This window comes from Pseudonaja textilis, chromosome 5 (genome assembly GCF_049901715.1).
Source record: "Pseudonaja textilis isolate UNSWEBS1 chromosome 5, rPseTex1.2, whole genome shotgun sequence".
Taxonomy (NCBI): domain Eukaryota; kingdom Metazoa; phylum Chordata; class Lepidosauria; order Squamata; family Elapidae; genus Pseudonaja; species Pseudonaja textilis.
The window spans coordinates 23,076,576-23,329,748 of record NC_141994.1 but is presented as its reverse complement, the minus strand read 5'-3'; the positions used below and the strand labels follow the sequence as shown (position 1 = coordinate 23,329,748).

The window sequence follows — 253,173 nt, the reverse complement described above, 5'->3', positions numbered from 1 at the left end:
TCTATCTATCCATCATTGTTTATATCTTCTCTGTCTATCATCTGTATGTCTATGGTATCCATCTGTCCTCTATCCATCATTGTCTGTCTATATCTCATCTCTGTCATCTGTCTATGGTATCTCATTTGTATTTTATCATCTGTCTGTCTACAGTATCATCTATATCCATCTATCCATCATTGTTTATCTCTCTTCTCTGTCTATCATCTGTCTGTCTATGGTATCTATATCTGTATATCTATACCTGTCCTCTATCCATCATTGTATGTCTATCTCCTCTATCTACGTCAGGGGTCTTCAGACTTGACAGCTTTAAGACTTGTGGACTTGCAACTCCCAGAATTCTTCCTCCAGTCATATTAGCTCAGGAATTCTGGGAGTTGAAGTCCACAAGTCTTAAACTTGCCAAGTTTGAAGACCCTTGGTCTATGGTATCTCATCTATATCTATTTTACCTATCCATCTATCTTATTATCTCTTCTATCTTATATCTATCTATCTACTACCAGATTTTTTTTTGTCCTCCCAACTCAGAATATTGCATAGTTTTGTCTAAAGCTCATCAACTGCTCTTTTTTTGTTTACCATTTTCTGGAGCATAACTCGCAGTTATTACAATCGATACGGATCATACAATTCCACCACAACCTGGTAAAAAAAAACACGATTTCCACCCTGTCCGATAAACACCTCCATCGACCTGCACATATTCACACCCCCTATCATCCTCCATCTTTACTATGTAGAAGTAGTCCTCGACTTACGGCCATATCGGAGTTCCCAAATTTTTGTCAATAAGATGGTTCTTAAGTGAGTTTTGCCCCATTTTCTGACCTTTCTGGGCACAGTTGTTAAGCGAACCACTGCATTTCAGTTAGTAACATGTTAGTTATGTCAACTTGGATTCCCCATTGACTTTGCCGTCTGAACGCCGATCACAGTACCCCACAACCATCACAAATACAGGACAGTTGCCAAGCGTCCAAATTTTAACCACGGGGATGTCACAATGGTTAATAAGAGTCCGCGGTCATAAATTACTTTTTTTTCTGTATCCTTATAACTTTGCTCACTAAACGAATGGTTTTAAGTCAAGGACCCCCCCGTACTCTCAAACTTAACATTTCTGTGTTCAGCTTTAGAAACACGATGAATTTTCTTCACGTATCTTTGGAATTTATATAATTGTGTATGTGTATCTGTTTAAATTAAATAAAATATACTTAGTTGTAGGGGTGTGAAGGCCCAGAATAAAAATAAATATTTTGGAGGAAATCAGTGTATTGTCCTTACCTCTCTCTCCCTCTGTTTAAATGAGCTTTCTATCTGTTGAGGGGTAGAATCTCCAGGAATTTCTCTTAATTTTAATATTAAGCTCCGAGTATCAAACGTAACGTGAAATTGAGCAGCCTCTGGAAATACAGAGCACTTTGGTTTTCATCACAAGGTCACCATACAATACAGGTATTTGATCTGACCTAGGCTTCCCCAACAGCACGAAGCTGACTCCTTGTCCTGATAAACCCCTTTTTATTTAGTTTACAGTTAATTACTCTCCAGCAAAGTCCCAGCCAACAGTCTTTCAAGATATTCCATAATTACAGACCTTTATCAGGCTTGGAGAGCTGCCAGGCCGATATCTTCCAAACTCCACACTATAGCAGACAATAATTAGCAAGAATGCAGGAACAAATCTTCACACTAATTAAATGAATTGTCTCTTCCAAACACCACTCCCCTTTCGTTCCTCTTTTATTTCCTATGGGAGGGGCCATTCACCGTCCACCTCTGCCTTTACTCCTGAGTCGACCCTTGTTCCTTAGCTGGCTGTTGAGGTATTCCCCATTAGGAGAATGAGTGCACTCAGGGAAACATAGTGAGAGTGGTGATGAATAACACACAACCAGCACACAGATATACTAAATAGTAAAATGTAAGTTTTACTTCCAGTAAATGGGTAAACAAAGTCCAACAAACAGTCCAAATCATACATGGTTAAAGCAGCTAGCATTCAAAACAATCAGTCCAGGGATAATCCAAAAATTAAGTCCTTTTCTTTAAGTAAACTGAGTTTGCAAACAGTTGCAAGACTCACAGCAATTCAAGCAGAATGACGATCAGGCAAAAGGCAAAAAGGGAAGCAAAGGAAGTGCAATAAGAACAAACCAGGTTTCTGGCTCCATCTTATGGCCGTTGGAGGAACCTCAGCCAATCACAATTACAACATTCTCTTAAAGAAACAACAGTATTAAATGACTTATCCTGGTTTATATATTGCCAACCCAACTGTTAGGTGACTATCATTCCTAACTTTATTCCCTTCTCCTGGCAGCTCTGCAGATGCACACACCGGGAACAGGCTCCAGCTGCTCTTCTGCCCCACTGATCTCTGACTCCAAAGGCAGCTGATAATTGTCAGACAGCCCTGGCCCCTCTGAGGCAGAGCACTCATCTGAGCCTTCCCCAGACACCAGGACAGACTCACGTTCCTCCCCAACCTCACTGTCCAAACCTGCTGCTAACTGCTGGCCGCCGGTGGGCCACAACAGTATTCTTTGATTTACAACAACAATATGGCCCAACATTTTTGTCACTAAATAAGACCCATTTGTTAAGTGAGCTTTGCCCCATTTTGCAACCCTTCCTGCTGCTGTTGTTAAGCGAATCCTTTCAGTTCTTCAATTGACATGGTCGTTAAGTGCATCTAGCTTCCCCCATTGACTTTGCACGTTGGAAGAAGGTTGCAAAAGGGAATCACGTGCCCCCTTGGGACACTGCGACCATCATAAATATGAGTCAGTTGTCAAGTGTCTGAATTTTGATGATGTGACTGTGGGGATGCTGCAAGGATCGTAAGTGTGAAATACGATCATAGCTCAACTTTTGTCGGTGCTGTTGTAACTTTGAATAGTCACTAAACGAGCCACTTGTAAGTAGAGGACAGCCTATATATTATCAATTGGCAGGCATCTGTAGTTTGATGGCGTGATCCTGGGGAATGCTGCAATGGTTTTAAGTGTGAATATCGGCTGTAAATCTTAGTGCCAAAAAAGGTTAGCCATTACTGGTATAGGCCCATGATGGTGAACCTATGACATGCGTGCCACAGGTGGCATGCAGAGCCATTTGTGCTGGCATGCAAGCCGCAGGCAAACTTACCTCACTGCGCATGCGCGTGCCACCCAGTTGATTTTTCGGCTGGTTTGAGGCCTTTTTCAGCCTCCCAGAGGCTTGAAAAAAGCTTCTGCAGGTTTTGCAGGACGAATAATAGGCCCGTTTCGTCACTTCCTGTAATACCGGAAGTGATGAAACAGGCCTATTATTCGGCCTGCAGAGGCTTTTTTCAAGCCTCTGAGAGGATGAAAAAGGCCTCAAACCAGCAGAAAAATCAGTTGTGAGGCGCAATGTAGGTAAGGAGATGGGAGGGATTGTGTGTGCATGCAGGGGCATGTAGGGGGGACACGCACATTATCTTCTGGGTGCTGGAATGTGAGTGCGCGAGCGCACAATTTTTGGCACAGGAGCCCACCACTGGTATCGGGTCTCCTCAGAGTTGGGATTCAACCAGTATTACTACTGATTCGGCAATTACGTTGTGCTGTGCACACGTGTAAAAACAAACTTAGGCTGTGCCATCCAGATAGCTTAAAAGTGCTGTGTGCAGGTGCGCAGCATTTGAAAATCCTCTTCTTTCCTGCTTTTTCAACCTCAGCTGTGCTGCGCAAAGCAGCTGAGGTTGAAAAAGTAGGAAATAAAAAACAGGTAAAAGCCCGGCCAGGCCAAACAGCAGCAAACACAGAATCGGTTTGGTGTCTGCTGCTCTTCAGAGCTACCGGCTCTATAGAACCGGGCAGAACCAGTAGCATCCCACCCCTGGGTCTCCTGCTCGAGTAGAGGGTTGGACTAGATGATTTCCAAGGTCCCTCTTGTTAGTCTGTTATTCTGATTTGATGTTACTTAACTGATTATATATAGTTGTAGAGAAATAGCTTTTCATCCAGCTGCTGGTTATAAGAACTGAACCATGGGTCAGTCATCTTTGCTACATCTTGTTAATAACCACAGCTGCTGTTTTGGGAAAAAAAACAGACTGAGGGCAAACACAAAGAAAGACATGTTTTCAGAGAATACTGCATATTATCTAATATTGCGCGGGAGACTCTGGGACTTAAAATCAGCGGGTTCAGATCGAAAGACAACTTTGCGAAAGATAATCTTCCCATCCCATCCAGTTTCCAGAGGACAAAGCTGAGGCAAAAATACTCAAAGGTCAATATATCTCGGTAAATAAAGACTTGAGAGAACATAGCACATGTCAGGATTCCTTGTTTTCTCCAAGTGGAACACAAGACCAAAGGAAGGTCTTTGGCAGCAAAAATTTGCTTCGGTGTTAAATATAACTCCTTTCCCCAGTAGCTGGAGCGCTCAGATTTGATTGATGTGTCTTTACTGGGTTTACAAGAACTATTAATAACCCCGTTTCGCACTGATTCAAAAGCTGAGGAGATTGTTGAGTTGAATGAATGAAACGGTACCCCAGAGGAGAAAGGCCATGGTTGGGGGTGATGGATGGCTGGGGACCCTGCTTACAAAAACATGAGAATGAAAAGGGTGAGGGTCAAAGGTGGTCTTTAGCAGGTTCTGACCAGATCTGGAGAACCAGTAGCGGAAATTGTGAGTAGTTGGGAGAACCAGCCAATCCCACCTCTGACTGGCCCCGCCTCCCCCATCTCTTCTCTGCCTCCCATTGAGTCCCAGCTGATCGGCTGGGTCTTCTTTGGTTGCCCTGCACAGGAGAACAGAGCTGCAAAGCAGGTTAGTGGGGTGGGGAAGGAATGGGATTTTGCAGTATCCTTCCCCCAGGAGTAGAGAGGGAATGGAGATTTTACAGTGTCCTTCCTCTGCTATGCCCACCATGCCACGCCCGCCACACCTACCACGCCACGCCCACAGAAGCGTAGTAAATTTTTTTGAATCCCATCACTGCTCATACTTAAATCTACATAATTAGCTGAGATTGAAGATGGCTAGTCTTTCAGCACTGATTCTTCTTCATCTTTAATGGCTGCCCTCAGGATGAAAGCAGGTGTGAAGGTATTCCATTCCTCTTTAAAAATACTGGAAATACTTAGAACCCTCACACTTTCTGCATTTCTCTTAAACTTACAGGCAGGAGTTCTGCTTTTGAAAAAAAATTAGCTATCCTCTTTATTTATTTTTTCTAGCAGCACTTCAGAGTTCCCACCTGCTCCAGCAAAATCCTGTTTTATGTTATACCTGGACACATCTACTTCTACAAAGAAAACCTTTCACTTTTATACCTGTGCCTTTTGGAAATGTGATAGGAGTGGATTGTGGCTTTCTCAGAAAAGGGGGGTTTAAAAAAGCGTGGTTTAATGCATTGCATGCATGCATAGATTGTGGAGCTCTCACCTCGCGATCAGGAGGCTTTGAGTTCGATCCTAGCTAGAGGCAGATATTTCTCTGGGCACAATGAGAATATACCTGCTGAACAAAACTCTGCATTGGCAACAGGAAAGGCATCCGGCTATTAAAACATTCTGCTGGCTCCATTCAGTTGCCAAGACTCCATCTTGCAAGGGATTATGTGGTCATTAAAAGGAGATGGTGCATGTATAGATTGTTCACACTAAAAAAAAACCACTTTTTTTTCTGTTTTGGGTTTTTCTGTGGTTTGTTAAATGCAAAGGCATATAACTTAAAACTCCTATTTTGAGGGTGGGGAGTGCTTCTTTATGTACGGTAGCAGCCTCTCCTTCTGCTGACAATTTAAATATTTGATTTAAAACACTCAATTAACTTCCTTGAAAAAAATGTTACATATATACCCCCCCCCCCCTTAATGTCAAGGTGAGGTCACCCTTTGTAAAATTAGCCACTGTGTAAAAGTATATTTAGACAGCACAAAAGAGTAAAATTTCCTTCAACTGAATTTGATAAAACATATGATGAACGGTTGCAGGAACTGGGCCTGGCTACTCTAGTGAAGAGAAAGACCAAGGGAGACAGGAGAGCAGTCTTCCAATATTTGAGGGGTTGCCACAGAGAGGAGGAAGGGGCCAAGTTATTTATCAAAGCACCTGAAGGCCAGACAAGGAATAATGGATGGAAACTGATCAAGGAGAGATTCAACCTGGAAATAAGGAGAAACTTTCTGACAGTGAGAACAATCAACCAACGGAGCAGAAGTTGCCCTTGGAAGTTGAGGGAGCTTCATCCCTGGAAGCTTTTGAGAAGAGACTGGATTGGCATCTGTCAAAAATGGTGTAGGGTCTCCTGCTTGGGCAGGAGGGCGGGTTGGACTAGATGACCCACAAGGTCCCTTCCAACTCTGTGTATATTCCAGGGATGATCTTCCAGGCCATTGTGAGATAACAGTTGGGGGGGGAAGGAGGAGGATGCATCCTATTGGCTGAGGGATGTGGGCGGAGCCCAAGGCGGCAGGTTCTATAGGACCAAAGAGGTCCACCTCCTGCTCCCAGGGCAACGAAGACCTTGGAGACAAGGCTGAGTTGAGCTTCCATCTTCTTCATCCCACCATCTCTTCTGTGCTCTTCCTTGGCCTGAATTCCTCTTCTTCTTCCTCCTCCATTTGCAGAACATGACTGATTTTCACCTGGACCTCAGTCCTGTCAAAGAGCCTCTAGGTTTCATCAAGCTCCTTGAGTGGGTGAGTTGCTTTGAGAAGGAGGTTCATGCATTGCCTTCCTTTGAGGAGCTCTTCTGCAAAATGGGTGTGTGTGTGTGTGAGTGTGAATATGCACCCCAAAGCTGAGGGTTTTTTTGAACCTCAAAAGCAAGCAACTGTAATTTAGGGTCTTGCAAACTCTCCTCCTTTGGGTAAATTCAGAAAACCGGATTAACTCAGTTTTAATGTGGAGTAAATGGTGGTAGAAATAAAGGGAGTTTTTCTCTCTCTTGCAAAGCTTTGGTAGAATAGGATACCAAAGGTTTCTACGCCAAAAGGGCTGCGAGGCCTGTTTTTTCCTTCTTTCTCTGTAGTAGTTTCTCTTCTGTTACAACAGCTTTCTTTGGCTAGGCCCTGGTGCAACTGAGTTTATTATTGTTTTCTTTTCTGTCTGAAAAATCCCCTTAGAATATTTATTCTCTTCCAAGGGCGTGTAATTGGCATGAATAGGCATGGCTCTAAATTCAAAATGTTAAAATAGGAAAAATTTCCCCCTATATTTATTTGTTTGTTTTGTTTGTTAAATTTCTCTTGCTGTTGTGCTGCTACTTCAGGAAGCTTACAACAACAGAGAAAGGAAGGCAAGTGTAAACATAACAGTAGCAAAATAACATCACACAATTAGAGTTGGAGGAAGGGACCTTGGAGGTCTTCTAGTCCAGCCCCCTGCTTGGGCAGGAAACCCTATGCCATTTCAGGCAAATTGTTGTCCAATTTCTTCTTTAAAAACCCCCAGTGGAAATAGAACAATAGAATAAACAGTAAAACAGAAAACAATTGAGGATAGAGCGATAGGATAATAAACGACAGGAGAACAGGGAGCAAAGGGGGAGAAGGAGGTTTACTGTCAACCTAGTAGTAGCTACCTCCAGTGTGGAACCTCTCCTTATCTAAACTCTTGCGTAGGAGTTTCTTGGTGTTTGTAAAAGCTTAAAGCTTGGAACATGTTTTCAGATTGTTATGTTAAAATCGCTGCAACACACTGCCTAGCCTTTTCCTATTTTATGTCTGGCAAATATTTCTGACAAAATCCAGGTTATTCAGGTGGTGTGTATATGCTGAGCTCTTGTTTGATTGCCTGTAAGCTGGGATCCTGCATCACGATAGGCTGTGGCGTGTCACCAGCCTCTGATAAACCATAAATAATGGTCTGTAGGCCACAACTTGGCACATGCATCAGGTTGTGTCAGAGTCTCACAAAGTCGCAGCCTAGCATAGTCTGTTGTATAAATTTAGCACAGACCAAATGTTATTGTAATATTCATTCTAGGCAAATGGCTAATGTGCAAAATCATTTGATATTAAAATTGAATCCAGTCATCTGCAAAGTCCAGATTAATAATTAAAAATCCAGCAAAGACATCTGATGTCTTTCAAAAGCGAACATCAACACTATTCTTTTTCCTCATTTCTTACACCCTAAAGGGGGCATTTTTAAGAGATTGGGACTGAATTTACATCACATTTTAATCCATTAACACTCACTAGGTTCACTCATTCTGCAAAACTGTTTAATCATGGTCTATTGAGCAAAGTAGAACGGGATGGCTTTGCACATGCAGCTGAATCCATGTTGTCTCCAATTCGGGTCTGCCAAAGCCAGTGATAGACTCCAGACACGTGGTGCAGGTTTTCTGACTGCTTTTTATTGGAGTACTCCAAGGAAAAGGGGCTCCTGGTCAAAATGCCAAGAGCCAAGAACAAAGGATTGAGCAAGTTTTATACATTTTCACTAAAAGAAAAGGCGGGACAAAGCGTGATAATAAGGCATATCATCTAATAAACATTTTAGTAATAATTCTACAATTTGTTCTATTGGTCTCTAGCTGTCCCTTTCCCCAAGCCTTGGCTCATGAATGCCCTAGGAATTATCTAATACACATTTGATTTGCTTCAGGCCTAACTTTGAGCTGAGGTCTGCAAGTTGGCTAACTCTTGTTATTTTTATCAGCTTTCCAATTAGCCAGGATAGTTACAAGATTTACACAAGCATATCTCCTGTGGATAAGCATTCTTTGTTCTTGCCAGACAGACTCCACAATTACAGACTTCCCGATTTACTTTGAAGTGTGTGCCATGACCTGGCTTTAGTTTAGCAAATGGCCCATCAGTGGTGCCTAGGTTTATATAAGATGCTATATCAAAGCCCAGCAAAAAGAAATTATTGTGTGATAAATTGTGGAAATCTAGTCCCTATTAACAGGTGGTCCTCCACGTAGGACCACAATGGAGCCCAAAATTTATGTTGCTAAATGAGACATTTGTTAAGTGAGTTTTAGCCCCTTTTTACGACTTTTCTTGCCACCTTTCTTAAGCGAATCACTTCAGTCGTTCATTAGTAACACGGTTGTTAAGTGAATCTGGCTTTCCCCGTGGATTTGTCAGAAGGTCGCAAAAGGGGATTGTGTGACCCTGGGACGCCGCAACCATCATAAATATGAGTCAGTTGCCAGGCATCCAAATGTAAATCATGTCACCAACAGTCATAAATGTGAAAAACGGTCATAAATCACTTTTTTTCAGTGCTGTTGAATGGGGTTGGACTAGATGACCTACAAGGTCTCTTCCAACTCTGATTATCTGTTATCTATTACTAAATGGACTGTTATAATTCGAGGGCTGCCTGTATTATCTTACCTCATAGTCTTGGGCTGGATTTTTTTTTTAATTTTAGAGTTACAGATTTCTTGTTCATGCACTCCAATTCGTGCTTGTTGGACCCGAGGATTTCTTGCTCGAGGCTATTTTCTTAATCCCACCTGATGTTTAATTTCATTTCTTGAGCCTTTGAATTAAAAAAAGGAAGCCGTGATTTTGATAAAGGGGGTCATTCTTCTCAGTTTTCCTCTGGCCTTTGCGAATTAAATGTCAAAATCAGGATGTTATTTGTTTTCCTACAGCTCTTTGCGATGTTTGCATTTGCTTCTTGTGGAGGATACAAAGGTGTCACCACACTTCTGATTTCCTGTCATGGCGCAATGAATAAAACAATAACAGCCTCTTTCAGTTATCCTTTCAGGTGAGTTCCTCAGGCCTTTTTTTTACGTGTGAAAATCCCATCAGGATATAGATGGCAAATAGGTTTTTCCATTATGGTTTGCCCTAACATTTGGTCTTTAGCCTTCTCTCTACTATGGACTCCTCTCAGAATCTGATTTTATTTTATTTTTTCTATATATCTTGCCTATCTGTCTGTCTATCTATCTCTACTCTGTCTATCTAATCTATCTATCTAATCTATCTGCCTATCTCTCTTTATCTGTCTGTTTATCTGCCTCTCTGCCTCTCTCTCTCTCTTTTATAAGTATCTCTTATCTATCTTAATCTATCTCTCTTTATCTCTATTTATCTGCCTACCTGTCTGCCTCTCTCTCTCTCTTTCTCGTTTTACATTTGCCTATCTGTCTTATCTACCTACCTACCTACCTACCTATCACTATCTGTCTATCTCTCTTTATCTCTGTCTGCCTATCTGCCTATTCCCCCCATATATATAGTCTATATCTCCTCTCTCTCTCTTTATCTATCTATCTATCTATCTATCTATCTATCTATCTATCTATCTATCTATCTATCTATCATCTATCTAAATACATAAAAACATAGACACTAATTGTATTACAAAGTAAATAACATATTTGTTTAAATACAGTTATTAAGAAATATAGGTGCTCCTCGACTTCTAACCACAGCTGCACCCAAAGTTTCTGTTGTTAAGTCAGATCGTGAGTTTTGCCCCACTTTATGACCTTCCTTGTCACAGTTGCTAAGTGAATCGCTGCAGTAACATGGTTGTTAAGAGGAATATGGCTTCCCTATTGGTTTTCCTTGTTAGAACTTCGCAAAAGGGGATCACCCCGGGACATTGCAACCGTTATAAATGTGAGTCAGTTGCCAAGCGTCTGAATTTTGATCCTGTGGCCACAGGGAGGCTGCAAGTGGTCATAAGTGTGAAAAACAGCCGTAAGTCTCCTTTTTTTTCAGTGCCATTGTAACTTCAAATGGTCAGTAAATGAATGGTTGTAAGATATTGTGTATGTCATCTATCTATATAAAAGTGAAAGACCACTCACGCATCATCAGAAAATCTCCAGAACCGTAAAGCCTACAAACTTGAAATTGGGCCCGTATGTTCCTCTTGGCTTCTAGGGGCTCACTAAGAAAGGATTTTTCCAAATGACCATCAGAGCATTTAAAGTATTTCCTATATTATTATTATTATTATTCACATGCTCTGATGCTAAGGAGTTCTACTCCCCCTCCCCACCTGAAAAGAAATCTGTTCCGAATGCAAAACACAAGCAGAGGAGAGGAGTTTCCGTTTCCGTTTCATAGCACCAAGCAGCTTTAGTACAGAACAGTTGAGCTAAGCCACGCCCAGGCTCCTTGCTGTCTCCTTCTTGCTCACACAGCAAATACTCTTTCAGTTTCCAAACAGCCCTCAACTCTCTCACACACTGACAGGATGCTGGCCAGATGAATACCGCTGGATGCTGGTAGGCAGAGGCACAATTTTTCCCCCTTATTTTCCTCCCCAAAAACTAAGCCCGACCACATCGTTTCGTAGCGAAGTACGGGTATAGAGCTAGTAGAGTAATATATGTGCTTCTTGAATAGCCTGCTAAATGAGTGTATCTCAAAAGTGTCTCAGACTGATGACCAATCAAAAGGGATGGGGCTTTGATCACATGATCAGGATTGCCATACATATATTAATCTTTGAATGACTCCGTAATCCCTTGTATGGTGGAATCAGGGCAACTGAATAGAGCTCAGTGTTTACTGGCTGGATGCCCTTCCTGTCACCAATGCAGAGTTCACAGCTGATATTTACTCATTGATAGATCTCTATTTTTTAATACAGGTAGTCCTCAACTTAACAACTGTTCATTTAGTGGCCATTTGAAGTCACAAACTGAGAAAAGTGACGGATTTTTACACTTAACGACCGATGCAGCATCCCCAGGGTCACCTGATCAAAATTCAGATGCTTGGCAACTGGCATGTACTTACGCCAGTTGTGGTGTCCTAAGGTCATGCGATCCCCAGTTGCAACCTTTCCGGCTGTCTTCTGACAAGCAAAGTCAACCATGAAGCCCGATCCGCTTACTGTCCAGAGGATTTACTTAACAACTGTAGTGGTTCTGCTTAATAACGGTGGAAGAAAGGTCGTAAAATGGGGTGCAATTCCCCAAACAACCATCTTGCTTACCAACAGGAATGTTGGGCTCAATTGTGATTGCACGTCAAAGACTTCTTGTACCCTCTTTAGACGAGTGGACAATCTGGATCAGTGGTCGCCAACCGGTGGGCCTCAGCCCACAGGTGGTCTGCCAGAAAAGTTTGTTAGTCCTCAGAGAAATGTCACCCCCAGAGCACCCCCCAAAGCAATTAATCCAGGCTGCGCGGAAACACAAGGCCCATGGGAACTCTTTCCACTCACTCCTTACCTGGCAAACATGCCTGCTAAGTTGCTATTTTTCCTTTTTCCGACCATCAGCTGTTCTTCTGTGCCAGGAGATTTAGATTAGCTAGAAAGCAGGAAACAGTTGCATTTCTTGCTTTCTAGCTAATCTTTAGGTCTTTGGCTCTCCTTAGGACTGAAGCTTCTATTTGTCAGTGCAGACTCAGGTAGCCGATGGCAGAAAGATAGATCTCTGAGTGAATCTGTGATTCTGTGAGCAATGAACAAACTCAAATAGAAAAGTAAACACAGAGGGCTGAGGCTTCATTTAACTTCTTTATAAACACATAAAGTAAATTTTACAATACCAGTTGTAGATTTCTCCAACATGGAACAAACTCAAATAGAAGCAGACATGTTACAGGTTCAGAGCAGAACAGCAACTCAGGAGCTCAGAAACAGACATCAGTTTCCCTTTAGTTTAGCGGGCAAGTAAGCAAGCTAGTTTCTCTTTCACTTTAGAGCTGAGCACAGAACAGAGATAAACCATGCCCAGATTCTTTCTTTAAGTTTCAGTCCTCAGTTCAGCTCTCATTGGCTGACCTTGTTACCAAGCTCTATTCCAATTCATGAATATACTTTGACAAAGTTATACCCAGGGAAGAATTCAAGTCCTAAGAAAGCCGTCAATTACTTCTTAAGTTTGACTGCTTAAACATGGATGTTTAATGTTTTTGAGCATTGTCTACAGGGGTGGGATTCAGCCGGTTCGGGCAACTGGTAGTTCCGGCAATTAGTTGGCCCTGCCCAGCCGCCCCTGCCCAAGTCTGTACTATATTTCTGTGTTTGCAGCGTGGCACTGCAGATTGATGTGTCCCAGCTGTTTTACTCACCGGAGCTGCAGCAGAAGGTAAGTTTTAGTGCTGAAAATGGGTGGTTTTCAAACACTGCGCACGCTTACCAAACCAGTTGTTACACCGCTTGAATCCCACCACTGATTGTCTCGGTTCAGTCTAATAAATTGGCGTTTCTAGAAATTGGGCCTGTTGCCCTGAAAACATTCTACAGTATAGCAGATACTAGCAAAACCTAAAGCCGTTTTGGTTTTTCTCTAGAGCCGTGATGGTGAATCTATGGCACGCATGCCGGAAGGGACATGCAGAGCCACTTCTGCTGGCACGCGAGAGGTCACCCAGAAGAGTCCCACTGCTCATGCTCACGCAGTCCCCACCAGCCAGCTGATTGTTGGGTATTTGCCATGCATGTGTGGAGGGAGATGTGTGCAGGGGAGAGGTGCGCACGTGCGCAGAGGCATGTGGTATGCAGGGGAGTCGCTTGCGCATGCACAGGGGGCTGGGAGAGTCGTGCATGCATTACATCATGGGTGCAGTCACGGAGCGTGTGCACCGGCGCACACTTCTGGCACTCACCATGGAAAAGGTTAGGCATCATTTCTGTAGAGCAGGGGTAGTCAACCTTTTATATCTACCGCCCACATTTGTATCTCTCTTAGTAGTAAAGTTTTCTCTAACTGCCCACTGGTTCCACAGTAATGGTGATTTATAAAGTAGGGGACAAAACCCCTACCGCCCACCATGAAAGCTGGAACGCCCACTAGTGGGCAGTAGGGACCAGGTTGACTATCACTGCTCTAGAGCAATGTTTCCCAACCTCAGAAATTTTTAAGCGGTATGGACTTCAACTCTTAGAATTTTCCATCCGGCACTGGCTGGGGAATTCTGGGTGCTGAAGTCCCACATGTCTTAACGTAACTATTTGGCATAATACCAGAAAAATATATTAAAGGGAATATATATTTAATATTACACGTTTAGACAGCAGCAAGAATTGTATTTGCACAATACTGGAAAAACGAGGAAACACCTACGGAAGAAGATACAATTAAAAAAAATATTAAGACTGCAGAAATGGATAGATTAGCACTGGAGTTAAAAGAAAAAAAAGACATAGAATATTTTTGAACTTGGGACTTTTTTTTATTAGTGGTTGGATAATAGAGGTAGAGATTAGGAACTGAAAAAGCATTATTATGTAAACAAATTGATTCAGACAGTATGTTGTTCACCAAGCACTTAGTGGATCAAAAAGAAGAGACAAGCAAAGAACACACTGGCTTGATCACATCAAATCAAATATGAACAAATGAAAGAAGCTGTGCTTGGCAGGGTAGCATGGAAAGCACTTGCCTATAAAGTCACCAAGAATCAGACACAACATGTCCTCTTTTAATGACCCCATAATCCTTTGCAGGGTGGAATCTGGGCAACTGAATGAAGCTGAGTGTTTATGGCTGGATGCCCTTCCTGTCACCAATGCAGAATTCTATTCAGCAGATACATTCTCAGTGTGCTCAGAGAGATAAATATCTGCCTCTACCTGGGATCAAACTCACAGCCTCCTGATTGTGAGGTGAGAGCTCCACCTCTAGGCCACTGGACCACTCAAATGAGTCGGACTCAACTGAACGTTTAAAACTACTAGTAATATCCCTATGGAGTTGGTTTCCTGATTTGGTCATTAAGAGGCATCCAGATCAGCTGTTAGGTTTTCTGGGTCACAGACATATTGCACCTGGTTTTAAGACTGATTTTGATATTTGGGATATATTTTGTGAGAGGGGATGGGAGATTTGCGTGGGGGAGTGGGTGAAGGAGATTGGTTGCTCAGTCGTTCCTCGTTTGCTTTCTGCAATTTCAGGTGGCCATTCAGGAAACTTTCAGTCTTTTTGTCTAAAGTTGTTGGTTCTAGGTGATTTGATCTTCTGGTTTCATCTTCCATTTGGAACAGGTCACCTGTTCGGTCATTCTTTGGAGGTTTTGTCTGCTTAAGATCTCCTTGATTACCACCAGACTCAGACTCAGTTTTGGGTAGATCCTTTTCACCACTTTTGGGAGATCTCGGCTTCTCTTTGAGATTCCCTTCACCACCACTAGTGATAGCCTCTGTTTTGGGCAGGCTGCCTTCACCACTCTTCAGAGGAGTTGTTACTTTTGCAATGGAGTCTTTCACTTCAGTCTTGGAAAGCACACTGAGGTCTTTCCATCTTCGTGCCCCAGATTTTGAGTTGTATTCATACACTTTGCCAGTGACTGTGGAAGAAATGATTAATTTAAAATTTCATTTTCAGAGTGGGAGGGATGTGATCAGTGGTGTGATTTAGCGGTTCACACTGGTTCATGCGAACTGGTTGTTAAATTAGCGCGTGCACACACACACACACACACACACACGCGCACACACACACACTATCAAACTGGATTCTGGGCGCTGCACTGCACTGCAATGGAGAAACGGACAATGGAGCAGCCGGCGCGAGGGAAGGAGAAGGCCGCTTTCCTTCTTTCTTCTCCGGGCTCCTCCTCCTTCCCTTGTGCCGGCTGCTCCATTTCCTGTTTCTCCATTGCAGTGCAATGCGACTCCCAGGATCCACTTTGATAGTGTGTGTGACGGGGAGGAGGGTAATTTAACAACTGGTTCTCCCAGAATAAGGTTGGCCATCATGGGAAGCTCCTCCCACATGTGCAGCAGTGCTCGAGAATGGGGATGGGCCACGCCTCCCATGTCAGCCAACCTGATCCTGGGCGAATCCCATCACTGGAAGTGATGGTTTATTTGATTTGTAATCCACTATAACCCTACAGGATTCTCAGCAGCTAACAACCAAATATAATAACACAAAACATCCACGTTCATATAAGTAATATATTTACCAATAGGAAGAACATCCTAGCCAAACTCAAAGCAAAATCAACCAACAAAAACCTAAACCTCCCTTTAAACCACTGTCATGCCCCTGTTGGAATCTGATTCCAAGGGGGAGGCCGAGCAGCTGACAGGGAGTGGGAGTGTGACTCCGTTGGAAGAAACTGGGGAAGGGCACAGTCTGGCTGGGCAGAGCAGGGGAGAAGTAAAGCAAGGCAGAGGGAATTCAGAAGAAGATCCAGGCCCACCCCCTCTTCATCCTAGGGCACGCAGGGAGGAATGGAGAAGGGAGCAACATGAGTTGCATGGCTTACGGGGGAGAAAAGGGCCCTGATTCCCTTCATTAGCTGCAGCTGGGAACACAGTGTTTAAAAAGGGAGTTTGCACACAGCAACTTGTTGGAAGCAAATTGTGAGTTATCTTTTATTGTCGAGGCTTATCTGGGTTCCTGGCATCTTCCCAACTGTGTGTGTTTTGTTGGCCTTTGAAGTCTGCAATTCCTTATCCTACCCCTGTCCAGTTAATTGCTGCAGTGTGGTTTGTGTGGATTTTTATTTACAGTTTATATGTACTTTGTTTTTGGACTGAATTTCCTCCACTTAAAGACTGTTCTTGGGAGAGTTTTTTATCCAGCCGAAGGTAACCTGGACAAAGTTGGAGGTATTAAAGGGACTTTTCTTCCTTATGTGACTGTGTTGCCTTTGTAACATACCCTGGGTCATCACAACCACCTTCTGAAATGGGACAGCAAGGAAGTCAAATTGATCTCAGTGGGAAAGCCAGTCTAGAGAACAGGTGTTGTCGCAGAAAAGCAACTTCTCTGGGTGTCTCATCCTCCTGATGAGGTACAACCAACACTCTTTCTGCAACAATCAAATTCACCCAAAGATACTTTTCCAAAAGGCAAATGGACTATCTTGGTTTCTTTTTTTCCTTTGAAAACGTTTCGCTTCTCATCCAAGAAGCTTCTTCAGTTCTGGAGGTTCAGTGTTTCCGCAGAACTTGAAGAAGCTTCTTGATTGATTGCTTCAACACTCTTGATAATTTGACTTTTCTCTTGAACAAAAGTGTAGTGTTGTTTTTTGCCTTGGAGGCATAAATTTCTTGCTCTAATAAGACTTAAATGCTTTCCTTTCAAAATCATTTGGCTCTTTCTCAGCCTCCTTGTAATATACCTGGGTCTATTGCTTCCCCATCGAAAACAGTATTTAAGTTGGTCATTTCCTAAAGAGACAAACAAAAGGCTAATTTAGTACCATTAATTAAAGAACTGGGGGAAAATAGCATGGAATCAAGGAGAATTCTACAGTCTCTGTGTTGGATTAAAACAGGGGTGTCAAACTCAATTTCATTGAGGGCCGCATCAGGGTTTTGTTTGATCTTGGGAGATCTGGGAGGGCGTGGCCTGGAGGGTGTGGGGGAACTTGGCGTCACTTGTGTCAGGGGCGCCGGTGGTGGCCTGAGCACTCAGCCAGTGAAAACAGGCTCCCGAGCTCCATTTTCAGCTGCAACGGCTTCCTGAAATTCTCTGCCAGCGAAAATGGAGCTCAGGAGGACCGAGCCCCATTTTCACTAGCAGATGCACTGCTGGCCAGTCCTTTGCTATTTCCATAGTGGCCCCACAGGCCAGATCTAAACACCCCACAGGCTGGATCAGGCCCACGGATCTTGAATTTCACACCCCTGGATTAAAGCATAGTTAGCATATGATTGCTTTCATGAAGACAGAAAATTATAGAATTTGAGGGAAACTTTTTTTTTGAGAATACACTAAGCCCGTGATGGCGAACCCGTGGCACATGTGCCACAGGTGGCACCCGAAGCCATTTGTGTGGGCATGCGAGCCCCAGCCAAACTTACCTGCGCTGCATATGCGTGTGTCTCCCAGCTGATTTTTGGCCCATTTGAGACTGTTTTCGGCCTCCCTGAGGCTCGAGGGAAGCTTCTGCAGCCTCGGGAAATACCAGAATTGCCCATTTTCAGCCACTGGAGGGCCTCTGAAGCCCAGGGGGAGGCTGTTTTCGCCCTCTCGAGGGCTCAAGGGAAGCCTCTGCAGCCTGTGGAGGTCAAAAAATGGGCCTGTTTCGTCAATTCCGGTATTTCGGCCTCCCAAGGCTGTAGAAGCTTCCTTCGAGCCTCAGAGGCCTCAAACGGGCCAAAAAATCATCTGGGAGGCGCGCGCATGCACAGTGCAGGTAATGGGTGAACGGGGGAGTGTTGTGCGTGCATGTGCAGGGGGGGCAGGGCGCATTGCCTTTTGGGTGCTAGCATATGAGCACACGAGTGCAAGTGCACACACAATTTTTGGCATGGCAGCCCAAAAAGATTAGCCACCACTGCACTAATCTCTTTGCTTTCATATTTAATTTATATTTAAGTTTTATTCTTTCATAAACATAGAAGATAACACAAGAAAGTCACCATCTCGGAATGTGGCAACTGGGAAGTGATTTCTGGTTTAGGGGGAGAGTGACTTAACAATAGTAGGAAATCTTATAAATTGGACTAAGGATGTGAACTTGATCAACTGGATCTAGAAAGGCAAAAAAGAAGCACAACTCTACATTATTTTGATTTTTGTGCTGTTTTTCCAATATCAGCTATTTTGAATTGGGGGGAGGATGTAATATTTTTTTATAAAAAATAAATTATCTAGATTAAACAGGAACGGTTGCAATAATTACAACAGCCTTTCTGGGCTTTAATATGAGCCAGAATATATATTGGCATCCTGATATGCTAATCCTAAATAAGCAAAAATTCTGTATTTTTTTTTTCTGTTCCAGGTTTAAAGCATACGTACCCATATAGTTTCTTTCTTTGCTTTCTTCTTTTCTGTAGGGAAAATATATATATATATTTTCTAACCTTTCACTTTATGAAATGAACAAGAGTTAAAAGTATCCAATCAAATTACATTCTTTATTGCAGGACGCCAACCTGAATTAAGTAGAACTTACTACATAAAACCAAGAGTAGAAGAAGTTACATGGTCAGGTAACAAAATACCTGCAAACAATTAATTAAGCTCAGAGAGCACCAAGGACTACACATTTCAAGCCTTTTATTCTACCTATAAGACTTATACCCGGTTACTTAGCAACTATTCAACTATGACTTCCAGTTATAAACTGGTTCTGAAATTTTGATGACCCCCCCAAGTCATATTTGGGGGGACCCATTTGTATTCCACCTTTAGTATTTTTACAAATAATGATAGCTGTATTGGATATGTTCAAGGCAGTGAACATATCAGTGGTGGAATTCAAAAAAATTTACTACTGGTTCTGTGGGTGTGGCTTGGTTGGCATGGTGTAGCTTGGTGGGCGTGGCAAGGGAAGGTTACTGCAAAAAACCCCTTTCCTCCCTACCACACTGACCTGCTTTCCACCTCCGTTCTCCTGTGCAGGCAACCAAAGAAGACCCAGACGATCATCTGGGACTCAATGGGAGGCAGAGAAGAGATGGGGGCAGGGCCAGTCAGAGACGGTATTGGCCAGTTCTCCGAGCTACTCAAAATTTCCGCTACTGGTTCTCCAGAACTGGTCAGAACCTGCTGAATATCACCTCTGGAACCTATCCAAAACACCTTCCTCCTACTATTTTTCCTACAACAACAATCATGTGAGGTGACTTGGGCTGAGAGAGATGGACTGGCCCAATGTCACCCAGCTGGCTTTCACAGCTAAGGTGGGACTAGAATTCACAGTCTCCTAGTGATTGGCTCAAAGTCACCTAGCTGGCTTTGACGATTAAGGTGGGATTAGAACTCACAGACTCCTGGTGATTGGCCCAAAGTCACCCATCTTGCTTTCATGGCTAAGGCGACATTAGAAATCTCCTGGTGATTGGCCCAAAGTCATCTAGCTGGCTTTCACGGCTAAGAGTACTTGAACTCACAAGGAGAAACTTTCTGACAGTGAGAACAATCAACCAATGGAACAGACGTTGCCCTTGGAAGTTGTGGGAGCGCCATCAGTTGAGACTTTCAAGAAGAGATTGGACTGCCATTTGTCAGAAATGGTGTAGGGTCTCCCGCTTCGGTGGGGGGTTGGACTAGATGACCTACAAGGTCCCTTCCAACTCTGATTATCTGTATCTGTATCTGTTATGTGTATCTCCTGCCTCTTCCTTAACCACTAGGCCAAACTGACTCTTACTTGGTGACAAGTCTGCATTTATGGCCATTTGCAATTTCTTGTGGTCATGTGACCACAATTTCTAACATTTCCCCCCCAAATTAGTGTTTTCTTCCGGTTTTCAGCAAAAAACACCCCAGAGCAAACAATGAGTTCACTTAATGATTGACGCAAAACAAAATCATCTAATTGGATTAATCACATGAATGACCTGTTTTACGACCATCGTGGCTTAGGCATGCTCCAACACAGTCATAAATCAAGGACTACTTGTATTCTGTTGTATTAGATTTTAAACTCTGGGATTCTAAGTCAAACTGCCACTAAAATCGTACATACTTTGAAAACATATCTCTTATTAATAATGCGGCAGTGTTTTAAGAACCAGGAAAGCAGGCAAGAAAGTACATACCTGGCATGTCCAACCTGTCATAAATTAAAAATATATATATTATTACAAAAGCAGTCATTAGGCAATAGAGTAAACAAAGCTGAATTGAACAGTTATGGACAGCAAGGACTTCAAATTTGGGAAGATTGCTCCAATCTCGTTAAGAAATATGTGAGCCTTGCAGAATAAAAGGAGCAAACATTGTATTATAATAGTGTTATAAGTTGCATGTGTTCTTTAAGCCGCTTACTGAGAACTCAGATTGTTAGGGGAGGTATGCTGGCCTGTTGGGGCCTGTCAGCCACCGGCCCCCCCAGCAGCCAAATCAGAGGAAGAGAAGGAGAAGTGGGAATCAGGGTCAGCATCAACCTGAGAGCTCCAAGGGGGAAGAGGGAATGGAGTTAACAGAGAGAGAAACAGAGGCAGAGCCTGGGCCGTCCATCAGCCCTCAGATGGAGAGTCTAGAGGTGGCTGATGAGGAAGGAACAGTGCCTGACGCGTGGATGCACAGAAGACCGAGGAGAGGAGAGCAGTGGAAATCTATGGGCTGGCCCTTGGGAAGGAAAAGCCACTGCTGCTAAAGAAGCTCGGTCAAAACACTGGCTCTGTAAATTGCTTTGTCAAGTTAAAATCTTAGATTCAATGGCCCCTGACCTTTGGGGTACCAGGGACTGGTTCCATGGGGAGAGATTTTCTCACGGACTGGAGGGGGCGTGGTTTCATGGGCCGCCTGCATCCCAGAGATGGGGCTTCGCTTGTTTTGCACGGCCTGGTTTTTGGCATGCTGTGGCCCCTTGCCGGTCCACGGACCTGGAATTGCGGGGACCCCTGTCTTAGAGAGTGCTGTAAAGCACTGTGAAATGGTATATAAGTCTTAAGTGCTGTTGCTATTGCTACTTACAGTGGTTTTGTGTCCGCTTTGGGTTTCGGTGGGCAACAGGAACGGAGGTATTTTGCCAGCAAAATGGTTAGATATCCGAGCAATCCCAGCAACAATAAACTGCCAAGGAGTATGAAAAATGGCACATACCAAGCCGATGGAGCATAAACATTCTCTTTGCTGGTCACAATGGTCACACCAGGCTTGTAAGGAAGAAAAAAAAGGGGGGAGGTTGGAAACAAAATTGTTCTAAATGGGTAAATACCACCCCCCCAAATCCCAGCAGTCTCAAAAGAAAAAAAAAAACATGTTTACAACATACAGTGCCAAGACTGTAAACAAAGCCTGGAACTCACTACCTGTTGTTACATCCTCAAACCCCCAAAACTCTAACCTTAAACTGTCTATCATGGATCTCACTCCATTCCTAAGAGGTCTGTAAGGGGACGTGCATAAGCGCACCAGCATGCCTACCACCCCTGTCCTACTATTGCCATTTATTCATACTCATTTATTATGTAAGTACAGGGGTGGGATTCAAATTTCATAACAACCGGTTCTGTGGGCTAGCCTAATTTGTGGGTGTGGCTTGGTTATCATGTGATTGGATGGGCATGGCTTGTTGATTGGGCATGGCTTGGTGGTCCCGCAACTGGCTGGGTGTGGCTTGTATGTAAATATTTATGTAAATATTGAATTTTTTATTAAAAATAAGCAAAGCAGGCAAATCAGGCAGGCAGTATAATTGCTCCCAGAATCACAGATTCACTCAGAAATCTACCATTCTGCAATCTGCTATCTGAGTCTGCACTGAAAAATAGAAGCTAGGAAAGTTCAGCTCTGCTTTTAGATTAGCGAGAAAGCAAGAAAGCCAATGATTTCCTGCTTTCTGGCCAATCTAAATCTGCCAGCACAGCTGATAGTTGGAACAGCTGATGGTGGTGGGGGAAAAGGAAAAATAGCAACTTAGCAGGCAAGTTGGATGGCGCTCATGCCAAGTAAGGAGTGATTGGGAGGGGAGGGGCCAACCAATGTTGAGATTTGCCAGTTCTCCAAACTGCACAGAGTTGTAACAACCGGTTCTATAGAACCGCTGTGACCAGGTAGAATCCCACCCCTGTGTATATGCTTATATCCATATATGTTTATATGTTTTGTTCATCCTTACACTTGTTTTCTCATACATGCTTGACCAAGAAACAAAATAAATAAATAAAAATAAAATAAATAAACAGGCAGAAGACTTGCAGATTGAAATCATGCACATGAACTAGTGAGCAGAAGTCAGGACGAAAATGTCTTAATTTCACAAAACACGGCCATAATTTCAACAGGGAATTTGTAAGTATCCTTGACTAAGCAAAGTCCCCCAAAATGCTAAAGAATTCCCGGAAGCCTGGCGCTCAGACAAATCAGCCCTCAACAGACACATAGAGATAATCGACATCTACACGCCACTTAAAAGAGAGCATCAAAAAACCTCAAAAGGAAACTAAAAGCCCAAAGCACCTCGGCCAACAATCATGAACGGAATGTTAATGGAGATTAACACCAAGATCACCTAGATCAGCAATCAGGGAACCATATTGCAATCAAGGGACTACCAATGAAGACAAGCAAGCTTACAGTAAACAACAGCCTAATCAACAAAAAAACAACAAAGACTATAAAAATTAAAGCAAACTTCCCTCCCTTCGAGCAGTGATGATGTTACCTAGTTTGGTAATAAGATGTCTGCAAGAAAACCACCAAACTCAAAGAACACCAAGAACTCCACAGTCATAGTCATTGCCCCCTCCCCTCCTCCTCCTCTCCACAAACCCCTTTCCCTTCTCCCGCTGATGATGTTACCTAGTTTGGTAATGAGATGTCTGCAAGAAAACCACCCAACTCAAAGAACACCAAGAACTCCACAGTCATCATCATTGCCCCCCCCTCCTCCTCCTCCTCCTCCTCCTCGTCTTCCTTTCCACAAACCCCTTTCCCTTCTACCACTGACGATATTACCTAGTTTGGTAATGAGATGTCTGCAAGAAAACCATCAAGCTCAGAGAGCACTGAGGACTCCTCTGTTCTTGTTGACATGAACTCAAATATATTTTCTTAGATGAAGATCAGTACTGCAAGAGCCATGGTGGCACACTGCAGGCTACTTCTGCTGACTGCCAACTGCCTGCAATTTGGCAGTTCAAATCTCACCAGGCTCAAGGCTGACTCAGCCTTCCGTCCTTCCGAGGTCAGTAAAATGAGGACCCAGATTGTTCGGGGCAAGAGGCTGACTCTGTAAACTGCTTAGAGAAAGCTGTAAAGCTCTGTGAAGCTGTATATAGGTCTCAGTGCTATTGCTATTGCGTGGAGTGCTCTTTTGACTAGCAATGTATTTAGGAACCCTGATTTTAAGATAGTACAGGTAGCCCTCAACTTACAACAATTTTGTTTAGTGACCATTACAATGGCACTGAAAAAAAGTGACTTATGACTGTTTTTCACACTTACAACCATTGCAGCATTGCCATTGTCATGTGATGAAAATTCAGAGCCTTGGCAACTGACTCATATTTATGACAGTTGCCATTTCCCAGGGTCGTGTGATCGTCTTTTATGACCTCCTGGCAATCCAAGTCCATGGAGAAACCACATTCACTTAACAACCATGTTACTCACTTAGCAACTGCAGTGATTCACTTAACAACTGGGTCAAGAAAGATTGTAAAATGGGGGGAGAATTCACTTAACTGCCTTGCTTAGTAACAAAATTTTAGGCTCAACTGTGGTCGAAAGTCAAGAACTACCTGGATATCATGATGACAGTAAATAAATGAATAAATAACTCCCAGTCTCAACATATTATTTCCATCCCAATGTTCTGACTCAGGCTTAGTAGAACCAAGAAACAAGCTCCTTGTCCTGAAAAAAACCCACTTTATTTAGCTACTGTGAATTCATGGCATTCACACACCGAAAAGTCCTGGCAATAATCCTCCCAAAGGTTAATTCAAGAACAGACCTTATCAGTCCTTGGATAATTGCCAGGCTGAGAGCTTCCAGTCACAAAGCTGTAAATTCAATACCTGGCAAGGAGTCTCTGTGAGGCACGAAGTCTGATAAACAAATCTTCCGAAAAAATATGAACTAATTGTCTCCTGCAACCACCACTCCCCTTTTGCTTCTATTTATTCCCCAGGGAGGGGCCATTCAGCATCCACTTGTTCCTTTCCTTCTGAGTTGGCTCCTGTTCCTTAGTTGTTCTCCTCTCCTGACAGCTCTGCACATACGTGTATCTGGAACAGGCTCCAGCTGTTCTTCTTCCCTACTGATCTCCGACTCCGTAGGCAGCTGGGAAATGTCAGACAACCCTGGCCCTATCTCTGCCTCTGACACAGAGCACTTGTCAGAGCCCTCCCCAGACTCCAGGTTCCTCCCCAACCTTCTCATCGTCCAAGTCTGCCACCAACTCTGCTGGCAGCTGGCAGGCCACAACACCCAAATCTTATTGGTATAAAAGCCCAAACTTACTGCGGTAGGAATCACAGTGGTTGGATCTGGAATAACTCGGATGGTCAACTTTACGATGCCGTTTTGAACATGCACTGAAGTTCTCTCAGAACTTGATAACAGATTATCATCTGTTACAGAAACCAACAGCTGGTATTCCCAAACTTTGTCCACTCCTGACACATAATCGAATGGGTTGGTCAGGACTAACCTTGAGATATTGGAACCAGCCTTTGGTGAGAAATCAAAATGGTTGTTCACATTACCTGAAAGCAGAGCCAAAGACAAAATGAAGAAAGATAAATGAAGACAACCGGTGGTTTAATTCACTGGACGATGATGAATGGTTGCAGGAACTGAGAACATCTAGTCCAGCGAAGAGAAGGACTTGGAGTGACATGATAGCTGTCTTCCAATATTTGAGGAGCTATGACAGAGAAGATGGAGACAACCTATTCTCCACAGCACCTGAAGACAGGACAAGAAGTATTGGGTGGAAGGTCATTGTTAAGTCTGAGCAATGAGAGGCTGAACCAGAGCATGAGTGCAACAGTACTTTATTTTACAAATAAAGGCTGACCGTGCTTGCAAGCCTGGAACTGGCTCGCAGCAATCAGCAACCAGTTGGACCCCGCAGCCTGCTTTTATAGCTGGCTGCTGGGGAGAACCAACCAATGGGAATGGGGAATATCGCCACACAAAGTGAGTGGACCTGAGTGAGAACTCCTTGAGTCCTCAGGACATAACACCCCTTCCCCCAGATGCGAACACGCATAGTCCTTGAGAGGTAGACGGGGTTTGTGTTGGCGCCCGGAGCGGCGCAACTCGGGAACATTGTCTGTCTGTTCGGTATCAGTCTGTGACGGTTGAGCTGGCATAGTGTCGCCAACACTCTCTCTGACTGGGCATCCTCGGGAACCACCGGGTTGGTTTCTGGGGTCGAGCTCGTGGGTTGGATCAGGTTGGTCAACTCTCTGGGCGCTGTTGTCCGAATTTGGGCTGACCGGAACGACCGCTGGCGCAGACTGGTCGCTGGGTGCGTGTGGCTGGGCGGCGGATGAGACGGTTCCCCTTCGATTGGAGGCTCTGGATTCTTGTTTGCGAGGTTGCTGAGGCACCTTCTGAGTTGGTCTATGTGCCTCCTCCAGACGCCGTGACCATCCTCCAGCCTGACTCTATCGATCTTGGCCCGGTGACGGCGATGACCTCGCCCGGAATCCAAAGCGGGTCCCCAGCGAAATTCCTTGCGAATACCGGCTCCTGTAACATAAAATGTCTAACCCCGAAGTGGAAGCGAGGGAGAGTCAGGGCAGTATTGTGGGTGCAGTCTATCTAATACAGTCCTCAGGCGCCGGCCCATCAGAAGTTCCGCTGGGGACTTATAGGTGACTGTACAGGGGTTGAGTGCTGGCTCATCAGGAACCGTGAGAGTTTGTGGTGCCAGTCATCTCTGCCAAACCTAGCGAGGGCCTCTTTGGTGGTTCTGACGGCCCTTTCAGCCAACCCATTACTCGCAGGGTGAAATGGGGCTGTGAAAATGTGGCGAATGCCAGGTTGGCTGCAAAGCGGCTGAATTCTACTGATGTGAACTGTGGGCCATTATCGGAGACCAAGGAGTCGGGTAGTCCATGTGTAACTAACAGGCGCGTTAACACGTTGGTGATTGCTAGTGTGGTGGTCGTGGATAGCTGTGCCACGTCTATCCACTTGGAATAAGCGTCCCACGACCACTAGGAACATCTTTCCATGCACGGGCCAGCCAGATCGATATGGATTCTAGACCAAGGGGCGCTGGCGCTCTCCCATCTGGTAGGGGTGGCGATGGGGGGGAGCAGGACGGGATTCCTGGCAAATGCTGCAGGAACTTACCCAATTGACAATGTCCTCGCTTCTGACCCGGCCACCACACGTGAGCTGCGTGCCAACGCCTTCATTCTCACAATGCCGGGTGTCCTCGTGCAACGCCTCCAGGACTCGGGTACGCATGGCGAGTCGGGATGACCACTCGAGTGCCCCACAGAAGACAACCCTGCAAACTGGACAGCTCCTGCATGCGAGTCTTAAAGGGTGCGAATTTGTTATTAACGTTGCCTCCCGGCCACCCCTCCTCACCCAGTCGAGCACCTGGGCGAGCGTTTGGTCTGCCTTGGTTTTGGCGGCGATGTCAAGGGCGGTGATGGGCAGGTCCAACTGTGTGATTTCAAAAATGGCATTGACAGGAGCTGGGTCTTCAGCCGGAGCGGGTAAGGGGCAGCGACTGAGCGCGTCAGCGTGGGATAGAGTTTTGCCCGGCGGTGGATAAGTTTGTATGAGTAGGCCGCTTCAGGAAAAGTGTCCACCGTGTCATCCGAGGGGAGGACTTGAGGTGTCTGTTTGTCGCCGTCAGTAGGCCCAGAAGGGGCTTATGGTTAGGTGACCAGTTCAAGAAGTGGCCAAAGGAATTCGTGAAACTTTTTCACAGCTGCAACAGCTGCTAGGGGCTTCCTTGTCGATTTGGCTGTAATTTAGCTCCGTGGCGAGGCGTCCCTGGAGAAAAAAGGCGATGGGGGCCTCGGCGCCATTGGCGAGTCGGTGACTAAGGACCGCCCCAATTCCAAAAGGGGATGCGTCTGCTGCCAGTACTAAAGGAAGGTGGGGGTCGAATTGGATGAGCACTGCCTCTGGCGTGGTAGTGATTTGACGGCGTTAAACGCCTGGTCTTCTTTATTGCCCCAGTGCCACGGTGACTTTTTGTCTAGTAATCTGTGTAGGGGTTCGGCTACTGAGGCTTTATGGGGCAAGAAGGATGCATAAAAGTTTAGGAGCCCCAAGAAAGCTTGTAACTCCGTTTGGAGAATCGATTGTGGAGCTTCGTGGATCGCCCTAACCTTGGACTCCAGGGGTGAATGCCAGGCGTCAATTTTATAACCCAGAAAGTCCACCTGTCTAGTGGCAAATGGCGCATTTTTCTTTTTTTTAACTTGAGGCCATGCTGTCTGAACCTCTCTAACACTGCTCGCACTCTCTGGAAGAGTTAGGGTCTGTCCCTGGCCGAGACCAAGATGTCGTCGAAGTAGGGTACTGCACCAGGAGGCCCTGTAAAATCCGGCCCATGAGGGACTGAAAAATACCCGGGCAACACTTACGCCTAAATTGGAGACGCTTGCATCGCTGAAGGCACCCCTGTGAGTGACGATGGTCTGAAGTTCCGCTGTTTGGTTATCAACAGGGAACTGTTGATATGCTTGAGACATGTCCAATTTAGCAAAAATACTGCCCGAAGTTGAATGTGTGCAATAAGTGCTGAATGACGGGCACAGGGTAGGCTAACTTGTAAATATTTATTGATTGTTGTCTTGTAGTCCGAGGGCAAATTCTCAGGCTACCATCTTTTTGAGGGTTGTGACAATGGGCGTCTCCCACTTAAGGCAGAAATCTGTTGGCTCAATGACCCCTTGTTTTAGTAGTTTATCCAATTCAGCTGTCTAGTTTTGGTCGAATAGCAAATGGAACTCTCACGTGGTTTTAATCTGATTGGGACTGCCTGGGGGTCAACGGTGAATTGGGGGCAGATGGGGGTTCCATGATAACACCCCCAGCTCTTCGCTGAAACACATTGCGTGAAGTCAGCGCTAATAAGGAGTCAGTGTCTGAGTTGAGACAGCATGGACTCCTGTTAACCCCTAGGCCGTAGGTGGGGAAACCAATCGAGCCCCAATAAGGTGGGTAGATTGCCGTTAACTACCACTAGAGGTAGGTGGCCTTTAAAAAGCTCTAAAACTGACAAAGAACTTGCCTCTGCCGATCACGGGAATGGCCTTCCCCTGGTAGTCCTTCAGACCGAACTGGCATCTCTGAAGCTGGGTAGTTGATAGGCTGGGGTGGAGTCTCTTGAGGGTGTTCCATGAGATTATTGAGAGCGCTGACCCTGTGTCAACCTCCATGTGGCACGGTTTACCTTCTAGGGAAACGGAGAGAGAAATTTACTAACAGTGTGGCCGTACGCCTGGCAAGGTGGTGCGTGCGACAGTTTAATACTTGCTCTGTGGTCCCGGAAAGTGCGAGGACGGGGTCTGTGCAGCTTTGGGGGCTTGGCAGACTCTCGCAATGTGCCTCCTCTTATGGCAGTTGTTGCAAATGGCTCCTTTAAACTTGTAGGTGGCCCTTTGATGTGATCCCCCACAGGCTAGGCACAGCGTGATGTGCTTGGGTGGACCGGGTGTATTCTTTGTTTGGCCTCCCTACCTGCGACCGTCTGTCATTGGTGAGGCGATGGACATCGCTCACGTCGCTAGGCTTCCTCCGCTTCCACCTCTTCGAATGGACTGGGAACGATGCTGGCTTAAGTAATTTCTGGGGCCCTGGAATTTCGGTGGCTGAGTTCATTGCTAGCTCGGGCTGCTAGGGCCTCCTCCCGCCATGCAAGGTTGAGGTCTTTTTAGCTAGCAGTCGCCTGTAGGTTGAGATCCTTGACCCCACAAACTAATTGATCGAGGAGCATGTCCTCCAGGTATGTTCCAAACCCGCAGTGCAGGGCTGCTGTTCTGAGGGCGGCATATATTGATTGATGGTCTCCACTTGATTGCTTCCTCATAATGGAACGTGAACCTCCTGGCGATTTGTGAAGGTCTGGGAGCGTAGTGGTTAGTGAGGATCTCAAGCAACTTTCGGACCACGGAACGCTTTTTAATTCTCTCGGCGCTACGACGAAGTGCTGCGTGCGGTATCGTAAACGGTGGCTCCGCAGTAGATTAGGAAATAGGATTTTTCCGATGCTCTCCCGCATCCGCCAGGCCGACCGCAGTGATCGATGTAATGATTGAAACGGTTCTATCGATTCCCACTTTCTTGTCTGGTTTAAACTGCGGGAATACTGGATTGGAACTCATGGTGCTGGAACGGCTGGGCTACCTGCGGAAAAAAAATCTCTCTGGGACTACGAGCGCCGTGAGTAACTAGTGAAATCAGCTCTGGAGAGGTTTTTGCTAACCTCTCTTTCTCTCTCTGTTACCACGTTGGCTGCTAGCGTTGGAGGTGTCTAGATTTGCGCCAAAAAAAAGTGGGCGTTAGTGACTCTCTACAGCGCTGTGCTGTAGATTCTACTGGCTCGAAATTCAAATGACACCGTTTGAATTTCGCCAAATGCAGAGCGGCTGCGTCGCGCAGCGCTTCACTTTCCCCGTGAAGGGCTAACAAGCCGCTACAGACGCTTCTAACTTTTTGATTCAGACCGCTTTCTCTGGCTGCGGATCGCGCTTGCTCTTTTTTGATCGCTTTTGTTAGCTGGGACCGCCTCTCTGGCTGCGGATCAGCGTTTCCTTATCGCCAGCCGATCGCTTTCTGGGCTGCGGATCGGTGGCTAGGGTGACTCAGCGGTTGCGGGGTGCATCTGGTAGCCATCCCATCCTCGCCGCCAGTGTTAAGTTTGAGCAATGAGAGGCTGAACCAGAGCATGAGTGCAACAGTACTTTATTTTACAAATAAAGGGCTGACCGTGCTTGCCAAGCCTGGAACTGGCTCGGCAGCAATCAGCAACCAGTTGGACCCCGCAGCCTGCTTTTATAGCTGGCTGCTGGGGAGAACCAACCAATGGGAATGGGGGAATATCGCCCACACAAAGTGAGTGGACCTGAGTGAGAACTCCTTGAGTCCTCAGGACATAACAGTCATTAAAGAGAGATCCAACCTAGAACTAAGGAGAAATTTCCTGACAATGGGAACAATTATTCAGAAGTTGTGGGTGCGCCATCATCGGAGGTTTTCAAGAAGAGCGTGGGCAGCCATTTGTCCAAAATAATATCAGGTGTCCTGCTTGGGCAGAGGGTTAAACTAGATCTCCAAGGTCCTTTCAACTCTATTCTGCATATTGTATATTTTTGAATTGAATTAATCCCCCAGTTGATAAGTATTGTAAGTATGTGAGAACAGTTCGTGGTCAATTAGAAGCAGAGAGAGTTTCTCTATCTTCCTGAATTTGATATAATCTCAAGCCAATCTTTTAACACAGCTGTTAAATGTTATTAAACTAACTTTTTAAACATCTACTTTATGTGAACCAGACCAAAGCAGCTCCATAGCATTCCTGCCCAGAGACTTATGCAGTTCCAAAATCATCTGATTTATCATTTCCTGCAATTTGTAATGAGAAGCACACCAGAGCGGGACTTAAATAAGCATAAAAATCCCACATCAGAAAAAGTTCTAATCTCAGCCACTTTTGCATCATCAGCTTGAGAAATGTAGCCTCTGCCAAAATTGTTAAACATTACAAATTTTAAACGCCCTGGATCAAAAAAACAAACACCCTAAGGACTTCAGTATTTTAAAAAATACTATAAGTAAAGGTAAAGGTTCCCCTCGCACATATGTGCTAGTTGTTTCTGGCTCTAGGGGGCAGTGCTCATCTCCGTTTCAAAGTCGAAGAGCCAGCGCTGTCCGAAGACGTCTCCTTGGTCATGTGGCCGGCAGGACTAAACACCAAAGGCGCAGGGAACACTGTTCCCTTCCCACAAAAGGGGTCCCTATTTTTCTACTTGCCTTTTTTACGTGTTTTCGAACTGCTAGATTGGCAGAAGCTGGGACAAGTAATAAGACCTCACTCCGTTATGCGGCGCTGAGGATTCGAACAGCCGAACTGCCGACCTTTCTGATTGACAAGCTCAACATCTTAGCCACTGAGCCACCATGTCCCTCAAAAAAAAAAAAAAAATACTATGCATACAGATAAAAAAAAGAGGAGGGATATATACGACAAGCGAATTTTGGCAGTTATGATGTAGGCTGCCCAGAATCACTTGAGATGGTTGAGTGTATAAATCAAATCAAATCAAATTAAGATGTATACCTGACAATGCATCGGTGCAGCACAGGTTAAAAAGGTGGTAGATTGGAGGTAGCAAACCATTTTTCAATGACATATAAAGTAATTCTTGGCGTGAATGGACAGGATGAACAATTTGACTCTTGAGCCAACTGGCAAAGTATAAATTTGGATTATAGTGACAGCTCCTGCACTGGAATAATTTCTTTTGGTATTGATAAAAATAAATAAATTTAGGGGGCACCTTGCCTTTATTATTTTTACAAATAACTCAGGTCCAAATGGTAGCTACTGGAGAGGAAAGTCTTCAAAGTAAAACAAGAAAGTCCAGTTGCCTCTTGAAAAAGCAACTTTGGATGGCATGTATTATATATTTTACCGGCAACTAATGACATAAGATATTCAAAGATGAAGTATAAAATACCTGACGTGATAGTGTATCGGAATGACTTCGGGCTCGAGTCTCGGTCCACGCAGGTAATACTGAAACTATTAATAATGCCCAAGCTTAGATCCACTGGCACTTCCAGCAACTGTCCATTAGGGGTGCATATGGGTGGTTCATCATTTGCTTCAAGAACATTTATTATTACCTAAAGAAATATTTAAAGAAAGATTGGAAGGAACCATGATGACACAGTGGTTGAGTGGTGCAGTGGCCTAGAAGTGGAGGTCTCACTTCACAATCAGGAGGCTGTGAGATCGATCCTAGGTAGAAGCAGATATTTATCTCTCTGGACACGATGAGAATATATCTGCTGGATATAACTCCACACTGGTGACAGGAAGGGCATCCGGCCAATAATCACTCTCAGCGCCATTCAGCTGACCAGACTCCACTCCCGCAAGGGATTATAGGGGTCATTAAAAGATTATGATGGTGGTGCAGTGGTTAGTATGTGGTATTGCAGGCAAACTCTGCATACTGTCAGGAATTTGATTCCCTCTGGCTCAGGGTTGACTCAGCCTTCCATCCTTATGAGGTTGGGAAAATGAGGGCCTAGATTGTTGGGGGCCATAGGCTGGCATTTGTAAACTGCTTAGAGAGGGTAGTGAAGCATTATGAAGCGGTATACAAAACTAAGTGCCATTGCTATTGCTAACCAAAAAAAAAAATATCTGAAGAGTCTAGAATACCTGGCCCATGGACTGGCACCAGACCGTGGCATGCCAGAAACTGGGCCGCACAAACAAGTGAAGTCCCATCCGTGGGATGCAAGCAGCATAAAAAAACCAAACTCCCTTCGATCTGCAGAAAAACCTCTCTCTATGGAACCGTTCCCTGGTGCCCAAAAGATTGGGGGCCGCTGGTCTAGAAGAAAGTTCTCTAGTCTACAGGTTCAGGGCTGGCTCTTGTAGTAGATGCTCTGAGTAGCAGATACAAAGGAACAAGAAGTCACGGCAATCTGTTAGAGCAGTGGTTGCCAACCAGTGGGCCGGGGAGCACTGGTGGTCCACAAGAAAATTGTAGTGGTCTGCAGAGAAATGTCACCCCCAAAGCACTCCCCAAAGCAATTAATCCAGGCTGTGCCGAAAGGCTTGCATCGCTTGCATTGTGAACAACACAAGGCAGTGAAGGGAGGGGGGAAAGGGTGAAAGGGGAGAACTTGCCCCACGCGTCCCACGCACCTGGCCTGGCCACCGGGCTGCTTCTTTCCGCTTCTTTCTTCTTCTGCTTTTGGCTGCAAGCAAGGAAAGCAGCAAAAGTCTTTCTTTCTCTCCCCCAAACTCCACCACAAATGAGTCTTTGGGACCCTGCAAGGCCTCCTGCTCCAAGAGGCTGCGCCGGCGCAACAAGTCTCACAAAGACTCATTTCTGGTGGAGTTTGGGGGAGAGAAAGAAAGACTTCTGCTGCTTCTGCTGCTTTCCTTGCATGAAGCCAAAAGTCTCTCTCTTTCTCGCTCTCTCTCCCTGAGAATAGAGCTGGAGACGGTATCCTGCAATCCCAAATAAAGAATGATTGATTGGTAGGAAAATGGAGTGGGGAATTTTCCTGCAGACTTTTTTGGGATTTTCCCAGGGTCCCTGGTCCACGGGATTTAAAATTATGAGTTTGGTGGTCCATTAGGTCCAAAAGGTTGGCGACCTCTGTGTTAGAGGACCAACAGCTTGGAGTAAAACATTGTAATTTATCAGCTTATCCTTCACCTCAATGTCTTAACGTCTTTGATCTTGGGAGATCACATTCACTTCTATCCAGCTTTCCATACAACACATATATTCTAGTAATATATTCTCTTTTCAAAATAACATTTTGTTATTTAAACATAAAAGAACATAAAAACTAACACAAATGAATTGTAGCAGAAGAGCAGGCAGAGCTTGGAGGTGGAGTTAAATGAGTTATCAGCCTAGACTTGTTATGTTGTCATAAATGGTTTGAATCCAACCCATTTTGAATTCTGTTGACCCTTATCTGGTGCTAATTTATTATCGAACATTAATTGACTAGATTCTTGTGTATAGGCTGGAGCAAGAAATCTTCTTAACTGCAACTTAATGTATGATCCTGACTGTTCGTGGCAACGTAACAAATTCTAGAATGATGACTTGTTTAACTCCACCCCCACCTCATCCTACCACTCCAGTTCAGACAAGGCCACGCACTGTTTGCTTCTACAAATGTTACTTCCAGCTACTCCTACTTTGTTTACTATAAAGAGGCAAGAAAAGGAAATTGCAAGGAATGCTAAGCTCTGTTTTAAGCTCTCTAGTTTACTCACGGAGGATCTTCTAATCCTGCCTTTGTTGTCAGAAGCTTGCACTTCAAGAGTGTACACTCGATCCGCTTCGTAATCTAATCGTTTTGTGTTCCTCAAAATGCCCAGCTGGGGATCCATTACAAATAAGTCTGTGACACCCATGCCACTCTCTCCGGACACAATGGAGTAAGAAATTCCAGTGGGAGGCAAATCCTGGTCAGTAGCGAGCACTGCTCCGATAGAGGAGCCTGCTAAAATGAAATAGCAGCATGTTAAGATGACACACAGATGGTTTTGGAGTGTGTGTGGTGTGTTTAGAGATTCTGCAGGCTCCAGAAAGGATTCTAAAACAGAGCTTCAGACAAGGGGTCAAAAAAGTCAAAATGGGAGCTACTGTGTGGTCAAATCCCCACCCATTTTTAACACAAATCTATCAAGCAAGGGACACGGAGGCTCAGTGGTAAGACAGCTATACAGATAAAAGTAATATATGTTAATTTAAAGGGATTAAAACCATTCTATAAAGATGAGGGATGTGGTAGTTCAGTGGCTAAGACGCTGAGCTTTTCGATCAGAAAGGTTGGCAGTTTGGCAGTTCGAATTTCTAGCGCCGCCTAATGGCGTGAGCTCCCGTTATTCTGGGAAATGAAGTCCACAAGTCTTAAAATGGTTGTGATTGGACACCCCGCTATAAAGTATATTAAAAAGGGGATATGGGTAAAGTCACATGGATATTACTGGTAGTGTCAGCGTTTCAGCAAACCTCCACTCCAACAAATAACTCCGAGGCAGGCATCTTCTCAAAAGTTTCTTTTATTTTGGATAGTAACTGGAACAACTAGGGAATCCCAAATCTGAAAATTTCGGGCTTTCTTGCAATACGTAAAAACTACAAGTCCATCCCCTGCACCCATCATCACATCACATGGCTCAATCACCATCCATCCCAAGTTAAGACTTCCTCTCACTCATGCGCAAAATAACATGACCTTGAATTAGAAAAAGAATGTTATTATGTCTAACTACATACACGCCAAGAAATTCCCCCCTCCCACTTTCACAGGCTCAAAATTTGGCAGCAAGGAAGCATCTGGTCTCCATATGACTTCCAAAACTGACAGGTAGTCCTCAACTTGCAACAGTTCACTTAGTGGCCGTTCAAAGTTACAACGGCTCTGAAAGCAAATTCAAGTTTTCTTTACAAAGCTTGTTTGGGAAACATGACTGTTTTGACACAACTGCTTTATAGCGATAGTAACCAAATTTTGTTTGTTTCCCTGATAGCCAGAAAGTTTTTTTTTTATTTTTTTAAAGTAGAGGAAATAGGAGTATTAGATTCTGAAAAAGGCTTAAACACTTCATTCCAGTGGTTTATTTGGTCTTAAACACACATTCACCCCAATAAAACTGTCTGTGTGGCTGACACAGAGCAGGGAATAGAATCAGCATTAATTGGAGAGAATTCTATTTTATAGCCTTGTAAATTTCCGAAAAAGCCAACGTAACTTACGTGGTTCTATTTCAGATACATTAAAAATGTACAAAGAGCTGTTGAAGACTGGATTAAACTCATTCTCCAGCTGAATGTTGATATAAATGTAGATTAATTCTGTAAATATAGCAAGTAAAAAAAACATGAAAGATGACACAGAAATATACCCTCAGAAAACAACAACTGAACGGAAAACTGCTGGTGACCTTCTACCGCTGCATCATAGAGAGTATCTTAACTTGTTGCACCTCTGTATGGTTTGTCAATTGCACAGGGGCAGATAGGACAACTGGGTTAACATCATTGCCCAGAGGATCATTGGTTGCCCTCTCCCTCTTTGGAAGAGCTTTATAGCTCCCGCTGCCTTAAGGAAATTCAAAACATTCTTATTAAAGATCCATCTCATCCTGGGCACCTTTTTTTTTTTTGAATTATTACCATCTGGCAGACGGTACAGGATAATAAAAACAAGTACAAATGAAAAACAGCTTCTATCCCAGGGCAATTACTCTATTGAATTCTACTGTATAGTGCCATATTAATGCAATATCAGGGGTTTTCAATTCAATGTACAGAATGGGAAGGAGGTGTGTTTGTGTTTTATTTTTATAGTTATAATGTACACTGAAGAGGGCATTTAATTTCATTGTATGACAATATAAATAAAGTAAATGACAATAAAGTAAAGTAAAGTAAATTTAAAGATCATTTTTCCCCAGAAAGAGTCAGGGAAAAAGAGGACAAAAAAGGAAAGTTAATACTAACCAGAGAAGAAAGGCTCAGAAATATCCTGGATGACGGTATTCAGAATATATTGTCTCTGCATGCTTCCATCTGTTGTGTTTTCCAAATCTACGTTTCCTAAAAGCTGAAAGGAACATACTTTTACAGATAATCCTCAAATTATGACCACAATTGAGCCCAATATTTCTGTTGCTAAGTGAGACAGGCATTAAATGAATTTCGCCCCATTTTACAACCTTTCTTACCACAGTTGTTCAGTGAATCATTGTGGTGCTTAAGTGAGTAACCCGGTTGTTAAGTGAATCTGGCTTCCCCACTGACTTTGCTTGCCAGAAGGTCGCAAAAGGGGATCACGTGACCCCAGGACACTGTGACTGTCATAAATATGAGCTGGTTGCTAAAGTGTCCAAATGTTGCTATAAGGCATTTGTCAAAACAGTAATGTTTTCCAGACGAGCTTCGTAAAGAAAACTTGAATTTGCTTTCAGGGCCGTTGTAACTTTGAACAGCCACTAAATGAACTGTTGCAAGTTGAGGGCTACCTGTCAGCTTTGGAAGTCATATTGAGACCAGATGCTCCCACGCTGCCAAATTTTGAGCCTGGGAAAGTGGGAGGGAGGAATTTCTTGGAGTGTATGTAGTTAGACATAATAACATTCTTTTTTTCATTCAAGGTCGACTAGCCACTAACAATTCTATGGTGGTCCTGAAATGTGCCCAGTATCTCAAAGAATTTTTATAAGGTTAATGCACAGTGAAATCAGTTTTGGCTTCATTCTAAATAAATATGTTATTTTTGCTTCTTACTACAATACATTCCTTAGACTTAAAATTCTGATTTGAAGGATATTTTAGATAACACTCTTGTTGATATAGATAAGACACATGTCTCCACATTAAATTTTGACCGGTTTTAATGCTTCTTCAATGGGAAACATTTCCCTCACTGCTCTTCTGATTATATTTGAATAGGCACTCCAATTGTCCAACTTTAAACAATATAAAACAGTTAATTAGCAGACCTTAATCATTCCGGAGTGAGGATCCAGGGTAAATTTATTACTTCCAACTCCAGATAGTCCAGTGAAGTTAAACAAATTGTGTGGGGATTCAACATCTTCATCTTTGCAATAATTCTTTAAAGTGATAATTTCAAATCCAGGGGATGCCGTTTCAAGAACTGTCACCCTATTTAAGAAAAACAAATTAGCTATGTATTTCGGATTTTCTGGTTCTTTGCCTAGCTTTCCTTAAATGTCTAAATGAGTATCTCATGTGTTAGAAATTTTGGGGAGCAGTGCCATGAAGGTTTAAAAGATTGTTAAAACGTGGGCATGAAGCCAGGTTTCCCAACCTGGAGAACTTCAATGCCTGCGGACTTCAACTCCCAGAATTCCCCAACCGGCATGGCTGGCTGGAGAATTCTGGGAATTGAAGTCCATGTGTCTTAAAGAAATCCTGAGGCAAAGCATCAAACATAATTTCCTTCTTGTCCTTCAGTAAAATAGGTGGAGCAACTACGAATAGGATAGCCTAGCCTAGCCTAGCCTAGCCTAGAATATATGGAATGCAATAGAATAGAATAGAATAGAATAGAATAGAATAGAATAGAATAGAATAGAATAGAATAGAATAGAATATATGGAATGCAATAGAATAGAATTAGATTAGAGTTAGAATGGAATGGAATGGAATGGAATAGAATAGAATAGAATAGAATAGAATAGAATAGAATAGAATAGAATAGAATATATGGAATGCAATAGAATAGAATTAGATTAGAGAGAATGGAATGGAATGGAATGGAATGGAATAGAATAGAATAGAATAGAATAGAATAGAATAGAATAGAATAGAATAGAATAGGGAAGGGAAGGGAAGGGAAGAGAGAAGAAGAGAAGAGATGAGACCCTGGAAGAGACCTTGGAGGTCTTCTTGTCTAACCTCCTGTTTGGGCAGGAACTCACGGAGGCCTCCTATGTATTGCACCATACCCTGCAACTATGCTATCAGATCTGATGGGACAGATCATCATAATTAGCATCAAAGAATAGCCTTCTTTAAATTATTTGAGCTATTGGTAATGTTAATTACTATCTGATATGCTCTTTGATACACTGAGCGCTATGCTAAAAAGTTTAAAGTCTTCATCATTATTAGCATTGCCTGAAGCTTAAGAGAGCGCAAAATATTGTGAGGTTCCTTGGTGCTCTCTGAGTTGGGTAGTTTTCTTGCAGATGTTTCATGATCCAGCTAGATAACAGCATCAGTGCTAGAAGGGAGTGGGGTTTGCCTTCATTTGAGCACCCCACTCCCTTCTAGCACTGATGATGTTACCAAGTTGGGTCATGAAACGTCTGCAAGAAAACAAGCCAGCTCAGAGAGTACCAAGGACCCCACCCTTCAAAACCCTGAGCTACAAATACTATCTTCTATCAGTAGTATAAAATATCATCACCTGTGACTGTATTCTGTGCATTTGGGAGGAAGGTCATTGATATCTTCAATAAATATGAAAATTACAATTTCATCAATTAGTCTACGAGGAGGGTTATCCTCAACACGAATGGTCAAAGAAATATTAGGATGGGTTCTGATGGGGGAAGCATCACGATTTAGCCGACCGGCCACCATGACTGTACCTGTCACTAAAACAGAAATAAGTTGTAAGAGTTTCCACAGGCATAGCTTTTGATTACGACAGAAACCATTTTTATTTATTTGTATTTCTCTTGTATTGTTTTTACAAATAACTCAAGGCGACAAATATGCCCAACACACCTTCCTCCTCCTATTTTCCCCACAAAATCCATCCTTTGACATGGATTGGGCTGAAAAGAAACTGGCCCAAAGTCACCCAGCTGGCTTTCATGCCTAAGGAGGGACTAGAACTCACCATCTCCTGGTGATTGGCCCAAAGTCACCCAGTTGGCTTTCATGGATAAAGCAGGACTAGAACTCACAGTCTCCTGGTGATTTGCCCAAAGTCACCCAGCAGGCGTTCATGCCCAAGGTGGGACTATAACTCACCAATTCCTGGTGATTTGCCCAAAATCACCCAGCAGGTGTTCATGCCCAAGGTGGGACTATAACTCACCGATTCCTGGTGATTGGCCCAAAGTCACCCAGCTGGCTTTCACGGCTTTTAATTTTGCTTAATGAGACCTGTGCTGTCCAGCCAGTGTATAGGAATTGGATAGTTAGGTAGCAATTGTGAGCTGTCCCCTTAAGAAAACGCATCATGGTAAATGTAGTTAAAGGTATCCTGGGAAATATAGTTCATGTCACGTGGCCACATCTGTAATCCTGATTGGTCACTAATTTGACCCTCAATGGGTCAGGGAGTTTTATTCACTTTTGCCTGAACTCCCTAACTCATGGCAGTTGCTTTCTACCGCTACAAGATGGGTTAGGAGATAACCATCTTTTACTACAAGGCAGATATGCAAAGGATTGGTCAATAAAGAAGAACTTCATCACAAATGTGAGTTATGAGGATACCTGATGAACCAATAAATGTACTTTGTTATGGACGTTTTGTTGAGTTATCTATCTGCCGCTGCACAGCTTAAAATTCCACTCCTGTGCAGAAGACAGAAAAAGACCGTTTCTCATTGAAATCCTTTCGAATTGGACATTCGTAACAATGGATGGCCGCGGGGAAGAATATCAGCAAAGTCGAGATGGTGAAAGATGATCAAAGCTCTATTCTTTCTTGGATTTGACCTCTAGGTCATGGCTGCCATTTTGATTTATTTTTTTGACCCCTCTGGCTGTCTCTGTTTATATCATTGCAAAAAAATAAATAAATGTGGGAAGCAGCAAAATCATAATTACCACCAAGGGTAACAACGACTGGAATGAGACTCCATGCTCCACGTAATGCATCAGGCTGAGGCACCCCATGTTCTGCTTAAAAACCCAAACGGGCGAGCCAGCATTGCGGTTGTTGAGCAAGGCAATCACTTGGGTGCCTCTCTTAATGACTGCAATGAATTATGACCATAATTCCAAGCTTAATTGTGGTTGTGAATTGAGGACAGCTCATATAGCATTCTCCTGGATTCCCTTCAAATCTGATTAAATTCCTTACTTGGATTGATGGAGAATTTAGGGATTGCTTCAGTAACTCCCATGCTGTAGCGAAGGCTGTGAATAAAATCTTCCCCATCGGGATCCTTGGCTGTTATATTGGCTACAAACATTCCGACTGGTGCTTCCTCACGAATCTTGTAAACCTTCTCTTTCCTAGAATAGAAATTACACAGAACACTTGGATGTGTTTGATCAGCTATCTCTTATAACCCTTAAAATATAACTAATACAAGGAAGGGTTACAATGTCAAAGCAAAAATTAATTACATGGCGTCCTCGGGGCTCAATAAGTTTGGCAATTTTCTTGCAGGTGTTTCATTACCAAACTAGGTTACATCATCAGTGTTGGAAGGAAGTGGGGTTTGCTCTTAAGATGCACTGATGATGTTACGCACTTTGGTAATGAAACATCTGCAAGAAAACTACCAACCTCGGAGAGCACCAAGGACCCTATAGTTTAAATCTGAGCTACAAATATTTTTGATCAGTAATTAATTATATTTAATATATCCAGCACTGGAACGTATCCTGCTTCAAAAAGTTGTTGTTGTTGTTGTTGTTGTTGTTGTTCTTCTTCTTCTTCTTCTTCTTCTTCTTCTTCTTCTTCTTCTTCTTCTTCTTCTTCTTCTTCTTCTTCTTCTTCTTCTTCTTCTTCTTCTTCTTCTTCTTCTTCTTCCTCTTCCTCTTCTTCTTCTTCTTCTTCTTCTTCTTCCCCCTCTTCTTCTTCCTCCTCTTTCTCTTCCTCTTCTCCTCCTCTTTCTTCTCCTCCTCTTTATGAGAAGTAACAGAAACCTCTGGATGCAAACAGGAAACTCAAGGTGAAAACTGCAATCTCAAGATTGAAAATCAAGAATTTTTCATTTACACTATCAAAGAGTAGAAATTAATCAAGGAGAGAAGCAACCTAGAAATAAGGATAAATTTCCTGTCAGTTAGAACAATTCATCAGTGGAACAACTTGTCTCCAGAAGTTGCGAATGCTCCGACACTGGAGGTTTTTAAGAAGAGATTGGATAACCATTTTTGTCTGAAATAGTATTGGATTTCCTGCCTGAGCAGGGGTTGGACTGGAAGACCTCCAAAGTCCCTTCAACTCTGGTATTCTCTTACTCTGTTCATGCAACTCTGGCCATCATCTAACTTTTTTGACCCCTCACAGATATCCATACATGTAAAAGTAAGCAAGTACTCCTAGTTTTCCTCATGACATAAAACGGAGCAATTTATAGCTGATTAAGAACCGATCTGAAAGCACCTTTGTGTTGTCAATTGTCACACCTAAATAGAAAAACATTGATGCAGCTGGGACTTTTCTACTTACGTGATGAAGTAAGGAGCCTCATCATTCACATTAATGATATTGACCAGTATGGTCCTCTTAACGCTAGCACCAATGCTGTCTGTTATGGTAACGTTTAATGTATAGCTGTCAAAACAAAAGACAAAATATGCAATGTGTACCTGTCAAATCAAAATAAAACACAAAGTATTCAATGTATAGCTACCAAAACAAAATAAATGCAATACAAATAATACAATGCAATATAAATAAATACAAATAACACAATACAATATAGATAAATACAAACCCAATAGATGAAGGATTTCTCCAGTGGTTAAACCTTGTTTAAAAGACCATCATTTCCTGATTTCTGGATCATCAGTAGGATCTTACCTCGGTAGATCTTTCTCAAAGTCAAATTGCTTCGAAGTAGAAATGGTTCCAGTTGCAGAAATTGTAAAGAAGGTGGAATCGGAACTCAGGGTAAACTGGAAGAAGTAATCAGAGGAAAGGGGATCATTTGTAAGGAACCCGATTTGAAGCGTTCGCGACCCGAGTTTCCACTGTACTGAATTTTCATTGACTAGATTCTTGTGTGTAGGCCTGGACAATGCAAACTTTCTGAACTGCAACTTAACATACGGTCTTGATCCTTGCAACTGACAAGCAAAACCAACAATAACACTTCCCACTAAAACCTAGAAACATTCTGGTGCAGTAGTTAAGGTGTTGAGCTAGAAATCAGGAACCAATAAGTTCTAGTCCTTTCTTATGAAAGCCAGGCTGGTGATTTTGGGCCAATCACACACACACACACACACACACACACACACACACACACACACACACACACACACACACACAGAGTCTCTCTCTCCCACTCCCTCTCCCTCTTTCCCTCCAAGTTTCCAAATCTTTCTTTGCTTAGGACATTTCATTGTAGAAATGCATCTCTCTCTCTCTCTCTCTCTCTCTCTCCCTCCCTCCCTCTCTCTCTCTCCATCCTTCCCTCCCTTCCCCCTACCTCTGTCACTCTCTCTCCCACTTCCCAGGATTGTTTTGGAGAAAGTAAGCGGTAAGATTATTAGGTATGTTCATTGCCTTGAGTTGACCAAAAATATCAGCTGCCACCTTGTGCTGGCTTGTGCTTCGCTGCTGTGCAATGACAGACTGCCATGAACTGTGGGGACGGGGGAAGGAAGAGGGAAGTGCTTGGGGAAACAAAAGTAAGTGCTTTGTGCCTTCTCGAGAGGTTGCTTCAAGGTCAGCCAACATAGAAGGAAGGGGCCGCATACCAAGCTGCACTTGGACTGACCTTTATGAAAAACATCTTGCCTGAACCTGATTGGTTACCCTGGGATTGGCAAAGAGATACAGTAAAGGAGGGGAAAGTTAGAATTTAGGGATTTTGGCGCAAGATTCTCAGTTCTGGCTTTGCACTACTGTGATACACTTGATCTCTAATAAATTATACCTTTCTCAATAAATGGAGCCAAGGATTGTTTCCATTTGGAGAGGTTTATGTTGCGGCAGGCCCGACAATTTAATAATTAATAAATTAATAAAGCTGCAGGGTAAACATTCCATTGTCCTGGCTCTTTGATTTCACAATGCTTTGACAAATTGCTTTCGAAGGCTTGGCTGTCACAATGGCGATATAATAAATTGTGCACATAAGCCTTTTGTTAAAGGAACGTTTCTGAGGACTGAATTCAGCAGAGAATGATTGCCAGGGATGTTAATATTAGTTCAATTTTACTCACCTCAACTTTTTCTGGGGATGTCGTTTCAGGATCTCCAGCGTGAATTTGATAAATGTTTCCTGGTGGTGTGTTTTCCAAGATGTAGATTATGACGGCTATACAGATAAAAGTAATATGCATTAATTTAAAGGCATTAAAACTAGTCTATAAAGATGAGGGACGCGGTGGCTCGGTGGCTAAGACACTGAGCTTGTCAATCACAAAGGGGGCAGTTTGGTGGTTTGAACCCCTAGCTCCCATTACTTGTCCCAGCTTCTGCCAACCTAGCAGTTCGAATCACTGCAGATGCTAAGTGAATAATATGGTTGTTAAGTGAATCTGGCTTCATCAGAAGGTCTCAAAAGGGGATCCTGTGACCTCGGGATAGTGGAACTGTCATAAATATGAGTCATTTGCTAAGCATCTGAATTTTTGATCACGTGACTATGAGGATACTGCGACAGTCATAGGTTTAAGAGACAGACGTAAATCACTTTTTAAAAACAGAGGTTTTTTTTTTTCAGTTTGGAACGGTCACAAAACAAACGGTTGTAAACCGAGGATGGCAAAACCTGGTTTCAAACCAAGTCAGGGTCTTACTTTGATTTGCCAAGTTGCCTTGAAACACCGGAGGTTCATTGATGTCTCTCACTTGGACAGTCAGAATCTGTAGTTCCGTGGCTCCTGCAGAATCAGCAACGAGGATCTGCAAATCAAAGGCGTGCGGCATCGTTTCATAATCTAGAATGGGGTCCCCTGTAGTAACCACCTGAAACGATAAACCAAAGATGAGTTAGGAAGGATACAATTGAGATCAAATGAGGTACTAATACCACTCTATAAAGCCTTAGTAAGGCCACACCTAGACTACTGCATCCAGTTTTGGTCAACACAGTATAAAAAAGATGCTGAGACTCTAGAAAAAGTGCAGAGAAGAGCAACCAGGATGGTTAGGGGACTGGAGACATATGAAGAACGGTTGCAGGAACTGGGCATGGCTAGTCTAGTGAAGAGAAGGACCAGGAGGACAGCCTTCCAATATATGAGGGGCTGCCACAGAGAGGAGGAGGGGGTCAAGCTATTTTCTAAAGCGACTGTAGGCCAGACAAGGAATAATGGATGGAAACTGAACAAGGAGAGATTCAACCTGGTAATTAAGGAGAAACTTTCTGACAGTGAGAACAGTCAACCAGTTGAACAGAAGTTGTCTTCGGAAGTTGTGGGAGCGCCATCACTTGAGACCTTCAAGAAGAGATTGGACTGCCATCTGTCAGAAATGGTGTAGGGTCAGGGGTTGGACTACTAGATGACCTACAAGGTCCCTTCCAACTGATGATCTGTTATCTGAGTTAGGAGCAAGTATCAGATGCGGGGATCCAGGTGTACACGGTGTTGAAATCAGTGGGTTCAAACTAGGGCACTTCCATTGTAGCATGGTCCCTGCTTCCGAAGGCCTGCGAAGTATTTGGAAATCAACTTGTAATTGTCCTGAAATGCAGAGGACATGCAGGAAATGCCAGGAGCCAATCGGCACACACTTTCCAGGTGATCCATCGAAGAATGCAGAAAGTATCATCCAATCGGTGTCTTCTTCCCTGACCAATTACAGTTACTGGAATAACAAACCGTCTTCAGATTAGACCATAGAATAATACGGTTGGAAGGGACCTTGGAGGTCTTCCAATCCAACTTCCTGCCCTTGCCCTATACCAGTGGCGGGTAACCTTTTTGGCTCCAAGTGCATCCCCAAAATGCAATATTTGTGGGCATGTGCACGTGCCCCGCCCCCATGCATGTACATGCGACCCCCCCCATGCCCTCCGCACATGCATGTGTGACCCCTCCATTCCTGCGTATGCACATGTGACCCGCCGTGTGCTCCCTCCCCCATGCATGCATGGCAGAGACCCAAAGACCAGCTGGCCAGTGGGAGGAGCACATGTACATGTGTGGCGGAGAAGAGCTGGGGCAATGGCTTACGTACCCAGAGAGAGGGCTCTGCGTGCCACCTCTGGCACGTGTGCCATAGGTTTGCCACCACAGCCCTATAGCATTCTGGACAAATGGTTTTCTTAAAAACCTCCAGTGATCGATCACCCACAACTTCTGGTGGCAAGATGTTCCACTGATTAATTGTTCTAACTTGAGGAAATTTCTCCTTAGGTCTAGGTTGCTCCTCTCCTTGGTTAGCTTCCATCTGTTGCTTCTTGTCCTGCCTTCAGGTGCTTTGGAAAATAGGCTGACCCCCTCCTCTCTGTAGTACCTAATGATTCTCGACTCTTGACGAATGTATCTTTTCTTTTATGTATACTGAGAATATTTACACCAAGACAAATTCCTTGTGTGTCCAATCACACTTGGCTAATAAAGAATTCTATTCTATTCTATTCTATTCTATTCTATTCTATTCTATTCTATTCTATTCTATTCTATTCTATTCTATTCTATTCTGTTCTAATTCCATTCCATTCCATTCCATTCTAGTAGCCCCTTAAATACTGGAAGACTGCTACCATGTCACCCAATGGTAGGATTCAAATATTTTTGCCACCGGTTCGGTGGGCGTGGCTTGGTGGGTGCTCTTTGTGCATGTGCACACACTTTGCATGCACATGTGCGCCAAACACACACCTTGCACAGGCACAGAGGTGTTCTAACTTGCCTCCAGCAAGCCTGCACGATTCCAGCAGCTGCCGCGTGGCATTATTCTGTGCCTCACAAAGCAGCTGCGCTTCAAATTCAGTGGATAAAAGTGCATATGAGAACCCAGGTGGGCAGGTGGGCCCAACAGCAGAGCGGTGGAGAGAACTGGTTTGGTCTCCACTGCTCATCGCTGCTACCGGCTCGCCAGAACCAGGCTGAACCGATTGAATACCACCACTGATGTTATCCCAAGCCAGGGTTGGGCTGCTGGGGGTTTCCAGGGGTTTGGGAGAGCCCCTAGCTAAGTTTCTGTGCAGTTTGGAGAACCCCCAAATCAGGGGTGGGACTCTACCAGTTTGCACCTATTCGCTAGAACCGGTTGTTAACATTCTAAGCAGTTCGGAGAACCGACTTTAGAAGAAATTACTGGCCTAATCCTGTACGGAAGTTAGGAAGGAAACATTCTGGTGTTGCTTACAGAAACTGCCTCTCCGTTAACCCTTATTACAGTTTTGGCAGGACTAGACTTCCTGTCTCAGGAACTTCTCTGGAGGTTTTTTTCCCCTCCTTTGCTGGTACTTTGCTTGTGTGGAGTGACCATTCAAAGTTACAATGGCACTGAAAAAAGTGAGTTATGACCCTTTTTCACACTTTTGACTGTTGCAGCATCCCCACAGTCATGAGAGGTCGGGCAAGGAGAAGCATGCCTCAATGTGAGTGATATTGAGTTGGCCACGCCCAGCCAGTCACATGACCACCAAGCCACGCCCACCAACTAAGCCATGCCCACAGAACCGGTTGTTAAAAAAATTGAATCCCAACCCTGCCCCAAATTCCACTCCTCCCACTCTAATGGGAGGGGGGCCAAAGAGAGATTTTATACTTTAACTATATGGGTTTGTGCGAGAAACAGCTAGATCAGTTTGCCTTCATTTGGGCCAAAATGATGTCCTCAATGAAGCTTTGCATTAAGAGATTGGATCGTCTCAGTCATGCTAGCTTTGGTTGGGTTCCTCAGTTGGATCTTCAACATTAAACCAGATCCTATTACCTGTATCTGTTTCTTGTTTCCAGCCACAGCTTCTGCTTTTAAATAAAGACGTACCTGGTATTGGAGTAGAGATACAGTGTTGATCCGGAAGGCTTTCGTGAGTGGATTTGAATTGATGATTAACGGATACTTAAATGGTATTGTAATGTTTGGCAACAGATGTGGCGTTAGGTTGACCCGGAAAGTATGTACCACGATACCAGAAGGTGAATTTTCTGTAATATTGCCCGTGGCGGGTAAATCAGAAAAGCTGAGAGTTTCTCCCCCTGTAGAGTGTGGACAAGAAAAACGGGTGTAACCTCACCCATTAAGAAGAAACAACAGTGTTTACAGAGGTGTCTGATGGGGTGGTAGCAGAGGTGGTATTCAGCCGGTTCTGATCAGTTCTGGAGAACCAGTAGCGGAAATTTTGAGTAATTCAGAGAACTGGAAAATCCCACCTCTGACTGGCCCTGCCAACCCCATCTCTTCTCTGCCTCCCATTGAATCCCAGCTGATGGGCTGAGTCTTCTTTGGTTGCCCTGCACAGGAGAACGGAGCTGGAAAGCAGGTTAGTGGGGTGGGGAGGGAATGAGGATTTTAGCAGTATCCTTCCCCTGTCACACGTACCAAGCCATGCCCACAGAACCGGAAGTAAAAAAATTTGAATCCCACCATTGGATGGTAGATCAAAAAAATCAAGATGGTGGCTGCCATCAGGTAACCGAGGACCTGGCCCCGCCTTATGCACAAAAGGGGGCATGGCTTGATTACATAGCTAAAGCTAATATTTTGATCTTTTTTAAAAACATCTATAAATGCTTGGGCTGTTTCCTCTTCTATTCTATGTTTGGGTATCTATTGAGGTACAGGTAGTAGTCCTCTACTTACAATGCTTCATTCTATAACTGCCTGGTTTGGTTCTGCAACCTAACAAGACAGACACAGACTTCAGAGAGTAATTAGGACTGCAGAAAAAACAATGGCTACCAACCTGCCTTCAATCGAGGACCCAGAACTTATGACTTAGCATGCTCTCTACCTTTGGCCATTTACAGCATACCGCAATTATGACAGTCATGTTTTTCCTTAAACTCAGAAAAACTCTGTCTGTCTGTCTAGCCATCCATATCTATCTGCCTGTCTCTATCTATCAATCCATACTGTATGTATGTATACATGCATGTATGTATATCTCTATCTCTATCCATCCATTCACCCACCTATGTATAGCCCACCCAACCCACCTATGTATAGCCCGCCCACCCAACTATGTATGTAGTCTGTCTGTTTTTCTGTCTTTCTCTATCATCCATCCATCCATCTCTCTCTATATGTCTCTCTGTCTGTATCTATATATCTATATATATCTATGTATCTATCATCCATCCATCCATATCTACCTTCCTTCCTATCATCTATCACAGTATCTCTATCATCTGTCTATCTAATCTATCCTATATCTGTATCTGTCTGTCTGTCTCTCTACCAACCATATCAAAAAGAGGGCTGTGAAAATATTTACAGACCCCTCACATAAACTGTTTCAACTCCTACCCTCAAAACAACGCTATAGAGCCCTGTACACCAGAACAACTAGATACAAGGACAGTTTTTTCCTGAATGCCATCCCTCTGCTAAACAAATAATTCCCTCAACACTGTCCAGCTATTTATAAAGTCTGCAATTACTATTACTATTAATCTTCTCGTCACGCCTTATCACCTATCCCCTCCCACTTGTGACGGCATGACTGTAACTTTGTCTCTTGTATCCTTACGATTTTTATTGACTGTTTCCTATTGTGATTTGATTGCTGATTGTACCCTATGCCTATCATTAAGTGTTGTACTTGATGATTCTTGACTCTTGATGAATGTATCTCTTCTTTTATGTACACTGAGAGTATCTGCACCAACAAATTCCTTGTGTGTCCAATCACACTTGGCCAATAAAGAATTCTATTCTATTCTATTCTATTCTATTCTATTCTATTCTATTTAGTGACTGTTCGAAGTGACAGCGGCGCTGAAAATAGTGGCCTGTTTTTCACCACTTTTCACCTTCCTGTGATCCTGTGATTGAAATTCAGACGCTTGGTGACTGATTGATATTTATGATGGTCGCAGGCTCCCAGGATCACATAATCCCCTTTTGTGACCTTCTGTTGTGGTTCGCTGACAGCAAATGTGGACGGCTAAGGTCTTGGAGAACAAGGACTCAGATGAGGGGTCTGAGTTTGATGCAACAAAGTTTTTGCACTCAAGTCTTGTGGACATTCAGACTATCTTAGTTTGGAGACTTTTTGTGTTTGAAATATTTCTTGGCAACTTTTTCTAGTGTTCTTGGCAGCCTTGCACAACCTTGGCAAGGCTTATTCTTATCAGAGGCAATTAGTTTGAAACAGCCTTTTAACCGTGAAGGAACGGAATTTGTAAAGAATCATTAAAAGGTTTTGCTGTTACCTCCGTTTCATGTTTGCTTCCTTGGAACAAGATTTGGGTCAGAACACTTTCTGACAAGCCAAAGCAAGAAGGAAGCAAGATTCACTTAACAACCACATGACTAACTTAACGACTGCAGTGCTTTACAGTGGTGGCAAAGAAGGTTGTGCAATGGGGCAAAACTTAACTGTCTCACTTAGCAACATAAAGTTTGTGCTTAATTGTGGTTGTAAGTCCAGGACTATCTGTGTAACTCTTACAGCCAGGTGTAGATTCTCCAAAACTTCAGTTTACCTCAGCCAAATTTTCTCACTTGGTATCTTTTATATACTTACATTCTTTCCCCAGCTTCATGCTGTTAGATCTGGGAGGATGGTTCAAGAACAGAGGCAAGACTCAGATAGCAACAACAGCTCTTTATTAGTGACTTCAGATCTGAGCAAAATATCCCAGCCACAGCAGCCCCTTATATAGGGCTGGCTGTGGCTAGGCAGCCAATGAAGGCGATTTGAGTTTGCCGCTCTTGGCAGGGCCAATTGCGGCAGCCCATTTACTGGCCAATCGCATCAGTCTATGGCGACCAATCATGATCGGCTATTCGCGGGCCAATTAGAGTTGCAGGCTTTCGAGCCTGCTAGTCCGGAACACCCCTCCCCTCTCGGTTCCGTTTAAGGGGTGGAGTAATATAGTCTCACAGGTAGGCAGGTCTTTGCACCTGCCTACCTGACTTACGCAATTCCAATTGTCCATGTTCAAATTCGGGTTCAGATGGACTGTTTGCTGGATCTAGCAGGAACGGTGAACCGGTGCCATGGTTAGGGCTCTCCTCTGGTGCTCCCGGGGTGATAGAGTCCTCAGCTTCGTTGTTACTGCCATGGCTCCCTGGGCTCGCTAAACCTGCCTGGCTGCCGTTTCTTGGCGAAGCGTTCGACTGCCCAGGCTCAAATACAGCTGGTGAGTGTTGCAAGCTATGGTGTGGTGATCTCAGTGTTAGATCAGAATAAACAGGTGTTGGTTCTAATTCTGGGTTCACGGCTTCCCCTCCCCCCCGGTGTCAAAGTTAGGGTCAGGGGTGGAAGTTGTGGTTAGTCTGGAGCGTAGCTGGTCAATATGGCGTTTCCACGCTCTGCCATCAGTGGTGAGTAGACGGTAGGAGCGGGGACCCGTAACTTGAGTTACTTGAGTAGGAATCCAGAGGGGATCCCCAGAAATTTTTTTCGCACATACAAGGTCTCCTACCTTAAAGGCACGGTGCTTGCTGCTGGAACCCAGGGGCTTTTCCGGGGTGTAGGCAGGGTGCAAACGGTCTAGAGGTGATCTGAGTTTCCTGGCCATCAGGAGTTCAGCTGGGCTCTTGTTGGTCATGCTGTTTGGTGTGATGTGTTGTAGGAGCAGCATTCTAGTGACTTTGTTGTGGATGTTACCTTATTCCATTTTCTGCAGGGTTTTCTTTGTAAACTGAAGCATTCGTTCAGCCCTGCCATTCGCCGCAGGATGAGCCGGCGATGTGAGTGCGTGTTGGATGCCCCGTTCCGCTAAATACTGTTCAAAGGCTAAGGCAGTAAATTGGGGCCCATTGTCAGAGACCAGGACATCTGGTAACCCGTGTGTGGTGAAGAGTCTGTTCAGTTTTTTAATGACCGCCTCAGTAGTGGTTGCTTTCATTTTATTGACCTCAAGCCAGTTTGAGTAGGCATCAACAGTTATTAAGAAAGTGTGGCCTCTAGTAGGTCCCGCAAAGTCAATATGAATGCGAGACCAGGGACCCCTGGGTATTTCCCATTCTGCTGGTGGAGCTTATGGTGGGGCTGAGTTGTTTTCCTGGCACCTGTTACAAGAGGTGACCCAGGTTTCAATTTGTTTGTCCATACCTGGCCACCAGGCATAACTTCTTGCCAGCGCTTTCATACGCACGATGCCCGGGTGTCCATCGTGTAGCATTTGCAGGACTTTTTTTTGTAACTTAGTTGGTATAACAACTCAGTCTCCCCATAAAATGCACCCTCTTTGTGAAAAAAGTTCTGTTTGTCTGTTTTTAAATGGCTTAAATATTTCCTTAGGGTCGTAATCTGGCCATCCCGTCTCCACCCAGCCAAGAACTCGTGCCAAACAAGAGTCTCTTTTGGTTTCAAAGGCGATGTCCTGGGCTGTTAGTGGAGGTGAGGGCATTGTCTCTATTTGCAGTACTGGGAGCGTGGGAGCTGGGTCTTCCTGTGGCTCGGGTAGTGGCAAGCGGCTCAAGGCATCTGCGTGAGGAATAGATTTCCCCGGGTGATACTTTAATTGATAGTCGTAGGCAGCTAGAAATTCCGACCATTGCGTCATTCTGGGGGAGAGAATGTGTGGGGTAGGTTTGTTGCCTGCCAGAATGCCAAGTAGTGGCTTATGATCCGTGATAATAGAAAATGGTCTCCCATAAACATATTCATGAAACCTTTTAATTGCAGAGACAATAGCAAGGGCTTCCTTATCTAAGTGGCTATAGTTTCTTTCTGTTTTTGATAGAGTTCTTGAAAAAAATGCAATTGGTGCCTCTGAGCCGTTTGGTAGGACGTGGCTCAGGATGGCCCCCACCCCAAATGGTGAGGCATCACAAGTGACAGTCAAAGGGAGTGTCTCGTTATACTGAATTAGTACTGCATTAGAGGTAAGGAAGTCTTTTACTTGCTGGAAGGCGTGTTCCTCCCCAAATCCAGGATGCCCTTTTATCGAGTAGTCTATGAAGGGGCTCAGCAACAGTCGCCTTCTGGGGTAGGAAGATGTTATAAAAGTTAATAAGTCCCAGGAAGGCTTGGAGGTCAGTTTTGTTTTTGGGTCTTGGGGCATTTTTGATAGCTGCCAATTTCTTTTCTGTGGGGTGGATTCCTTACTTGTCAAGGAGGTAGCCAAGAAACTCCACCCTTTCTGTGCAAAGCTAGCATTTTTCCTTCTTAACCTTGAGGCCAGCATCTTTGAACCTTTGTAGGACTGTTCTGAGGCGTTTCTCTAATTGACTTTTTGTGGGTGCTGCTATTAATACGTCATCAAAATAGGGCACGACCCCTTTTATCCCTTGTAATAGTCTCTCCATCAGGCTTTAAAAGATGCCTGGGGCTACGCTTACACCAAACTGGAACCTGTTGCATTTGAATGCACCACGATGTGTGACTATAGTTTGGGCTTCTGCAGTCTCGGGATCAACTGGCAGCTGTTGATACGCTTGGACCAGATCTAATTTTGCGAATATTTTGCCACCCCCAAGTGAATGCAGGAGATGTTGAACAATTGGTACTGGGTAGGCGCTCTGCTGTAGCGCGTGATTGAGGGTGGACTTCTAGTCACCGCAGATTCTTATGGACCCGTCAGGCTTTATGGGGGTGACAATTGGTGTCTCCCATCGGGCGTGGTCAATGGGTTCTAACACGCCTTGTGCAATTAATTTGTCCAGTTGCTCATCAATTTTGGATTTGAGAGCAAAGGGAACTCGGCGTGGCTTTAGGTGAATGGGTGCAATGTCGGGGCGAAGATTAAACGAAATAGGGGACCCCTTGTACTTGCCTAGGCTTTCATTGAACACTTCTCAGAAGTCGTGGACGAGGGCCGCCTCCCAGTCATCGTCTTCAGTATGATGGATGCCAGCCATTCCGATTCCTAATGGCGCGAACCACCGAAGGCCCAATAGACTTGGCTGGTCTCTGTCTACGATGGTGAGTGGTAGAATTGCATTATGTCCCTTGAAAGAGACCTGGAAATGGCGGGTACCTGCGACTGGAATCCGGTTGCCTTGATAGTCTTTCAGTATGAGTCTCTGACTGCTGAGGTCTTGGCGTCGGATGTTGGGAATCAGCTGCTTGAGTGTTTTCCAGGATACCATGGATAATGATGACCCAGAGTCGACTTCCATGATGCACAGTTTGTTTTCAATGGTGACCTTTACTCGGATTTTTTTAGTGTCAAGTGATGAAGCGTGGCCGATGGTGATGGTTTGATGAGCCTCCTCTCGTCTGGGTGTGCCATTAAACCTTCGGGGTCTGCTGTACTGGTTCCACTGGTTGCTAGGGCGGTCGCTCTGTGTGGTGGAGTTGCCATCATTCCTCTTTGGGTTGCTCCCTCTCCGTCTGGGGCTGGAATTTCTCTTGTTTCTGCATACCTTTGCGATGTGCCCTCATTTCTTGCAAAAACGACACATGGCGTCTAAAAATCTGCATTCGGATCGAGGATGGTTTCCCCCGCATCCGGCGCATTGGTAGTTGGATTTACGACCCCGCTAGTCCCGTTGCTCACGTTCTGACCGGAGTCTGTGGAATTCTTCCTCGTCGCTGTCTGAGGATGACTCGACATCTTCATTATGGGTGGTCGATGTGTACTTGTCTGAAGGTCTCCCAGCATCGTTGGTGGGTTGGTGGTTGGTTCCGCTGGTTCAACGCATTCGTGCTGCTGATTTACGAGTGGCTTCAGCTGCGGTGGCGTCTGCTATGGCATCTGCAAGCGAGATGTCTCCCTTGGCCATGATCTTGCTCTGGATGGTTGGGTCTCTGAGGCCAAGGACGATGCGGTCTCTCATGGCTTCCTCGAGATTGGCGAAGCCACATAAACCGCCCAGGTTCCTCAGGTCTGCCACAAAATCCCCAACGCTCTCACCTTCACACTGGTCCCTCTGGTAGAACTCGTGTCTGCGAATGAGAGTTGGTATAGCTGGGGCGTAATGGTTGCACAGGATGGGAGCAAGGGTGTCCCAATCCATGGTTTTAACCTCAGCTGGCTTCGCTAAGGCTTTAGCCATCTTAAAAACGGCTGGCCCACATTGGGTTAGAAAAACGGCTCATTTCTTGCTGGGAGTGGCATCTTTGAGGTTGTTGGACTCCAGGAACATTTGAAATCTGTCCATATATGAGTCCCAGTCCTCGCTAGCTGGATCGAATGGGGCGGGTGGCATAGCGCTGCTGGCCATGTCGCCGTCGTTGCGCTCTGTCAGCCACGTGCTCCTTCAGCTAGTTCAAATCAATAGACTTCGTTGCCTCCGCATCCCATCCTCGTCGCCAGTGTTAGATCTGGGAGGATGGTTCAAGAATGGTGGCAAGACTCAGATAGTCACTTTATTAGTGACTTCAGATCTGAGCAAAATATCCCAGCCGCAGCAGCCCCTTATAGAGGGCTGGCTGCGGCTAGGCAGCCAATGAAGGCGATTTGAGTTTGCCGCTCTTGGCAGGGCCAATCACGGCAGCCCGTTTACTGGCCAATCGCATCAGTCTATGGCGACCAATCACGATCAGCTATTCGCGGGCCAATCAGAGTTGCAGGCTTTCAAGCCTGCTAGTCCGGAACACATGCCTTCCAGGAAATTTGGAAAGCTCCCATCAGCCTCAGAAAGGATGACTAGCAGGCCAACATATCTGAAGGGCATTGGATTAATAGTAAGACAATTACTTTTAAACCTTTGCTGTTATTATAGATGTTATAACTCATGAGGAAGGCTGGAATAAAACTGAACAATGCCCCAAACACAGCTTAGTAATGGTGGCCCTTGAGGGAAGTTAAATTCTCATATGAGGAGATGGGAACAACGGTGATATCTGAGCTCATTTTCAAGACAAACGTTTAAATTGTAGTCGCTCACTATTCCGAAGAAAGCATTTTTTAAAATATATATATGTTGCAGGTATACTCCTACACACATAGGTGTGTAGGAGAAGAAGTGGTAGAACTTGGTAGTGGTGGAGTCAAAAGAGATATCAGCTTAGAATCTCTATGTAGCCACAAGTGAACCTATTCCTTTCCTTTCCTTCATTCCTTCCTTCCCTTCCCTTCCTCCTTTCCTTTCCTCGTTTCCTTTCCTTCCTTTCCTTTCCTTTCCTTTCTTTTTCCACCTATCTTGTTATCAAGCCACCCTGGGCATCTTACAGCATAATAAAAACAACAATATGAAACAATAAATATGTTAAATGAATAAACATTTCATATATTAAATAAATCCACTATATAGGATGTAAAGGAAAGCTGTAAGGTCACTCAGGAACAAACCATTTTAATGACCCTGTTGACACAGAGACTCACGCTAGAGAGTAAATCACATTATTGATCTGTATTCAGATGTCATTTATTAGCTTATCCCAGAACAAACCATGGGTTTCATATGATTCCTGGAGTGGTAAAGGTTGAATGACTAGAATTCATCCAGCTGGGATGATACTGTCTGAAAAATTGGAACCACAGATCCTGAAAAATTGGAACCTGTTGGGAATTCTAGAAGGGATGGCCCCGCCCATTTGCTTTTCATCCAATAGGAAGGCTGCTCTTTTTCCCTTTTAATTTTATATGCTGCCCAGACTGGCAGCTGACCAAATAAACTCTTAAAGCAATTTACAGTGAATCACTAAACACAATTATAATTGCAATAAATACTTAAGTTCCATAGCCAATAGACATAAAATAAAATTAGATGAGTCTAAGTAGAAAGCCAATTAATACGAGATATCAGTCAATTAGCCATAAAAGTTTTTTCTGAAATGGAAATGCTTTTGTTGGCTTGCTAAAAAAAAATTTTTTTAAAGTACAAGATGGATGAGATAATTTTTATTGCATTATATTGATTTTCCCTGTTTCATGGTGCCCATATGAAGTCTTTATTGGAATCGGAATGTCTATAAAACTGAAGTCTTAGGATAAAAAGCAAGGGCATATCCAATAAGAAAAATACAACCAATCCTTCTCTAGAGCTGCACCTGTCAAATTCCAAGCACTAAAGAAAGGAAAGTTTAGATTTCACTGGGCATAAAGGATCCTTGGTGCAGAGTTATGTTGGGCTAACTAAAACATATTGGTTGCTGGGATTTAAACTAGAAGACTAAAGATCAATTCATACAATGTCTTGTTCTTAAGCATAAGAATGTATTGAATATGTATCCAAAATCCCTTAAATTAATTTATATAAATTAATTATGTCATCCCTGTTAACAGACCTCGGGTATGCTCCATTTTGAAAATTAAGAATACGGTTGAATTGTAAGGGATCTTATCTACATTGATTGAAAATGGGCTTATTTATGTCTTATGTCTCTGTCCCGATGCAAGAAATTACAGGGTCCTTAAAAAGACATTTAAAAATGTCTCATATTCTTGTTTGATTGGTTTGTTTCTAAGTTATGTTATTGTTTTGATTGTAATCTGTGCATAAAAGAGTTACTCGTGCCAGTTGATAAATTGTTGAAATATCTACATAAATTCACTTTCAAAAACCCTCACAAGGGGACTCTATCAGAATAACTCGGTGTAGCAGTTACTAAAAAACTAAAACTATTCTAAGAGATTATTAAGTAGAACAAATATCCGTACTTAAGATGGATAAAAGTGATCTCTTACCAGATATTTGTACTAGTAAAACCATGAAGCAAAGATAGACCCCATCTGGTGTCTTTCCAAAAAGGCATCCCTCCATGATAAACAGATTTTGAGATTGTTGTCTCAAGATTATTGCGACTCCATCGATCGTTGCCTCAAGACTATTGCGGTTCCACTGATAGGTGTTGTGCTCCTTATCAGGCTGCATGAACGACAATCCAACAAAGCTTTGGAGGTAACCAAGGAGTTTCTAAAACACACGCCTGTTTACTTTTCCATGAGTAGTTTAGTGATAGCAATCTGATATGAAGTTCAGGAAACTCATAGAGCAGAAGGGACAGCAAAAGAGGAATTCACAAACAAACACACACACACACACAAACCGAGGCTAGATTTGTTGATCTTAGTTAACTTCTCTAACTAGAACACCTCCAAGGTCCCTTCCTACTCTGCTATTCTATTCTATTCTATTCTATTCTATTCTATTCTATTCTATTTTTTATTCTAATTCTATTCTAATTCTATGTTCTATTTTCTATTCTAATTCTAATTCTATTCTAATTCTATTTTCTATTCTAATTCTAATTCTATTCTAGTCTTTCTATTCTATTCTAATTCTATTTTCTATTCTAATTCTATTTTCAATTCTAATTCTATTCTAATTCTATTTTCTATTCTAATTCTAATTCTAGTCTAGTCTATTTTCTATTCTATTCTATTTTTTATTCTAATTCTATTCTAATTCTATTTTCTATTCTAATTCTATTCTATTCTATTTTCTATTCTAATTCTATTCTATTCTATTTTCTATTCTAATTCTATTCTATTTTCTATTCTAATTCTATTCTATTTTCTATTCTAATTCTAATCTAATTCTATTTTCTATTCTAATAGAATACTTTATAGAATAGAAGAATACTTGATTGGCCAAGTGCGATTGGACACACAAGAAATTTGTCTTGGTGTAAATACTTTCAGTATACATAAAAGAAAAGATACATTCATCAAGAGTATAAAAAGAATGTTTTGAGTTGAGTTCAGGGCTGCTGCCATAGCTACTTCTTGCTGGACTCAGCTATGTCAGTGGACCTCATGGCAATGGGTTATTGATATAAGTTGTGTTATGATGGCTGTTCACGTTCCAAATTGCTCATGAAATAAACCTCTGAATCTTAAAGTAAGAATTGTGATTTTTTTTGTATTTCCTGTTTTTTTAATGGGAATATTTTTTCTGACAGACCCGTGCACTTTTGGGTGGGAGGGGTCATTGTTAGGAATACAAATCCCAGATGGGAATTTGTCCCAAACCTCCAATTTGTATGATTGTGAAATAAAGCAGTGGTATGCCTCCACCAGGGAAATAGAACAGAATACTTTATTGGCCAGGTATGATTGGACACACAAGGAATTTGTCTTTGGTGTAAATACTCTCAGTATACATAAAAGAAAAGACACATTTGTCAGAAGTCGAGAATCATAAGGTACAACACTTAATGATAGTCATAGGGTACAATAAGCAATCAAATCATACTAGGAAACATAATATGTAAATATAAATCAATATAAATTGTAAGTCACTTTGTCACTTGTATAGACAAAGTTGTACACTCATACAGTCACAAGTGGGAGAGGATGGGTGATAAGGAGTGATGACAAGATTAACAGTAATAGTAATATTTCTATTCTAATTCTATTTTCTACTCTATTCTAATTCTAATTCTAATCTGACATTTTCAAGATAGAAATGCCAAAGGAAATAGAGTATTCTTACAAGCTGGGATAATATATGCCTCAGCTAAAAGAGCTTTTTAGAATTACTGATGGCTGATGTATGAGGCTATGGTTTTATGATTATTTAATGGTTAGTAATCATAAAATATTACAATTGATATAAGTATTGTTTTATTGTGTCTTATGTTGCCGCTGTGGGAGGCTTAAGCGTCTGGCCGACTGAAGCAGTATAAAAGCATCTGTTCACAATAAACAAACAAATATTAGAAATCAACAGGATGAAATAAAAGTAATAATTCGGAGTGTGTTAAGTTTTGAAATCTTCACACAATCGTAGGATCATTTGACTCCTCCCTGGCTATTTGATATTTTGAGAATGAGTTTGAGATAGGCGGTAAATTTCATTTGAATTACGCAGATATTTTTCCCTCAAAATATTTATTTATCCAATGTAAATGCCACTCATCTTATGGTTTGGGGTGACACTGAGCTGCTTACAACTTAATAAAATATAGAAATAAAAAAAAGTATTATAAATATAAAAACAGATGAAAATTACAAGAGATTAAAACAACCTAAAAATGAAAGTAGAAGTAAAAACAGTCAAAAGGAGAAATAAACGGCCATAATTATCTGTTCTGTAAAATCTGCTCCAATCACGTGGAATTCTATAGAAAACACAGTGCAGAATAGTAAAAATTGCTTTCTCAGTCTTCACATGAACATCTTTACTCAGAGGTGGGGCTGCTATTATAAGTAGTCCTCAATTTATGACCACAATGGAGTCCAAATTTTATGTTGCTAAGAGAGACATTGGTTAAGTGAGTTTCACCCCATTTTACGACCTTTCTTGCCACAGTTGTTCAGTGAATCACTGAAGTTGTTAAATTAGTAACATGGTTGTTAATTTGAATCTGGCTTCCCCATTGATTAGGAAAAAGTTATTCCCTTCTCTTATTCTATTCTATTCTATTCTATTCTATTCTATTCTATTCTATTCTATTCTATTCTATTCTATTCTATACTTTATTCTATTCTATTTCTAATTCTATATATTCCATTCCATATTTCTATTCTATTCTATATTCTATTCTATTTCGAATTCTATGCTACTCCATATTTTCTATTCTATTCTATTTCTATTCCATTTCTAATTCTATGTTATTCTATCCTTATCCTTATCATCCTTATCCTTATCCTATTCTACTCTACTCTTATCCTACCCTACCCTACCCTACCTTACCCTACCCTATTCTACTGTATGGTAAATCATGGGGGAACATCTGATCTAGTCATAAAGTAATTGAATAGGATCAGGAAGAGCCAGACTCAATCCTTAACAAAAACTCATTTTAGTATAAGCATGTGATGACAAGCCAAAACTTGAAAGAAACAGGGCATTTTGTTTCTGCATATTATTTATTTCATATAAAACCTCAACAGTTTGAAAAAGAGCCTATGAGAAGTAGACTCATTCTAGGAAAGGTTGAGCATGTGGTGGCGCAGTGGTTAGAATGCAGCACTGAAGGCTACTTTTATTTATTTATTTATTTATTTTATTTTGTCAAGCGATTATTAGATAACAGGTATAAGTATAAACATGATTATGAATACATGAAATGGATACGAATAAGAAAAAAGAAACAATAGGACAGGGATTGTAGGCACGTTGGTGCGCTTATGCACGCCCCCTACAGACCTCTTAGGAAAGGGGTGAGGTCAACAGTAGACAGTCTAAGGTTAAAGTTTTTGGGGTTTGGGGAAAAAAACCACAGAGTCAGGTAGAATATTCCAGACATTGACCACTCTGTTGCTGAAGTCGTATTTCCTGCAATCAAGTTTGGTGCGGTTTACCTTGAGTTTGTATCTATTGTCTGCTCTTGTATTGTTGTGGTTGAAGCTGAAGTATTTATTGACAGGTAGGACATTGCAATATATAATTTTATGTACTATACTTAGATCAAACTGAAGGCAGCGTAGTTCTAGGTTGCTTAGGTCTAAAATTTCAAGTCTGGTGGCATAAGGTATTCTGCTACGAGTAGAGGAGTGGAGAACTCTTCTTGTGAAATATTTCTGGACTTTCTCAATTGTATTAATATCCGATATGTAATGTGGATTCCAGACTGATGAGCTGTATTCAAGTATTGGTCTAGCAAACATTTTGTATGCTCTAGTTAGTAGAGTTATATTACTGGAGAAAAAGCTACGCAGGATTAGGTTTACAACTCTTAATGCCTTTTTGGCTATGTAGTTACAGTGGGCTCTGGCACTTAGATCATTTGATCCGCTGACTGCTGGCAATTTGGCGGTTCAATTCCCACCAGGCTCAAAGTTGACTCAGCCTTCCATCCATCCGAGATGGGTCAAATGAGGACCCAGATTGTTGGAGCCAAGAGGCTGACTCTTACTGCTTTGAGAAGGCTGTAAAGCACTGTGAAGCAGTATATAAGTTTCAATGCTATTGAATGTGTGTGTGTGTGTGTGTGTGTACATATACATATATACACATTCAAAGAGAGGGAGAGAGAGAATACCGTTCTAGAATATAAAGCAAACAGTGCAAAAAGAATACACTCTATACACCTAGCAGGTGAGTATTTGCAGCAGCTTCATGCATTAACAGATTTGAGCAAGGATCCACACTAAAAAAGGTCATTGCTGGCATAACATCAAAGAAATAATATTTCGGGTATATTTAGTCTTCAAGCATATTTACTTGCAAAGAAGACTCCATTCTCAATGCCTATCGGTCTGCTGTTCCCTTAGAGTGACATGTGAGAAATGGAAAAATAGCTTATTGGACGATCAGAGTCCATAGATCTCAGAATGGTAATAGCCCCCCCACCCCAAAGCTACATGAACGAAACATGAGCTACATGAATTAATGAAAAAGTTTTAGATCAAGGGGCTTCAAACTTGACAGCTTTAAGACTTGTGGACTTCAACACCCAGAATTCCTCCTCCAGTCATATTAGCTCAGGAATTCTGGGAGTTGAAGACCACAAGTCTTAAACTGGCCAAGTTTGAAGACCCCTGTTTTAGATAGGAAGATTTCAAAGTGCATCAGAACTATTTGTAATTCTGCTGAGCTATTGCTGTGAAATGGGATTTTGCAAAGTACCTAGGTTTGAAAACTGCAAGAAATAAGGAATTGAAAGTAGCTGATGGATAGAGGTTTGAGGTGTACACATGGGTATATGTGGAGACGAGCTGTCAGTAAGAAAGAACAAGGAAATAAGTTGTGAAATTGTGTGGAGAAAAGTATAAAAAGAATGTTTTGAGTTGAGTTCAGGGCTGCTGCCATAGCTACTCCTTGCTGGACTCAGCTATGTCAGTGGACCTCATGGCAATGGGTTATTGATATAAGTTGTGTTATGATGGCTGTTCACGTTCCAAATTGCTCATGAAATAAACCTCTGAATCTTAAAGTAAGAATTGTGATTTTTTTTGTATTTCCTGTTTTTTTAATGGGAATATTTTTTCAGACAGACCCGTGCACTTTTGGGTGGGAGGGGTCATTGTTAGGAATACAAATCCCAGATGGGAATTTGTCCCAAACCTCCAATTTGTATGATTGTGAAATAAAGCAGTGATATGCCTCCACCAGGGAAATAGAACAGAATACTTTATTGGCCAGGTATGATTGGACACACAAGGAATTTGTCTTTGGTGTAAATACTCTCAGTATACATAAAAGAAAAGACACATTTGTCAGAAGTCGAGAATCATAAGGTACAACACTTAATGATAGTCATAGGGTACAATAAGCAATCAATCATACTAGGAAACAGTCAATATAAATTGTAAGTATACAAGCGGCAAAGTTACAGTCATACAGTCACAAGTGGGAGGGGATGGGTGATAAGGAGTGATGAGTAGATTAATAGTAAAAGTAATGCAGACTTTGTAAATAGTTGGACAGTGTTGAGGGAATTATTTGTTTAGCAGAGTGATGGCTTTTGGGAAAAAACTGTTCTTGTGTCTAGTTGTTCTGGTGTGTATTGCTCCTCACCAAATTCCCCGATTCTTAGATTTAGGAAATATTGCCACCTAGTGCCACAAGGTCTGACTGTTTCATTTTGATTAAACATTATATAGCAATAATAATGCACTCTTGACTTTTTGTGTTTCTAAAAATGAGATTATCTTTCAATGAAATAGTCTCTCTCTCTCCCCTTTGGGTGAAATAACTTGATTTTAAGCAAAACACAACAGAATGATGACTGATAGCAAATGGCTACTTTCTGATGTATATTTCAACCACGGCTTTTAAAAATTTAAGGGGCCCACAGGATGTGAACTGCATGTGCCGTGAACTTAAACAAATCATTGCTACATGTTTTGTAGATATTACACATCTACTTAAAACATTATAATCTGATTTTCAGCCAAACGGAAGGAAGAAATATTTGATCCAAAGCACTCTTATCATCATCTTTTAATGACCCCATAATCCCTTGTGGGGTGAAGTCTGAGTAACTGAATGGAGCTGAGCGATTACTGGCCGGATGCCCTTCCTGTCACCAATGCAGGGTTATATCCAAAGCATCCTTATGAATTCCACTGGATGCAATAATAGAGCTACATAATAAGAATGTTAATTGAGGAGTTAATTTCTACCTAGTGTCTTGAAGATATTGTAGTAATTAGGTTATTAATAGACTTGAATAAATATGGCAAGATAGCAATACATTCTTTTCAATTTATTTAACAAAAACAGCAACGTATGCAAAAATTGTAAACAATTATCCTACAGGCAGGAAAATATTTTATGTATTACTTGGCAATATGGTGATATACACACATTAGTTTATCAAATGATGCATATTGTTTTTTATGAATTCATTGACACGGTACACTGCTCTGTGAAAAACAAAGAGTTTTTTCATGCATGTGTCCGTAGAAATAAGGACGAGTCGAGTCAGAAACATTGCTGGAATCTAAACATCAAGTCTAAAATATATATTTAATCAATTGATTGCCAATTTATTTTGTGATGCTCCAATTGTATCATTCCTTGGAAGGTAAGATGCAACATTATAGTTTATCTGAAAACTTGTAGGCTGGATTGCAGGGTGTTTTATCATCTGATCACAGCAAGGAGCTAGAGAAGATACTCATATCTGAATAAATGCACCTTGCACCGAAGTAATTCAATTACGTTCCTTTTATAGAAGAAATATTATGGGAAACGATTAATAGGTTTAAGGGAAAAATGCATACAAAGTTCTGAAAATGATAACTAACGGCGAAAGGGAGAAAGGCTGGGCTGGCATAATTTACTAAAGCAAAATTAACTTTAACCATATTCTAGCTCACCCAATTTGGCAAGAGGTCAGGGATGGTGGAGGTTGGATTGTTCACTAAGAACACCTATGTGATAGCTGAGTCAAGACTGGCCTCACCCTTCCCCTCCCTGTCACTCCTCGCCTGGCCTGAGAAGGTAAGGGTGATGGCAGGGGATGGAGACTCACTCCATATTCCAGAGCAGGAGGTGACTGGGTGGAGTGAGCGACGTCGAGTTGGCCACACCCATCCAGTCACACCGGTTATTAAATTATTGGCTCCCAATGTTTTATTTTCTGTGGGAAACGGGTCTAAATGGCTCTTTTGAGTGTTTAAAGTTGCTGACCCCTGGGCCAGTGTATGCCATAACTTGACTGAAATGAGATATTAAGGAATAGGTATTAAGGAATTAAGAATAGATTATAGCTATTAAGAAGTAGAATTCTTTATTGGCCAAGTGTGATTGGACACACAAGGAATTTGTCTTGGTGCAGATGCTCTCAGTGTACGTAAAAGATACATTCATCAAGAGTTAAGAATCATCAGGTACAACACTTAATAATAGTCATAGGGCTCAATAAGCGATCAAATCATACTAGGAAACAATCAATATAAATCATAAGGATACAAGTGACAAAGTTACAGTCCTCACAAGTGGGAGGGGATGGGCAATAAGGAGTGATGAGAAGATTAATAGTAATAATAGTGCAGACTTTGTAAATAGTTGGACAGTGTTGAGGAAAATACACTGCTCAAAAAAATAAAGGGAACACAAAAATAAGACATCTTAGACCTGAATGAATGAACTATTCTTATTAAATACTTTGTTCATTACATAGTTGAATGTGCTGACAACAAAATCACACAAAAATTATCAATGAAAATCATATTTAGCAACACCTGGAGGTCTGGATTTGGAGTTACACTCAAAATTAAAGTGGAAAAAAACACTACAGGCTGATCCAACTTTGATGTAATGTCCTTAAAACAAGTCAAAATGAGGCTCAGTAGTCTGTGTGGACTCCATGTGCCCGTATGACCTCCCTACAACACCTGGGCATGCTCCTGATGAGGTGGCGGATGTTCTCCTGAGGGATCTTCTCACACACCTGGACTAAAGCATCCCCCAACTCCTGGACAGTCTGTGGTGCAACAGTCTGTGGTCCATCTGTTGGTGGATGGAGTGAGACATGATGTCCCAGATGTGCTCAATTGGATTCAGGTCTGGGGAATGGGCAGGCCAGTCCATAGCATCAATGCCTTCATCTTGTCAAGCTTGGTGTACTCTGGCAAATGCCAAACGTCCTGCATGGTGTTGGGCTGTAAGCACAACCCCCACCTGTGGATGTTGGGCCCTCATACCACCCTCATGGAGTCTGTTTCTGACCATTTGAGCAGTCACATGCACACTTGTGGCCTGCTGGAGGTCATTTTGCAGGGCTCTGGCAGTGCTCCTCCTGTCCCTCCTTGCACAAAGGCGGAGGTAGCAGTCCTGATGCTGGCTTGTTGCCCTCCTACGGCCTCCTCTACGTCTCCTGATGTACTGGCCTGTCTCCTGGTAGTGCCTCCATACTCTGGACACTATGCTGACAGACAGCAAACCTTCTTGCCACAGCTCGCATTGATGTGCCATCTTGGATGAGCTGCACTACCTGAGCCACTTGTGTGGGTTGTAGACTCCGTCTCATGCTACCACTAGAGTGAAAGCACCGTCAGCATTCAAAAGTGACCAAACCATCAGCCAGAAAGCATAGGAACTGAGAAGTGGTCTGTGGACACCACCTGCAGAACCACTCCTTTATTGGGGATGTCTTACTAACTGCCTATGCTTTCCACCTGTTGTCTATTCCATTTGCACAACAGCAGGTGAAATTGATTGTCAATCAGTGTTGCTACCTAAGTGGACAGTTTGATTTCACAGAAGTGTGATTGACTTGGAGTTACATTGTGTTGTTTAAGTGTTCCCTTTATTTTTTTGAGCAGTGTATTTGTTTAGCAGAGTGATGGCGTTTGGGAAAAAACTGTCCTTGTGTCTAGTTATTCTGGTGTGCAGTGCTCTATAGCATCGTTTTGAGGGAAGGAGTTGAAACAGTTTATGTTCAGGATGTGAGGGGTCTGTAGATATTTTCAAAGCCCTCTTTTTGACTGGTGCAGCATACAGGTCCTCTATGGAAGGCAGGTTGGCAGTAATTGTTTTTTCTGCAGTCCTAATTACTCTCTGAAGTCTGTGTCTGTCCTGTTGGGTTGCAGAACCAAACCAGGTAGTTATAGAGGTACAGATGATATACTCAATCATTTCTCTCTAGAACTGGATCAGCAGCTTTTTGGGCAGTTAAATGATCTTGTGTAGAATTTCATGGATTCCTTCTGCATCTGGTCATGATCTGTTTCAATTCCAAGTAAGCCCGAGTACAAAAGAGGAAGCAGCCTTGTTTGGGGGTCTCTGAAATCCCCTTGCAGACAAAGACAGGTATCAAGAAATGGTTTGAGCATCTGCCTTTTGTTCTTTTGCTACAATTCCTACCGGATCTGCTGAAAACCTTAACCTTAAGGCAGAAGGCAGCAGCTAATTTCGAGGAGGTAAAAAGACTAAAAATCATAAACAATTTCATCCTTATTTAGAAAGCTACAGCTGTAATAGACAGGGCGAGCAGTGGCTCCACACTGTGCTTAACTGGTATTAATATGGCAGTGATTTAAGTTTTGCATTATTAGGGGAAGAAAAGTCAGTGTGCGTCGCTTCCGGATTCCAGCTAAACTCAGCTTCCAGAGATCCTGAAATGTTTGCGTGAACTGACACAGTTAAAGCGAAGGTGCTCAGGAAAACGTCGTATATTTGATTAAAGATTTATTTTAGGGCTGGTGAAAGTTGCAGTTAACAAGCCGAATACAGATTAACACACATTCAGTACATACAGGCTGAAGGAAAGTACTTTTTTTTAAAAAAAATGCACATGATATTTAGGGAGAAGAGAATGAACAGCGAGAGTTAGCTTTTTACACAAGTAGTCCTTGACTTACAACTGCAACTGAGCTCCAAATTTCTCTCCTAAGTGAGACATTAGTTGTCCTGACCTAGGCTTCCCAAGATCATGAAGCCGACGCCTCATCCCAATAAAACCCCTTTTATTTAGGTTAAAGGGAATTCCTCTCCAGCAAAGTCCCGGCCAACAGTCTTTCAAGAGATTTCACAACTACAGAACTTTTTCAGGCTTGGAGAGTTGCCCGGCCAATATCTTCCAAACACCATGCAGTAGCAGAAATTACTTGGCAAGGAGTCAGGAATAGATCTTAACTCTAATGAATTGAACTAATTGTCTCCTGCAAACACCACTCCCCTTCTGGTCCTCTTTATTCCCTATGGGAGGGGCCATTCACTATCCACTTGTTCCTTAATTGTTCCCTTCTCTGGGCAGCTCTGGGCATGCACACATTGGGAACAAGCTCCACCTGTTCTTCTGCCCCACTGATGTCCGACTCTGAAGGCAGCTGATGGTTCTCAGACGGCCCTGGCCCCATCTCTGCCTCCGACACAGAACCCTCGCCTGAGCTTTCCCCAGGCTCTAGGACTGGCCCATGTTCCTCCCCAACCTCCTCCCTGTCCCAAGTCTGCTGCCAGCTCTGCTGGCCGGCCACAACCTTAGTTAAGTGATATTTGTTCCATTGTACGACCTTTCTTGCCACAGTTGTTAAGTGAATCACTGCCGTTGGGTACATTAGTCACATGGTTGTAAAGTGAATCTGGTTTCCCCGTTGAATTTGCTTGTCAGGTCGCAAAAGGGGATAACGTGATGTTTTCTATTGGGTCATGAAAAGTCTGCAAGAAAACCACCAAGCACAGAGAGCAGTAAGAACCCCACAGTTGCCCTTCCTTCTCCCCGCCTTCCTCCCCCTCCACTCTGCAAGCCCCATTCTCTTCTATCACTGATGATGTTATATAGTCAGATCATGAAACGTCTGCAAGAAAATCCCCAAGCTCACCTACAGTCCTTCTTTCTCCCCGCCCCTTCTCCTCTACTCTGCAAACCCTGGTGATGTTTCCTAGTCATCCTCTTCTTCTTCCTCCTCCCGCTCCTTCTCCTCTACTCTGCAATGCCCATTTTCTTCTAGCCCTGATCATGTTGCCTAGTTGGGTCACAAAACGTCTGCAAGAAAAACCCCAGGCTCAGGAGCACCAAGGAACCTCACAATATTTTGCACTCTCTTAAGCTTCAGGCAATTCTATTAGAGCTAATGATGAAGACTTTAAACTTTTTAGCATGGCACCCCAATCATTGTCTTCCTTCTCCCTTTCCTTCTCCTGCATACTCCTCTCCCTTCTAACCCTGATGATGTTGCCTAGTTGGGTCACGAAACGTGTGCAAGAACCCCCCCAGCTCAGAGAGCACCAAGGAACCCCATAGTCGTCATCTCCTTCTCCTCCTCCTCCTCTTCTTCTTCCTCCTTCTTTTCTTCCTCTTCCTCCTCCTCCTCCTTTCTTCCTCTTCCTCCTTTTCCTCTTCTTCCTCTTTTTCTTCCTCTTCCTCCTCCTCCTCCTTCTTCCTCTTCTTCCTCCTCCTTTTCTTCCTCTTCCTCCTCCTCTTCCACCTTCTCCTCCTCTCCCCAACCCTACTCCCTCCTAACCCTGATGATGTTCCCTAGTCGGGCCACCAAACGTCCGCAAGAACCGCCCCCCAAACTCAGAGGGTACCAAGGACCCCACAATCCTTTCCCTATTCTCAGGAGGAGACCCCTTTCCTGGCCCCCTCAGCCCTCCGCCCCCGCTTGACCCTCCCCTCCCTCAGGACGTCCCGCGAGCCTGAGCTCCTCCTGCACCCCTCCTCTCCCCTCCCCCCAACCCGTCCATCCTCGCGCCCGCTCTTCCCTTGGCCGGGCGGGCTTTTTTTTTTTTTGAGGGAAAGCAGCCGCGGCGGCGGCTTGTTGAGGGCAGCCTCGGCGGCTTCTCCCGGCGCCACCGCGCCTGCGCTTGCGCCGGCCGGGGCGCCGGCTCTGATAGGGAGCAGGGGCTGCCACTTTTCCCGGCGCCCCCCCTCCCGCTCCCTCCCTCCCCTCCCCTCCAGCCCCCCCCACCTCACCCTCCACCCCACCCCGCGTGGGCGGTGGCGGCGGGGAGGCGGCTTGAGGCGGCGGAACGTCCCGAGGATGACGTGCGGCGTCCTCGAATCCCGTGGCTGGCTGCTCGCGCGCTGGGGCCGCCGGAGGAGGAAGAAAACGGGCAAGGCGGCGCGAGCCTCGGGAGCCGCGCGGCGGCGGCGGCGGTGGCGGCGGCGGGGGGGAGGGGAAGGAGGAGGAGGAGGCGGCTGAGGCGGCTGAGGAGGAGGAGGAAGAAGGAGCAGCTGCTGAGGAGGAGGAGCGGCGGTGCTTCTGCTGCTGCTGCTGCTGCTGCTGCTGCTGCCGCCGCCGCTGCTGCTGCTGCCATGGCGGCTCTGGAGCGGCCCGTGCCCAGCCCGGAGGCTTTCCTGGGCCAGCCCTGGGCCGCTTGGGTGCGGGAAGCCGCCCCCCCGCACAGTAAGCCCCCTCCCCCTCCTCCAACCGCCAGGCTGCCCCCCACACACACTTGCCATGCGTCGGGAGGGGAGGGGGGAGTGGGAGGCTGCTGGCACGCCTCGCCCCCCTTGCCCGTCGCGGGGGCGGAGGGGCCGGGCTGACGGGGGTGGGGAGATTGAGGAGGGGGAGGGAAACATAGACACGGCCGTCGCCAAGGATGCCCCCCCCCCCCAAGCAGCGGGGGTGGGATGGGGAGGTGGTCGGGAGGATGCCCGTGCGGGGATGCAGGGAGAGTTGGGGAGGGAGTGAGTGGGGGTCTTTGGGGATGGGGCTGCTGGGTGTGGGGCAGCCAGATCCCTTTGCTCTCCCCCCCTCTCTCTTTCTCTCTCTTTCTCCCTCTCTGTTTCTTTCATTCACTCTCTCTTTCTCATTCTCTTTCATTCTCTTTCCCATTTCCTCTCTCATTCTCTCACTTTTCATTCTCTCTTTTTCTCACTCTCTCATTCTCTCTCTTTCATTCTCTTTCCCATTTCCTCTCTCATTCTCTCACTTTTCATTCTCTCTCTCTCTCTCTCTCTCTCTCTCTCTCTCCCTCCCTCTTTCATTCTCTCTCATTCTCTTTCTCATTCCTCCCACTCTTTCTCACGCTCTCTGTTGGTCTTATTCTTTCTCTCATTCTTTCTCTCTCATTCTCTGTCTCTCTCATTCTCTCCTTCCCTCTCTTTCTCTCTCTGTGTCTCTCTTATTCTTTCTCTCATCTTCTCTCTCTCTCTCTCCCGCTCCCCAAGTTGGAGCCCCATGCAATCATTCTCTGATGGGTACTTTTCTCCCCCTCTCCCCCAGGTATTGACCTAGAAGACTCTGGGAAAGAGGGCAGCAGCAGCGGCCGAGAGGTGATGAGGCTTAGTAAAGAAGGTAAGGGCGGGGGCTAAGGGGACAAGAGCGGCCTCTTGCTCTTTTGGGGTGTGGGTTTGAAGGGTTTCTTCCCAAGCCAGACCCCTGCCTTAAAGCCACATGGATTGTTTGATAGATGTAACCCTAAAGAGAACCAGGCCACCTTTGTTAGTTTGGTCCTTTGTATGGCTAGCTCTCTTGCCCGGTGAGCATTTAACATGTCAGATATTGTCAGGTCCATGAGCAAAGTTGCTTCCTTCTGGTTGGCATCTTGTGTTTAATTTTGGACAAAGCTGTGTCCTTTTGTGGAAGGAAACAATCATTTGCCTCATTTTGAACCTGTTAGTTGTTTTGCTTCCATTACAGCTCCACCATCACAATAGCCTGTCCTTCGAGTTTTAGTTTTTCTGAAGGTAATCACCAGATTTTTGGACCCACCTGCATTTCGGGACCTTCCATTTTTCTAGCAATTGGAACTTCTGGTGGCAGGAAGGTACCTGTAGTAGTTATATAGAGTTAAACCTTGACTCATTGGTGAGTCCCTTGGATGTTCTCACAGAACCATCCATTGCTTGTGATGAAAAGAGCTATATTTGTGCGCTGAATATCCGGTATTCAGATCAGACGTGACTAGTCCTAACAAATAACCTTGGTAAAAGAGGCAACTTAGATTGCAGTCAGGATATACCGACAGGCTTGCTTTGCAATATGTTGTGTGGATGGCCTGTTGATATTAGTGACTCTGGACATTTTGATGCTGTCATCAACAAAGGCTGGACTTTTAGAATTAGGTGTAAATAGTGGACATTACAGAAAGCATTCTGTGTATAAAAGGCTGGACAACACAGTATAGATCAGGGGTGTCCATCTTGGCAACTTTGTGGACTTCAACTCCCAGAATTCCCCAGTTAGCCATGCTGGGAGTTGAAGTCCATGGGTAATGTGGTTCACTGGCAGCCTGGCAGACGGCAGTGGAATCGGACTGTGGGGAAGACTGGGGATCAGTCTGGGAGTCTGGAAAGGACTCAGAGGAGAGTCCTGCGTCCGATGCAGAAATGGGGCCAGGACCATCTGGGAGTGGGGTACTGCCTCTGGAGTCTCTGGAGTCTGGCAGCAGCGAGGCAGAGGAACAAGGGGAGCCTGTTCCCAGTGCGCATGTGTGCAGAGCTGCTAGAAGGTGAGAGCAGCTGAGACAAAAGGGGAGACTCGGGAGTAAGGCTGGGAGGTGATTGCCCCTCCCATATGGTATAAAGGTCAGGCAAAGATGATGAAACCTTTGCAGGAAGCAAAGTCGTTTGTTCGTTCAGAGTCATTCTTGAAGCTCTTTGTACTTCGGCTTTGTACTTTTTTTCCTAGTTCATTGGAGACTTCTGTTATTGGCAGCACTTCACAGGAAAGAAAGGTGGGTGCTTATCTTGAGGGACTGTTTGAGATTCATTACCGGCTAGGAATGAAAACAGCATTCAATTCCCATCATTGCAATAAAACAAGACTTGTTTTTAAGATACGCGTGTGCATAATTACAGTCTCGGAAACCTTGGTCAGAACAGTGGGTCTTAAATTTGCTAAGTTGGACACCCCTGTTGTAAACCATGATGCTGAGATGGTATCTCATCAACGTCAGAGCTGATCTTGTAGGAGAAAATAGCTTATTTTGTTAGGCTCGTTTAGACATCACTCCTCCATCTCTTTTGGGCCTCTGCTTTTTGTGGTTGTGAACAAATGCCTGCTGTTGTGTTGTGCAAGGCCATCATAAGCATGTCTGCTCAAAATTAATTCTCATAGGATTCAGAGTCAACTGACTTGTATTCTAGTTTAGCATTGATTTGCAAGTGGGCCTTACGGATACTAGTAGAATTGCTAACTAAACGTTACGATACAGGCACTCCTTGACTTGCGACCACAATTGAGTCCAAAACTGCTAAGTGAGACATTTGTTCAGTTTTGCCCCATATTATGACGTTAAATATGGTCATAAGTGTGAAAAAATGATCTTTTTTCAGTGGTAATCCTTGACTTGCAACAGTTCTTTTAGTGACTGTTCAATGTTACTTACGGTTGTAAGTCAAGGACTACCTATCCTGTAGGCAGAAATATACCCAGAAATTTGGCTCCATGTTTATGACTAGAAGTACCTTGATCTTCCACGGCCTAAACTAACCCACATATGGGAAGCAGTACTAATGGGCTGTATTTCTCGTCCCTCTGACGTTAACCATGTTGTGATAAACTCAGTTTCTCTAAGGCTGGGTTTTTATTTGTTGTTGTGTTGGGTACCACAGCTTCTCCAAGTTGTTCTACAAGCAGAGTACTTACTTCTCTAAAGAATATTGATAAAATGTAAATATTTTGAGGATGTATGGCTTGCTTGTTTGCTACTTAGATTAATTTGTGCTCTCTCCCTGCAAATACAGGTAGGCCTCTTTGAGTGAGAGTTAGAAGTTATAACCGCACGGAAGGAAGTGACTTGTGACTGTGTTTCACATTTATGACCGTTGCAGCATCTCTATGGTCACATGATCAAACTTCAGACGCTTGGGCCCCGACTCACATTTATGATGGCTGCAGCATCCCGGGCTCACATGATCCCCTTTTGCGACCTTCAGACAAGCAAAAGTCAATGGGGAAGCCAGATTCACTTAAGAACTGTGGTGAGACATGTCGTTAAAATGGGGCATAACTCCCTTAACAGCTGGTCTTGCTTAGCAACAGAAATTTTGGTCCCAGTTGTGGTCGTAAGTTGAGGCCTATCTGTATAAAGGATGCTGAAAAACTTCAAGGCATTTTTGCATTGCTTGGTAAGGGTTTTGAAGAGATGATTTCATAAGGGCGATGACATTTTGCAAAATGACCCCCCTCAAAGATTTGGATGACTGCTTAGAAGGTTTTTACAAGTTGCTGGTATGTGCAGATGACACTTTGGTATAGTTGCTGCAGAGAGACTTACGTGCACACGTATGTGAAAATGACTGGGGGGGGTGGGAGGATAAAAACCTCAAAGCAATGGCAGGGAACTAACATCTGGAAGCCCGGGTGTCTCAGAGCATGAGGAAGGGTGCAATGCTGGTGCCAATGTGCTTAACAAAGTGCAACTTGGCAAAATTTGCCTAGCCGTGCTGCTGAGTAGCCCTTTAAGTAATGTATTTAATTATGAATTTTTAGTGCAGCCGAGAAAACCCAAACCCTCAAATGAAATCCCTGGAAAAAAAGGCTGAACGTGGCATTGATTAGAAATCACGCTGTCCATTTTCAACCGGATATACAATTTTTCTACTCTGGAACCTGGAACAACGTGCTTTAAGGCCTAAAACAGGAGAGGGAGAAAGTTAAAAATACCATTTTATACCTCTTACCCCCACCACAATCAGACCAGTTATATTACAATTGGAATACATTGTATTTCTAGAATATTTTGATACGCTTTCAAAAAAGATACTTGCTTCTTTGTACACAGTGTATATCTAGAGGCTTTTGAATGATTTTTAGAGAGTTCTAACTGCAGCATATCTCAGTAATTTGGATTTGAATTAGGATTTAATTCTTCCCCTCTATAGATTGAAAATATTGTGCAACTTTGCTATGACAACCCATTAGGCCATAAAGTACTGAGCTACCTTTACCATAATGTGTTTTGCAAACCTGTGTGGTTAGTTTACAATTTGGTGCTCTGTTGTGTTGGCCCTGAATATTAGGGTTTGTTGATTAGACCATAGTTAAATTAAGCATAGATCAGTGGGTCATTTTTTAGTATACAGGTAGTCCTCAACTTACAACAGCTCATTTAGTAGTCGTTTGAAGTTATAACACTGAAAAAAGTGACTTATGGCCATTTTTCACACTTACCAACCCATTGTGGCATTCCCCTATGGTCACATGATCAAAATTCAGATGCTTGGCAACTGGTTCATATTTATGACCATTGCAGTGTCCTATGGGTCATGTGATTCTCTTTTGCAAGCACCTCTTAAGTAAAGTCAACGGGAAAGCCAAGGTTCATTTAACAACCATGTTACTAGCTTAACAGCTGCTGCAGTGATTCACTTAACAAATGTGTCAAGAAAGGTCACAAAATGCGGCAAAAATCACTTAACAAATGTCTCCCTCAGCCACAGACATTTTGGCCTCAATTATGGTGGTAAGTTGAGGACTGCCTGTAATGTTGACATTTAAAACTTGTGTGTGTGGGAGAAATGGTGTACATGTTCCCAGTTATTTTAGTGCAGTTGTAGCTTCAAATAATTACTAGAATAATAGTTGTGGGTTGAGAAGTACCTGATACATTATTATTACCTCACGGTGATACCCTGTTTCTCCAACAATACGGCCTCCCCCAATAGGAAGTCCCAGCATGTTTTATAGGCATGAAATGAAATTAAGCCCCTCCCCCCAAATTAAGGCCTATATTAAAATATGCAAAATGGGAATGGGGGGGCTTGCCATTAGGAAGTACTTTTGTTGCACACCTGGATATGGTGCTGCCTGCGTTGACCCCGATACGAAGTGCCCCACCAATGCCGAGGTCAACATCCAAGCCGTCGCTGCCCCCCCCGAAGATGCAAGGGGGGGGAAATTAAGTCACCCCCAAAAAGATGGCCTAGCCATTTTTTCGGGGCTCAAAAAAAAATAAGACCCGGCCTTATTATATGAGAAACACGGTAGATAGAATACAGAGGATAGTGCAAGGAATGAAAATTTCAAAATCTCGTGTAATAGCCTACTATTGATTATATTTTGGAGTTCATGTGGAGTAGAAGTTGCATACAGTGCTATTTCACGTTATTAAATATTAAATATCGTGAATAGTAGGAAGAAAATCAAAGTTGACCAGCTTCATACAAAATACAAAGCGGTTGTCTGGTTCTGGCTTAGAAAGTTGTATAAATGTAGCTCTTGTGATTTGAAAAATGTATTTTATATCTTTGTATACAATATGTACTTACCTCATTATAAACTGAAGATGAATTAACTAGCTGGCTAACCTCAACCAGCCTTTACTTGAATTATAGGTGACATTTGTGTTGAGTAAGGGGGGTACATCATGGGGCTTTTCAGAAAACAGATTTTAGGTTTCAAACATTAACTGCCACATCCCTCAAAAAAATCCAAATTGTGGTAAGTTTTATATTACATTGTTAACTTTGAGCCAAACAAATGAGGTTTTCGTGTAAGTATCTAGGCTTATTTAAATTCTCTTGTGGCCATTTCTCTGGGATAATCCAGCTGTTTCCTGACTAAGAAATGTGTAGTTAGAGTGGTAGACTTCCAATATATTTTTTAAATTGAAAATCCAAAGTTTGAATGCTGTGCCTGTTAGTAGAGGCGTTGATCTTGACACATCTCTAAATGTGACTCTGATAAAGTAAGGAAATCATTTGTACTAATTTGGACTGTGAGTTAGGTAACGTGAAATAGCATTTTAAATATTACATATTTCTGAAACTTTCCCTTCCCATCCTTTCCCATGAGCTCTTTCTTTGAAATGATCAATAATGAGAAAGTGTGACAGGTCCAAAGAATGGATTTAAATCTCAGTATCCGAACGTGCTCCGCCACACTGATTTTCTGTCTGGCTAATATGAGGGCTTGCAAAATGACAGTAAGTGCTTTTTTAAATAACTTATTTTCCAAAGTAAGGTGGAAAAAGTAAAAAGAGACACTTGGTATTTAACGGTTTATAAATGGCTGTCCTTAAACTCCTTAGATTTGATGGATTTTATGCTAGTCCTTTGTAATCCGTAGTATTTGACATAAGGAGGACAGTTGGCTACAGGATTGCAACTCAGTTGCACAAACTTTGATGGAAAAAGCAAGGAAAACAATTTCTGAGATCCTTTTATTTGTCTGATAAAAAAGGAAGAAGTCCTACCTGCCTATCTGAGTGCAATCAATCATTTTTAAAAATTATGAAAATTGTTCCCAGCTCCCGCTGCTATATTTACAGTTTAACTTGAGGGCTTTTCCCCCTAGGGGACAAACGCAGTTAACAGAAAAAATGAAATATATCTGGATAATATTAAATACACCAGGAATGTATTGAATGTATTAAGTGTATGGAAGCTTTTAATAATCAGAATTTAGCACATAGACTGGATCTATGCTGAGTGAATGCCATCCATATTCAGCATTGCTGTCTTTAGGTACAGTGTGTTTCAATGGGTGTTCCCTTTAGCCAAATGTATGCATAGTGGAGAGTTGGATTCAGTGGTAATCCATATATATAAAAGCGCAATACCCCTCGTGCATCATCATAAAATCTCTAGAACCGTAAAGCCTACAAACTTGAAATTTGGCACGTATGTTCCTCTTGGCTTCTAGGTGCTCGCTAAGAAAGGATTTTTCCAAATGACCATCAGAGCATTAGTATTCCCTATATTATTATTATTAACACGCTCTGATGCTAAGGAGTTCTACTCCCCCTCCCCACCTGAAAAGAAACCTGTTCCAAATGCAAAACACAAGCAGAGGAGAGGAGTTTCAGTTTCACAGCACCAAGCAGCTTTAGTACAGAACAGTTGACCTAAGCCACGCCCAGGCTCCTTGCTGTCTCCTTGCTCCCACAGCAAATACTGTTTCAGTATCCAGACAGCCCTCACCTCTCTCACCCTGACAGGATGCTAGCCAGATGAATACCGATGGATGTTGATAGGCAAAGGCAGATTTCCCCCCCTTATTTTCCTCCCAAAAAACTAAGCCCGATCACATAGTTTTGTAGCAAAGCATGGGTATCGAGCTAGCCTATAAATAAGGCCAAGTATTATTCTCAAACATGACCTGATGGCCACATACCAAGACTGTAAAGTCTCCTCGGATTCAAGCTTGATTTCTAATGACTTGTGAGTGGCAAGATGAAAATGGTGTCCTAACAAACTTTCTCCAGGGTATTTTTTTTTAGTTTTATATCCCTGGAACTTTGTGATGCTGTTTTATCCAAATTTAAGCCCTGCTGATCTTGTTTACCTTTTTATATTCCAGTGCAGAGGTCAGACAAAACCACTCATGTAGGATGTTTATAAGACACAGGAGTATGTCTCTTACAAACACAGGAGAAGCTTCATGTTGGGGGTATGGAACGTTTACTTCAGTAAAGGAGATTGTTTGTAGCTCGGGGTTGAGACGAGACATCCTCGGTGCTTTCACAGCTTGGTGGTTTTCTTGCAGACGTTTCATTACCATACTAGGCAGTCATCAGTGCAGTGATGGTATTACCAAGTTTGGATAATTAAATGTCTCCCAAGAAACCAACCAAGCTCAGAGAGCACCAAGGACCCCTCAAAGTTTATTTCAATCAAACACAACTTGATAGACATATCTGTATAGTTATTTCAGAAACGATACAGAAGCTATTTGCCACAGCCTTCTTCCAGGACGTTTTTGCATTTCCTGGTCTTAGTCTATGACTCTGGTGGTCTCCCAAGACCTCAAATTACAACCATTCATTTAGTGACCATTTGAAGTTACAAAGGTGCTGGGAAAGTGACCGGGGACCATTTTTCACCCAGCTGTCCCCCCAGTCACATGGTCAGAATTGAGACGGCTTGTCTCTATGACAGTTGCAGGGTCCCGGGATCATGCAAATCACATTTTGCAACCCTTCTGACAAGCCAGGTCAACGGGGAAACCAGATTCAGGCAACAGCTGTGTTACTGATTTAACGACGGCAGCGATTCATTTAACAAACTATAGCAAGGAAGGCCGTGAAATGGAGCAAAAAAATCCACTTTAACCAATGTCTCATTTAGCAACAGGAATTTTGGGCTCAATTGTGGCCATAAGTCGAGGATTACCTCTATGATGGTTTCCATAGACCAGGGGTGTCAAACTGGATTTCTTTGAGGGCCGGATCACCACTGTAGTTTTCTTCCTTGGGCCGGCCAGCTGGTGGGGAGATGGGACGGATGCCTCCTGTAGCACTCTGTTGGCCCCCCTGTGCCCCGTTTTTGGCCTGGATGGCTCCTGCAACACGCTGGCCAAAATGAGGCATGGGGGGGCTGCATTCGCCCTCTGCACCCATTTTGGCTGCCAGAAGCACCGCGGGACAGATTTAAACACCCCGTGGGCCACATCTGACCCCACGGGCTTTGCGTTTGACACCCCTGCCATAGATTGTAGGAAAACACCGTTTCATCTCTTTGCATTTGGAATTCTGCTTTAATAGTATCAAAGCCAAAGATGATTCATACTTCAGGTGAACTGATTTAATACCCCTCTTAATTATCGAAGGTTGCCCGTTATTACGCTGTGCTCTCCTCCGGCACTCAACAAAGCTATTAAGACGATTTATTATTTCTGATTGTCTTTTTTCTCTGCATTATTGGTAACTCCTGGATTCTTCTGAGCAATTTTTGGGGGTGAACCTCTGCTGATTATTTCATTGCAGTGGAAGGACAAGGAACCTCTATTGGTTCGCAGGTAAATCTAAATATAAATTTACCCAAGTACATTCACTCCACAATTTTAATTGTTCAGTCCATTTTTATTGTACTACTTGTACATGTGGCATATTTTCTGGCTGAGAAGTAAATTGCTCACTTCGGAAATAGCTCATCAGTGTTTATACCCTTTCTTTTGCTAAATCAATAAAGTTAATTTTTCCTCCCTCTTTCAGGAAATAGTTAAGACTCACTTGTGGCTGCTAATTGCACAGCCTGTTCAGTTCTTAAGTGGTCGCCAAACGTTCTAGGTGGCAATTTGCAGTAGATTCAAAAAGCAGGAGGCCTCCACATGCAGGGTAGTCCTCAATGTACAGCCTCAGTTGATCCCAACTCATTGAGCTAAGTGTGGCGGTTGTTAAGTGAGATTTGTCCCATTTTACAGCCTTTCTCGCCAGAGTCGTTAAGTGAATCACTGCAGTTGTTAAATTAGTCACACGGTCGTTGAGTGAATCTGACTTCCCTTTTGACTTTTGCTTGTGAGAAGGTTGCAAAAAGGGATCACGTGACCCCGGGACGCCGCAACCATCATAAATATGAGTTAGTTGCCCAAGCATCTGAATTTGGATCACTGCAATGGACGTAAGTGTAAAAAATGGTCACAATTCACTTTTTTTTCCAGTTGAGAATGAAATGTTATAAAAGCCAGCGGGTTTTTTTTTCCTGCCTCTTTATCACAGTGTATTAGGAAAAAACAATATGAATGAATATATGAATAAATGAAGGAATGAATGATTTATTTTCCCTTTCTCTGTTCTCGCTCTTCTTCAGATAACAGATAATCAGAGTTGGAAGAGACTTTGTAGGTCATCTAGTCCAACCCCCCGCCCAAGCAGGAGACTCTACACCATTTCTGACAGATGGCAGTCTAGTCTCTTCTTGAAAGTCTCAAGTGATGGTGCTCCCACAACTTCCGAAGGCAACTTCTGTTCCATGGGTTGATTGTTCTCACTGTCAGAAATTTTCTTCTTATTTCTAGGTTGAATCTCCCCTTGTTCAGTTTCCATCCATTATTCCTTGTCTGGCCTTCAGGTGCTTTGGGAAATAGCTTGACCCCTTCCTCTCTGTGGCAGCCCCTCAAATATTGGAAGTCTGCTATCCTGTTTCCCCTGGTCCTTCTCTTCACTAGACTAGCCAGGCCCAGTTCCTGCAACCATTCTTCATATGTTTTAGTCTCCAATCCCCTCATCATCCTGGTTGCTCTTCTCTGTACTTTTTATCGAGTCTCAACATCTTTTTTATAATGTGGTGAACAAAACTGGATGCAGTACTCTACGTGTGGTCTTCCTAAGGCTTTATAGAGTGGTATTAGTACCTCCCTTGATCTTGATTGTATCCCTCTGTTAATGCAATTTAGGATTGCATTAGCTTTTTGGCTGCTGCTGCAAACGGTTGGGTCCTATTTAGCTGGTTGTCCACTAAGACTCCAAGATCCCTCTCACAGTTACTGCTATTGAGCCTGGTTTCACCCAATCTATATGTGTACTTTGGGTTTTTCTTGCCTAAGTATATGACTTTACTTCTCTCTACATTGAATTTCATTTTGTTAGATATGGCCCAGTGTTCTAGTCTGTCAAGATCCATCTGGATCTTGAGCCTATCTTCTTGGGTGTTAGCTATTCCTGCCAGCTTAGTATCATCTGCAAATTTGGTAAGTTCCTCTTCTGTTCCCTCATTCACAAACTGACTGTGGGGGCTCAAGTGTTGATAAAACTGTAGTTACAGTAGGAATACCAGGATACAAATGGTTGCGGATTTCTTCTTTATTTTTCCAAATAATATAAAGAGGACTCTGAGGCTACAGAAAATGATCACCCCTAAGGAAAATTTTGCTTTTTACCATTGTTGTAAAGAAAGAATTGGTGGTTGGTTGGACAGCAGATTTCATTTTATTCCAATTTTGGGGGGTCATTTTGCTTTGCTTGAAGAGTTGTCTGTTCTGCTGACAGCCTGAGATGGCTTCTCAGTTTTTAAAGAGGGACTTAAAGGAAGAACAGCCACAGTCCTTATGATATGTGAGCCAATTAATAATGAAGTAAACATTTGAAGAAATGGAGGGGGGGGGGAATTATTTGAAAAACATGTTCTTCCCTATGTGTCTCTGTTCCAGGGTGAGTTTGAAACCAATTTGGTGGTGGTGCTTTTAATTTGGTTAAATCACTTACAGGACGGGTTATTAAAAGTAACATTTTAAGTTCTGCGAGAATAAGCTTGGGAAATGTAGTGATTTTGAAATAGCTTACTCAACTGTAAAAATTAATAATAGCCTTTCTTTGCTTTGATTCTCCAGATGCCACGAGGGCAAATTAGCAGCAATAAAACACAAAACGAGCAAGGAAACAGTACGGAAGTTTAAGCTATTTTTACGTTTTGAAAATTTAGGGCAATAAGGTTTTGATTTTATGCACTAATACTTTTAATGTGGTAGCTGCGTACCACGGGTCTTAGTTTATAGTGCATGAGGAGAGAGCAAGGCGGGTGGATGGGAGTAGACATTGTGGCAAAAAAATACATAAATTCCATTTTGCAGCTACTAAGATTGTTGGACGAGCAAGTACAAAAACAGCCAAGGAAGTGATTGAAGCCTGGGAAACAGGGCCCTTTCGTCGGTCAACAGGTGTGCTGATTTACCCCCAGCTTATCATGTATTAAGTGGGCAAAGGTTTGGCAGCACAAGGAAACAATAGCCAGCGATGTGATAGCCAGCCATCAATTCCCCAATCTACATCTAAATACAGATAGTCCTTGACTTACAACGGTTTGTTTAGTGCCTGTTCAAAGTTACAACAGCAGCACTGAAAAATGTGTCTTATGACAATTTTTCCCACTTAAACAACCTTTGCAGCATCCCCATGATCATGTGGTCAAAATTCAGGTGCTTGACAAGTGGTTCATATTTATGACCTTTTGAGTCTCCCAGGATCACGCGATGTCCTTTTTGCGACTTTCTGACAAAGCAAAGTCAGCGGGGAAGACAGATTCACTTCACAGTCGGGCTACTGATTTATCAACTGCAGTGATTCACTTAACAACTGTAGCAAGGAAGGTTGTAAAATGGGGCAAAACTTGCTTAACAAATGTCTCGCTTAACAGCCTAAATTTTGGACTCGGTTGTGGTCGTAACTCGACCACCTGTACCCCACACAGAATAGCCCTGAGCACACGCTCTGGTAGAGAGGAGTTCCCCAAAGGTGGGCTCTAGCACGAGTCTGAAAGCTTGGAAGACACAACCTCTGGTCCCAGTGACCGGCCCAGATTGGATCCTGTAAAAATTATTGACTTAGGACCATTCATTTTAGTGATTGTTCGAAATTACAACTACACTGAAGAAAGTCACTTACGACTGGTCCTTGCAAGTTACGATTGTCGCAGCACGTGCGATCCTAACTTGGGTGCTTGGCAATTGGCATGTATTTATGGTGCGATCAGCTGGGATGGCTGATGCTTTAGAGAAATGACAACTGGCTTCACTTGTCCACTGCGTCAGATGTTTGTGCTCCTGAATTCATAAGTTAATACTCGGTTTCATAGAAATGGAATAAAACTAGATTCTTTAAGGATTTCTTTGGAGGATTAGCACCGATACCATCAAGGGAGGACTAAGAAGGCAAAGTTTTCTTCTGTCCATTGGTGTCTGACTCTAGGGCACGATGCTTATCTCCGTTTTTTGGGCGAGAGAGCCAGCGTTGTCCAAAGACAATTTCCGTGGTTGTGTGGCCAGCATGACTATCTGCTAAAGGCTCACCTGTTCCCCTCCCACTGAAGTGATACCTATTTATCTACTTGCATTTGCATGCTTTCAAACTGCTAGGTGGGCAGGAGTTGAGGCAAGGATGGGAACTTACCTGTTGCATGGCACTCAGGTCTCGAACTTGGGCTGTCAGCTCTCCAGGCGACAAGCCCAGCATCTTAACCCCTGAGCCATCGCACTTCTGGTCTAAGAAGATATACAAGTAATCTTCGAGTTATGACCACAATTGAGCCCACAATTTATGTTGCTAAGTGAGAAATTTGTTAAGTGGGTTTTGCCCCATTTTACGATTTTTCTTGCCACATTTGTTAAGTTAATCACTTCATTTGTTAAATTAGTAACACCATTGTTAAGTGAATCTGGCTTCCCCCAATGACTTTACTTGTCAGAAGGTCACAATAGGGGATCACATGAGCAGGACTCTGCAACCATCGTAAATATGAACCAGTTGTCAGGCATCTGAATGTAAATCACATGACCATGGGGATGGTGAAATGGTCATAAGAAGGAAAAATGGTTATGTCACTTTTTTTCAGTGCTGTTGTAACTTTGAATATCACTAAATGAACTGTCATAAGTCAAGGACTACTTGTATAGCCTATTTTGATCTGAGATCATCCTGGGGTTCTCTCTCTCTCTCTATATCTATATCTATCTATATCTATATCTATATCTATATCTATATATATATATATATGGATCTTTGGTTGTTCGGGTTTTCTCCCGCGTAAGATTCGAAGTATCTAGGCAACGTTTCGATGAAGTCTCATTCATCATCTTCAGGCTTCTGTCTCCGGCTCTGTGCTTCTCAGAGTAATGTGAGATTGCAGCTGCTTCCTCCTTCAATTCCGTAGCCAAGACACTCATCTCCAGAACAAAATGCTTAGCCGATGAACAACACCAAAAAACCGAACTACACACTCTCACCAACGTACTTACAGCCAATGGATTCCAAAGAAAGAAGATTACCCACCTAATCCAAAAAGAAACCCCAACCAAAATCCAAGACAGAGAACAAGAAAACGGCAAAGCCCTCCTCCCATATATAAAAGGCACTACAGACAAAATTAGCAAGATCCTCCAAAAACACAACATCAAAACAGCATTCTGCACAAACAGAAAAATATCCACCATCCTAAGAAACCCCAAAGACAAAATCGAATTAGAAAACCAAGGAGTATACGAAATCCCCTGCACTGCCTGCCCTACCACATACATTGGACAAACTAACAGAAGAATAAGTGCACGCATTGAAGAACATAAGAACTCAATCAAAAAAGAAGAAACGACCTCTTCTCTGGTCCAACACCTCAAAGCCACAGGACATGAAATTGATTTTAAAAATACCAGAACTATCGCCAAAACCGAACACTTCAACAGCAGAATAATCAGAGAAGCCATAGAGATAGAAAAACGCCACACAGCATGAACAAACGAGATGACACCTCCCGCCTTCCAGCCATTTGGAAACCCGCCCTCATGAACAGACGAGTACCTAACATGAAGAAGGACACCAGACCCACACCCATGAGAGCCACACAAGATGCCACCACCACACTTCCATATAGAAAACAGACTCCCACCCATTCAGAAAATGAGAAACGACCATGGACCAAAAGCTGCACTGCAGCTGCATCACTACCCACTTCAAACCCCTCTGAGCCATACATGAAGCAAACCGACACCCACTATGAAGATGCAGCAGGACCACGTACTAGAAGCCAAACAGCAAGATCACAACTCACCAGCTCAAATCCCCAGCAACTAAGACTAACCTGAGCACAACCAAGCCCCCACCTGAACAGAACACGCCTCAACCAATCAGAACACGGCTAACCCCCAACCAATCAGAACACAGCCAAACCCCCTACCAATGAGAACACACCCCCACCCAATCAGAACACAGCCAAGCCCCACCCAATCAAGTCCCACCCCACTGGCAGTTAAAAGGAGGAAGCAGCTGCAATCTCACATTACTCTGAGAAGCACAGAGCCGGAGACAGAAGCCTGAAGATGATGAATGAGACTTCATCGAACGCGTTGCCTAGATACTTGAATCTTACGCGGAGAAAACCCGAACAACCAAAGATCCACATACAAATACCTGAGAACCTCAGAAAAATATATATATATATATATATATATATATATATATATATATATATATATATATATATATATATATATATATATATATATATGATTCTCTGTGTACTTTAGGATTATTAAAAAGATAACATAATGTAGTGAGATAGTAAACATGAAGCCATCCTAAATATGATTGTTTACCATTTGAATAATTATTTTGGAGGCTGTGGAAAAGATAGACAGAAGCTTGTGATGATTTTATATACGAGAACTATTATTATTTTTTGCTTATACGCTATAATTTTCCTCTTCTGGATGAGTTTTCCAAGTCGGTCTCCCCATGTTGATAAAGTGATCCTATTAGTCTGAAAATGGATGTGCTTCCCTCAGGCTATTTGTATAGCAAAGTTATACAGCACAGAATACATTTCACTATTTCTTCACAGTGGCTGTGATTGTATTGTGATTTCATTGTTTGTTTTTTTTTAAGAATTGAATTCGTACCGTGTTTTCCCAAAAATAAGATCCTGTCTTACAATTTTTTGCCACAAAAAAAGGCAGCAGGTCTAATTTTGGGGGAGGATGTCATCCACTGACTAACCTCACTTGCATGTGTTGCCGCGGGCCTCCTTTTCACTGTCAGAGACCTTCAGGAATGTCTTCTTCTGTGGCCGGTAAGGCTTTCCCGAGGGCCTCTGCAGCCGATAACAGAGCTCTGGATCGATCCTGAGCTTTGTGATCAGCTATAGAGGCCTTGAGGAAAGCCTTGCCAGCTGCAGAAGAAATGGGCCAGCAAGGTAGGTGTCTGGGTATGCGAGGCCTGGCTACAACTGTCCAATGGTAAGTAGAAGGGCAGCTCCACCCACCCCTCATCCCCACCCTAGCTTAATTTTAACCCACGCACTCTAGATCCTGAATGGGCGGGATCTTAATTAGGGCTTATTTTGGGGGTAGGGCTCATATTGGGCACATGTGTAAAAAATCAAACTAGGACTTACTTTCAGGGTAGGTCGTATTTTCAGGGAAATGGGGTATATTGTTGAAGGAGTGATAGGAACAGATTTTCTGTCTACAGACTGTTTGTATTTTTAGAACTAGGTATCTGTACTCATACAAAGTTTGACAGTCTTTTCTCTTAGCTCAGTCCCCCTCCTCTTAATTATTTTTCCTAAAGGAAAATCTCGGAAAAATGCTTTCTCCCTCTTGAGCTGTCTTTTGTTTTTCTTTCTAAACCTGATAGGCTTGGGAAAAGCATTTTACTAATCTAATTTTGGAGACACCTAGATCTTAAGTAAGTCATGGCTTAAACCTACTGTGTACAGGTGAGATTGCTTCATTTAAGGTATAGGATGAACAATATACCACAGGGTATATGTAGCCTGTATTTGTACAAAAGTCCTTGCCTTATAACCTTTTATTTCGTGATCCAAGTTGCAAGTGACTCATGACTGGGTTTTCACACTTACGACTGATTGCTGCTCCATCATCATCATCATCATCATCACTTGATCAAAATTCAAATGCTTGGCAAGTAGTTCGTATTTATGACGGTTGCAGTGTCCTGGGGTCATGTGATCTCTTTTTGCAACCTGACAAGTGAAGTTGAGGTTGCAACCTTGTTACTAACTTAACTGTGGCAAGAAAGGTCATAGAATGAGGGGAAACTCACTTAAGAACCATCTCACTTAGCAACAGAAACGTTGGGCTCAATTGTGGCTGTAAGTTGAGGACTACCTCTAATGTCTTCCAATCCTTAATATTTGTTCTGCTGTAAAGGCAGTAGATTGTCTTTCCCTTCCACGGAGAATTAATTTCCAGGATTATAATGAAAATTATAGTGCTATTTTTCTTTGGGATTTCTTAGCCTCTGATAATTTTTCCTTTTAACTGAAGACTTTGGATGAAAATTTTGGATGAAGCCAACCTGATACTTGTACATCTTGTTAGCTTCTTATCTGGCTAAAATGGAAAATGTTCACAATCTTATTTAGCTTTAGTTTTGATTTTCCTTTTTTGTTTCAGCTAATAGTAGGTTGGACCATCTCTCTGGTTGAAACTCTCGAATAAAAACAAACACAACATACAGCTGGATTTGTTCTGGGCCTTTTAATTAATCCTTTTATTATTAGGGAATGTATAATGTATGGAATTATAAAGGTTTTGGAAGGAAGGGAGAGCTTTTACTAGTTCTTTGTCGTCCTTCGGGATCAATTATGATCCCAAAGGCATGAAGCGCTTATGATTGAATTTTGCCTCGCAAAGCAAGGCAAGTTTTATTGTAGGAAATCTATATTTTAATTGCAATTTATCCAGAAATTTTTAATTGTGCTTTGCCTCTTTGCCAGCTCTGTGAGCTTTAAAATGTAATGATATTTAGAGTTTGGCCTTTATCAGTGTAGTTTCTTTAGTAGGGATGAGATGATAGCAGTCTTCCAATATTTGAGGAGTTGCCACAAAGAAGAGGGAGTCCAGCTATTCTCCAAAGCTCCTGAAGGCAGGAGGAGAAACCATGGGTGGAAACTAATCAAGGAGAGAAGCAACCTGGAACCGAGGAGAAATTTCCTGACAGAACAAGTGGAACAACTTACCTCCAGAAGTTGTGGATGCTCCAACACTGGAAGTATTTAAGAAGACTGAACAACCATTTGTCTAAAATGGTGTAGGGCTTCCTGCCTCAGCAGGGGGTTGGACTAGAAGACCTCTAAGGTCCCTTCCAACTCCGTTATTCTGTTAGTAGTTAGATTTCTTTGTAGCAGTTTTACATTACATATAATATATGTATATGTGTGTATGTATACACACATGTATGTGTGTCTATACACATACACACATCATCTGAAATCTAGTAGACTTTAAAAATCTGGGTTCAAGCACAGTTTGTAAAATGTTTTGCAGGCATTCTTGCCTGAGTTGGGTCAGTGTGCTACTTGTAACTAACAGCCTGCCATCTTTATTATTTCACACTACTGCCCTATTTCTTTCGTTTCACAAAGTAACCACGAAACCACGGCAATTTAACCCTGTGGCCTCTTTGTTTTCTTCCTTCTCAACCAAAATGGTTTCTGTACTTTTCATAGAAACAAAAGCCTTTGGTTGATCAACATCAAAGGGTGGCGCAAGACAGCTATACATCAATGCTCTTCTTTCATGTTAACTTTAAAATAGCTTGGGGACCAGGCCCAGCTTGGACCCCCATCTCTACAGTCTACTAATAGCTTTCGGTAGTTGGTCAACTCTATTTAAGATAATAAACAAACTGGTTCCTCTATTGGTGGTAAACATGGAGTTTCCATCCACTGTTCATTAAGGGTAGGGGTGTCATACTCCGAAGCAGCCCGTGGGGTGCTTAAATCTGGCCCGTGGAACCGACCTGAAAATATCAAATAAGTGGCCAGCCAAAAAATGGGTCGCTGGGCAGGGTGTGTGCAGTTCCCCCATGGCCTGTTTTTGGCCTCCAGGGCCTCCTGCAGCACTCTGCCGTCCGAAAACAGGTTGCATGGAGGCCCTGCGTGGCCCCCACGTGGCTTGTTTTGGCCAGCAGAGTGCTGCAGGAAACCGTCCATCCCGTCTCCCCTCCCCCCCACCCCAGGCTGGTCCATGGAGGACAACTACAATGGTGATGCAGCTCTCCAAGAAATCCAGTTTGACACCCCCCCATCCCCCCCCCCGATTAAGGGTCTTATTCCACAGTGTTTTGCACCAACTGTGGCATCACAATAGTTCCTGTCATTTCTCAGTCTGGTGCTGCTAGGGAACATGTCTTTCACCATTCCCTTCATGTCAGGGCATTATATTAAAAGTGATTTTATTTTTAGAGTAAAAGGGAGATCAGCAAACAATATGAACAATATGAATTATATGGAGGTAACGTTATGGTAGAACTATTGTTTCTTGGTTCGTGCCGTACAGGGATAAACATGAAATATATCTATACATTTCCAAATGAAAGGCAAACTTAAATAAGATTTGCTTCCAAGTAGGTGTCTTAAGAGTTCGTTTTTCCATCGGAGCGACTGGTGCTTTTGTTCTTAGAAACGGAAGCTTTTATGAGATTAGCACGGAACAACAACCTTTGACGAGCGAACAACTTTTGTTTGTCATTGTGGTTTCATTGAATAAAATGCCAGCAAACTTAGCAGGCCTGTTTATTTATTGCCTCATTGGCTTCCTTGCCTAATCAGATTTCCTTGCTCTACACAAAGTGCTCTCTGGCTGTGAAATGTGCAACCTGTTGACTGAACATCTTGCTCTGTGGAAGGACCATTTTACATGTGGCGTCTCCTTGAGCATCTGCGCTCGTGTGACAAGCACATACCCATTGGAAAATGCTATCTATGCAGATCTGCCTTGGGAGAATTCTTGAATGACTACAGCACACTGTTGAGTGTGTATGGGGCGGGAAGATTGGCTTGGTTGTGTGTCCGCCTCATTTTCGGTTTTGCATGATTGCTGTTCCTAACTTTTGTTCTGTTTTTCCTCCTTCTTGGTTTATGGGAAAGCAATTTACATACCTTGGCACCATTGCCAAGGAAGTTAATAGCTTTGCTAAGGGATGTTCTTAATGACTTGATGTCGTTCAGTAGCTGTTATTGCCACCTGCTTTAGTGAAGTGTTTTTGACAAATAATTCATTGAACCTTCCATGTTGATTTTCACCTGTAGGGTACATTTTTATCTGCAGGTGTGGCCCCAAAGAAATGCTAGCTGTTTTTCTGCTTACCACCACAGCATTTAATGGGTTATCATTGATAATTCCACAATGTTTGCTTATTTCTGATTTCCAGTTCTGTTCACTGAAACACTCAACCGGCCTAATATTTACTTCGGTGGATGAACATAGGTTTACTCTCCAGATTAATGAATCTTCAGGGCCAGCCTACCACATTTCAGATGTTTTTGGATTTCTTTGTTCTGGAGACATAATGTCATTCTGCAGCCACAGAAGCATGAAAAATCAAACAGTTAAATTGTTGTTTTTCCACTGATCATTTCCCCCATACGGTGGTAGTGAAGGTAGGATGCATTCAAGAGAAAGTGTGGAATTTCTTCAGGAGTTTTTTGCTTGGTTCATAAAATTGTAGAATTATGAAGTTAGAGATTCCATAGATTGTGTAGTCCCTCCTCTTACAATGAGCAGAGAAAAATGGTTAAACTCATCTTTCAGTTTTGATTGTCTCTTCTTAAGACATTCCGGAGGTATATCTTCATTACTGGATTGTTCCATTGTTCTATCAACTGTTAAGTTTTTTTCTGTTATTTAAGCAAAATCCAGGTAGCCTGCAATATTTTCTGGTCTAATTTCAGTGACAAAGAAAAATAGTTCCTGACTATTTCAGGGTACCCTTTGGTCTACCTCAAAATTAGTATTATATCTCCCTTCACTTTTCTTTTCTCCAGGTTGAACATCCCACTTTCCTTCAGCCTATTTTCATAGGGCCTCCCCTTAAATCCCTGTGTCTTCTTTGTCCCTTCTGGTGCCCAGAATCATACGCCATGTTCTAGATACAACCTCAGTACCACACAATAGAACAAAAAAAGTACTTCACATGTCTTAGATTGGTTGCTTTTTCTAATGCAACCCTAGAGCGCATCAACTCTTCTACCTGGTATCTCTCATTGTTGGCGTATGTTCAGTTCATCATCAATGGTCACACCCAATGTCCTTTGATGCAGTCTTTCCAAGGCACAGGTGTCTCGCTGTGCAACTGCATCCTACATTTTTTCCTCTCTAAATGTAAGATTGTACATTCTTCTCTTTCTGAAGATAACTTGTTCCTCTCAAACCAGTCTTCCCACAAATTCAGGTTAGATTACGATCTCATTTTGTCATTTTGGGTGTTAAACGTTAACTAGATAGTCACCCACATCCATTTTTGTATCATCAGAGTGCTTGACCTCGAGAAAAATTCCAGTGACACCTCCTAAGCAACTTCTCTCGGACTTGATGCTGAATCCTCAATGCTGGTTATCTGACTGAGGTTAGCCAGGCATTTGTGGACCTGTCCTACCGTAGGTGTGCAAATAAGAATGTTGCATGTCATCTCAATCTTTCCTGAAACCAAGATCAATTAACAGCCACGGGTTACTTTTTACCTTATTAAAGGAGGAAATACAGTTTGTTTCACATGGTCTCTTTTTGACAAAGCCGTGCTTGATTTTAGAAATAGTTCTCAAGATGCTTAGCAAATACCTTGTTTTAGTATTTACGGTTACATTTTTTTCAGCTTATCAATCAATAATTCTTGAGATCCTCTTTTTTCCCTCCCCTTTCTTGAAAAGGAACATATCGTTGACTCAGCAAGTTCCCACAGCTTTTCTTCAGTATTTGAGGGAGTATTTCATTAGGGCCTAATGACTTTCAAATTAGCTTAGAATATCCTTGCATCAGTTCACTTTCACCCATCTTCCTCCTGTTTGGTGCTTGTTCCCAATTTACTGTTCCGAGCAACATTTCCTTTTTGATGGCAACACAGAGGTAAAAATTGAGGGTTCTCTGTTTTCTCTTGATTTTCTCTCTATTTATCATCCAGGTCATGGTTGTCCCAAAAGTGCTTTTTTTGTTTTCAAGGGGCAACTGGACTTTCTTGTTTTTTCTTTGAAGACATTTCGCTTCTCATCGAAGAAGCTTCTTCAGCTCTGAAGATGCTTCTTGGATGAGAAGCAAAAAGTCTTCAAAGAAAAATAAGAAAGTCCAGTTGCCTCTTGGGGAAAAAAGCATTTTGGGACTCTATTTGTCTTCTACTTTCCTGTCTTGCTGCTGTTGACTTATTTCAAGAACACTTTGTCACCAAATTTTGCCTCATTAGCTTTAGTTCATTTTCCACCTTTGATCTTAATCCTATGTTTCCTTCCATTTCCCCAAAGTTTATTTCTTTAGTCTTCTCACCTTTGCAAGCACTTTGAACACTTTGTCTTTATTAAATGTCTCCTCGCTTTCTTCCTCATTACTGTTTTTTGAAATTGTACTACCTTTAATTTCAAGAAGTCAGAACCAGCTACAATACCATTGCCTTCAAGGTTTTCTCACAATGGATATTATCATCTTTCTTTATTAAAATTGGTGTTTCTAAAACCTACAGTTTTCATTTGACTTCATTTTAACCTTGTTGTTGTTAAAACAGCAAATAATGTGTGGTGATTTGCATTCAGCGTTCCCACTTCTTAGATGTATAGTTAAGCGGCAAATCCAAGGCAGCAGGTTGCTTTAGTGACTTACCTGAAGCTTTTGATAGAGAAAAGTTTCACCAATTCAAGTGAAAAAAATCTATTGTGTTTTGGCAGAATTTAGCCTTCTAAGGAGGCCTCGGTAACCTCCTATCGCAGCCACTTCATGGTTTCGTGGGAAGCTTCAGTAATTTACTTGATCTACTTCTGACTGATTTGGTTATCTGTAGCAAACCCCTACTAAGAGGTTCCTCCTGGTAATTAGCCTGTTTAACTTAATCCAGATGCTTTCTCTACTGGAAGCACTATGAGTTCAGTGAGCCTTACTGCAGGTAGATTCATTCCAGCTTCACAATACCTCAGGGTTTCCATGTTTTTGTAATCCTTATTAGATTTAATCCTTGCTACTGGGCCTCATGACATTCAGCCTGTTTGATATTCATACTTCGTGCATTGGTGAGAACTTCTAATGGGGACAATTTCTCTCTTCTTTATACCTTTCCTTATTTCTTTTGTAAAACTAGTAATGTCCAAAATAATGCACTTTGCTGTGTAATCAATCCATTACCTGCCAATTTGTAACTTGCCAGTTGTTTTTATGATGTTCACCCTGTGTTTTCAAGTCCTCCAGACCCACTTTTGTACAAAGGTATTGTACGAAGATGTATTTTCCCTCCTTAGTGAAATTAATTCTCTGCCAAGCAACCTGTCTTCCCTGAACTTTCTTCCATTGTTGGAAAACCTAAACCTCTCTTGGTTGATCCAGCACTGCAACCAGACATTCGCTTGTTGAGTTTTCCTCCTACCGGCTTTGTCTCCAGCAGGAAATACTGACGAGAACATCAGCTCAGCTTCAGGATCTTCATCCTTCTTCCCACAGCCACAAAGTCCCTCTTCCTAGGTTAGATGTCATGCCATTCGACACCCATTTGTGCCCATGTGGATGTATAGGAGCTGGCTGTGGTCCATTGAGCCTTATGTCACATCTTGAATTTTCACCTACAAGACAGCAGGCATGTCAAGATGACAAATGGGTGCTTTTGTGTCCTTCCAGAAGGAGCCCTCAACAAACACAAGCTTTTCTTCTTGGCAATGGATCCCTTTCCTCTTGGATGAGCTGACAGTGCTTCATTGTTGGGTGTCTTTTATATTTCACTCATGTTTGTGGGGAAGCTATGAGTTGGAACTGACTGCCAAGTTCTAAAGAAATAGAAATAATCTGGGTTGCTGTTTGGGTTCCGACGGTGATGTGTGACCAACTGCTTTCGTCCCCATCCTTTGCTTTGGTGAAACTGTAAAACTTCACATTGCTCTCCTGATCGTAATGAGCAATGACATCCACGTGACAAATCTTCCCTTGAACAAATGAGATGTAGGCATGAGACACCGCCCTCCATTTCACCGCCCTCTGCTTCCAAACTGACATTTTACACAAACGGTACCTCCTTTTCCATTGGGAGAATGGCCAACATGGCACATCTGTTGCAGGGGATTGCCAGGACTTCATCACTGGTGATGTCTCTGTACATCGGAGGAAGTAGCGATGGTGGCCGATCCAAATACATTTGTTAGTTCAATTTCAATTCAGAATAGAGCTGGAAGGGGCCTTGGAGGTCTTCTAGTCCAACTCAAGCAGGAGGCCCTATACCAGTGGTGGCTAACCTTTTGGGGCTCCTGTGCCAAAAATTTGCATGCACCAGCACACACACACACTTGCATGCCAGCACCCAGAATGCAATGTGCCTGCCCTCTCCCCACGCCCCCTGTGCGTGCAGGTGCAACCCCCCCCCCCTTACCTGCGCTGTGCCTCACAGTTGATTTTTCGGCTGGTTTAAGGCCTTTTTTGGCCTTGCAGAGGCTTTTTTCAAGCCTCCGGGAGGCTGAAAAAGGTCTCAAACCAGCCCCCCCCAAATCAGCTGTGAGGCACGCACATGCGCAATGAGGTAAGTTTGCCTGCGGCTTGCGTGCCAGCTCAAATGGCTCTGCGTGCCACTTATGGCACACGTGCCACAGGTTCACCATCATGGCCCTATAGCATTTCAAACAAGTAGGAGTCCAGTCTCTTCATACACACATACATACATACATACATATTTATTTTTACAAACATTCCATCTTTTCTTTAAACAGTGTGTCAACTGGGTACAGATATCTTGTGCCATATTATTTATGGTTAATACAGTTTCCTTACCATAGCAACAATAATTGCATTACATTCTTTTTCTAAACTACTAAATAATAAATAATTTCGTCCAGTCTCTCCTTAAAATCCTCCAGTGATAAAGCACCCACAACTTCTGAATGGAAGCCCGTTCCACTGGTTAATTGTTCTCACTGTTAGTAAGTTTCTCCTTAATTCCAGGTTGCTTCTCTCCTTGATTATTTTAAGTGCATATACACTAGCCTGAGTTGGCCGTACAAAGTCCAGTTTCTCAGCTGCTCATAGTTAACTCCTGCTTCTTCTCCCCCCAAATATAGCAGGAACATGCATCAGCTTATGAGCTGCTGAAGTCTTAATTCCTTTGCACCTTATAGGGACTTCTTCCCAAACTACACCGGAAATATTTAAAGGAATCTCCAGAACATGACTTCCCGTTAACTTCTCTGCTGTTTGAAATTATTATTATTTAACAAGGGGAAATGTTTCCATCCCCACCAATGCAGGGCAGCGGGACTTACTTCTTCCAGTATCACACCCTCATTCTGTTCAATTTCACAGTTACCACATTTCCAATAATTTCTGCTCTCTTTCCAGAATGCACCAGCAATCTGCAAACCTGTGCATTCTGGATGTTAACACTTGTCAAATATACATAATTCCAGTGGCACAAGTAATGCCCTTCACCTGTGAAATTAAAGGATAAGTTTGTAGGCTTTTATCCTACATCGAAATAAAACTCAAAATAGGGGGGAAAACATTTCTGCCAAACATTTCAACTTAAAAACCAAACCAAACACAATCAAACTGATTATTCAAATAAATATCCTAGTACGTTGTGACCCAATGCTCCCTCTCTTATGATTGATTCATCTGTTTTGGCTCTCTTTTTAGGTTTTAAAAAGGAATAAGGCTGTTGACTTTTGGAAGTAACAGTTCACAAAGACTACAATTTTAAGTCCACTTCCTGGACCTTCCAAAGTGTGAGTGAAACCGAGGGAGTTTTGCTTCTCTCCGACCCCAATTGATTCCTTATTTTTAACATATTTGGCTGGCAAACGTTAGGCACCCTGGAAATGGACAGTTTTTTTAAAATGCATAAGTTTGGCCCCTTAAAAATGGCAGTACCTTGCTGGTTGGTTTTAGAGTGCAAAGTACAATTATTGTAAGAGATACAGTCAAATCATAGGGTTTTTTTTTTGATACTGTTCTGTTGTCTTTTATTCTGTATTTTCTTTTCTGCTCTGGAGATTAATCAATGCCTGGATAAAGTCAAATAGAATCCTGTTGATTTTCTCGAACTTTTGTGATTTTGCTAGATGTGTGAATTGTTTTGACCTCCTCTTCCTTTTTTATGACTTTTTTTTCCCTCCAAGAGAGTGGTAATCGCATAATTCATTGTGCGACATTTTTGTTCATAGTTTCATTTTCCGTACGAGCCATTCTTCCTGGCATATAATTTGCATTCTTTACATCTCTAGAACTATCATATGCTTATAGCTAGATCAAGCAGGGCACCGTGTACCTTTTGAATGGATCAGTTTTATTTGCAGACAAATGTACGCTGCCTAGGAATAGGGTAGCTTTATAATCAATAAATAGGCCATCAGTGGTTGGTTTTCCCATCAGGACTGTAATTTGAAGTTTGTTCACATGGGGTAAGTCTCAGATAATAATGCTGAGAATGAGTGATACAGGCAGTCCTTGACTTACAACACTTCATTTAGTGACTATTCAAAGTTACAATGGCACTGGAAAAAAGGGACTTATGACTGTTTTTCACCCTTAACGATTATTGCAGCATCTCCATGGTCACGTTGTCAAAATTCCAGTGCTTGGCGACTGACTCGCATTTGTGATGATTCCAGCGTCCGGGGATCACACAATCCTCTTTTTACGACCTTCTGCCAAGCAAAATCAATGAGGAAAACCAGATTCGCCTGAACAGAATAGAATAGAACAACAGAACAGAACAGAATAGAATTCTTTATTGGCCAAGTGTGATTGGACACAAGGAATTTGTCTTGGTGCAAATGCTCTCAGTATACATAAAAGAAAAGATACATTCATCAAGAGTCAAGTATCATCAGGTACAACACTTAATAATACTCATAGGGTGCAATAAGCAATCAAATCATACTAGGAAACAGTCAGTATAAATCATTAGGATACAAGCAACAAAGTTACAGTCACAAGTGGGAGGGGATGGGCGATAAGGAGTGATGAGAAGATTATTAGTAATAGTAGTACAGACTTGTTAAATAGTTGGACAGTGTTGAGGGAATTATTTGTTTAGCAGAGTGATGACGTTGGGAAAAAACTGTCCTTGTGTCTAGTTGTTCCGGTGTGCAGTGAGTGCTCTATAGCGTCGTTTTGAGGGAAGGAGTTGAAACTGTTTATGTCTGGGATGTGAAGGGTTTGTACAAATTTTCACAGCCCTCTTTCTTTTAAACCCGTGTTACAACTAAACAACTGCAGTGATTTACTTAACAACTGTGGCAAGAAAGGTCGTAAAATAGGGCAAAATTCCCTTAACTGTCTCAGCAACAGAGATTTTGGGCTCATTTGTGGTTGTAAGTTGAGGACTACCTGTTGTTTTTTAAGAAAAATTGTTGATCATTGTGGCAACAGGATACGATTGTGGATTGAGGATTACTTTTACATTGATAACTGGGTAGAAGCGTGATTGATTGCTGGCAAGTTTAAACAATTACTTAGATCCCATATATGAATGGATGGAAATCTCCAATAATAAGCGACCCTTTATTTTCAGGGTCTTTTATTACACAGGAAATGTTTTTCTAGCATTAAGCTCTTCTTGAAAAATACAGATAACAGCATGAGTTTAGTGTTGAGATTTTATGTTATAAAACAGTGTCAGTTTGGAGTGTATTTCTAGTACATTAACTCAGGCGATATTACTGAAAATCGTATTACTTTGTGGCTTCTCTCAGACTGTAATGCTGCTTTGTTAAATGCATAGTTTTGTTTAATGTTTAGTTTGTTAGTCATAATAAAGTAGCTCTTGGCTATTTTATTGCTTGCACTTTACTCATGCAGATTCAGAAAGGTTAGTATCACATTTAACTTACAAGCTTTTAGCGTCTCATTTTGCCCTTGCTGAAGTGAGCAGGTGTATAAAATTATTGAATATTAACTGCTCAGAGAAGGATAGGGAATAGCGTTGGGTTTGTAACAAGGATTTTATTTTTATATCCTTCCACTTCAAGAGCACTGAATTAGGGTGTTGTTTTTTTTGCTGGGCTTCTCAAAATAAAACAGACTATCTTCATTCTGTGTATTAAAAAATCCTTCCCTCCAAATTCTTCCAGGAGTATTTTGGAGACTTTATATTAACTTTTTGGGGGGCATGAGGGTTTATAGCTTCATTATACAAACAGCTACGCCAATTTCTTATTAGTAACGTTCTTTGCAGAGAAATGCCCCATTGGGGATATGGTGGCATCCTTCCATTGTTTCCTGTGAGCCCAAGTATTTTACCTCATAATTTTAAATATTTGCTAGGTTTGTTTTCTTTTTTTATTATTATTATTATTTTTCTTCTGTGGCATTTTGATCACCCAGAGAGGATTCTTTTTATTTATTTGTCATGAGCTTGTGACTAAATCAAACCAATACTTAAATTATTAGATGAGAGATTCAGAACCACAAAGTTTTTCTACGAACATTTAAGAAACCGAAACAGGGAATAAACAAATCTGACTTCTGAGGGAAAAAAATACAGGTCTTGGGGTTTACAATTTACACAGGTTCTATAATATGATTTTTAAAGCGATGCTTGATCAATACAGCTAGGACCTATCCAAACTATTTCTGTGAACGTGTTAGAAACTCAGTAAATCTTTTCTATCCAGAAAGGAAAATGGGGTTCCTCATGAAAGATTACATATATAGGTAGTCCTTGACTTACAACGGCTTGTTTAGTGACTGTTCAAAGTTATAACAAAGTGACTCATGACGGTTTTTACACTTCTGGCCATTGCGTTGTAGCAATCAGTTGGCAATTGGTTCATATATATGACGGCTGCAGTGTCCTGGGATTGTGTGATCACCTTTTCCGATCTTCTGACAAGCAAAGCTAATGGTGAAGCTAGATTCACTTAACAACCGTGTCTTAACAACTGCAGTGATTCACTTAACGACGGTGACAAGAAAGGTGGTAAAATGGAGGCAAAACACATTTAACAACTGGCTTGCTTAGCAGTGGAAATGTTGGGTTCGGTTGGGGTTGTAAGTCACAGGTGTATCACAGTTAACTAGATTCATTTTACTGTAAAATATACCTCTTGACAGTAAGATCTGTAGACCAGTGGAAAAATCGACTGATGAAAGTTCTGGGTTGTCCATCATTAAATATTATGAAGAAGGGACTAGTCAGCCAGCTCTTAAGAATGGGTTAACTGGTTTTCTTGCACACTACGAAATATTAAGCTAGATTACCAGTGTGGTATCTTCCAATTCCACAATTCTATGAACCTGTGACTTTTGGAAATGGATGCAACCTGTTCACCATCAGCAGTCACATACTTCTGCATTCAAAATATGGAGTTATGAAGTAGGAAGGGACCTTGGAGGTCTTCTAATCCATCCCCCTGCTCAAGCAGGAGGCCCTATACCATTCCAGACAAATGGCTGTCCGGTCTCTTTTTAAAGACCTCCAGGGATGGAGCACCCACAACTTCTGAAGTTCCACTGGTTAATTGTTCTCACTGTTAAGGAAATTTCTCCTCTAGGTTGCTTCTCTCCTTGACTAGTTTCCATCCATCGCTTCTTGTCCTGCCTTCAGGTGCTTTGGATAATAGGTTGATCCCTCTTCTTTGGGGCAGCCCCTCAAATAGTGGAACACCTCTATTCTGTCAGTGTGAATGGGGAAGCGTGACATGAGTTGCATATCCTCAGTTTTGGATTGTGTGACCAGGAATAGAGAGAGAAGCTTAGAACATGCCATCATTTTAAACCACTTCCAAACTCGGTGATAAGATTTGCAGAATTATCTCAACTTAGATCCCAGCTTGATCTGGCCCATAATTCCAATTTTTTTTTTCTTTTGGGTTAGAAAATGTAATGAAGAATGCCCTTTTGTTATATGAATTGGACCTCCACAATCTTATCTCATATGGCTGAGAGGATTTTGGAAGTTATGGAGACCCTAGTGGGTTAGAAAACATAACAAAGAATGCCCTTCGGCTGCATGAGTTGGACTTCTTATCTCATGTGGTTGAGAGGGTTTTGGAAGCTGTGGGGTCCTTGGTGCTCTCCAAGCTTGGTTGTTTCGTTGCAGACGTTGCAAGAAATGTCTGCAAGAAAACCACCAAGCTCAGAGAGCCCCAGGGACTCCACAGTTCAACCTTCAGCTGCTACTCTTCCGTTCTACAGATAGTCCTTGATTTAAAACAGTTCACTTAGTGACCGAAGTTACAATGGCACCGAAAAAAAAGTAACCGATGACCATTTTCCACACTTACGATCATTGTATCATCCCTGTGGTCACATGATTTGCATTTGGATGCTTGACAACTGACTCATAAATTCGATGCGGAAACCAGATTCACTTCACAACCATGTTACTAATTTAACAACTGCAGTGATTCACTTAACAAATCTGTTGAAATAGTAAAAGGAGCCCAAACTCACTTAAATAAATTTCGCGTTTAACAGCATAAATTTTGGGCTCAGTTCTGGTCGTAAGTTGAGCACTAACCATTTTGGCATTAATATTCTCTTCTATTGGCATTTGGGAAGTAGAAATGAAATTATCTAATTTTTTTTCAAATGTTAATTGATTTTTTTATTGATTATATTTCTTAGTGCTTAATAAACATTGTGTTGTCTGGGTATTTAATTTGCTTAACATCTGATTATATTCTTAATCTCCACACCTTTTTTCTAACCACTGGTAAAATAGATTCCATGTTTGAAAGTATTCTTTCTGCTTAATTTTGAATGTCAGTCTATCCATTTCTGCACAGTCTAGTATCTTTTTAATTATCTCTTCATCTCAGGGTGTTTCTTCATTTTTCCAATATTGTGCGAATATAATCCTTACTGCTGTTAAAACATGTAATATTAAATACATACTTTTCTTATCTAATTTTTCTGATATTATACCTAATAAAACAGTTCAGGTTTAAATTCTATGTGGTTCCTTATCATCTTTTCTAGCCACCTTTGCCCAATTTTTTTTTGTTTTAGCACAAGTCCACCACATATGATAAAATGTGCCCGTCTTTTGATTACCTTTCTCAATATATCTAGTATTTTGATTCTTCTTGTCCTTATTCCTAGATTGGAAAGTATAAAATAAAATATGGGGTGTGTGTGAAGGAAACCAGTTGATTCATAACTGTCTTTAGTTAGCGGGGCACAAGGAGACATTGTTCAAAATTTGTTAGTAGATTTACTCAGGGTAAATCCCTGATTGGGTAGCTATCATATTTCTTTGGTCACGAGAGATGCTCAGCGCTTTGATTGCCTATTTTTGGGTCTTATCTGGGACGTATATTCTGACTTTTTTTTTTTTGCACTGCTTATACCAAATGCTTTTGCCCTGTTTCATCAAGAGCAAAGCTTCATAAAAGATTATCCTGAGAAAAGGGATTTTTGCTTATTTCTTGAAATAAATATTGAAATCAGATGGAACAGAAAGGCGGGAGCACATTGATACAATGATGGTGCATTTTTACTCAGATATAAATCCAATAATCTACAATAATCTGACACTACAATAACCCAAATCAGATAAAGGCAGCAGCAGCTTATTTAGTGATTGTGTGAAGTTACAATGGAATCGAAGAAAGTGATTTATGACCATTTTTCACTCCTATGACTGTTGCCACATTTCCCTGGGCACATGATTGAAATTAACTTGCTTGACTCAACTGACTCATATTTATGACTGTCGCAATGTCCTGGGGTCATGTGGCCACCTGTGATGACCCGGGGCGTGGCACAAAAGCAAAAAAGACAAAGTCCCTTTAATACCTCCAACTTGGCCCCCAATGTCCAGTTATCATCGGCTGGAGAAAAAGAACAGTCCCAAGAACAGTCTTTAAAGGGAAGAAATTCAGTCCGAACTCAAAGTACATATACATTATAAATAAAAACCAACACAAACCATGTTGCAGCAATTAATGAGACAGGGCAGGATAAGGAATCACAGACTTCCAAAAGATAACGAAACACACAGTTGGGAGGATGCCAGAATCCAGATAAGACTTGACAAACAAAGATAATGCACGCTTTGCTTCCAGCAAGGTGCTGTGCGCAAACACCCTTTATATCCTGTTTTCCCAGCTGCAGCTAATGAAGGAGATCAGGGCCTTTTTTTCCCCCATAACCCATGTTGCTCCCTTATCTGTTCCTCCCAGCATGCCTAGTTAGATGAAGAGGGGGTGGCCCTGGGTCTTCCTCTGAATGCCCAGCCAGACTGTGTCCTTCCCCAGTTTCTTCCAGAGTCACTGGAGCCACACTCCCACTCCCTGTCAGCTGCTCAATCTCTTGGAATCAGATTCCAACAGGGACATGACACTATCTTCTGTGACCAGCAAAATCAATTGGAAAGTCAGATTCACTTAACAGCTGTGTGACTAACTTAACAACTGCAGTGATTTGCTTAGCAGTGTTGGCAAGAAAGGTGGCGAAATGGGGCAAAATTCACCTAAACAAATGTCTCGCTCAGCCACAGAAAATGCTGGACTCAACTGTGGTCATAAGTCGAGGGCTTCCTGTACTTCATTCCCAGTTTATATATAAAAAAAGTTGAGCATTAATGTAGAAATGTGGTTGGGTACGTCTGTGCTGGTAGGAGCACCACAGTTGCAACTCTATACAGATAGTCCTTGACTTAAAACCACAATTGAGCCCAAATGGAAATGTTTGTTAAGTGAGTTTTGCCCCGTTTTATTACCTTTTTCACCCCAGCTGTTAATCATGGCAGGTGTGAAGTTAAGTCACCATGTTGTTAAGTGAATCTTCCCCATGGACTTTGCTTGTCAGAAGGTCGCAAAAGGGGACCACATGACCCCGGGGACACTGCAACTGTCACAAATATGAATCGGTTGCCAAGTGACTGAATTGTGATCACATGACCTGCAAGGGTCATAAGTGCGAAAAATGATCATAAATCCCTTTTTCCAATGCCGTTGCAACTTTGAACAGTTGCTAAACGAACTGTTGTAAGTCAAGGACTACCTGTGCATACATACCCATCATACATCCCCTAAATTCAGAAGGACTTCGATATTTATTGCAATCGTCGTCTTTTTTTTTGGTGCATTTTTTTTAAACAAAATACAGTGTTTTAGCTTTTTGAAAAGGAAGTATCTTTCTTCCCCCCCACTCCTAAAGACGACTTCTAATGTTTGTATATATGTATTTCTTAATTTTCCCACAGATATGCACTTATTTGGCCATTATCCAGCTCATGATGATTTCTATCTAGTTGTGTGCAATTCCTGCAATCAGGTTATCAAGCCACAGGTTTTCCAGTCTCACTGCGGTAAGTGGTATGTTTTGTTCGTGGATTACGGCTCGGTTGACTTCAATTTAATGTGCTTCCCTTGGTCGGAATTCTGAATAGAAGTGGGGGGACGACAAAATAGGTGAAATTGCCTCAGCGGCCGAATCAGAGGAGGAGCAGGAGGAGGTGTGGGAGTCAGGGTCAGCATCAGAGCAACCTGGGAGTTCCAAGAGGGAAGAGGGAATGGAGCTGTCAGAGAGCGAGAGAAAGACAGGCAGTGCCTGGGCTGTCTGTGAGCCCTCAGAAGGAGACTCAACAGCCCCCAGGTTTGGAGGTGGCTGATGAGGAAGAGGAGGAACAGCTGGGTCCAGTGCCTGACGCGCAGAAAGCAGAGGAGAAAGGAATTGAATTGGCATCCTTCAGTCTCGAGACTATGGTATCGTGCTATGAAACCGGTAACTGCCACTTCCCATATTGTTTCAATGCTGTATGCAAAGCTGGAGTGTCTCCAGAGCACGAGGCCTGGGTAATTTAATATGGAGGATAAACTGTTACCCAAGCAGCAGATCCCCCCCTCTCCATTTCACTGAAATAATCTAATGGAACGGCAGAGCCGATTCGATTAGTTCCAGCTGTGTCGCAGAACATGATTGTACACAGTCACGGACTGCTTCTGGGACTCCGGCTCCGGATTTTGCCTCAAGAATGACTCTTGAAGCCTTTTCCAATAATAGTTATAGCCACAAGGCAGTGGAGGTTTGAAACCAGAGTTTCCCTTCTCCTAGAAGATGGTTCTACCGTTTTATCTGCCGTTGGGGCATAAAGCTCTCTTTCACCTTAAAAAAAAAAAAGGGAGGGGGAGCAGTGGAAATCTATGGGCTGGTCCTTTGGAAGGAAGAGCCACCACTGTTGTGGTTAGCCAGCAGCAGGTGCGGATGGCTGAGGAGAGTGAGGACTCAGATGAGGGGCCAGGACCGTAAGGGAGTGGACTGCTGCTTCAGAGATTGTGGGGGCTGGCAGCAGCTATGAGGAGGTTCCCGAGGAGCCTGTGCCAAGTGTGTGTGCACGCAGGATTGCTTGTAGGAAGGAGCAGTTGTAACAGCATGGGTGACTTGGGAGTAAGACTGCAAGGTAATGGCCCCTGCTTCAAGAAGATAAAAGCCAGCTGTGAAACAAACATACTTTGCAGAAGGCAAAGACGTTTTGAAACTTCAGCCTCGTGGGCATTCCAGTATCCCGAGTTTGTATTTGAAGATTCTTGTTTTGTAAATTATTTCTTGTCTGTTATCTTTTGGCAAGTCTCGCTCAGTTTGGCAAGCAGCTAATTATTTTGTAAAAGCATTACAAGGTTTCTGTTCTTTTTGAATTGTGTTTGATTTGTTGGAAAAGGCCATGGGTCAGAACAAGCACTGCTAGCAAAGCCCCACCCTAGCTCTGGGAATAAAAGGCAAGGGGCAGAGATGAATAAATGTGGCAGACAACTATTCATCTTCTGGCCTGACGGACTTGTTAGCCTGCAAGAGAAACTTTTTACCGGGGCCGCTGGCGCTCCTAATATAGGAACCTTTTGAGTTCACGGTAGAGGGTTTGTCCTGTTTGGGGAGCTGGGTTAAAACAGTGATCGATTCGGTGGGGATGGTATGGCAGAAGATGGCCCTCTTGTGTACAGCTAGTCCTCGACTTACAACAGTTCGTTTATTGACCATTCGAAGTTAACAATGGCACTGAAAATACATTTTTTGCACTTACGACCTTTCCAGCATCCCCCATGGTCGCGTGATCGAAATTCAGACGCTTGGCAACTGGTTTATACTTATGACCGTTGCAGCATCCTACGGTGATGGTCCCCCTTTTGCGACCTTCTGACAAGCGGGAAGCCAGATTAGCTTAACAACCGTGTGACTAATTTTACCATCTGCAGGGATTCACTTCGCAACCATGGCAAAAAAGGTTGTAAAATGGGGCAAAACTCGCTTAACAAATGTCTCACTTAGCAACATACATTTTGGGCTCAGTTGTGGTCGTAAAGTCAAGGACCGCCTGTATTTGGAGTGTCAGCCCAAGAAACTTGGTTGCTGGAGGTGGGGAATTTAAATTCTCACGGTCCTTGTTCGTCCATCGCTCCAGCAGGGAGAGAAATCTTTTACGACAGGTATGGAACCCCAAATACAAAGTAATGGAAGTGAAACGTAGATACAGGTAAAAAGATTTTGCTATCCTATTGAGCTCAGCGTCTCACCTGTGAGGAGACAAAATGACATACGACTGCAATTGAACCAACGTTTATGTTGCTTAAGGAGAAATTTGTTAAGTGAATTTTACCCCATTTGTTAAGCGAATCCCTGCAGCTCTTAAATTAGTAACACGGCGGTTCAGTGAATCAGGCTTCCCCATTGACTTTGCTCTTCAGGATGTCGCAAAAGGGGGGATCATGTGACCCCTGAAACACTGCGACCGTCATAAATATGAGTCATCTGTCAAGTGTCCAAATGTAAATCACATGACCGTAGGGATGCTGCAACGGTCGTGTGAAAAATAGTTATATGTTCCTTTTTTCAGTGCCATTGTAACTTTGAACGGTCACTTAATGAACTGTTGTAAGTTGAGGACTACCTCTGCAGCTTGTCCTCCCCTTACAACCATTTGTTTAAAGTCACAACAGCCCGGGGATAGTGATGTATAATTCTTTTTTGCAAAGCTGTTGAATCCTCTCCGAGGTCCCATGATCAAAAATCTGACTGTGTGGCAACTGTGCGGCAGCCGTTCGCAGGGTCATGTGATCACTTCTTGCTCCTCAACGGAGAAGCCAAGTTTCACTTAACAGCAGTGTTGGTGATGTAACAACTGCAACGATCCGTTTAACAAATGTGGCAGGATTATGGACTGTGCTGAAATGAGTAAATAGACATTTGAAATTAGAGAACAAGAAGATAAACCATTTTATATGATATGGGATTTGTTTTATCAATGGTTGGACAAAAAGACATGGTAATGTAATAGGCTAGGCAATTCTGTGATAGAAATTTAACAGACTGATATAAAACATAATATAGATAGATAAAACCATTGGTTGAAAATATAACATGAATTTTAAGATAAAATTTGGAATATCTCATATAAAATGATGGAATAAATACTTTAATCATGGATGATTAATAACTGATAAATATATAATCATATGTTAGTTTGACAATGTGAAAATTGATATAAACTGTGAGTAATGACTACAAAAGGATAGCACAAAAGATTCATAACCAACTGACACACTATATGTATATAAAATGGAAGATGGTTTTCTGGTTTTATGTTTTGTATGTGTACGTTTGTTTTTAAAAAAATAAAAACTCTTTTAAAAGAAAAAAACAAATGTGGCAGGAAAAGTTGTAAAATGGGGCAAAACTCGCTTAACAGCGTCTTGTGCTTTGGCAAGGGAAATGTTGGGCTCCGTTGTGGTTGTAAGTGAAGGACTATGTGTAGAATGAAGGAGAGATGAAAGTTGTCTTTCTGTTTGAGAGACGCTTGGAGCCCCTATCTCAGTGGTGGCTAACCCTTTTCAGCTCACGTGCTGATAATTGCACGCGCGCGCACTCGCTTGCACGTGCTTGTGTGCCAGAACCCAGAAGTCAATGAGTGCTGGCCCCCCTGCGCATGTGCATGCAATTCCCCCTTGCACGCTGCATCTCTGTATGAACGCGAGACACCCCGGTGTGCACTGCGTGTCTGCCCATGCGTGCGTGTCTCCTGCACAACCTGCCCCCACCTGCGCATGTGCGCCAGGTACCCATCAAACAGTTGTCGGGTGGAGGCGCGCATGCGCAGTGAGGCTCTTTTGGGCAACCTCTCGCATGCCGGGGGAAATGGCTCTGTATGCCACTTCCGGTACGCATGCCATAGATTCGCCATCATGGCCCTATCTGGTTCTTAAAGGATCTCTTCCATTTTCTAGCTATATTCAAGGGTGTCATATGGTGATGTATAGTTCAGATGCGGCCCATTGGGGTGCTTAGATGTGGCTCACAGGGCCGCCTGGGAAACAGCAAAGGACCAGCCCTCAATGCCTTTTCCAGTGAAATCGGAGCTTGGGAGGGACACACGCATCCCTCCCAGGCTCCGTTTTCCTCCGCGACGGCCTCCTGCAGCCCTTTGCCAGTGAAAACATTTTGACTGTCACGGCCGAAAACTGGAGCTCAGGAGCCCGTTTTCGCCGGCAGAGAGCTCAGACCACCACAGGTGCCCCTAACATGAGTGACACCAAGCTGGCCACGGCCACTCTGGCCACACCTGCCCTGGCCCTCGAGGCCAAACACAACCCTGATGTGGCCCACAATGAAATCAAGTTTGTCATCCCTGCCATACGCTAAGCAAATTTAAAAGGCTATTTTTTGCTTCCCAGCAGCCTTGAGAGCCAGAATGAGAAGCAAATTTTTACCTGGTTTGGTGCCATGATTCAGATCATGGCTTGAGATCAGAGGAGCCCAACAAAATTGTGACAACCCATTAAAATTAGCCAACCTTTGTCAGGCCTTGCTGCCACTAATCAACCTAGGAACAATTTCCTGTTGACTGCAATCATACTCAAACCAATCAATGTTGGTTTCTTGGGTCAGGCATACCCGTTCCTTATATTGCTGTCTTTCATGGTTTTAATATGGTTTAATAATGGTTTAATAGTCTGGATTAATTTCTCATTGAATGGGGCATGTCTGTCTTCAGAATTGGCCTCAGTGCAGACCATAATGGGACCCCTGATTTACTAAGAGGTGGTTTCATTGAGTTTCCTCAAACAAGGTGCGTTGGGAGGACATGCTCAAGTATCTTCATGCCTTTTGGTTTTGATATACAAGATGAGTAGATTTCCCAGGACTGTGGGAATCTGCTGTTTCCACATCCTCACAGTCCTTTTAGTTCTGCAGACTTTATTTGAAGCCATAATATTTTGCATAGTTATTTTGGAGCATTTCTGGTGAGCGAGAGAATATAGAATTGGAAAGGAAATCTTGTTAATTGTTAACAATCAAAACGGCCTTCAGTCCCTTTGTTTTCAATTTATATTTAGACAGCTTGACAGAACAGCTTGGTTAATTCGTGTTGTCTGTTGCAAAGTAATTTATTTAAATATTAAAGATTGTACTGTTTGATTTACATTTCTTTTTTTTAATCCATTGCATGCAATGTATATATTTTTTGTAATGGACATATAGTTGCACTATTTACTGTATCTTACAACATTTGAAATGTCTTCCATAATTTTCAAGTCTCTTTGTTGGAGCTGTAGCTACTTCCTGACGTTATTTTTGCTGCAAAACATTTATTTTTAAAAAATACACCCGGGAAAGAATTTTGTAATTCTGAAGTAGGATTGACAGCTTAAATATGTGGACACTGTTTCTGTCTCTGTTTTCTCTCTGTTTGTCCACTTGTAAATTAACACATCATATATAACTCCTTGTTTTTATTATGGTGTTGTCTGAGTAATGACTAATGAATATTGCTGCTTAATGATTTTTAATTAGGCTAACTATTGTATGGCTAAATCAAAGAGGAATATGTAAGGACTTTAGTAGAGTGCTTAATTCACAGTTTTCTTTGTCTTAGGACCCTTATTGTAAAAAAAGTCAGTGCATTATTATAGCCCTAAGAAAGATATGAATAATTGGGTTTTTTAAAGGAAGTGGAACTGGGCAAAAGGTACATATATTTGAGGTATCTTGATGTTTAAAATAAATTTATTTCATCTAATGTTCTCAGTGTTGTGGATAATAATGATAAAAATAATTGTACAAATACAAATAGATCTTGACAAACGATGGATGGTGCTGAAATATTTGTCAAAAAAGAATAATGGCAAACCGTGCAAACTCGCAGGTAAGCGAGATTTAGTTTCAGGTGCAATGATCTAGGCAAAAATTCTGCGGAAAGTTGTAGCTTGGCTCGATAGCACTGGCTTGATTTACCAATCCATTTCTTAACAAGCAGCTGTCTCGCTTAGGCACGGGCATTTCGAGCTCCGCAGTGGTGGACTACCTGGTGCTGTTACATTCTCCCAGACACGAAAGTCCCTTCTGTGTGAACATTTTGCGGTGGCAAAAGCAGCCCACGCTTCGTCTTGGGTACCGTCCTCGGTTGCCCTGACAACAAGGCTGAGTTTTGAGAGGAAGGAGCCTTCGCTTGTCCTGGAAGTAATCTCTTTTGAAAAAGCTGGCAGATCTGCTTGTCTCTTTGCTTGGGAGAAAGCTACAGGAGCACTTGGAATCTGAGAGGGATCCTCCTGAGATCCTACTTTCCTCACTATCCTCTCCCCAACAGCAATGGACAATATAGAAAATGCTAAAGCATCCATAAGGGTAGTCCTCACCTTATGATCACAATTGAGGTCCCAAATTTATCTTTCTAAGTAAAAAAAAAAAGTTAAATGAGTTATGCTCAATTTACAACTTGTCCTGCCGCCTTTGTTAAATGAGTCACCGCAGTTAAGCTAGACATATGGTTGTTAAGTAAATCTGGATTCCCCATGGATTCTGCTTGTCAGAAGGTCACCAAAGGGTGACCCCATCATAAATGTGAGTCAGGAAGTGGGACTAGAACTCTCTATCTCCTGGAGATTGGGCCAATGACACGGCTAAGGCGGGACCAGTACTCTCCATCTCCTGGAGATTGGGCCAAGGTCATAGCTAAGGCGGGACTAAAACTCTCCATCTCCTGGAGATTGGGCCACGGTCATGTCTAAGGCGGGACTAGAACTCTCCATCTCCTGGAGATTGGGCCAAGGTCATGGCTAAGGCGGGACTAGAACTCTCCATCTCCTGGAGATTGGGCCAATAACACAGTTAAGGCGGGACTAGAACTTTCCATCTCCTGGAGATTGGGCCAAGGTCTTTGATAAGGCGGGATTAGAACTCTCCATCTCCTGGAGATTGGGCCAAAGTCTTTGATAAGGCAGGACTAGAACTCTGTCTCCTGGAGATTGGGCCAAGGTTTTTAATAAGGTGGGACTAGAACTATCTGTCTCCTGATGATTGGACTAAGGTCACCCAACCAGCTTTCCTGGCTGAGGTGGGACTAGAATTCCCACTCTATGCTTTCTAGCCTTTTACCTTAACCACTAGACCAGCTGGCTCTCATCTGGCAACCAGTTACTACAATAAACCTAGTAGGTGCCTGACATTTTCTTTGTTCAATCAGTTGCATGTAATTACATTTAAATTATATCAGATAAAATACAGTTTTTCTTTTTACCCTGGTCTAATTTATGGAGTGTACTTTCAATGCAGTCCTTCAAGATCAAGGAATGCCTTGTGTTTGAAAACCATGGTCTCCATCTAGAGGTGAATCCTTGCCTTGGGATTCATACCAGAACTCAAGATTAACAGAGTTGGAAGGGATCTTGTAGGTCATCTAGTCCAACCCCTCCCCCCCAAGGTGTGTCACAGTGGTGTGTCTCCAACAGAACCCGAGGCCGTCCCTGTGAAAAAGGGGACCTGATGGAAATGCCCCAGAAAAATACATTTCCTGAAAGCATCGGCTGTAGTTTTCATGTTTTGCCAGGCTTGGGGAAAAAAAAATGTATGTCTTGGTTTTCTTAATCCAGAGATTAGTTTTCAAAGTTTTCACAGATTGTGAGAACTGATTTTTCCTGACTGATGCATGTTCTTTATTTATATTTTATGATAAGATTTCCAATACAGCAGTTTAAAAGTTCACTTTTTAAACCTGACCACTTTTCATAATTTTCAAGAATTTTAACCTACTTACTTGCTAAGTTATATCCAGTAGGGGGAGCCTTTATATTAAAAACTGTCTTTCCTCAATTCGCTTTTTCGGCAATTAAAAGTTCTTTTTCTGAAATGAAGTATCCTTCCTTCCTTCCTTCCTTCCTTCCTTCCTTCCTTCCTTCCTTCCTTCCTTCCTTCCTTCCTTTCTCTAGGGCATAATTCTTACAATCCCACTTGGAAGCTTATCCTACAGATTAATCAAGAGTTTTCCTAATAAATACTTCAGTGCAGGATCCAAATCTGAATTAGCATTAATTGTCCTTCTCTGTTTACAAACTCAATTTGAAAGAGTAATAAAAGCAAACAGATCAAGTAAAGGCTGAAAAATTTCAGATTTTTAGAATCTTGTCTATTCATGATAAAGATGAGTATGCATGCGTGTATGTACACACACACATGCACACACCTTATTTCCATCTGTCCACTTGAAATAAACAATTCAAAGACTTTTTGGAAAATAGAGGAGTTGGCTATATGTAAATTTTTGTTTTCTTCAACTAAGTGCAGAAAACAGCAAAGACCACAGTTCAACCCTCAGCTATATATACTCTCTTCTATTGATAATATTTTTTTTCTCTTGCCTCCAGTGACATAGATGAACTTGAGTGCTTTTTACATCACTGGAGATTACTGGCAGCCCTCGACTTACAACATTTCATTTAGTGACTGTTCAAAGTTACAACGGCACTGAAAAAACTGACTTATGACCACTTTTCACACTTAAGACCATTGCAGCATCCTCACAGTCACGTGATCACAATTAAAACACTTGGCAATTGGCTCATATTGCAGTGTCCCGGAGTCATGCAATCCCCTTTTTCAACCTTCTGACAAACAGAGTCAACAGGGAAGCCAGATTCACTTAACCATGTGACTAACTTAACTGCAGTGATTCACTTAGCAATGGAGGAAAGAGAGGTCATAAAAGAAGGCAAAATTCACTTGACAAATGTCTCACTTAGCAACAGAAATGTTGTGCTCAAGGTGAGGTCGTAAGTCGAGGACTATCTGTCATAAATGGTAGCACTCACCAGAGATTGGCTGCTCTTAAAAAATAAAGCTAAAGAAGGTTGGACGTGGTTATTGTAAGGATGGGAGACCACCAGGAAATGCCAATCGCCATAGGATATTTTATTTAATCCTTAAATGGGTGGCTGCAGAAATTCTCTTCCTTTAGTGGCTGTCATGGAATAGACTGCTCTAGATCAGAAGGGTTTTATTTGAGCCGCAAGGTTTATTGTCTGCTGTGAGAAATTGTGTCCATATGTTCTGACCAAGATTTCCGAGACTATAATTATGCACATGCTTATTTTAAAAACAAGTCTTGTTTTATTGCAACACTGGGAATTGTTTTCATTCCCAGCCAGTAAAGAATCTCAAACAGTCCCTCAAGATAAGCATCCACCTTTCTTTCCTGTGAAGTGCTGCCAATAACAGAAGTGTCAAATGAACTAGAAAAAAAACCCAGCCAAAGTACAAAGAGCTTCAAGAATGAGTCTGAACCAAACTAATGACTTTGCTTCCTGCAAAGGTTTCATCATCGTTGCCTGTCCTTTATACCTTATGGGAGGGGCAATCACCTCCCAGCCTTACTCCCGAGTCGCCGTTTTGTTTCAGCTGCTCTCGCCTTCTAGCAGCTCTGTGCATACACGCACTGGGAACAGGCTTCCCTTGGTCCTCTGCCTCATTCCTTTCAGACTCTGGAGGCTCCGGAGTCAGCACCCCACTCCCAGATGATCCTGGCCCCATCTCTGCATCGGATGCAGGACCCTCGTCTGAGTCCTCCCCAGACTCCCAGACTGGTCCCTGTTCTTCCTCACTCTCCGATTCTGCTGCGGTCTGTACAGGCTGCTGGCAAACCACAACACCATAGTCAGCATTCCTTGTTTAGCAGCTCTGCAGGTAGTCCTTGATTTTCTACCGCAACTGGGACAGAATTTCCATCGCTAAGCAAGGCAGTTGTTAAATGAGTCATGCCGACCTTAATATTTTAAGATAGTTATGCATTTTTTTTTATGCAGCACATGAGGAAGAAGGTATTCAGGAATACAGATAACAGCCTGTATACAACAGTTTAGTGACCATTTGAAAGAAAATAATTTGTGGGAAAATAAGATTTATAACTATGGTTAATTCAGCCTCCCGATTTTTTTTAAAAACACTGCAAAATCTACAGTATTTATTGGTTAGGAACAAAATCTAGTCAAATACAGGTAGTCCTCAACTTACAACAGTTTGTTTAGTGGTCTGTTCAACGTAACTGAAAAAAAGGGGAATTACGACCGTTGTTCACACTTACCGACGTTGCAGCATCCCCCCATGTCATGTGATCAAAATCCAGTCATTTAGCAACCGACTCATAATTTATGATGATGGCTGTGATCCCCTTTGACAACCTTCTGTTCATGTAAAAACTGTGCTGCTAACTCAATGATTACATCAGTTCACTTAACTGTGGGGCAAGAAAAGTTCATATAATGGGGGCAAAACTCACTTAACAATGGTCTCGCTTAGCAACAGAAACTTGGGGGTTCAATTGTGGTCTAAGCAGTTAAAAAAAACTGAAGTCATCCCTAGAACCTACAGGAGCAGAATTAATGAAGTTACTTAACATGCTACCTTATATTTTCTAAATGAGGGGCACTCCAAAATGATGTTTCCAAAATCCAGGCGGTCTTCGACTTATGACAGTTCATTTAGTGACCGTTCAAATTTAACAATGGCAGTGGAAAAAAGCGACTTATGACCATTTTTGACACTTAACAACCGCTAAATTATCCCTGTGGTCAGGTGATCAAAATCCAGATGCTTGGCAGCTGACTCATATTTATGACGGTTGCAGTGCGCCCTGAGGGGACCATATATGAACCCCTTTTGCGACCTGTTAGTGGGGAAGCCGGATTCACTTAATGACGCATGTTACTACCGGTCATTTAGCAACTTGCAGCCATTCCCTTAACAACCGTGGCGAGAACAGTGGGGCCAAAACTCACTTAACAAATGTTTCCCTTGGCGACAGAAATGTTGGGCCTCCATTGTGGTCCTAAGTCGAGGACTGCCTGCAATAGCAGTAATGTAATTGTTGTAGCGTTGTTATCCTCTCCTTCTGCTACTTTTCTATTCTAGAGTAGGATCCATTCCAATTTCCCAAAGGCAAAAAAAAAAAAAAAAATCCTGTTGCTTAAATCTGTCCGGAGTGTTGTCGTGGTATGGTGGAGCTGACAGGGTGTGTAACCGGGTGTGTTGTTTTGTGTAGCCTGAGCAGTTCGGGGCCCCGAGTGCAAATCCCCTGATGCAGGAGCAGAAACCACTTGGCTTCCAAGCCTTTTGCCATGTAAATTGTATTGCTGTCAACCGTGAGTCATTTTGTGTTCTCACCGTTCGAGTTGTTTACGGCCCAGCTAGGACTTGAGTTAATTTGGCAAGCCGAGCGCGTCCATGTAAGTTGTGTCGTTTGTTTTCCATTCTAACTGTAAATACTATTCCGTGCAGTTGCTCCCCTTCCTTAGCAGACATTAAGGACTTTTTAATCGTTATTATTTTGGAGGCTAACTCGTGGTGGTGTTGCAACCCCCCCCGCCCCCCACCCCCGGAAAGTCATTTTCTGTGGCAGGGAGTTTGCGACTTTCGCCAATGGCTTTAAGAGAAGATCCTGTGTTTGTGAGTCTGGCATTTGGTTTCCTTTGACAGTTTTTACACCAAGTAGCACCAACCGAACTCCTCCGTTGCCATTTTTCTTGTTGTTTACAATATTGTAAAGTGACACTCTGAAACAGTTCCTTGTTTGATAACATTGGAAATCATTGTCCAGACTTACAAACTTTACAAACGTTTGTTTGATTGTTTCTTCCTTTAAACTCCCGCATTGGCGTTGTTGTTCGTAGATGTTCTTGTTTTCACTGGAAATCCGAATTGAGCAGGGTACAGAGTGTGCTAAGGTTTGTCACAGAGAAAGTGAAAGTACTTAAAATGTTTACAACCCTTGGCTCCATAGCAAACTGCCTTTTAACCATACGTTGCCCAGGTACTTCAATTCTTGGTTGGTTTGGCGATGTTTGGATTTTAAAATCTTATACAATATGCCTGGCCTTTGCTTTGCTTGAACTGGGGAGCATTTTAAACTGGGTTATGTGCCTCGTATCAACTACCACGATTAGTAACCTCTACATTATTTTGTGATGGGTAGAAAGGAATGCTTGCATAGCAGCTAAAAATATTTTCACAGCCTCTGCGAAAAGACAAAATTGATTGCTTCTGCACTTAATAAAAACTTTAGGAGAAGCTAATCGGTCAGTCTGAGAGAAATGTCATTTTCTAGTAAGTACAATGTTCCAAAACTCTTTTGGGGGGGGCCAAGATTCAGTCCTGTGTTTCTTCAGTTCAATCAACTTTATACGGACAAAACAGGAAAGATTTGGTTTTATGACCCGTTCCTTTATACAATGGAAACCTAGCCCTTTCTTGCAAATTATTTTAGATCTTTTCACCAAGAATGTACAAAAATGTAGAAATGCCTCCTTCCATTCAGCACAGAGTTAATTTAACAACTGCTCCCAATTCTAAAGGAGGACTGTTTCAACCTGTATATCTAATTTTTGCTACATAGATTGTACATTTTATGAATTGTTGGATTCTCTAGTGGGGCAAAAAAATAATCTACGATAATCTAAAAGGCTATATTTTATTTATTTTCTTATCCATGATACTTTTACACTTTTAAATACTAATTCAGAATCTTGTGGCTGTCCAAAAGAAGTTTACTTTTTTGCTTGATGTATTTGTACTGTCATTTTAAGGCCTGAAATTGATAACCATGTTATCGTGCAATAACGATTTTGCAATTTTTTTTCCAGTCAGCCAATTTCTGTACATGGTAACATAATTAAAACAGCGAAAGGCAAAGATTAATAGTAATTTGGTGCTTTGAAATGTATCTTGGTTGTTCCTTTCCATTGCAGTATATTTTAGATGGTTATATCTGATACATATAGATACAGGTAGTCCTTGACTTATGACCCAAATTGAACCCAATGTTTCTGTGGCTAAGTGAGATAGTTGTTAAGTGAATTTTGCCCCATTTTATTACCTTTCTTGCCACAGATATTAAGTGAATCACTACAGTTGTCAAATTAGTAACATGGTTGTTAAGAGAATCTGGCTTCCCCATTGACTTTGCTTGTCCGAAGGTCACACAAGTGGATGACCTCTGGACACTGTCACCGTCATAAGTACATGCCAGTTTCCAAGCATCTCAATTTTTGATCATCTGACCACAGGGATGCTGCAACGGTTGTAAGCGTGAAAAAAGGTCATAAGTCACTTTCTTCAGTGCCGTTGTAACTTCAAACAGCCACTAAATGAATTGGTGTAAGTCGAGGACTACCTGCAAGACACTAAGTTATGAACAATTTTTACAAACAGAAATGAAAAAGCATCAGTTGCCAATAACGTAAATCATCAGGATTTTAGCATTAAATGAGGCACATCCAGTTGAAACAAAACAAGAAATATAAAATATTTGTTGCTTCAAATGGTTTTCTTCTTCCATTCGCCATTTATGAAATCATACTTATATGATACTAGCTTTTTGAAATCCAACTTTTTGGATTCTTTCTAATTTAAGATTTGCAGTGCTTTGTTATTATTATTTTTTTCTTGTCTTCATTGAAGAATTTAGTAAGAACCGAACAGTTTTGGGCAGTTTTATGTTGTGTACGTTGTTAAATTATTCACTAAAATCACACAATTCAGTTCCACAATGCATTGATGTATAATTAGCCCACGCTATTGGTGCATGTTAACTAACATAAATGTTGGGAAATGGAACTAGGAAAGTTTAATGACTTAAAGACTTTCTTTCACCTCGTTGGATTTCCTGTAATAAATCATAACAGAATGATTGTAAATAGATTGCAACTGTGGAGCACATTACAGGCAAATGTGGAGATTAACGTTTTTGTTCGTGGCACATTCTTGGGATACCATAACCCTGATTAAAAAATGGGCTAAAATGTTTGAGACGATTTAAAAGGTTTTAACTGATTAGTGAAAATGCTGCTTAGCTTCAATACTCGATGCCTCTCACGTATAGGAAGACAGTAAAATTAAAACATAGATATATAATTAAGGGTGGGCATTTTACAGTAATTCTCCTTTTTGTTTGGAAAAAAACACACTTTTGCTTTCTGAAGTATTGTCTCATGAGATTGTTCTTTTGTATGGGAAATAAAAATTAATGTGCTTTAAGGAGGATTGCAAATTTGTTTGTTTATATTTGTAGAAAGCTCATACAAAAACATACTCCATAGTACATTGAAGGATGTAAAATTAAGAGACACAGTACACTTTTGCATGTCCTTAAAGACTGGATGAGAGAGAGCTTGGTTGTAGTATTTAAGGCATCAGGCTATCTATTCCTGCCCTGAGCATAAAGCCAATTTCGGTGACCTGAGTTAGGCCACTCTGTCTCAGCCCTAGGAAGAGGACAATGACAAACTGCTTCTGAAAAACATAGCCAAGAAAACTGAAAATGCCATTCTGAATGTATTGTTGATATTTTTGTTGTTGTTGTTACACTGTGGTGGCGCAGTGGTTAGAATGCAGTACTTCAGGCTATTTCTGCTGACTGCCGGTTGCCAGCAGTTTGATTCTGGCCGGCTCAAGGTTGACTCAAACTTCCATCCTTCTGAAGTCAGTAAAATGAGGAGCCAGATTATTGGGGCAATATTTTGAATCTATAAATTGCTTAGAGAGGGCTATAAAGCACTGTGAAGCGATATCTAAGTCTAAGTGCTGTTGCTATTGCTATTATCCTGCTATGGGTTGCCTTTAAGGGAAAGCATCCCAAATGATATTGGTGTTATACTGTATATCTATAGCAGTTTGGCAGGATGTACAATGCTTTGACTTTACAGTTTGTTTTTTATGTGGGGCCTTTGGTGCTCTCCAATCTCAGATGTTGCAGATGTTTCATTACCCAACCAGTTAACATCATCTGTGTTACAAGCAGTGGTGGGATTCAAATATTGTTGCCACTGGTTTGGTGGGCGTGGCTTGGTGGGTGTGCTTTGCATGCGTGCACACACTTTGCGTGCATGCGCGTGCACTTTGCACAGGTGTAGAGGCGTTTTAACTCACCTCCTGCAAGCCTGCACGATCCCGGTCGCTTCGGCAGCTTCCATGTGGTGCTATTCTGTGCCGCGCAAAGCAGCTGCGCTTCAAATTCAGTAGATAAAAGTGCGTATGGGAGGCAGGGCAAGCAGGTGGGCCCAACAGCAGAGCGGTGGAGAGAATCGGTTCCATCTTCGCTGCTCATCACTACTACTGGCTTGCCAGAACCAGGCCGAACCGGTCAATTACCATCACTGGTTACAAGGTTATGAGGTTTGTTTTCATTTGAGCACCCCACCCCCCTTCTAGCACTGATGATGTTATCTTGTTGGGTAATGAAATGTCTGCAAGAAAACAACCAGGCTGGGGCAGCAAAGATCCCACAGTTCGACCCAGTTCAAATATTCTCTTTCATTCATATTTGTATATGTTTGTATTCCTTTTGCTTTGTCTTCCATAATTGCCTTTATTTTTATTCATTTAGGATTGTTGATCTATCTATCTATCTATATCTACCTATTGCAGAACGAAGACACGGTTCAATGTGTAAACCTTCCTCATCTCCAGCATCTCCAGGGCCCTGCAATTCCAGGGCATGCCTAATACAGATGAAGCCGAAATCCTGCATCGGTGGCCATAACTCCGTAAACAACAACAACACAAAGCCATTCAAAACTCCCAAAGACAATCTCATTACCTCTAGTAGCAAACAGCACATGGTTTTTTCTTCAAAGGTCTCGAGAGATAAACCTTGGTAAGCTGGTACTCTTGCAAATTTCTTCATTTCATATTCTTTTCTCAGTATTAGATTTCCAATATTAGATTTCTGTCTAGTTGTTTTGGCATGCAGGGCCCTAGAGCGCCATCCCGAGGGGAGGAGTTGAAACAGTTTATGGCCAGGTTGTGAGGGATGCCCAACGAGTGGTACGGTGTCCTAGAGGTGGCGCTCTCACTTCACAATCAGGAGGCTGTGAGTTCGATCCTAGGTAGAGGCAGATATTTCTCTCTCTGGACACGATGAGAATATATCTGCTGGATGTAACTCCACACTGGTGACAGGAAGGGCATCTGGCCAGTAAAACACTCAGTTCCATTCAGTTGCCCAGACTCCACCCTGCAAGGGATTTGGGGGTCATTAAAAGAGATGATGATGACATAAATATATACATACACATACACATATAGATAAACATATACATGTAGTCTTTGACTTACAACAGTTCATTTAATGACCACTTGAAATTACAACAGCACCAAAAAAGTGACATGATGATTTTTCACCATGACCATTGCCACATTCCCATGGTCACTTGATCAAAATTTGGACACTTGGCGACTGGTTCATGTTTAGGACAAGCAGTCAGTGGGGGAAGTCAGATTCGCTTAACGACCATGTTACTAACTTAACAACTGCAATGATTTACTTAACAAACATGGAAAGAAAAGTCATAAAATGGGGCAAAACTTACTCAAGTCTCACACAACATAATTATGTTGTGTGAGACTTTTTCAAGATTAAAAGTAAAGAGAACCCTAATAGGCTCTTCTAGCATTCTTAGGGAAATTTTAAGATTTTTTTAAAAATTCCACTTCAGATATTTGTGTAATGTCTTACAAAATAGCAATCGGAAACAAAATGCTCTCAGAAAGGAAACAAATGTGGTTTTATTTAGAAACAAGCATGGTTTCAATTAGTTGCATTAGCGTACAAAATGATTTCAGTTCCAAACTTTTTGAGCTCATAATGCTCCGGTTTGGGTTTGAAATGAGTGGTTCTAAACTTAGCAGGAATATTCTGGAGTGGTCTTGGCAAGTTTAAGGTGTGTGGACTTCATCTCCTGGCTGGGGAATTCTGGGAGTTGAAGTCCACACATCTTAAAAGGTTGAGAAACACTGGATAGGAAATCATCCAGAAGACTTGCCATGTAAAATAGTTAGACATCGCCTCTCTTTTAGGATTAAAAGTTATTTGAAAAATCAACCTAAACCTCATAATTGGGAGGGGAAAAAGTCTGCTGAGATGGTTGAAAACAAGTTAGTTATATCACCAATGAATAGTGATCATAAAATCTTAAATGGGTAAAGATATTTTGTCAAATAGTGATTTAAGCAAAGAGCACAGGTAAGCTGTGGTCATTTTGATTATTCTTTGTTGCACTTTTTTCAGTTCTATGATACGCTTCTTTAGATTGCAGGAATAGATATCAAAACTTCCTAGTTCTCCTATGAGCTGCTCAGAGCATCCAGTAGTGGGAGGTGCTTCAGTCTCCGCATTGTTAGGCTGAGCTTGAATTGAGGAACGCTCCTCCTCCTCCACGTGACTCCTCCCTAGCGTTCCGCAGTTTTAGCTCAGCCTCGTACGAAACAGGCAGTGCTTAGCTTGCTCCTTGGCCGAACCACGACTTTGATCTAAAGATTCCAAATTTGATTCTCTCTTTAGGTTTGATTCGTTTTTCTCTCTCTCCTTAGCCTCTGCGCAATTGTCTCTTGGGTCCAATTATCGAACTTGGGGAAGGGCCATTGCGCCCCCAAGGAGGGCAGCGGGAGGCTCCGTAGCGGCTTTGCACAACCTCCCCATAGCCAAAAATAGTGCCTCTGCCTATTTAACAGCTGCTGCGTTCCCTTTTGCCTTTCTGGCAACCTTGTTGTTCTAGCAGCTTGTATTTTATTGCTGAGAGTCGTATCGCTGTTCCCCCCCCCTCCCTCAAACGCCGATTTTAAGATACTTTGGATAATCTCTCCCTTCTCTCACCATCTCCATTCTTGGAGTTTCAGTTTCGATTTCCTCGAAGGGAAGAGGCCGCTGAACTATCTATTACTGGCGGACGCCATTTTGGACTCCAAAAAAACGTGGCATAAGCCTTTTTTCTTCAAATTCCCTGTGCTGTGGGTGAATCTGACTCGACATAGAAGGATTCCCCTAGATCCTCTGAGTCTTTTAACCTCCTTCTCTGGCAATTTGTACTCGAGGTTACCTTTTTTCTCTCTGAATCTTGTTGGCTTAATCCCCACAGCTTCCTCAGCGGCACAGCAGCAGGCACCTAGGCCGTGTCCGCCTGTGCAAGTAAGCTGCTGTAGGCCCCATTTTCATTTCTACCCAGGCCTCAGGCGTATCGAAATTTGGCTGATTGGTTGACTTTCTCTCAAATTGTGTTGCAAGTATACTGTGGCTCCTGGAGCACTAGTGCAACAATTATACCGGCTTCATTGTGGTATCATTTTCAATCATAACTCAATATTAGTATTAACTTACAATAGTAATACTAATAAATTTAATAATATCAACAATAATTATAATAATATTAATAATATATTCTGTAAAGTATAATATTGTAATTCGTTACGTTATTACCATTGAGATATGACTCCTATATATGGTTATATACATATATATTCTTGGATACATATAGCCATAAAAAAAAAGCGGGGGTGGGTGGGACATTAAGTACTTATCAGGGCAACTGTCTTGACTCAGATTGGACCCTGGGCGTGTCAACCGCCTCATATTGTCTTTCCTGGCACATTACTACAATATATAATTTATAAGAATGGCAGATGGTAACACCTCCAAAGGCCCTTCATTGAAGGCAAAAGCCAAAACCCATTACTTGCACAAGCAGGCTAAGGAGACCTGGAAAGCCTCCCAAAGAGATGCCTTAAGGTGCCACAAGGCCCTACAAAAAGAATTTGACAAGCGCGCCAGGGAAGCCCTCCCGGTGCCTCAGGCTTTACCATCCTCCAGTCCGTCTACCTCTGCTCAACCCCTCCCTCTAGATCTTCCCCTCTCACCCAGGCACAGTTTGCCCTCGCAAGGACAACATGCTCCGACTCCTGGAACGCCAGCTAGAAGGGCGCCAGAAGCCACCTTCACCCCAACAGCCACTGGCCTTCGTCAAGAGGGTTCCCTCATTGAGGATGTTCCAGAGAGAGTAAGGACCTGGATGGAGTTGGCCATCTGCCAAGGGATCGCAGACGGACTCCAGCAAGTAACCAGCTCCAGTCATTATTCTGTGGCTCCTGACCTTGAGTCTCAGTCACTAAGATCCCTGCCCAGGTCGGACCACCACCAGGTATACGTGCAGAGGGAGACCCCCTTTCAAGGCCGGGAGGAAGAGGAGGAGGACGAGGGAGAAATGGGCTAGTTCATGGTGGCAGACGAACTCGAAATGGGGTCTATGCAGAATAGCGAGCCCCTATCAGAGGCAGACCCCCTGGAAGGGGAAATGTCGGAGGACGAGGGGCTTTTCCCGGACCAGCCCGCCTTTGCGGGTTTATTCAGACCACACCTATTCAAATCACTGTTATTCAAGGCCAAGAACATCTCAGGCCTAAGTACCCAATCACCAGGCGACACCCCTGCACCCTCAACGGAAGTTCCAGCGGACCTAATTTTTAACCAGCCTGTAGTTGAGGCCGAGGTTATACCAGTCCCACCCATTTTCTCTGATTTAGTGCAAAAGCAGCTGGCCTCTAACAGCGGTACACCCGGCCCCATCTGGTCATGATAAAAAATTCTTTAATTTAGACTCAGGATTTTCAAAGTTACTGAGTACCCCGGAGGTAGATGAGCCCCTAGTGGGCTTAGCGTCCTCCTTAACTCCGACTGAGGCGCTAGAGGCTCTAAAGCCTGAGGAAAAGCGGGCCGAGTTAGCCCTGCTCAGGGCACACCAGTCAGACTCATGGGCCATCAGATCGACTACGGACGCATCTTTTTTCACAAGAGCATCCATTCGTTGGCTTCGCCAACTGCAGCAACACGTCCCCACGACTAACATCAGGGCACACCAGGACATTGTGAAGATTACAGCTGCTGCCAAGTTTTCCGCTGATGCCACTTACCACTCAGTCAAGTTTTCCGCTCGGGCAATCACATCACATGTCACTGCCCGCCACTTACTTTGGCTGAGACACTGGCAGGCAGATTTTAAAAATAAAGCAAAACTGGCCTCTTCCCCCCATGTGGGAGATAAGCTGTTTGGCCCCTCCCTGGACTCCTTACTTATGGAGACCCGCAGCAAGAAAAAGTTTCTTCTTTCCCTTATACGAAAATCAGATTTCAGAACCCCCAGCCCTTTCGGAGAGGCTCCTTTCGGCCCTTCTATCAGGCCCCTTCTCCCCCAGGTATCAGAGGCCCCTTCCTTCAGATCAGGTCAACCCCAGGACAGCTGATTCGGGAGACAGAAGTAGAAGGGGCAGCCAATGCAAGAGGCCTTTTCGAGGGACAGGAAGCAGGCCCTTCCAACGACCAAGATAGGTCAAGGGAGACTCTCCCCATTGGTGGTTGCCTTAAGTTGTTTGCGAATCAATGGGACTCTTCTACCTCTGACGCTTGGGTTAGAGACACCGTTAGATATGGTCTTGCCCTTGAGTTTCACACCACTCCCCCAGTTTTCTTTATGTCGTGCCCCCCCTCCAGAGACCCGATCAAGCGTAATCTAATGGATTCCGCTATCCAACACCTCCTAAACATAAAAGCCATACAACCAGTTCCGTATGAACAAAGAGGGCGGGGTTTTTACTCTCATCTCTTCGTTGTTCCAAAACACTCGGGGGGATGGAGAGCAATTTTGGATTTAAAAAGGCTTAACCGCTTTCTAATTTATCATAAATTCAAAATGCATACTCTACAATCTATATTGCTGGGCATCAGACATGGGGATGTGCTCACGTCCATTGACTTGATGGAGGCGTATTTACATATCGCTATTTGGCCTTCCCATTTTAAGTTTCTAAGGTTCTGTTACAACAATCACCACTTTGAATACGTGGCCCTTCCCTTCGGACTAGCCTCTGCCCCCAGAACTTTTACCAAGGTCCTCGCAGCACTCGCTGCCCATCTCAGGAATATCCCCGTTCGTCTTCAGTGTTACCTGGACGACATTTTAATTCTGTCCCCCTCTAATCCCCAAGCAGCGAGGGACACCCAGGCTACCTTAGCTTCTCTCCAGGAGCATGGTTTTCTCATAAATTGGAAAAAGAGTCAATTATCTCCATCGACTCAAATAACTCATTTGGGGGCAGTTATCGACACATTGGAAGGCAAAGTCTATCTGTCTTCAGATAGACTACTTAACATCCAAAAATCCGTTCGGGAGATTAGGCGCTCTAGAAGGGTGTCTTTACTAGATCTATCTAAACTATTAGGAAAGATGATATCATGCATTTCTATTATTCCCTGGGCCCGTCTACACTCTAGATCCCTCCAGTGGTTCCTGCTTCCGTACCAGAGATCCGGCAGAAGCAACTCCAAACGCACAGTCAGGGTGCCTCCCAAGGTCCTCATGTCCCTACTTTGGTGGGCCAAACCGGTCATCAACAAGGGCTGCCTCTTCAAGGAGCCTCAAAGGATTACTATTACCACAGATGCCAGCTTATTCGGATGGGGCGCCCACCTTCAGTCACTCATATCCCAGGGCAGATGGTCCGCAATAGAACAGTCGTGCAGCATAAACTGGCTGGAGCTTCACGCTGTTTTCCTTGCCCTCCGCAGCTTCCTTCCCCAGGTACGAAGTCAACACATCCTCATCCTAACAGACAATGTGACAGCCAAAGCTCACATAACAAAAGCAAGGGGGCACACAATCCATACAATTGATGAGAGAAGCCGAGCGCCTGTGTCGCTGGGCGGAGAACAATCTTCTTTCTATCAAGGCAGAGCACATTTCCGGCCTGTCAAACACACAAGCAGATTGGCTAAGCAGGGCCACCATAGACCAGTCAGAGTGGCACCTCCACCCATCGCTGTTCAAAGAAGCAGCAAGGATATTTGGACAACCAGTGGTGGACCTATTTGCCTCCCCTCTCAATGCTCAGCTCCCGAGATTTTTTTCAAGATACCCATCCCATGGGGCGAAGAATTACAACACACTCCTCTGCCCATGGCCGAGGGGGCTCTTGTATGCATTCCCCCCACTAGCACTGGTGCCCAGGGTTATCCAGAAATTGTTACAAGAGAAAGCAGAATTACTCCTAGTGGCACCTCACTGGTCCAGGCGGCCGTGGTTTGCAGACCTTCGCAGCCTTTGGGTAGCTCCCCCTTGGAGGATTCCACCAGACAAGATCTCACTATCTCAGGGACCCCTCCTACACCCGGACCCTCAATGGTTTCAATTGACCATCTGGAGGTTGAGTGGAGCAGATTGAAGAGCGAGAAGCTCTCCAAACAAAGTCATTAGCACTATTCTAGCTGCCAGGCGACCCTCAACCATCCGTATTTACAATGCCACATGGTCCATTTTCTGCAAATGGTGTAGTAAATCTCAAATAGACCCTACTTCACCTTCTGTAGCTCAGATTTTAGAATTTCTGCAGGAGGGACTTGATAAGGGGCTTTCCTCTAATACCCTGAAGAGGCAGGTAGCAGCGCTAACATCAGTTATTTCCTGCCAAGGTTTCAGCTCCCTCTCTCATCACCCTCACATACACTCCTTCCTTAGAGGGCTACCAATCTAAGTCCCCCAGCAGTATACCGTTACCCCACCTGGGACCTTAACAAGGTCCTTCTTTCTCTCACCAAAGAACCGTTCAAGCCATTGAGGGAGTCAAGTCTCCAATTTTTGACATATAAGGTAGTTTTCCTGGTAGCCATCATCTCCGCTCGTCGCATATCGGAAATCACAGCCTTGTCTGTCAGACAAGACCTCTGCGTTTTTCATGCCAATCGGGTGGTTCTCTGTCCCGATCCCTCATTTATGCCCAAAGTCAACTCGGCTTTCCATAGAGCACAGGAGCTCATCGTTCCAAACTTCTGTCCCAGGCCTTCACAGGAGAGGGAAAGGCAATGGCACAAGCTTGATGTTAGGCGCGCTCTGCGAATGTACATCAAGCTCACTCAGCCCTTCAGAAAATCAGAAGCTTTATTTGTTTCCTTTCAGCCCAAGACACAGGGTCACAAGGTGTCTCCATCCACCATAGGCCGTTGGATAAGAGCAATAATAGCTAGATCATATCAGGCTCAAGCCCTGCAGGTGCCTAGAGGCATTACTGCTCACTTAACTAGGAGTGCGGCGACCTCAGCGGCTTGGGCCACTCAGACACCAATAACTGAAATCTGCTGGGCAGTGACTTGGGCCTCCCCATCACCCTTCATTAGACACTACAAAATTGATGTGTTTGCCTTGGCAGAGGCCTCATTTGGCAGATGGGTTCTGCAACGGGTTCTTAGGGACCCTGAGGAGATTCCGAACCAGACAGAGTCCCTCCCATAGGACAGGCCAAGCTTTGGTATGTCCCACTACTGGATGCTCTGAGCAGCTCAGAGAAGGGGTGTTGGTACTTACCTGATACGCCCGTTCTCTTTGAGCTGCGAAGAGCATCCAGCTCCACCCCATTTTTCCGTCTGGTGGGCTCTTGTTTCGGCCAATGAACTTTTCTAGGTAATAAGGATGAGAGCACTTATTCTTCTCGTCTTCGCAAAACTGGGGAACGCTACGGAGGAGTCACGTGGAGGAGGAGGAGCGTTCCTCAATTCAAGCTCAGCCTAACAATGCGGAGACTGAAGCACCTCCCACTACTGGATGCTCTTCGCAGCTCAAAGAGAACGGGCGTATCAGGTAAGTACCAACACCCCTTTTCCCTTAGTGCAGCTGATTCCAAGCTGATTCCAAAATTTCTGTTACTAACAAGGACAGCTGTTAAATATATTTGGGCCCATTTCTTGTCACAGTTGTTAATAGGAGTAACATAGTTGTGAAGTGAATCTGGCTTCCTCATTGACTTGGCTTGTCAGAAGGTCTCAAAAGGGGACATTGCAAAAGTCATAAGTATGAATTGGGTAACCGTATGTCTGAATTTTGACCATGTGACCATGGGGAAGCTGCAACGGTCATAAGTGTGAAAAATCTTCGTAAGTCACTTTTTTTCCAATGCCTTTCTAACTTCAAACGGTCACTAAATGAACTGTGTTGTAAGTCGAGGACTCCCTGTACATGAAAATGGTTGGTCCAGTTTTTTGGGCCATTTTGAGCTTTTAGGGAGCCTTTAAAATTGTAATGTAATTTCATCAGTGGTTCCATCAAAATTAAAAAACAAACTTTCTCCCAAATTGCACCTGAAAAAGGCAGTCCTGTTCACATGCATGATGTTAGCCCTACCCATTCTGCAGCTTTTCACCACAGCAAAAATATTAATCTAATGACCCTTGGTTGTCAAAAAGTTGATTGCTTCTGGTCTTAGAAAGAAGCAAAGAAATATAGCTACTATATGAGTTGGCTTGTCAGTTGACCAGATCTTTAAACAGAGTGTCCTCAACTTACAACCACAATTGGGAGCACAATTTCCATTGCTAAGTGAAGTGTTTCTTTTCATGACCCTTTTGCCACCATTGTTAAGATGTTTTCACTACAGTTACGTAAATAACACGTTCCTGATTATGAGAAATTTAACAGGGCCCTGAAACATTAACATGAAGTTTTGGTTCAGTTTTGGTTTCTTTAAGAGAAGGGAGATGCTTCATAATTCAGCTTCATATATGATACTAGGTGGTCATCATTTCAGAGATGTTTCATTACATAAACGTGGGAAATAGAATACCCGGGGGTGGGCAGAAAAACAGCGGAGCAGAAATGACTTCCGACTTCCTGCCGTCTTCCCCAATGACTTTATTACTGGAAAGCCAGCAGGGAAGGTAAGACCTCACAATCACATGATGTGGCTGATAGTGGCGACACTGCAGTGGCCACACTTTGCGAGTACAACTGATGTGAAGACCCTTGAAATTTCAGTTACACAGAAGGAAGGAGCTCAGATTTTGTACACATTTTCTTAAGTTAGTGGATTTGAGGTATTTTGATTCAATTTTTTTTTACTCTGTGATGCACCGTTTGGATGACTTGAACATTACAGAAGACAAGAGAAACTTAGTAGTATATAGATATACATGTATGCATGGTTCTCTAACATGTTTTTAGCACAGCAATAATACTGATATATACCTGACAGAAACAGATTAGTGTGAAGTGACTTGGGCTCTGCTTTACTGGTAAAACACATAATTGGAATTGATTTAACTGGTTTGATTACTCTGTGTGTGTGATATAGATGTGTCGTGAGACGATATTTCAAAAGCATAAGAAAAGAAACAGGCAAAGAAAGCTTTGGGGAGGTGCGATATTTTTTCCCCCTGATTGTGTATCGATCTCTTATTAGAATTCAGTCTAAAAATCAAGCTTGCACATAGTTGAAATATTGACAATAGGAAATCTAAAAATTGGTAAAATCATGGAATAATATCTCCAATATTATTTTATACCAAAGCCAATCTTTTATGTCTTAAAATGCTGATAGTTTTTAATACTAACAGATTTATAATAAGCAGCCAGTAATTACGTAAAATTTTACAGAACCAATGCTAGTATGTCACTAATGCTGATGATGTTAGCTAGTTTGGCTAATGAAACGTCTGCAAGAAAACAAGCAAACTGAGAGAACACCAAGGACCCCACAATCCTCCCCCTCCTCCTCTCCTTTCCACAAATCCCTCCCTTTTCTACCACTGATGATTTTAACCAAGTTTGGTAATGAAACTTCTGCAAGAAAACAAGCAAGCTCAGAGAGCACCAAGGACCCTTCACTTATTTGCCAAACTGAAATTTTAATTCCTGTGTTAGTGTCACATAGAAGAAAGGCAAGGTAATGTTAGTATGAGTGGTGCAGAAAATATGTCTTGAAGACTCCCCCCACTTTGGTGTTTCAGTGTTCCTGTTCCAGTAGTCAGCCTAGAGAAAATCCCTAACCTAGTGAAGGCAGATGGTGCCAACGTTAAAATGAACTCGACGGCCGCTCCTGCCATCGCCACCTCCTCCGCCTCTTTATCATCCACCATACCTGCTCCAATCAAGTCCGCGTTGACATCCAAATCGGTGCCGCCGTCGCCTGAAAAGATTCTAAACGGCAAAGGCATCCTAGTGCCACCCGTAGACAAGAAGCACCAAAACAGCACTAAAAACAGTAACAAGTCTTACAAGAGGGTTTCAGGTAAGTGACACCGGCAGCACGACTTAGTGAGATGCCATCCTTCTTCGTTAGGGACCTCTGGTGGCTGAATGGCAAGTGATGGCGCCAGGGGTGGGCTTAAAAAAATGTAGCAACTGGTTCTTTGCCTGGTTGCTGAATGGGTGTGGCCTAGTCTGCCTCCTGCATCATGACGAGGAGGCCGTTTTTGCCCTCCCTGTGCTCCAGATGCTTTCCTCAAGCCTCCAGGAGGGTGAAAACTGCCTTCTTTCTGGAGCCTGTTTCTGGCCTTCTGGGAGACCTGTTTTTCACCCTCCCCGGGCTCCGGAGGCTTTCTTTGAGCTCCGGGAGGGTGAAAACTGTCTCCCCGGGCTCTGGAGGCTTTCTTTGAGCTCCGGGAGGGCGAAAACTGCCTCCCCGGGTTCTGGAGGCCAGAAACAGGCCAGTTTTTCGCCCTCTCTGAATATCCACATGGGCCCTGCACTTATCTGGGATCCAAAACGGGCTGTGTGGGGACTCCTGGGAGGGGAGGGGCAGGCAGAGACAGCCAGGGATGGGATTTGCCGGTTCACTGAATCAGCCATCAAATTAACAACCGGTTCGCCCAAACCAGGGCGAACCGGTAGCAGCCCAACCCTGGATGGCGCCCTAGCTGTTTAAGAAACCGATTGTCCTCCCAAGATTGCTCTTTTCCAGCTTTCCGCTTAAAATATCCATCAAATGAGAGGGCTCTCATTTTGTGAGCCACCATTGCAGCGTAATTTGGCCAAGACAAGATAGAGGTACTCCTCGCCTCAGGACCACCATTGAGCCCTTTTGTGGCTAAGCGAGACATTTCTTAAGTGACTTTTGGCCCCATTTTACCGCATTTCTCGCCATGGGCCCTTAAGGGAATCCCTGGAGTTATTAAATTAGCAGCGTGTGGGTTAAATGAATCTGGCTTACCCAGATGAATCTGGCTTTGCCTCTCAGAGGGTCAGAAAAAGGGGATTACATGAAACCCTCCCCCGCCCGGGATATTGCAACCGTCATAAGTAGGAGTCAGTTGCCAAGGGTTCAAATTTTGATCACGTGACCCAAGTGTGGGAAAACGGTCATCCGTCACTTTTTCCAAGGCCGTTTTTAACTTCAAACAGTCCCTGAAATGAACTGTTGTAGGTTTGAGGCCTACCTGTATAAATTCTCTGAAACCAAGAGGTTGGTTACCTCATGGATCTCATCAGTGGAACTTCTCAGACTGCTCTCCAGTTTATCTGGACAATAAATAACAGATTAGGTAGAACCAAAGGTTATTTTCCTCCCTATTAGACTTGGGTCTAATCCATTGCTCACTGGCACTCATGATAGAGGTTTTTCTCCCAATGAGAAATGCCACACCTGGATACGGTAGGTGTCCCATTTCCATGTCCCATCAATCAACATTGCCTTCATGTGAACCTTCATCCCTGCCTGTATTGTTTGCCACCAAGGTTTGTTTTGTCTTCTGCGCGCTGTTACGATGACATCCCTTTGCTGCCCGCCGGGAGTTTACCAGCCCTTCAATTACGACTGCAGTTTTAAAAGTGAAGAGAGAGAAAACTGAAATCCTGAAAAGCAGAATATAATTGGACAGCTCCTTGAAGCCGAAAGCCTTCTGATAAAACAATCAGAGCGAAGGTTGCTTGAAGACTCAGGGAACCATTCAGAACTGCTTTATTGGACAGGTCTAATTCCTATCGCTTCAGGCAGTCCTCGACTTAATGACCACAACGGAGCCCCAAAATTTGCTGCTGTTCAGCGAGACATTTTGTTCAGTGAGTTTCACCCCATTTTATGACCCTTTCTTGCCTCTGTTGTTAAGTGAATCTGGCTTCCCCTTTGACTTGGCTTGTCGGAAGGTCGCAAAAGGAGATCTCGGGACACAGCAACTGTTGTAAATATGAGTCAGTTGCCAAGCACCTGAATTTTGATCGCATGGTGATGGGGATGCTGCAATGGTCATAACTCTGAAAAATGGTTGTAAGTGAGTTTTTTCAGAACTTTGAAAGGTTACTAAAGGAATGATTGTAAGTTAAGGACTACATGTAAATATACACAGTCTTGTTAGGACTGTGCCATAGATGGCTAGCATTTTAATAATAATTCAGTAAAATAATTGACAGGCTTCTTAATTTTCTTAAGTACAGGCAGTCCTCGACTTACAACAGTTCATTTAGTGATCATTTGAAAATGACACTGAAAACAAGTCACTTATGACCATATTTAACACATATGACTGTTGCAGTCATCCCCATATGATCAAAATTCAGACCCTTGGCAATTGACTCATATTTATGACGGTTGCAGCATCTGGAGGTCGACAAAGGAAAGTCAATGGAGAAGACAGATTCAGTTAACAGTGGTGTTATTGACTTAACAACTGCAGTGGTTCCCTTAACCGTGGGAAGAAAGGTCAGAAAATGGTGCAAACATTCACTTAAACAAAGGTCTCACTTAGCAGCAGAAAGTTGGGGTTGAACTGAGGACTGTTGTGGCCTGCCGGCAGCCAGGAGAGCTGGCGGCAGACTCAAACAGTGAGGAGGTTGGGGAGGAACATGGGCCAGTCCTGGATTCTGGGGAAGGCTCTGATGAGGGCTCTGTGTTGGAGGCAGAGATGGGACCAGAACTATCTGACAGTTGTCAACTGCCTTCGGAGCTGGAGATCAGTGGGGCAGAAGAACGGCTGGAGCCTGTTCCCAGTGTGCACATGTGCAGAGCTGCCAGAAGAAGGGAACAGCTAAGGAACAAAGGTTGACTCAGGAGTAAAGCCACGGGTGGACAGTGAATGGCCCCTCACATAGGGAATAAAGAGGAGCGAAAGGGGAGGGGTGTTTGCAGAAGACAATTAGTTCATTTAATTAGGATGAAGATTTGTTCGTGACTCTCAGAGACTCCTTGTCAAGTCTTTCCTTGGACAGCGTTGCACTTGGAAGCTATCGGCCTGGCAGCTCTCCAAGCCCGGTAAGGTCTGTGGTTATAATTCACCCTTGAAAGACTGTTTGCCAGGACTTTGCTGGATGTGAATGAGAGGAATTCACGGTAGCCTAATAAAAAGGGGTTTTGTTGGGACGAGGAGTCTGCTTTGTGATTTTGGGAAGCCTAGGTCAGAACAAGGACTACCTGTAGCGATGGAATTAGACCTGTCCAACAGAGCAGTTCTGAAAGGCTGCATTTAAACCCTACTGTCACATGAACCTCTAGCGAATACTAAATTGTAACTTGGCTTGGTAAGGAAAACATTTCAGTGTTTTCATTGGCAATGGCAGAAGTTATGAAGGGAGTTAAAACAGTGACTTCCTGCATCCCATTGCATAAGAGTGAACAGCCGTAGCAAGTTTCTCAGCCTAGTGACTCCTAATGTGTTGGATTGTCACAAAGTTAACACATCTGTCTACACTACAGCAAGTTTGCACTGCCGTTTTAATTTCCGATTTATAACAGAATAACAGAATTGGAAGGGACCTTGGAGGTTTTCTAGTCCAGGGGTGTCAAACTCAAGGCCCGGATCCAGCCAGGGGGATGCTTAGATCTGGCCCGTGGGACTGGCCTGGAAACAGCAAAGGACTGGCCTACCAGTGAAAATGGGGCATGGAGCGGGGGCTGCCCCCCCAGCTCCGTTTTTCGCTGGCAGAGGGCTATCAAAACAAACTAAAAACAAAAGGAGAAACATTTCCTCTTTTGCATTTGAACCTGCAAGAAGGGACAGGAAAGGAGAAAGGGAAAGAGGGAAGACAAAAAAAGGAAGGGAAGAGGGGAAGGGAACAAGGAAGGAAAAAGAAGGAAAAGGAAAGGAGAGGAAGAAGGAAGGAAAAAGAAAAGGAGGTAAGGAAAGGAGAAAGGGAAAGAGGAGAGAGAAAGAAAAAAGAAAGGAAGAGGGGAAGAGAGCAAGGAAGGACAAAGAAGGAAAAGGGAAGGAAGGAGAAGGAAGAAAGAAGGGGGAAAAAGGAGGTAAGGAAAGGACAAAGGGAAAGAGGAGAGAAAGAAAAAAGAAAGGAAGGGGGTAGAGAGCAAGGAAGGAAAAAGAAGGAAAGGGGAAGGAAGGAAGAATGAAGAGGGAAGGAAAAAGAAGAGAAGGAAGGAAAGGAAGGAAGGAAGGAGATTTTAATGAGAGGGAGGGAAGGCCTGTCTTAGCACTTGACTGCCACAGGTGTCCCTGACACGAGTGGCGTCAAACTGGCCACATGTCCCCCCCATCAGTTCTCCGAGGTCAAATACAACCCTGATGTGGCCCTCAATGAAATAGAGTTTGACACCCCTGTGCTGGTCCAACCCCCAACCCCGATACCATTTCAGACAAATGGCGGTCCAATGTTTTCTTAAAACCTCCAGTGATGGAGCCACCCACAAAGCTGGCCCCTTTTTATTCCGGGTGAGCATTTTCCCAATGGGACTCCCCTTCTCTCCCTCCATGGCGAACCCTTTTCCCACTAACCGGAGGACTCAACATCTCAGTATCAGCTAACTGCAACCAGCGGACAGCTTCCATTTTGAGAAGGACCGAAGCAGGATCCTACAACGGCAGGCTTCCCTCTTGTTTATTTTAATTTAATTCATTTTATTTTCCCCCATCAAACATTTTAACAACCTCCACTTTGGAGGGAGCAGCTGAGAGGCAATCAATCACGGTGGTTCTTCCGTGGCGCAAAAAAACCACAACCACAGCTGTGTGATGTAGCCTTTCCTAGCTGTGTCCTCGCTAGGGTAACTAAAGAGTATCCTCTTTCTCAGCATGGGCTGTTCCTCAATTGGAGTCTGGTGTTCTGTACTAGGTGCCAGAATGCAAGAACGTGGTCACCAAAGAGGAAAAGAGGAATCTCTGAGAAGGGTGACAGAAGGTCCAGCGGGCAAGTCATATAAGGAGAGGCTGAAGGAGCTGGGTATGTCCTACTTAGAGGAGACTAAGGGAAGGTCCATCATTGTGAAACGAAGAGAAAGAACAGGAGGGACCCCAGGTGGCGGGTGGGGGGGAGGAGAGGGGGTGTTTCATCTCTTTCAACCGTCTGATTTATGTGTCAGGACAATCCATGGTCAGGCATGACATTAAGTCTTGAATTTGCATGTTCCAAACCCCCCCTCCCCCCCGTCTCCTTCACACACACACACACACACACTCCCATTCTTTGTGTGTTCCACCTCCCTCTGTAAGTTCCGTTAAGCGGTGGTATCCAGGTGGCAAAATGTGGGTTTTATATGGTTTACTTGCCCAACTTGGGCGGGGGGGGGGCGGATGAGGAGGAAGGGGGAGTAGGAGGAGAAAGGGAAAGGAGCAGGGGGAGGGAGGGAAGAGGAGCAGGAGCAGGAAGGGGGAGGGAGAAAGGGAGAGGAGAACACGAGAAAGAAGGAGCGGGAGAAAGGGAGGGAGGAGGAAGAGGAAAGAGGGAAGGAGCAGGAGGAGAAAGGAAGAGGAGTCCAGTTAGAGAAAATGCACTATTTTTACACATCTCTTTTGAGGTGCAGTCTTGCCGTGTCTTTCCAGTTTTTGCATAATTTTATGTTGTTGCTTTTTCCTTAAAGAACCTATTTATATATTTTTAAACAGAAAGAGAGTTTGACCCAAATAAACATTGCGGAGTATTGGACCCTGAAACTAAGAAACCCTGCACAAGGTCACTCACCTGTAAGGTAAATTTTCTTCCTGGTTCAGATATAACAATCCTATTGATAGTTGTTTCAGGCGTGCTTGCTGGAGGCTATAGTTATTATCCTTTCAGAATATTTGGAGGTCACTGTAAAATTATGATGTCTGTGCTTCAACTCCCAGAATTCTAGTACAGTGCTACCTTGGTACTCGTCGTCAATTGCTTCTGGGAGATGAGATGAGTACCAAAAATGAGTATCAAACAGTCCCATAAGAAATAATATAGCAATAGCACTTAGACTTATCTATCACTTCACGGTGCTTTCCAGCCCTCTCTAAGGAGTTTAGAGACTCAGCATATGGTCCCCCAAAATCTGGGTCCTCATTTTATTGACCTCGGAAGGATGGAAGGCCGAGTCAACCTTGAGCCGGTCAGGATCGAACTGCAGGTTGTGGGCAGAGTTAGCCCGCAATACGGCATTTTAACCACTGCACTACCAGAAAGAAGAATGAAAAAAGGAAGGAAGGAAGGAAGGAATAACAACAGTACTTAGACTTATATGCTGCTTTGCAGTGTTTTACAGCCTTCTCTAAGCAGTTTACAGAGTCAGCCTCTTGCCTCCAACAATCTGGGTCCTCCTTTTACTAGTGGAAGGCTGAGACAACCTTGAGCTGCTCAGAATCAAACTGCTGGCTATGGGCAGAATTAGCCTGCAATACAGCATTCTAACCACTATGCCACCAGGAAGGAGAATGAGAAAGGGAATAAGGGAGGGAGGGAAGGAAGGAAGGAAGGAAGGAGGGGGGAGGGACGGAGTAGTAGTAATAGCACTTAGACTTATGTACTGCTTTCCAGTTCTCTCTAAGAGGTTTACAGGGTCTGCCTATTGCCCCCAACAATCTGGGTCCTCAATTTACCAACCTCGGAAGGACAGACGGCTGAGCCAACCTTGAGCTGGTCAGGATCAAACTCCAGGCAGTGGGCAGAGTCAGACTGCAATACTCATTGTCCCACCAGATAGGAGAATGAGAAAGGGAAGAAGGAAGGAAGGAAGGAAGGAAGGAAGGAAGGAAGGAAGGAAGGAAGGAAGGAAGGAAGGAAGGAAGACAAGAGAGAGAGAAAAGGAAGGAAGGAAGGAAAGAAAGAGAGAAAGGAAGGGAAGGAAAGGGAAGAAAGAAAGAGTGCCTTTGAGACAACCATGAACTGGATGACTGATAATCTCTGTAGACAGAAGAATGACATGGATTTGAGGAAGCTCCTTCTAATGCTCATCTGCGATAAATATAGAGTCCTCTAAAATGGCAGGAAGAATTTCCTATTGTTAATGATCATTATTATTATTAAAGTGGGATCTTTTGGAAGGGCTTTTTCTTACTCAGCAGCTGGGCTGCATTGCCTTTCTTGATATAAACCTTCAACTGAACTCCTTCCAGCCTACCCATCAAACCAGCTGGTGTCCTCCAGGTGTTTTGAACTACAGCTCCTATAATCCCCAGCCATGCTGCCTTTAATTAATAGAAACTAACAACCTCCGAACGCCTTGCAGATCGCACGTTTCGTACCCTACTCTTAGCAGCAAAGGAATATTTCCCTCTGGTACAGATTCCACAGATGACATAAACTGACTATAGAATAGGGTTGGAAGGGACCTTGGAGGTCTTCCAGTCCAACCCGTGGCCCATATGTCATCCGGTTTATTTTCCGGTGTCATAATGTAAAGAGAGAAGGAAAGAACGAGAAACCTTGAATTTCTCTTAAGAATTGAATCTCTTTGGATTTCAAAGAGAAACTTTGAACAAAGAAAAACTCTGAATCTCTTGCCACAATTATTTTAACCCTTTTAAAATATTTTTTAGACTCATTCTCTTAACTATCGGAGAGCAGTTTTAGGGCGCAAAAAGCAGTTCGACATCCTTCTAGCCGAACACAAAGCTCGATCCCGGGACAAAGAAGTGACGAAAGACAAGGAACACCCACCATCCGCAAGGGAAGCGCATCAAGGCCAACTCACATCAGGACCAGATGCTGTAATGGGAATACCTGCAAACTCTGGGCAAGAACTTAAAGGCACATCACCTGTCAAATCTAGGCAGCCCAACTCAGTATTTCCCAGGTGAGCAATATCTGGCCTTACGCCGTAAGTCCTTTGTACAGGTAGTCCTCGACTTACTACCAGAAGGGAGCTTAAAATTTGTGTTGCTAAGTGAGATGTTTTGTTAAGGGAATTCTGCCACATGTTATGACTTTTCTCGCCATAGTTGCCAAGTGAATCAGTGCAGATGAATTAGAAACATGGTTGTTAAGTGAATGTTGTGGTTATTGTTCGCCGGCAGCCTGTGTAGACGGCAGCGGAATCGGACAGTGGGGAAGTAGGGGGACCAGTCAGGGAATCTGGGGAGGACTCGGATGAGAGTCCTGCGTCCGATGCAGAGATGGGGCCAGGACCATCTGGGAGTAGGGTGCTGACTCCGGATCCTTCAGAGTCTGGCAGCAGCAAGGCAGAGGAACAAGGGGAGCCTGTTCCCAGTGCGTTCCCAGTGTTGCACAGAGCTGCTAGAAGGGAGAGCAGCTAAGACAAAAAGGGCGACTCGGGAGTATATTTCCCAACTTTTAAACTTCCAATTGCATAGTAAATCAACTAAAATTGGGCTTAAATTGATATGGAGCTGCAGAACGCAGCAAAATTTCGCTATGTGTTTCAGCTTTGATAGGAAACCTTTAACTCAAGTCTTTCTGACTTTAAATCCCTGTGCATACGGTCAGATTATCTGGATATTTTTTCAGAGGTCAGATTTCAAGTTGGGTGGCATAAGTTATTCTGTTGTGAGTAGAGGAGTGGAGGACTCTTTTCGTGAAATATCTCTGGACTCTCTCGATTGTGTTAATCCGATATGCAATGCAATATCCAGACAGATGAGCTGTATTCGAGAATTGGTCTAGCAAATGTTTTGTATGCTCCAGTTAGCAGTACAATATTACCAGAGAAGCAGCTATGCAGGATTAGGTGAACAACTAACTCTTAATGCTTTTTTGGCAATGCGATTACAGTGGGCTCTGGCACTTGGATCATCAGAGATGAATCCTCCAAGGTCCTTGACAGAGTGAGGTTCGTCTATGAGGTCGTGTTCATCCAGCTTGTATTTTATGTTCTGATTTTTTCTTGCCAATGTGTAATGTGTTATACAAGTTGCTTCTTAAATTAACCATCTCAATGGGCGTTTTTTTTTTTTTCCTCCTTTCTTTCTGGGAAATAACCTTTAGAACTTCGTTGCTGAACCTGATGTGGCCCTGTGACTTTTTTTAAAAAATCAAATTTATCTAGCCACCCATTTTACAGACGTGATGTTTTCACCTCTCCTCAGATCCTCCTCGTCAAACAGCATAAACAGCTGCACCTCTTCAAATCACAGCGGGAACGTACAAGAATTGCCTCTCCCAGCCCTGGCAGGAGATTTGCTGTGCAGGTTATCCAGTGATGAAGGAGAAGGAGAAGGAACCGAAGAAGCCGAAAAATTAGACTGCTCCTATTCGGGGCACCATCCTCGGCCGCTTGGGGTATTCTCTCCTTCCCCCCCACCCCCATAATCTTATTTGTTGATGGCGTTTAAGGCCGGCTGAATGTTAGGGTTACGTCCAGCGTTCAGAAGGGACCTTTGATAAGTTGCATTGGCACAAAGGAGCACATTTTTCGGTGCATTTAAGGAGCTCTTGATCGGCTGCTTTAAAAGCTTCCTCTGGCTGTCTGCAGATGTGCAGTATGTGCTCTTAGACCAAGCTCAAGGCGCAGGAGCTGGATTCCGCCTGCAGGGTGCTTAGATCCTGCCCACAGGGTTGGCCTGGAAATAGCAAAGGAGCTCTGTTTTCAAACGAAAGGAGAAATGTTTTCCCCTTTTGCATTTGAGCCTGCAAGAAAGAAGGGGCAGGAAAGGAGAAAGGGAAAGAGAAAAAGAATTAAATGTGGGAAGAGAGAAAGGAAGGAAAAAGAAGGAAAGAGGGGAAGGAAGAAGAAGGAAAATGAAGAGGGAAGGAGGAAAGGAAAGGAAAGGAAAGGGAAGGAAGGAAGGAAGGAAGGAAGGAAGGAAGGAAGGAAGGAAGGAAGGAAGGAAGGAAGGAAGGAAGGGAGATTTTAATGAGAGTGAGAGAGAGTCTCAGGGAAGTCCTGCCTTAGCACTTGGCCAGCACGGGTGCCCCTAAGTGATGTCGAACTGGCCATGCCCCCCTCTCAGCCCTCCAAGGTCAAACACAACCCTGATGTGGCCCTTAATGAAATCGAGTTTGACACCCCTGTCTTAGACCATTCCCAGCAGATACGCTGTGCAGGTGTGCGCAATCCAGCTATGAATATCCTTGAAGCAGCAGAATTGCAGGTAGTCCTCGACTTACAACTAAACGAATGGTTCGTTTAGTAACCATTCAAAGTTACAATGGCACTGAAAAAAGTCACCTATGACCGTTTGTCACACTTAAAGCCATTGCAGTATCCCCACAATCATGTGACTGAAATTCAGACATGTGACTCATATTTATGACAGTCGTAGTGTCCCAGGGTAGTGAGATGCCCTTCGGCGACCTTCTAACAAGCAGTCAACAGGGAATGCAGATTCACTTAACAACTGTGACAGGAAAGTTGTCATAAGAAGGGGCATGCCCCCTCTGGTCCGCAGACAAACCTCTCTCCACAGAACTGGTCCCTGGTGCCCCAAAGTTTGGGGGCCGTGGTTCTAAGCGGTTTACAGAATCACCATGTTGCCCCCAACAATCTGGGTCCTCATTTTACTGACCTCAGAAGGACGGAAGGCTGAGTCAACTTTGAGCCGGTCTGGATCAAATTCCAGGCTGTGGGCAGAGTCTGCCTGCAATACCACATTCTCACCACTGCGCCCCCATGGCTCAACTTTTATGAAAATAAGGACCTTCCTGTCAAAAGGAGGTGTATTTATACTGTTTTTGTGTGGACCAATATGAAGTTTCCTCCTGTTTACCTACCCGTGTTTCCCCGAAAATAAGACCCTGTCTTTTTTTTTTTTTTGCCACCAAAAAAGGCACCATGCCTTATTTTCGGGGGATGTCACCCACTGACTAACCTCACTTGCGCACATCACCTCTGGCCCCCTTTTCGCTGTCAGAGGCCTTCAGGAACTACTACTTCTGCGGCCGGCAAGGCTTTCCTGAAGGCCTTTGCAGCCAATAGCAGAGCTCTGGGTCGATCCTGAGCTTTGTTCTCAGCTACAGAGGCCTTCAGGAAAGCCTTGCCAGCCTTGCTGGCTGCAGAAGAAATGGGCCGGTGAGGTAGGCATCAGGGTGTGTGAGGCATGGCTACCATTGTCCAAAGATAAGTAGTAGGGCAGCTCCACTCCCCATCCCCATCCTAGCTTAATTTTTATCTGTGCACTCTGGAGTGGGCGGGATCTTAATTAGGGCTTATTTTGGGGGGTAGGGCTTACATTGGGCGCACATGTAGAAATCAAGCTAGTCCTTTCAGGGTAGGTCGTATTTTCGGGGAAACAGGGTAATTGCCCACTTAGTAGTAGGCTGTCTTGGGATCCATCCTTATGAAGCACAGAGCTTCCTGGTCTTAGCATCATAGCTCTGTCTGGTGAACATTTAAGAAACAGGAGCTGGAATGCGACATGATTCATTTTCTTGGTCTTGAATCAAAACCCAATAGCTAGCAGGCTTTTGGCCACACACCCTGTTGCCATTTTGGTTGTTACCTTAGTGATGAGAAAGTGGAAACAGACGTTTACGTTTTTGGGAAGAGAGAGATCCCTCCACATGAATTAAAAAAAAAAGCTTGAAACAAATGTTTTATTTTATCCAGTGTGTCTTGGAATTCTCTAGTTTGCATAAGCATGTTGGGTAATCATTGTCTTCTGAATTCCTTTCCTCATTTCATTTATATTAACCAGCTCCTCTTCAGTCAACCTGCTGTCAAACAGCCTCCTCATTCCCGCTTTTTTCCCTCTCCCGCTGTGTCAATTTAGAGTTTTATTACAACCATCTGCTGCCAAATTAGAAATTCTCTTTCACCTGTATTCTCTTGGGTTACCCGAATCCGCTAAAATCCGCCCGCAAATTAATTAAAAACATTTCAGTGCCATTCTGTAAGCTTAGAGGAGGCTTCCCTTTGAGCAGTGTATTTTATAGTTATCAAAATATACCGCGTATGTACAAACATGTAATTTTTGCAGAATTAGTATATTTGATCCAGCACATTGTTAAGAGTGATGCAGTGGCCTTGAGGTGGAGCCTCACAATCAGGAAGCTGTGAGTTCGATCCTAAGCAGATATTTCTTTCTTTGGCCACACTGGGAATATATCTGCTGAACAAAACTCCGCATTGACGACAGGAAAAGCATCTGGCTATTAAAACACTCTGCTAGCTCCATTCAGTTGCCCAGTTGTCCACCCCTCAAGGGATTATCAGGTTGTTAAAAGATGATGATCCAGCACATTGATATACCCAGGAAGGGGGGGGTGTTAATTTTTTTCTGAGATTAAATCTTCCTTTGTCAGGTGCAAAGAATCGAGAAGTTGCACTTAGGAAAATTTATTGCTCAAGCATACACACGAGAATCTAATCAACTAACATTCAATATAAAACTGGTGCCAGATAAGGGACAATGGAATTCAAGAGCCATTGGAGCATTTGTGGGAGCATAACGACTTTAGGGGGATGCAGTGGCTCAGTGGCTAAGACGCTGAGCTTGCATCAGAAAGGTCGGCAGTTCGGCGGTTTGAATCCCAACCGCCACGTAACGGAGTGAGCTCCCATTCCTTGTCCCAGCTTCTGCCAACCTAGTAGTTCGAAAGCATGTAAAAATGCAAGTAGAAAAATGGGGACCCCTTTGGTGGGAAGGGAACAGCGTTCTGTGCATCTTCGGTGTTTAGTCATGCCGGCCACATGACCACAGAGACGTCTTCGGATAGCGCTGGCTCTTCGGCTTTGTAACGGAGATGAGCACCGCCCCCTACAGAACGACAAGCATGTATGAGCGAGGGGAACCTTTACATTTACCTTTAAGGACTCTAGGCTGATTACTTGCTGAACTCTGCTCCCAGCTCTTCCTGCTCTTCTACAACCATGCAGTAGGAGATTCAGTTTAAAGAGTACAGCATTACAGTCCTATAATTCTTTGCAACTCTGAGTTTGACTCTGAAGAAGTTTGCCACGGATGAGGGCCTTGAATATAATAGGAAAGACCAGCCCCCACTCTCTGCTCAGCTAAACATCATCCCTTTAACTGGTTAAGAGGCAAAACCAATGCATGAAATTGTAATGTGCAGTAATTGATTGTAAGTTGACATGTATTCAAATATTTGCATTTCTAGCAATCCATGCAAAAATGCCCATTTCATCATTATGGGATTTTTTTCTCCATTAGCTGTGTTTGTGCCATTCACAACTGTTTAGGCACCCTGTTGTTAAATTATTTTTGTTTCTCAACTGGCAAGTTTTGCCTCATATTGTTATCTTTTGTAAATGCAAATAATTGAAATGCAAATTTTGAATTCCCTGAAGATACTTGTTGAGCAACTACATTGTGTGAGCATGCCATGATAATTTTTATAAGAATCACACATTTTGGAAAGTACAGTTTGGGCAAAAAAATGTGAGAGATAAGGTCACGTCTATGAGGCTTGAAAGTCCAAGGTCCAATTAATCTGATTTATCGCTAAAAACCTATGCAGAGGAATCTTCTTAACTAACAGTCAGCATTTGCTTGGGGTTACATAAGGCTCAAGGGAATTCAAGGGAGGTTGGACTTAAATTTGCTTGTGATTACGTAGGGATTCTAGGCTTATGCCTCTTTTTGTTCTGCCACCCCTTCTCCCACAATTTCCAAATCCTGTGAAAGAGTGGGGGAAAACCAGGCCATTCTTTACTACAATAATACTGCTAGCACGACCGCAGGTTTAACCAACAATTTGAATGCAAGGATAGATAAATGTGGCGTTTAAAAATACTCTTATTTCCTCCTCTTTCCTAGTTCTGTTCATTTGGAAGTCACCTAATGGGAAGAGGATACTACGTATTTGATAGGAGATGGGATCATTTTCGACTAGCACTCAATTCTATGGTAGAAAAACACTTGAACTCACAAATGTGGAAGTAAGTATATCTGTGTTGTCCGGCTATTTCTTATTTAATGCTTATTTGTTTTGTTTTTTTTAATCAAATTTATTTGCCACCATCTCACAGTTCAGGTGACTCCGAGTGGCAAACAAAATACTAATTTAAATTTAATAGCATTCTGTGGGAAAAAGATAGCGCATAAATAATGTGCATTCTAATGCCAAAGCAAGGATAATAGTAACATTGGTGAATAGGAATAATTTTAGTAACCACAAAGTAGTAAAGTATTAGCTACATTTTGAGAAAAGCTTGCTTTGCTTGCTTGTCTGTCTGTCTCTTTCTGTCTGTCTCTATCACAATGAGCCTCATTGGCGCAGTGGTTAGAGTGCAGTACTGCAAGCTACTTCTGCTGCAGCCAGCTGCCTGCAATTTGGCAGATCAAATCTCACCAGGCTCAAGATTGACTCAGCCTTTTGTCCTTCCCAAGTGGGTCAAATGAGGACCCAGATTGTTGGGGGCAACAGGCTGACTTTGTAAACCACTTAGAGAGGGCTGGAAAGCACTGAAAAGCAGTATATAAGACTAAGTGCTATTGCCCTTCCTTCCTTCCCTCCCTCCCTTGGTGGCATAATCTTTAAAATGCAATATTTCAGGCTAATTCTGCCCATATTCTGGAGTTTAATTCTCACTGGCTCAAGGTTTGTTCAGCCTTCCATCCTTCTGTGGTTGATAAAATGAGGACCCAGATTGTTGGGAGCAAGAGGCTGACTCTGTAAACCGCTTAGAGAGGGCTAGAAAGCACTGTAAAGTGGTACATAAGTCTAAAGGCTATTGCTAACTATCGCTATCTCTTATCATATCTATCATCTACCAACCTACCTACCTACCTGCCTGCCTACCTACCATCTCTCTATCTCTCTCTCTCTCACACACACACACACACAGACACACCCTCACGTTACATGTGAATGATGCACAGTGAACAGAAGGGTAAAGTGGTTTAAATGTAGTAAATAATCAGTAAAAACATCCCTGTTAATTCAGATAACTAGTTTCTTGATACCTTTTTTATGTCAAATGTCATTCTGGCATATTATAAGGAGTTTTGCAGGCAAAGCTTTGTGATGATATTCATGGACTGATATCATAATAGAGAAGTTGTGGGGGCTCCATCCCTGGAGGTTTTTAAAAGGAGACAGGACAACCATTTGTCCAGAATGGTACAGGGTCTCTTGCTTGAGCACGGGGTTAGTCTAGAAGACCTCTGAGGACCCTTCCAACTCTGTTACTCTGTGGAAAAGTGCAAAAAGTGTTTTGGTCTATTTTTCCCCCTTTTAGGCTAGTTGACTGTCTCCCTTGCACAGTAGGTACATATTGTTTATGTCTCTGCTCTGATGGCCAATTTGTCCGAGTGACAGGTTCCAGGAATTCTCTAGCATTTTTGACTTGACGTTTGGTCTGTCACAACTTCCCAGTTGAAATTCTGGTGCAGTCTCTCCAGGTGCTTCGAAATTAAGAGAGTTTCTTCCCCTGTGTCTTCTGACTGCTAGTTGGCATTCATGGATGCCTTTTGCCAATCTTCTCCCTCATTGTCCTATGTGTGGCAGCTGTTGCTGTCATTACCCCGGATAAAACCTTGTGGAATTTTGAGTCCACATTCCTATTTCTTAATCCTTGTAGGAAAGCTCTTTCTGCTAGCTTTCTGTTAGCTAAGGCTGCTGGGTTGGACTGAAAAAAAAAAAAAAGCCTCCATCCCAACGTGTGTGTCTGTCTTTTTTCCTTCCACACTTTAGGAAGATCCCTCCTGCCGTGGATAGTCCCATGCCGTCTCCAGCAGCCCATATCAGCAGTCCCTTCCCGTCCTCCGTCCTGCAACCTTTCAGTAATCCCACCTCGGCATACATCCCCTCCGCGCCCGTCAGCTCAAGGATCCCTCCTTCTTACGTCATGACGTCCGCCATGTTACCCAACGCCTCTTTGGCAACGGCGACGGACCCCCATTCCCTAACGTCCCACGCCACCGCCTTCCCGCATGTGGCGGCCAGCCTGAGCATCGTCGACTCCACTTTTAAGATGCCGTCGGCCCTGTCACCTCTGCCCGCCGTCATCCCTTCCCCGTCTCACAAGCCATCCAAAACGAAAACCAGCAAATCCTCCAAAGTCAGAGACCTCTTGTGTCGCAGCGACGAGCCTCCCAGTAACAAAAAGAGAAAGCTGCCGTCATCGTCTTCCTCCTCCTCTTCTTCCTCCTCTTCTTCCTCCTCGATATCTTTGCAGACTTCCTCCACGTCCTCGTTCTCAGGGGCGCACAGGAAGAACTGCGTCTTGAACCCCAGTTCCACCGTCAACTCTTACCCGGCGGCCCCTTCCTATAACAGCCTGTCTGTGCACAACGCAAACAACGGAACAAGCCCCTTCAGTGCCAAATCAGAGCCCTCAGGATGGACTTCGCTCTCCGGCAGTCCAGCGGACTCGGTGAAACATATGAGCATTGTCATGAGCAGCATTGACCCCTCCGGTTTGTCTGTCCCTTCCCTGGTGCACCCTTTGGCGGACCACTCCCTCGCCCCGCACAACGCAGTCTCTCCTCTGCCCCTTTGCTTCGACAAATCGGAAGGGAAAAAACGCAAGAACTCGAGTGCCAGCAGCAAAGCCTGTAAAATCACTAAAATGCCTGGAATGAATAGCGTTCATAAAAAGAGCGCAGCCAATCTCATCTCTCCGGGGCCGGATACGCCAAACAATGCCATCTCTCGGCCGGTAAGTCAGCTTTCATTGGTCTTAGAAACAGGGGTGTCGAACTCGATTTCATTGTGGGCTGCATTGGGGTTGTGTTTGACCTCGGGGTGGGGGGGGGCGAGACAGATGTGGGGCATGGCCAGCTTGACGTCACTCATCGAAGCTCCATTTTCAGCTGCAACAGGCTCTGCCAGCAAAAATGGAGCTTGGGGAGGTTGAGGCCTGCAGGAGCCTGTCATGGCCGAACACGGAGCCTGGGAGGGCCACACACACAGCCTCCCCAAGCTCTGTTTTCACTGGCAGAAGGCTTCAGGAGGTTGTTGTGGCCAAAATTGGACCCTGCGGGGGTCCACTCACAGCCTCCCCAAGCTCTGTTTTTGCTGGCAGAGGGCTGCAGGAGGCTGTCATGGCCAAAAACTGAGCCTCGAAGGACCACTCATGGCCTTCCCAAGCTCTGTTTTCACCAGCAGAGGGCTGCAGGAGGCCGTCGTGGCTGAAAACGGAGCCTGGGAATTCTCCCAACCCCCATTTTTGCTGGAAGAGGCACTGCAGGCCAGTCCTTTGCTGTTTTCAGTGCAGCCCCATGGGCCATATCTAAGCACCCCGCAGAATGGATCTGGCCCGCAGGCCTTGACTTTGACACCTCTTAGAAGAAGTCTGTCTTGAGAAATCTCAGAATAGGACCCTTGTGGGATTTCCAGAAATTCCCCAAAAAAAATAAAAAAATAAAAACCAGCACGATCTGTTGTAGGACTGAAACCTCCTATGACAGCATTTTTCATACCTCAGGATAGGTTGCTGGAAATAAACCTTATTTTAATATTTTTAAGAGCAATTAATTTTAAAAAATGAAAATTGTTCCAGTGAAATGAAGCAACCAGTGGAAATAAGAGCCTTTTTTGTTTATCATTATAGCATAGCATAGCATAGCATAGCATACTTTATTGGCCAAGTGTAATTGGACACACAAGGAATTTGTCTTGGTGCATATTATTTGCAGATTATCATAGTAATTTGCATTATTATTTGCAGATTGGGAAAAACAGTGGTGTAGCTTTGTCCCAGTCTAGTCCTTCAAGTACATCAAATCTAATGCACAACAAACAAGTGAGTTGGTTTGGGTTTTTTTTAAAATCACATTTAAATCATAATTTGCATCACTTAATTGCTGTATGATTATCAACAAATGTGGCTTCTCTTAGCAACTCCATTATTTTTACAGGTAGTCCTCAAGTTACAACAGTTCATTTAGTGACTGTTCTGACTTATGAACATTTTTCACACTTCTGACCGCTATAGCCTCCCCGTGGTCAAGTAATCAAAATTTGGGTCCTTGGCAACTGGCTCAAATTGTTAATTTTTGTTTTGTTTTAAATATTTGTCATAATCCCATTTCTCATGTAAGGTGAACTGTTTTTATTTTCTCTTTCAGAAAACATTAAATCGGGCTGGTAGGATAAGGACTCTTCCATGAATAAGGAGAACAACCACTCTCTTATTTTTGCAGCCCTTCTCCAAGCCAACTTATTGGTTTCTGTGTCCTGCAGATTTTTTTTTCGTAATTTTGTATTAAAATTGTTTCCCTTTTTCCCATAAAAATTGTAGTCATGGTTTACTTTAATTTCTTACATGTGATCGGTTACATTGCCTCTGATCGGTGCAATTGGTTTTAATTTTTTTAAATTAATGCCTTCGGAAGGAAATTATTGCGTTTTCTCTTTTCAATTTCTTGCAACAACGGAAGCAGTGGACATTTCAAAATAATGCCATTTGTGATTAAAAAGAACAGATTGAGCAAAGCTATTCTTTTAAATTTGTGGTAACTTCTGTATTAATTATTGTCCTCGGGATTAAAAGAAAATCTCCATCCTTTTTGCCAACTTAATGGCTACAAGTTTCAGTGTTTCTAGATTCTTTGAACGCACTGAATGGTTAATGCATCTAGCTATTGCCAATAATTAATAGGAATATTGTGTGACATTTCCTCATATCTAGGTGAAGGGGCCAAGAAAAGGATTGTCCTTGGTGAAGCATTATTCTAAAATAAAGACAGAAGTTGGACATAACTGAATTTGCACTGACAATGTTTTTACAGGAATTACTGATTTTTTTAAAAAAATGAAAAGATTTTTTTGTAATCAGGAAACCAATTATACTAAGGTCCTACAAAATTACTACAAAGGAATTAACTTTTCTTTCTACAGAATTAAAAGTGCACTTATATGCCAGATTTATTTACATCTTGGGGAGAAATGAAAATGAATGCAAATAGATTTATTAGCTTCTTTCCTTTTAAAGTAAAAGCTTACGGGCAAATTTTAAAGCATAGGAAATGTTTAACAACGGTAAACAAAGGCTAGGCCTCTTGGGGGAAATTAGAAAATATTCTCAAAATAATTTTTATAATGTTATTGTAATTTATGTTTTCTTATACTTGGGAAGCGACAAGAGTAGTTTCATGGATGATATGAAGCTAGGAAAAAAATATAAGCAATGGTTGTATTTTTCATGTATTTTGAGTTACATTTTATTGTACATTCTTCAGATTGAAAAAAAAAGTACATATCTTTATTTTTGCACAATTTTTTGTCATTGGTAGTAGGAACAGAGCCTTGTTTTTTAAAAACTAATTTATTTGTGTTGTATAGCTGCAGGAGTTATCAAATTTCAGTAGCAAAACAACGCTCCAATGATCAAACTGCTGTTCTATATTTGGGGTAGGGGGGGAGAGATACGATGAATATGAATTTGAGTGGCTGCTGAAGGAACAATTTAATAATGTCAAGACTTCCTTAGCTTAACATGCATCTATTATGTAGAAAGCTGGATATTGGTGGGTGTTTTAGGATAATGCTCATTTATCTCTTCATTTTCCTTGACTTAGATCTCACAGCATTTTGGAAACCTTAAGTATCAAATACAGCCTTCCACATTTCGTTCCATCACCTTTTTTTTTTTAAAGGTCATTTAATTTATATATACTAAAATGGTATATATAATGTGGCTTTAAAAATGGAAATAGACCAGACCAACATGTATTGCAGTGTAGTTATTTGTTAAATAGTTGGAGTTTTTTTTCCTTATTTCCAACCATTTTCCCTTCTACACACCCAATTTTCCAGAAGACATGATTTCCAGCAATAGAGGCATAAGCTTTGGTTGTTAACACATGATGCAATGCATAGGCCCGTCAGCCATATTTAAAAAAAATTAAATGAAAAAAAGCAACTTGGATAACTTGTATGCCTTCTTTTGTATCGATGTTACCAATTTGTACATAGTGCTGATCAACCTTTGTAGAGAATAGTTTATACAGCATATTCTATTATTGCCGATTCTCAGTGAACTCTTGTTTAAAAAAGAAGAAATTTTTCTATCTACACCTTCTATTTTGTTACGCTGTTTTACCCATGGCACTTTAACAAAACTTTGGGTTTTACATAGCTGGTCGGTCATGGGAAATAAACAATTATAAAAAAAGAAAAACTGTTGCACAGAAGTGAAATTTGCACCTCCTCAATTATGCTTTCCTACTACAGATTTTAGAATCCTTTTCCAGAAGACTTTTGAAGACAAGCACGTCCAATCATTCTAAAAAGAAAAAAAATTGCCATATGTGTACAGTCGATTTCTTTTCTACGGATCCATATTTTGTAACACTATTTTCCTCTTCCTGCACCTTTTATGTATTAGCAGTATCAAGAAAGAACCCCATTCCATGCTTGTGATAATTGTAAGTGTTGAAAGTAGATGTAAATAGTAAAATTTATGACTTACAGTTTTGAGAAAAGGGAAAAATAAAGAACAAATGTATGTATCTAACTGATACTGCCATGGTTTTAGGACCAGGCCTGGAGATATTCTCTAGTGGGCGATTGTATTTCTTTTTGTTATTTGTTAGTTTTGCTTTATTGTTATTATTATTATTTGTAACATGGCTTTGTAAATAAAATAATTTATATGTTTCTAAGAAAAACACACGCAATGCTTTATCATTTTGTAAAAGAAAAAGGTCCAGGGTTATCTGGGAAAAATTATAAGCCTTGGCAGGACTTGGTAAAAAGCTTTTATTATTAGGATCTGCTCTGAACTAGAAATCCACTATCCAAAATAAGGAAATATAGTTTAGTTTTTCTGCTTGTCCTATGTGATGACTCCATTGTGACCATCAGAATACAAAAAGCCTCAAAAAAGCCTTTTATTCCCTTTGGGAGGGGCCATTCACCATCCACCTGTGCCTTTACTCCTGAGTCGACCCTTGTTCCTTAATTGTTCCTTTCTCCAGGCAGCTCTGTGCATGCGCGCACTGGAAACAGGCTCCAGCTGTTCTTCTGCCCCACTGATGTCTGACTCCAAAGGCAGCTGATAACTGTCAGACAGCCCTGGCTCCATCTCTGCCTCCGACGCAGAGCCCTCGTCAGAGCCTTCCCCAGAATCCAGGAGTGGCCCATGTTCCTCCCCAACCACCTCATTCATTGTCCAAGTCTGCTGCCAGCTCTGCTGGTAGCTGTTGGGCCACAACCATCACCAATATTACAATGGCACTGAAAAAAATGACTATATATTTTCTACATTTATAAGACCATGGCAGCATTTCCATGGTCACATGATCAAAATTTGATTATGTGAATTCTGGTCATGTCATTTTTTTCAAATGCCATGGTAAATTATGGTCACGAAATAAACGGTTATACATCAAGCGCTATCTCCCCTTGTGAGTGTTGTCCATTGCCCAGAGTCATTTAATGGAGTTAGATGGCCATATACATAAACAAGCCTCAAAAATTTTAACCTTAGACTGTCTACTGTTGCCCTCACCCCATTCTAGACAACACAGTATCAACAGTAGAGGCCTTCAAAATTCTATGTTCTATCATATCACAAGACTTAAAATGGACACCTAACATCAAAAACGTAATCAAAAAAGCACAACAAAAAATGTTCTTTCTGTGCCAACTCAGGAAGCTCAAACTGCCTAAGGAGCTGCTGATCCAGTTCTACAGAGGAATTATTGAGTCTCATCTGCACCTCCATAACAGGACAGACACAGACTTGAGGGTAATTAGGACTGCAGAAAAAAACAATTGCTACCAACCTGCCTTCCATTGAGGACCTGTATACTGCACCCTGAGTCAAAAAGAGGGCTGTGAAAATATCTACACACAACCCACCACATCCTGGACATGAATAGTTTCAACCCTCACCCTCAAAATGATGCTATAGGGCACTGCACACCAGAACAATTAGACACAAGGACAGTTTTTCCCCACATGCCATCCCTCTGCTAAACAATAATTTCCTCAACACTGTCCAACTATTTACAAAGTCTGCACTACAATTGCTGTTAATCTTCTCATCACTCCTTATCGCCCATCCCCTCTCACTTGTGATTGTATGACTGAAACTTTGTCGCTTGTCTCCTCACGATTTATATTGACTGTTTCCTAGTATGATTTGATTGCTTATTGTACCCTATGACTATCATTAAGTGTTGTACCTTATGATTCTTGACCAATGTATCTTTTATGTACACTGAGAGCATTTGCATTAAGACAAATTCCTTGTGTGTCCAATCACACTTGGCCAATAAAAGAATTCTATTCTACTCCTAAGAGGTCTTTAAGGGGCATGCATAAGCACACCAACATGCCTATCACCCGTCTTAATGTTCCCTTTTATTCGTATCTATTTCATATATTAATAATCATGTTTATACTTATATATATATTATCAAATGGATGCTGGACAAAATAAATTAATAAAAGTAAATAAAGCATAAAATTGCTCTATGGGTCCCCAGATCTTTAACTAAGCTTGATCTTAACCAAAAGGCCGAGAAGCGAGCTTTAAACAACTTCAGAAATTCAGAAATGTTTGCAAAAATTTCAAACCATCCAAAACCTCCCTATTTCCCGGCCCACGTGCTTTGGACCGGAGGCCACGCCCCTCCCGCTGTCGTAAACATTCGTCGCCACTCCTCCGCGCTAACGTCACGACCTCCTCCCCAAGCCCTGCGGAACAACCGGGCGAGCAACTTGATTGGCCGAGAGCGGCCCTCTCCGTTATGGCGTTCCCCTGCGCGGCGCGTCCTTGGCCCGTCGCCTAGCAACGGCGATGGACCGAGAAACGGAAGGCCGCGAGTACCTGGCCCAGCACAAAATCCCGGAGCTTTTGTATAGTTTAACCTCGTTGCTTCTCTACCATCGGCCGGGTGAGAGATTGTGCACGGGGGTTGCGTTTCCTTGCCTCGGGAAGACGAGCGGATTTGCCCTTGCACGGAGTATAAAGCGAGAAAATGCGGACTGGGATTGTTTTCTTTAAAAAAAATGGTTAAAAAAAACCACGGGTGTTTTGCATGGCTTCCATGGTGGCAGTCGTTGCCCGAGAGATGACCTGTGAGTAATTTGCACAATAGGGCAGGAGAATCCAAACTTGGGCACTTTAAGACTTGTGGACTTCTACTCCCAGAATTCCCCACCCAGCTATGCATATGGGGAATTCTGGGAGTTGAAGTCCACAAGTCTTAAAGTCTTAAAATCCACAAGTCTTAAAAGTGCCCAAGTTTGGAATCTCCTGTATTAGGCTAAATGTGTTTTTCAATCTTATCATCATTTAAGGTGGGTGGACTACAATACCCAGAATCCATAGCTGGCTGGGGAATTCTGGGAGTTAAAGTTGAATTTTGGCAGTTATGAAAAGATTCAAGGACACGGATTGCAATTCTGTGCCTCTCTTGGCCAAGAAGGAAGATACAAACTGCCTGAGTGCCCAAAAGGTTAAGCCACAAAACATTAAATGCTTTAATCGTAATAGTTACCTGTCAATCATTTTAATTAAAAAAGAACATTTAGTTTAGATACATTTAACAATATGGCTTGGAGTGGACAACAATACAACTGATCTTTTTCCTTTTCAGAACGACCGAGAGAATTTTTGATAAAGACATTGGAAAAAGTAAAGATTGCCAAAGCAACAAGCAATGATTATCCCAACCTTATGGATGAGTCAAACCTGGATGCAATGTTTGATATGATTGATGTCGGGGGCGAAGGCCACATAAATGTAATACAGTACAAAGGAGGTTGGTGTTTCTTCATATCTTATGAACTTTTTATGCTTTCCATGACAAGATACAGTAATCCGAAAAAAATAAAAAAAATGTTCTTCCGTTTTCTAACAAATCTAATGGTCAACTCATAAAATATTTCTATGGTCTTTTTAGAGTTACCAACAGAAAGGGATGGGGGAAAGGGGTTTGAAAGAGCAGTGCGGCAGCTTGGAAATTGAAAGTGCATTCCATAAAGTGTTTTTCAGAGATAGTAACTAGGTGACGGAAATTTCTGCCATGCAAAATTCTAACTGGAGAGTATGATTATTGACTCTGAGCTATGGAGGTGTCCCATTGGAGAATGAATTACGATACACCCAGGGTGTGGGGGGAAACCAGGGGCCAAAGGTGACGATGAATAATGTGTCTCAGAGTCAGCTACATCCAGGCAATGTCGTCATGTTTACTCCTACTAAATCTTCGTCAAGTTTTGGAAGTTTGGCTCAAGACTCATGATTTAATTGTGGTAACTGCTGGAATCCTGACAGTAATGATATTTTAGATTCCTATTCAAAAATCACACTGATTTGTCTGTAAATATCTCAGCAGTTTGGCTAGTAAATTATATTTTATCCCACATGACAATGTGCGAAGCATCTTCCAATAAACAAAGAAAAGTTATCTGGAAAAAAATATGAACTTCCTTCTTTGAAGATTTTAGGTTGCTGCACTGGGGTGCTATAAAACTGCCTAGCCTCTCCCCACTTCCTGGGCAAGAAAGCAGTTTAGCAGAAACAGTACAGATAGTCCTCAACTTACAATTCATTTAGTGACCATTCAAAATGACAGCACTGAAAAAAGTGAATTATGACAATTTTTCATACTGATGACCATTGCAGCATTCCCACAGATACAGGATAAGTCATTATTTTACTGTATTTAATGATTTTAATTTTGTCTTCCATTTAGTACTAAAATGACAGTTGTATATATAGATTATAAAAAGCTGAATCTACATGACAAAACATAAGCTAAATCAGAGTTTTTCATTTTTATCTGCCTCTACTTGTTGCTGCATAAATAAACAATGTCTGAACTGTGTACTTCTGTATATACATATTGAGATATAAGAACTGTCTAATCCATGATCAGTTTGTGTTACTACTCTATTTCCAGCTGCAAAGAAGAGTCCTTGTTTAAAGAAAAATAGTGATTTCTGTTCAATTTCCCATAAACTGCTGGAAAACATATTTATATTCCTAATATCCTTTTTGAGGTCATATCACCTCCAAGGTGGAAATGACTGGATTTAAACATAATAATAACCCTCCAAAATGGCTCACTTAAGTTTGACTTTAGTACCTTCCACATATTCAGCCACTCTTAATTTTGGAAATCAGTTTACGGCAATAGAGTATTGCATGAATCTAGCAGATTATGGTAGATTTAGCAAGCCACTGCTTGGCATGACATGTGAGTCCAGCTGAGTGATTCCTTGCAGGTGGGACACCAAATGATTGAGTGTGATTTTGGTAGGAGTCACATGATCGCAGCAATCTAAACGAAATAAAAGTCTAAAAAGGTAGGCTGCACGCAAATTTGGAGGCCTTCTTTTGAGCAATTATGCATGGAGGGTTATACTACATGTGGTGTCTTTGTTCAGGTTTGTTCAGGTATTTTCCCACATCATTATAGTTGTGCTTTTAAAGTTGTAGCACAGAATCAGGAGAATCTCATCTGCCATCATCAGTCTTCTGTATTGTGTTCATCTGTGAGTCAGACTTTCACAGCCGTTTCTGTTTTAAATTTGGTGCTAGCCATCTGCTGTGCCAGAATGACAACTACCATTCCTAGATGTACTAATCTACAAAAAAACAGATGGCACACTAGGACACACCATATACCAGAAGAAAACACACACCAACCGCTACCTCAATGCCCAATCCCACCACCACCCAGCACAGATAAACTCCGTGGCCAAAACACTAATCGCCAGAACCAAACGCCTGGCAGACAAGACACACATAAAGACTGAACTATGCACCCTGACTAAAGTACTGACAGCCAACGGCTTCCACAAAAGCAAAATCACTGGCTTGATCCACAAAAACACACTGAGACATAATGGAGACCTAGAAGATGAACAGACCTATGGAACAGCTGTCCTGCCCTACATAAGAGGTACTACAGACAAAATCAGTAAGATACTACATAGGCATCACATCAAGACTGCCTTCAAAACAGACAGAAAAATAGCAGCCATCCTAAGAAACCCCAAAGATAAAATTGACCTGGAAAACCAAGGCATATATGAAGTCCCCTGTGCATCATGCCCGGCCACATACATTGGACAGACCAATAGAAGAATAAGTACCCACCTAGATTAACACAAAAATGCAGTAAAAAAGCTGGAACACACTTCCTTGCTAGTGCAACACATGAAAGCCACAGGTCATAGCATCGACTTCAATGGCACCAAAACCCTAGCCACTGTAGAAAACCCCAGCCACAGAATTATCAGAGAAGCCATAGAGATTGAAAAAAGACCTGAAAGCATGAATAGAAGAGATGAGTCTACCAGACTGTCAATTATTTGGAAGCCTGCACTCACAAACAAAAAGATCTCCACACAAGCCAGGCAAACACCTGGGCACAAACAGACCCACCTGATACCTCCAGCTCAAACACATCCCAACCAGGCACCCAGATGAAACCTAGCTTTCTAATAAATGATAGCCATCCATTTACCTGGAGCCAAGCCGCACTAAAAGCCTCCAATACAGGAACACAATGTTGCCAGCCAATCAGGACAAAAAAAGCCACAAACAGAAGATATTAGAAACAGTAATCAAGCAGAACACAGCAAACTCCAAGACCAATAAACACAGACCAAGACTCCCAACCAATCAGGATGAAGAAAAAAACATTCTGGCACAACAGTAGGCTAGCCCCAAATTTAAAACTGAAACGGCTGTGAAAGTCTGACTCACAGGCGAACACAGTACAGAAGCCTGATGGCAGATGAGATTCTGCCGAAACGTTGCTACAACTTTAAAAACACAACTATAACGACGTGGGAAAATACCCGAACAAAGCTGAATAACATATATATAAAACTTAAGAAAACATATCTATCATCTATCTATCTATCTATCTATCTATCTATCTATCTATCTATCTATCTATCTATCATCATTTATTTCTCTCTTATGTTTTAGCACTTGAGTCTCTGGGATTGAGTAGCCAGGATGTACCTTATAAAGAAAATGAAGTAATTACATCAAATGTCTTCAAGGAAAATGTGTAAGTTAAACCAGAATATTACATTTTATGTGGAACTAGCTTGATACCCGTGCTTCACTACGAAACTATGTGGTCGTGCTTAGTTTTTGGAGAGGAAAATAAGAGGGAAAAAATTCTGCCTCTGGCTACCAGCATCCATCAGTATTGATCTGGCTACCGTCCTGTCAGTGTGTGATTGGAGGGCTGCCTGGAAACTGAAAGAGTATTTGCTGTGAGCGAGACAGCAAGGAGCCTGGGCGTGGCTTAGCTCAACTGTTCTGTACTAAAGCTGCTTGGTGCTGTGAAACTGAAACTCCTCTCCTCTGCTTGTGTTTTGCATTTGGAAGAGGTTTCTTTTCAGGTGAGAGGGGGAATAGAACTCCTTAGCATCAGAGTGTGTTAATAATAATTATAATGTAGGAAATACTAATGCTCTGATGGGCCTTTCGAAAAATCCTTTCTTAGTGAGCCTCTAGAAGCCAAGAGGAACATATGGGCCAAATTTCAAGTTTGTAGGCTTTACAGTTCTGGAGATTTTGTGATGATACGTGAGGGGTATTTCACTTTTATACAGAGATTGCAGGGATGTGTGTGTGTATACAAAAATGTGTAATGAGGAAAATGCAACTGTTTATATAAGAACTTTATATGTTATATATCTTTGTTTTCCTCCACAGGACGAAAAAATTTACTGAGCTGTGGAAAACGGTTTAATCCTAAATATGCCTACCTGGAATATTTTTTTTATGTATGTGTATATATATATATATTTCAGTTTCTGAAAAAAAGCTAGCAATTTCATTTATATGTAATGGCCTTCCCTTGTAGTAATTTTATCCTCACTGAAGCATTCCTTTATTTCAGAATCTTCACAACTGTTATACTGAATTTGCTAAATAAATAATGGGAGTATTAGCCAACTTAAGCTTCTTAGCAGTCCTTTTATTTCAGGGAGATAGGTTAAATTTGAATTTTTCCATCAGGAAAAAAAAGTGACATTATGATTAGTTTAGCCATTGCCAGAAGATCATAACCCCAACTTTATAATCAAAAGAAGGAGGGTAATCACATTTATTATCTAGAATAAGAGTGTGTTTAAAGAATTGCACAAATTTCTGTGAAGCCTTTTATCTTATCCGTATTAGAAGTATGCTGGCATTAGGAGCCAAAATAAGTAAAATTTGCCACAGAATGGCATGCAAAGTTTTTTGTCCCTTTTGTCAACATGCTGGTTGTTTCATTCAAAAAGGTAAGAACAGTTTTGCTCTTTTTAAACCCTCCCCGGTGTAATATTGTGTAATATCACAATCTTGGTAACACAAACAGGTTCAGAAGACACCCTAATCTAGCCTAAGCAAGGTTAATCTGAGCTTCCGAGGAGACAATAAAGTGAAATTGGTTGATCTCAGAATTTTTTAAAATACTCCAGCATTTTCCTGTAAGACTGGCTAACCTTTTGGGGCTCCTGTGCCAAAAATTGTACACGCGATTGCACGTTCGCGCTTGCGTGCCAGCACTCAGAAGGCAATTCATGCTTCCCCCCACGCCCCATACGCATGCACACACAATCCCCACCCCCGCCGCTCCCTTACCTGCACTGTGCCTCACAGCTGATTTTCAGCCGGTTTGAGGCCTTTTTCAACCTCCCAGAGGCCAGAGGAAGGCTTCTGCAGACTTTGCAGGCCGAAAACTAAGCCCGTTTCATCACTTCCGGTATTTCCAGAAAAATAGGAAGTGATGAAACAGGGCTAGTTTTCGGCCTGCAAAGCCTACAGAAGACTTTCTCAAGCCTTTGGGAGGCCGAAAAAGGCCTCAAACCGGCTGAAAATCAGCTGTGAGGCGCGTGCATGTGCAGTGAGGTAGGTTTGCCTGCAGCTTGTGTGCCAGCATAAATGGCTCTGCGGGCCACCTGTGGTTCACCATCAAGGCTCTAAGATGACTATTTCTATAATATGGAGCATATGGTAGGATAATTTTTTTCATTGAAAAGAATTTCCCTTGATTACCACAGTCAATTGAGAAAAGGACAGGTGTCACTGACAGTAAACTTGCAACTGAGCATAACAGCCAATATACTAACCAGACTTCATCAAATTTCAAATGTTTCTTTGAAACTGATATATATCCTCATCTTCCTTTAAAGACCCCGTAATCCCTTGCAGGGTGGAGTCTGGGCAACTGAATGGAGCTAGCAGAGTGTTTTAATGGCCGGATGCCCTTCTTGTCACCAATGCGGAGTTTTGTTCAGCAGATATATTCTTGCTGAGCCCAGAAATATCTGCTTAGGATCAAACTCACAGCCTCCTGATTGGGAGGCGAGAGCTCCACCTTTAGGTTTCACATCACTCCGAAACGGTGATATTGATATATATATATATATATATATGGGTTTAATTTCAGTGTTTTTTTTAACATGTTGTTTTCTTTCCAAGGCAATATACTCAAGATCAGGTGAGAACAAGGAGTAATTTCTAAACAATGTAATAGTAATTAGTGTCTCTCCATTCTGTCTGCTTTGATTATCTGCCAGCGTTAGGCCAATTTGTCCTCAAATTAAGGAGGATCTCCACATCCTTTGGAGCTAACTTATAAATTCCAAGTTCGTTTAGCGCTGCCACGGCACTGGGTTGATTTGAATTAGAGGAGATTCCGGTTCTGGTTTCGGTGGCTGTCTGTAGCACGTCTTTCAACAGCAGGGCTGAACCAATGTTTAAGTTCAACACAATACAGGCCTCTTTGATGCTAGACAAGGAGAAACACACACACAAAAAAATCAGTTTTAAACACAAGTTACATTTAACAGCTGTAAGTATGAAAGTTAGTTATAAGTCACTTTTTTCGGTGCCGTTGTAACTTTGAACTTCACTAAACAAATGGTTGTTAAATCGAGGCACTGTATCCTGTAAAGAGCGGTGGAGTTTTGCTGAACTCTTAATTTCAGCAGAGCTAGAACTGAAGGAATCCTTCCTGTCAGGAAGAATGTATCCAAGTCTCTAAATCTGATCTAAATCTCTTATATGTTACTTTTATCCCAGCTGACCCATAAATAAATGTCCACTTGCAGGGTCTTGGACAGGTAAGTAAATGAAAGGGAAATGAGAGATCTTAAATAATGTTTATGACACTGAAACAATGGGTTAATCCTAAAGGTGCTTTCCCCTGTCCCCTTCAAAAGGCAAAACTGCCTTTTTCCACTTGAAGATATTTCGCTTCTCATCCAGGAAGCTTCTTCAGTTCTGACTGAATGGCGGAAGATGGAAGAATTTATATTCCTTGCAGTCCTCTGGACATTAGTATTCTGAGAGTCATTGAGGCCACTTGGAGGTTTATCTGTGCCCTCAATCAGCTAACTAGTGCCAATGGGTGTGGAGCCTTCTGGGAACTGCCGAAAGTACCACGTAGGAGATAGGTAGTGTTTTATTCCTTTCCCTCTGTTGAGAGAGGGCTGTTCAATCTTAATGACCACATGACTGAAAGGAATTTAAATCCTTCCATCACCCACTGTTCATCAGAACTGAAGAAGCTGCTTGGATGAGAAGCGAAACCACTTCAAGGAAAGAAACAAAGTCCAGTTGCCTTTTGAAAAAAAAAAAAAGCACCTGTCAGGATTCTGGCAGTTACCCCATTTAAATAATCAGTCTCAAGCCAAACTCCCAAAATTTCAAAGGATTTATTGAAAGTCAACATGTTGGTATGACCTGGGCATAGCCAACTCTGACACACATAATTCACTGTCATCCTTGACCCTGCTTTCCCCTCTAGGTGTATCATAATTCTTATTCTCCAATGAAACATGTCCATAGCCAAGAGTCATCAATCATGCTCTCCAACTAGATTTCTGCGTGGCAGAAGCTTCAGCCATCTAATTAGTCTTTGAAGAAAATAGGAATGGAATGTACTTTCGATTCCACACTGCTGCCTTTGAAACTACCCGCCCCCCCTTTCTGTTGGCAACTATAAAACATGTACAGAAAATGTTTTATGAGTTGACAGCATCTTTGGGACAGCCGTGACCTGGATGGCTGAGAATCTCCGGAGACGTGGCGTTAATCCCTCTCCCCGCCCCCAAAAAACCCAAGAAGAAAGCTTTGACTCCCACGCAACTCCAAAATAAACGAGAATTTGAGATGTGCCGTACTCACTGTTTGAAATAATTCTCTGGCCGTTTGCAGTAATGGGAAAACAGAGGGAAAAGATTTCGGGTCATGTCGAACTGGAGTTGGGCCGCTCCCCCTTCATTGAAGTGATTGGCTAGAATGACCTATAAAATATATAGAGAACGGAGCAACGTTTAAAACTAGGAGCGTTTTCTTGGCTAAAGTCTTGGCAAGACGCCAGCGACGGTACTGACCTCCTGGTAGATGAACAGATCAACTTGCTCCGCCAGCATTTGCCAGAAGATTTTGAACAAGGTGTAACAAAGCTGCTGCTCTAACTGAAGGAGCCGATCTCTCAGGGTCAGGAGCAAGGGGCAGGCGCTGCTTGATAAGGACATCACGGCTTGTTCGGCCTGGGAAGGCAAGGAGAGCCACCTAAACGGAAGATGCAAAAAACTTTGCTCGAGTTGACCCGTAACTTCCCCTTTTCAATGAAAAATGTCCGGTGCGAAGGACTGGGCCCTCACACTAAGCTGATTTTATACTTCACACCTACAACACGAGTATTCTAATCAACTAACAGCCCTAAATTGGCACTAGAGAGGAGACTAGCAGAATTCAAGAACGGCTGGACTTTGTTTGTGGGAACGTAATGATTCGAGGCTTATTCCACTCTTGACACTGCCTCTCCTTCTCCGACAAATGGTACATTTGGAAAGCATCTGTAAAGCATCATAAAAGGAGAGGCATGCGGCCAACTCCCTCCCTGTTGGGTGCTTTTGACTAGGCCTTTTGCATCCCACCCACCTTATGGGATTCATGTCACCCTTGAAAGCACAGAGAAACCGCCAAGTGGCCTCAACGACTCTCCGAAAGAGGGCTAGTGACCAAAATGACTGCAAGGAATAGAAAACCTTCCATTCTCTACCCTTCAGGTCAGAACTGAAGAAGATTCTTAGATGAGAAGTGAAAGGTCTTCTAGCAAAACAAAGAAGTCCAGTTGCCTTTTGAAAGAAAACACCTTTGCGGCATCAAGTTTATGGTTCGCAGCCTCTTTGCCACTGCCCAGCCATTCTACGAGCTTACAGCTGGACCACATAACCAGTGCCTTGGGGGCACAGAGACAAAAAGCAGAGAATGACAGGCTCTCTTCCTTCCTCATTTCTGTGGCCTTATTGGCTGCGCAACTCCCCAAGCGGGCAGTGATTAATTCAGTTCTACACTTAAAACAACATCGGCGTCACTCTGAAAAGCTTGTTTTCTAGTGGTCTGGAGGGCCCTTTCCCTGTCAACATTCTGTTATGAAAAAAAAGGGGATTTTCAGTGAGATTTTCCCTCCTGCCTGCAAAACTACACATTAAAACTTCTGATTAGAAGCAGCAGCAGCAGCAAAGTTTGATCTAGCAGCACTGATGACGTTACCTAATATGGTAACGAAAGGTCTGCAAGAAAACCACCGAGCTCAGAGAGCTCCAAGGACCCCACAATCCTCCACCTCTTCTTCCTCCTCCTCCTTTCTACAAATCCCTCCCTCTTCTACCACTGATGACGTTACCTAGTATGGTAATGAAAGGTCTGCAAGAAAACCACCGAGCTCAGAGAGCTCCAAGAACCCCCTCATTTCAACCCCGAGCTGCAGATATTCCCCTCTGAGGTTTTTACCTTTCCCTTTTGTATATCTTGGCAACCTCTTTGACCTCATTGAAGACGTGATCTACTTGGCGAGTCAGCATGTCCTGCTTCAATCGTTCCAGGAGCTGGATCATTTCATCGAACACGGAGCTCTCCAGAGAAGCCAGCTTTCCCAACTGCAGCTTGCTTAGCATGTCGCTTTCTGCAGACATTTCCAGGGCAGCCTGCTGAAGCTGTAAAAAAAACTGCCCAAACAACATTGGGAAAGGAGAAAAATGGTATTACCACTAGTCTTCTGAGGATCTTAACTTGTGGTTAGAGCCGTGATGGCGAACCTGTGACATGCGTGCCACAGGTGGCACACAGAGCCATTTGTGCAGGCATGTGAGCCCCAGACAAACTTACCTGCACTGCGCATGTGTGCACCTCACAGCTATTTTTTGGCCTGTTTGAGGCCTTTTTCGCCCTCCTAGGGGCTCGAGGGAAGCCTCTGCAGCCTTTGGAGGCCAAAAAACAGGCCTTCTGGAAATACTGGACATTCTGAAACCAGAACTGATGAAACAGGCCCATTTTTCGGCCTCAAAAGGCTGCAGAGGCTTCCCTTCAGCCCCCAGGAGGATGAAAACAGCCTCAAACGGGCCGAAAATTAGCTGGGAGGTGCGCGCATACGCAGGGAGGGCAGGGTGCATTGCATTGTGGATGCTGGCGCGCACGCGCTTTCGACACATCACAACAAAAAAGGTTCGCCATCATTGGATTAGAGCAACTGTTTTGCATTCAGGAGCTCTGGCAATTCAGTTTAGTAAAAGGAGCTAATGGCAGGGCAGGAAACATGCCAAGAGAATCACTAATGTTAAGGAAGAGAAAACCTCTTTTTAGCTGAGGCTCTCCAGTCTTTATTAACCACATGCCAACAGGAGGTGGAGGCTGAGCCATTCCACAATCCAAATCAATGTTTCTCAACGTTTGGCAACTTTAAGGACTTCAACTCCCAGATTTCCCCAGGCAGCCATGTAAATCAGGGGTCTCCATACCCCGGGCCGTGGACCGGCACCGAGCCACGGCATGCCAGAAACCAGGCTGCACAAATGAGTGGAGCCCCATGCGCCGGATGCAGGCAGCATGTGAAACCATGCCCCCTTCGGTCCGCGGGAAAATCTCTTATGGCACCGGTCCCTGGTGCCCAAAAGGTTGGCGGCCACTGATGTAAATAATGTATAACTATTCAAAAGGTCTAGATTCTAGAGTGTTGCATATTTCTAAGCTGACTTTCTGGACTTATTCAAAGCGAGGACGGTGTCAGGATTCTGGCAGTTACCCCCATTTAAACATGAGTCTTGACCAAACTTCCAAAAGTTCAAAAGGATTTATTGGGAGTTAACATGCTGGCACTGCCTGGGTGTAGCTGACTCTGAGACACATAATTCTCTGTCACCCTTGACCCTGGTTTTTCCCCCACCCCCTGGGTGTATTGTAATTCAGATTCTCCAATGGGACACATCCATAGCCCAGAGTCATCAATCATGCTCTCCAGTTAAAATTTTGTGTGGCATAAACTTCGGTCACCTAGTTACTATCTCTGAAAACATTTATGGAAGGCAGTTTCTGTTTGCAAGCTGCTGCACTGACCTCTCCCTTTCTGTTGACAACTCTAAAAAGACCACAGAAATATTTTATGAGTTGACAGACAGTTTTGGAACAATAATAACCACTCTACCACCCCTGCTTTGGGATTGTGGCCAGTGCCACACTCAAAACATTAGAAGCATTTCTGAGAGAGTAACTTCCTCCTCTATGCCCACCAGGTTTTGTTTGTACGACCAGAATTGAACCCCAAATTTCTGTTGCTCAGTGAGATGTTTGTTAACTGAATTTTGCCCCATTCTGCGACCTTTCTCACCGCCGTTGTTCAGTGAATCCCCACCGTTGCCAATGTTAATACTGTCAATAGCAGGGGTGACGTGACTCAGTTTGGTAGTGCAACGTCTCTGCAAGGAAACTGCCAAGATCAGAGCACACCAAGGATCACGCGGTTACCAATAATTCTTTTCAATCTTTCCTTTGCTTAAAAAGCATTTCGACAATCCGCAAAAGGGCCACCTGTGATCATGCGTTACTTACCACGTTGTCAGCCCAGTCTGCTAGTACTGTGGCAATGTAGTTGACCGCGTTTAGGATCGCGCAGTATCGGAAGGCCAGGGGCGTCCTGGTTTCTTCCTTCATGACTTGAGTGAGTCGGATTCGAAAGTCGTCCACCAGCTCTTTCTGCAATTCCAGGAACTGCAGTTTTCTGGTTGCTATAGGAAGGTGCTTGTATCTATCTACAGAGACAGCGAAGCGTTGGCATTTTGCATACGACAAAAACGCAAGTCCCGTGTTTCCCCGAAAATAAGACCCAAATGGAAAATAAGCCTTAGCATGGCGTTTTTTCAAGATGTTTGTAATATAAGCCCTATCCCAAAAATTAGCCCTAGTTAAGATTGTCAGACAGATGGATGGATTTAGTGCCGTATCTCCCCTCCCTTGTAGCACTGATGATATTGCCCAGTTGGGTCATGAAACATCTGCAAGAAAACCACCAAGCTCAGAGAGCAACAAGGACTCCTCATTTCAACCCTGAGCTACAACTATTCTCCTTTATTGACACCTCTTGAAATCCGATTTCTTCCTTTGACTACTAACAATAGTTGATTCTCTTGTAAAAGATACAGAATGATACAATTCCTGAATTAATAAACATCATCATCTTTTTTTAAAAGACCCCGTAATCCCTTGCGGGGTGGAGTCTTGGGCAATTGAACAGAGCCTAGTGTTTACTGGCCGGATGCCCTTCCTGTCACCAGCGTGGAGTTTTGTTCAGCAGATACATTCTCATTGTGCCCAAAGAGAGAAATATCTGCCTCTACCTAGGATTGAACTCACAATCTCCTGATTGTGAGGCAAGAGCTCCCCCCAGGGCACCGCAACACTCTCTCCTGAATTAATAAAACAACAGAAGGAAAATCCAAACAGTATATGGTCATTACCGGTGATCACCAGAAGCAGAGTCATAAAAGTTTCGGCGCAGTCTGGGACTTTCATTTCATCTACATCAGTGATGTCTTTGTACTGGGAGACCCACGCAGCTTCCGATGAAAGCATGGAGTCCATCTTCTGAAGAGCGACTGTGAGGTGGACACAACAATGAAAATAGCACAAGGGTCTCCAAACTTGGCCAGTTTAAGGCTGGTGGACTTCAACTCCCAGAATTCCTGAGCTGAGAGGAGGAGGAATTCTGGGACTTGAAGTCCACCAGTCTTCAAGCTGTCAAGTTTGAAAGACCCCTGAAATAACAGCTCGTTCACAAGTGCAACTAAGAAGAAAAAGCTCAGTCCTAAAATGAAGCGCCAGCTATTTTATTTTATTTTTTAAAGAAAAGCCCAAATGCAGACAATATGGTGCATAATGTTACATTTCAGGTAGTCCTCGACTTACGACTGCCGTTGAGCTCAACATTTCTGCTGCTAAGTGAAAAATTTGCGAAGTGTATTTTGCTCCAGTTTTCATGCCAAGGGAATCACTACAGTTGTTATTAGTCACACGGCTGTTAAGTAGATTCTGGCTTCCTCACGGAAACTTTGGTCAGAAAGTCGCAAAAGGGGATCACATGATCCCGGGACTCTGCCACTGTCATAAATACGAGTCAGTTGCCAAGCATCTCCATTTTGTGGGGATGCTGCAACTGTCTTATGTGTGAAAAATGGTTTTAAATTGCTTTTTTTCGGTGCAGTTGAGCCTTCGAACAGTCACTAAATGAAGTGTTGTAAGTCCAGGACTACCTATATTTGATTAGACTCGGGGTAGCTTATTGCCCAGGGGAGAGGTGTCGAACTCTAGACCCGCAGGCCAGATTTGACCCGTGGGGGGCTTACAACTCGCCTGGCGGAGCCAGCTTGGAAATTTCAAAGGACCGGCCCGTGGTGCCTCTGCTGGCCAAAATGGGGCATGCCCCCCCCTTCATGAAATCCCCCCATGGTCTGTTTTTGGCCAGCAGTGCTGCAGGAGGCCGTGGAGGCTAAAAATGGGGTGCTCCCGCATCCCATTTTGGCCAGCAGACTGCTACAGGAGGCTACAGGAGGCCCAAAATGGGACCCCCCCATACCCCGTTTTGCAGAGTGCTGTAGGAAGCCATGGGGGCCAAAAACGGGACACTCCCACAACCCGTTTTGCCCAGCAGAGTGCTACAGGAGGGGTCCGTCCCGTCTCCACCACTCCCTGCTCCCGCCGCCCCCCACTTGCTGGCCTGCAGAGGACAACTACAATGCTGATCCGCCCCTCGAAGAAATCCAGGGGAAAGGAAAAGAGGGTTGGGATTGTTTTACTCCAAGGCCTCTTACATTTTCTCTCTACAGTTAACCACCTCTGAAAGTAGGTTTCCTCCGACAAAATGTGCAGGCAGCTGGGGAGGCTGCTGAGGTACCCGTGAATGCCGTGCAGCTCTCTTTCGAAGAGAAGGATCTCGTCCACCAGGTGACAGAAGAGGTTGTCGTCATACAGCATGCAAGGGATCTCGGCGTCCAGCTTCTCCAGAATGAGCATCACCAAAGCGCGGGAAAACTCCAACTGTAAGAAGCAGAGAGAGCAAATGGAAAGATAAATAATAGGCGGCGCTTCTTGCAGGTTGTCCTTGACTTACCACAGTTCGTTTAGGGACTGTTCAAACTTGTGACGGCAAGGGATTTACCCTTATGACCGTTGCCGCATATCCCCAATGGTCCAAGTTCAGACAAAACTCTTACACACTGGAGAATGTTGCAAACTAGGAACAGGACCGAAAGTGAAGACAAGTAGTCCTCCACTTACAACAGTGTACTTCAGGGGCTGTTCAAAGTTACAACGGCACGGAAAAAAAAGAAACTTATGGCCATTTTGTCAACATCAAATATTTCTCTGGTCCTTTTAGAGTTGCCAACAGAAAGGGAGAGGTCAGTGCAGCAGCTTGCAAAACCGAAACTGCATTCCATAAATGTTTTCAGAGATAGTAACTAGGTGACCGAAGTTTCTGCCTGTAAAATTCTAACTGGAGAGCATGATTGATGACTCTGGGCTATGGATGTGTCCCATTGGAGAATATGAATTACGATACTCCCAGGGGGTGGGGTGGGGGAAACCAGGGTCAAGGGTGACAATGAATGATGTGTCTCAGAGCCGGCTACACCCAGACAGTACCGGACATGTTAACTCCCAATAAATCCTTTTGAAGTTTTGGAAGTTTGGCTCGACTCATGATTTAAATGGGGGGACCTGCCGGAATCCTGACACGTTTCTCACACTTGCAACTGTCGCAGCATCTCTACAGTCACACAACCAAAATCTGGATGCTTGCCAACCGGTTCATATTTATGATGGTGGCAGTATCCCGGGGTCATGTGATTTGCGACCTTCTGACCAGCAAAGTCAATGGGAGAAGTCAGATTCATTAACAACCGTGGTACTAACTTAACAACTGCCGTCATTCACTTAACAACAGTGGCAAGAAAGGTCGTAAACAGGGCAAAACTCACTCAACAAATGTTTCACAGCAATATAGATTTGGGACTCAGTTGTAGTGTCAAGGACTGCCTATAGTACAGGGGTGTCAAACTCAATTTCATTGAGGGCCCCATCAGGGCTGTGGTTGACCTCCGGGTGGGGAGGGGGGGCGCATGGCTGACTGGGTGGGCATGGCCAGCTTGACACCACTCCCCAAACTGCTGGCCTGTTTCCTCTTCGCATTGGGTAGGCCTGCTGTGGTTCGCTGGCAGCCTGTGCAGACGGCAGCGGAATTGGACAGTGGGGAAGAACAGGGACCAGTCTGGAGAGGACTCGGACAAGGGTTCTGCGTCTGATACAGAGATGGGGCCAGGACCATCTGAGAGTGGGGTGCTGACTCCAGAGCCTCTGCAATCTGGCAGCAGCAAGGCAGAGGAAGAAGGGGAGCCTATTCCCAGTGCGCGTGTGCATAGAGCTGCCAGAAGGCAAGAGCAGCTAAGACAAAAGGGGTGACTCAGGAGTAAGGCTTGGAGGTGATTGCCCCACCCCAAAGGTATAAACGAAGGGCAAAGGTAGGGAAACCTTTGCAGGAAGCAATGTTGTTTGCTCTGTTCGGATTAAACCTTGAAGCTCTGTGTGGACTCTGTACTTTGATTGGTTTTTTACAGTTCATTTGGCATTTTAGTTGTTGGCAGCAATTCAAAGGAGAGAAAGGTGGGTGCTTATCTCAAGGAACTGTTTGGGACTCATTACGGGCTGGGAATGAAAATAATTCCCAGCGTTGAAATAAAACAAGAGTTTTTTGGACTAAGCGTGTGCTTAATTATGGTCTCAGGAAGTCTTGGTCAGAACAAGACCGGGCCGAAGCGAAGTGAGCTGTCTCATTACATTTTCCAGGACATCCCCACGAGACGGATCCCACCACATCCCAGGCTGGATCTGGCCCATGGGCCTTGTGTTTGACATGTTTGACACCCCTGCTGTAGTACAATGGCTGTTGATCTGTAAGAAAAACAAGAGAGGTTTACCCTGGCGTTCACAGAGGTGCCTGCTTTATCCAATATAGGCTGAACTTTGTCTTCAAGAAATGACACGTGGTTTCCAATCCACATCAACACTTGGGTTAGATACCACTCGGGCTTCAGAAGGGAAAAAAAAATCATGCAGAATCAGAGAAAAAGTTGTGCGGTGCTCAGTCAAAGTTACAATTCTATCAGCAACATCATGCCCAACCTCAACGGCATCCAACCTTGGCAACTTTAAGACCTGTGGACTTCAACTCCCAGAATTCCCCAGTCAGCCATTGCTAACTTCCACTCTGCACATTCTTGGCTGGGCCACAGAACCATCATGGAGCGAGTGATTATTATTTATTATTAGCATATGGTGTTGCTACACTAGGCAGGAGACCACAATGATATTACAGAGTGATTGTTTGGCTTGCCAAGGTACTATCATGCCCCTGTCAGAGAATGAATCCGAGGAGGAAGATAAACAGTTGAAAGGGAGCGGGTGTGTGGCTCTGTTGGCTGTGGAGGAAACTGGGGAAGGGCAAAGTCCGGCTGGGCAGAGCAGGGAAGAGGTAGAACAAGGGAGAGGGAGTTCAGAGGAAGACCCAGGCCCACCCCCTCTTTATCCTAGTGCATGCAGGGAGGAACAGAGAAGAGAGCAACGTAGGTTGTGTGGCTTACGGGGGAGGAAAGGGCCCTGATTCCCTTCATTAGCCACAACTGGGAATAAGAGTTTAAAAGAGATGCATGCTGACTGCAGCAGCTGCTGGGAGCAAACGTGCGTTTATCTTGTGTTGACTTTGGTTATCTGCGTTCCTGGCATCCTCCCAACCAGGTTGCAATCTTTGCAGAGTGAGGATTTAAAAAGAGAACCTGTAAGAAAAGGATTTCCACATCAAGGCCATACCTTGCTCAAGACGTTGGTTTGCCGATTCCCCGTGAAATGGTATTTGAATCTTTTCTGAAGGGGAGCCAGCATGATCTGCATAGGTAGTATAATGGGTGGAGTTGGCAGAAGGAAGTATTTTTCCGGCAGCTGCTTCGGTTTGGTTAATAGTTCGTCCCTGAGATTATTATGCGTTAAGGTACAATAGGGTGAGGATACATCCAAGGGCTTCCAGACATAGGATGGAATCAGAGTCCACGAAAACAAGCAAAATGCATTTCACTTTTTATAAGAAAAAAACTCTTCCCCCACCCCGCGATGTAACAAAAAATTAAATACTCTTATTATTTGCCTGAACAAAAAGCCAGCTCAATCCTCCTCTGATTCAGCTGCTGGACGAGCCGGCAGTCAACAGGCCACAACACAACATCTTACGATGGGTTTTGGCTGAAATTTGGATATCCATGACTCTACATTCTATAAAGAATTACACAGACAATTCTGCAATTAAGCAAACACAAACGAGACACTTCTTTTTTTGTTTAAAAATCGCTTAAGAAGGATACGATAGCTGCAGTTTGAGGAGCTGAGAAAACAGGGCCTCGAAGTTACTGTATATTTCTGTGGCGTTGGCCGAGGAAGGAGCCAGGCCCAAAGCTTTGGATTGAGCTGGTCCAATGAATGGCCAGTACAGCTGAGTCAGGGTCTCTTCAAAGTCACTGCAAAAAAAGACGAGCATATTGTACTGCCATGACTCAGCGATCCAAAGGAAGCCTAAGACAATTGCTGGGACATTTTCCTACCTGGACAATTTGTCTTTCAGGATCTTGTGCCAGAATTGAATAGTAGATCTTATAAAAGTTAAGAGATGTGAGCAGGAGGATTCTTGAAGCTTGATATCTAATTCAGCCATGGATGCCAGGGCAGTAGCCGCCTCGGGCACGTTGTTAGTCATTAGATACTGCTGGATGTTGTCACTAGCAAAACAAAGAGAGGGAGAGAGAGAAAAAAACAGTGGACAAATGAGCAGAGATTATATACAGTGTGTGATACTGCCGGCAGCTAAAAATAATCAAATGAAACCAAAATAGAATTACTGATAGAAGAGAGTATTTGTTGCTCAGGGTTGAACTCCGAAGTCCTTGGTACTCTCTGAGCTTGGTGTTTTTTTTGCAGACATTTCATGACCCAACTAGGTAACATCATCAGTGTCAGCAATGAAACATCTGCAAGAAAACCACCAAGCTCAGAGAACACTTCCTAAGATAGAATTTACCTATGTAAAAAAAAAAACATGGCCATTGCTTCTAAATGGAAGTAAAAAAAAAATCACAAAACTAACTTAATCATGTTAGGATCCCGAATGCTGGAGGCAAAGACTATTACTATAAACTACATAAACAAATCAAAGAAATTCAAACATATATTCACATATAAAATGGAAAATGTATATTCATGTTTCTGTTCTGTGCCCTCTCCTATATATTGCTACTTTTGATTTGGAAGCTTACCAATAATACAAAAACACAGATCAGTTTAAAATAAATATGTTTACAAACTGATAAGTCATCAGCTAAAATAATTTAAATCCAAGAAAACCAGAGAGAAAAGGAGAGAGAGAAAGAACTCTGTAAAAAAGTTTTGCAATGTGCATAGATCCAAGAGAATTCGAAGTTCTCTACAACATCCTTTCCTTCTTTTACTATCATTTTAATCCTTATCTTACAGTCTGTGGACAGCTGCTTCAGAATCTTTAAGACAGCTACTCTTAATATTAACTAAATATTAGAATTTTAGAAGAAATGAGCAATACATTCAAAATTCCTTTTTTTCCTTTTGGCAGAATTCTGTTTTTAGACAAACCTTTCATTTTCCAAAGGATTTACTTACTTTATTGACACTAATAAAATTGTAATTTATTGAATATTTCTGTATACGTGTTCACTTGCAGTATACATTTTTAAAATTAATATGTACAGGGGAACTTCAAGTCCATTACTATGATCACCATCTTCATCTTTTGATCATAACCCAAAGACATCCATAAAGAAATAAATGCCCAACTTCCAAGCTCCAATATCATGGAGATATTATGCATAGTATTTGGACTGTTATTAATGCTTTTATTACTCTTTTCATTTGTGACTGTGTTTTATTTTGATTGGAAAGTAGAATTGTTCTGTCATTGACAATTTACCAATCACAGGTGAAACTTGTTTGACACCACTAAGAAATGTACATTTGAACTCTAACAGTTACATCTTCTATATATAAAAGTGAAATACCCCTCACGCATCCTCACAAAATCTCCAGAACAGTAAAGCCTACAAACTTGAAATTTGGCCAGTATCTTCCTCTTGGCTCCTAGGTGCTCGCTAAGAAAGGATTTTTCGGAATGACCATCAGAGTATTAGGATTTCCTATATTATTATTATTATTAACACGCTCTGACGCTAAGTTCTACTCCCTCTTCCCACCTAAAAAGAAATCTGTTCCAAATACAAAACACAAGCAGAGGAGTTGAGTTTCAGTTTTACTTTCACAGCACCAAGCAGCTTTAGTACAGAACAGCTGAGCTAAGCCACGTCCAGGCTCCTTGCTGTCTCCTTCTTGCTTACACAACAAATACTGTTTCAGTTTCCAAACATCCCTCAACTTTTTCACACACTGACAGGACGCTAGCCAGATGAATACTGATGAATGCTGGCAGGAAGAGGCAGAATTCCCCCCCCCCCCCCGCCCTTATTTTCCTCCCCAAGGACACAGCCCAACCACAGAGTTTTGTAGTGAAGCATGGGTATCGAGCTAGTTTATAACTTTATTTCAAGGTTTAATTTGGATTCCTCTGTTAAAAAGTGACCTGTGCATATAGGATTCAGAAGTCATTGTTTTTCATCTGGGTTATGTACTCAGAAGTCCCTTAAAAAAAATCTACAAAACAGCTTTTTGGGAAAACATATCTGCATTTTTTATATGCTCTTTATATAAGTATTCCGTGGCATTACGCCGAAATCATATGAAATGACTTGCAAACATTCTTTACCTTAATTCTTCTACTTGTGAAATCTGTTTTAAATAAGCGAGGTGCCTTTCAACTTCTTTTATTTGACTTATCAAGGCACCGAATTCCTCCATCCAAGGGCTGGAGGTCAACAGGTGGTTATTCACCAAATCGGACAAAATCCTCTCGCTCTCCAGCAGCTGATAGAGAGAGACCTTCGAATCTTCTGCGTTCTGCAACGCCTTCTGGATTCTTTTGGGAACCTCTGAGGAAACAGTGAGGACCTGGGTCGATGTGAGAGGAAGCAGACTGTTATCCAGACGGTCCTTGACTTAAGACCGCGTTTGAGGCCCCCTCCCCCATTTTTGTGGCTCAGTGAGACATTTGTTAAGTGGGTGTTCATCTCCGTTACAAAGCCGAAGAAGCAGCACTGTCCGAAGACGTCTCCGTGGTCATGTGGCCGGCATGACTAAATGCCGAAGGCGCACGAAATGCTGTTCCCTTCCCACCAAATGGGTCCCTATTTTTCTACTTGCATTTTTAACGTGTTTTCGAACTGCTAGGTTGGCAGAAGCTGGGGCAAGTAACGGGAGTTCACTCTGTTAGGAATAACATAGGTTACCTAACGTAGTTTGGGTAAAATAATATATATAAACTATGATAGTAAGTTTAAGTGTGTGTCACTTTAAACAGCAAAGCATGTAATTTTGGGTGCGGTTGTAAAACCGCCATAAGAGGGAGCAAGAGAACCTGCTGGATTGCTGACAATTGCTGACTTTACTGGATTGATGGTTTGTTAACTACGTGTTCCCTACTGCTGAGTTGCTGAACGTTGAAGGAAGCAAGGAGGTTTGACTTCTTCGTATCTCTACTGCGAGGAGATATATTACTGGACTGATATTTGTAAGTTTACTGACCTCTTTTTTGACACTAGACTTTGCAACTGAATAAATCCCTGGAGGGACTGAATTAGTGAATGATATATGGACTGTTTTTGACTATACTAAAACTATTACTGGAATAAACTATTTAACTAGCACAGTGTATCTGTTTTACTGAGTGTAAGCTACAAAAACGTTTATCTCACATATTTTGCCTGCCTGCCTGACTGTCGTGCAATTCTGCTAGGGTGTATCCCTAACACACTCCATTACGCGGCACTAGGGATTCGAACCGCTGAACTGCCGAACTTATCAACAAGCTCAGAATCTTAGCCACTGAGCCACTGTGTCTCCTTAACAGTCCAATATATGTTACTTTAAAAACAGCCTTTCCACTTTTAATTAATTAAAAATCATATGCACTGGCCCCATGGCTGATTTTCTGCCCAGGTAATCCTCAAATTACAACCACAATTAAGCCCATTGCTACGCAAGGCAGTTAAGTGAGATGTGCCCCCGTTTTATGACCTTTCTCGCTACAGTTATTAAATTAATCACTGAGTGAATCAGATGGTCATTGACTGAATCTGGCTTTCCCCCACTGACTGTGTTTGTCGGAAGCTGACTGGGAAGGTTACATATACAGGTAGTCTGTCAACTCATATTTCTATGGTCTTTTTAGAGTTGCCAACAGAAAGGGAGGAGGGAGCAATGCAGCATCTCGGAAACCAAAAGTGCATTCCATAAATTTTTTTCAAGGATAGTAACTAGGTGACTGAAATTTCTGCCGTACAAAATTCTAACTGGAGAGCATGATTGATGACTCTGGGCTATGGATGTGTCCCATTGGAGAATATGAATTATGAAACACCCAGAGAGGTGAGGGGAAAACCAGGGTCAAGGGTGACAATGAATGATGTGCCTCAGAGTTGGCTACACTCAGGCAGTGCCGGCATGTTTACTCCCAATAAATCCTGTTTAGTTTTGGAAGTTTGGCTCGAGACTCATGATTTAAATGGGGGTAACTGCTGGAATCCTTGACTTACAACTGTTGGTTTAGTGACCGTTTAGTGAAAAATTGTGACTTATGACCATTTTTCACACTTATGACCTTTACAGCATCCCTATGATCAAAATTCAGCCGCCTGGCAACCTGGTTTATGACAGTTATAGAATTCCAGGGGGGGTGGTGGTGTCACGTGATCCTGTTTTGCGACCGCCTGACAAGCAAAGTCAACAAGAAAGCCAGGTTCGCCCAACAACCGGGTTGCTAACTTATCAACCACAGGGATTCACTTAACAATGGTGGGAAGAAAAGTCATAAAATGGGGACGAAACTCACTTAACCAATGTCTCACTCAGCAACAGAAATTTGGGGCTCAATTGTGGTCGTAAAGCGAGGACTACCTTGTAGTGATCGCATGACCCCAAGATAGTGCAGCTGTCACATATATGTGCCAGTTGCTAAGGGGATGAATTTTGATCACATGACCCTGGGAATGCTGCAGTGGTCATTAGTGTGAAAACTGGTCATAAGGTCACTGGAAAAAAAGGCCACATTTTTCAGCGTCGTCGTAAATCCAGTCACTAAAGAAATGGTTGTAAACCAAAGGCAGTCTGTATACGTTCAAATATTATTTGTAATACGTGAACAAGTGCCAAGCCTTGCAGAATGCTGCCCTATAATACTATATTTAGAGTGAAACTAGCTGGAAACTTTCTAAAAAGTGCACTCTTTTTTCTTAAAGCAGGGACCTCCAAACTTGGCCACTTTTAAGACTTGTGGACTTCAATTCCCAGAATTCCTCAGCCTGCCATGCTGTCTGGGGAATTCTGGGAGTTGGAAGTCCACAAGTCTTAAAGTTGCCAAGTTTGGAAATAACAGATAATCAGAGGTGGAAGGGATCTTATAGGTCATCTAGACCAACCCCCTGCCCAAGCAGGAGACCCTACACCATTTCTGACAGATGGGAGTCCAATATCTTCTTGAAAGCCTCCAGGGATGAAGCTCCCACAACTTCCAAGGGCAACTTCTGTTCCATTGGTTGATTGTTCTCATTGTCAGAAAGTTTCTCCTTATTTCCAGGTTAAATCTCTCCTTGACCAGTTGTCATCCATTACTCCTTGTATGGCCTTTGGGTGCTTTAGAGAATAGCTTGACCCCTTCCTCTTTGTGGCAGCCCCTCAAATATTGGAAGGCTGCTATCATGTTTCCCCTGGTCCTTCTCTTCACTAGACTAGCTAGTTCCTGTAACTGTTCTTCATATGTTTTAGCCTCCAGTCCCCTCATCATCCTGGTTGCTCTTCTCTGCACTTTTTCTAGAGTCTCAACATCTTTTTTATAGTGTAGTGAACAAAATTGATGCAGCACTCAAGGTGTGGCTTTACTAAGGCTTTATAGAGTGGTATTGGTACCTCACTTGATCTCGATTGTATCCCTCTGTTAATGCAACTTAGGATTGCATTAGCTTTTTGGGCTGCAGATCCCTGACTTAAAGCATTTAAACACCCCTTCCTTTCCCCACCCCCCCAAAAAAAATTAGAACTCACCTGTTCTTCTAATTTCATCTTGTTTTTAGACAACTGGTCAATCAACTGGCCAAGCTTGCTTAACGAGTCGTAATCGTTTCCAACGTTCCTTTCTATGAATTCGGACACATGGAATGGGATGTCACAGGTCTCGGGATCTTTAGGAATCCTTTTGTTTCCAGTGTTCAAGTTTTCCACTTCCGCATGATCCGTGGTACTAATTTAACAAGTTGATTATTAATATACAATAGCCCAAGCAATGGCAAAGATGAGTGCAAACACCAAACAGCACTTGCAAAAGGCGTAGGAAGAGCTCAGTAAAATTAGTAAAAGCCCACAGGCAAATGCAAACTTGAACAACCATGGCACAGGTATCAAACTTGCGACGTCACATTGTCATTATGTGACGTATCACAACCTTCCCCCTGCCTTTCCTTAAACTGGGGGTGGGCATGGCCAGCGCATGACACTTCCGGCCTGCGGGCAAAGAGTTTGACACCCCTGAATTATGGCAATGTATGGCAAGCAATCTTTATATCCGTGATGGTGAACCTATGGCAATTTCTCCTTAGTTCTAGGTTGCTTCTCTCCTTGATTAGTTTTTCCATCCATTGCTTCTTGCCCATCATTCAGGTGCTTTGGAGAATAGCTTGACTCCCTCTTCTCAGTCCCATTTCTAAAATTGCCTATTTAATGGAGAAAATGGGCTTGGTTCCCAGTAATGAAAAGAATAATTCCTTCATGCTAAGATTTAAAACCAAGATAAATTTTCACTGAGCAACGGACTGAATTTGCCAAGAGTTCTACCCATTCTGCTGATGGAAAGGCAACTTCTGCCTAAAACAGAGTATTTGCTTAGCACTGCCAGGATGGAAGAAGAATGATGTGGTGGCCTAGAGGTGGAGCTCTCATCTCACAATCAGGAAGCTGTGAGTTCGATCCTAGGTAGAAGCAGATATTTCTCTCTCTGGGCACAATGAGAATATATCTCCTGAATAAAACGCAGCATTGGCAACAGGAAGGGCATCCGGCCAGGAAACACTCGGCTCCATTCAGTTGCCCAGACTCCACCCCGCAACAGATTATGGTGTCATTAAAATGACTGCCAGGAGGGAAGAAATATCTAGCTGTGGCTTGTTTCTTGTTTATCTTATTCTGGAAAGAAATGTATTATTTTTTACGTAGGAGGGCATTAGTGGCGTTTTCCCAACTGTTAGTTGGTTGCATTGCTCAAATTCCTCTTCCATCAGGATACTACTACCTGTAACTATGCCAATATTCTTCTCTGTAGGAACTCACCAACACTTGTCAGCTTCTACAGGAGGTTCTGCTTCTTCTCCTTCTTCCTCCTCCTCTTTGCTGGGTTCCTCCTAAGAAAGGAATGTATATTTGTCAGTTTGGATTGCACTTAGCTTTCTGGAACAACTAAAATAGCTTTTTCTCTTCTCAACCAAAGCCTCCAAATGTGTCTGATCACCTCCCAGAACAGCCAATAGCTCTGATTTGGGAGCACGGTGATTCACGTGGTTAGGACAATCAGCAGGGCTCGCGTTTGAGACCTGGTTGCTACTGTGCCGTAGAGGTGAGCTCCCGTCAGTCGCTCCAGCTCCTACTGAGCCAGCAGTTTGAAAGCGAGTGACTGTGAGTAGATAAATAGGTACAACTTTGATAGGCAACTTAAACAGAGGCATGAAAGATGTCCCTAACTGGGCAATGGTGATGCCACAGCTGATCCTCTCACCATGGACATGTTTCGGTAGCAATATGTCAATTGCAGCTCTTGACGATTCTAAAAATGTGTCCTAGGTCACTTTTTTTTCAGTGCTGTTGTAACTTTGAACGTTCACTAAACAAAATTTGTAAGCCAAGGATCTGGCATTTCAGACTTCAGGCAAACAAAGAGCTGTTGTAACTGGGAGGAAAAATTGTCCATCTTTTTAAAAATCTCTGTGCCCGTTATTGTGATGACCCGGGGCGTGACACAAAGGCAACACAGTCAGATAATCAGTAGGAGTCCCTTTATTAGCTCCAACTTTGCCCCAATATCCTGGCTTCCTTCTGGGCTGGAGATAAACTCTCCCAGAAACAGCCTTTGGCTGCAGAGAATCAAGTCCAAAACATGGTCAACAAAAACTGTAACTTTAAGTCCCATCAAGGCAAAATGAGGTAATTAGTTCGACAGGGCAGGAGCAAGAATTCCAGACGCCACAGTAATAATTCAACACAGTTGGGAGGATGCCAGGAATGCAGATAACCAAAGTCAACACAGGATAAACTCATGTTTGCTCCCAGAAGCTGCTGCAGTCAGCATGCATTTCTTTTAAACTCTCATTCCCAGTTGTGGCTAATGAAGGGAATCAGGGCCCTTTCCTCCCCCGTAAGCCACACAACCCACGTTGCTCTCTTCTCTGTTCCTCTCTGCGTGCCCTAGGGTGAAGAAGGGCGGGCCTGGTTCTTCCTCTGAACTCCCTCTTCCTTGTTCTACCTCTTCCCTGCTCTGCCCAGATGGACTTTGATCTTCCCCAGTTTCCTCCACAGCCAACGGAGCCATACTTCCACTCTCTGTCAGCTGTTTGTCTTCCTCTTCAGATTCAGACTCTGACAGGGGCATGACAATTATGTTTTTCAGCTTTTATCGTGTTAAAGAAAAGCAACCAGCTTTTAAAGTAGACTACAATGAAGTGGTCCATTTTGCTTTAAAAATAAGGTTAAAATTATAATATAGGTATTCAATAATATTATGGAGACTGAATTGTACGAGATTAGTGTAAATCAGCACACCTTAAACTGATCATCTTGTGCCAGAACAAAAAACAGATGGAACTTTAGTATTTCCAATAAAAAAGAGTTCACATTCCCTGATATCATACAAAACAGGCAGTAATTCTGTTTCTGTCCAATGTTTCAAAGATCCACCTGTGAACAGGTGAATATTCTCTATATTCTTCTACTGTATCCAAAGCTGTATAGTTAGATCCAGTATGTCCCCTATCCTCGACTTACAATGGTTCATTTAGTGACCATTCAAAGTTACAACGGCACTGAAAAAAGGGACTTAGGACTGTTTTTCACTCTTACAACCTTTGCAGCATTCCCATGATCATGGGATCAAAATTCAGATACTTGGCAACTGATTCGTACTTATGACCGTTGCTCTTGTCTTGGGCTATGGGATCACCTTTTGCGACTTTCTGACAAGCAAATTCAACGGGGAAGCTGGATTCATTTAACAACCAGGTTGCTAACTTATCAACTGCAGTGATTCCCTTGACAAATGTGGCAGGAAATGTCGTACAATGGGGCAAAGCTCAGCGAACCACCAGCTCACTTAGCAACAGAAACTTTGGGATTAATTGTGGTCATAGGTTGAGGACTTACCTGTGCTATTTTTCTCTTCTCCCAAATCTCTAAACTATTTATTGGATGTCTCTTTAAACATTGCTCATTCAAGTTAACCAATGCATGATAGCCATAAACCAAGATGCCCTGTACACAGAAATGCAAATTATTATTATTTTTGGTCTTTTATGACCCCGGTAATCCCTTGCATCAGGATGGAGTTGGGGCAGCTGAATGGTGCTGAATGTTTTACTGGCTGGGTGCCCTTCCTGCTGTCAATGTGGTATTCACAGCCGATATATTCTCATTGTGCCCAGAGAAATACCTGCCTTTACCTAGGATTGAACTCAGGGTATACCCACCCACCCACATATAGACATTTCTGTGAGTGGTGCGGTGGCCTAGAGGTGGAATTCTCACCTCACAATCAGGAGGCTTTGAGTTCGATTCTAGGTAGAAGCAGATATATCTCTCTCTCTCTCTCTCTCTCTATGTAGGTCTGGGTGTTTTCGGGTCTTTTCCCGTGTAAGATTAAGAGTATCTTGGCGACATTTTGGCGGGTCCCACTCGCCAATCTCAGGTTGAGCCGGCTTCGTGCTTGCACTGGCACGGCCGAAAGCACCAGCCTGAGATTGGTGAGTGGACCTCGCCGAAATGTCGCCAAGATACTCTTAATCTTACACGGGAAAAGACCTGAACACACCTAGACCTACATACCTGTACCCGTGAAAATCTACAAAAACAAATATATCTATATCTATCTATCTATCTATCTATCTATCTATCTATCTATCTATCTATCTATCTATCTATCTATCTATGAAATTCAACTCTAAGAAGTATCAGCAATACATATGGAACAGAGAGAAAAACTAAAAGGTACAAAAAAACGTCACCTACCTCAGTAAATGCCAATGATTCGGCAGTTTTAATTCCTGATTGTGCCATTTCCAATTCAGCAAATGGTTTTAAGTTTTGGATGAATTTTTAAAAAAGGCTCAGTAATATGACCAAAGTGTCAAATATCAAATGTCCCACAGGACAAACTGTTTTAGATATAATCAGAAGGCCCGGACAAGATTTAAAGAAAGCATGAAGCCAATGTCTGTGTTTATAATCTCTGCTAATTCAGTCTGTTAGAATTGTATTGCTAGCTTCACTCAGTCAAGATGAGCATGGAATGTATAAGATTAATCGAAGCAAATATATAGAACCATCAGAACACATAATGGCACTTTGGAACTGTTGTCTGGCTCCGGTGGTTGTTTTCCCAATGTTTTAATATGTGTTGTTGGTTTTGTCCAAAACATCCATGACGAACAACTGCCAACCACATAGCAACTGAAGTCTCTAATCCATATGTTCTTGTTTCTTTTATCTTCTTATGCATTCTTTTTTTCCCCTGGGTTTTCCAACAGTCCATAATTCTTCCACTTGCCTTAAAGAGTCATATTCCTTAATGGGTCGGCCTTTGTTTTCATCTAGGGGAAAAAATAATAATTGTTCATAAATATGAAGACATCAATGTTGTCTCCCAGATATTATTCAATGTGGAACTATTCTACTTAGGCAAAAATATGTATAAGAGAACATGGTACACAGTATGAAAATAACTGTATGGGATTTTTTTGCTGTAATTGTATACTGTATATACTATAATTATATACCATAATTATATACCTTCCAGGCACCACTCAACTACATGAATGATAAACAAGAGCAAAATCTGAACCATCCAGGATGGGTTCTTGCAATCTAAGGTTAGAAACAAGAGTGATTTCATCATCTGTATATTAAAGAAAGAGAGAAAGAGAGAGAGAGAGAGAGAATTCTGGGAGTTGAAGTACACAAGTCTTAAAGCTTCCAAGTTTGAAGACTCTTGCTATGGATAGATAGATGGATGGATGGATGCATTGATATAGATACAGATATACTTATATACATACCGGTGCACAAATACACACATGCACAAATATAAGTGTATACACACACACATATTTTGATATATTTATACACACAGACATATAAACACACACACACATATGCATCAGAATTTCATTTTTTTCTGGTTTAATATTTTTTAAGAATTTCACTTTTTGATGTGTGCCAGTGTGTTCCCAAAAAGAGTGACAGTAAAGGTTATCTTATAAGGGTGTTCAGAATATACCCTATTTGATTTACTAAATTTAAAAAACTGGCAATATATAATTGCACGCATTTCTCCCTGTGATCCTGATCGTAACTGTTGTCTTTTATTCCCCTTTTTATGATTTCACCTTGCAGGTCAAATCAATCAATAAGTCAATTTTAAAAAAATAACGGCCTGGCCTGGCAATCCCCACGAAGGAGCCCCTTAAGGAGCAGAAAGAGGGGCTGAGCACCCTGGGACGCGGACGGTTGGGTGGAGGCATCCAGAGGTCCGCAAAACTCGCTTAATACCCTCTTCCCGGGCAGAAGGGAACAGGAAACGAGGGGAAAGGTCGTGGGAATGCAAAACCCGGGCAAGAGAAGCTAACTCACCTCCGCGTGTCAGCATAAGTCACGCCTCCTCCTTCCTCCGTCGGACGCATCGCCACTCAACGTCGCTCCAAGAGAAACGCCTCTGACGTCACGAGGCGACCCGGCTCAGGTTTTAGACGAATCCTTCACCTCAGGTAGGGAGGGGCAGAGGCGCGCGAGATGCCCGCCTAGAGCGCCCAGCTTCCGGTTTGTGGCCGGATGTGCTTCTTCGGGAAGCTTTCAATGGAGGTGGGAGGGGTTGGGTGTAAGTGGCGGAGGGTGGAGGGTTTCAGGAGCCGTTGGAATAAAAAGTTTAAAACGGTGGTTTTTTTAAAAAAAATTGGCCAATTTCAGAAGGGGGTGGACGTCAGTTTTCGGAATTCCTGAGGCCACTCGGGAATTCTGGGAGTTGAAGTCCGCACGTCTGAAAGTGCCCAAGTTTGAAAAACGGAGGTTTAAATCATGCTAACTCTGTGGAAGATGGTGCACCGTTAGAGGACAGTTGATTTACTAGTTTGCACCAGCATGTCCTGGGCACTAAGATGTCCTCCCTTGCCCATATGATACCATCCTGAGCTCATACCTAGTTGATGGCTTTTGCCAGTATTCACCTTTCCAGTGCTGAAATGGGTCCCGCTCTGACTAAACTCCCACAGAATCATGATGGGTGGATTTTATGGAGCTCTCCTATCTTCTATCCATCCTGTCATCTACCTATCCACCATCCTTCCATCCAATGGCTTTCTAGTCTGGATATCTCTATCCATCCACCCTATCATTATCCATCCATCCTTCCATCTATCCTTCCACCCATCAATTCATCTAGCCATCCATCCATCAATTCATCTAGCCATCCATCCATCAATCCAATGGCTTTGCCTCTATGGCTCTACCTATCTATCCATCCATCCATGTGTCTGTCCATCCATCCATCCATCCATCCATCCATCCATCCATCCATCCTATGGCTCTCTATCTCTCTATGGCTGTATCTTTATCTATCCATCTATCTAAATTTATATGCCACCCAACTCTCAAATTAGGAAGGAAAGTATGTTCATATGCCTACTAGATTAACCTGAAAAATTTCATTCCTTCCTTCCCCAGGGAAATTCCAATTACACTTCAAAGAAAAGATGAAGTTTTTTCAAGGATCCATACACATAATGCTGCCCAAGTATCTTTTTCTCTTTATCCCTAAAAGCACTAACAGCGCTAATTAGAGATCCACAATCTCTATGCCATTAAAATGAGTGGGAATGTTAATCTTTTATTAAATAACATGGCACACACCTCATCTGTTCACTCCTGAACACAGCAGCCCATCCTATCTCAGCATGCAGTGCTTTGATTCTCCAGCCACGCCAAGGCCATGTTACATCCTCTCTGTAGCAGTAACACTGCATTCCTTCTCCTACGCTGACACTGCACATAGGATCTTATCTAATTTGGGGTATGTGTTTCAATTAGATGTTTTGGCAGGTCAGGAAGTAAGAAGGTGAATTTTTAAAAAACTGACTGCAGAATTCTTTGGATAGACATACTTTCTGATAATTGCGCGGTAGCCCCTGGAGGCAATGTTCTACTTGGAACAGTTAATAATTTTTACACACAGGTCTCCTTAAAAGTTGCTCGCATTCCAGGATTTGCCCAACTGTTGATTAGAGAATAGATTTGGCAAAAGGAAATATATCTGGTTCATTTTTTGAAATATTTTTAAATTGTTGTAGCTCACCAGCAGCAACAGAGCTGGCGGCAGGCTCGGACAGTGAGGAGGTTGGGGAGGAACATGGGCCAGTTCTGGAGTCTGGGGAAGGCTCTGACGAGGACTCTGCGTCGGAGGCAGAAATGGGGCCAGGGCCATCCAAGTTATCAGCTGCCTTTGGAGTCGGAGATCAGTGGGACAGAAGAGCAGCTGGAGCCTGTTCCCAATGTGCGTATGCACAGAGCTGCCAGAAGAATAAAGGAACAAAGGTTGACTCAGGAGTAAAGGCACAGAATGGCCCCTTCCATAGGGAATAAAGAGAAGCGAAAGGGGAGTGGTGTTTGCAGGAGACCATTTATTCAATTCATTAGGGTGAAGATCTGTTCCTGACTTCTTGCCAAGTAATTGCTGCTACAGTGTGGCATCTGAAAGATATCGGCCTGGCAATTCTCCAAGCCTGATGAAGGTATGTAGTTGTGGAATCTCTTGAAAAGACTGTTGGCCAGGACTTTGCTGGAGAGGAATTCACTGTAAACTAATCAAAGGGGGTTTACCAGGACGAGGAATCTGCCTCATGATCTTGGGAAACCTAGGTCAGAACAAAAATAGCAGATTTTGCCCTGTAGTCAGATATTTGATAAATGTGAGTTTATCAAGCATTTTGCCTAAATTTGGCCTTTGTATTTGTGATCTAAAAGAATAAAGCTGAGCAACACCTTTCCATTAAAAATTAATAAATACAAAAAAGGAAGCAAAGTATTTTGGCAGGTTTTAGAAATAAAATGAAGACACACTAAATATCAAATTCAGAATGGGTGTTTAATCCTGTTAAGTCAAGGTGCAGATTTTCCCAGTTCATCTGTTGCCAGCAACAGACAAACCATAAAATACTTGTTGACATATGACTTCTGTTATTAGGTGTTGGCTTCTTTCCAAGTTTGCCAAGTTAGGAAAAACAGAGATTTAATAATAGTACAAATCAAATGAAAGCAGCTGGAAAAGAGGTGAACATTTTGTCAACAGTAGTTGTGAAAGCAGGCTTTTCAGCATTCTTAAGGCTAAATAAATCTGTTCTTTGGATACAGATATGTATTCAAAGGTAACATATTTTGTTTAATATTCCTGAACTGCAGAATGAAACATATTTGCAATTATGTTTTAATCTGTACCAAATTCATGAAGACCTGTTTGCTTTCATACGAGAATGAAATATCTCTTGAGCGTTAAATACCGTTAACAAAGCCAATTGGTAGTTTGAATTCTGCTGTGGGGAGCACCATATTTGTTCAAACTATTTAAAAAAAAAAATTAAAATTTTTGCAGCAAATCTGAAATAACGTCCTTTCAACTAATATAAAAATACAGCTCAGTTAGAAATCATGTGGGTAAGATAAAATGAGCAAAGGAGGAAGAAATTTTGCATGTCAAAACCTTATCCAGTCCCTGAAAAGGATTTAACGAAGCCAGGTTGTGTTTAACTGTGATTGACTTTTGATGCTGGTGTCCAATTTTAGCACTTCTCGAATCGCCATTGTGGCATAGGCAGATGGCGGGAGGGAGAACTCCATCTTCAGAGCTTTGTATTTGCCTCCTGGAATAAGTAAATCAAACATTAAAGGTTAGCACATGAAAATGTTTAATTAATTAATATTAATTTTAAAAAATTAATATTCAACGTTAACATTAAAACTCTTCCTGAACAGAATACCACCATCATTATCATTAACAACCGCATAATCCCTTGGGGGTCTGGGCAACTGAATGGAGTTAGCAGAGTGTTTTAATGGCCGGATGCCCTTCCTGTCACCAATGTGGAGTTTTGTTCAGCAGATATATTCTCATTATGCCCAGTGAGAGAAATATCTGCTTCTACCTAGGATTGAACTCACAGCCTCCTGATTGTGAAGCCTCTAGGCCACCACACCACTCTAACAGGATGCCTGCCTGATTGGATTAATTTAAATATTTACCTCTTGCAAGGGCTGCAGGTATTTTTCCTTCCAGTTTATCCAAGTCAGTAGTAAACAATGGGATTTTAGGATCATCGTATTCAATCAGTTCCCTTTTATAAAAAAAATCAATGAGATTTAAAAATGAACCAAGATGAAAAACTTTGCATTTAAGTTAAGAACTTGAATGCTCCACAGGTACTCCTCGGCTTCTGTCCACAATTGAGACCAAGATTTATGTTGCTAAGCAAGATCTTTGTTATTGCTTTGCGATCTTTGTTATTGCAGTTCTTAAGTGAATCACTGCAGTTAAGTTTAGTCACACAGTTCTTAAAGGAATCTGGCTTCCCCCATTGACTTTGCTTGTCAGAAGGTCGCAAAAGGGGATCATATGGCCACCAGACACTACGACTGTCATAAATATGAGTCAGTTGCCAAACATCTGAATTTTGATCATGTGACCATGGGGATGCTGCTGCAACGGTCATAAATGTGAAAAATAGTCCTATCTCTTTTCTCAATGCCATTGTAACTTTGAATGGTCACCAGAGGTGGTATTCAGCAGGTTCTGACCAGTTCTGGAGAACCGGTAGTGGACATTTTGAGTAGTTCGGAGAACAGGCCAATCCCACCTCTGACTGGCCCCACCCCCATCTATTCTCTGCCTCCCGAGTCTCAGCTAATTGGCAGGGTCTTCTTTGGTTGCCCTACACAGGTGAATGGAGCTGGAAAGCAGGTTAGTGAGGTGGAGAGGGAATGGGGCTTTTGCACTATCCTTCCCCTGCCACACCCGCCAAGCCACGCCCACTGAACCAGTTGTAAAAATTTTTGAATCCCACCACTGATGGTCACTAAATGAACTGTTGTAACTTGAGGACATACAGGATTTCATGATTCCACCATATAATAGCAGAACCAGGGGTGGAATTCTACAGGTTCGCACTTATTTGCTAGAACCAGTTGTTAATATTCTAAGCAGTTCGGAGAACCGGTTGTTAGAAGAAATTACTGGCCTGATCCTGTAAGGAAGACAGGAAGGAAACATTCTAGTGTTGCTTACAGAAACTGCCTCTCTGTTAACCCTTATTACATTCTTGGCAGGAATTCTCTGGAGTTTTTCCCCTCCGTTGCTGGTACTTTGCTTGTGTGGAGTGACCATTTAAAGTTACAATGGCACTGAAAAAAGTGACTTATGACCGTTTTTCACATTTACAATTGTTGCAGCATCCCCACAGTCATCACGAGGAGATGCGTGCCTTGATGTGAGTGATATTGAGTTGGCCACGCCCAGCCAATAACATGACCACCAAGCCACGCGTACAGAACCGGTTGTTAAAAAATTTAAATCCCACCCCTGAACAGAACAGTTATTAAAATGGTTCCACAAATTTCATACTTCAACCATTTTTGCTCCAAAACATACAGTGGAGGGAGAAAAAAGAGTTAACAAGGGAATTGGGGAGTTTGGTGGGAAAATGTAAGACAAATTCCCAACAGATGTTCTAACTCAAGTGTTTTCATAGGCCTAACCCAAAGGTGAGTTACCTTGGCCCATTTATGACTTGTGGACTTCCAACTCCCAGAATTCCTGGCTGGCTCAGGAATTCTAGGAGTTGAAGTCCACAAGTCATAAAAAGGCCAAAGTTCCCCACCCCAAGGCCTAACTTAAGAAATAAAATCGTCAGAGCACTGGACATATCCCAATAAAATGAGGGCGAGGGAACAAGAATATGCACATCTAACCCTTGAATAAATTACACTTTTCTGTATTTGTTTACTTACCAGCTCACATTCTGAGGTCGGATAATAATCTTTCTATAAGCCCCAGACAACGAGTAGTCTCGAATTTTGTGCTTCATGTTGTTGATATCCAGGTTGTCACTGGCTAGCATTTCCTTGTAGCTTTCTCCAACTGTCAAAAAATGGACAGATGCTGAACTATAATACACAAATGAGGCTTACAAAAAATAATATCGCCACAGTCACCCTTCCACCACAGAAAAAAAAATCTCAGTTATATCACAGTTGAGTTTTATTTTTGTGGAGGGTCTTGGTCTCTCTGAGCTTGCTTGTTTTCTTGCAGACGTTTCATTACCAAACTAGATAACCTCATCAGTTCTGATCTGTTACCTTGTTTGGTAATGGAACATCTGCAAGAAAACAACCAAGCTCAGAGAGACCAAGGCCCTCCACAATTCAACCCTAAGCTACAAATATTCTCTTTTATCAGTTTTAATTTTTGTTAGATATAACTATTATAACACCTACCTAGCATGCTACTGATATTACAGACACTGAATTTATTACTTTATTCTTCTGGTAGATTCCATCTTAATAATATCAAGATTAAATGAAAAATCCAGTTAATTAATCAAGATTTAATGTGAACGAGCTATAAGATTTCAAACTCAATTTGTTTTTACTGGATTGCTGCTTGAAGCTCAGAGTCATTTTTCATGAGATGGGCAGCCATATAAATTCGATTAACAAACAATTAAACACATTCAGTAACAAATGAGAAATTTAATATGCATATAACACCCTACAGAAAGTTATGAATGTCATCGTACATGACTTGTCCATGAATTTATTCCTCTATTTTCTCCCTTTGGGTTGTTACTCAATTAGGGCATAATTCTGAACAAAACTCTTACTTTTATGCTTTGGATAAATCACATCAAAGCCAGGCAGTGGCATGACAACATCATGGATGGTGTAATTATCCACATCCACCTCTTCGATATGAACAGCTGTTCCTTAAAAGTCAAAAGAGAAGGTTTCCCATAGTGTGTTATTTTTTGCCAATCCTCTCAACTGTTTCTTTTCTTTTTTTTAAAAAAGGGTCCTTCAAAAACAGGTCAGAACAGAGCTCCTTTAAAAGAAGCCACAGTTAAAGGAAAGAAAAGGAAGACCAAACACAATTTGAATTAAGACGGCCTAACAACAAACCTAGGAAAGCCTACTAGCAAAAACTAGTTTTATGTTAAATTTATATTTACCGACAAAGAAATAAAGGGAGACCAGTATAGATCTATTTCAAGCTATTTAGCTCTCATCAGCCAGCCATACCCTTCTGGGATTTGAACTCGGGCTACTTACATATTAGGTTAGGGCTGGTTACGCCCTCCTGGCTATGCCCCCCCCAGCCCTCCCAAGGTCAAACACAACCCTGATGCGACCCTCAATGAAATTGAGTTTGACACCCCTGTATTAATTAGATGTATTAACCTCTAAGCCACGGGCTCTCCTCACTTTGTCGGCTATACCAGGGGAAGAGGTTAATTTTTGTGATTGCTCAGTGGCTAAGACGCTGAGCTTGTCGATCAGAAAGGTCAGCAGTTTGGCGGTTTGAATCCCTAATGCCACATAACGGAGTGAGCTCCCGTTACTTGTCCCAGCTTCTGCCAACCTAGCAGTTCAAAAGCATGTAAAAAATGCAAGTAGAAAAATAGGGACTCCTTTGGTGGGAAGAGAACAGCGTTCTGTGCGCCTTTGGCGTTTAGTCCTGCTGGTCACATGACCATGGAGACGTCTTCGGACAGCGCTGGCTCTTTGGCTTTGTAACGGAGATGAGCACCGTCCCCTAGAGCCGGAAACGGCTAGCACGAATGTGCGAGGGGGACCTTTACTTTTTAACACAAAAATAGTTTGTCATGAAAGCGACTTCTTGTGAAGGCTCCTGGATTGGGGCTGAAAGGCGAAAGCAGTAGCAGTGTGATCAGTCCCGTATTTGGGTAGACCAGGTTGCCCTGATAAAAAACACCTATTAGCAGGAGCTTCTGGTGATATGTTTACATCATCCCAATTTATAGACTAGTGTTGCAGTGGATTCACCGTGCAGCATCTGAACCAGATCGACTGGTTCTGGAAGTTGCTCCATCCCAACCCTTATAATAACTCCTGTTCCTTCTGACCCACCTTTGCGGGATGTGGTGGAATTATACTGACTTAAGGGGCAGAGGGAGTACAAATGATGCCAGAGGGGAGTCTTGCCATGGGAGGAAACATTGTGGGTCAAACTACAGGTAGTTCTCGACTTACCACAGTTCATTTAGCGAATGTTACAATGGCACTGAAAAAAAGTGACTTAGGATCATTGTTCACACTTAGGACTTTTGTAGCATCCCCATGATCAAAATTCAGATGCTTGGCAACTGACCCATACTTATGACCTTTGTCCCGAGGTCATGTGATTCCTTTTGCAACTTCCTGACGAGCAAAACCAATGAAGAAGCCAGATTCGCTTAACAACCGTGTTATTAACTGATCGACTCAGGTGTAAGGGAGGTCAATAGAATGGGCAAAGCTCAGTTAACAAATGTCTCCCTTAACGACAGAAATGTTGGGCTCAATTGTGATTGTAAGTCCAGGACTACCTGTAGGGACGCCTTGTCTGCAAGGCGTACGACCGCAACTGAGCCTAAAATGTATGTTGCTGAGTGAGAAATTTGTTAAGTGAGTCCTGCCCCACTTTATGACTTTTCTTAATTTTCATTGCTATTGCCAAGTAAATAAGAAGGAAAAGAACAAAGCTGGAAGAACAGAGAATTATCCAAATATTTGAACAATACGCAAGTTGCATTCAAAGATTTTTCTGATCTGCAGATCCCAAAGAATTGTTAATATTTTACCTCCTTTTAGTACCAGATCCCCTGGAACTGCTCTCAGCCCATATTCTTCTATTCTTTGGCTCACCATGTTGTTCCATACATAACTCTGGTAACTATGAATATACATCAAACGATAATTTCTTGTTATCTGTAAGAGAAAAAGTATCATTATCTGCTGCATATACTTCACTTTATTTACTGATTTATTCAATCAGTGTCTTGTATCAAAATAGTGCACCTATAATCAAAGACAGGAATGCAGCAAGAATGTACAAAACAAGAGGCTTATAAACAGATAAGCATATCCGTGGTAACAGTCAATAGCAGTGTATTTCCTGAGGGAAATTGAATCTTAATATCAGATTGGATTTTCCTCAGGTTGAACATCTTTCCCAATATAATAACAAGAAACAAAGGCTATAGGATGTTTTAGTTAGATCTTACGTTTAGTTACAGTAAAGACTCATGTTTTGAGAAAGCACAATAATTAGTAAATATTTAGTTGTTCTTTTCTTTCTATCTCGGCCAAAAGTACCCTGTATTTTCTCTCCTTTTTTTTTTAAAGCTGAGTATTATGCTGTGTATGTGTGTGTGTGCATTCTTTGTACGTTGTAAGTCAAGGACTGCCTATATTTGCTCAGCCTGTCCAGAAAGAGTCTTCAAACCCCACTCTAACACTGACCTGGGTGTAAACCTCCCCCTCTTACTTACCATATTAAAAGCGGAGACGATATTTTTCAGGCCGTATTTAGAAAGTCCCCAGAGTAATTGGCCCTCCACGCATCTTTTCTGAAGCAGGGTCTTAAAGGCTGCCGCGGGGTCTTTCGTCCGTGCCCATTCCTCTCGGCATTTTACCAAGGAACCCCTTTCAACTGTAACAAAATTTTGACCGAAAAAAAGGTAAGAATGGTTTACGGGTCGTCCTCAACTTTCGACCACAATTGAACACACACTTATGCTGCTACGTGTTAAAAGTCCACCCCCACTCCATTTTATGACTTTTAACAATAGCACTAAACTTATATACCGCTTTATAGTGCTTTAAAACCTTCTCTAAGTGGTTTACAGAGTCAGCCTCTTGCCCCCAACAATCTGGGTCCTCATTTTACCCACCTCAGAAGGACGGAAGGCTGAGTCAACCTGGAGCTGGTCAGGATCGAACTCTAGGCAGTGGGCAGAGTTTGCCTGCAATACTGCATTCTAACCACTGCACCACCAGGAAGGAGAATGAGAAAAGGAATAACAGAGGAAGGAAGGAAGGAAGGAAGGAAGGAAGGAAGGAAGGAAGGAAGGAAGGAAGGAAGGAAGGAAAGCACTTAGACTTATGTACCACTTCACAGTGCTTTACAGCCCTCTCTAAGCAGTTTACAGCATCAGCCCCAAACAATCTGGGTCCTCATTTTACTGACCTCATAAGGATGGAAGGCTGAGTCAACCTTGAGCCTGGTGAGATTCGAACTGTCAAATTGCAGGCAGCTGACAGTCAGCAGTAGCCTGCAGTACTGCACTCTAACCATTATGGCACCACGGCTGTTTTCTTGCCACATGTGAGAAATCCCTGCAGTTGTTAAAGTAATAACCTGGTTGTTAAGTGAATCTGGCTTCCCCAGATTTATGTAACAAGCACGTTACAAACTTAACACCTGCAACGATTCACGTAACAACTGTGGCTGTGGAAAGGTCGTAAAATGGGACAAAACTTAACTCAACCAATGTCTCACTTTGCAACAGGAATTTTGGGCTCAATTGTGGTCATAAGTTGAGGATTATCTGTCCTATTTAAAAAAAAAATTAGGTAGTTTTGGTTGTTACTCTTATTTCGGATCATATTCCAATATAATACTTGCCTCCTGGACGTGGTTTGAGAATTAAATCTATGGCTTCATTCCAGTTGCTCTGCAGAATAGCTCTAAAAATCCAAACACATTTTGTGAGAAGAGATCTCATCTACAATTCTTACTTTTTGAAAATTTATGTTGATATGAAACCCCGAACTACAAGTTAATGAAAAGCCTAGGGTAAAGCAAAAATACAGAATGAATTAAAAAGTATATTGTGTAAGCCCAGAAAATTTGGTTTCTTTAGTCACAATTCAATTAGCTGAAGTTCAACATTTCGAACTCCCTTTTATACAAACACTAGCTCGATACCCGTGCTTCCCTACGAAACTATGTGGTCGGGCTTAGTTTTTAGGGAGGAAAATAAGGGAAAAAAATTCTGCCTCTGCCTACCAGCATCCATCAGTATTCATCTGGCTAGCGTCCTGTCAGTATGTGAGTGAGTTGAGGGCTGTTTGGAAACTGAAACAGTATTTGCTGTGAACAAGGAGACAGCAAGGAGCCGGGGTGTGGCTTAGCTCAACTGTTCTGTACTAAAGCTGCTTGGTGCTATGAAACTAAAACTAAAGCTGAAACTCCTCTCCTCTGCTTGTGTTTTGCATTTGGAAGAGATTTCTTTTCAGGTGGGGAAGGGGAGTAGAATTTCTTAGCATCAGAGTGTGTTAATAATAACAATATAGGAAATATTAATGCTCTGATGGTCATTTTGAAAAATCCTTTCTTAGTGAGCACCTAGAAGCCAAGGGGAACATACGTGACAAATTTCAAGTTTGTTGGTTAAGTTCTGGAAGTCTAGTGCATTTTTTTTACTAACTTTTGAAAGATTTCTATGATAGAATATGATTATGGTTTTATGTTTATCCTATTGACAAATACAGGTAATCCTTGACTTACAATCTTTAATTTAGTGACCATTCGAAGTTAAGACAGCACTAATAAGATATGAGAATATCCTAAGAAAAATGAAACACGTTATAATATGAATTGGAAAACTTTAATATTTAATACTAATAAGGTTAATGTGATATGAAATTGAACAAACAAAATGAACAGGTAACTATGGTATTGAGATGTGAAACCTGGAACCATACTGCTTGCCAAATGAGAATTTTTTATTTAAAAGAAAAATTGAGGAGGAAATTGAATAATGAAATTACGAGGTATGTTTAATTGATATGGTGGTTGGCACTAGAAGAGAGTATTGAAATGTTGAAAATAAGCAATGAAGGATTTTGATTTAATGTGAATATGTGTATTAAGAGATCTGATTGGTATTATTAAGTTTGCCTATATTAAAATGTATGATATATTGATGCCATACTGTTAATGTATTGTTGTGTATGTATAGATTGAAATAAGAAAAAACTTGGGAAAAAAATGTCAAGACAGCACTGAAAAAGTGACTTACAACGACCGTTGCCACATCCCCATAGTCACTTGCTCAAAATTCGAATGCTGGGCAACTGACTCGTATTTATGACGGTCACAGTGTCCCGGGATATGTGATCCTCTTTTTGCAACCTTCCGGCCAAGCAAAGTCAATGGGGAAGCCGGATTCACTTAAAGACCGCGATTGCAGTGATTCACTTAACAATCGTATCAAGAAAGGTCATAAAATGGGAAGGGGAAACTCAAGAACTGTCTCGTTTAGCAATGGAAACCTGAGGCTCAATTGTGGCCACAAGTCCCTTGCTGAGCTGACAGGTGTGTGTATGTGTGTATGTATGTATGTATATATATATATATATATATATATATATATACGAAAAAAAGCCACTCACCTTCCCACTTGAAACGTAGGAACAGCTGTAGTTCCAAACCTCTGCATGCCATAATAATTAATAAATCCAGTTTCCTTCAGGGATTGCATAGCTTGCTGAACTTCATCATCAGTCCCTGTTATATTTCTAATACAAAATAAAAGTGATACGTGAGGGAAATGGAAAGACATTTATAAAGACGAATCTCAATAATTTGGTCGGATTATTTAGAACAAGCCAGAGTTAACCCAGGTGGGCTCCCAAAGCTGCTGAACATAAAACACCAGGTGTTTTAAGTTGTTACAAATAATGCAAAGTGTTTTAAAAATAAGAGGGTGGTATCCAGAAAAAAAATTAATTGGTCACATTCAGTTAACTCCAGGTTCAAAAATTTCAACTCCAGGCTTCAAAAAGTTCAGCAACCAGTTCTCTGTCCGATTCCTGGGTGGGTGTGGCCATGGTGGGTGTGGCTTAGTCAGCTTCCTGCACGGGGGGCATTTTCAGCCTCCTGGGCTCTGGAGGCTTTCTTCAAGTCTCCAGGAGGGTGAAAATGGCCTCCCGGGAGGGCAAAAAATGGCGGAAATAGCCCATTTTCTGGAACTTCCAGGAGGCCGTTTTTTTGCCGTCCCCAGACTCCAGAGGCTTTCCTCGGGCCTCTGGGAGGGCAAAAATGGCCTCTGAGCTCCGGAGGCCTGTTTTTCGCCCACCCCAAGCCCCCATGCAGGCCCTATACTTACCAGGCATCCAAAACAGGTCACGTGGGGACTCCTGGGAGGGACGGAGTGGGCGGGGACAGCCAGGGGTGGGATTTACTGGTGTTTAGCCGGCAGCAGGTGCGGACGGCTGAGGAGAGCGAGGACTCAGATGAGGGGCCAGGACCATTAGGGAGTGGACTGCTGCTTTCAGAGATTGTGGGGGCTGGCAGCAGCAATGAGGAGGTTCCCGAGGAGCCTGTGCTAAGTGTGCGTGCATGCAGGGCTGCTTGTAGGAAAGAGCAGCTGCAGCAGCACGGGCAACTTGGGAGTTAAGGCTGCATGGCCCCTTTCAAGAAGATAAAAGCCAACTGTGAATCGGACGTTCTTTGCAGGAAGCAAAGACGTTTTGAAACTCAGCCTTGTGGACATTGCAGTATCTTAAGGTGGTGTTTGAAGACTCTTGTGTTGTGAAATATTTCTTATCTATTATTCTTGGCAGCCTTGTTATCCTTGTTATCCTTGTTATTCTTGGCAGTTTTGGCAAGGTTTGTGCTTATCAAACTTAATTAGTTTGCAGCAGCCTTTTAACCAGGGATTCGTAAGAATCATTAAAAGGTTTCTGTTCCCTTTGGTTCGTGTTTGTTTATTGGACAAGGGTTTGGGTCAAAACAACTGGTTTGTCGAACTAGTAATTAAAAATGATAAAATTAAATACCAGTTTGCCCAAAGTGGGAAGAACCGGTTGCAGCCCTTGGTTAACTCAGTGGATCTCGAGTTTAATCAATTAATCTGGACCCACACCAAACATAAGCATATTTATATATTTGGGATAGGTGTAACCTGAGGGCCAGCTGAAAACTTTGATTTTAAAGGCTAATCCTCTTTATTTAATATTATTTGTTCTCCAGAGGAAGAAAGGAACACATATTTTGTTGAATCAATACAATCAGAAGTTCTCTTTTAGGACCCTTTGGCAAATACACATATTTCTAATCTCTGCAGTAGAAAGCTATTTCAAGCCTGGTTAATGAGATTTATTCCACTTTTCAGGGGGTCAGAGATTTCCAATAAACACAGAAGTACAACGTTTTTACCTGAGACCCACTGTGAAATGGTTTCCTTGCAATTCTCCCAACTTCAGTGGGTGATTCTTGTAGCTGAAGTTTCCAAGCTTGCAGTTCATTAAGCATTTATTTAAATGAGCTAGTCTCTGTGCGGTGATTCTATCAAAAGCAGAGAATTAAATGTTTTATAGGTTAAAAGCAATTACTTTCTCCCAGAGATAAATTACCCCAAACCAACAAAATGGAAGAAACTATAATCAATTTTAAGCTTAATGTCCCCCCACCCCACCCGCTCTTCTGTATCATCGCTGTGAGGAAGAAGTTGGAATATTCTGTTTCTATTTTATTAAACCAAGACTTGATAAGCTGTGATTTAAATGGAGGTGTTTTATTCCTAGAGGCTTTTAAGAAGAGATTGGACAACCATTTCTTCATCCCCTTATCTCATTTCTGAATGTGACCCAAATGGCCAAACAAATATTATATTCAAATCTGCACTGGATTTGTAGCATCAGATCTCACTGTAGAAAAACAACAACATTTGAACCAGATTAATTCTTCTTTATTTATTTTTTTACTTACTTCAGAACAGCTATTTTTTGAACTGTGATAGCCCTTTTGTCTTTGGTTCCCATGTAAGAAAAGATGGTCGGCTTAACTCTTTAAAGAAACACAAAGGAACACTTTATCATTTCATGTCGTACACGTTGCATTTTATTTAAGAATAATTACACTCAAAAGCAGGGGTCTCCAACCTTGGCAATTTTAAGACTTGTGGACTTTGACTCCCAGAATTCCTCAGCCAGCCAAACTTTAAGACTTGTGGACTTCAACTCCCAGAATTCCTGGGAAGAATGGCTGGCTGAGGAATTCTGGGAGTTGAAATCCACAAGTCTTAAAGTGGCCAAGGTTGGAGACCCCTGCTCTAAAATTCCCAATTTTAAGATGGGTGGATTTCAACTGCTTTGGGGAATTCTGGGAGCTGAAGTCCACACGCCTTAAAGTTACCAAATTTAAGAGAGGATCCATCTTTAAACATCCATGACTTATTTAATCCCAGTAGTCTTGGACTTACAACCGTTCGACTGTTTGAAGTTACAGCGGCACTGAAAAAAGTGACCTATGACTATTTGGTCCAGTTGCCACGATTCAACCTTGGACTTACGGCCGTTATTCGCACTTATGACAATGGCAGCATCCCCATGTTCATTGGACGCTTGGCAACTGGCTCCTCATTTTATGACGGTGGCAGTCATGTGGTGTCCTTTTGTGGTCAGATAGGGAAGCCAGACTCACTTAGCAACTGGGTTACTAACTTAACAACTGCAACGGTTCACTTAACGACAGTGACAAGATAGGTCGTAGAATGTGACAAAACTCATGTCAGGATTCCGGCAGTCACCCCAATTAAATCATGAGTCTCGAGCCAAACTTCCAAAACTTCAAAAGGATTTATTGGGAGTTAACATGCTGGCACTGCCTGGGTGTAGCGGACTCTGAGGCACATCATTCACTCTCACCCTTGGCCCTGGTTTTTCCCCACCCCCTGGGTGTATCCTAATTCATATTCTCCAATGGGACACCTCCATAGCCAAGAGTCATCAATCATGCTCTTCAGTTAGAATTTTGCACAGCAGAGACTTCAGTCCCCTAGTTACTATCTCTGAAAAACTATGTATGGAATGCACTTTTGATTTCCAAGCTGCTGCACTGCTCTTTCAAACCCCTTTCCCCCGCTCCCTTTCTGTTGGCAACTCTAAAACGACCACAGAAATATTTTATGAGTTGGCACAGTCGTTATTTCAATTGTGGTCGTAAGTCGAGGACTACCTATATGTCCTGATATACGTAATAAATACTGTATTGATAGGTAGATCCTATATAATTAAAAAAAATAAATAAAGAGACAGACATTCTACCCTCAACCTCCTGCAATGTTGCTTGAGGAAATTCTTCTGAAGGAGGATAATTCTACCATCTTCTACAAACAAGGACCTCGACAGAGTCGTATGATAGAAAGACAGGCGACATATAAATGTAATAAATAAAATATTTTAAAGTGGGTGTCTCTTTCTCGTCCCCAAATTCTACTTACCTTAAATATTTGGACAGCACGTTGATGGCGTCCATGGTATCCTTGTTTTCTTTATATAAGACAAAATGGCAATAATTTCCCCTAGACTTTGGCCAGGAATGCTTCCTCGGATCTTTTGTAAAGAAAATATGAAAGACAAAACATGTTAATGTGTGAAAAATGCCATTCTTTTCTAAGAAGTGATTGTTTGCAAATCCTGGGGGGTGACTCTGGTCAGGGCCATCTGCCTCCTGAAAGGGGTGGGGAGATTTTGGGGTCCTATTTGCACCCCAGAGAAAGAGACATCTGTCAGCAATTATTTGCTTATATCAGGGGTCTTCAAACTTGACAGCTTTAAGACTTGTGCACTTCAACTCCCAGAATTCTTCCTCCAGTCATGTCAGCTCAGGAATTCTGGGAGTTGAAGTCCACAAGTCTTAAACTTGCCAAGTTTGAAGACCCTTGGCTTATATCAATGTTTCTCAACCATGATAACTTGAAGATGAGTGGACTTCAACTCCCAGAATTCCCCATCCAGAATACTGGCTGGGGACTTCTGGGAGTTGAAGTCGACCCATCTTCCAAGTCACCATGCTTGAGAAACACTGGCATATATATATTGCATTTATTATTTGTATATAAACTGCACCACTATAAAACACAGTTGTCTAACAAGCCAGTTATGGGCCAAGGATACCATTAGTACTTGGTAATTCTAGAATATTGGGAATTATAGTTCCAGCAATTTTGGAGTTCACCACAGTACGGAAGACTGAGACAGCCAATTGTAGCATGTTCAAAGGCAGTGATATTAGGAGGAACACCAAAATAATCAACACTAGTATAATAATTTTAGAACCATTTTTCAAATTATTAATATATTTAGTAGTACCTTGGAAACTCAACTTGCTTTGAAACTCATCGAATTTGATACTCAATGCATTTTGACGCGAACATTTTGTCCTGGCATTCATTGTTTGCTGCTCAATATACAACTTGGTGTTGGCTCACTATATTATTCCTTATGGGAAGAATTTGTTTGGTACTCATCGTGCCTCCTGGAATCAATTAACGATGAGTACCATGGTTCCACTGTAATTGTATTAAAAGCTATTTTTCATCCAGCGAAATAGATGGTATTTGAGTGTTTTCAAAACCAGCCGAATCTGGTACTCAACGTATTTTGACACAAAAGTTTTGTCCCAATACTCATCGTTTGGTACTCAACACAAAAATTAGAATTTGTTGATGTTGGCTGCCTTGTGACTCACTACATTATTCCTTATGGGAAAGAATTGTTCAGTACTCATAGTTTTTGGTACTAAGCACTCCTCCCAGTAGCAATTAATGAATACTGAGGTACCAGTGTAATGGCTATGTATTGTACACTATCCCAATGGGATTTCATATATTGGGACCAAATGTAAGAAAAATAGTTTCAGCCCCTCAGATTAATTATGAAATTCACCAAATGGTTTTCAACAAATGATTGGGATCCATTTATATATAATATCAAACTATGATGTGGGCATATTACTCCTTTAGATCAGTCAGTCTCTGGCAGTTCTTTCAAGAGGAGAAGCAAATGAACTAGCCTAGACATTACGCATAATGTGCCAAACCGTTATTTGATACTGCCTGTGAGCTAACGATTAGTTCTCACTTAATTAACATGAAATAAAGTCTCTTGAAGTAAAGCAAGACAGGAGCCAAATTATACGGTAAGAGATGGCAACAGATAATCATCCGTGGCAGCAGATATCCTGTTTAAAAGCCATTCATTTTCCCTGCTATCATTTGGTTATTACTTAAAGCACTTTGGAAGATCAGGCACCAATGTTATGAAACTACTATTTGAATATGAACGTTGTTTGCAGTTTGAATTTGGATGTAAAGGTGCCCATGGCGCACTACATTTTGTCGTCTTCTCTTCTTCCAAGTATATAGATTGGGCATTTAAAATTGAAAACTGTATTATTAAATTAAAATGATAAAGAATGTATCACTGTGTTCTATAAAAGAGAGAGTGGAAGTCCTTGACAATTGATTCCCAATTATTTTGGTGTAGCTGCTTCGTGAAAGGTCAAAATTCTTATGATCGAAGAACTATATACATCAATCCCAAGGATGCTATTTATTACGTGTAAATCTTACTTCTAATTTAATTCCTCAGCTGCAGCTGTTTTCTTACATTTGTTTAACTAGCACACAGGTACCTAACTGTACATTAAGAATAAAAGGTTTACTTCTGAATGAAATTGGAACGTCCTGGACAGCACATACATTTACCTTTGCTGTTTCTTTCTTTAAACCCTTCACTATTTGACTTCTCTAAATTATCATTATTTGGTCTGGTATTTCATTTTCTGTTTCAATGAAACACCAGGATCTCTTACCTGTGGAAGTTCTGGCCTCTGTTCACAGGCATAGGATAAAGAGCATAAGAGAGCAAGATTTCATTTTACTTCTGTTTGGCTACTGAAATGTTTCAGATGGAAACATGCAAGTTTTATGGTTTGTATGCTGTAGATGTGCTGGAGCATTCAACAGTTAATATGGTGACTGACAGCTGTTTGGACAACGGAACGTGCAGGGGCAAAAGGGAAGATATGGACAATTTCGGCTCAACACGCCACAAAGAACACTGAGGGCATTCTACAATACAGAATAACAAGAGTTGGTTGGGACCTTGGAGGTCTTCTAGTCCAACCCCCTGCTTAGGCAGGAAACCTTACACCACTTCAGACAAATGGTTGAGCAATCTCTTCTTAAAAACTTCCAGTGTTGGAGCATTTACAACTTCTGGAGGCAAGTTGTTCCACTGATTAATTGTTCTAACTCTCAGGAAATTTCTCCTTAGTTCTAGGCTGGATTTCTCCTTGATCAGCTTCCCACCAGTTACTTCTTCTCCTGCCCTCAGGTGCTTTGGAAAATAGGCCAATCCCATTTTCTCTGCGACAGCTTCTCAATTATTAGAAGGCTGCTATCATGTTACCCCTAGTCCATCTCTCTTCCTTAGACTAGACATACCCCAAAATTAAGTATTCCAGGCAGGGGTGGGCTTCACAAATGTTAGTAACAGGTTCTCTGTCTGGTTGCTGGGAGGGCATGGCCATGGTGGGTGTAGCCTAGTCAGCTTCCTGCACCACGGCAGGGGTGGAGGGGTGTTTTTGCCCTCCCTGGGCTCCGGAGGCTTGGGAGGGCGAAAACAGCCTTCCTGGGCTCCAGAGGTTCTCTGGAAGCCGGAAACTGGCCTGTTTCTGGCATTCCCGAACTTCCGGGAGGCCCATTTTTCGTCCACCCCAAGCCTCTGTGTAGGCCCTGCACTTACCTGCATCCAAAATGGGCCACGTGGGGACTCCTGGGAGGGGAGGGATGGGCGGGGCCAGCCAGAAATGGGATTGGGGGGGGGGGGGTTCTTCAAATTCTCCCGAACCCCTGCGAACCCCCATGAGCACCCCACCCAATTCCAGGTGCTTAGAACAGAATTTCAGGTCAAAACAGAGAGAACCTACTTAATCAAAGTCCTGATCATATTTATTCAATGACACACAGGGGAAAATGTAGCAGCATTCAAAGGCCCTTACATGTTCTAGCATCACGCTCCCAAAGCTGACCCATGCATTTTTCTCCTGCAGGTGAGTCACCGAAGCTGGAGAGCATGATTTCAAGATCTAGTTTCCATCGGTAAACATACATGCTCCATGCAAAGGCATGCAGACACATCTCCATTTACGCTATCCAATTACCTTTGGATATTATTATAATAATATTATTATTATCAATGATCTTTGCCCTGTGATATATTTGGATTTTGGGAATACATTTTGAATTGCATTAACTAGGCGACGTAACGAATTTTGTGGAAGGTGCTAGATGCTACATTTTTGAAGTGTGGGAGGTAAGGTGGATGAGATAGAAAGTGGTTATTTGGTGACAGCCAGCACCTAACCCCTAATAAGCTAGGATGGTTAGGTAGTGCTTGGATGGCCTCTGTTGAGCCATTGTTGAAGATTAACATGGTTAAATAGCCTGAGAGTAATGGTTTGCTAGCTGGAGATATCTGGAGATCAATCTATTGTCCAGAGACACAACAAGTACTTCAAATCTCAAAAGAACTTTCCCTCAAAAATGTGACTCAGCAAAATCGTACCTTCTGCTGAAACATTTTTTTTCTTTTAAAGAATTGGCCAAGGTTGCCCGTAAAATTCTCTGCTCTCGAAACAGAGATTAACACCGAATTAAAATGGCCTTTGGTATCTTAGCGCTTGGTTTTGCTGTGGTTAGCCGGCAGCAAATGCTGACGGCTAAGGAGAGCGAGGACTCAGATGAGGGGCGAGGACCATTAGGGAGTGGACTGCTGCCTTCAGAGATTGTGGGGGCTGGCAGCAGCGATGAGGAGGTTCCCGAGGAGCCTGTGCCAAGTGCGCGTGCATGCAGGATTGCTCGTAGGAAAGAGCAGTTACGATAGCACAGGAGATTCGGGAGTAAGGCTGCAAGGTATTGGCCCCTCCTTCAAGAAGATAAAAGCCAGCTGTGAAACGAACGTACTTTGCAGAAGGCAAAGACGTTTTGAAACTCTAGCCTCGTGGACATTCTAGTATCCTGAGTCTGTATTTGAAGATTCTTGTATTGCAAGTTATTTCTTGTCTGTTATCTTTTGACAAGTCTCGCACAGTTTGGCAAGGCTTGTGCTTATCACAGCTAATTATTTTGCAGAAGCATTACAAGGTTTCTGTTCCCTTTGGGTTGTGTTTGATTTGTTGGAAAAGGGCGTGGGTCAGAACAGGTTTACAAACTTCATTAAGCTGTCCGTAAGTTTTCTGGAAACTCTTTTTGATTGTTTCCTCTCCCATTAAAATATGAACTGATGTTTAAGAACTAGATGCTTTACTATATCTCCTCCAAGTCTCCAATTCCTTTTTTTCCCTCTCGTTCCTAGCATATTTTTTACACCTGTATTCCCCAAATTAAGCAGCTTTAAAATGAGTGGACATCCAATGCCCAGAATATATCTGTATTTCGGGATGATCTGGGAAGTCCATACTTCTTAAATCTGGGAAGTCCCATACTTCTTAAAAGTTGCTGGGGTCCTGAAACACGGTTTTAGATTGCAAGCAGAGGTATGCCCAGGGATGGGTAAGTGATAATGACAGTGTTGCACAATGATGATGGTGCCAGTGTCAGCTGCCTATCTTCGCTATCTTTGAAGCTCGGCATAACCAGGGAGGAGGAGTGGGCATTTGGGACGGGGAAAGAGTGTTGGAGGTGTGAAAGAATGCTGTGGGATGTTGGGGAATATGGACACGGATAGGAACCAGAGGTACCAAACTGAGCTATCTTCCTGCCTTCAAGGACGCCATCCCTGGGAATTTACTGCAGCGCCTGGAAGCATCCAGTTCCCAAAACATAGAAAAGGGACCTGATTGGACTGCTCTCCCAAGGGTTTGGGACATTGCGAATTGCTTTCAACATATGATTTTCAGATGGTTTTCTTTTTTCTTCAGAGCTTGCCTAAAAGTACACATTTTCTCAACCACCTATGGCCGTGATGACAAACCTATGGCACGCGTGCCACACAGTGGTGGTATTCAAATAGTTGCCACCGGTTCGGTTGGCGTAGCCTGGTGGCCGCGCTTTGCCTGCGTGCACGCGCCAAACACACACTTGGCGCAGAGGCATTCCAACTTGCCTCCTGCAAGCCTGCATGATGAGAGCCTGGCCAGGCGGGTGGGCCAAACACAGAGCAGTGAGGAGAACCAGTTCGGTCTCCACTGTTCATCTCTGCTACCAGCTCTCCAGAACCGGGCAGAACCGGTCGAATACCACCACTGGTGCCATAGGTGCCATGAGCACAACTCCCAGCTGATTTTCGGCCCATTTGAGGCTGTTTTCGCCTTCCCAGAGCTCAAGGAAAGCCTCTGCAGCCTCGGGAGGCCGAAAAAACGGGCCTTCTGGAAATACCGGAATGGCCAAACAGGCCCGTTTTCAGCCTCCCGAGGCTTCTCTTGAGCCTCCGGGAGGGCGAAAATGGCCTCTCCCGGGCTCCAGAGGCTGAAAATGGACACTTCCAGTATTTCCTCGAACCTCCGGGAGGGCGAAAATGGCCTCTCCCGGGCTCCAGAGGCTGAAAATGGACACTTCCAGTATTTCCTCGAACCTCCGGGAGGGCGAAAATGGCTTCAAATGGGCCAAAAAACAGTTGGGAGGCACGCGCATATGCAGTATAGGTAAGGGGGCAGGGCACTCGTATTGTGGCGCATGTGCAGGGGTGGCAAGGCGCATTGCATTGTGGGTGCTGGCACTTTCGGCACACCACAACAAAAACGTTCACCATCACTGACCTATGGAGCCCAAGGGTCGTTCTTTTCTTGGAAGTGAGCTAGGAAAGAACGACCCTTGGGCTCCATAGGTGGTAGAGAAAAGGTACTTTCAGGAAGCTCTGAAGAAAAGCCACCGAAAAATATATGTAGCACTCCATCTGGGGCCAGTCTGACAGACACATTTTGCTCCGGTGTATCTGCCTGATGATGTTGCTCCCTCTGCCCCGCAAGGTAAAAAGTTGCAGAGTTTGCATCTGTCGCAGCCAAATGCCTTTGTCGTTTTGACAAATGCTTCAAATCCTGCGACTTTTGCTTTTTTACTTACGACGGCTGTTCAAAGCTATGACAGGTCTGAATCTGGCTTCCCGCTGACTTTGCTTGTCAGAAGGCCATAAAAGGGAGATGGCGTAAACCCCGGGACGTGACAACCACCATAAATACAACGCCGGTTTGCCGAGCGTTTGAATTTGGATCACCTGACTATAGGGATGCCGCCACGGTCCTTAAGTGTGAAAAAAATGGTCACATGCAGAGGTAGGATTTAGCTCAGGGGTAGGGAAACTTGGCTCTTTTATCACTTATGGACTTCAATTCCCAGAATTCCTGAGTGAGCCATAAAAGGTTCCCCATGCCTGGCCTACTGGTTTTTCAGTTGTGAGGAAATCAATTTTTGACTCGAATGGGACTGTTTAATATACAAATGTAGGACATATAAAGAATATACATGTCCTACATTTGTATATTAAACAGTCCCATTCAAGTAAAAAATTGATTTCCCTCACAACTGAAAAACCAGTAGGCCAGGCATGGGGAACCTTTTATGGCTCACTCAGGAATTCTGGGAGTTGAAGTCCATAAGTGATAAAAGAGCCAAGTTTCCCTACCCCTGATTTAGCTGGTTCGGACCGGTTTGCGTGAACCGGTTGTTCCAGCGACGGGTTGGCCCCACCTACCCACCCTGGCGCTAGTCTGTCCTAGAGCCCAGCGTGGCAGTGGCTTTGCTCACCAAACTGGTTGTTACGGCAGACACAAGTGATGTTTTTTGGTGCCGTTGTAACTCTCAACGGCCACTAAACGAATGATGGTAAGTCAAGGATTCCTTGCATCTGCAGGAGTCCGAAAAATAAAGTCCCAGCTGGTTTGAAGAGTCCCGCTAATGAGCAGATGCCATTCTGCAGAGTTGTAATGATGTCTGAAGCCTTTCTTTACTCAACTTCTTTGGGAGTGTGTCCAAATAATTAGATGCTCTCTTATTAACCCGCTTTTTGGTTTTTTAAAACGGCAGTAATAAAACTCACTTGCAAGTGATTTTTTCCCAGCTGCGTGGTAAGCAACAATGCACTTTTTCCCATCCTGGTTCTCTGTTTTGGTCTCTAATCCTGGAAATAAAGATTTTACAGCCTGGTGTATAATTGTCCTTTTTTCTTTAGTGTCTTCAATTACCTATGCAGCAACACATTAACAAAAACAACAAGAAGTAAATACTCCAGTTACACCAAGTTTCCCTAAGCAAAAGAAGTAATGGGGAGCTCATAAACGGAATGGAGTTTATCATTTTTTACAAATAATTCAAGGTGGCAAACACACGATGCTGCTTCCACCTCTTCTTCTCACCACAACAACCTTGCGAGGTAGGTTGGGCTGAGAGATTGTGATTGGCCTCAGGTACCCCAGCTGACTTTCGGGCTTAAGGTGGGACTAGAACTCTCAGTCTCCCGGTGATTGGCCCAAACTCACCCACATTGTCTTACATGGCTAAGTTGGGATTTGAACTTGTGGTTTCCCACATTCTAGGCTGTTGCCTTAACTACTACACCAAGCTAGCTTATTGGAAGCTTTTAAAGGAGGAAGGGAATGTACAACAACTTTTTCTCTCCTAGTCCTGTTTCTACTTCGTCCAAATTCTGAAACCTCACATTGGAGCAACTTCCCAGTTCAGAAGAAAATCAATTTAATTCCATTTGACTGTTCACAACTGAATGCCTCTCATAATGCAGGTCACTCTGGGCTCCACAACTGTAATGCTAATTGACTAAAGCACCTTGGATGCTATGTATATTTAATTTGGATTAAATATACTTAGCACGCATTAGGAAGTTTTTATTGGGTTTTTTTATTGTTCTAAAATGGTTTTAGTATTTTAATTGTAATAGAAAGAAACAAAATGTTAATGGCCCAAGGACTAATCAATAAATAAAGAACAACAAAGAAAGATTTTAATTGTAATATAGTTTTCGAACTGTAATCCGCCTAGAATGATTGACTGAGATGGATGACTATGTAAACTGAAGGAAGGAAGGAATAAAGAAGTAAATAAATAAATTCCAAATGCCTTAAAAAAAGATCAGAAGAAAATCAGATGGAACCTTTCTCTGTGACAGGTTTATTACCTATATTAGGAAGCTTAAAATAAATCTAAATAGTTCTGGCACAAAGACCTCTTTCTGCAATCTGAAATGGTATCTAAAATCAAAACTCTTTCACTTCATAATCATAATGAATTAAAACAGTCCACCCCAGTTGAGGACAGGAAAACTGTACAGAGGGTGATAATCACAGCTCAAAAGATCATTAGTTGCCCTCTGCCTTCCCTGAAAGACTCAGCCAGGTCCAGCTGCCAAAGCAGAATCAAAGCCATTATAGAAGACCCTTCACACCCTTTGCAATTATCTTTTTGACCTGCTGCCCTCTGTACGGCATTTTAGGTCAATAAAAAATCCCACACCACTAGACTAACAAATAGTTTCTTTCCCTGGGCCATCTGAACCGCAAATAAACACGAAGTCACTACGTTATTAAGATGTGAAATCTCAATACCCCATTCAGATGTATAATAACATATTACAGTACAATCCATCTCTTGTGTATTATACTCGGCTAAGCATGACAGTTGGATGTATATTTTGTGTATATTCGTAGATATTGTACTCTCAAATTGCAAATGGAGACGTGGGTACTCTATTATTATCTTCATTTTTAAATGCTCTGGTTTTATTGCATTACGAACAGTCGCTGGGGTGCATCTACAGTTTCATTGTACTTGTACAATGACAATAAAGTTCTTCTAATCTATCTATTTCCCCCTCCCCACTCAAAAACAGAAAATCTGTTTTTGCACATCTTCTACCATGTTTCCCCCAAAATAAGACCAGCTCTTATATTCATTTTTGCTCCAAAAGATGCATTAGGTCTTATTTTCCTGGTTAGGTCTTATTTTCGGGGAAATACAGTCCTCAATGCATCCGTCTGGCTAACAATCTTAACGGGCTTATTTTTGGGGTAGGGCTTATATTACAAGCATCCTGAAAAGTCATGCTAAGTAAGGCAGCGGTGGCTAACCTTTTTGGGCTCCCGTGCTGATAATTGCGCGTGCGCTTGCCTGCTTGTGTTTGCGTGCCATCACCCAGAAGGCAATGCGTGCGGGCCCCCCATGCCTCCTGCGTATGTGTGCATGGCCCACACTTCTGCGCATGCGCGATTGTGTCCTGAACGCTGCTGTGCCCCTGCACATGCGCGCCAGACACCTGACAATGAGCTGGTGGGTGGCGCGCATGTGCAGTAGACCTTTTCTGGGTGAGTGCCTGCATGCCGGCAGTAATGGCTCTAGTGTGCTACTCCCGGCACGCGTGCCATAGGTTCACCACCATGGTGCTAGGGCTTATTTTCTAATTGGGTCTTATTTTCAGGGAAATAAGGTAAAAGAGCAGAGACAACAGGCGGTCCATAGAAGGAACAATGTTAGTGCATTAATATGATTTGTATTTCAAAGGGCAAAATGCCTCTACTCAGTTTTCTTCCTAATAAATATCGCTTAACAGGCTTAATGTAGACATTGTCCAAAACTCACACTTAGAGGTTTTGTCTCTACTCTGTGACTCACATCTGCCTACAGTTTCTTAGGAAACCCCCTTCTCAATTGTTTGCGTTTACTGTATAACTTTCACCCGAATTAATCGGAGATATCATATTTTGAAGTGTACCTCAATGGAAACACTGCTTTCTTTGTTTTTAAAAAGCTGGAGGTCTTCCAGGCGTTGTTTCTCTTCGGGTGACAATACTGTAAAGATCTCTTCAGGAGGATCCTAGAATATATATATGAAAACACGATAAATAACAAGACTGAACTTTTTTTTAATACAGGTATCAAAACTGGACTGACTTTTAAATGTCTGTGGAGATTTTCAATCGTCCAGCGCATGGTTGTCCCCAAAGATGCTTTTTCCAAAAGGAAACTGGATTTTCTTGGGTTATTTTTCCTTTGAAAGCGTTTCGGTTCTCATCCAAGAAGCTTCTTCACTTCTGAACTGAAGAAGCTTCTTGGATGAGAAGCGAAACAAGACAATGCCTTTTGGGGAAAAAAAAGCACTTTTGGAACTGACTTTTAAATAAGTTTATTTTATTTCAGGAGCAATGGAAAGAAAATTTACCTCCTTATCTACGGGCACCGAGAAGTCATCTAAATGAATGATCTCTCCTTCTTTTCCTATTTCATGAACCACAAAATCGGAGTATCTAATAGAAGACACAAGACAGGTTAAGTCAGTGGTGGCTAACTTTTTCTGGTTGCTGTGCCAAAAATTGTGCATGCGCTTGAATGCTCACTTGCCAGCACCCAGAAGGCAATGCGTCCCTCCACGCCCCTACCATGTGCATGCAATACCTCCCCCTGTAGCCCTCTTATCTGCACTGTGCCCCACAGCTAATTTTCTGCCAGTTTGAGGCCTTTTCCCGCCTCCCAGAGGCTTGAGGAAGGCTTCTGCAGGCCGAAAACTAGACCCATTTTGTCACTTCCAGGAAAAACAGGAAGTAACGAAATGGGCCTAGTTTTCGGCCTGAAAAGCTTACAGAAGCCTTCCTCTGGGAAGTTGAAAAAGGACTCAAACCAGCCGAAAATCAGCTGTGAGGCACGCACATATGCAGTGAGGTAAATTTGCATGCAGCTCGTGTGCCGGCCCAAATGGCTCTGAGTTGCCATCACGGGGTTAAGTCAATACAGAAAGTGCCACGAATACGAATGTCAAAAGACTTGTTGAAATTCCAAACATTTGCAGTTAGGGTAAGGAAGAAGAGATATATTATTTATTTAAGTTAAATTTATTTAGCTCCTATCTCACTGTGGGGATAATCTGCCTAAATAGAACTGAGGTAAAATTATCGAACAATAACATAAACAATGCAAAAGGAACATAACAAGAATACATCAATATGATAACCCCAAAATACAGCAATACGATAGCCAAAATATGATGGAGCACACAACTGTTGACTTACAACAGTTCATTTAGTGATTGAAGTTACAACAGCACTGAAAAAAGTGACTTTGACCATTTTTCACATATAACCGTTGCAGTATCCCCATGGTCATCTGATTAAAATCGAGACAATTGGCTATTGATTCGTACTTATGATGGTTGCAGTGTTGTGGGGTCACGTGATCCCCTTTTGCGACCTTCTGACAAGCAAAGTCAACGAAGAAGCCAGATTCACTTAACAACTGTGACAAGAAAGGTGTTGTGGTCTGCAGGCAGCCTGCGGAGACAGCAACAGAGTTGGATAGTGGGGAGGAACACAGGCCAGTCTGGGAGTCTGGGGAGGACTCAGACAAGAGATCTGCATCCGACACAGAGATGGGGCCAGGACCATCTGGGAGTTATGTGCTGACTCTGGAGCTTCCAGAATCTCGCAGCAGTGAGGCAGAGGAACAGGGGGAGTCTGTTCCCAGTGCGCGCTTGCGCAGAGCTGCCAGAAGGCAAGGACAGTTAAGACAAAAGGGGCGACTCGGAAGTAAGGCTCGGAAGTGATTGGCCCCTCCCATAAGACATAAAGGCGGAGCAAAGGGACAGAAGCCTTTGCAGGAAGCAACTTTGTTTGTTCTGGTCGGTTTAATATCTGAAGCTCTGTGTTGACTTTGTGCTCTGTTTGGCTTTGTACAGCTAATTGGCAATTTCATCGTTGGCAGCATTTCAAGGAAGATAAATGTAGGTGCTTATCAGACTTATCCTGAAGGAATTTGGCAGGGACTATTTACAAACTGTTTGAGACTCATTACTGGCTGTGAATTACTAAAATTCACAGCCATTGAAATAAAGAAAAAAAGGGTTTAGGGATTAACATGTTTGTTCTTGTCTGAATAAGCCTTGGTCAGAACAAAAGGTCATAAAACGGGGCAAAATTCATTGAACCACTATCTCGCTTAGCAACATAAATTTTGGGCTGAATTTTGGTCATAAGTTGGGGACTATCCATATTTACAATGGTTGCAGTGTCCTGGGAAGTCCCACAATCATAATTTGCAATCTTCCCGAATTTAGTTTGGACTGGACAGATCAACAGGGAGGAGCCAAATTCACTTAATGACCAAATAACTGTAGTGATTCACTTAACAGTCGTGACCAAAAGGCCCGTAAAATTGTCCATGACCACTTTGCTAAGTCCTGGAAACGCTGGCCCCAGCTGGTGTCGTTAAACAGAGGACTACCCACAATGCAATTCTTGTCAGATCCACCCGTGCAGTATTACCTCTCTTTTAATATTCCTAGAAAGCCCTTGTGCAAGCTAGCAAATTTTGTGATGCCCACATCCTCCTCCATCAAGCCGTGTTTCATCAGATCTGCAAATTTCTCCGGTTCACGTTCCCCATCGCTTTCTACCAATTCTTCCTCTTCTTGGCCTGGATTTTCTTCGTTTAAAACTACGTCTCCTTTGGATTCTTTGACCAGAGGGCTTATTGGCCGCTCCAGGCCAGGTTTGGCTTCCTCATCGGAATTCTTTTTTGCTATCGGGGTTTCTTCAGAGAACTTCTGCTTTTTAAGATCATCCACACCATCCTGATCGCCTTTGGGATGGGCCCGTTTCCTGGATATGTTTTCTGGGCCCGCCGTTTCCATTGTTAGGGCATACAGACCGAGGAATAATCCTGCAGAAGGGACACTATTAGTATATTCCACATTTTTTTTGCTTTAATTGGACCTGCCACTCGCAATGTAAATTTTTTAAAATTTATATATATATACATATATACACACACACATACACACACATATTTTTAAGTTTTTGCGGGTACTTACATATATGGTATTCAGCTTTGTTCGGGTATTTTCCCACGTCATTATAATTGTGCTTTTAAAGTTGTAGCAACATTTCGGCAGAATCTCATCTGCCATCGTCCGAGTAAATGGACAGCTATCATTTATTAGGCACCCAGATGAAACCTAGCTTCCTAATAAATGATAGCCATCCATTTACTCGGAGCCAAGCCGCACTAAAAGCCTCCAATACAGGAAACACAATGTTGCCAGCCAATCAAGACAAAAAAAGCCACAAACAGACAGAAGATATTAGAAACACAATCAAGCAGAACACAGCAAACTCCAAGACCAATAAACACAGACCAAGACTCCCAACCAATCAGGATGAAGAAAAAACCATTTTGGCACAGCAGTAGGCTAGCCCCAAATTTAAAACAGAAACGGCTGTGAAAGTCTGACTCACAGACGAACACAATACAGAAGCCTGATGATGGCAGATGAGATTCTGCCGAAACGTTGCTACAACTTTAAAAGCACAACTATAATGACGTGGGAAAATACCCGAACAAAGCTGAATACCATACATGTAAGTACCCGTGAAAACTTAAGAAAACACACATACACACACACACACACACACACACACATACGTATGTATGTATATATATGTATATATGTATGTATGTGTCTGTGTGTGCGTATATACATACACACACACACCCACACACCCACACCCACACACACACACATATATATGGTATTCAGCTGTACATACATATATAAATTTTCCCTAAAACAGAATGGTTTATAGAAAGATAAAGCACATTTTATTTCATTTCCTTACATGCTGCCCGTTAACACAAATTTACTTAGTTCCAAAATGAATGTTATGCTCATACCATATTCAAATACATGTTTATCTGTAAGTTAAACTTGCTGTATCAATGAGACTTTATTTCTGACAAGTTGTGGAGAAGAGCGTGATTTTTTTAAATCATTGCATTGCTCCTTCATACAGTAGTAGTTGAATAGCGTGGAAATAATGTGACACCTTCAGTTGCATTTGTAAAACTTTATAAGTTAGTTCAATTATAACAGTCTACTGCTAGGTGGACATTCTGGAAGTATTTTATAATCAATTTAGACAAAAGAAATCAATGTATTTGGGCTGTACACCTTCAACTTATAGAATTTTTCATTGTCTGGCGCCTTCCTTCCTTCTTTCTTCCCTCCCTTTTTCTCCTTCCTTTCCCTCCCTTCCACCTTTCCTTCGTTATTCTCTCCTCCTTTCTCCTCTCTCCCTCCCTTTCTCTCTCCTTCCTTCCTTCCTTCCTTCCTTCCCCAAATCCCTGTCCTTTCATCCAACCAGAGGCCAGCAAGCAAAAGCCAGACAAGGGAGTACCCAGGAGACAAAAATCCTGCCAACTCACTTTCTGAGATTCAAAGCCACAGACAGTCTCCTTTCTCTGCTCTGCATACAACCAAGGACTCTGAAAAAGAACAGAAACGATTAGTCACAACCCAACACCTTGACCGTCAAACACGAACCCTAAAACATGACAGGGAAGAATAGATGATAAACAGACAGAAAGACAGACAGGTGGATGGAGGGACAGACAAATAGATAGTAGAGATAGATAGGTGACTGATAGATGGTACATGAATAGATAGGGTACATAGACAGACAGACATATTACATGAGAGAGATAGGCAGAAGATAGACAGGTGATAAGAGACAGATGGATAGATGACAGAGATAAACACATGGATAGATGATAGATAGATTGATTTAGAATAACAGAGTTGGAACGGACCTTGGAGGTCTTCTAATCCAAGCCACTGCTTAGGCAGGAAACCTTACACCACTTCAGACAAATGGCTGTCCAAGCTCTTCTTTAAAACGTCCAGTGTTGGAGCATTTACAACTTCTGGAGGCAAGTTGTTCCACTGAGTAATTGTTCTCATTGTGATAGGATGATAGGATAGATATGATGATAGATAGATAGATAGATAGATAGATAGATAGATAGATAGATAGATAGATAGATAGATGGATAGATACCGGTAGGTAGGTAAATACCAGTAGGTAGATAAGTAGGTAGGTAGATGATAAGGTGATAAACAGATATTTAGATAGATACAGGCAGGTAGGTAGATACTTGTAAGTAGGTAGGTTGATAGATGGTGAGAGAGCGAGGGACAGAGAGAGAGAGAGAGAGAGAGACACTTCCAAGGTTATGAACACTCCCAATGCAAAATCCACTGATCTTTCTCCTTCTGGCTGGGGAGGAAGCCCCAGCACTACTAGGGAACACGGTAGCAGAAAGGCTCCCCCACCTCCTCCCCATAAGCCCCCTGACTGAGCTCCCCCTCTTCCCCCAGCCCTTCTCCAGGCGTTTGCAAAAGGGAAAAGGGGCTCCTCGGCCGAGGCATCGGCCCATATGGCCCGTCCGGAGGCGGAGAGGCGCCGGGGCAGGGGAGCCGCGTCCTTCTTCCCCAGCTAGGCTGGTCAAACGGCGCCGCCTCCTCTTCCTCCGGGCCCCGCCAAGCGCGCTTACCGGGCTGAGGGGACGCGGAGAACGGAGCCCGATCGGCCCCTTTGCAGGCTTCCCACACCGCCTCTGGGCCGGGCGGGAACGAGAAGGCCTTCCTCGACTGGCGGCCTGCAGTAGAGCCGTTCCGGAGCAGGGAAGAAGCATGGGCGGGCAAAGGCGGAGCTCCGCGGCGGGCAACGCTGGGCTTCTGCGCAGGGCTGCGGGTCCGCCCCGGGGTCTTGCATCGGACGGGGCCGGTCACTTTGCAGGATCAATTGATCTCCTCCCGGATCTCAGGCGAGAACAGCTTTAGCCTTCATGAATATAGCAGGAATAGCAACACCCTATGATAGGCTCGAGATCCAGATGGATCTACATAAAAATGTTAAAATATTAAAAAAGATCCAGAGGGATCTAAATAAAAATGTTAAATGATTAAAAAAGATCCAGAGGGATCTAAATAAAAAGGATACATGATTAAAAAAAAAATCCAGAGGGATCTAAATAAAAATAAATGGTTTTTTAAAAAGATCCAGAGGGATCTAAATAAAAACAATAAATGATTAAAAAAGATCCAGAGGAATTAAAAGGATAAATGATTTTTAAAAAAGAATCTAGAGGGATCTAAATAAAAACGATAAATGATTAAAAAAAGATCCAGTGGGATCTAAATTAAAAAGATAAATGGTTTTTTAAAAAAAGATCTAGAGGTATCTAAAAAAGAATAAATGATTTAAAAAAAGATCCAGAGGGATCTTGTTGACAGACTTGAACAAATCCAATATAGGGAAAAGTAAAATCTTACACTCAGGCAAGAAAAATCAAATATGGATTGGGAGAAATCAGGCTCAATAGCAGTGACCGTGAGAGGGATCTTGAAGTCTTAGTGGACAACCAGCTAAATAAGAGCAGAATATAGCAACAGCCACAAAAACTAATGCAATCCTAAACTGCATTAACAGAGGGATACAATCGAGAGGGAGGTACTTAAACCACTCTATAAAGCCCTATAAAGCCTTAAGACCACGTCTAGAGTACTGCATCCAGTTTTGGTCACCACGTTATAAAAAAAGATGCTGACACTCTATTTAGAGTTGTGGCCACTTGGAGGTTTATCTGTGTCCTCAGGGTCAGCTGAGTAGTGCAAATGGTAGTGTAGTCTACCATTTCCCCCCCTGGAAATCTGTTTGTACTCCCACACCCTTTGAAAGGTGTCATCCCCAATTGTATAGCTAAAACCTCTGTAAAGATATTCAACCATCCAAGTCGTGGTTGTCCCAAAGGTGCTTTTCCCAAGTGACGAATAACAGAAGAGTTGGAAGGCACCTTGGAGGTCATCTAATCCAACTCCTGCACAAGCAGGAGACACTACACTGCTTCTGACAGATGGCAGTCCAGTCTCTTCTTGAAAGTTTCCACAACTTCTGAAGGCAACTTCTGTTCCATTGGTTGATTGTTCTCACTGTCAGAAAATTTCTCATTTCCAGGTTGAATCTCTCCTTGATCAGTTTCCATACATTATTCCTTGTCTGGCCCTCAGGTGCTTTAGAAAACAGATTGAACCCCCTCCTCTCTGTGGCAGCCCCTCAAATATTGGAAGACTGCTCTCCTGTCTCCCCTGGTCCTTCTCTTCACTAGATTAGCCAGGCCCAGTTCCTGCAACTGTTCTTCATATGTTTTAGTCTCCAATCATCCCCTCATCATCTTGGTTCCTCTTTCTGGCACTTTCTAGGAGAAATTTCCTGACACAACAATCAATTTGTGGAACAACTTGCCTTCAGAAGTTGTGGGTACTTCCAAAACAGGAGGTTTTAAAGAGGAATTTGGAAAAGGAACGGTAAGCATTAAGAGTTAAATGTTGCTTCTGTGTACAAAGAAACAATCAGCATCTAAGCTTACACACTTAAATTTAGCCACAAAAGCAATCAAGATTTAGTTAGAAACAAAGTCAGAAACACTTGAGTTTAGAGAATTTGCCATGCATCCTAATTTCCACTGCAATAGGAAAATAATATGATCATCAAAGTTCAAAATCAAAAAGCCAAAAAGGAAATAGACAAAAACACCTTCTTGCTAGCAGTTAACACCCAGATGAGAATAGATTAAAATTAAGATTAACACTAGACCAATAATCAAGAAGTAAACAATACTCCAATCAAGGAACTATCAACACAGACAAACAAACAGTAAAAACAATCTAATAATGGAACCACCAAGAACACATCCGTCAACACTGACAGGTTAGCCTCTTTTACATAAACAGAGAGCAACCTCACCCACCTTTAGCACTGATGATATTACTCAGTTGGGTAATGAAATGTCTGCACGAAAGCCACCAAGCTCCGAGAGCACCAGGGACCTCACAATTTCCATATGAATCACATACAATTAACCAGCCTTTTCATTTTCTTTGGGTTCTTCATCTGAAATGCAATGAAGATCAGACTCTTCTAACTGTATTAAAATATCAGGGTGTTGGGAAATCATATATATATATATGTGTGTTTTGTTAAGTTTTCACGGGTACTTACGTACTCTGGTTGTGTCGGACACAACTGGAAGCCTGATGATGGCAGATGAGATTCTGCCAAAACGTTGCTACAACTTTAAAAGCACAACTACAATGACGTGGGAAAATACCCGAACAAAGCTGAATACCATACATGTAAGTACCCGTGAATACCATCTATCTATCTATCTATCTATCTATCTATCTATCTATCTATCTATCTATCTATCTATCTATCTATCTATCATCTATCTATCTATCTATCTATCTATCTATTTGCAGCTGGCAGAGTGAAGACAATTAGCAGTTCTATGTAATGGCCAGTGAAAAGATTGAAAAGCAGGTCACAAGGTAACCAATCTGGTTTGTTTTGTGACAATTGTTATAGTCACTAAGCAAACATTGTTCATTATAGGCTGATTTTGCCAAAAAACCAGAAATAAATGTTGGTTTTTGGCAAAACTGTCATAAATAGCTGTTACATTGACCCTGGGCCAGTCCTGTCGCAATCCAATTCAGCTCACAGGGTGGTTGTTGAGGGGAAAATAGGAAGAGGAATGAGTATTAGGTATATTTGCTGTCTTGATTTGCTTATAAAGTAATAAAGGTAAGATAAAAATCTAAAAACAATATGAGCGTTATCTTTCTTTCCAAGATCTTTTCGAAGTCCCTAGTGGGAAACTCCCTAACCTTAATCTGCAATGAATAATTCAATCAATCATTCAACAATCACAAAATAATTCATATTTAACTGACCTGGAAAAAGCATACACAAGAAAGGAAGGATAATACCAGTAGTCCTCAACTTACGACCATAGTTGAGCCCAAGGGTTTTGCTGCTAAGTGAGACAGTTGCCAAGTGAGCTTTATCCCATTTTGGGACCTTTTCTTGCCATCGTTGTTAAGTGAATCACTGCAGTTTTTAAGTTAGTAACTTAGTTGTTAAGTGAATCAGGCTGTCCCATTAAGTTTGCTTGTCGGAAGGTCACAAAAGGGGATCTCTGGACCCTGGGAGGTAGCAACCGTCATAAATATGAGCCAGTTGCCAAGGATGTGACCCTGGGGGATGCTGAAAGGGTCATAAAATGTGAAAAACGGTCAGAAGTCACTTTTTCAGTGCCTCTGTAACTTCAAACTGTCACTAAATGAGCTGTTATAAAACAAGGGTTTCCTGTGGCTGTTTAATTTCCCTCCCTGCTCTTTTTTGCAAGGGTGGGCTGGACTAGAAGACTTCCAAGACTTCCTTTCCAGCTGTATTCTGAGTAATCAATGCACAGAGAATTCCGTCCTCCCCCCCCCCAAAAAAAGATGCAAACACTGGATGGACCGGCAAACCTGCCTCCGAGGGTGACGTCACCCCGCCTGAGCCTCCGTGTGGAGGGGGGAGGAGATAGTAGAAGGAAAGGCGTGGCTCCCTGAGGCTCGGCCCCTCCGGTTACCTAGCGACCTTCCCTCCGGCTCCGCCTCTCTCGGGGCGGCGCAACCGCGCAGGCGCGGCTGGGCGTGAGGCGGCCCCGGTGTCCCTTCTGGAGTTGGCGCCCGGCGTTGGCGGCCTGAGTCGGCGGGGAGGAGCTGGAGGGAGCTGCGCGTGTGGCTCCGGGCCAGGCGAGGTGGCCGGAGAGTGATGAGCTCCCGGAAAGGTACGGCTGGGGAGGGCCGGCGAAGGGTCCCTCCGGTCCCCGGAGAGATTCGGGTCGCCGGGCGGAGGCTCTAGACTAGTCGCGCGAGGGGGGGGGGGGGAAACGGGGGACATCCCTTGCATCGTCAAGCGGGCGCCCGCGTGCTACCTGCCTCCAATAATTTGTATTTTGGTTTCTTTTCTTTTTCTTCTCCTCCCTTTTAACGTCCGGCAGTGCTGGCCTTGCAGGCCCGGAGGCGCCGCCCCAAGCACCCCGCAGCTCCCGGCAGGAAGGAGAAGCACCCACCGCATCACAAAAAGTGAGTATGGACCGGTGTGCTTGTGTTGTTGCGTTGTGCCAGGTTTGTCCCTAGGTGAATGGAGGAAGTGGGGGGGTGTCTCTTCGGTGCATTTGCATTTTGCACGCAAGAAACTTATCTTCATCCATCACCTTTCAGGATCTCACCCTCTTTCTATGGGACGTTTTTGTTCCGTGTCTTTGGGAATGCTGTTCGTTTTTCCGTGTTCAAGCCTCGTTTTGTGACAGTTGGAAAACGGGGTGCATCTGCCTTCCTTCTGGGTTTTTGCAGGAGTCCAGCTTGGGTGCTGACATTTCTTGACCCACAGGGTCGTCTTTTATTTTTTCTTTCCTCCTGGCATCTGTTTTTATTGCTGCATTTCGTTGCAAAGATATCTTTGATGTGCATGTGTGAATAGCGCTGGATAACTCCTCCAGCCTTTTCTGCTATTCCTGACACTGATTTTTATGCCCTAAGCATTTAATCTTCCTTCTCGGAGGGATTCCAACAAACACCTTCCTTATTTTGGCCTATAAAGCTGCCCCAATATAGCCTGGGGTTGAATTTTGAGGGAGGGGAAATGAATGGGAGCCAACAAGATCTGGTGATCTGATGCTTCCCCAAAAATCTTGCATCCAAATGTTGATGTGAATGGCCCTGGCTTGCTTCATGCAAGAGTGCTTGTCAAAGAAAATTGTTGATAACTGACTAGGTGAAAGGAAGCCCCAGTTTTGAGTTGTGCATCTTTCTATTTTTATTTATTTACTCTATTTTTCTTATTTTCATCTTTAAGTGCTTTGGTTTTATTGTATTGCAAATAGTTGCTGGGTGCATCCACAGTTTCATTGTACTTGTACAATGACAATAAAGTAGTTCTTCTTCTTCTTCTTCTTCTTCTTCTTCTTCTTCTTCTTCTTCTTCTTCTTCTTCTTCTTCTTCTTCTTCTTCTTCTTCTTCTCCTCCTCCTCCTCCTCCTCCTCCTCCTCCTCCTCCTCCTCCTCAATTGGGAAGATTTAGTGCACTTTTTTTAAAAGATGCCTTGTGGTCTGCTTAATTTAATGCTTTGTTTCCCAATATAGATTGGATTTTCCAAGTATATGATACTCCCGTTTTAAGATGCTTCAATCACAAGGTAGCTTTGATATAGAAATTTTTTGGCATCGCTGCCAGGGATCTGGTTGTCCCTGAAGGGTTGTATCATTTTAATGATTTAGGTGACATTATATAATATGCATTGCTAGTTCCTCCTTAGGATAAAGGACTCAAGCTAATTCCCCCCCACCCCCCTTGTTATATTAGTTTTCAGGGTTCTTTCTCTGCCTACAGAGAAGCATTGGGTGACAGGAGCCTTTGCTGCAAATTGTAGCAATGTAGCTGCTAAATCAAACATTTTTCAATTTCAGCCAGAACTACGCTACAGGCTATTTCCTGGGTGTTTTTAGGGAAATTGTGCTGGTGGCTTTGGACTTTTATTAAATACCTTGGCTTTTGGATTTAGTATTGTCCTTTTGTGTTGTCTTCCATGTTGTTTAGTCACTTTTTTTTGAAGTTCAGTTCATCACTTCAGTGTCTCGACACTGTCTAGTTATGATTGATTGATTGATTGATTGATTGATTGATTGAATTAATGTCTGGCAGGGACACCATAAAGATAAACAATGTGAAAATCCTAAGAAGCCAAAAGTGGTTTTACTCAGTAAGAACGCATCTCAAGAAACAGAAATGTATCTATGATAAATTAGATTGTATTTTTCGGAAAACTCATTTGGCAATTGGCAAAGTTCTTTTGACTCCAGATTTTAATATCCAGATTTTAATAGTGACCAAGAGCATCGTACTTCAGAAGTTAAGGCTGTTCCCTCATGTGTGATCAATCCTTATAGTAAGTCAGATCTGGCTGTAATGACAGGCTTGAGAGCTGCCATGTCTTCTGCTGTTTCTAAAAATGCTAAAAGGAATCCAGCCGGTTTAGAACTGGCAACCAAATAGTTCATCTGGATAAAAACACAAGAGGAAAAGTTATTGCTGACAAGGTTCTGATTTGATATTTCCCCCCTCCCTGGATTATCACCTGGATTAGAAATTGAATCACTTCCTGTTTTCTAGTGGAAAATTTGGTTTTCATACTTATCTTTATGTACAGCACCTTATCTAGCCTTATCTAAGCTGTCTCAGGCTTGGTTAGTATTGGATATGAAATTGCCATGGGATACCTGGGCATATTGGGAAATAAAAATAAAATAAACGGAGAGGAAAACAGCAGCCTAGTTTCCTACTGTAAGGAATTAAACCACACGGACATACCCACAAAGTACATAAAATCTAGGAGTAAGGTTTAATACTTTGTTTGCTTTACACTTGAGGATTATCCGTGATTATTCTTCCAGCCTAGGGGAAATTTTCACATTGGCTACACCAAGACAATGTTCAATGCATAAGGCCACATAAGCTCATGAAAAATATTTAAGCCATTCGTGTGTTGTTAACTGCCTTCATTGATTTGAAGGTGGCCCTTGATTTAATATCCAGGAAAAATAATTGGGACAAATTGATGACTATAATTGTCATCCCTGTTTACTTAGTCAAATTCTTAAGTTCCTTGACAATTACCATATGCAGGTAAGATATGCTACTTTTAGAGGTCTCCTCCCATCTTAAAATGAACCAGTGCTTGTTTCTTTTCTCTATACATTCAGCTCTGTGTTAATACTGTCCAGAAGTGAGTTTCATCCTTCATACTGAGCGATAAATCCATATCCATTTTTCTCATTGTGTGGATGCAGCTGTTTGTCATTGTTCCAAGTCAGCCTTCAGATGAGCCTCAGCAAGATTTTGTAAGGAATGAAAAATTGACATTAATTATTTGAAAACAAAAACAGGTCTTTTTCAACAAGAACTTTCAGCTGTCCTTATACCTGCCAGATAAATAAATTGTATGTATGCTGAGCAAGTCATTAGTTATATAGTTTCACCCCAATAGTTAACCGATGAAGGGAAAAAAATCACATTTAAGCATTTCCAATGCTATAATCCAGTTTGCTAGCTCCAGTAGCAACATGTTTGTCCCTAACTCAGTGACATTATTTAGTCCAAAGTGATGAAACTTCAGCTGTATTATTACAGGTAGACCTCAATTGAGCCCAGCGTTTCTGTAGGTGAATTTTGTCTCATTTTACGACTCTTCGTGCCACATTTGTTAAGTGAATCTCTGCAGTTTGGTTAAATGAATCTGGATTTGCCACTGACTTTTGTCAGAAGGTTGAAAAAGGGAATCAATGGGACACTGCAGCTGTCATAAGTGTGAGTCAGTTCCCGAGCCCCTGACCCTGGGCGTGCTGCCACAGTTGTAAGTGTGAAAAACGGTTGTAAGTCCCTTTATCCGGTGCCGTAACTTTGAATGGTCCCTAAGCGAACCATTGTAAGTCAAGGACTACCTGTAAAGGGGGAGAAAAAAAAGCATTGGAAACAACTCCATCCAATTTCTTATGATTTATACAGCCGCCCAACTCACCCTTTGTGACTCTGGGCAGCTTTACAAAGACCTGATGCTGTTTTTCACTTGGAACTCAACCTTCCCTTTGTTGAAGCTGGTGGGATCACCTTCCAAGTAAAAACACTGGTTCAAATTAGGCAGCTCAGATAATTCTTGGAGGCGGTTAATCCTGCCTAAGATGTTTATTTCCTGCTGGAGATATACCATGGTCTTGAATAATTATGACCTGTCGGCCCGATTTTTTTCTCCCAAGCTAGTTAAAAGAATCTTTCTAGAGATAGCGAGCCCTTGACCTGGATTGCAGCTCTTTAATGGTAGATTTTTCCTAGATTTTTCTCTTCTCTCATTTTCATACGAGCATTTTTGCCCTGCACAGAAGAATGTTTGATATCTAAGAGAGCCACTCAATCTTGTTCAGTTCTGATAAGGAAACTTTGAAGTTTAACTGGCAATTCCTGCAGGATGATGTATTTCTGTCCAAATGATTGCTGGTATTCGGTCTAATAACATTCTAGCGTCTTTCTTTTTTTAAAAAAATGACCCTCTTTTCCTGTCTTTTGTTTGATATTTTGCTGTTTGATTATAAAGTAACCTGTTACAAATCTAGCTGACTTTTGCATATTATTAAATAGCGATAGAATAGCACTTGGACTTAAATATTGCTTTATAGTGCTGTACAGCCCTCTCTAAGCGGTTTTTACAGAGTCAGCATATTGCCCCATCTGGGTCTTCACAGATGGTTTAATATACTGTGTGTGTGTATGTGTGCGTGTGTATGTATGGTATTTAAGTTTCTTCGGGTATTTTCCCACGTCTTAATATTTGTGCTTTTAAAAATATAGCGACATTTCGGCAGAATCTCAGAATCCCTGCCATCCTCAGGCTGTGTGTCAGGCTTGGCAGCCGTTTATTGTTTTTTGTTTTGCAATTCTGCCTTATACTGTATGTTACAGTTGGGAAGTTGAGTTGGAAAAATGAATCTTGTTTGGGTAATCCTAAAACTGAATAATATATTATTTTCTGAATTGCACCTTGGCAGTTCTTATTTCTTTTCAACTCCAAGAAGCTAAATTATCTGAAACCGGATATGTTTCCCTGGAAGTAAATTGAGTTTTCATTTAAAGAAGGATTTTGTTTTCCAGTCTGCACTTTGTTCAGATATTTTATTTTTGGAGTCACACTCAATTGAACAGCCTAACCTGATTACATCTCTTGCTGCACTGTGCTATATATGAATGGTCCTTTTCACTTTTCTTTTTCATCAGCTGCTAGATAGATATTTCTTGTGTAAATTTCTGGCTACAAGCCAGAATTTTGATGACCCAATCAAGAATCTAAAAAGCTTTTTGCTATATGACCGCTTCAACAATCTTTTAGTGCAAGTCTGAAATGGTTAACAAAACAGCATATTGGAATGCTCAATTCCCCAACAAAATATATACAATTTATTTAAAACGCAAAACAATACAATTCGTCATCTGACTTGGCCTAAATATACGGACAGGACCACACTGATGAGTTAACTCCTGCTTTTCTGACCAACAGGTACCAACAAAATCCTGGGAGATTGTGCCACAGAAAAGAAGGGTGTGGGTGTAAGCTTTCCCTCCAGGGCTCTGAATCCACATATATTTCACTAAAACAAAGCTAGAAATTAAATGTTATGGGGAAGGATTTAGAATTATTGTACTGTATAGAACTTAAGGCGTAAAAGGTACCTTGGAATTGTATAGTTCAAACCAGAATAGGGTAGGGATGGGGTAGCGGTAGGGTAGGGTAGGATGGGATAGAATACAGAATGGAATGGAATAGTCTATAACAGAACAGAGTAGAGATAGAATAGGAATAGAATAGAGATAGAATAGAGAATAGACTAGAACAGCATAGATGGTCATAAACAAGGACACGGTGGCTCAGTGGCTAAGACGCTGAGCTTATTGATCAGAAAGGTCGGCAGTTCGGCGGTTCAAATCCCTAGCATCGTGTAATGGAGTCAGCTCCCATTCCTTGTCCCAGCTTCTGCCAACCTAACAGATCGAAAGCATGTAAAAATGCAAATAGAAAAATAAGAACCACTTTGGTGGGAAGGGAACAGCGTTCCGTGCGCCTTCAGCATTTAGTCATGCCGGCCACATGACCATGGAGATGTCTTTGGACAGCGCTGGCTCTTCAGCTTTGTAACGGAGATGAGCACCATCCCCTAGATCCGGAAACAACTAGCATGTATATACGAAGGGAACCTTTACCGTTATCTTTTTTTAGATGGTCATAAGTCACTGTTTTGCTGTTGTAACTTGGAATGGTCACTAAACGAATGTAAGTCTACCTGTGTTTGTAACTCAGGGTTGAACAGTCCTCTCTGCTTGGTTGTCTGATAATGTTGTCTAGTTGGGTAATGAAACATCTACAAGAAAACAACCAAGCTCAGAGAGCACCAAGGACCTCCATAGTCCTCCTCCCTCTCCACTCTCCTCTTCCTTCTCCTCCTTCCCTCTGCAAACCTCCCTCCTTCCTAGCACTGATGAGGTTACCTACTTGGTTAATGAAACGTCTGCAAGAAAACAACCAAGCTCAGAGAGCACCAAGGACCCCACAAGTAATGATCAATTCTTTAGATTCATAAGTTGTGTTGTTCTTTGCCATTCAGTGCCAAATTCTGGAATGCTGCCTAAATTTGATAAGCAGAATAATGTGAGCTTAAACAAGCTGAAACAGAATTGCCATTGGTCAATAGAAGTTAGAAAAGCTTGCCTCACTGGAAACTGGGACAGCGTTGCTGCTTGTTGCTGCATGATATCAAATTATGTATATATAGTCTGATATCATTATATACCATTAATTAAAATTACTAGTTTAATTCTCAGTTGGCCAGCTAAATTGTTTTTGTGCTGGCAGTGGAAAAGCTGCCTTCCTTTTGTGGTTTCCCAAAAAAAGGAAGTGGTCAGTATGAATAGTTGCATTAATAAAATGTCATTACCTCATTTATGTGTGCTCCACCAATTGTTTACTATAATAACTGGAGGCTTCAGAAAGATACAATCAATGCATTAATTTTTTTAAAATTGGTATTTTGCAAACTGATGCGGCTAACATATTTCAGATATTTAGCTATGGCTGCTAAATACACATATGAGTGAGTGATCCAAGCATGGAATTTTACCTAAGCATGTTTCATTCCACATTATTTCAAGTATTTTGTCATAAGGAATTGCCCTAAGAGGTTTTTCTGTCCTAATATTTAATTTTGTGACCATAAGTATGGTTGTTGTATTCATTGGTTTCGAGTGCTGTATATCTCCCAATCAATACAAAAATTTGACTTACGGTGGTTATTTTTTATTGAACTTTTCCATAACGATCAAGGAAAACAAACAGAAATAAGAATATATTTTCAACATGGCTTGCAAAATGTTTAAACTTGGATATCTGTAACAAACCCCATTGATAGGACTGTTGTATTCATTGGTTTTGAGTGCTGTATATCTCCCAACCAATACAAAATTTTGACTTAAGGGAATTATTTTTTATTTAACTTTTCTGTATCGATCAAGGAAAACAAACAACAAGAATATATTTTCAACATTGCTTGCAAAGTGTTTAAACTTGGATATGTATAACAAAACACTGATAGGACTGATATCCCCTTGGCCAATTTTTCTGAAATTAGGATGAACAAATTAATGTTGAGAGAGATAAATAAATCACCCACTTTTTGAAATGTTTTAAGTTTTGTTTTCCTGAAACATGAATCGCTCAAGCTTTTTCCATTGTAACTTTGTAAAGGGGGGAGGTTTTGTTTTGGTGTTCAGAATGAAAGAGGTTCTTACTTTCATTGATAACTATAAAGCACTTTTGAAATAATTCTTTTTTTGAGAGAGAAATAGAGGCTTCAGTAAAATTCAGAGCAACGCATAAAAACAAGCAGGACAAAATGTTCTGATTCTTTCATGCTGTGCAACCATTGGTGAAATCTCAAGGCTGCCCTTTCCTCTCTCTTTTTCATGTCTTTGGCAAGCTAAGCTATGTTATGCTTGTGTGCTGTAGTTTGGTTTTGATGGTCTCAAATCAAAGCTTGTTTTATGTACTTCTGGACGGTAGGTAATTCCAGAGAAGAGGAAATAAAACTACTTGGGGTTTGGGCAGTTTGTTTATTTGTGTCAGAAACATCACAATTAAAATAAGGCATACTATACAGTGTAAAATATAAAATATATATAATTAAAAGACAGGTATTCCTCAACTTACGACCACAATTGAGCCTGGCATGGCAGGATGGAGAGGGGGTAGGAAGCAATTGCATGAAGTATCTGTGGGTCGTGGGAGACCTTGGGTAGTCTTAAGCAGGTGGCCTGTTACATCACTAGCTCCCCCCGTGGCCTTTCCTCACCCTGAAATACCTCATGTGCACTTAACGAATTGCACGTTCAATTAGCGAATGCGTGGGCAAAAGGAGGGAGTGATCACAGTCGAGTTACGCGATTCACTCCTATGAATCCTTGGGTTACAAATGTCATCGGCAGGCTCCATTACATTCGTAACTCAAGGAGTACCTATATCCGTGATGGCGAACCTATGGCACGTGTGCTGGAAATGGCACACATGCCGGAAGTTCCATTGCGCATGTGTGCGCGCCTCCCGCCAGCCAGCTGATTTTCAGGTATCTGCCATGCATACGCGGGGCCAGGGCACATGCGCAGGGGGTGGGGGGAGTGCGGGACAGCCTCATGCACATGGGATCGCGTGAGGGCCCCCGCACGCAAACGGGCGGGGGCAGCGTGTGGGGGGGTCACGTGTACATTGCATTATGGGTGCAGGCACGCATGTGCGCATGCACGCACCCTTTTAGCACATGATAACAAAAAGGTTTGCCATCACTGATCTGTATTATAAGGTCCTTTTTTCGACATCAGTTATCAGAGTGAACCAATAGGTGGCAACATGTTAACTTGAAAATTAAGTGAAAATGAAATTAAAATACAGTGAATAAAGCTAGCTAGACAAAACCTTGGTAATGTATGAAGGAAGCTTTTGAAATATAAATTCAAATGTGTTTTTATAGATAGCTGATCGTAAAAATGACATCACGATGGCTAAAATGACAAATGTATCCTCTCAATGTACAGGTGAACCTCGACTTACAATAGTATAGGGGTGTTAAATTTGATTTCATTGAGGGCCAAGTCAGGGTTGTGTTTGACTTTAGGGTCAAGGGGGCATGGCCAGGGTAGGCGTGGCTAGCTCAATGTCACTCACCGAGGCTCTGTTTTTGGCCATGACGGCCTCCTGCAGCCCTCTGCCCTCTTCCAAGCTCAGAAGTGGTAATTCAGCAGGCTCTGACCAGTTCTGGAGAACCGGTAGTGGAAATTTTGAGTCATTCGGAGAACCGGCCAATCCCACCTTTGACTGGCTCCGCCCCCGTCTCTTCTCTGCCTCCCATTGAGTCCCAGCTGATCGGCTGGGTCTTGTTTTGTTGCCCTGCCCAGGAGAACGGAGCTGGAAAGCAGGTTAGTGGACTGGGGAGGGAATGGGGATTTTGCAGTAACCTTCCCCTGCCACGCCCACTAAGCCACGCCTACCAAGCCATGCCCACAGAACCGGTAGTAAACATTTTTGAATCCTACCACTGCCCAAGCTCCCTTTTTGCTGGCAGAGGCTTTTGCTTTGCTTTTTCCAGGACGGGCCCAGGGGCCAGATCTAAGCACCCTGAGGGCCGGATCTGGCCCCTGGGCCTGGAGTTTGACACCCCTGCAATAGTACATTTAGTGACCATTCCAAGTTACAATGGCACTGGAAAAGTCATGCTGATTTTTCACATTGATAAACCGATGCAGCATCCCCGTGATTAATATTCAGGTGCTTGGCAAAAACCTGGGGGCGGTGTAGTGTTCCAATATCTCAGGGGTCGCCACAAAGAAGAGGGAGTCAACTTATTTTCCAGAACACCTGTAGGCAGCACAAGAAGCAATGGGTGGAAACTAATCAAGGAGAGAAGCAACTTAGAACGAAGGAGAAATTTCCTGACAGTTAGAACAATGAAGCTTTGCTGGCTGAGGGATTCTGGGAGTTGAAGTCCACAAGTCTTAAAGTTACCAAGATTAGAGACTCCCGGTGTAAGGTTTCCTGCCTAGGCAGGGGGGTGGACTAGAAGACCTCCAAGGTCCCTTCCAAGTCTGTTATTCTATTGGAATAGTACTAAAGGTAGCTGCAAGCTCCTTATCGCCTCAGAATATGCGTCGTCTGTCTGCCATTGGATCTCCGAAGGGTCATAGTGCCTCAAGTCCACAGACTCAGATCTAGGAGCAGCTTTATGGCAAGAACAAATATTCTTGAGGGTACACAAGAACAAAATTGAATTAAAAGATGGAAGAAGGAGCTCATCGAGCAAGGAATAACAGAGGAGGATATGGCTGAAAGATCTGACCTCCCTGATACTACTTGGTATGCTCAAGTGGAAGCTCTTACTCCAGGGTTGTCAAACTCAAGGCCCACGGGCCAGATCCGGGCTGTGGGGTACTTAGATCCGGCCCACGGGGCCGGCCCGGAAACAGCAAAGCACCGGTCAGTGATGCCTCTGCCAGCGAAAATGGAGCTCCCTCCCGTACCCCGATTTCAGCCACGACGGCCTCCTGCAGCCTTCTGAACAACCACTTGTCAAAGCCCAGCCGTTCTGCTGGTATGTTGGCTACTATGAGAAACATGTACTGATAATAATTTTTTTGCCTACGACAAAGCCAAGAAGGTGGCTTCATTCTGGCAGTTTAAAGTTTGATCTAGACATGGAAGAAGAAATCTGCTATTTCATTCTGCTCTAGGTTCATGGAATTTTGTCTGCTACTCAATATCTCTCCTCCTCCGTTCCTCCTCTCCTTCTTCTCTTCTCCTTTTCTCCTCCCCTCTTTCCCACCTCCTCCCCTCCCCTTCCTCCTCCCTTCCTCCTCTCCTCTCCTCCTTCTCTCTCCTCCCTTCTTTCTCTTCTCTCCTCCTCCTGTCCCCTCTTCCTCCTCCGCCTCTTCCCCCTCCTCTCCCCTCCTCCTCTCTTCTCTCCTCTTCCCCTTTCTCCTCCCTCCTCTCCTCCTCCTCTCCCCTCTTCTTCTTCCTCCTCCTCTCCCCCCCTTCCTTCCTCCCCCTCTTCCCCCCCTTCCCTTCCCTTTCCCCTCCTCCTCTCCTCTCTTCTCTCCCTTCCCCCTCTCCCTCCCTTCCTCCTCCTCTTCCTCTTCCCTCTCTCATGTTACATCATTTGGTATCAAGTTTCTTTCACTTTCGGAACACAAAAACCCAGTTTTTCTGCCAACCGCATAGCTGGATCTCCTAACTGCATTCTGAAATTTTTTTCTAGCATTGATTCTCTCCCCCCGCCTTTTCCCGATCTGGGAGAAGCTATCAATAAACGTCAGTAGATAACCGGTTCCCTTCTGAGGTTTTAGTTTCCATCACTCCAAGTCTAACAGTGTTGGTGGTTTCTAGAGCATGCTGTACCTTCTCCCCCTCTCAAGCTGGAGAGCAGTGCTTCCGGCTTTTGAATTTCTGTGACCTTCCGTGCTGTTCTGCAAGTTCAGACGGCTTCTTTTGAAAGCTTTTAGCCTTTTCGTTCACACAATTCATGTTTAAGTAGGCTTGCTCCTCGAGAGACCCTTTCATAAGCAAGCATCTTCATCTGCGGCATGCATGCTCTTATCTTCCACTTCCTTTCGCAGCCTCTTTTGAGTGTCCTATTTCTCTGAGGCCAAACTAAGCGTCTAGAAGCGGAACCCATAAAGCATCTTTTAATATAAAATAGGTTCAACGGTTGCCTCTTTTGGGCTTCCTACAAAGACTTAGCTTGCATTTTTAAAAAAAAAAAATATTTTACTTTATTTTATCTACAGGTCTGACATGACCGCAGAGCCCAAAAAATCTCTTGTTAAGTGAGACATTTTGCCCCATCTTAAGCTCTTTCTTGCCAGAGTTGTTAACAGAATTCACAGCAGTTGATAAGTTCGTAACCCGGTTGTTAAGCTAATCCAGCTTCCCCATTGATTTTGATGGGGAATTCTGGGAGCTGAAGTCCACCAACTTGCAGACTCCAATTCCCAGAATTAAGTGGCTGGCTGAGGAATTCTGGGAATTGGAGTCCACAGTCTTAAAGTTGCCAAAGTTGGACATCTTAAGAGCTAGTGGTTGATTAAGCCAACTGCCCTAAAGATTAAGGCCTACCTCAAGTCCACAAGGATATCTCTCCTTTGTGTTCTGATCTAGGCTTCCCAAAAGCATGAAACTGATTCCTCATCCCAATAAAACCCCTTTTATTTAGTATAAAGTGAATTCCTCTCCAGCAAAGTCCCAGCCAACAGTCTTTCAAGAGATTTCACAACTACAGACCTTTTGGAGAGTTGCCACTCCCAATATCTTCCAAACGCCATGCTGTAGCAGAAATTACTTGGTAAGAAGTCATGAACAGATCTTCACCCTAATGAACTATTTGTCTTCTGCAAACACCACTCCCCTTTCACTCCTCTTTATTCCCTATGGGAGGGACCATTCACCGTCCACCTGTGGTTTTACTCTCGAGTCAACCCTTGTTCCTTAACTGTTCCCTTCACTTGGCAGCTCTGCACATGTGCACACTGGGAAAAGGCTCCAGCTGTTCTTTTCCCCACTGATACCCAACTCCGAAGGCAACTGATAACTGTCAGGCGGCTCTGGCCCCATCTCTGCTTTTGACGCAGAGCCCTCGTCAGAACCTTCCACAGACTCCAGGACTGGCCCATGTTCCTCACTGTTCGAGTCTGCTACCAGCATTGCTGGCCACTGGCAGGCCACAACACTTTGCTACACAAAGGGGCTTTGTACAGGTAGTCCTCAACTTACAACAGTTCATTTAGTGACCATTCAAAGTTACAACAGGGCTGAAAAATGTGACACATGACCTGTTTTTCACCGTCCCAAACTTTACAGCATCCCCATGATCACGTGATCAAAATTCAGAAGCTTGGCAACTGGTCCGTGCTTACGACTCTCGCTGTGTCCCAAGGTCATGTGATCCCCTTTTTGTGACCTTCTCACAAGCAAACACAACGGGGAAGCCAGATTCACTTAACCACTGGTTTACTAACTTATCCACTGCAGTGATTCACTGAACAACTTTGGTAGGAAAGGTCGTAAAAGGGGGCAAGATTCATTGAACAACTGTCTCACTTAACAAAAATTTTGGGCTCCATTGTGGTACCAAGACTACCCTGTTTCCTTGAAAATATGACCTACCCTGAAAGTAAGTCCTAGCTTGATTTTTTTACAATTGCCCCCAAATAAGCCCTAATTAAGATCCCGCCCATTCCAGAATAGACTGGTAAAAATTAAGCTAAGGTAGGAAGGGGGGGTGGGGCTGCCCTACTATTTACCTTTGGACAGTTGTAGCCAGGCCTCACACACCCTGACACCTCCCTTGCCGGCCCATTTCTTCTGCAGCTGGCAAGGCTGACAAGGCTTTCCTGAAGGCCTCTGATAACAAAGCTCTGGATTGATCCAGAGCTCTGTTATTGGCTGCAGAGATCTTCAGGAAAGCCTTGCCAGTGGCAGAAGAAGTTGCTGAAGGCCTCTTGACAGCAAAAAGGAGGCCCAGGGTGATGCAGACAAGTGAGGTTAGTGGATAACATCACCCGAAAATAAGACCTGGTGCCTTTTTGGGGGGCAAAAAATATAACACAGACTCTTATTTTTGGAGATACATAGTGCTTGTAATCCATGTCCAACTCAGCAAAAACACTCTCTTTCCGATGAACTTTTCTGACAACTGAAGAAACTTGTTGGATGACAAACAAGATGCTTTGTCCTTCTTCCTCAAGGAGAAAACTATCCGGCTGCCTTTTGAAAAAGCACTTTTGAGACCTGGATGACTGAGAATTCTCCACGGTCCTTCTCCCTCTCTTGCATTAAATGACATGGCTGCCAGGGAGTCAATCAAATCCCTTCATGGTGCTAGCTCTCAAGCTCTTCTCTGTGTGTCACCGTCACTGTGATAAGGAGGTTCTGCCTGCCAGCCTTGCTATTCTCCCGACTGCCTATGTCTCTTTATTGTTCCTCGATGAGTCATCCTATTTGGTAGGTGGATTGACTGGTTCTTCTCAGCAGCAGTTCCTTTTCTCCCAGGGAGAGCATTTAATTTGCATTTTGTTCAGATTCGCCTCAAAGGTAGAATCTCTGCCTAGTTTTAAAATGCAATTTGTCTTCTTTATTCCCTGCAGCTACCTTGTAAGGCCTTTGGTGTACATTAAAAGCTTCGGAACGGTTTTATTATACACTGTCCTTCTTGAAGCCTTCGCAGTATAGGTAAAAACAGTTCTCATGCCTCTGTTGGAATCTGTTTCCGAGGGATAGATGGAACTGCTGACAGAGAGTGGGAGTGTGGCTCTGGTGGGTTTTGAGGAAACTGTAGAAGGACACAGGCCTGTTGGGATTCAGAGGAAGACCCAGCCCACCCCATCTTCATCCTGGGGCATGTAGGAACAGATGGGACCAACATGAGTTGTGTGGTTTACGGGGGAGGAAAGGGCCCTGATTCCCTTAATGGGCTGCATCTGGGAAGACTTTATAAGGGCAAACTGTGCACAGCAAAGTTGCTGGAAGCAAAGCGTGAAATTATTCTGGTTTGTCAAATCTTACCTGAGTTCTTGCATCTTCCCAAGTCTCTGTATTTCATTATCTTTTGACGTCTTCAATTCCTTATCCTGCCCTGTCTTGTTAATTGCTGCAGTGTGGTTTGTGTTGGTTTTTATTTATAGTTTCACTTTATGACCGGGTGACTAACTTATCCACAGCAGGGACTCACTAAACAACTGAGGCAAGAAAGGTCTCAAAACTCACTTGACAAATGTCTCGCTTAACAACAGAAATGTGGGGCTCATTTGTGATTGTAAATCAAGGGTTACCCAAAGTCCTTTTAGTACAGTGGTGGCTAACCTTTTTCAGCTTCTGTGCCAAAAATTGTGTGCTTGCACTCGCTCGCCTGCCAGCTCCCAGAAGGCATTGTGCGCTGCCCCCCCCACGCCCCTGCGCATGCATGCACCTCCTGCGTACCCTTGCCCCCCGTGCATGCGTGCCAGATACCCGACAATCAACTGTCGGGTGCATGCGCAGTGGGGCTCTTCTGGGTGAACTGTCCCATGCCGGCAGAAGTGGCTCTGCATGCTACTTCCAGCACATGTCCCATAGGTTCGCCATCACGGTTTTAGTATTTACCATACAGTGGAACCTCAGGTCACGAATTGCTCCTGTTTGTGACCAAATCAGGTGGTGAACAAAAAATCCACCCCAATTTTGAATCGGGTCACAATTCTAAAATCGGGTGAACAAAATCACATAGAAAGATTCCTTTTCCACGCCACAGTTTCCCCTTCAGCGCCATTCTTGGGGTTTTTGTTCCCATGCATACACAGAGAATCATGCGTTCGGTCACAACCAAATCGAGTTGTGGCCAAAATCCTGGAACGGATTACAGTCGCGACCCGAGTCTCCACTGTATCTCCTTTTCAGAACTGTCAAAATGGTAATTCAACCCATCTTCTCTTACAGTCTCATAAAAGAAAGATACAGTGTTACAATTCTATCATGCCCTTCCCTCAATACATGGGATTTTGCCAACTTCTGTACAACCTGCTTGAAGTGGGGGAGATTCTCTCTCCTTGGTTAGCCCATCCGTTGCTGCTTCTCTTGTCTTCAGATGCTTTGGAGAATTTATTATTAAACGTCCATCTTTGCTAGCTTTCTTCCTAGCTCAGCCATCCATAAGCCACAGCCTTTGATTGAGCGCTGAAAGCAGAGGGCTGAAGGAGAGGCATGAAACTCATAAACCCTGTGGTTTGCTCTCTCTTGACCTGGTAAAGTAAAAGGTAAAGGAGTCCCTGCGGATTTTACTCCGCTAGATGTTGGTGACTCTAGGACAGGGGAGTCAAACTCAAGGCCTGCGGGCTGGATCTGACCAGGGGAGGGGCTTAGATCTGGAAGCACCCCAGGCTTAGATCTGGAAGTTACTGCGGGCCACACTGGAAACAGCAAAGGACTGGCCTGCGGTGCCTATGCCAGGGAAAATGGGTGCAGCCCTCCCAAGCTCCATTTTTGCTGGCAGAGGGTTGCAGGAGGCTGTCACAGTGGAAAACAGAACTCAGGAGCCCACTGGCAGAGTGCCCAGGCCATCACAGGCACCCCTGTCATGAGTGACATCCATCTGGCCACGCCCACTCTGACTCTGCTCCTTGGCCCCGCAACCTGATGCGGCCCTCAATGAAATCAACTTTGACACTCCTGCTCCAGGAGGTAGCGCATATCATTGTTTCGAGGCACTGTCTGAAAACATTTCTGCGGCCATCTGGCCAGCATGACATCACAGAGAGCCATTACCTTCCCCCACAAAGTGGTACCTATTTATCTACTTGCATTTGTATGCTTTCGAACGGCTAGGTTGGCAGGAGCTGAGGTGAGGACGGGAGCTCGCCCCTGTTGTGTAACATTCGGGGTCTCGAACCTGGGCTGCCGACTTTCCATCTGACACGCCCAGCACTTTAACCATTAAGCCACTGCGCCGCCACCAGTTCCTGATCTGCATGGAATAATATAACAGTTCTCTCAAGCCAGGATTGGTGACCAAAGAGCAGCTCCAGTTAAAAGCCCACTTCACAGGCCTCTGTGTCCTTCAGCAGCTCAGCACTTTCTGATGTCACAATATATTCAATAAACAAAGGAATTTTTTTTTTTAAAAAAACTAGCTGCTCAGATAAGATGTGTAAGATAAGAAAAACTTTGCTTAGCAGTGCAGCCCTGAGGGGGAAAGATACATGGAAAGGGGTGGAAAGATAGAAGGAAGACATGGGCAGTGAGAAGTAAACCCTCAGAAGTATGGAAACACACTGAATTCGGGGAGATCAAGCACTGTAGGAAACCCACAGAACAGCTGCACATTTCTTGATTTTGTTTTAGGTAAGAACATTTTGTATTTGTACCCCTTGATTTTAAATCATGGATCTCCAGGCTTGGCAACGGTAGGACTTGTGGACTTCAACTCCCAGCATGCCTAGCTGAGGAATTCTGGGAGCTGAAGTCCACATGACTTAAAAGTTTCCAACTTTAGAGATTCCCTGATTTAAAGGACAATCTTGTATTGAAAAACTTTTTTTTAGGGGGGTTTAAGGATATTTTTATGTGTAGCTTAAATGCTCTTTTCTGATACACAACGACTCAAACCGTTGCCAGATTAGATCCCAGAGCCACTTAGTGAAAGTGCAGGTTATTAATGTTTTTTCCTCCAATTTTAAAACCACGTTCACTTTTTGCTGATTCTGTTTCCTCAATATATATTCAGTGTATAGATTTAGTACACAGCCTGGTCTCACCCCTTTGTCCGTCTCTTTCACTATACTGTGTCCATACTGTGGCTTCCTGACCTGTAAATAGGTTTTGCATAAGGAAAATGAAAAGAACATTCTTCAAGTAATTTGGCATGGCCAACACAATCAAAAGCCTTTTTGTACAATGAAAAGCATAGCAATTTCCTTTTGGTTTTTATTTGTCTTCTCATTTTAACCAGCGTGCCTCAGCCATGCTGTTTCCTCAGCTTTATCTAAAGCCAACTTGGCCAACTGGCATCTCTTTCTATGTAGGGTTGTAACCTTCACTGGTGGACACTAAGAGTTAATTTGCTAGCCAGTGAACTTAAGCATAGGTAAAGGTAAAAGGTAAAGGTTTCCCTTGGACATACGTGCTAGTCATTTCCAACTTTAGGGGGCAGTGCTCATCTCTGTTACAAAGCCGAAGAGCCAGTGCTGTCTGAAGATGTCTCCATGGTTATGTGGCCAGCATGACTAAATGCCAAAGGTGCACGGAATGCTGTTACCTTCCCACCAAAAGGGTCCCTAATTTTCTACTTGCATTTTTACATGATTTTGAACTGTTAGGTTGGAAGAAGCTGGGACGAGTAACGGGAGCTCACTCCATTATGCGGCACTAGGGATTCGAACTGCTGAACTGCCGACCTTTCTGATTGACAAGCTCAGCGTCTTAGCCACTGAGCCAACATGTCCCTGAACTTAAGGATACTGTAGGATAGTTTGTATGACCTATAACAGGTTATAACAGGCGAACATTTTGGGCACCGAGTGCCCAAAGCAAGCGCATGCACATACCCAAAATGCAAGGCAGTCTTTTGGGAGAAAACTGTTTTTATTTTTTTGGTGTTTTTCTAGCACTGTCCTAGTTTTTTTTTAAGGGGGTGGTGTATGCTCCCTATAACTTCCTACACCAGGGGTCCTCAAACTACAGCCCGCAGGCTGAATGTGGCTCACTGAAGCCATTAATCTGGCCTGCACGGAATCATGAGGCTGCCCTAGCCCTGCGCATGCGTGGCAATGACCCAAAGACCAGCTGGCCAGCAGGAGGAGTGGGCGCATACATAGTGGAGCTGAGCTGGGACGACGGTGCGCGTGCCCACAGAGAGGGCTCTGGTTTGCCACCACTCAGCTATAAAGTCTCCTTTTTATCGTATTGCACTATACGTTGACCTCTTCTAATGTTGTAGCCATGGCACCGTTTTTCAGATTTAGATCTAGAAAGAGTGCAGAGAAGAGCAGCAGAGATGATTAGGGGACCGGAAGCTAAAACATATAAAGAACAGTTGCTAGAATTGAGTTTGTTTAGTTTGATGAAAAGAAGGACTGGGGGGATATGATAGCAGTCTTCCAATATCTAAGGGGCTGCCACAAAGAAGAGGGAGTCCAGCTATTTTCCATAGAGCTGTTTCGAGTGTCCAGGTTGGGAGGAGCTCCAGTCTCGGCTCTCACAGGCTGAGCTTGAGATTGAGGAACGCCTCTCACCATCACGTGGTCCTCTGGGCGCTCCCCAGTTTTTTGCTCAGCCTCGTGGCAGTCAGGCTGTTTTTCCTTTTGCTCCTGGTCGTTCAGCACCTCAGTGTTTTTTTGATTCAATTTGGACTCTTCTATCAGCCAGCGCAGGAAATTGAGGTTGGAACTCCCTAGGGAGTCTTCTCTTTTAAGGGGAATTCGCTTACAACGTTTCTTCAGGGGAAAATCCAGCGCTTCGAGCGCTGCTCCCCCCCCCTTCGTTTGCGAGTCACTCGAGGCTCTCCAGCCCGAGGACAAACCAGCTGAACTGGCCCTGCGCCGCACTCACCTCTCTGACGCCTGGGCAGTCAGGGCTTCCACTGCCGCGTCCTTTTTCATTAGATCTTCCATCAAGTGGCTCCAGCAGCTCAAGCAGCATGTTCCCGCAGCTAATCTCAGAGCGCACCAGGACATCGCTAAGATCCTGGCCGTGGCCGAGTTCTCGGCAGACGCCACCTTCCAGGCTGCAAAATTCTCCACCAGGGCCATTTCGTCCCAGGTCACTGCCCGTCGCCTACTCTGGCTCCGCCACTGGCAGGCGGACGTAAAAAACAAGGCTAAGCTAGCATCAGCCCCCATCTCTGGGGGAAGCTATTTGGACCGGTTCTCGACCCATTCCTGGCCGAGACCCGTAACAAACGCAAGTATCTCCCTTCTCTTTCTAGGAGGTCTGACTTCAGAGGTTCCTCTCCCTCTTCTCGCCAAGGTTCTTCCCGTTCCTCCTCCTTCCCCAGGTACTACCAATCGTCTCCCTACAGGCCTCCCGACCGATCGAACCAGACAGGTCCAGAGGTACCTCTTCCAGGAAGCCCTCCCGGGATCCGGAGAGGTTCGTTCCGTCGTTCCCGATAATGCAGTCGCCCCAGGTGGCTGCCCCCTAAAAAAAAAAAAGTATAAAAACGAGAAGAAGGAGAGCAAGAAAGCCAATCCTCTTTAGGCTTCTCGCCTAGTCAGTCTCTACTCTGACACTTAACCCCTGCAAAACCTTTTTCTCTCAGCCTTGCCCAAACCGTTGGGGAAGCCTAATCCTCATAACTGCATTACCTCTCTATACCAAGGCACCCGGCAGGCCATACGGCACCCGGACGCAGGCTCCTAGCCTGGAGCACTCTTGCCCTCCTCATCTTGCCCCAGGGCAACTGGCCGGCAACACATCTACCCCCATCCCATGTTAGCTGGGGTTCCTCTTTGTGCTCCCGGTCTTCCACAGCCTCATAATCCAGGTACGCGGATCTCTCGCTCTGGTCCTCACTACAACCCTTATTCCCAGCCGAGGCGGCCCTCGGCCAGCTAGGCTCCCGAGCGAGGCCGACCGCCTCGCCGTTGGGCGGAACCGAACCTGGCCCCCACCAGGACAGGCCACAGTTCGGGAACACTCTACGTCTATGCAATTTGGCTCTCCAGGCCACCCTGATCCTAGCGGAGGGGCCCTTCCTCCTCTCCCGGTCATGGAGGTAGTCCATTGCCGGGTCCCCTCAGCCCTTGGATTCTAGGGCCCCTACACGCCTCCCTCCATCACTCTGACCTAGAGTTCTCTCAGGAGGGTCCTCAACAAGGGTCTATCTCATAATACCCCAGGGCGTCATATTGCTATCCTCGCAACGGTGGCTCTCCGGTCATTGAGGGTTCCTCCCCTCAACCCCGGCTAGGTCTTCCTCAGGGAGCTTCCCATCCTTGCCCCCGCCCAGGCTCCTTACGACCCGGGTCCCTAACAAGGTTCTGGCCGCTCTTACCTAGCCTCCCCCGGAACCCACCAGGAGGTTCTCCCCCAGGGCCTCTCTCTCTTTCGACCGGGTCTTCCTTGTGGCTTCTCATCCGCTGGAACTTGGACATGGCAGTCTTCTCTTAGTCAGGCTCTTGCGTCTCTCATCCTGAGTTCTACCAAGCCTAGGCCCTCTCCATGGGTACCATAGTCTACACCACTAGAAGTGCGGTCTCCTTGCCCCACAGCCCCAGTGAGCCTCTATCGGCGTCACCTACAGGGCTACCATCTAGACAGCCCCATCTCCTTCATTAGGCCTTCTCGTTGAGGCATTCCAACCTCCGAGGGTTCTCCTGTCGGGTGGGCCCTCCAGCGGGTCATCGGGGTTCCAGGAGAGGTTCCATCCCAGACGGGAGCCCGCCCGCAGGACTAGCCAAGCTTTGGTATGTCCCAACCTGGACACTCAAACAGCTCTATGGAAAAGGGCGTTGGTTCTTACCTGATACGCTTCTTTTGTAGAGCTGTAGAGAGTGTCCAGCCCCACCCATAGGCCGTCTGGTGGGAAACCTTGCTGTTCGACCGAGCAAACTAATATTTTTTTCTGAGTAAGATGAGAACAGGGCCTTCCTTCTCATCTTCGCAAAACTGGGGAGCGCCCAGAGGACCACGTGATGGTGAGAGGCGTTCCTCAATCTCAAGCTCAGCCTGTGAGAGCCGAGACTGGAGCTCCTCCCAACCTGGACACTCTCTACAGCTCTACGAAAAGAAGCGTATCAGGTAAGAACCAATGCCCCTTCTCAAAAGTACCTGAAGGCAGGACAAGAAGCAATGCAGTGATTCACTACGGCAAGAAAGGTAAAATGGGGCAAACTCACTTAACAACTGATTCGCTTAGCAACAGAAATTTTGGGCTCATGAGTCAAGGACTTACCTGTATACATTCATATTGTGGAACCGGTTGGCTTTTTCCCCCCTTTTTCTTTAGCTTAACTTGGGATGTGCACTTGAGCAGTTCATATTCTGTTCCGGTCAACACCTGGTTGGTTTTTGATGATGTAACCACCTCTTTTTAGCAGTCATATAGCCAGTTTGATTTCTATCTGCTTCATCTGGTGATGTCCATGTGCACAGATGCTGTTTTCAGATAAATGCCTATTGAGAAGGAGAGCCAAAAGAATTGTGATCTGGCCAGTATGGCTAAATGTTGAGAAGCAAAAGTCATTAAACAAGACAGTTGCTAACCAAGGACTACTTGTACTTGATATTCAAACCTCCTTCCCTCTCCTGTCCCTCAAATCTTGGTACTTTTGATCTTGATTGGGGAAAACTACCTTGTTTCCCTGAAAATACGACCTACCCTGAAAGTAAGTCCTAGCTTGATTTTTACATGTGCGCCCAATATAAGCCCTACCCCGCAAAGATAAGCCCTAATTAAGATCCCAGACTCCAGAGTGGACGGGTAAAAATTAAGATAAGGTGGGGATGGAGGGATGGAGCTGCCCTACTATTTACCTTTGGACAGTTGTAGCCAGGCCTCGCACACCCCGACACCTGTCTTACCGGCCCATTTGTTCTGCAGCCGGCAAGGTTGGCAAGGCTTTCCTGAAGGCCTTGTAGCTGATAACAAAGCTCCAGATCGATCCAGAGCTAGTTCCTGAAGGCCTCTGACAGTGAAATGGAGACTGGGGCGACACGCGCAAGTGAGGTTAGTCAGTGGATGACATCCCCCAAAACAAGACCTGGTGCCTTTTTTGGTGGCAAAAAAGATATGACAGGGTCTTATTTTTGGGGGAACACGGTAGTTAAACAGAGTAATTTTACTTAGATGTGGGAAACAGAGAACCTATAGTGTAAACCTTAAGAATGGTTTAAAAATAAAAGAAAATTTTCAAACAAGACTATCATGAAAGAAGAACAAATGAGATTCACAGAATTAGTCAAGGAAGAATTTGTTTTTTAGGTAGAATCAGAATGAAGAAAAACTAAACAACTGGATTCTTACTCTGGGGAATCAAAAGGAATTTTAAGGATGATCTTTAGGCTATTGTTTTTTCAATTTGCTAGCTGAGGAATTCTGGGAATTCCACGTATCTTAAAAGTTGCCAACTTTGAAAATCATTGACCTTGAGCATTAGAACATCTTCGCTCAGTACAAATTCCCATGGAGTTGCGATAAGCAGGTGTGCATTTAACTTATATCATTTGTTGTGGTGGGAGTCCAGTACAGAAATCATTGCAGTTAGCTTTAAATCAATATTTATGCTGCCAGCAAGGTCCATAGTAGTAACACCATGGAGAGAAGCCGGTGAAAACTGTACCCGTGGAAGCCACATTAAAATGAATATTTTGAAACTATCTGAAACTTCTCATTCTCTCTTTCTCTCTGGCAGAGAAAAAGAGACTATCTGATTCTTCAAAAGAAACTCTTAATTGCTAGCGGCAAATGAAGTGAGCGAATTTCTACAAATCTAATGTGCGTGTCATAATATTTGATGTCTCCGTGTTGTCATAATCTTTCAAAAGCTGGTTTGGCTGCTGTAATGACATTGGAAATAAAAGTCACATAATTTCTCTTGACTTCTTTTCTGTTTTAAAAATGACTGCCTTGGTATTCAGATTGTTGCTTGATTTTAGATTTTTTTTATAAAAATATATAACCTTATTAATATTAGTCTTGTAAGTAATTTTTTATATGGGAATATGATGTTAGGAGAAATCCTTGCCATTTGCCATGGAAAATGAAGCACACTGGGATTATAAAATGAAGCATGCTGGGATTATACAAACATCCTGGCATTATGCAGTGTTTCTAAAGGTATTTTTCATCTGTAATCTTTGTTTGTAATGCATATTTAGCCTATATATTCCAAAAATGGCATGTATTTAGAAAGAGAGAAAGGCAACTGGATCCTTTAAATCCAGTGGATTTCTTGCCCTGCTCTGTCCATCTCGTTTTGAGCCTTTTGAAATCGGGAAGAATATCTGATTTAATCCAGTGTCGGATTTTCTCCTTGGGGGTGTTAGAACCCTTTATCTGATCTTGGAGAAGATAATCTTCTTGATTCTATAATTCTTAGGATGTTTCACAGGGAGCAATTGGATTCCCTTCTTGATCTTGCAAATCGGTTATAATTTGATATTGACTCTTGGCTGCTGCCCCAGGAAGAAGTGAAAGCATGCAAGTGCTGGCCTAGAGAAGCCTGATGACAACAGTAGCTTCTTTCTCCTGCCTCTACTGCTCCCAGTATCTGTCTTCTGTTAATTCTCATCCTGCGCATTTAATCTGTAATCTTTCTTTTAGAGAAGCAGTAATTTATTAATGTGATCATCCTTATTCATAGTGAAGTGTGCTAGCTTTTTTATTTTTTAATCTTCACTTTAGATGGATTTATATTTTAAATTTGATTTGCATTCCACTTTAATTTTCTCCTTATTTAAATAGGAGAGAATAAGTATTATCGGTCCCGTTTGCTTATATTGTTTTGGGGTTTACGGTTTTGATTTATAACGTGTGGCTCTTAATTATTATTATTTTTAAGTGTAAGAGGGGGTTTGAGGGCCTTTAAGCTGTGGGAATATCATGTTACGGGTTGTGTTGGCATATTACACTAATCATTTTCTACAGCTTGTTGTGAATGTAGTTATTTGCACATAACAATTTTCTCATATATTTTGGCATTGGCTTCATCAGTGTGGTGCAGTGGTTAAGGTGCTGGCGTAGAAACCAGGAGATGGTGAGTTCTAGTCCCGTTTTAGGAATGAAAGCCAGCTGGGTAACCTGGGCTGGTCAACCTTTCTCAGACCATTCCCACACAGGGTGGTTGTTGTGGGGAAAATAGATGGAAGGAAGATTAGGTATGTTGGCTTCCTTGAGTTTTATATATAAGGTAATAAAGATGGGATTAAAACTCAAATAAACACTGGCTTGTTTAACATTCTCTTATTATGTAGCTACGTTGTCATTCATCTGTCAAAAACGCTAAACCAGGATTTTAATTTTGGGGGTTTTATTTGGTAGTTGTATTGCCAGACCACACAGAAATGTAAATGAAATAGCTGATCATGGGAAGAAACTAGCAAACTATTCACAAATAATGATGGCCAGCTTGTCGGCACAGCAATTGTGACAATCCATCATCTACTAATCAAATCAAATCAAATCAAATTGAAAGAAAAAAATGAAATTCAAAAAAAAAAAGAAATTGATACCTTATTAGAACCTATTACAGATAGTCTTCAACTCAGAGCCACAATTGAGCTCAACATTTTTGTCCCTGAGCAAGACAGTTATTGAGTTGAGCCCCATTTTACAACCTTTTTTTTTGCCACAATTGTCAAGCAAATCACCGAAGTTGTTAAGTGAATCATTCCATTGTTAAGCGAATCTGGCTCCCACCCCCCATTGAATTTGCTTGTCGGAAGACGTCTGGGGAGATTACAATGGTGGATATATGACCACAGGACACAGCAACTGTCATAAATACAGAACCAGTTATCAAGCATCTGAATTTTGATCAGGTGGCCATAGCGATGCTTGCAACAGTCATAAGTATGAAAACCGATCATAAGGCATTTGTTTTCAGTACTGTTGTAACTTTAAATGGTCATTAAATGAATAGTTGTAAACCGGGGATTAACTATACTCACTTGACCAATTGTAAAAACCGGACCTTAATTAAATTACAGGTGATATTGTTAGAGCTACAGTAGTAACTTCATCAGTTTTTAATTTCATGCCTCCACCAAGCACAATACTTTTGGGGAAATGTTGCAAAATCTGTTTTAACAAACTGAAAATTTACTTCTGTTTTGTGTGTGTGTATGTGTGTGTGTGATATTTTAATCGCAAGTGCATTTATAGGCCAGGTCTCTTGGGATTGTTCTATCATTTGAATTTGCTGCGCAACCATGGAAAGAGAGAGCACCTTCCCCAAAATGAGTCATTTTGCCTATCTTAATTGCATATCTCATATTTTGCACCTTTTTGCATATCTTAAAAAATGTCTGTCTTATTTTGGAATGTTCTTTACAGCAGTGGTCGCCAACCAGTGGAGCGGGGACCACTGGTGGTCTGCGAGAAAATTTTGGTGGTCTGCAGAGAAATGTCATCCCCAAAGCACCCCCCCAAAGCAATTAATCTAGGTTGCGCAGGAACTCAAGGCTGCATCACCCACATGGCCTGCGGGAACACAAGGCTTACAAAGCATCCTGCTCCAAGAGGCTGCGCCGGTGTGACAAGTCTCACAAAGACTCGTTTCTGGCGGAGTTTGGGGGAGAGAAAGAAAGACTTCTGCTGCTTCTGCTGCTTTCCTTGCATGAAGCCAAAAGTCTTTCCACCCCACCACCCCTGAGAATGGAGCTGGAGATGGTATCCTGCAATCCCAAATAAAGAATGATTGAGGAAAACGGGATGGGGAATTTTCCTGCAGACTTTTTTGTGGATTTTCCCAAGGTCTCTGGTCCACAGGATTTAAAATTATGAGTTTGGTGGTCTCTGAGGTCCAAAAGGTTGGTGACCCCTGGAATAGATGATTCAGAGGACGCATGGCAATGCTTTAAGATCTTCCAACTTGTATGGCAGAAGCTATCCTAGGAAATGCATTTTATTTAAGAACTAGCTGGATACCAGTGCTTTGCAATGAAACTTTGTGATCAGGCTATGCAGGAGAAATTAGGTTCAAAATCCATTGGCTCAGTGGTGAAACACATAAGGGAATATCGCTCCCGCTGGCTTGAGTCCAGAAGCAGTTCCATAAGTGGAAGGCATAGACATTTTGGTGAGGTTCTGAGGTTTAGTACTGAAAGGAGCCCTAGGCCGCTCCTGAGTGAAGGAGTGGAATGGCTGGCCGTTTGAACCGAGGTAACGGAATGTGAGGCAACTGGCAGTTGGACCAGAGTTCTTTTCAGGTGGGGAGGGGGAGTAGAACTCCTTAGCATCAGAGCGTGTTCATTACTGCATAAGAAATACTAATGTAATGGTAATGATCCGATGGTCATTTCGAAAAATCCTTTCTTAGCAAGCACCTAGAAGCCAAGAGGAACATACGTGCCAAATTTCAAGTTTGTAGGCTTTATGGTTCCAGAGATTTCTTGATTAGTGAGTGGTACTTGGCTTTTATATGTATAGACTAGCTGGATACCTGTGCTTCGCTACAAAACTATGTGATAGGGCTTAGTTTTGGAGGAGGAAAATAAGGGGGAAAAATTTCTGCCTCTACTTACCAGTATCCATTGGTATTCATCTGGCTAGTGTCTTGTCAGTGTGTGAGAGGGTTGAGGGCTGTTTGGAAACTAAAACAGTATTTGCTGTGCGAGCAAGGAGACAGTGAGGAGTCTGGGTGTGGCTTAGCTCAACTGTTCTGCATTAAAGCTGGTTGCTGCTGTGAAACTAAAAGTGAAACTGAAACTCTTCTGCTTGTGTTTTGCATTTGGAACAGATTTCTTTTCAGGTGAGTAGAACTCCTTAGCATCAGAGCGTGTTAATAATAATATAGGAAATACCGATGCTCTGATGGTCATTTCGAAAAATCCTTTCTTAGTGAGCACCTAGAAGCCAATTTGGAACATATGTGCCAAATTTGAAGTTTGTAGGTTTTACGGTTCTGAAAATTTTATGATAATGCATGATCTTTCACTTTTATATACTGTATATAGATGATGTGATGGGGTGTGTATCCATTCCTGCATGCACCAAATCACAATTTCTCTTTGGGGATGTAAATTGTAGCAAAGCCCCTACTATTTATTTCCTCGGGTTTTAATTTTCAGTCCCTGGTCAAGGAAGGATTCATGGATGTCTACTATAGGTTTTCTGGCAGACTCTTAATGCCGAGGATGTCATCTTCACTTGTAATCTGGCATGGTTTTGCTTCCTCAAATTTTTGTTTTCCCTTCATGCATTTTTAAAACTGTTTAAGCAAGAGATTGTTATCAACAACTTACTGATCTTGCTTTTTTGAGCTTTTTAGAGTTTTCCCGGGTGTCTTGCAATTGGAGAACTTGGTCAAAATAAACGCTGGTCCATAAATTGTGACTGGTGTTAGTTTGATCATTGTACACATTGTAGACAGTCCGCAATAATCTTGAATTCTGTTCCAAACCTAATTACTAAAATTGAGAAGAGTAATTTGACTTTATGGAAGCTATATCTATAATTTTGTCATATTTGGTATATCAAATATAAACATATCATTCTAAGCCTTTTAGTGAATTTTGCCCCATTCTACATCCTTTCTTGCTAAAGTTATTAAATGAATCACTGCCATTTGTTAAAGTAGCAACACAGTTATTAAGTGAATCTGGCTTTCCCATTGACTTTGCTTTTTCAAAAGGTCACAAAAATATTTTTAGCCTCAGATGCCTCTCTACATACCTATTTACCTACCTATCTACCTTATCTACCTATCTACTTAATTACCTATCTACTTACCTACCTACCTACCTAATCTCCCTCCCTCCCTCCCTCATCTACCTATCTACTTAATTATCTATCTAATCTGCCTACCTACCTACCTACACTCTCTCTCCCTCCCTCCCTCCCTCCCTCCCTCCCTCCCTCCCTCTCTACTTAATTACTTATCTACTTATCTACCTACCTAGCTACCTAATCTCTCTCTCTACCTCTCTACCTACTTACCTACCTACCTAATCTCTCTCTACCTACCTATCTACCTTATCTACCTATCTACTTAATTACCGATTTACTTATCTACCTACCTACCTACCTAATCTATTTCTCTCTCCCTACCTACCTATATACCTATCTACTTAATTACCTACCTACCTACCTCTCTCTCTCCCTCCCTATCTATCTTATCTATCTTCCTATCTACTTAATTACCTATCTACTTATCTATCTATCTACCTACCTACCTACCTTATCTACCTACCTACTTAATTACCTATCTACTTCCTATCTACCTACCTAATCTCTACCTACCTACCTACCTACCTTATCTATCTACCTATCTACTTAATTACCTATCTACTTATCTACCTACCTACCTAATCTCTCTCTCTCCCTCCCTATCTGTCTACCTATCTACCTTATCTATCTACCTATCTACTTAATTACCTATCTACTTATCTACCTACCTACCTAATCTCTCTCTCCCTACCTATCTACCTATCTACCTTATCTATCTACCTATCTACTTATCTACCTATCTACCTACCTACCTAATCGCTCTCTCCCTCCCTCCCTACCTACCTATCTAATCTGTCTGTCTGTCTTCTCTCTATCCTATCCTATCCTGTCCTATCCTATCCTATCCCATCCATCCATCCATCCATCCATCCATCCATCCATCCATCCACCTGAGAGCCATGGTGGCGCAATTGTTAGAATGCAGTACTGCAGGCTACTTCTGCCAACTTCCAGCAGTTCAATCCTGACCAGCTCAAGGTTGACAGCCTTCCATCCTCCCAAGGTCGATAAAATGAGGACCCAGATTGTTGGGGGCAACAGGCTGACTCTGTAGACCACTTAGAGAGGGCTGGAAAGCATTGTGAAGCGGTACATAAGTAAATGCTATTGCTATATAATCTGTCTGTCTCTCTCTCTTTCTCTCTCTCTCTGTATAGGTATAGATTAGATATAGATATGATGTAGATTTGGACCTGCTGCAACTTGATTGCTGGAGTTTATGTGAATGTTGAATGGACAGCTTTCAAATTAAACCCAGGGGAGGAATTAAGAGTTTCCGCCTGTGTGAAGGTGAAAATGTCTGCTAGTAGGGAAGAACAGAGAAAAATGTCAGAGGCGGAGATGCAAGGACATGTCAGTGATTGTCTGTTTAAATGTCAAATTAAGTGGGGATGCTTGCATCAGAGGTGGGTATTCAGCAGGTTCTGACCAGTCCTGGAGAACTGGTAGCAGAGATTTTGGGTCGTTTGGAGAACCGGCAAATACTGCCTCTGTTTGGCCCCACCCCCCTCTATTCTTTGCCTCACATTGAGTCCCAGTTGATTGGCTGGGTCTTCTTTGGTTGCCCTGCACAGGAGAACAGAGCTGGAAAGCAGGTTAGTGGGATGGGGAGGGAATGGGGATTTTACAGTATCCTTCCCCTGCCATTCCCACCAAGACATGACCACCAAGACACGCTCACCGACACGCCGACAGAACTGGTACTAAATTTTTTTTAAATCTGACCACTGGTGGTCTCATGATTAAAATTGGGATGCTTGTCATTTGATTCATATTTACGATGGTCTGCAATGTTCCAGGGTCACATGATCCCCTTTTGCGACCTTCTGACAACAAAGCCAAATTAGAATAGAATAACAGAGTTAGAAGGGACACCTTGGAGGTCTTCTAGTCCAACCCCCTGATCCATTTAACAACCGTGTTACTAACTCAACAACTTGCAGCAATTCACTTCACAACTGTCTCACTTAGCAACAGAAATGTTGGGCTCAATTGTGGCTGTAAGTCAAGGACTACCTGTATTACATTCCGTACTTTTATTTTTAAATAAAAACACAAGCTTGAGATCATGGATGCTCAAATGGGAAGTGGGCTATCCTTTAAAAAAAAATGCTGTTGTCATGCCTCTGGTGGAGACTGACTCTGAGGGAGAGGAGGAACAGGAGACAGAGAGTAAAAGTGTGGCTCCTGAGGTTGTGGAGGAGGCTGGGGAAGGGCAGAGACCGGCAGGGAAGTCAGAGGAGGACCCAGGCCCATCCCCTCTGCATCCTAGGGCATGCAGGGAGGAGAGGATAAGGGAGAGACCTGGTCTACTGAGGAGGAGAGGGCCTTGATCCTCTTCATGGGCTGCAGCTGTGACAACTGAATAAGAGGACGGACCTGCGTACGGGCGGGCACTGGAAACAAAGCGTGGAAATATCTCTAGTTTATGGTTCCTCTCTGAGTTTGGTGCCCTTCCCAGTGTGTGTTCTGTTATCTGTGGACGTCCTTCAGTCCTAATCTTACCTGGTTTGTGTTGCTTTTTTCCTCCTCCTCATAACTGTTTGCGTGGGAGTTTTTTGTCTTCCCTCAAGGATATTTGGAGCTTGGAAGCAAAGTGAAGGAATAAAAGGGGCTTCAGCTGTTTTCTGTGACTGTGTTTGTTTTGTATCCCACCCTGGGTCATCCCTGCTGTAGATTCAACAAAGTCCTCACTAGCTATAAATAATTTAATGTTGAAATGTATGTGTAGTTGATGGTGCATAAGAACACAAAGTTCCTCTCAGTTGCCTTTGGAGAGATTGGCGGCATATAAGTTTAATAAATAAATATTGGGAAGAACAAATGCTCATGCATTAATATGATACTGTGACAGATTTCTGATGGTGTAGCCAATTTCCCCTTTTTTACTTTTGACATTTCTCTTCTTCTCAAATTCAATTCGATCAATTAGGGTTAAACAAATCACAGATGGAAAAATATCCAAGAGAAATCCACCTTTTTTTTTTTTAGAACAGAACAGAGTTGGAAGGGGGACTTTTGAGGTCTTCTAGTCCACCCTCCTGCTCAAGAAGGAGACCCTAGACCATTCCAAGACAAGTGGCTGTCTTCTTAAAAACTTCCCCAACTTCTGAAGGCCAGCCATTCCATTGGTTAATTGTTCTTACTGTCAGGAAATTTCTCCTTAGTTCTAGGTTGCTTCTCTCCCTGATTAGTTTCCATCCGTTGCTCCTTGTCTTGTCTTCTGGTGCAATTAAAATTAAGGGGAAATTTCCTGCCGGAGAGAATAATTAATCGGTGGAACGGCTTACTTCCAGAAACTGTGAGTGCTCCATCAACTGGAGATTCTTCAAGAAGAGATTGGAGAACTGTTTGTCCAGAACTGTATAAGCCCGTGATGGTGAACCTATGGCACACATGCCACAGGTGGCACGCAGAGCCATTTGTGTGGGCACATAAGCCCCAGCCAAACTTACCTGCATTGCGCACGCGTGCGCCTCAGAACTGATTTTCAGCCTGTTTGAGGCATTTTTCACCTTCCTGGAGGCTCGAGGGAAGTCTCTGCAGCCTCAGGAGGCCAAAAGACGGACCTTCCAGAAATACCGGAAGTGCCAAAACGGGCCCATTTTTCAGGCTGCAGAGGCTTCCCTTGATCCTCTGGAGGGCGAAAACGGCCTCAAATGGGCTGAAAATCAGCTGGGAGGCACGTGCATGTGCAGTGCAGGTAAGGGAGTGGGGAGGATGTTGTGCTCACATGTGCAGGGGGCGGAGCGCATTGCATTGTGGGTGCTGGCATACATGCACGCTTTCGGCACACCATAACAAAAAGGTTCACTATCATTGGTGTAGGCTCGCCTACTTTAGCAGAGGGTTGGACTACAAGACCTCTAAGGTCCCTTCTAACTCTGTTATTCTACAATATTGTAAATATAATGTCATCCCACTCTTTTGTATGATGGTTTGGGATCCTTAGAAGTGGGGAGGGGGAGAATTGAAGTGTGTGTTATGTAGAGGTAGTCCTCAAAAGTTCAGTTCAATTCACTTAGTGACCGTGGTTCCCATTTGTGATGGTTGCAGTGTCCTGGCAGGATTGGACGACCCCCTTTTGCGATCTTCCGACAAGCGAAGTCAGTGGGGAAGCCATACTCAATGCGTGAACAGTGTGTAGCACCTGAATGCCATACCTTTTGATGGAAATAAAATAGTATTAATCATATTTGTTTCATTTAACAAGCTTACATAATTCTAGTAATACACATATTTTAGTTATTATTTAGTTATTCAGTATTTCAATGAGTCATTTTTATGCCAATCACCCTGTCCTAAGTATCGTACCTTTTAATACAATTAGAATATTACTTATCATATTTACTATATTTAGCAAACTTAATATAATTCTATGAATAATACAAACATTTATGTTAAATTGAAATCTTCCATTATTTGTTTGTTCAATTTATAATCCTTCATTATTTGGCCATTCCATATTTCAAAAGGTTATTTTTATGTCAATTATCATATTCTGCATGACATACATTTTAATACAAAAAGCATTTTAAATCATATTTGTTACATTTAGCAAACATACACATCCAGAAGTTGTGAATACTCCAACACTGGAAGTTTTTAGAAAGACGTCGGATAACTATTTGTCTGAAGTGGTGTAGGGTTTTCTGCCTAGGCAAGGGGTTGGACTAGAACCATGATGGCGAACCTATGGCACGCGTGCCACAGGTGGCCCGCAGAGCCATTTGTGCGGGCACGCAAGCCCCAGCCAAACTTACCTGCATTGCGCATGTGCGCGCCTCCCAACTGATTTTCGGCCCGTTTGAGGCTGTTTTTTCCCTTCCAGAGGCTCGAGGGAAGCCTCTGCAATCTTGGAAGGCCGAAAAACGGGCCTTCTGGAAATACCAGAAGTGCCAAAATGGGCCCGTTTTCAGCCTCACAAGGCTCCAGAGGTTTCACTTGAGCCTCTGGGAGGGAGAAAATGGCCTCAAACGGGCCAAAAATCAGCTGGGAGGTGCGCACATGCACAATGCATGTAAGGGGAATAGCCGGGGTATTGCGTGTGCATGCGCAGGAGGGCACATTGCATTGTGGGTGCCGGCGCACGCACGTTTTCGGCACACCACAGCAAAAAGGTTTGCCATCACTGGACTAGGTCCCTTCCAACTCTGCTATTCCATGTTCTATATTCTACATATTCATATTGATTTATAATAATTCATTATTTATTTAGCAGATTTTAACCATCTGGTCATTTGTAATGAGGAGGGTGGGGAATTATTTTTGGGGAAACAAGAAAGCAACCCACCCCATTCATTTGCAATTCCCCCGACTCTCTTTGCATCCAGTTGATTTCTTGCAGACCGGCTGGGTAACTTCCCCGATGCCATTAAAAAAAAAAAAAGCTAAGATGTGCCTCGACACGTAAGCCCGTTTTAAGAAGCATCTGGTTATGTCAGTCCAGCCTCAGGAGGAGAAATTTCCCCCCACACACACCCCCTTCTGCACAAAATAAATGGTATTTCCTGCTTTCATAAAGAGTCATGTGCGTACATGGCCTGGGTGATGATGTCTCCCGAGCTCTTTTCTTTTCCTAGCGCCGTTGAATCGGTCTCTGCCGGGGACTCCTCTCGGCCGTTTGCAACAAAGGGGAAATCAGGAAAAAAGAAGCGCCTTTCTCTTTAGATAAGGCCGCAGGCAGTCTTTTGGTTGTGAATATTTTCTGATTTTTCCAGAAATCAAGCAGAAGATTGAGCTGCTGATGTCAGTTAACTTTGAGAAGTCCACCTCGTCAGAAAGGTACAGCTTAAAGCATCTTCTGCATGAACAATTCAAATCGGTGTGGTGTTGCTAACCTGCAGCTCAGAATATATATTATTTTTACCGTCCTTTTAAAAAAAAAAATATATATATATCTTGCATGTTTGCCTTTTGATGTCTGAATCGAAACCCGTGTTTTGGTTGAGCTTTTGACATTGCTGAGGTGGTTTCTGACTTTGTTTTTCGTTTTAAAAAGAGAAATGAAATTTCAGCTGTGCAGCATGCAAAAAAACCCACCCCTCCTGTAGTTATTAACGGTTCTCTTCCCTCCCCGCTCCAGTACGTGCCTGTGTGTTTATATTTTTGCTGCAGTCGATGGTGTCTTTGTGCTCGTCTGTCTTTTCCACCGGCAAATATCCATCTTGAATTTTTTTTTTTCAAAGAAAATATCCTGACCCAGAGAGAGGGGGAGGGTGGGGGGGGGGGTTTATTTTTTTTAAAAAAAATAAGGCTGTGGCAGAGAACTACGGGCTAGCTAGCTACCTAGCCGGATGCTTGAATTTAACCTTGTAGAAAACAGGAATCGTTCAAAGCACGATTTGTGTCTCTCTCTGTGTGTGTGTTACAAGGGAGTGTCCTTAGTAAGAGCTTAGGAATTGCAAACCTATGAATTAGTCACATTCGGCGAGAGGGTTGTGATGCTGTTGCAAGTCTGTGCTAGGAAATGGAACAATCACTGCAAGCATCAGTGGTTCATCATGCCTGCAGGTAAGGCAGAATTACTTAGAAGCATCCCGAAGGCAAAAAGAAAGAAAACTGGCATTACCGGCCAATTTGCTCACATCCTTACCTCGTTATTTTAATTTCACATTTATGGAACATGGTGACTTCTTTTACCGGAGCTAATGTACTAAGCAACCATCTTCTTTTATTATTTTGCTTACGTTTTTGGGGGAGGTGGGTGGATGTTGTTGTTAAAAAATATGATAAATATTTCCCATGTAGTATCACCGCTGTTTGGAAATGCATGCATCTTTATTATTATTATTTTTTCTCCATTCGGACCACGGTTCTTCTAATGTTTCGTTAGCCATTCCTCTCCTCTTATGATGTGACATAATTGAAGTGGACATGTTTTATATCCGATACCCATATCGAAACGTACAGCAGAGGATATCATCCGGGGATATAGGAAAAAAAAAAAACCCTTGGAGCTAATTAGGAACATCATTAAAAAGGCATTTTGGACTGTGTAATATGTAGAGCTTTGAAACAGGACAGGTTCACAAGTGGGGGAAGACAATCCATCAAAAGGAAGGGGGACATTTATTTTCCTTTAAAAAAAATGACAACATGACACAGCCCTGAGAAATAAGATTTTAAAATGGTGTGCAGGGTGGGGTAGGGAAGTAAGATATCCTTGCTGAGTGTATGTGTGTGTGGTTTTTTTCCCCCCAAGTGGTGCATTTCCAGGATTTGGGCAATGGATTGCAAAATTTGATGGGGAGAGGGGATGTTGTTTCTAGGCTCTAGAAAAACACACACACACATCACAAAACCAAAATGATAATTTGGTTCGGCGATCTGGTTTTTCCATTTCTGTCCTGGTTCTATATCAGCTATAAATATTATGCCAATAAAATGGTGGTAATGATGACGTGAGGAAGGAAGCTCGGGATGAAAATAGCAAGGAAAACTGTGATTTTTTTTTAAAAAAAGGTTTTCTGTTAAGGAATGGCTCTCTTATTTGGGGTGGTGGTGAAGCCAATTATATTTGCTGAAAATGTATGCAGCATTAGGAATAACTTTGCCACTAGTATGTCAAGAGATATATTTTAACTCTAAATGGAAACTGGTTCATTGGAATTAACCTGTTCCCTTAATTCATATATGCCCATCATTAATTGCATCCGGAGGAAGCAGATTTTAGGATAAACATTGTGACGGTGGAACGTTGGAAAAAAAATTTCCTTGGTTTCTTTTTTGAGGGAAAGAGAAATAACATGTAAGGCAAATATGTAAGGCAAATGTGTACTCTTTTGTGTAATTTAAATGAGGGCTCCTATATAGGAGAGAGATCAAACTAGCCTAGAAATTATAGCTGTCATTCCTGTTGTGGGCTCAGTTCTTTTGCATAATTATATAAAGATATGTACATTTTTAAAAATAAAATAAACACATATTGCTTTTGCAAAATGTCATGAATTCCAGAATGTTTTTGTGTGTTGGAGTCTCCCATTTTCAGGGAGTTAAATTGCATGTAAGAGAAAGCAACATTCGAATTAATGCATTTGCACGCTTAAGTGAACGAACTTTTTTTTTTTGAATACCTTTTTCACCTTGTACATTATTTAAGCAAAGCAGCCTTTCCTTTTTATGTATCTTCTCAGGGAGGACTTTGAAATTAAGATCTTGGGTAAAATGGTTCTGTGGTTCTGAAAATTGTGCCCTTTTACATGCACGCAGTCAAAGCATTCACATGTCCAAAGTATGGACAGCATTAACAGTGAGTGGTGTTTGCGTGTCCTTATAGGCCCAACCATGAAAGCAGCAGAGAAATATTTCAGAATGCACTAACATGCTTATTGGCATGATGGCAGTGTGTGCAGAACCATTCATGCGTATGCATGCTTTCGACCGAACATGTTACATGTATGATAGTGCAAGTTTAGAAAGTGATGCTTTTTCCCCGCTCGTACATATTGGATCTTTAACCTACGTGCATTAAGCGAAAGTCCACACAGTGAATTTTGGTAATAAAGGAGAATATTTGTAGCTCAGGGTTGATATGAGGGATCCTTGGTGCTCTCTGAGCTTTGTCGTTTTCTTGTAGACGTTTCATGACCCAAACTAGGTAACATCATCGGTGTTAGCAACAATTAAGTAAACAATGCCCCAATGAAAAAACTGCCAAAGAAGCCAACAGTAAACAGCCCAACCAAAGAACCTCTAAGACTGCCCCCACCAACACTGACAGGACAAGCACCAGAATAGAAACTAAGAGCAAACTCCACTCCTTACTAGCATTGATGGTGTTACCTAGTTGGGTAATGAAATGTCTGCAAGAAAAACAGCCAAGCTCAGAGAACACCCAGGACCCCAGAGTTCTCCTCCTCTTCCTCCTCCTCCTCACGATCCCTACTCCCTTCTAGCACTGATGATGTTACCTAGTTTGGGTAATGAAACGCCTGCAAGAAAACAAGCCAGCTCAGAGCGCACCAAGGAGCCCCTGATGAATGTTATGCATAAAAATAGCAAGTATTTCCTCATTACCTGAAGAGCTTGAATTGCATATCCGATTAGATATTCCTGTTCAGGTGCAGGTAGGCCTCGATTTTCAGACCTTTGGCCAACTGTTCAAAGTTACAACAGCTCTGAAAAAAGCGACTTAACGAACAATCCTCATACTTCTAACAACTTGCAACATCCCCATGGTTGTCACACTACCAAATTTTGGGCGCTTGGCAACTGGCATGTAT

At 42.9% G+C, this 253,173-nt stretch overlaps 6 protein-coding genes across 24 annotated transcripts in view; 3 read left to right on the top strand and 3 right to left on the bottom strand.

Moving 5' to 3' along the window:
- Window positions 1-14,094: 14,094 nt before the first annotated feature.
- Window positions 14,095-57,241, bottom strand: CDHR3 (cadherin related family member 3). Its single transcript, XM_087935515.1, has 20 exons — window positions 57,054-57,241; window positions 47,347-47,558; window positions 44,199-44,367; window positions 43,620-43,714; window positions 42,250-42,344; window positions 41,896-42,000; window positions 40,573-40,727; window positions 38,938-39,127; window positions 37,502-37,667; window positions 36,501-36,603; window positions 35,754-35,852; window positions 34,265-34,494; window positions 31,965-32,133; window positions 24,763-25,007; window positions 21,268-21,449; window positions 20,388-20,401; window positions 18,826-18,845; window positions 18,640-18,666; window positions 17,012-17,060; window positions 14,095-15,223 (listed from the first exon to the last, which is right to left on the bottom strand). The coding sequence occupies exons 1-20, from the start codon at window positions 57,238-57,240 to the stop codon at window positions 14,712-14,714; spliced, it is 3,024 nt and encodes a 1,007-aa protein (XP_087791641.1). The 5' UTR covers window position 57,241; the 3' UTR covers window positions 14,095-14,711.
- Window positions 57,242-69,328: 12,087 nt separating this feature from the next.
- On the top strand, window positions 69,329-148,723 carry ATXN7L1 (ataxin 7 like 1). Of its 8 annotated transcripts, XM_026701448.2 has the most exons (13): window positions 69,396-69,557; window positions 70,380-70,451; window positions 102,433-102,537; window positions 117,906-118,134; window positions 128,074-128,354; window positions 133,118-133,225; window positions 133,888-133,970; window positions 135,784-136,040; window positions 137,290-137,482; window positions 141,919-142,040; window positions 143,798-144,764; window positions 145,776-145,850; window positions 146,176-148,723. In XM_026701448.2, the coding sequence occupies exons 1-13, from the start codon at window positions 69,467-69,469 to the stop codon at window positions 146,215-146,217; spliced, it is 2,625 nt and encodes an 874-aa protein (XP_026557233.1). In that variant the 5' UTR covers window positions 69,396-69,466; the 3' UTR covers window positions 146,218-148,723. The 8 variants fall into 8 exon arrangements, with proteins under 8 accessions (XP_026557259.1, XP_087791660.1, XP_026557233.1 ...); XM_026701474.2 differs by lacking the exon at window positions 133,118-133,225 and having other exon boundaries at window positions 69,329-69,557; XM_087935534.1 differs by lacking the exon at window positions 145,776-145,850 and having other exon boundaries at window positions 69,395-69,557.
- Window positions 148,724-150,750: 2,027 nt separating this feature from the next.
- Window positions 150,751-155,993, top strand: EFCAB10 (EF-hand calcium binding domain 10). Its single transcript, XM_026701518.2, has 4 exons — window positions 150,751-150,954; window positions 151,660-151,824; window positions 155,010-155,094; window positions 155,751-155,993. The coding sequence occupies exons 1-4, from the start codon at window positions 150,858-150,860 to the stop codon at window positions 155,785-155,787; spliced, it is 384 nt and encodes a 127-aa protein (XP_026557303.1). The 5' UTR covers window positions 150,751-150,857; the 3' UTR covers window positions 155,788-155,993.
- A 1-nt stretch (window position 155,994) lies between these two features.
- Window positions 155,995-180,511, bottom strand: RINT1 (RAD50 interactor 1). 2 transcript variants are annotated; one of them, XM_026701496.2, is made up of 16 exons: window positions 180,480-180,511; window positions 178,860-179,440; window positions 175,920-175,990; window positions 174,642-174,837; window positions 171,253-171,494; window positions 169,013-169,186; window positions 168,776-168,928; window positions 168,231-168,387; window positions 167,342-167,452; window positions 165,179-165,404; window positions 163,829-163,966; window positions 162,924-163,123; window positions 160,833-161,047; window positions 159,425-159,605; window positions 159,216-159,334; window positions 155,995-157,815 (listed from the first exon to the last, which is right to left on the bottom strand). In XM_026701496.2, the coding sequence occupies exons 2-16, from the start codon at window positions 178,905-178,907 to the stop codon at window positions 157,593-157,595; spliced, it is 2,454 nt and encodes an 817-aa protein (XP_026557281.2). In that variant the 5' UTR covers window positions 178,908-179,440; window positions 180,480-180,511; the 3' UTR covers window positions 155,995-157,592. The 2 variants fall into 2 exon arrangements, with proteins under 2 accessions (XP_026557281.2, XP_026557291.2); XM_026701506.2 differs by having other exon boundaries at window positions 175,920-175,987.
- A 2,452-nt stretch (window positions 180,512-182,963) lies between these two features.
- On the bottom strand, window positions 182,964-215,815 carry PUS7 (pseudouridine synthase 7). 4 transcript variants are annotated; one of them, XM_087935546.1, is made up of 19 exons: window positions 215,358-215,815; window positions 214,319-214,461; window positions 212,063-212,410; window positions 210,935-210,994; window positions 208,996-209,392; window positions 206,904-206,988; window positions 206,457-206,558; window positions 203,775-203,919; window positions 196,175-196,286; window positions 194,662-194,739; window positions 194,110-194,238; window positions 192,342-192,467; window positions 190,570-190,631; window positions 189,434-189,594; window positions 188,744-188,870; window positions 186,767-186,868; window positions 185,895-186,024; window positions 184,134-184,225; window positions 182,964-183,754 (listed from the first exon to the last, which is right to left on the bottom strand). In XM_087935546.1, the coding sequence occupies exons 5-19, from the start codon at window positions 209,361-209,363 to the stop codon at window positions 183,618-183,620; spliced, it is 1,956 nt and encodes a 651-aa protein (XP_087791672.1). In that variant the 5' UTR covers window positions 209,364-209,392; window positions 210,935-210,994; window positions 212,063-212,410; window positions 214,319-214,461; window positions 215,358-215,815; the 3' UTR covers window positions 182,964-183,617. The 4 variants fall into 4 exon arrangements, with proteins under 4 accessions (XP_087791672.1, XP_087791670.1, XP_087791671.1 ...); XM_087935544.1 differs by lacking the exon at window positions 215,358-215,815 and adding an exon at window positions 198,550-198,567 and having other exon boundaries at window positions 214,319-214,456; XM_087935545.1 differs by lacking the exons at window positions 214,319-214,461; window positions 215,358-215,815 and adding an exon at window positions 198,550-198,567 and having other exon boundaries at window positions 210,935-210,992; window positions 212,063-212,250.
- A 214-nt stretch (window positions 215,816-216,029) lies between these two features.
- SRPK2 (SRSF protein kinase 2) overlaps window positions 216,030-253,173 on the top strand; it is a 120,831-nt gene continuing 83,687 nt past the window's right edge. For 4 of the 8 annotated variants that reach the window (XM_026701563.2, XM_026701573.2, XM_026701545.2 and 1 more), the window contains exons 1-2: window positions 216,030-216,187; window positions 216,401-216,485. In XM_026701563.2, coding sequence (XP_026557348.1) covers window positions 216,172-216,187; window positions 216,401-216,485 — 101 coding nt within the window. In that variant the 5' untranslated portion in view covers window positions 216,030-216,171. Of the gene's footprint in view, window positions 216,188-216,400; window positions 216,486-249,493; window positions 249,734-250,368; window positions 250,463-253,173 lie in introns of those variants that run through there. The other 4 variants (XM_087935542.1, XM_087935540.1, XM_087935541.1 and 1 more) reach the window with 3 other exon arrangements.

What these genes read in the sequence shown, in the direction of transcription:
- CDHR3 (XM_087935515.1), bottom strand. Translation starts at nt 57,240, where the DNA reads ATGCAGCCTGATAAGGAGCACAACACCTATCAGTGGAACCGCAATAGT. An exon ending in TGCACAGAATACAGTCACAG is followed by an intron (nt 37,668 to 38,937) that starts GTGATGATATTT and finishes TTTCTTAAATAG; the next exon opens with GGTGACAGTTCTTGAAACGG. An exon ending in CAAAGAAAGAAACTATATGG is followed by an intron (nt 17,061 to 18,639) that starts GTACGTATGCTT and finishes TTGTCTCTTTAG; the next exon opens with GAAATGACCAACTTAAATAC.
- ATXN7L1 (XM_026701448.2), top strand. Translation starts at nt 69,467, where the DNA reads ATGGCGGCTCTGGAGCGGCCCGTGCCCAGCCCGGAGGCTTTCCTGGGC. An exon ending in GTCTTACAAGAGGGTTTCAG is followed by an intron (nt 128,355 to 133,117) that starts GTAAGTGACACC and finishes GTTCTGTACTAG; the next exon opens with GTGCCAGAATGCAAGAACGT. An exon ending in CAAGGTCACTCACCTGTAAG is followed by an intron (nt 133,971 to 135,783) that starts GTAAATTTTCTT and finishes AATATTTTTTAG; the next exon opens with ACTCATTCTCTTAACTATCG.
- EFCAB10 (XM_026701518.2), top strand. Translation starts at nt 150,858, where the DNA reads ATGGACCGAGAAACGGAAGGCCGCGAGTACCTGGCCCAGCACAAAATC. An exon ending in GCTTCTCTACCATCGGCCGG is followed by an intron (nt 150,955 to 151,659) that starts GTGAGAGATTGT and finishes TTTCCTTTTCAG; the next exon opens with AACGACCGAGAGAATTTTTG. An exon ending in AATGTCTTCAAGGAAAATGT is followed by an intron (nt 155,095 to 155,750) that starts GTAAGTTAAACC and finishes TTTCCTCCACAG; the next exon opens with GACGAAAAAATTTACTGAGC.
- RINT1 (XM_026701496.2), bottom strand. Translation starts at nt 178,907, where the DNA reads ATGGCACAATCAGGAATTAAAACTGCCGAATCATTGGCATTTACTGAG. An exon ending in CTGAAAGACAAATTGTCCAG is followed by an intron (nt 168,929 to 169,012) that starts GTAGGAAAATGT and finishes CTTTTTTTGCAG; the next exon opens with TGACTTTGAAGAGACCCTGA. An exon ending in TCTGCTTCTGGTGATCACCG is followed by an intron (nt 163,124 to 163,828) that starts GTAATGACCATA and finishes CTGTCTCTGTAG; the next exon opens with ATAGATACAAGCACCTTCCT.
- PUS7 (XM_087935544.1), bottom strand. Translation starts at nt 209,363, where the DNA reads ATGGAAACGGCGGGCCCAGAAAACATATCCAGGAAACGGGCCCATCCC. An exon ending in CATTTCACAGTGGGTCTCAG is followed by an intron (nt 192,468 to 194,109) that starts GTAAAAACGTTG and finishes ATTTTGTATTAG; the next exon opens with AAATATAACAGGGACTGATG. An exon ending in GATTTATCCAAAGCATAAAA is followed by an intron (nt 186,025 to 186,766) that starts GTAAGAGTTTTG and finishes ATTTTTTGACAG; the next exon opens with TTGGAGAAAGCTACAAGGAA.